This window comes from Daphnia pulicaria, chromosome 2 (genome assembly GCF_021234035.1).
Source record: "Daphnia pulicaria isolate SC F1-1A chromosome 2, SC_F0-13Bv2, whole genome shotgun sequence".
NCBI classification, from domain to species: Eukaryota; Metazoa; Arthropoda; class Branchiopoda; order Diplostraca; family Daphniidae; genus Daphnia; species Daphnia pulicaria.
Genome location: NC_060914.1, coordinates 652,785 through 925,322, shown reverse-complemented (window position 1 = coordinate 925,322; position 272,538 = coordinate 652,785). Strand labels below are relative to the sequence as shown.

Sequence of the window (272,538 nt, the reverse complement as noted above, 5' to 3'; positions counted from 1 at the left end):
GTGCTAATGATCAATTAGATGAGGCTGGCGCCGTTTGCATTAACCATATTTCAATTCAGCTTTCGCTCGATTAAGGAGCAACAACCCCCCGCTCCCGCTCCTGCTCAACCTCAACATCTGCTGGAATGTTTCCAATTCGTTGAAAGCCAAGCCTTTTCTGCCCGGTCGGGGTCTTTTTTTTTCTTCTTCTATTACCGTGATTCAATTCTTGTTCTGTTCTCCGCCTTGTTCAGCACGTAACAAAATAGAGTACACACACATAGAAGAACAAGGCAGACACACACACGATAGAGATGCTCCCGCTGCTGATAGTTTTGCTCATCATTCATTGATGCTATTTGCTTAGTGCTGAACGCACTGCGTCCGCCTTACTACACACACACAAACACACATAGGGGTCAATAAGAAATGGCCGGGCCACTAGCCAAAAAAAGGAAGGATATAAAAGCCCGGACGCTTTGTCTATAAGCAACAACAACAACACGAAAGAAAAGAAAAAGAAACAAGAAGGAAGAAGAAAACACACTGGGCTGATATCTTGTATACACGCGCCCAGGAATAACATCGTAAAGTGAGGGGCCATCCTCGGAATATGTGTACCGCAGTCGACCCGTGATGGAGGGCAGGGAGGACGCGCCCATTGGAAATAAAAAGGGACCAGCCAGTTATTATTGAGGGCCCATAAGGGGGTCCTGATGATTCACTAGTATTCACTTTGACGTAATTCCGATTTGATGTTATAGAGATGACGAGTGCTGCTGCTGGGGAAGGGGTTTGATCTGTCGCTGTGGCGGCAGCGGTGTGGGGGGTCATTCTTTTGTCTATTTTTCGACTTATCTATCCATTTGTTATTTGTCTTCTTCATCCGTTTGCAGCTAGGAGGAGAGGCCAACCAGCCAGCCAACCAGCCAGCCAACCAGCTGGTGCACACAGCGTGCAGGACTATTGATTAAACAGCAAACAGGAACCATGGTGTCGTCCCTATACGAACACGGCCCCTCTAAAACAAGAGGAAAAAAAAGTTGAATGGAAATTTGATTTTTTCTTCTTTGAAATTTTCACTCGAAAAAAGATCCTTTGTGGGACGGCGTATAATATTGTCTCTCTCTGTTCTATTCTGTGTGCGGTCGTCTATCGTCTTTAGTCCGCTGGATGTGTGCTGTATCTTGGAAATAGCCTCGTTGAAGGCAACACCCCAGGGCCGGATACTATATCTCACAGCTGTGTATTTGTTTCTTCCGGCACGCACCCTCCTCTCCCCACTTTCAAAAGTTGGTGTCTCCGCGCGCTCTGCGAAACACACCCAACGAAAAGCGACAAGGCCTCCAGCTCCGGCCTTATATTCCGCATTTAAATTGACGTAATACGCACGGCAAACAAAATACATCACACACACACACACACACCTCCTTCCCACGCGAGCCCGTTTCCTTTTTTCCCCGGAACGAAGGCGACTGCTCAGCCTCCCTTTTTGTGCAACTTATCTGACATATATTTTCCTTTGAACTTTTCCCAACTTGAAAATAAAAACTTGATCATATATATTCCCTGCCGGTTACATATAGGCCTACATGTATAGCCACACGAGCGGATTACATGGAACGGCCTACCCCCCTTTTTTGAGAGAAGATGTGATGTGACTTATAGATCGACCGACGAACGTATACGAGTGGGAGGCGGCACAAGGATGTGCCGGTCATCAGCTCTGTAAATATCCGCAACAACTTTGTTGCGATTGAATTTCAAAGTTGATGATGGTACATATAGAACTCTCCTCCTATACTTTCGACTATTACCGGAAGGTCCAGCCAGCAGTTCACGGGATATATGTGCGTGCAGAGCTTCAGCCCACGCTCTCCGCCAAGTTTTCTGGACGGCCAAATTGATCTGCCCAAACGGCGAGTAGTCGCGGAGGAGAGACGTGACCCGTCCAAAACGGGATAATATCAACTGCGCGGTACATATAGTTATATGATGGGGGGATTGTATAGAAGAATATAGAAATTGGTCGCTCCTCCCCGAAGCAGTTGCATTGGAGTTTTTCGGTTATCTACGATAAATTATATCGGCGGTTGAGCAGATGAGACGGCCATATTGGATCGATCGATGCGATGAAACATGCTGCTGTTGTAAAACCCGGCGCCCAGAAAAGAAAAAAAGAAGAAATATCTCTCTTTATATATGTGTGTGTTATTTCCATTCTATTTCTCTTTAACTAGAAAAGAGAGAAAGAAAGGAAGAATCTGCTGGATGGCTGGCGAGTGGGAAACTGTAGAGAGGCCAACAAGCCCATAAGAGTGGCGTCAGAGCATCTAATGAAGAATGGCAAAAGGAATCAATTGATTAGAGAAGAAGAGAGAGAAAGAAAAAGGGATAGACGAATTGGGCGTCGACGATGTTATCCGGCTAGACAGCATTTCCACCAACTTGACGCCAAAGAAACTTTTTTGTTCGGCTGATGCTCTCGGTCAAAGTTGAACGTACCTCGAAAACTTGATGATTACACACAAGTATATTACATAAAAAAAGGCAATTTCATATCCGTGTGCGAAGCGAGAAATCTATAGTCTCAAAAAAGAGAATGAAAAGCATTTTCAATAACCCAGTACTCGAACCCCCTACATAAAAAGGTCCGTACAGATTTTCAAGGGTCTTGCCATTCGGTTATTTTTATGATTTATACAATATACAGAGAAAGAGATAGATATAGAAAAATAGAGGCTGATAAAGACATATCACGGGGTTCGGCGACTAGCACACACAGTCCGGCCCATTGCACTTGAAAAAAAAAAGAACTGTGTCCATCTACATAACAAGCTTTCATTCATCCCCTAATAGATTTAATATATATATATAGAGAGAGATAGGATGGGTGTGAGCATAAATATCCATCTATTCAGATGTCAAGAAAACTCAGACAGATATCTCTATAGCATATATAGGGAGAAGCTGAGAGATGCGCGATGCATTATAAAATGAGGCGCCAACAACTGTCAGCTGGCCGACTTCAATATTGTACTGTAAACAGAAATAGCTGTGGAACGGGGGCGCGCAACAGACTGGGCAACAGAGAAAAAGAAGAACGTTCGAAATTCGTGCATCTCACAAATGAAAATGAAAATAGAACGGGGAATAGGAACTGGATGGTTTCGACAAGCTCGACAGGGCGACAGCTTCATTGTATTTTAATCATATATTTCCCCCCTCAAGCACTTTAAAAAATGTCTACGACATCGTACGGTTATTTGATCATCAACTAGATTTCGATGCGGAGTATAAGAGCGGATTATATTGGGAATGTCCTTGTGTGTGTATAGAAGATTTATATAATACAATCATAATATCACACGGATGTTGCGATTAAGCCGTTTTTTTTCGTTTTTTGTTCGGTTCGGATTTACTGATTTAAGAAAGGGGTCGGTTTTTTTGGGTGGGGCAGTTGAGGAATCTTTATTTCATTTTATTTAATTATTTTGAATCTTTATCGATCCCTTTTTCTGGGGGGGGGGGGAGGGGGTGTCTTACCGGAAAATTACATACCAAAATAGAAATGGTATTAAATTTGGGTTTTGAGGGGGGAGTTTGATTTTTTGTCATTTCTAATTTTTATCGATATCTTATTATCGTAAGCATGCTGATTAGAAGAAAATTGGACAAGTGTCGTCTGCTCTCGTTTAGTTGAAAATTTCGAGAAGACAAAGTTTAGAGAAAGCATGGTTCAAGAGTTATATTCTTATTTAAAATTCATTTGTTTTTGATAATCATCATAATCCATGCTGTTTAGCGGGTAAATAAAACTAACGATAGAAATAAAATAATTGTGGGAGCTAGAGAAGAGTTAAACCTGTTTCACATTAGTTCCTGGCTAGCATTTATCAAATTGCCCTATCAATGCATGACAGTATGTTTGTACTATGTAACCCTTTTCTTTTTTGCAGATTTGAGGCCAGAGGCAACCATCATAGCCACACAATGTGCAAGTTTTTCTTGTGCAGGTGATAACCTGTCATCAGCAACAATCTCAGGATCATCGCTTGGGTATTGATTTCCTTTTCTTTTATTGACCTGTGACCTGCTAGATATTTTAATGCTGCATTACCTGCATCAGTGCAGTGTATTACATGTAAATCTTTAATTCTCCCATTTATTAACAATTTGGGTTTACCCAGTGTCTCATTTTCGACTTTTCCTGAGTTGTTGTTTTGGTTAATATTTATTTGTAACCCATTTTTTATTTTTTTTTTTAGATAAAAGGCATGCCATTAGCATTGGAATGCAATCGAATGTGGGTGTATTCACGAGGACACCCTTTTTACCCTATCCCGTCTGCTGGTGTAATTTATCACTCTTCAACGAATGGACGGAGCAACTGTAGATGCCTGGCCCTGGCTGTATTTCCCAGGCATAAAGGTAGGACAACATTGATCTCTATTCTTCCTTTTGTACAATTTTTGGTGGCGTTTATTTTAAATCGTGAGATAGTATACGGAGTATATATGTATTCCTAAGCTAGGCGGTTGACTGCAACTGTTTTCTCTCTCCGTTTTTGTTTTATCTCAGTAAGAGTTCAGTAAAAATCTGATTTGTCGAACGACTGCAGATCAGGCTTGTTTCGTACCTCACAACTTTTTCTTTGGGTAAACCATCACATTTGAAAATATTTGAACTTTTAACACTTATTGAAGCATATTGCACCAAGACAATTTTTTTAAAAAGAGAGACCTGCCGCCACACCGGCACCTCCTCGTATAATACAATAACAAAGCCAACGCCCATAATCTATTGAAACATGTTAACCCCGGAGTGTATATAGAGGGAAGAAGCCAAAGAATCGGGCGATTCAGAAGGTCAGATGGCACCAACGTAATACTACTTGGTCGACACAATAAAACAACGGTGTGTGTAGTGTAGCAGTACGTGCCTGGTCTGAAAGAAAGGAGATGGAAAATGACAAAAGGACGAGAGAGAGGACCCCCATCACTCTGGGCCAAAAAAGAAAAAAAACTTGTATCTATTACTATACGGGATTCTATATCCTCGCTGCTCAACTATTTACAAGTAGTAGAGTCGACCAGACACGCTACGCTACTACACCACCACGTACTCTCTTTTGTTCACGATTTTCTGATGCCGAGCTCCTTTTTTTCCCTTCTTATTCTCCCGTTCTCGATGGGGATTGTAATCATAACGAGATTAGACGTTGAGCTCTTTCTTTTCTATATACCCCCTTCTCTCTTGATCCAGTCCTCTCCTCCTCTGCGTACATACTTCAATGGCTCTCGCCAAATATATGCGCCGTAGACTTTCTATTCTCGTTTCGCAGGCGAAAACCAAAAAACCCAGTCGTCGCGGCACTCGAAATCAATAATCGAGTCTTCTTCTTCTTCTTTTTGAAAGTACAAAAATTTGACGTGCAACATTTGGGGGAGCGCGAAGAAGAAGAGCCCATCAAAACAAAAAGAGAAACGGCTGTGAAATGTCAAATGTCCGACACTGTCAGCACGCGCCTCCCCTGTGCGTATGTCTATTCTTGGAACTGATATTTACATATCTACAAATGACAATTGTCAGTTTGGCGAAACACAAGAAGTGCTGCGCCTGATGATGTTGCTGGATATTTTAAAACTAGGGAAGACTTGTCTTTATTTTGTTTGTTTCTGCTCTGCTGGACTTTTCTAACTGATGCGCCCCCGTCTCATAAATATGTCGGCTGGAAGAACAAACAAAAAAAAAAATGCGCGTTCGCCTCGGGTGCTATACAGCGTGATTGAATAATGCACCGCAAGTAGTTGCCAACTCCCGCATTCAGCGTGAAAAATTTGGCGTCTGATCTGAAGCGAACCTTTTTTCTGTATTTTCGCTCTGACGTCTGTACCTTTTCCTCGGCAAGGGCCCCCGCCATTTGCGTCACCTAGAACTCTTACTAGCACATTGATTGATTTATATAATTGTTTCCCTTACATAACGGCGGTATATTCCGAGTGCCTACGTAACTGTAGGGCATGAGGTATTCAAGAGTATAATCGATCGGATAAGTTTCGCCAACCCAGCAGAGGAGCAAAAGATGTTGGCGGGACTATGCGAAACGCTCGCATAACACAAGTCGGCGTGTTAGCCGGCCCCTTATGGATGAAGGGGGGGAGGGGGCTGTTTAAAAGATGGCGGAGAGAAATACTTTCTTTTGAGCTCGTCATTTTTGTTTGCCTTTCTCACAGAGATACAAGTGACGAGATCCTCTGTTTCAATACGACTCGGCTCGGAATTGTGTAAATACGCGCTTCGTCGATTTCCTTGATGCTGCTGCCCTTGGTTGGTTGGTTGGTTGCATATCCAACTAGCCCGGCCGATGGCCCCCCGACTGCATGGGTGTCGTTCAATAAATATTTACTTCCACGGCGACCAGCACACAGCACAGCACTAGCAAGCGATGGTTGGTATAGCTTGCTTGCTTGCTGCCTGGCCCTACAAATCCATCCATCCGTTTCTAGCTTTCCAGACACGTGCGTGCTCGTGTGTGTGTCTTTTTTGTTCTGTGCCGGCCGGCCGGCGTAAACAATTTTGACCCGATTTTTTTTTTTTATTTGGTTGCGAGTTGGTCAGTGTGCCTTTGCGTGTCGCTGACCGGTCCAAAGCTGTGCCTTGGATCAACAACTTCAATGCGATTTAGCGCTGGCAATCGGTTGCGAAAACAACGGCAGACAAGACGGACAACAACACGTCAAGGGAAAACAAATGAGCTTTTTCCTTTTTTCCCGACTCATTTTTCTTCCATTTTGTTGTTGTTGTTTTTGTCTCTCTGATGGCGTGATCAAGCGCATTATAGTATATATCTTGCAGCACTGGCTAGTACTAAAGATTTTTCAAAATAGAAAAACGCGCGTCTATTTGTATAGACATCCAGGAGGATCAAAAACTAATTGATCCCGGAAAGAAGATATTTCCCCTTCTATTGGCTGGCGCAGTCTCTACTCCGTTGGAGTTTCCTTGGTGGTGGTGACTGACGGTTGGCTTCATCCGTCACGTAAACGCGCGTACACAACAAGCCCCGCAGCTGCTGCATTTTGGCGAAATCGCTTTTTGGATGAGAGAGAGAGAGAGAGATGTAACACACACAACAAAGTCTTGGCGATAGCGACTCTCTCTGTAGAGGAGAGAGAGATCCGCTATAGCTGATAGGGTAGCAGGGGGTATACACTACACACACACACGTATAAATCGACACCGGAAATTACAAGTTCCTTTTGATCAATTTCGAGGTGAAATGAATTCCTGACAGCAACCGATATTGCTACTTTTGCCCGGGGGGAAAATGGCGGGTGCTATAGAACGTGTATGTGTGTAACATACACGTTTAACACTTATCGTCGGCAAGGATTTTATCGATGTCTAGATATTGCTAGAACGATGATGATGCGCCATCATGTTTAGAAGAATAAATGTGGTAAATGTTGATGAATTTCCAGATAGGAAATAAAAGGAGGAGCTAGATAATCATCGACTCTCTTTATTTCCGCCTGTTACGATCTAACGGACATCGACGTAATAAAAATAATAAAAAAAGGGTCAAGGGGGAAAGAGAAAAATAAATAAAAGAGAAAAATAAATAAAAGAGAAAAATATTGGACAGAGAGAGTCCTGTATGATTGTGGAAGTTGTGCTCTTTTTTTTTAACCGGTTTTCGTAACATCTAAGCAATAATAAGCCAACGTCAGCGCATCGCGGCCGATGTAATAATCAGAATAGATAATATACATCCCGCAGCTGAAGCATCAGCAGTCGGGAGCGCTGCATGCGCAGTGCAACTCGGCGGGAGTAATCGGATTACCGCCAAGGAGAAGAAGAAGACGAAACTCGAGATGTTGGCGAGAGAGAAAGAGAGAAGCCTGAAGGAAGAAAAGAGACGATCGCTGCTGCTGCTGTATAAGGGGATTCAATGGACAGGATTCTTTTTTCATTTCTTATTCCGCAACGAATTATTATGCCATGTAAGGAAAGGGCAAAACTTCCTTTCAGTTCTTTCTTCGGCTGATGGCAAATTGGAAAACTTTGCCAGCCAAATTTGAGCCGGAGAATGACAAGGACTTGCCATTGGTTATAAATATCACATGGGCATTAGAGGAATTCAACAGGAGTGGGCGGGGGAGATGATGCTGATTAGAATTCATGAATTCATCGATAACGATCTCAGCTTTACTTGTATCCTATTCTTTTGACCGAAATCTATAAACGCGGCCGACGAATCGCATTGCGCTCGTTCGTCGTTTTCTTTCAGATTTTCCGCTCGTCGGCTGGCACCGGTATTCGATGATGGATGTGATTCCGCCACTTGTCTAACAAACGACGACAAGTAGCGAATGATGGATGGTCCACTGGATCGAAAAGATTCCGTCTCTATCCAACGTACAGATAGTAAAAAAGAAATAGCGGCGCTGGCTGGCTGCTGTGCTCTCCATCTTCATCGCGGGATCATCAAAAATGGTTCGATTGATGTTATTTCTCTCTCTAGTACACACGATTCTATATTTGGAAATTTACCGATCTGGAAGCGAATGAGACGGACAAATAAGAGGGTGGGCCAAAAGAACGGAGGGAGGGGGGGATCCTGTCATTACTCGCCCGCGCCGATGTATATACGAAAAGGAAAAATGTAGAAAAGAGATGGTGGAGGGATCTACATGCCAGTGCACGTTCGTATACACTCAGCAAGACGTAAAGACTTAACTCGATTCCGACTGAAACATCACTCGATCCTCTCGACTCGCCAATCCGCCGAGAATTGCCGGAGAAACTTGTCTCTCTCTCTCTCTCTCTCTCTCTCTCGTTCCTTTAATTTCTCCTCCTGGCTGGCTGGCTGGTTATATCTTGTTCCTCTTTTTCGGTGAATCGAAACGGTGGAGAGGCAAATTCAAGTCGACGAGTCGTTGGCACAACGACGACATTTAAGTTGCAGTAAGAAGGGGTTATGATTCCTGCCGACCGGAACGACGAGCGCGGCTGATGCGGAGCGAGAGAGAGTGACTGGATGGCTTTCTCCTCCGCTGGGACGTGTGGAATAATAATACCTTGAAAGGCAAACAATCCACTCGTGCCTAAATATGCGGAGCTACTGCTGCTCCTACTACTACAACAACAACAACAACAGCAACAGCGGCGTGTATGCAGTTACCTAAAGACTAGCTTAGCTAAGTAGAGTCTCTCTCTCGGGCAGCGATCTCCGTAGATGTGGCCATTAAGGGCTAACCGTATAGATACACTTATACCCCGCATTGACCACGTTTCCAGCAGCCAGACTCTTCTTTTCTTTTTTCTTGATGGCTTTCTATGCAGACATGCAACTTTTCTCTAAGAGTCTCTTTTTTTATTTTTATTTTTTGCCCGTCTGCGGATCGATGGTAGAAAGTGGAAACTACCGCCGAGCACACACTAAATAGCTACCACCCACCCGGCACGTCTGCTACATGTATAGAGAGAGAAAGAGGAGCGTGGAACACTTGAGAGGCTGGCGGGCGCTGGATGTGTTTTTTTTCACCTGTGACAGCCAACTGCCAAAGAAAAAGAATCTTGAGAAAAACGGATGGCCTTTGCCTTTTGCGGCTTTATTTTTTCTTTTTATTCCTTTCTCCTGGGAAACTTACAGCGGAACAAACAGCCAACGAAAAGAATAATAATAATAAAGAAAAGAAAAAAAAAAAACTTGGGCTGGGTTTTTATTCTGATCCATCGATCGATTTCGCCGTGTACTTTTTCGCCTATAGCTGCTGCTGCTGCTGCTGCTGCTGCTGCTGCTGCTGTGTGTCGCTGTGAGCGGGCGAGCTCCTTGTTGTCGGATGACAAGAAGACGAAAAAAGAAAATTCATTCCTGGTCGTTTGACTTCCAATTTCGAAGATTGCAAGAATGTTGTTGTTGTGAGACAATCGTAAAACATTTCCGACATATCTTTCAAATACCAAAAACACAAGAGCGCGTGCCGTACTCGACTCCTATATAGTACACATTTCAGTCTCCAGCTATATTTACTGTCTCTACACGTACTCGACGTATACATACAGGCTAGACAGAAGAGTAAAAGTTCAATCGTTTTTTTTTTTTTTTTTTTTTTTTGGCGATGGAGTATCTATTTATGTCGATGGATGGATATGGCCAATGCATGTATGTGTTGTCTGCTGTGCAGGTTGTTATATATATGCAGTATATTCCGTTTTTATTTTTTATTTGAGAGGCTTCCGGAAGGAATGTACTACAGCTTCTCTCCTTGTGTGTGTGTGTAGAGCGGCACCGGCTGCTGTCAATGCCAATCGATGCTTGGTACATGTAATATACACACACACGTTTTTCTACCGTCTCCTTTCTTTTTCGCCTTTGATCTGTCTTTTCCATTTTCCTATTATTATTATTATTTTTCCTTTTTTCGGAAGGGAGGAGCTCTTTGAGTGCTTCTCCTAGTGCCAACGAACAAGGATATGGTGGCAGCAGAACCTATACTGAAACAGATGAAAATAACTTGGGATATTATCTCGGAGAAGAGAGAGAGAGGTACATACGAGAGCAGACGTGCGGAGCTGCTAGCTGCTCTATCGAATCCCACCGAGGGAGAGAGCCAAGCCAACAACAATGAAATTATATTCTTTTTAAGCGCGTCTGCTGTTGTCTCTCTCTCTCTCTCTTTCTCCTGTTTGAAGCGTGAACCATTACATATTCCCACCAGAAAACAAAACGACACCACTCGCATTTAGGGAGGGACGACGACGAGCGGACGAGGAGGGGAAGTTTCGAGATGCCACACGCAGAGAGTCTAAAGTCTTTTTACTTGTTCGTACACAATTACCCAGAATGGGAGTGGCCCGCGTGACAATCCCCCACCCCCAGCCCACCCCTCCTCTCTCTCTCTTACCCCTTGAACGAGAATGTCAGAGGGGATTTTTGCCTTAAATTGAAATTGACCGAGTTGTTTCCCCATGACGCTGTGGGTGTGTTGGAGACAGCGGGCGGCCAGCCCTCAGCCCCAGCTCTAAACCACTTTATGTATATATATACAGATAACCAGATTGATGCCCACCAACTCTGTGATGCTCCATATTTCCCTTCTTTTTTTTTTCCTCCTCCCCCCATTTTCACTTGACTTCTTTTTTTGATGGCTCCATCTACCGACGCCCGCGGTGGAAACAATTCCAGCGAGCCACAATAGATTTATCGGGTCTTTTTCATGTTCCCAGCTCGCAGCACTGACAGCCGTTTCTGTCCCGAAAGAAAAAGAAGAAACTTGCTTTTTATAGTACACTTCTTTAGATGCGATGGATTTGATTGTATTGCTGACAATGACAGTCACTTTCATTTGACGACAGCGTCACCAAAGAGAGAGAGAGAGCCTTTTTTATTCAAATTCAAAAATGGCACGAAATGAATAATGTAGATTATAAGGAGAGGATCTCACCCAATTGGCATGGTGATTATTCGTGGGTCGTTTCACCAACAACTTTGAAGACAAAAGACCCATTTCGGGACAGTTTTCTTTTCACTAATATCAAGAAAGCTCAAGCGTATACCCCTACGTACATATAGTCACAACTCATTGAAAAAAGCCGAGAGGAAAATAAGGGAATTTCAGAGTGAGAGAGAAAGGGCTCCAGGGAAATTACCTGTACATCCGACCTATCCATAACAGAGACGACGCCAGCACTGTTCTATCCTCTATAATTTATAGCTGGGCAGACTTCACCGCCGACAACCCAAAATCCCAACTTTTTAAGAGTATACACTGCTCTGATTTGCGTTCGTGTCTATATCCTAATATGTATACAACAAACAAGGCTGCGGACTTTTAATGGCTGAGAGAACACAAAATCAATGGGTGAAAGTTTCTCTGCTCACCAACCGCCGTCGCGAAAAAAAGAAAAATTAGAATTAAAAAAAGGATAGAAACACACCCAACTATAGCGCCGTAAGCAACAAGCCGAATCGTTTATAATGCCGAGCACTCTTGCGCAAACAAGCGCCTCGAACATTGCCCCTCGTTAGAAATCAGGTGATATGACAAACAAACAAAAACGGTTGCACCCAGGAACAAGGCTTACAACCGACGAAATCTATTAATTGCAGCTACGTGTATAGATCCTTGGCATGCAACAATAGCAAGGCTTCGTTCACGGATGAGAATAATCGCAGATGGGAAGTATCACTGCGAAAGATGCGATTCGCTTCCGCCGTGAAATAAAACCACTTTTCTTTTCGGATCTTATATAACAGTGCCAAATCACTATGTTTTTCTTTTAGGTTAAGGCTACATAGTCGTGTTGTTGCTACAGACAAGGAAATCGAATTGGAATCTAAGTGCATCCAACATCTTCTGGTGGATATCCGTCAGCCAGGCAACATACGTCTATATCAAAGCCACAAAAGGAACGAACCAAAATAAAGGCATTTAGCACACATATGCAGACATTGTACTGCTGTATAGAACCAAGTAATAAAAGACACAGAATTTACTGCTGGTTACTAGGATATGGTTAACACCAGTATCACAACAAGATACAATAAAAAAAATCCCAAAAAACTGAAAAACAATCCAGACCGCAATTTCTAGGAAACGGATACGCAATTGTTTTACCAAAATGCGCCATGCATCAACAAATGCACGGCGAGAGGTGAAATAGATATTGCCAGAATTGGCGGGTGGTGTGAGCATAAAGTTGAGCGCTTTCTAGCGTATGTATAGTGCTACATCTAAAGTTGTGCGTTTGCATCTTGATTTTATCGAGTTAAGATAGAGAGCTGGCGAACTTTCCCGTTTCTCTTTCGCCATCTCGTCTTTAACCTTACAAATTAAAGCGAGAGTGGCTACAAAATAAATTAGACGAAAGTCTCGTCTGCTCGTGCGGGTAATTAGTTGGCAGCCGGAGAAATCCCTAAGAAATTAGGCGAAGGTCAATGCGGATAATTTAACATCTGCGAGTAACGTGCGGAGTAATCAGCGCCCAAAGTTCGGGGAATTTATTCGTAGACACGGCGTGGATTTCGTTAAGGGGAGAAACGGTTAAATGCAGCAGGTTAAGTGCTAATACTACGCAGACGGCACACCAACAACTGCGCAACATAACTCACGTCACGTCGTGGTTATGCATGAAATGATGTCGGCTACCGTGCCATAATTCCATCCGCCTCTACCTTGTTTCTGGCAGTTGATTAACAGTTCGTCGTAAGCCGTTCAAAAGATCCAACTGTAGGGCAATGCCATTTCTTATAAATCAATATTTCAGACATCTTTCCACCCACAGAAAATTCATAGGATTACGGATTAACATTCGACATACCTTAAACATTTCAAGTCACAGTCTTTTGTCTCGATGTGCTGACAAATTAATTTTTTATATGAAAGAAGCTGAAGTCAACGTAAGAACCTGACCCTCCACATCCATTTATTCGAAGCCGAAGCAAGGCGTAAGCCGGTTTGGGGTTTTACTAATATATTTTCTTCCTAGACGTCTCAAACTATTTACATCCAGTTTCATTTTACCGCACCCAACCTGACTGCCTTTATCGATTGGATAATTTTTTTTTTCCCGTTTTAGTAATTCACTTACATGTTCGCAAAAAAAAAATAAAAATAAAAAAAATAAATGATCTCCTAATTGCTGTAATAGAATTAGTGCGGATTATTTATTGTGAATACCGAATGGCCGAATGTTTTGATTCTCAACTAATGGAAATTCAAACGAAATTCCCGAATAAACTTTTAATTTCAACCAGTAACAAAATAAAATGGAACAAATAGCTTTAGGCCAGCTTCAACTAAAAGACACAAAAAAAAACAATCAAAGAAACTGCAGCAGTCTCTTTGTATGGCACAGTAACTTACAGTTGGCCGACGTAGACAACATCACCTATACGGATCCGTCCGGATTGTTCCAGGGATAAATTGATTCCCAAGAGAGGAGACTCGCCAATGGCTCTACGCAACACCGGATCCTCTGCTAGACGGTATCTATATTCGAAGGCACAGAAGGAAAAACAAGAGAGCGAAACGACAAGGGGGGAGAAAAGAACAAAAGATAAGATTGTTGTGCAGACAAACAACACGCATCGACGCGGAACGAAAGTCAGTGTAGTCAGTACATACTTTCGAAGAGTTCGTAGAGGTTCCAGGTCAGGGTCCTTAATTCCAGTCGCTGGATCAATCGTAGTTAATACACATCTATAAATAAATCAACGAAAAGATAACATCATCTGGCAAGTTCTTTGTTGGGGAGTAGCTGGGCAGTATTTACCGGTCGCATCCCTTGACGTAGCGGAAGATAGCTTGTTCGCCGATACGAACAAATCTCCAATCGTCCTCTTCGTACGGACGCTGACATCCGCTGATGGTGATGGTTGGACGAAAATATGAAGCTGAAATTTCCAGTCCATCCACTCGAGAATTCAAATCATTTGCCGACTCGACGGATAGCAAATGAAACGGGGTTGTGTCGGAGAATACTCCCTACGTAATAACCCAAATAAATCAATGCAACGAATTTGCTCTTTGTGTGATGAATAGAAAATCAAATACTATTGTTAATTACCCCGTCTTTTGGTTTCATCCAGGGGTGGCCCAACTTCGACTTAACCACGCGAGGAGATATTTCAGGGTAGGACAAATGGGCCAGTCTGGCACCAGTATCTTGTTGGAAAATATACTGTGATAGCCACTGAGACACTTGATCACCACAATCAAAAGCAGTTACTTCATCTCCCCAAACTCTGTAATATCCAAAGCTATTAATTCTTTCCAGATAAAAAAAAAAAGGTGACCTTGAGTTACTCATTACATAAAAGAATACAATACCTCACTTTAACTTGTTTCTCTGTTTCAGATTGAGATGGAATTGAAAAAGTAATTGGTCCAGAGTTGGGTGCTGTCAATTCTACTTTGTTGTCAGAAACAGATATTTTGATCAACACCATTGTTGGGTGAAGTCGAGCATGCAAAAAGTTGTTGCTTTCATTGTACACCATAAAAGACCTGATATTCAAACATGACACAGTTAATCTTACATGAAAACGATGTAAATTTTAAGCAAAACTTGGGTAGGCAAACCTGTCTTGAAGTTCTCCACTGACAAGCCCCATCTTCTGAGCATCAGCCTCCTCCACTTCAATGCCATGACATGATTTAATGGGGAAAATGTGTAGTTGACTCACCACGCCACACGCCTTCCACCCCTTAACTAATTGCTTGGAAGTTTTCATCTGGTTGGATTTTTTGTAGAGTTTGTAGGCAGCAGCAGCGCCTAGGAGGGCTGCTGCTCCTATTCCGACAGCTAAAACTACTTTTTGTTTTTGATCCATGTTCTTTTCGACAAGAAAAAGGTGAAACAAGACACCAAATAGGTAGAACAGGTACTGAAGTGATCGATTACTGCTGATTACCTGCTGATATGAACTGACAAGCACTCAGACAGACAACGAAGTAAAAAAAATTTGTTTTGCATGCGTAAACATTGGCTGAAAGACAACAGTGCCAATTTTCGTCTCACGAATTTTTTGTTACGCAATTATTTTGTTCCTTATTATAATTATAAACTAATCTTTAATTACTAGTCTGGTGTTTGCAAAGGTATAATGAATTTAAAGAAAGTGAATTTTACCGAGTGAGGAAAGAAAAGATAAACGAAATTAGCCACTCAGATTCGAAACGTTCTAGTTCTTATATCTTATCTGTGTCGAGTGCGCGTTATCTTTTCGTTAATTCGCTTTGCTCCCAAAAATTTTTCCGATTTCACTTGGATACTAAAGCTCTTCTAATTTGTTATTTAATGCGAACAATTTTGTAAAGAGTAGGATATCCGGTATACGTGCTTAGAAAACGCTTTCATCAAAGTGTAATTTTATTTTTCAAAGGCAAATTTCTGCGCGCTTGCTGCACATCTGTAGATCGGATTATATCCGGCGTGATGGCTACCTTAGCCAGCCTTAGCCAAATTTCTGAAAGCGGTGTAATATTTGACAAATGTCTAGCGCAAGTTTTTTGAGGGACCATCACTTGTTTTCAGGGGGGGGGGGGAGTAGATTTTGTTAAGCATGTTGCTTATAGGATTTTAAAGATTATATTACACGTTGAGTAACGAAAAAAAAAAATGAGTCTAGAACTGCTGAATGGCAGAAAGTGCAGCTGCGGCACTTTCAAGGAAACACGAAACACGAACTAATCGATCGCCAAGAGAAGCGGTAGACCTAAAAGTTGTGTACACATCCACTCTCTTGAATACATCCTCCAATTTCTTCTTCTAGTAGCCTGAATCCGTCTGAGATCCAGAGCTGATAACCCTGCGCCATTTTTGCTCGCAGAACCATCAAGACATCGTTGGGACAGTTATGTAACGTTAGGCAAGTGTCCCGACGAATCAAGTTCCCTTGTTTGGAGTGCCTCTGCGCCTTTGATAACTCGTTGATCTCTTAACATCTAGGCGTAACACACATATGCAGTAATGAGGACGAGCACCGTGTTATTAGCCTTGTTTGACAGAAACAAAAATGACGCCTACTATATTTATAAATATTGTTTATACTACAGTACCCACCAAACTATTAGGTACACCCCCCTATTTTCAATGCATTCTTATGGCACTACGTGTCCTAGAAAAATGCAATAACTCTTGAACCGCTTGGGCTAGATTTTTTTCCTTTTGGCCCTGAGTAGATCTAATGATGATCTACATTTTTTCTACACATGAAGTTGTCGTAGGATTAACCCCCACGGCGCTACGGTATCGTTCAGTTTATTAGGTACACCCGTTTTCCCCCCATATGCGCCGTGTTAAATACGGCGTTTTCAAAAATTTACAAAAAATACTAAAAATCAAGCTAAAATCTTTTTCTTTGTGCCAAAAGATGCACAATTCTTCACTCTATACGAATATAAAGAATGATTTACAATCAAACCAACTCAGAGAACCCTTCCCTATACCTCAAAGTTTTCCACTTCAAAATTTGTCGAAATTTCTAATGCCTATGGGGGCGACAGTGCAAGTGTGTAGTAAAAAGTACAAATTTTGAAGTGGAAAACTTTAGGGTATAGGGAAGGGTTCTCTGAGTTGGTTTGATTGTAAATCATTCTTTATATTCGTATAGAGTGAAGAATTGTGCATCTTTTGGCACAAAGAAAAAGATTTTAGCTTGATTTTTAGTATTTTTTGTAAATTTTTGAAAACGCCGTATTTAACACGGCGCATATGGGGGGAAAACGGGTGTACCTAATAAACTGAACGATACCGTAGCGCCGTGGGGGTTAATCCTACGACAACTTCATGTGTAGAAAAAATGTAGATCATCATTAGATCTACTCAGGGCCAAAAGGAAAAAAATCTAGCCCAAGCGGTTCAAGAGTTATTGCATTTTTCTAGGACACGTAGTGCCATAAGAATGCATTGAAAATAGGGGGGTGTACCTAATAGTTTGGTGGGTACTGTATATATGGATTGTAAAGTTTGATGTGGCCTCATTATTACCTTAGTAATACCTAGCGAATAAAGAAACAAGTTTCCTTTACGTGTTTTGCCAACAAGATGATTTCTCAAATAAATTTATAAGACGTACTAAAATCCCCCCCCCCCCCCAAAAAAAGAAAAAAATTCTAAATGAATTCAACTTTCTTTTTTGCCCAGTAAGTACATCCGAGTCTGTGTGTCTGCTATTATTATTAATGGCCTTTACTTTTTATTATTCATGCGCACTGCGAATCCAGCATTCCCCAGGCAATATATATTTACCTTTAGCTGTTACGAACATGACGTCAACTGAACGACCAGCTACCTAGATAAAATGCGATGCGCACTCAGAAGGCGTTTATACTCGTAAAACTGGAATGAAAAGTACACCATCACGAGGGCCATCGCTTCTGGCTCCTGCAATATTGAAACATTTCTTTGAAAGAAACATCAGTTCAGATTGCTTTTCAACCTGATCAGGTCTCACTGGTCATTTGAATATGTCCATAGCCTACATGTACTTGGATATGAGGTACTTGATGTTTCCATACTATTAATATTGATGATATTCGAACTAGTTTTTAAATCTTTAACACACCTCTTTCGAAACGAAACCTTCAATATTTCAGTAATCTCAATTCGTCTTGTACATTTCAAGGAATATTATGCCAAAACAATGAAGCAAAGTATCGTTTAGTATTGCCATTTAATATTTCACGATAACCTTTTGTTTATTAAGAAATGTTAAAAGGTTCCTTTCAATGCGCTGACAAAACACATTACTAATCTTTGAAAAAGAATTCCCCATAAAAAACAAATTATTGGAGAAGTTTACTTGAACTTTGCGACGTCATCCGTTTGAATAAGGATTATGGTATACCTACTTGGAAACTACCAGATTTTATGCACGGAAAAAAGAACATTTAATGTTCTTTGAGTTTATTTTCCAATTTGAGACAAAGAGTTGACATTTATCATTTCCCTAAGCCAACTAGGGCTTCATCCATTAGGTCGTCATCAATAATGCACGGCGAGCTTTGAGAGGTACTCGACGCTGGTGATGGTCCGCTGGCGGCGGTAACAAGAGCAAGTTGATTGGCTAAAGGAGATCTACATAGAGAAGATGCGACTCAAATTACTTTGATGTCTCAAATGGCCAAAAAAAAAGAGAAGACAGGACATAGATAGAAGGAAAGATCTATGCCAACTATTTCTATTGTCTTTACCTCGTTTGCTGCAAAGCTAGAGGAGAAGGAACATTAACTATGTGCACAGATACGGATGGCGAGTTAGGATTCAGATCAGCCTCCGAATTCGATAAGAAACCATGGGGTCGAATACCGTAGGTTCCACGAGCAGACGGAGGCGGAAAAGGTTTCACGAACTCCTTGTCAGGAAGAGACTCCCCGTTTAACTCCCCTTCGTGTGCATCAGTCGTTTCATTAATACCACTATCATCTACAACGTTTAAATGCTTTAGTTTTATTCAGACATGAATCGATTTGCTATTGACTTACCCTGAGAAAACGGATCGCTCGGTGAGTTGCTTCCCGAATGAATCCGATTAAAATGCATGTTGTCCTCAGCATCGTTAGGCTTTGGACTCGTAGACGAATCGCTTTCTTCCATAAATTCATCCATATAGTTGGAACGACCCTGTAAATGATTTCGAAAAATTTATCATCGCATCTTCAATAATCTATATTTTTTTCTCTCACCTCCGATTGCTCCATCCTCATTGCTGGATCACCAGTGTACTTGGGTCCTGAATTTCGTTTAAAAAGAATCATTTTAAGCCAAACTAAATTGACTGTCAGTACATGTAAGATGAGGTTTCTTACCACTGTTCTGAAAAATGTCAGATTCTGGATTATGTTGCGATCGAAGTTTATCTATGACAGCTGAGAGTGAGCTTTTTCTCGATCTTAATGGTGATTTATTTGGATTGCCGGAAGATGGACAAGACATTAAACCATCAGCTGATATCCCACCAGTATTACCGCTGAGTTTGCAGTTTTCTGAATCTAACGATAAAAAGAATGTTACTACGACGTAATGAAAAAAAGGACATTTTTTTTTTACCTGACAGTATTGGAGGTGAGAAAGATAGGAGCTCTTGAGTGACGGTATGTATAGAACTTTGCAAATCCATCTGAGATGGTAACATTTCACTAAATAAACGGAACTTATTAGAATGTCTTTCATAATACGTTTACCCATCAATTTGAATTCGTACCTGTTTGCCGTAGCCAGAGCAAGAATAGAATTAAAACTGTTGTCTTCTTTTGATTCTTCGGATTTGTCTTCAACGGCTAGGGAAAAGTCGAGAGACTTGGTCTTGAGCAAAGGCGGACCACGACTGTGGTGGTGATTGGATGTTGGTGTAGGCGTCCTTGATTTCTTTTCACGATCCCTCGATCGTTCTTTGTCTCTATCCCTGTCCCGATCTCGATCCTTGTCTCGGTCCCGTTCTTTATCTTTATCTTTATCTCTGTCTCGATCACGATCTCGATCCTTGTCTCGGTCGCGTTCCTTGTCACTTCTTTCGCGATCTCTGTCTTTGCTCTTCTTTGATTTCGAAGACGGTGATGTCGTACCTGTCAACAAAGAAGCATCAGCTGTCAAAACACTGTACTAAGAAAAGAATATTATATTAAAAAAGGTATCTGAAGACAGATTACTTACATTTGAGAGCTGACATAGAAAGAGCCGACATTGATGGTTTACCACCCGAGCTAGGGTGTTTTGGGCTGCTTGACGGTGTTGAACTTTTGCTGCTGGATTTGGAAGGAGAAGTAAGAGGACTCAAACTGGCATTACTGGGTGGCGTGGAAATGCTGTTACTTCCACTGCTGCTATTTTTATGGTTCAGTTTAGGACTTGAATCCATTTTCAATAGAGCTCCAGGCGGCCCCATTAGAGTAGCACTTAGGTTCATCATTTTTGTCGGTTTTCCACCACTGCCACCGCTAGAAGGCGACTTTTCTCCTTCCCTCCTTCGCTTTCTTTCCTTCCTTTCTCGCTCTTTCTCGCGATCTCGGTCTTTAGTCTCAGAATCAAGGGTGAGACCCTCTTTCAAGCGGAAATCTTTGTACTTGCTTTTATCCTTTGTCGGTTTCCCACCAACTGGAGTGATGGTCAATGAGCTAGGTATACTTGACGATGGCGAATCCTTGCTGAAAGGAATTATCTCAATTCCTGGACGGCGTTCCAAGTTAATGTTTGGATAAGTTGTAGCAAGTGAGCTAGTGTGTAGAGAGTTCACGGGTGTTATGCTGACAGATGGGTAAGCAGATTTGTTTTTTGGAGAAGATGATTCTTTGCTCTTTGTAACGTTCAGCAATGCAGCAACCGCATCATTTGATGAAAGGGAATCGGCATCTTCTGCAATTATTTGGTTGCCGTCTGCTACTGGTTCAATCACACTTACGTCCATGTCAATCGAATCAGATTTCAACGATACGTCATTGTTGGGTTTACGAACTGCGTTGAGATGCGCCGTGGTATTGTTCAGAGTAACGCCCAGTACCGAATCCGATGAGTGTGAGATGGCACTATATAATGAGACCATACAGTCAAATGGATTTGAATCAGAGGTATAAATAATCTGTAACTTTCACACCTATATTTAGAATCAGCATTCCCTAGTGTGGTAGGAATCCTCGATTCGGACGCCGGAGGAAACAGAGTTTTACCTGAAGGAAAAGACGGTTTAACATTACCAAAGAAAATACAACTCGTAACTGAAATACTTTAATTCACAATTTTATAGTTTAACAAGCGATTGACAATCAATCAAGTAAAAACAGAAGACGACTTGTGCTTTCGTTTCAATTACTTCGATTTGTTGAAGTAGTATCTTCAACGAGAGAGACGACGTCTTCCGACTTTTCCATTTCCACACCAAAGCACTCATTATCGGTTTCCTTCGGAGTTGACGCGTGAAGAATTGGATTTGATTGGTGCGTCATTACAACGTCAGAATTTCCCATGTTGTGTGTCCGGGGTGAATGTCCAGCGTCAAAACCTCCACCACCTCCGGCTGTAAAGGAAGGGTTGCCATACTGCCCATTGGATCCTGGATGGGAATCTGAGTCTCCATTAATGTGAGGTTGAAAACGACGCTCAAACGATCCTTGGTGATCTGATCCGTTCGTCCAACGTGAAGATGACGATTGCATCTAAATAAATTATTGAAATGAAGTATAACGCACAATAAATCTAGAAAATAAAATTTGGCATTTTACCTGACGTAAGATTGCTCTCATGGTCACTGGAATCGACAGACATCGCTGTAACACTTTGGTAGCATATTCATCACTTGATGACCTTTCTTCGTCTGCTCCAAAGAGACTGCATCGGATAAAAGTGGGATCCATGCCTAAATCAATTTCTACAGAACACATTTGTTCCAGAAGGGGATGCTCAAATGTCACAGACATGTGATCCAGAGAAATAGCACTAATCTCAAAAGTCAAGGCGGCACCCGAATCTGTTTGACTTTTAGGACGAATGCAGGAAGAAAGCAACACATTAAGTAGACCTTGTCTTCTCAGAATGGCTAGGATCTGCGGTACGTGTGACGGATGGCTATAAAAATTAAAAGAAAATAAATTACTTTGAATCACCACCGCAAAACGAAGGGCAATATTTACCAAAATGGAATGGAGGTGATACAACAGCATTTTAATGCAACGTCTTCGCTCTCAGTAACAAAGTAGCTGTGCTGCTGATCAGGTAAGGTTACGTGAAGCGCTCTGGATATTCGGTCTTCGTTACCAGGGCATTCCATTTGTCCTTTGGAAACAGTTTTGACCAGAGAACGAAACAAATACTCAGGTTCATCCCAGTTTCCAAGTTCCATTCCTGTAATAGACTGCACAAATGCATGGAGTTTTAAATGAGTTCAAACTATTCGTGGGTAAAAAAAGTTACCTTTATTTGTTGGGCAAACGAAAAACAAAGCACCAGCGGATCACGCATTCGAAGAACAAAGTTTGCCGGCAAAGATGCACTGTTGGTAGCGCTAAGAGGTGAAAACGCCGGTACACTTTCTCCGTCAGAGTTTCGGTTGACGGAAAAAAGCGGAGAAATCTAAGGAGGAAAAAAAATATTAAAATCAAAATTAACACAATCCTTCGTTGTGAAATTACCGGTAGTTGGAAATTGGTAGAGCTGTCAATACCAAGTGTGCATGAAATCCCAGCATTATTCTCTAATATTTTCTCCTGCGTCATGGCAATAGTCGGAGATTGTACGTTCATCAAGTCATACGGAGAAAGAAAATATGTGAGAGTAAGTGGCAACCCTCCAACCCTTGGCATTAGGATGCCAAGAGGCGATTTGTGAACAAGGGTCACAATATCTTGTCTGTAAGCTTGAAGTTTTGACACTGAAACCAAATCCATTTCTAGGGCACTTAAAGCAGCAAAAGCCTTAGCTTTCAGTTTTTTATCTGCACTAACTTGGTATATAGCACACAGACCCTGTAAGGATAATTCAAAATTATGGATTATTTGTAAACTTGATAAAATATATTTTAAAGATATTAAAAGAAACTAAATTTCACCTGCAGATGGCTAGTGAATTTTGAAAAATTTCCTGAATTCAAACACACAGCAATTTCATTGCAAGTTTGGGGTTCACTTTTCCCTTCATGTTGAATATGAACTTCACACACAGATCCTCCTTGTTCTACAATTACTTCCAAGTAAAACATATCAGACGAAATGAAAAAAGCCCTTCCTGAACCATCAGCTGTGAATTTCAATCTGTGCAGAAAGATAACTAATATGTAGGATTGCATATGTGAAGGTACCCAAATGAAAAATCTCTTACCCTGCTTGTCTAGATATGCTTTCAAGTCTTTCCAGCATAGACTGCAATGAAGTAACTTTCATGTTGGTTTGAAGGAGATCAAGACATTTTTGGTACTGCAGTTTCTCTACACTGTCATTATTGTAGCGTTTTTCCTGTAAATGAAAAGAAACATATATTTTTTAAAACTACTAGTTAAGATGAAGTTTTTCCGTACCAGAATAGTCATTCGAAATGTTTTGGCGCAATCTGTTAAATTTAGATGGTTTGTTTTGTGCCTTAGTTTTTCCATCAGCAGTTCAAGCTGCATTTTCTTGTTGTTTTCACTCATGATGAAAGCAAGTTTTGTATTCCGCAAGCTTGTAAAGAATGTGGTAACTAGTCCAGTCGATCCTACATCTAAGAACTACTAACAGAATCCATACTATAACAAATTTTTTAAATAAGGAATTGTTTTGTTTTAATTTTTAGGACATTCAACTTCAACTTCTCGGTAAGCCCTCGATGCCCTTAGGGTTTGTGAATTTGTGGGCATTGCCAGATCACCGTCGTCGCAATAGGCAAGTTTTGTTTAGACAGGCAACCCTGTTTTTACTCACATTGATCAAAAATTTTGAACGAATTGCTGTCGACTGCGAGAGCGCGAGTCTGTGAATTTGTCTCTTGTCTATATTACGCTTTCTCTGAAGTGTACTTTTATGTTGATTGTTGAATGATTGTTGAAATTCTTTTTGTTGGCCAAGATGGATAAGACAACTAAAAAACCAAAGAACATTTTGAAGTTGGATGAGACAGTAGTTAATAGAATTGCAGCAGGAGAAATCATTCAAAGACCTGCAAATGCTCTCAAGGAAATGTTAGAAAATAGCCTTGATGCTGGATCTACATCAATTCAAGTGACAGTGAAAGATGGTGGTTTAAAGCTCCTGAAAATTCAAGATAACGGAAGTGGGATAAATAAGGAAGACTTTGCCATTGTGTGTGAACGTTTCACTACAAGTAAACTTCAGAAATTTGAAGATTTAAATGCAATTGGTACTTTTGGATTTCGAGGAGAAGCCTTGGCTTCCATAAGTCATGTTGCTCATTTAACCATCATAACTAAAACTGTTGAAATGCAGTGTGCTTACAAAAGTTCATACCACAATGGCAAACTAGTTGGGGCCTCAAAACCATGTGCTGGGACACAGGTAGTAAACCATTTTAATTTCTAATTTTTTTACCCTATGCTTACATTTTTCTACTCAGGGAACCCAGATAGTGGTGGAAGATCTATTCTACAATGTCCCAACAAGGAGAAATGCTTTAAAATCACCTTCTGATGAGCATAACAGGATTATTGAAGTTATAACTCGCTTTGCTGTACATAATGCTTCTGTTGGATTCAGCTTGAAGAAGTTGAATGACAATGGTTCAGATGTAAGAACATCTCCCAATTCAACTCAAGAGGACAATATTCGGATTCTTTATGGCCATGCTGTGGCAAAAGATTTAATCAAGCTAAATGTTGAAGACCCTGTACTTAAAGTAAAAGGTAAATGCTACATTTTCACTTATAATGTTTAAACATCATTGCTAATTTTTTATTCTTTTAGTTAATGGGTTGATTTCTAATGTTGATTATGCTGGAGCAAAGTTCACTATGCTTTTATTTATTAACCATCGCCTTGTGGATTCTACCCCGTTAAAGGTAGTGCCGTATATATTTTCTTCATATATTTCATATTTCTTACTTTTATTCTATGCTTATTTCTTAAAGAGAGCGCTAGATAGCGTGTATGCGACATACTTGGCGAAAGGAAAACATCCCTTCGTTTATTTGAGCATTGAAATTGCTCCTAATTGCGTTGATGTCAATGTGCATCCTACCAAACATGAAGTCCATTTCCTCAACGAAGATGCAATTATACATAAAATTCAATCAACAGCAGATATATTACTAAAAAATGCGAGTACGTCGAGGAGTTTTGCCATACAGGTACACAAATCTTATTATAAATAAATTAGTCCTTTCTTATATGTCGTGTGTTCCATAGACTGTTATTCCACCGAGTAATTTTCTTAACAAACCGGAGAGCAGAGTAACCAATTCCAACGCTACCAAGGTTTACGATAAACAACTTGTTAGAACCGACAGTAAAGATCAGAAAATCGATAAATTTCTCGATAAATCAACAACCGCCCCGGAATCCATGATGTCGTCATTGGATCAATCTAGTTTCATCAATCAAACATCAGTGGAGGCTTCATATGAACCTTCGATTTCTGTTAACCAGCGAATAGAAGCAGAGAGATCTGAGGTTCCCGATAAAGTAAGAACTATTCCAAGGGAGCCAGAGAAAAATAATTCGACTATAAGCCACGGTGTTATAGGTAATAATCCTTGTTAAACTGTTTATGCGCTATTACTGTTATGATCACTGTTACTTATAATGGCTAATGCGATTGTAGAAAGTATTACCGAAAGACGCAACTTTGAATTGACAAGCCTAAGTCAGTTGCGTGAAGCCGTCAAGAATAATACTGACCAGGTGTTACGCGACACTTTTAAAGACTCTATATTTGTTGGGTGCGTGAGTGAAAAGCATTGCCTTATTCAGCATGGAACGCGCCTATACATTTTCTGCTTGGAAAGAGTGGCCGAAGAATTCTTCTATCAAAGGTTTCTTGAGGAATTCGGCAACTGTGGTGTCATCTGCTTATCGGTATAATGATAATTCATGCGATAATATTTTGTTTAATTCACTGATTGAGATTTTGTTGTAGGACCCTCCACCGCTATACAATCTCGCTCTAATGGCAATGGATCAGGAAGATAATGAATGGCGGCCCGAAGACGGTCCCAAGGATTACTTGGGGAAGCAAGTGGCCGAACTTCTGGGATGCAAATCAGAAATGCTTAACGATTACTTTAGTATACAGATTGAAGGAAATCGCAATCTCGCTGGGATACCTCTAGTTCTTGGTAAGGATAATCAGTCGTGTTGTCTTGAAAGATCATTATTAAATTTGTTTATCGCAGTGGGTTATATTCCTGATCTCACCCAACTTCCATCGTTTGTTTTACGATTGGCATCGGATGTTGAGTGGAACGTGGAAAAAGATTGCTTTGATACTGTCTGCCGCGTCATGGCCAAGTTCTATCGAAAGCCCAACGACCATGAAGTGAGTTTTCGTATTGGCTACGACAGCCTCAAGCCCTGTTGTTAACAAAGGTTTTTCTTCGATACGCTCTAGGTTCTCAACGTTGGCTCAGACAAAGACTGGAAATGGACGGTAGAGCATGTCCTCTATCCAGCCATCAAGGCCTCATTACTTCCTCCCAAAGCATGGATTAGTGACGGCACTATCCTGCAAATTGCCGACTTGCCTGATCTGTACAAGGTGTTTGAGCGATGCTGAGGAGCAACATCAGTCATATTATAACAGCTGTATCGATCCTAAAGATCAGAGACGAGCATATATTAAATTCTAAATTCTTCGTAAGCTTCAGCGGAAAGATGTTATCAACAAATTCCAGCAAGATAATTTAATGAAAAGTTCTAAATCTCGCGGTTGAAATTTAGTACACTTCCTGTGATTACCATCTTCCAGTAGTAGTAACAAGATATGGTAAATGGTTGACCTAAAATCAACGGAGCAGACTTTTAATATTACTAGTAAGTTTAACTTTAAAAGCGTAACCAAAATATCTATTTGATATCAGCCCCGCATAGGATGACGTATGCATACGTGCGCACAGTATTTTTGCTGTCTTGAATCCACAATAAGAGAGAGGTCGATGTCCTGAATTCGGATTCGACTGAGTGATTCAGCGGCAGCTTGTGTGCGTTTACCAGCCCGTCAATTGTGCATTTATCACTTGGCGATCGAATAGCAAAGGAAAAGCTGAGAAAATCGGCAGCTGGCGCCAGCGAATACCAATTCATCTGTTATCATCCGTACGTTGCCGGGGCAATATTGACTGCAAAAGAATTAACTTCTACTTGGTTTCTTCGTCAAAATTCTAGTGTATATGCTGGCCACTGTGTGCGTAGGAATTGATTGGCGGTATGCTATAGCCCCGGGTTCTCCCCCATCTCGACGGGAAACGGGAACCAGCAAATGGATAAGGAGGGAGTGGAGAGAGGAAGTTGGTTGGGGAAAAAGACCAAAAGAGAAGAATCGATTTTCTACGGCACGGTTGGTTCGTGTGACGTCACGACGCATGCGAAGCCAGGCAAGTCCCTTGATTTCAGTCGTCGTCTGCTAGTGCTGTCCTCAATTTAGTCTAGTTGCAGCAACGATTCCAGTCGCGCTGTCAAAATTTTTGTGCACCATGCCATCAAACAAACTTAGCCTTCCCGACTGACTGTTTGCAATTTTTATTTACCCAAGGTGCTAATTAGTAAAGTGGTGCTCAGTTTCTGACAACAGGAAAGGTGAAATATGCTCATTTGGATCATTTTCACTGCGGCCGTTTGCATTTTGCTCGGTGCGATTTTAACTCTGTGGGTCGAGTGGCACCTTTTCTCGCAGCCAGTTCGCCCTCATCGACTTAGCCATAACGATGACCACCTACTGATCGAAGCTGACAATCCTATTGAACTCCCAGAGGTACTTTTCTACTAATTGTAGTGCAGCGTCTGCTGTAAACGATTAGACAGTTGTTTGTGTAGTTTTACGGTATTTGTGTCAACGTCATTCATTTTGAATTGCGGTGGCATTGCATGGTTTTGTACATTATTACTGATTTTTAGAAGAGAAAGCCTGGCCTGATTTCAATCCACGATTTAAAACTGAAAGAAATAACAAAAAAACGGTTTTTCGTGTCGCGTAGAAACAAAACATGTTTTGATGGTTTGAGTGCGTGTGCTGCACGAACCCAATTTTTGTAATGTTATTGGCATAACATCTGCCAGACAAACGGAAAAAAAGATGATTATTTCTCCTAACCCAGTTTGACGTCGCTTAACTGATAACATGTTATACACAATAACACAACCTCACAGGAACTATTGGCTGAACTGGAGGCACTTGTCGATCGGTCCAGCAACACCGAGGCCGTCGGCTCCTGCAATAAAGATGAAACGCTATTGGCTGTCAACTTACTCGTGCAGTTCTTTTTCCGTGAACTGCGATCCCAGGGGCCAGTCCGTCGCTTCCTTCTCCGACGGATCAATCAAGAAATGGAAGAAGTTCTCACTAGAGGAGCCGTTAGCAAAATTATCAAAGGCCTCAAGGTAGTATTTTCACACGAATCCCATCCTGGATTGCGGAGACTTTTCCTTATTATTCCAACTTAGTTTTTATGTTGATAATTTAATCGCACAGATATACGACATCGAAATGGGGTCAAGGGCGCCCTCAATCCATCAAATTGGTGTTCATAGAGTTGGTATGGACTCCGACAGAAAACAAATGGAGTCGGTGGATTTCGATCTCAACATTGACTACAGCGGAGGACTGGGTATAGCGATCGATGTAACACTGGCCTACGGCAAATCCGCATTTCTCTCCGCCAAAGGTATATAATTCATCATTGACAGAGCTGCATTGTACCAATTACATATTAATAGATACCACGTAACCACGACATGTTTTCATTATTCCCTTCACTATATGACGCAGTGTCTCGTCTAAAAGGGCAAGTAAGATTGAGTTTCTCCCGGAGACCCTATTCTCATTGGTCTGTGGCATTTGCGACGCCGCCGCAGTTGGACGTAGACGTTACCAGCCGAGTTCAAGGGAGATCTTTTAGTCACGTGACAAGTCTTGTTTCGTCACAGGTACGTGAATAATGCAAAAAAAAAATAAAGAATCGTTTCTTGGATTGTTTTCAAATCAAATTACGTGACACGTAGATTCACAAATGGATTCAAAGGAAATATACCCTGCCCACCAGCCGAATGCGTCATCGACCGTTTTTTCCAATTCCCAACCAGCTCCTCCTTCCTGCAAGCTGCTCGCAAACTCCTCCGCCCACCACCACTTTGCCTATTCGAAGAGGATCCCTGGAAGTCACTGTGTTGGATATAGCTCGACTGAATCCGTTGCTCCAAGGAGACGGCGTTTACTGTACCATGGCACTAGGCATGTTTTGATTGGATCATGTTACTATGAGTTTCGTCTATTGTTTTGCGTTTAACGGCAACTTTTTGTATCCCGCGACAACAGACAGTAGTCCGTGGCTCAATGCTTCCTCGTCAGAAACCGAAGGGAGAGTGGTGCTAGACATTCGAATGATTCGACGCCGACATCAGTCCCTGGGAATTCAATTCCTGCAGCAGTCGTCCTCGGTAAAAGAAAATCGTTTGGCTTTATAATTCAATTGTCAAAAGAAGAAGGGGGAAACAAAGTTCGACTCCAAAGAAAACTACTTATAAATAAAATTTTATTTTTCAGCCCGAGTCTTCGCCACTAGAAGAGTCGGTTAAAGAATGGAAACCGGTTAGTCAGCATGGAGCTTCTGTTTTGGAGATCGAGTCAGGCTCGGCAGCTGAAGAAGCAGGTCTCAAGATTGGTGATGTTATCTTGCAAGTAGACGAAACCGTCGTTCGATCGTCTGACGATGTTGCCAGAGCCGTTAACAAATCAAATGATCTCTTTGTCATGCTCCGAGTTGATCGGGCAATTGGACGAAGGAGAGGGTCCATGGTAATGCGTCAATCAGTTAGAGATGTAGGCGATTTGAAATTTTAAGCTAATTTTTATGTTTGTTCTCTTTGTTATAGATGCGCTACGATGGGATCACGCCATCGATAACTTTCGGTACCCACTAACTTCATCAATGAATAAGTTCCTCGAATCTTGGCACTAATACCTCATTTTCTAGATGGCTCGGACGAGAAATCCCTGGCAACTGCTGCTGCTGCTTCGTTTCTGCTGGATGAGTCTGGATCACTTCTTCTCCCTCCCGCTAATAATCTGACAGCCGCTAATAAAATCAATCACGGATTGGACATCAAGCGTACCACAACTCACCCGCTAGGAAAAGTATATATTCCGCTTTCGTTTTTAAAACAAGTTTATTGACGTCAGTAATTCAATTAGTTGAAGGAAACCGAATGATAATAATTATTATATTTTCTTTTAAAGAAAAAAAAATATCTCACGGTCGTTGTTTGTAATGTTGTGCTTGTGTGGTTAGGTGATTCATTTAGGTGACACTCTAAAATTTCAAGTATTGCCAGCTGGCCACCACCGCTTTCTCAACTTGTCCATATGGTTGACCGGTGTACCTGCGGTCGAAGAGACGACGTCCGGGAAAAGTAGTAGCAGCAAGTCCTCTTCATCAACGACGACCAGTCCGAGTAAATCGTCCGTTGCCAAGTCTAATTTAAGCAATTTGTTCAAGAAACATTCGCCGCTTCATCAACCGGAAACCAAAGAACCCAGTGGAACCAAAGAACTGCACTCCAAAGATATCCCGATCGGTCACGTCAACATTTACCTCCCCGAAATTGCGGCCGACTGCCACCTCAACACACAGGGTCACCACATATCCACCTATCAGCTGTATCCGGCGGATGTCAAGACGAGTTTGGGGTACGTCATTGGAAATTTTGGTGATATGCATTTTTTTTTCTCTAGCTATTCTGTTTATGTAGTCGTCAGAATCCGTCAAGTCAGCAATTGGGATTCGATCCTCGCCTCTGCTATGGAGATGTTTCATTATCTTTCGTCTATCGCCCGGATAAAGAGGATGAACCTCCATCTCCTGATTTAGATTCTGATATAGTTGATGGAATTCCTTATCCACTCTCCCCTTCACCTCATCCATCTTCAGTACATCCGCTTTCCCCCCTCATTGAAATGGCCCGTCCTGCCGTCGATATTGTCGTCAATGATTCGATGCCGATGCATAACTTCGTCCTCACTCAATTCATAAACGTCCGTTTGTGCGATTTCTGCCGGAAAAAGGTTCCCATCTTCATTTTGTTTAGAGAAAGAGAGAGGTCAAACAATTTCTATTTTAAATGTCAATTTTTCATTTACAGATTTGGTTGAGAGAAGCGCTGCAATGTCGCAACTGCGAATTAGTATGCCATAAAAAGTGTATCAAGCGTTATCCCGATCGGAAATGGTGCGGTCTAGATGATTTCTTCATTCCCAACATCCCCATTGCGACAGACACACCCAAGGTTCGATTGTTATTGATTTTTATTGAACTTTCACTCATGTTGTTTTTCAAGGCAATGTTTTTTTTTTTTTTTGTACAAAACTTCATCAGGTCGATCCGGAAGAAAATCCTTTTTTGTCAGCGGAAGATGATGTCGATGAACTAGTGGAATTGGAAACGGCCGTCGAGCGGTTGCAGTCCCGTGAACACGATGAGTCGCTGATGCGTCTGGCCAAGGACTCCGGCAAGGAAATTTACAGTCATTTAAACAGTGGCCAACGCCGAGCCAGAATCACTTCAATGGTCCGTTCAGTGTTGGAGCGGGCCGTTTGTTAAGAGCACAGAACGTTTTAAAACTAATAACTTTTTATGTCTTGATTTTATGTCGATGTACACACAGCTTCAGAGACTCGAATCGGCGACCGAAATGGAAATTCTCCGTCGCTACGAGTTGGCCGCTCGTTTGGATCGACCCGATGGAACTCCTTGGTCCGGCGACGAAAGACAGAAACTGGAGAAAGAAGTGGACTTGTGCGAAGCAAGGCGACAGGCTCTCGTCCTACTCCTCCTACACTATAGTTCCGGATTGCAGAATGTCGAAGAGACGGAACGGGACTCGAAACTTTGTGATTGATTGATTTTTTTATTTTATTTTTTATTTTTTATTTACTTGATGCGTGCTTGGGTTGTATTAACGGCCTTAAAACGCGATCGTCCATTTTCCCTTTTTTTTTTCAGTGTCCGAAAGCATTAACTGAAGATACACATTCCACCGTTTCATTCTCGTTTGAATCGTCGAGATGGCCCATTTTTGGTTTTTGGCAACGAAAATAGCAACTCTAAACTAGGCGGCTGACAGTAAGTTGATCCCATTTGGTATTCATAGCCGGGCTTACACTGACACACATAAGGTTCAAAGTCCAGTCGATTGTCGTTGACGGAACTGACGTCATTGGTTCCGACTCCACTCGCCGCTGCCGCGGGCACTAACCATTCATTCCACTGGCACGGGCCCTGACTGAATGGCTTGAAACACTGAACTGTGCCGTTGTAACTGACGTAGTCTTCCGGGCAAGTGCAAGCAGGTGTCAATCCATCGCCGGATCGCAAACTGAAAAGAAGATCTCCTTCGCATGGTCCGGAAGTTTCGTGAGCGTAGCATTTGCCGTCCGCCGGCCAGTAGTGCTGAAGGTTAGTGGTCGAACAACCGCAACGACCCCGATATCCGATTCCGTGAGCATCATCGGCCAAAATGATTTGCCCATCCAGACAATGCCTAATTAAGGACAAGGAAAGAAGAAAAAAAAACGTATTAAAGCGGTCAGCTGAATGATGTTTGATGGATTCAACAAAAATTTGATATCAAACCCCTGGGTATGGATTCCGTAGCAACGCTGGGATTCCGGCAAATAAAGCTCTTGTCGAGCGCAGGGATTTTTCCAGCAAATGCCGTAGGATCTGATGTCGCCCTCTTCGCTGCGGATGAAAAAATAGCCGGAGCGGCAAGGCCCCTGAGTGTATTCCCGGAAGCATTGATCGTCTTCTTCCCTGTAAACAAATCCCGGGAGGCAGTAACAAGAAAGACTTTGTTTGACGGAATTCCGGCGATTGTTGGCAACCGGTTGCGTGTTCGGATACACTTTTCGCGCTTTGGAGCCCTTCAAACGAGACGACTGAGTAGGACGAGCAGATGCCGGCATGGAGTATTGTGGTAAATCCAGCGGATGAGATGTCAACCACATGCCAACGCTGCATGGACCTCGTGTGTATTTTTCAAAGCACTGCCCTGATTCCGCATGATAACTAGGCAACTGCTTGGAACAAGAGCACTGTGTCGCCTGGGCTGACTGATTGTAACCGAAGACTTCGCCCAACTTACACGGACCTGAGCCGGTGCGAAATTTGTATTTAATTATCGGGAAATCCCGTGGACAGTAATTGGAAATGAGATGAAAAAACCCACCATTTGTGTGGTGTTCGTGACATGTGGCGCTGATGGGCCAAAAATACGGACGCCATGAACTGCCGGCCAAAGTGTCGTTTTTGACTGAAGACTGGTAAATGATTGCCGATTGGCATCCGCATTCCGCCTGTTGACTGACGACGTTCCAGCGGAAGAGAGAGCCGCTCTGACAAGGTCCTTGGCTGTCGAATGGATAGCAAAGTTCCGTTGCCGACCAGAATCCCCAATTGGCCGGGCAGTAGCCACGCTGCTTGCAGTGAACGAAACCAAGAGGTTCCACTTTGCTGGGCTCGTATTGTTGACCCAGCCAAGCCTGTAAAATCAAAGCGCAATCAAGTGTGGTGGTTAGCAGTTTGCAATTTTACCTAGACATCAAAATCACGCAGCAGCAGCAGCTATATAAGATGCATACAAAGAATCAGAAAGAACGTTAGATTCTTAACCCAGATCTGTTGTGATGCGGTAGAACCAATCAAACACTGCCCGGAGCGGACATACTCATGAAATAGTAGACTATCTATAAATAATGTGTGCGAACGAGTTTATCTTGCTTGAGCTGAGACTGCTCTCTGGCATGGACCGCTCTGGATTTCTGTATATAGCCGACAGAGTTGACCGTTAGTCGAAAAATTTGGATTATAGACTTGTTATATTGAGGTTAAGATCGCCAAGTGTATAGGTGGAATTGGTCGACTAGTTAAATGTCGCTAGTTGTTGGCGACAACGGCAATAGTAATAGAAATTTCTCCGAAGAAATATAGAAGGAAAAGAAAAAAAAGAAGTTCAAGGAAAAGACAGATGTTACGTAGGTACATGCTTCCACGCCATCAACGCGCTGGGGTTAACTGTTCGGAAATGTAAATAACAATAAAGGAGAACCGCTGAAGTCGAGTACTAGCCCCTGGACTTTTTCTTTTTTTTTTTTTTTTTTGCTGGGCTAGTAACTAGTGTAGTGCACGGACATACACCCTGTAATGAGAACAGTATCAGTAGCATAACGGAATATTAGGAGGGACGGCCTACTTAATGTATGATCGACTTTTCGGGGTTCCCTTATTTTCTCTCTCCCGCGGGAAATTTGTTTCACACGTTACATCAGAATATGGGGAAAAGACTGTCACCGCCTATATGGTGACTGTCCCACATCCTACAGCATCTTCGCACTGATGGATGATGAGGATGACCAACTGACCTGTACTTGATGAAGCGTCCGACGGAGTGGATCTTGTCGCTGCATTCCACGTGACTGAACTTCTTGGCCGGGGTGAAGGAAACTACCTTCGGGACAAGGACCTGTAAACATGTAATGAGCATCGCATGAAATCTTTTTCGTGCGGAAACTATTTTTTAAAAAAAGTTAACCTGGAGTGAAAGGCTCGTAACATCGTCCATCTTCTTCCCAATAGAGCCGGCCAGACGGGCACTGACATTTAGCCTCTTTGGTTGACGAATCAAAGACCAGCTCTAAAGTGGCGGGACATGGATATCCTTGCTTGAATATCGGGTAGCATTTCCCGTCTGATTTCCAGTACAAATACTGCCATGAAGCCTTCCAAGAATAACAAATATTTATGTTAAATCATATATCACGCACCCTTTTCCATTGAAAGAACTGGATGAACTTTGAATTTTCTTGAAAGTTAAACAGTTTGTTTTTTTCTAACTATCTTAACCGATATGTTACTTGGAAAGAGATAACAGTTCTGACGTAGTCTACTTGGAAATTTAAAAATAATAATAATAATTCCGAACCTTGGCACACGGATTGATGCGAACATCCGCCCATTCCGGCGGAATGACTGCAGCTCTCGTTTGACCGAAAATAGCGATCACAATCGCCGTTGAAATGAAAAGCACAGAACAATTCGTCATCTTTGTTTTGATTTTGTCAACTAGACACACTGATAACACTGGACAAAGTCATGTACTCGCAAAATTCGACACTTTGTTGGTATACTCGGAATGATTAAATCTCAAAAATCATTGAACGTACACAACATCAAACTTGTTGAGTGTAAATAAAACCATTTCGCAGTAGTCATCCCGTCGCGGGACTGTGGCTATAGTGCACACACAAAACACGAGCACCCAACCCGGTGACTGTCGGATCACGAATGACTAGACCAGCTCCTGTTTTGTTTTGTTTTATTGCACGCTTCTCTCTTTCTCGCTCTCCATCATCTGAGCGTGAGAGATATACTCCCGCGTGAAGTAGAAGAGGGACAGAGAAACCCGATTAAAGGAGAAGGGAGATAGTATAGATAATAAAGAAACGAAACTTTCTCCAAGTGTCGACGAAAGAAGAGGGAGGAATAAAGTCCGGCGTTCTTATTGGTGGCCAGCACTATTAAAGCGACACCACAGCCGCCGCCACTATCTATCCACTATACGTCGTTACGTATTATTTTTAAAAAAAAAGAGAGCGCTGCTTCATCTATTTTTCCTTGGCGCCGATGTACCACTAACCCGAATTTTGGAACACTTGATGACTTGCAATATAATACGTACGGAGCGGCAGGTGGCCATTTTCTCTTTTCTTCTACTTCTTTTCTTGGACCCAAAAGATAGTTGTGCATTCAGTCGATCACGAAACGATATTGGTTCGTCACCTAATAAGGGGGACTGACCAAAACGACATTTTTTGGAAGACCAACGAGAAATGTGTATTTTCCGTATTGTTATTGGTACAACTTTGAAATTGTATTGTCGTTCAACAACCAGGAACTATATAGAATTAAAAGCGGAGGGTATAAAATATCAAACTTAATGCCGTTTTTATTAATCGAACACGCACACATGTTATTTATTTTGCACGGCCTAATCCACCGAAAAAGTTGCTCAACGAAGAGAAAATGGATGTCCGACGAGGAGGTTGGACAAGTTGCGGCAACGGAATTCGATCGTTGAATGTATTAGTCTATTTACATATAGGCATAGAAATGTTTGTTGGTTAATATTGATCATGAGTCAGTATTGTTGGCCGGTTCAGCACGCTATGAATACCTTATCATTTCCACGCCTCAACGACACATTGACCAGAGTAGGGAGACCTTCTTCCACCTGGAATGTCTGCTCGGATGGTAAGAATCCATCAGCTTCGACCTGTTAAAAAAAAGCAATCAAGAATTTTCCAATGAATCACATTCTGATATTGTTTTTGAATAATTGAAGAGACCGATCTGGCAACGGGGATTTATAACCAAAGGGGATAGCAGACGATGACAAGTTGTTTACTTGATTGAGTGTGGAGGGAGAAAAACGTGCATCTAAATCAACTCCAGGAAACTGAAACTAGTGAACGCTCATTGCATGCAGGTAAGTGAAATTCTAAGCTGTCATTAAGTTAAGAACGCCGGATTTTTTGGGGGGGAAGTGTTGCCCAACGAAAGGCAATTTAGATATTTAGTGATTTATTTACGCACCTGAAGAACGTAGACTCCCGGCATGAGAATACGCCAGAACTCGCCCAAGGGAGTAGTTTTCGACCCGAAACTGCGACCTTTGATTCGGATGCTGGCGTTTGGCACGGGATTGTTTTGGGAGTCAAACACCTGGCCACGAACTCCGCGGTGAGCTTCGCCCAGGTACTTGAGCATGGCTTGTTTGTTATCTTGCCAGTATTCGGGCAGTGTTTCGCCTTTTGGGTACTTACAGCATCCGACTTCCAGCGTCAATTCCATAGCTCCATTCCAGACGTAGTTGAAATCCTGCATGCCACCGGCCAGGTAATACCAAGCGGCTCCGTTGGTCGTTCCGTTCGGGAAAACCGTATCGCCGGGGAAACAAGCGCCGGCCGAGTGCATTTTGCGATGATTGAACGAGTACATTGTGGCAAGGTGTCTGAAGGTGTCGTCGTCGGGAGTCAAAGACGGCTGATAGCGTCCACCCAGATGAGGCAAGTTGAGCGTGACTTCCTTGTTGTCGAATGGATAAGAAGCCACCAAAGCCCCTCCGTGAAATGCAGCAGACAGGACAAACTGTCTTTGACTCATCCATCGAGAGATTGCGTTGGCTTCCGGTTGTGCATCTCCATTGTTTTTTCCGCCTTTGAACAGGTCTGGGAAGTTCCGGTTCAGATCTTTCCCGTTGGCGTTGTATCTATATATCAAACAGCGGCGATAAAAGGAATGAAAATAGATATTTAGAGAATCGATCGGACTTTTTATGTTGGATGTGACGTCATGGAACGCCCACTGAAACTGAATTGGTTTAGAACGCCCTTTTTACGTACCTTCCTTGGACGCCCCCGCAGTCACCTTCTCTTGACACTTCAAAGCCATCGGGATTCATCGAAGGCATAATGTGAATGTTGGTCGTTTCCATGAGAGACCTGACGTAATCGTCTTGCGGATAATTCACTAGGAGATGCTGATGAAGTAGAAATTCGAATTCAGTTATTTTTTCATCAGTCACTCTTGCATAATTGATATCGCCAGGTTATGAATAGATGCAGTATATACCTGAATCAAGCGTAGAAGAAGTTCTCGGCCTACCGGCTCGTTGCCATGGATATTTCCGACGTATTTCACCTCTGGTTTCAGTAGCGTCTTTTCCGAAGGCGTCGTAGAAATAAGTAAAACCCACAGCTCCCGCCCTGCACGAAAATAATAAACAAGTCAATCAATTATGGATGCGTAGACGCTTTGATGTAAGTAGACCAGTTCGAAGGAATCAGGACGAGACCGAATCGACCAGCCGTATATATTTAGAGTCAATTCTTTTACCTTGGACAGATTGGCCAATCGAATAGAGTGACGTCAATTGAGGATATGCTGCATGGACTGCTCTGAGATAAGCAGTCATCTCATCGTAGTGATGGTAACCCACGGGATTGAGACGGAGGGCCGGTGGGACGCCAGCAGCGTCGTCTAGTATAATTCGAGGATCTCTCAACCACTGGCCGGATGGTTCGTCGAAAACGATCGAATCCCGCAGTGACGCTCCGTGGATGGCAACGAAGGCCAATTGGATTAGCAACAAATGTTTCAGCATTTTTTTTCCAGCTATTTTGGGGAAATCCAAAGAGTTAAACCGATGACCTCTTTTCTAGTCAAAAGCTGCTGGGTACAGTTCTCGTTTTTTTAATCCTTGTGGCACCTATAAAAGATTAGAAATAAACCTTGAAACCGGATCGTTGAAATTATTTTTAAAACATTAGTTCATTAGGGAAAAGAAAAACCGCAAATGTACGTAGGGCGGAAGTATCGGGGGAATGACGTCACACGTTAACAACAAATAAGCGACACTCTATGCAATCCGTTTGTGTGTGTGAAAGGAGAGAAATCGCAACTCGCAAGAAGGGAAAGCGACGCCCAAATACTGGAATCTCCTTTTTCTGCAATAACGTGTTCTTTTCACCTATTCCAATCAGTTCACATTTGGAACATTGATTTTAGCCCGATTACCTCATTACAACCAATGCACTGTAGCGATTGTTTTCCCATTGCTCAAAAGATAGAGCCACATTTACAATTAAAAGGAGAAATTTTTTGGCGAAGTAAGACACAGTTGTGGGATCAAATTTCTAATCAGAACATGGAGCATTGTTCCAGATTTGTGGTTTTTACTACCACCGTCGATAGGACACGCTTGATTTCATAGATAACGTTACACTTACTTTTTGAAATTTTTTTTCCACGAGAAACCCAACAGAGAATCGAGTTGGTTTTCTATACAGGAAGTGCCCACACACAAAAACGGCGTATGTGATTTCCTTAGTTATAGCTGCAAGGTGGCAAACGAATTTCACGTCCGTCCGGATCGGAGGACACAGAAGAACTGGTGGTCGGGACCTTTTTGCGTCTGGGCCAAACCTTCCTTTTTCTGACATTTACGGGGCTTGAAGGCTGCAACCGTTTGTTATGCAGTCGGGGTCACTCCCTCCCCCTCCTTTCAAACCCACGTATTATCTTTTTTCCTCTCTAGAGAGAGAGTAGGTGTATAGAGAGGCACGACTTGGATACAAGCTGAACTAAAAGCTTAAACTGATTCCTTCTCAACCGAATTCAGTTTTCAAAACAAAAGATGTTTCTCATCCGATTTCAACCTCTGCTCAAAAGTTCACTGAACTGGATAGGAAACAATCAGATACTGCAACTTTTCTGTAATCTATTTCAAAAGTCGAAAAGAGAACAAGGGGAAATCATTGTGCTGATATACCAGACATTTTGGTAGATTTATTCTCCCTCTTTTTTTTCCTTCCAAATGGGCCAGGTACCGTTATAGCGCTGGGATTTCTTCCTGTATTCTACCTTTTTCCCCTACCCTATACATTTATTCATTTTTACCATCGATTCTTATTAAGCCCTTAAGGTCATGTAGCTCTCGAATAATATTACAGCCAAGAAAGAAACTCCGTTATAGAGAGCTCTAGTATAGCTAGCTCTGGATCATCGTTTTGAGAGAAGGATGTTAGTGACACAATGGTATATTTTAAAAAATTGGGTTGGTGCTGATAAAAGCTGGAAAAAGGCTGTTTTCCTGTTTCCTGTAGGATGGCCCCGACTCGAAGAAACCGACGAGAAAAACCGATTTCGCCATCATTTACAAACCCGCCTTTTTTTGAAAAGCTTATTTTCTTTTTCCTTCAAGGACCGGAATAGAACCGTTTCACGAATCAGCGGCGTTCGTGATCGTGCAAAAGACGGTGTTGACGCGATGATTGTGTGTCGACTACTGAACTTGAACTTGTCTATCTCTGCGATCGAACTTTGTTAGCTTTATTTCGTTCTAGAGAGGGCACACGCTCCGTTGCTTTCCCAGTATTCTCCTTTTTCCATCACCTGACGGTGTATACGATGCGTGTGTTGGGACGCGCTGAAAAACGTATAAACCCTCCGTGACACACGACTTCCGTCGCGTTTTCACTGGCTCCTATATTTGTTCACTCTCGTTTATGGGTCGTGACGCAAGTCATGCTCAGCACTCGACTAGACTTGGTTGGTCAAATATGGATACGTGCGTCAGTGATTTCCCGTTTCCTTTTCCGCAGGGAGGAAAAGATTTAAAACAATAAAATGGGCGTCCGTATTCGCAGCAACAAAAAAGGATTAGAACCAGGTCGATTTCACGGAATGTTTTAGCGACAAACTGCTCATTTTAACAACATTTGCGTTTAATCGGACCGTTACGCTTTTTACGCGATCAAGTCATGTGTTGAGCTAGCCAATGATTTCTAAACAACATCGATTCAATTGGCTACTTCGTCTCAGTGAAAGCGTCGATGGCAGATGAGCCATTTGATTTGATTGCCCTTTTTTTGTTGGATTATTATTAACCGCAGATGAAAAACGAGCCTACGTAATTATTTACGAGATCGTATCCCTTTAAATTACGACTTCTGTCGTCCAATAAAATATTGTAAAGAAATAGTACCTCGTAAATGAAACACTGTATACACAGTGAATCGCATTGTTTCTTTTGTTACGATGAGTCTAACAGGGCCGTCCGTGAAACATAATATTGGGGTATAACCTTCACCGGGTTTTTAGGATGAAAAGTGGGTCTTACTGCCATTGTAACTGCGATGGTCTCGCTTTCACATCGTGCTCTTCATTTCCTTTGTAGAAACTGGGTAAGGTGACCAACATTGATGACAACGCTCTACTAGAGAATCCCAATCACGCTCTCATTCATCAGGGCGCTTACTTGGTGCGGGGAGTTTGATTTATTGCAAATAATAATCGCTAGGAATGCGCAGCAATATACACCAATTAAAGTGTACACACAGAGGGAAAACATTTAGTTCACCGAGAACACAATCAATACAATGGGAAAACCAAATGTTTATCCTTGAAGAAACCTGACGACAGTTTTATGATTGTATAAAACCGTATGAAACCACAACACAGCAGTGGTAGACCTTCTAAACTGATGCTTTCGTTTCGTTTGAGTAACACTTGTGTTTACGGAAGGCCGTGCGTCATCACTGCAGATGGTTAACCAAGTTCAATAGCTGCTACACTTGCATTCACACTCACTCCTGATCAGCAATTCAGCATAATTCTTTTGAATATGCAACCAAACTACGAGCAAATAGGTCAAATTTTATAGTTTTAAATGTACTCAGTGCAGTGGAAATGTATTGCAGTCAATAGGACTAGTGCGCAAAATGATAAATAAAATACTACATTTTAAATGATGATGAATTGTTATTAAAAGCTGTGATAGCTGAAGTTAAGGGCTAGTTTTGACCAGGCATTTATTTTTTTTTGGTTTTGGGAGATGTTGATTGAAATACTGAAGAGGCTGACATCAAATTTTCTATATATTGTCCCAAAACTTGGTTTTCTGATCTCAGCTTAAGATTTTCTTCCTTTACACTATCCACCCGTTGAGAAAGATCTAAAAGCAGGAATACCAAAACTGTTAGCGATATTTGAGCTTTATATTAGATAAAATTTCTAATACCATCAAGAGTATTTTGAAGTTCCATGACTTGTGCTATTAAGCGGGCCTTTTCTTCTTGCTCATCCAAGTTGATGTCCCCATCTGTAATATCAAATTCCCAAGTTTGGTAAATTTGGGAAAACCAATAAGATTATGATAATTTTACCACATAAAGGATGCTCCGAACTGTCGTTGGTAAAACGAGATGACATGGAATCTAGAGAATGTCGCTCTATACCTGCTTCTTCTCCATCAGAAGGAATGACAGCTACAGTAATGAAGTAAATAGTTCAATAAAACATTATTTTAAAGAAAAAAGAAAAGATATTTAACCTTGAGGATCATCATCAGCCAACGGAATATTATTGAGCTCTTTATATAAAGTAGTATTTTCCATTCGAGCTTACTTTTCGTATTATTTATGATGTACGAAATTAGTAACACAATTTGCCAAACGGATTTGTCGATAAATACTGCCTCCCATTCCCCATCTACTGAATCACATTGTCACTGTATTGTCATAGTTTTGTAACTTACCACTAGATGGAAAATCTACTGTTGCTGTCACTTTATCTGTTTATCAAATATTTGTCTGCTACAACCAAGACTAGAACCAAGCTAGAAGTCTAGAACTGCAACTAGCACGAAGTCACGAACAACAGGTTTTGTCGATTGAGTCGGGTAATTGTTTTGCTCTTTGCTTGACGCGCACTGTCAACTAGACATTGGTCTTCTTATTTCCTTGCCTTTTTGTGAGTGCCACTATTAGATATTATATGCTCGTTGAGTTCTGCTCGGAGTCGTTCGTCTCTGAATTTTGTTTTCAACACTAATCGTTACACTTCACGCAGGAAAATATGGCAGCCGAACGATTGAGTCCCGGAGATCCCAATTCCTTCTCGAGGCCTGGTAATTAATCGCACAATTTTGGTTGCTAATTAAATATAGTGTCATAGCATTTATTAGTGTCTACAGCATTTTACAATGATGTTGATTATAATTGATGGATGTTCTTTTAAATATAGATGAAGTAAGAGTTACACACATGAACCTTGAATTAGAGATCAATTTTGACACCAAGATTTTATCTGGTCATGTTGTGCTATCTGTGGAAAAAGTCAATGCTGAGGCAAATTCTTTGGTAAGTTAGTAACATTGATTTGGTTTTTTGTTGTGAGATAATTCTGTATTTATTGCTTGAGTTGTCAATCACAGATTCTTGACAGCAGAGACTTGACTGTATCAATGGTACAGGACTTTGAAACCAAACAATTACTAAAGTTTGAACTTGGCTCAAGCTCCACAACTTTTGGAGAAAAACTCGAAATACATTTCTCAGGCAGTCAAACAATAAAGTATATATATTTTAAAGAGTTCAAACATACTCTTTCACTTCAAAAGGTTCAATATAAAACATCAATTGTCATTATTTCACATTAGGCAGAAAATTGCAGTGCACTATACTACTTCACCAAAATCAACAGCTTTGCAATGGTTAAGTCCAGAACAAACTTTGGGGAAAAAACACCCTTTCCTTTTTAGCCAATGTCAGGTAATGTTAGTTTCAAAATTCTAAAAAAAAAAAAAAGTTACTAAAAAGAAGAATTTTTTTGTATAGGCTATTCATTGCCGATCTTTGGTTCCCTGTCAAGATACTCCTAGCAACAAGGTTACCTATGAAGCAAAGGTATACACACGTCTAATTCAAAATGATTTGATCTTTTATCAAGAATTGGCCTCTTTACAGATATCCGCCCCGCATGATTTAACTGTATTGATGAGTGCTATTCGTCAGGGAGATCCAGTCCAAGTTGGCGACAGAAAAACTCATAGCTTTCATCAGCCGGTTCTGATCCCTTCTTATCTGTAGGCTACTAACCAGATAGTCCTAATGTCGTAAACGTACTGAAATAATTTTATATTGGTTTATTTAGATTAGCTGTCGTTGCCGGAGATCTTCAATCTCGTCAGATAGGGCCACGCTCCCATGTTTGGGCCGAACCTGCTATGCTCGATAAGGCTGCTTACGAATTTGCTGAAGTATTTCTACCTATTTTATTTTCAGCAATTAAAGAAACCCATTGACTATAGGCTTTACATTTTCGTAGACTGAAGCCCAACTGAGTGCTGCCGAAGATGTTTGTGGACCTTATGTCTGGGGAGTGTATGATTTGTTGGTTTTGCCTCCTTCTTTCCCATTCGGAGGCATGGAAAATCCGTGTTTGACTTTTGTCACGCCAACAGTGATAGTAAATTCTTCTAAATTAAATTCAGTTACTTTTTTGTTGATGACTGTATTAAAGGCAGGGGACCGTTCGCTTGTCGATGTGATTGCACATGAAATTGCTCACAGCTGGACTGGAAATTTAGTCACCAACAGCAACTTTGAACACTTTTGGCTGAATGAGGGTGAATATTGAATAACTTTTTTTCTAATGCTTATTTAAATCTTTTAATTTTAAACCATTTAAAAAATTTAAAAATCAGGTTTTACTGTTTTTGTTGAGCGGAAAATCATCGGACGTCTACATGGCGAAGCTTTTCGGCATTTTGCAGCAATCGGCGGGAAAACATATTTAGCTGATACAGTATGACATTCAATATTTTGTGAACTGATTCCACATAAGTTGGTGCATTACTTATAATTGTATGTGTAGATTGAATCAATGGGAGCTTCTAATCCGTTGACGTCATTGATGCCAGATCTTACTGGCATTGATCCGGATGATTCCTTTTCAACTGTTCCATACGAAAAAGGACAGGCTTTTCTATGGTACCTAGAGGACTTAGTTGGAGGATCGGGTAACGAATTTCTGCTTTGCCTTTTTGATAGTTCTCTATTTAGTACAACTTTTACTGTGTGTTATTTTTAAAGGCGAGTTCGACCCGTTTCTTAAATCATACATAGCCAATTTTCAATATCGTTCAATAAAAACGGACGATTTTGTTGAATATATCAAGCATTACTTCCAAAAGACCCCAGCCGCTGAAAAACTGGAACAAGTTGATTGGAAAACATGGTTTCATTCTCCTGGAATGCCACCGACATTCGTAAAGTAATTAACATTATAATTAACATTATCTATTTAAAATTTCTTCAATATTGTTATTGTTCTACCTATTGTTAGCTATGATGACAGTTTAGCCAAAGCCTGCAAAGTGCTTTGTCAGCGATGGAGTGATTGGAACGAACAGGGCTGTCTTGAACCAATGTCAATGTCTTCTGATGATTTAAAAACATTGTCGCCCGCTCAAATTCAAGAGTTTTTAGCCCAGTTGTTAATGGGGCCGCCTTTGTCTTGCCAAGCTATTGAGAAGATGCAACAACTGTACAGTTTCAACGGCATTCAGAACGCTGAAATAAAGTTAAGGTATGTTTTGTTTTTTTATTTTTTTTAGTTGTGATGTTTTTAATTCCAATTTAATAAGCACACTTCTGTGAAGATGGTTACGTCTTTGTCTGAAAGCACAATTTAAGGAAGTGATTCCTTTAGCAGTTGAATTTGCTACTTCACAAGGACGGATGAAGTATTGCCGACCGATATTTAGGTAGCCTAAATCTGGTTTCAAGTATTGGATTGAATAATTCATTTCTAACTGTTTTACCCATCATAGGGATTTATATAACTGGGAAGTCGCTCGTCCTTCAGCATTGGATGCCTACGAAAAAGTAAAAGACCAATGGATGTATGTGTGCGCTTACACAGTAGGGAAAGATCTCCATGTGGTTCAATGATTTGCCAACTATTTGTGTCCAAATTCAAAATAGGGCTAAATTTGACATGCTTGGGTTAATTATCAATAAAAAGCTTTTGGAGAATTTAGCTGTGGCATACATCTGATGAAAAGGTGCTTCTTGGTTTCAATCGCCGTTTCTATTAACAGTAAATTTTTAAAAATACACAAGCGGGGTCGATTTTAAATTCACATTACGTAGGATGTAGTAATTAAAGTGAGTGTCAATGCCATTGCCATCAATCTGCAGTATTTGAAATAATTTAAATCAATAGGTGATAACATATTTCATTAATTTAGATATCATTGGCTGATCGTCCAAGCGCTAAAAAAAATTGTATGTTACGATACTATCCAAAATAAATAAAATGCCCGGGCCACACCGGCTGAAGGAAAAAAAACCCAACTTAACTCAACCCACCGAGCCATTTTTTGTACGGGCCGGGCGACGGGTTGAACCGCCGGGTCCGCGGGCCAACCCGAGCGGTGGCGCCATCTAGTAGTCACATAGGAAAGCTCGTTATTCACTATGCCTGCGGCTTCAAGAAAGACCTAAAATATTGCCGCCAAATGCTCTACGTACGAGAATTTCGTAGCATAAAAAGTAGAAAGTGGTAGAAATGGGCGTTCAGGTGTGTTCAGAAGACAGCATTGACGTGTCACTGTTGGAAGAAGAAGATAATTAAGAAATTTAGAGAATTTTTTAAAGTTTGTCAAAAAAAAAGTGTGTTTGACCCGATTTTTTACCCGGGCCGTGACCCAGACGGTAAATTTTTTGTTACCCGTGGGCCGACCCGGGTTGGAAACCATCTACGCTATTGGCCCAACCCGCCCAAACCCGTGTTTACAAAAAAATTCGATTTCCTTGTTTAGGATTAGTTCCAGATTAATTTTTACATTTTGGGATTTCATTGAACTTTTTCTCTTGATTTGATTTCTGCTTTTTTTTTGCTCATGTATTCAGCTATGGATTTTGTAAAGGGATATTTGTTATCGCAAAACAGGTTGATAAAGAAAGAACATTTTTTTCACTGTAAAGTACTCTACAAAGTTGGAATGATTTTGTATTTTAATCGTAAATGGGTCAAGTAGTTTCATGTAAATTTTTGTCTCAACAATAGGTATTAGATGTTGCCATAGAATATTTGTTTTAACTTTTAACAATTTGTTGACTTGAAACAATATAAAGTAGCTTGAAATTCATACTGCATTTCCATTGTTGCTGAAGTTTAATTTATTTTCATTTTGGTTACAGGGTTTTGTTCCTATAGTTGATATTAGTCCGTGAGGACCCATCAAGACGACGCCGTCTCCGAGAGAATCTTCCGCCATAAGAGTCGGGTAACCATAGTAAATGGCTCTGGTCTGATCGTCCAAGCTGTAAAAAAATTTGCAATTTGCTTTAAACCTTTAAACGTTTTTTGCAATCAAAAATTCAAAATTCAAAATGTGATGAGAGTAGCATCGTTAATCTAAACGTGGCAATGTTGCACAAGCACAACAGAAAGGTCATTCAAGAATCAAAATAAAGAATCAAGATGTGCCATCAATTCGAACGATGGTATGGTGTAATGTTTATCGTGATTCGTGAATATCGTCACCATGCTGTCGTGATCCTGGAAAAGAATGAAAGAACTATGAGAAAAATTACTGGTAGGCCTATGTGAAAATTATGTTTATTGGTAATTAAATCGTAAGAGTGTAAGACTGTAAAATAAGGATTCGGATTGCTGAAATATAGATAGAGTAAGTGTACATAACCTTTTTTTTAGTAAATTTCTAACTTAAAGATTGCACTTGTGTAAGGTCTTCGTTATTGAGGCATTCATGAATGGAAGTGTAAAAGTCATAGTTGAAAGTTGAAACACACAAGTTGTGACCATGGTTGTGACTTTAATCTGGTTGCAAGGAATTTGTCTGTTTTGGTCTGATCTGGTGAAGTTGGGTGGTAAAATATGTTGTCGTTAAACCATTATGGGCAAAGCTTGAAGATAATATGTTCTCTATGAAATGCCTGAATATTTTCAACCGGGTTTGGTAGGAAAATGGTTTCAGATTTAAAATTTCATTTGCAGAATTGGCTTGAATTCATTCCCTATTTTCAGTCAAGAAATTGTTCGATATGTAAGAACGGGAAAGCCAGGAATTGAAGGATCAAGCCCACGATATTCCCTCTACCTCTCTGCTATGCTGACTCATGGCGCCATTATTGGTCATCACAAACAAGTGACTCTGGTAAGCTTATTTACCTTAAAATTTGCAGTGATGGTTAACATGTTACCTTCTCTTGTTATTATTCCTCAGCTAATAGCCTAATGTCAGGCTGACTTTTCAGCAAAGAATGGCAAAGAAGAAACTATAATCCAATATCAGCTGTGAGGTGTAAGTTGAACAGCATTTCAAGCAATTATTCATCTGTTTTACTCATTGTATGCAATGTTTTTATCTAATCTAGACTAGACTTGTCTGATGCTTCGATACGAGCAAGGAAAAACTTGTTTTGTGAGGGTTCTAGTTTGTAGGATAGTCGCTTGGTTAATGAGGTTGATGCTCTTAGGATCTCGTCCTTTTGTTTTAATCCAAATGAAAGTCAACAAGGTTCTATGTTGTTTTACAAATTCTCGATTTTGTGCGTAGGTTAAAATATTTTATTATGAAGCCCCACTTTGTGAGATTTAGGTAGTAGTTGTGTTAGTTTACATTATTGTGTACACACAGACATGGGAAAAATGGGAGACCACATGGAGGGGCAATAGGACATGTGGACTGTGGAGGGAGTAAGAACCCGGGGTCCTTGTCATCAACACAAGTTACCATAACAATGACACCATTTTCGCTCATCGTTTCGAGTGCTGCGGAAGTTAACCATATTCTTGAGAAGAAACCTGTCTGAGAGAGTTATGGAATGTTTAGTTTAACGCAGGGTTGTATCAGTAGCTAAGTGGTAGAAGCTAAATTTCTTACACTGAGTCCCGAGTTCAATTCCTGGCCAAGGCTGTTATAGACTACATCAGGCAGTAGTGTTTAAGTAGGGAAAAATATCACAAATGTTGAGTTTATGTTTGGATCTGTATTGGGATTGAAACCCTAGATCTCACTGAAGGGCGTAATTGGTGTCTTATTTGATGGAAACTCCATTGTTAAAGAACCATTGGTCTATCGCCTACTTCCGGAAATTACTATCCTCTATTCTATTTTAGCTGGTTTAAGTGAACATTCAGGTTACAGGAACTTTATGGAGGTGTTATTTACATTCACTTCACAAGGCTCAACTGTGGATTGATCATGTGTTTGAAACTTTTATAAGGTTGCAGTGGAATAATTTCAAAAAGGCCGACTGTCCTTCAAATGGTTCAAAATGGAAGATTTATTCATCCACCGAAGGAAAGGAAATAAAGTGTCAAGTGAGTTTTTCAGCCATAACCATTTAGTATTAATTTTTATATTGATTGTTGTAGACCCATTCCAATCCCCAGCAATGTTAACCTGCAGAAGGAAAGGCCAGTTTGTATGTCCTTCACACTCGAAGGTCACAGAGATTATTATGAAAAAGGTAAAAAAGTTTCATGCAGTGGTGTAGAGGTTGGGTGAGAACGGGATGCGTTACATAACCATTTGGTATTTCATTTTGATATTTTTGTGTGTAGACCCATCCCCAGCAAAGTCAACCTGCAAAAGGAAGGGAGCGTCCGCATGTCCTTCTCACTAGAAGATCACGGAGACCATTACGAAAACGCGTCATGTGGTTTAGAGTTTGGGTGAGAACGACACGTGTTACATAACCATTTGATCTTAATTTTGATATTGGTTGTTGTAGACCCACCCCCAGCAACCTGCAGAAGGAAAGGCCAGTAACACACTCGAAGGTCACGGATATCTTTACGTAAAACGTGTCATGCAGTGGTGTAGAGGTTGGGTGAGGACGGACGTTTTGCATCATTATCAATCAGCCTTACCTCAACACCCGCAAGGCTTTAGAGGTAAGGGTGAGAAAAAAAATCGTATAAAATGAGAGAAAAAAGGCGAAAGAAAGTCAGTCGAGTGAGCATCTCCGACACGGAAACATCTGCAGCGTAATCTCTGTCACCATCTGCCTTCTTCACCGTATTGCCAGTTCGCAACCATGGGTAAATATTCTGTCTTTACATTGAGTTTTGTATCAATTTTATTTATTTTTTCATGTGTTAATACTTAATATGCCTCTTAATATTTATTAATAATGTTTAAATTTAATTACTGTTGTTAATGTGTGTTAATTCTGATGCTGATGTTAATTACCGTCAAGTAAAGTGTCGTATGCTGTTGGGTGTTGTATCGTTGACGACTGGGTCGACCACTGGTGTACCGATGTCTCCTGGGTATGGCGGATGCCAAACCGCAACGCCGCCGCCTTGCTACACAACAACATACGCAACAACCGGTTCTTACACCACCAAGGCTCAAGAGTGTTACACCGCAATTCATGATGCCTCGAGCTGCTATACCGAATCCCGAAGTATAACTCTGCCCCGAGTTACATCACCAAAGAGCCGTATTACTATTACCGAGGTTCCCAAGTACTACATCACCGAGGCAGCGGATTACTACACGTATAGGCATGCTACCCCTGACTACTACACCGAGGCCTACAAGACAGAAGCGCTCAAGTACTGCCCGAGCTGCTACACCTATGTCCCGAAGTATTACTGTGCGTAAAAGGAGTTTTCTAAAAAGAAAAAGAAATCGTGCCCGAACTGCAGTGCCTTATCTGTTACCAACTGCATTCCTCATAGTGTAACCGATTCGCAATTATGGGTAAATATTCTTATTTTTACATTGATTTTTGTATCAATTTATTTTTTTATAATGTTGTTCTAATGTTTAATTTACTCCTTGTTTAGATAACTATGGCGTCGTGCTCCTGTTGGGTTTTGTATTGTTGATGCTTCGATGGTCGACCACTGGTGTACCATCTCCTTGGTATGGTGCAAACCAAACCGCAACGCCGGCGCCTTCCTACACAACTTACGCAACGACCAGTTCCTGCACTGAGGTTTTCCAGTACTACACCACTAGAGCACCGGAGTTTTATACCACAACTTACGCTGCCTCGAGCCACAACACTGACGCCCTGAAGTATTACTCTGCCTCAAGTTACTACACCATCTAGGCGACGGAGTACTACATGACTACGCATTCTGCCTGGAGTTACTATACTACCAAGGCGATGGAGCACTACATGATTACGTATGCTGCCCATCCTACTACACCGAGGTTCTAAGTATTACTCTGTTGTCATCTACCTACTGCACGTATTTTCCTAAGTACTATTCTGTTTTCAGTTGCTACACCGAGGCTCCCGCTTATTACTCCACCAAAACAGCCGAGTACTACACCGAAGTGGCAAAGTACTTCTCTACCCATCTACACAACGCAGTCCCGACCTGGTACGCAGAAGCTGCTGTTTCGTGCTAGGTTGAAGTGAAACACTACACAGATGCTCCAGTCTACTACACCACGACCTACGCTACACCTAGCTATAACACCGCAGCCCTCAGTACACCGAAGAAGCCGCCTATTACACAACCACGTACGCTGCCTGGTATACTACATCGAGGAATTTAACTATTACTCTGCTCCAAACTACTATCATCTGAGGTTCATATGTATTACACCATCAATGCTCCCGACTATGTCACCTACTTATGTTGCTTACACCTATACATGGAAGTTTTGAAGTATTTCTCTGGATGTGTTGAAAGATTGCTGAAATACAAGTTTGATTGATAAATCACAAGTGCATGTCTATTTTCTCCTCAAGTACCTTTCGTTTTGCTGATAATTGCATGATGTGAGAAATATTTCTGAGTGATGCTATGTAAACTTACAAATAATAAATCTTACAAAATACAACAATAAAAATTCAAACTCATTTGGTTTTACATTTCAAAAATAAAACGTCATAAATTCAAAGTCCCAACAATCCCAACATCCACATCAATTTTCCAAAATCCACCTCATTATTTCTGCTAAGTCCAGACTTTGTTTTTGAAAAAAAAATTTAAAAAATTCCCCTTACACGAAGTTTTCAAAATATCATCGCGAAAAATTTTTATCAAAATATTTTATTGCTTACAAAATTTATTTTTTAATATGCATACAATTATTTTTCCTATGACCCCCAGGAGGGGGGGCCTGTTGCTTTCTCTACCGCGATAATAACATGATGCAAGTAAAGTGCAAGTTATTATTTGTTTGGCGCAGAAAGCTTTTTTTATCTAGCAGTTCTCGACTGTGTCAAACCTGATATTGATCAAGTTGCCTCAGTTGTATACTGCATGATTGAATGAAAACTCAAAAGACAACAGATCAAACTATTTGAAGCCACAACACAAAATACTGGCAGGCAAACAACACAAAAATTTTCAAGTCAGGAACCCATATGGAACAGCTCAGCTACAACAGCACAGCAATTTAAGGGTAACACCAGCACAGCTACTTCTGGATTACACTGCAACCTCATGCTGCATACAACAGTTCAATCTGTCTTTGTCACACCTTTCACCATTTGGCTGCAACAAGGTGACCAACAGTGTTAAAGAAGTGTTTGTTATACCTATTCAAGAAAAGAAAATTATTTTCAAGAAACACAACTGTGTAAACATGCATACTCAATATAACAAAAAAAAATACAAAGAGTAACAGATAACTATGCAGCTCAACAAAATAACTTGGATATGTGATTCAAAATTTCTATAGTAGCAGAGTTAATTGGTCTACTCTCTAGTCATGTTAACTAAATCTGTAGTACTTTTGCAAGACATTCGATCAAAATAATTACTTTTTACTGTTGCATGGGATGAGACGTACGCCTTAGAACAGGCAGCGAGACACACGAGGCACGCCATTTCGGCAATGTTCAGGCAATTCCAAGTCTGAGATGACTTGAATGATTTGGCAAATTGGTTTCTACGTGATAAATAACCTGTAAATTTTCACATAAACATTTTACAATCAATAACAATAGGAAATTAACAATAAATACCTTTTAATTTTCATCATGAGAAACGTCACAACCAGCGACCCATCTCTGCTGCGTCTGGGATCATAATGGCCATTGGGTGATTGGGTGTCACTGCTGAAGACACTCGCGCTACCTGGTGGACATCATTTCAACCACCTATAGACAGCCATTAGATTCCTGTTCAAATGACTGAACGGCTGGATTGCTTGCTTCGAGACAGCACACAAGCTCAACTTGAATTAAACTTCGACATGCCTTACGTCTTTCAGTAGCTGGCACGAAATGAATCAAATGAGCATGAACACCAGATTACTCCAGCAGCTTTCCCTATGACACAAATACACAAATTTTTTAGTTAGCTTTTAAGACTTTTTTACTCTTTCAACATAAAAATCTATAATTTTAACAGAAAGTGTTGGGGGGTCAAGAAAAAAAATTAGACTAACAATTTTCTGGAGAAAAGAATAATTTTCCTTCCTGTGGCTGTACAGCACCAGCCTACTGCTTGAGTAACAAATTCAGATGTTGGTAGGCCTATGTGCCCTGCATCTTTTCATGCAACCCCAAAGTTGGTGCAATAAACCAGAAGATTACCCATGGCCTTGATTATGTTCCTATAGCTTCCTCTATGACAGAAATACAGTTTATGGCATCAAAAAAAAGTTAAAAATTTTTGAAGGAAGAATAATAGGCTACTAGTCTGTCAATGCATTTTTTGTAGAAAACATGTTCAGAAAAAAACAAATGTCCCATCCCAAGCTATAAACATGTTTTAAAAAATCATTGACCAAATCCAGCAGTAGGACTTCACTTTACTAGGCCAAATTGATGGATGACCGATTAACCAGATTTGAGATTCCTCAACAGTTCAATCTGAATTTTCTCCAGATGTTTACCTTTAGATGTTTACTCCCAAGTCCCTAACAGTGTGCCCTTAAGTCGAGGAAGGTTGAGGTGGCTGTACGTAGCAGCAGCTTTATCAGAAACTCAACAACTTATGCTAAACCTAGCAGTTAGGTCAGAGAATCAAAACACCCTAGAATATCAGTTTCTTAATCTCTGCTTCAGTCTAAGCACCAATAACTTGGAGGGAAGAGTTGTAAAATTATCATATTATCCTTACATGTAGCATAGATCCAAAACATTTCGGATATAAAGCTGAAGTTTGGTAGCTGATATTTTGATTATAAGAAATATTCAGCAACTGGAAGTAAAACTTGGAACAACCATGATGCAATTAACCCTTGATGAAATTACAGAGATAGTAGCAGATTATGATTAAGTATAAACTTTAGTGGTTTAAGATAGATTTACTTACATGTTATTTGTGGGTTTCATTCATTCGGCCCATAAAAATAAAAAAAAACTTAAGAACAACACACAGAATTCAACTTTGGTTGGTGTTTTATCATTTTTTGTATTATTACTGCGACACGAAATGCGATTTACATTTTACGTGCAAACTGCAGGTGCAGAAGTATTTCTGACTCTGAGACAGATATGTCCACGGTCCACCCGTCATCTACGCTACCTAGTGGAAGAACGACATCTAGCGTTAAAAATTGCACTAACATGGAATATTTTAAAATTGAATTCATTCAATTCAAGCGACTACTTAGGTGAATAAGATAAGACCACAATGAGCCTCAGATAAGATAACAGGATGAAGTAGTTGTAGTATCATAATTTTACGCTTTTTCTAATCAAGGTACATGTGATTTATACCAAATTCAACGTGAATAGATTTAGAAAAATAGAATCGTGCATATCTAACAAACTAGATGGCTTACAACATCTCTCTGCGGGAAAATGCGTATGCGCATGGAACGGTCTAACAAACAAACTCTGCTATACGCGTGTTATTTAGAGCCTTGGTAATAGAAGTAACTTTAAATTAAGAAAAATCGTCATATGAGTCACCTATTTCGTCGGAGACGTTGAACTGAGCCGGGGAAAAATTTATGACCAACTTATGGAAGACGTATAAAGTTTGAACGACTTGATAAATGAAATATGTATAAAGGTCCGCGCCTGCTCACAAACGCTGAGGTGCTGGAGATGATATGTTCGGTGATAAGAACATTTTGATAGCAACTCTCGTAAATCGATTTGCAAATTTAGGGAACCTGCCCAAGAAGCATTTATATCATAGGACCGCAGGCTTCCGGAATGTAGCGTGCGTGTTCAATATTTGCATAGTGATTCGGATTTATGATTAGCCAACTGATGGGGTTAATACCAAAAAAGATCGACTTCTCCACTATGCAGACGCACGTATCCTTCGAACCTAATACTAGTTTCCATCCAATTTCGGAAAGAAAAGAGAAAGATGACAATTTCACCAATTGTTGTAAATGGAAGCACCAATTGGGACTTGCCAACTCGACTTTATGACGAAAGTAAACTTTGTTGCAAGCCGAACGAAATTCAGTACAGCGGCAAATAAAATGAGAAACAAACAAACAGTTGGTGCTATTTTTGTTTTATTTATTATTATATCGTCATCGAGAGACATGGCATAGAATATACAGCAATACTAGCGCATCTCTAAATAGATCGAGTATTCAGCAAGATATATTATTAGCAGCCAGCCCTCGAGATATTCGTATTCCATTTAGTAATCAAATAATTAATTGATCGAATCAGCTGGATGCTGCGCTGGACAGTCTGAAATTGAACAGAAAAAGCTGTATTAAAAAAAAAATCAATGACGAATGCACATGTATGCCATGGATTAAATATTCTTAAGGTCGAGAGAGAGGCCGAGAACAAACTTTTAGCGTCCTTCCTTGCAGCAGCTCATCAGTGTGGCAATTCCATAAAAGCTTATTTATTTCCGTTCAAGTTTACACAAAGATCTCGGCTGAAGTCGCGGCTTTTCATGAACATTTCACATGGTTCCGATGAAGCGGCAAATCAACCAAAAAATAAAAAAGGTATTAAGTCGACAAGGAGACTACAGGATCTTCCAGTTCATGTAAACATTCAAAGATCAAGGACAGAAACTTTAGCCATTCTTCAGCAAATGGGAAAAAGAAATGTGAATACTGCATTGCTAATCTTATGCAGCGTTAAAAAGAAACTTGTGACTGTGTGAAAGGACCGGCGAGGAAAAGAAATTCACGAACTCTCAGTCGTTAGTCTGCCTTGGCTCTCTATGCGCGTGTCAGGCCAGATTACAATACGGTGATAGATAGTAACAAGGCCTAAAGTAAACTTTTTAGTTATGATGTCAAAACTTCGCACTGCTGCCCATCTGGGCCTAGCAGACAGTCGCCTATTATCCAGAAAGAATACTTCAATAATAAGAAAATATAGCATGCTCTTTACTGTCCTGATTCCCACTCGGTTTTCCTCTTCTGCATACAGACACGTACGTTAGATCTCGGTCCAGTCCAGTGTGATCCTTTTTTTTTTCCCTTTCTGTGTGTGTAAGTATTCCACGAGCGGTCGTCAAAGGAGAACGAGGACCAACTTACCTCTCAGCCATTCCATTCTAGCGCGTTCTTTAGCACGGAACGACGGAGCAGCGAAATGGGCCTCTCGGGAGCTATATTCAAACGATTCCAGCAGCTCTTGACGATACGGTTGAATTAGTATTCTCTACTCTGAATGTCCACACACAAAGAGGAGAATGTGAAACTGACCGACGTCAGCGAGTTTGCTACGATAACACACTGCTGTTCCTGCATAATCCGCCATAGGTGTGAGCCGGCACAATCTTTTTGTTGTTGTTGCTTTTTGGCGAATAGGAGATTGCTGGCGTTGCATTATCCAGAAGGAAATCCTTCTCTCGGTTATCCTAGACTACAAAAAAAAAACGCAAATCGCTTCTCTTTCACGCCATTCAACTTGATTCTAGTATTTGCTTAGACTAGCTCTTGTCTGGTTTTCCTTTCGATGTTTTCTTGACATTCCGTCTCAAGAGTCAAGAGTGCCGTCTCAATAGAGCTCCGGCTGCTCAGATGTTCACGCTCGCCCACGTACAAAGTCAACTTCTGATGTCGGGCAGGATCAAGAAGGATACATTGTAGCATAGTACTCGTGGTGGTGGTGGCCTAGTGGGTGGCAGATTTAGTTATTTGCAATCACTGTAAAAACAAATAGAGGCTAGCCGGATTTCTTGTTAGAGCCGACAAAATACACGAACGTTTTAACGTTTTTGACTTTTTCATTATCTTTTATTGCGCTGAAACACTGTTCACGAATTTAATAGCTTCCGACATTATAAGAGCGTTGGCAATTAAAAATGACTGCCGAATTGTACATTAAGACTTCCTTTCTTCGACCACCACTTCTATTTCGCCTCGTTAAAGTCGTCACGATTTTGGCGCAGCTAAAACTGTTAATAGTTGATTCCGAGATGCTATTTAGTTTGCATACCCCGAAATGGCACTCAAACCCCTCGCGCAAACATGCACGAAGGGGATTCTATACTTTTTTCCCGTTCATGTATTTTTAATTCGATCCGAGTTCCTTGTTTGAAAGCAACTAGAAGGACTCTTTTGACATACATTGCGCAAGAGCCCACAGCTAATAATACAGCTAACAGCAAAGCCTATTCAAAACGCATACAAGAAAAGACAGGACGAGTAATGTAGACCTAATATTGACTTTCACGTGTAAAAATTGCGTAGGCGTGTAGTATATATATAACCTACTTTGAATCATAATATTTTTTTAAAAAAAAGGTAAAGTCCCCGATGACGAAAAGTTGTTTTTCCTGAAATATTACTTTCATCTCCATCGATTTCTTTTCGCAGGATCTGTCACAGTTAAAGTTGGCTCCCTTCCAAACTTGGCTCTCTTTCTACTTTCTTAGACTCTGTTTAAAAGTGTAATGCACTCTCGTTTTTTTTCCCCCTAAAGTCGAAACCGACATTCGCTTCTGCCATACGACTTTTGCTAATGATGCCAACTTTTTTTTTTTTTTTTTTTTTAATCTCGAGCCCAAAGTAAGAAATGTTAGTGGGGCTTAGGACTTTGGCCGGTTCAACATCGTCTGAATGAACGAAACAAACTACAAGAAAGAAAATCCGTTGGCATTTATAAAAGTCGGCGGTGACAAACGACGGTCTCTTTCTCCATCTACCTACTTCCCTACTGTTTCCTCGACATTTCCACGCCGGTAGACCGAGTACTTGTTTGTTTCCTCCGCTTTATACCCCACAGGCTGACCACAGCAAATGGATCACTCATCTAGGCTGACGAATTAGTAGTCGATTGTTATCCTGTTTCTTTGTTTTTTTTACTTTTGGGGCTAGAAAGAGCGATAGACTGTCGTGTGTAGGAGCTTATACGTTACTGACCGTGACAAATGATACCTTTTTTTTTCATTAAAAGGGCGACGACACTGGAAGGATCAGAAAGACTGGAGAAACAAGCGCGAATTCGGTATCGATTGCCTTTAAGAAAAAGAAGAAAAATAATGGTTGGGAATACAAGAAACTTGCTACCTTTATACGTACCCGATGAACATGTCCAGGCGTTGGCCATTTGACCAAGAGAACGACGGAATGTGCCATTTGCACGCGGATTTCATCTCGTGCCGCGCCGCTCCGAAGCTTTCCAATTTTCTCCGTTTCGTTGATGATTGCCAGATCCACCCACGATCAGATTCCTAGTACAAACAAGCGGGGGGAGACTCGGCTCCAGAGAGCAATAACAAACAAAATTTTATAAAAAGAGGTCGACCCGGTGGTCTGGTTTTGGTACAGCGAGCACTTCCGTTAGCATTAGCTAGATGGATGATGCTGGAAAAATGTGGAGAAACAGAAAAAAAAAGAAGAAAGAACTCTTCCAACAACAATTTGTGGAGCCCGCAAGCTCCTTTTTTCTTTTCATTTTCCATTCTATGATATAAGGAATCAGACGGTGGAAGATGCCGGTAACTTCTGGTCGCTTCTCCTGCTGCGCATCAAAGAATAATGACATACAAGAAGATTGAGAGCTACCAATAAAATCTAATCTAGCCACACAGCGCCAAAGTCTGCCTGTCTAGAACAGGGATTTCCTTCAGACCCATTTTTCCTCTTTTTCCTCTCCTTTTTTTCTCTCTCTCACTCTCTCTACCCAAACTTTTGGACACATCGTTCGCTGTACAGAGTTGGAACTAGTCGATTTTTCTTCTCACCATTCGTATTCATCCGAAAAGTGGACTAATATGAAGCCCGTCATGAGCGCAGGCGGATAACACGGCCCCTTAAGTGAGTGAGTGAATGATTGAGTGAGCGAATGAGTCCAAACGAGTGGGAGAGAACTAGAGAAGAGCTAAATGATGGAAGTGTCTGAGCAATATGTAAAAAACTTATCTCACGTCTCATCCACTAGTTTTAGCCAAAATTTCTCAGAAATATATGAATAAAAAAAAAGTAGGCCTGGCTAGTTCTGGCCTGGGTACCGAAAGCTCCGACACGAATCACTTGGCATTCACTTTAGAGCCGGGCGGCAATTTATCTCTCCATATCTCCCGGAATTTTGATTTCGATGCAGATGCGGAGCAATCACAGATGGTGCATCCATTTCAAAGTTGATGCACTCGGGATTGCATCCAAGCAATTTGCACTCGGGTCGCACTTATCAACAACGATTTCAACTGTTCGTCACTCATCACACTCTACTTCCGGCACAGTTCCTCCCTATTAGGGGTATATAATCACTAAAGCTAGTTCCGGTTCCGACTCTCAATGCTGTAGGGACTTCACTTCCATGACTAGCCCTTGCATCAAATGCGGAAGAACCGGAAGTCAGACCTGAAAAATCAACAAACATTTCCATTAAGGCCGTGTATATTAGATATTATTAATCTGTTTTTTTTTGTTTTGTTTTTATCGACAGTAGAGAAACATGTCATCGAAAAAGAGGATAGAATAAACGGAAGGAAAATTCAAATAGAAGTGTACCAAAAATGGCTTCCAAATCGATTAATTAATTCTTTAAAAATTTGAAAAAAAAAGAAAGCAAATGGCCGATTGAGTTGACATCTACATTGGTACGTGGATCGATTTAGAAACATCAACTGAAGGAATAACATATTTTTTTTCACATCACTTGCAATTTACTCTTGCTTTTTGGAGGGGGGAGGGTTATTTTTTTTTTTTGGAAGCTGTATAAGGCACACAACCGAAGCCTCAAAGACCGATAAATAATAGTCTCGAATGCATTCACTTTTGCACAAATCCAAAAAACAAAAGAATTTGTGTTTAAAAAAAAAAGAAAAAAGGACTAAATATTAAGAGCTGAATTTTGGATTGTGTTTCTTTTTTTTAAGTTTAGAGCACTTCATTGCCTACGCCTCTGCAACTAGCATCAATCGAGACTCGAGTAATAGTAAACCAAGACAACAGGAGATGGAATATTGTGAGAGGAAAAAGAGAGAGAGAAAAAAAAAATGTTAAGAGGAAGTTTAAGAGAAAAATCACAGCTCCCGGACACCGGTTCCGTAGTTGGCTCCGCCTGCTTTGCAGACGGCTTCGCGGAAGAACTCGTAATTCAGCTCATCGGGCGTCTCAATCTGCAACTCGACTGCGAAATTCTGTAAAACAAAACGAACCATTTCATTTCGACGAAAAGCGAATAGCGTTTCATCTAATCAAGGTGATGTTGAGAGATCAGAATGAAGTATAGTCTAATGAAAAACGATTTCTACGGCAGTAAAAAGACGTTTCTTTTAATGAAAATTGCGCCCAATCAAGCCAAATTGATCGCGAAGAGCACCTCTTTAATGCCTCTTCCGCCTCTTGTCATAACCATCCATCGTTATCTAAAAAAAAGGGGAGGCGGGAATGGGGACTGGGAGGGCTGTGCAGGTTCGGGATTCATCTTATTCTGATTGATTAATACCATGATGATTTCTTTGACGAGGGCCTTGTCACTGCTGAGCCGGGCGCGCTTCATCGTGCTGACGTTGGGCCCCAGCCAAGTCACAAAGAGGAACTTGGTCCGCTTGCTCATTTCGTCGCCGCTCTGTAATTAAAGGCAATCAAAGAAAAATAAGTAGAACGTCAGAAAATGACTGGGAGAATGTTTGCAAACCAAATAGAAAAGAGGAAATGAATTCCTCCGGCTTGTTGCTTGTACACACAAGATCGAACCTCGATGAAATGCGTTTTTACCTGAATGCGAACGAATCCAAAGGCGCGCTCATCGTCGACGAATTGAGTTCGAAAGTCGGCGAAATCGCTGCCGACAGCCTTGCTGCAGATCTGATTGCCTTCGAATTGGAACACCGCCCTATTTGAAACGTGAAAAACAAAACAAAAAAATTGCGGTTCAATACATAATTATCCGTTACAGTCAGTCAAACAACACAGCCCCCAAAAAGTTCATTTCTCTATCCCCACCCGTTCCAGTTGGATCGATTAAGTTAGTTTTGTCGTTCGTTCCACTTGTCTCTCCTATTTCCTGTGGTTTTACATCATCCGACGCCGAACGAAATAATGCAACAACGAAAAAACCTATCGCACTCTATCAAAAGCGTCGGTGTGGAAACCGGAAAAGGAAGTGAAAATCAACGTTGGTTGGTTAGCGATAGCGACAGACACAGAGATGCAGATAGATCGTGAACTTTATACAATTTTTTTGTTTTCGTTGTCCCTGCCACTTCACAGTCTCCCTCCCTCTCCTACTTTGGTTGAAACAGGAGAATCGGATGTGCGATTTGTTATTACCTTTGACAACCACCGCCACTACATACACACAAAGTAAATAAGTTAGCCGGCTCCAGAGCGCGCGCACACACACACACATCCCACCCCAGGGAATGAACCGGAAGCGTAATGTTTTTGGCGTGTTCACGGTCGAAGAATTGTTACCACTCCCCATAGCCAACGAATTATAAAGTACCGCATAGACGACAAAATCATTCACTTCCCTAAAATTACATCAAGACTTATATACATCTAAGCGAGAGCGGAGAACGGAATAAAATCCAGATACAAATGCGCACACAAACGCCGCCGTTGAGAAAAGCGATCTCGCATAACAACAAGAGAAATTGGGGGAAATCGAAAAAAAAAATAATAATAATAAAAATTGCCAGCAGTTGGAAAAGCGATGATAGTTCAAAGGCCCCAATTGTGTGCGAGCCGATAAAGTTTTTCCCCCTCAAAAAAAAAAAGTTTCGGGTGTTACGTATACGAGAAAAGTGGGAGAAAAGGAAAGTGCGTTAGCGATCGAGGTTCGGCTCGAGTGGGTGAAGCACGTCTCTCGTTAGAACGATCATAAATGTACTTAAAAAGACGTGAATGAACCAAATAAATCGAATTAACTCTTGGGGGTTCAGTCGACCATATCGTCCCGTTTCGAACGAAAGCAGCAGAATTCAATTTGACTTTCCAGGAAGAAACCAAGCACCACCTTCTCCCTCTTGCCCTGTCGTCGTTCCTAAACGAATCCAATCATCAAATTACGACTTTGTAGGGAGCTGAAGTTTCGACTCGACTCCCCTAACCTTTTGTTTATCAAGAGAAAATCAATGCGGCAATTGAGACGAGCTATTTGAAGACGCTAACTGACGCGGGTGGCGAAACAAGGCACAAACTCTTGTCCCAGGGCTGTTGGATGTTTATGTGCGTCGAAATCAAAATGGCTAGACGCTGGAAAAATAAATAAATCAAGATCAACGTACGCAAAAGCGTCAGGCGAGCAGCCAGCCATAAAAGACGACTTGTTTTGACGTCAATCTGCAGCGGTAATTTACAATTCGTTTGTTTGCGTCAAACGGCTACAACGCCGTGAGAGAGGCAAATAGAAATATGAAATAAAAATAAAAGGGGGAACAACAGATGTTACAGCAGAGCGTTCACACCGAAGAAACCATTAAATGCTGGCTGCAAACAAAAAGGTATAAACTACTGAAGAATTTTGAAAAATAAATAAAGAAAATAAATCAGACGAGGTTCGTGTGAACAGATTTTTTGTTTACAGCCCGAAGGAAGAAGAATGCAACTCTTTCCCGATAGCGGTCGAATCAAGGCGTCAGATGTTGTGCAGATTTTATCCGATTTGAAACGGTCGAGAGATTAGCCAAGAGAAGACGATGACAATTATGTTACTTTTTCTGATATCACACTGCCTCACCGCATCTGGCAAGTGGTTCATTTAGTTACTCGTGATTTCTCGCTGTCAAGGAACATTTACGCAATTCGCAAGAAATTAAGAGGTTCGTCCCGTAAAAACCGAGTCAAACACTCGACTCGCTTCCGCTTGAATTAACATACTCGGATGGGATTCGGGAGACGTCACTACACGCACTCGACTCGCGAATGAACAGACAACCGAAAACGATATGGAAGATGCTCAACAATAACAAAAGAGAGGGTGATAAAACAGTCAGGATAAAATGAAAACTCGAATAGAATACCAATTCGTTTCGGTGAAATCCGAGCGGACGTCGTTGTAAGACTCTCGTACACTCTGCCGATCGATGTGCGTCTCCAGCGTCTGATCAAACATAAAAAGAAAAAGAAACCATCAGTTACAGTCGGGTTATGACAACGGAGGGGGTTAAAAAACAACAATAACAAAACAACAATCAACTCAGCACGTGACACTGATAGCGATAGGTTGACGAGGAAACTATGCCAGCAACCAACCAGCCATCCTCTCAAAGTGTAAACGCGTATCGAGCGCCACTGATGGATGAACGGCGAAACGAAACAATCAAATAACTGGGAAAGCAACAATTAAAACTAAATGCAATTGAGCGCGATTCGGTCTGAGTTGGGCCGATGGAACGCGACGCAGATAAAACAAATAACAAAAAAAGCCAACAGCGCGTGTGGCACGTGAATAACCGTGGCGAAATGAACGACGCAGCGGACGGAACCAGATCTGAAATGAGAATTTGAGACCGAAAATGACACGACATGAAACACACAATGAATGTGGAATGAAAATTCACACGACTGGTCGACCCGGTCGTCTTCAAAATTGATTACAACGAGGTTCCGTTTCTTTCTGGTTCTTTCTGAAAGAAACAAGCTGAGGGAAATTGGAAAATTCCTAGTTGGCTATTTGCTACAAAAAAAAAAAAAAAGGGAGCAGGTTGATGTTGGTCGTTGGTATCGTGAGTGAAAACTCACGGTCCGGAATCGATAGAAAAAGAACACGAAATCAGCCAGAAACACAAAACAATAACGACGAGAGACGAGAACAGAACAGAAAGAGCTAACGACATTTTGTTACTAAACGCATATGGCACGGATGGAAAGAGTGGCTCGTAAAAATAACACGACATTTGGTGAATAGTTGCAATTCGCCATATCCCGGCTGTTTTTCGGGAACCCCCGAGGGACACAACAGTACACTCCACTACATACCAGCAGGTTTCAAGTACGCAAAAACTTGGAAAAGAGAGCCCCGTGAATATGACTCTGCGGTTACGGTCACGCAAGCTGGTGAATAACTCAACTCGACTGTAAAGCACTACTATTCAAAGAAGAAGAAGAAGAAAGGAAAAAATAATAATCAGAATCATAAAAAACCAAACCAAAATGGCAGACATGGATGGAAAAAAATCTGTACTCCCGTTCACCTCAGTCATGAATCACACAAAAATTGACACCAGAGGGAGGCCGCCTTGTGAAAAAAAAAAAAATAGGCATCATCACATATGTACCAGCATAGTGCACGTAACGTAACAAGGTCGGCCATTGCAACGCCCTTGGCACGGAGCCGTTATATAAACCCCAGACACATTATTCTCCTTCCCGCTTCCTCCCTCCCACCTTGAACAAGCAAAAAAGAATCCCAGGTGTGCGTCTGTCTCCAATTAAATGTCTCTCCACCTCTTCTCCAGTCCCGCAAATCATTCAAAGTTAAATAAATTCACAACAAATGGACCATGCAGAGCGCGGCCAACGACTTGGCGATTTAAGAAAAACGGCACGTACGGACGATTGGTTCGAAAATAAAAAATAAAAAAAATAAAATAAATAAAACTCAGTTACCTTGTTGCGAAGACTGACTCGGCTGTTATTTTCTCTGCTGAACATGGTGGGCAAACGCAATCGAGTGTGTGCTATGCGCAACGTGGATTCTCTCGCTCTCTTTACGGACGGGCAGAGCACGCAACGACACACTGGCCACGTACAGAGCAGCAGCAGTACACTCGAGACACTGCTGTATCTCTCCCCCTTTTTTCCCGTCAACGCTCAAAGATAATCAAAAAAGGAACGGAGACTCAAAGACGCTGAATTCACGACGGTCGATCGGAATGGCGACCGTTACGGTCAAGACCGAAAGAGAACGAGGGATTCGAGAGGACAGCACAGATAGATTCGAGAGAACTGCAATCGAGTGCAGAGTGATGAGAGCGTAAAGCCAACACGCCAAACTCGATCCGTGGTCTCGGGAACGTGCCACTCGTAGGGACGAGAGAAAGAAGAAGAAACAAAAAAAAGTCAAACGCTGGTACGGTCTACTACTGGAGTGGTAGTTCTCTTTTGGCTCTGACGATTTTCCGTCTTCTCTTTCCTGTTTTTATCGACAAAATGAAATAACCTCTGGTGTTTCTCTCTCTCTACCACATCCTTTGACGAGCTCTCCGGTACTAGTGCAGACACGCAAGCTCGCAGTGGGAAAGGCAACGACTGATGAAACGCCACGCTGTGGTCATACATCCAAATCAACCCCACCCCAAATCGCCACCATTTTTCTTTTTCTTTTGGATTTTCCTTTCATCCTTTTATTATTTTAAATACCGCCCCTCTCAGTCTCTCATTGTTGCCTTTTACACATCTCACGCGATCGGGATTCGGTTCGTTCCTCATTTGTTTTTTTTATTTTCCCCCCTTCCTTCTTTTTTTGAATGCTGCTGCCTCCCGTTTCCGCTCGTCTTTCAAAATCAGGAAACCCGAGTTCTCATTTTGCATGACTTGTTTGTTGTTCGTCATCTCATTAATTCTCCATGGCAGTTCCTGTTCAACTAAATGCGGTTTTTTCTTTCTCTCTTTCTTTCTCTTTTGTTCGGATAATTATCATCATTTATTAGCAGCACAATAAAAGAGTTTCCAGCTCTCAAAAATGAGACAAATGATGTGGAAAGTAGGGCACAGCCTCAATTTCGGGCCTACGCATCGCATGGCATCGTCGCTATCGCGTTACGCAGTTCGCTAAATTAATCAATGTTTATCACAACTGGGCTGTTGCTGGATTTCAGGATCGGATATCGAACAAATGTCAGAATAGTATAACTAGAGCTCTCTAAGTATATAGTACAGTGCAGGCTTCTAATTTAATTGCAACGCGAAACTAGCGATTATGTCACAAAATGGATGCACTAACTGACAGCCAACGGACTGAGTAACGACGTAATGTCTTTTGTCATTACTATCAATGACCCGACATTCTAATAAGCGAAATTCAAACTCAGCAGAATAATAATAACAGTAATAATAATAAAAACAAAGAATCAAATGTAATGAATGAATGAAATGTGACTCTTACCAGGTAGGAAGGGAGAACGTTGTTGGCGACTGAAGTCATTGTAGTTTGCTGATCGATTTCGAGAAATAGGAAAACTTTGACTGGACGAAATAATGTGATGGACGGAGAGACTTCTTCCAAGTTGTTTTGGATGTTCCAGCGGGCCTTGTGTATACTGCGGTAGAAGACAAGGTGGTGTTCCAGTGTATAACTGCTGTGCCTGAGCGTCTGAAACTAACTGAAGCTTTGGCTCTTTTTCTCTTGCCGGTTTCGACTCTGTCAGTCCAGTTCCCAATCTCAATGTTCGTGGGATACGCCAAGTGCCGACCAGAAATCTGTTGGTTTTTTCTTTGTATTATTTTTTCTTTTCTTTTTTCATTCGCCCAGTCGCCAGTGTCCGTTCTGCTCCGGGGAAAGAATGGAATGTATCATCCCCCCCTCTCTTTGGTTCGTTTCCTCCTTTCTTTCGTTCGTTCGGTTAGGTTATTCGTGTGCTGTAGCTCCAGACTGCTTCATTTTCTTTCTTAGTCGCCCCGTTCTGCCTTATTTCAGCTCAATGCTCAAGTCTCTCTCGGTCGGAGGGTAGATGACATTGGACGGACGCAGAGAGCACAAATCGCGGGCCATCTGTTGCTTCGAGGCACGCAATCCGCTTGTCTTCTCAACGTGTACAGCAGTTAGTCCGGTTACATTTTTTGTCTGGGAAAGAGAAAAAAAAAACAAAAAACAAACGAAATAAAAAAACAATCAATTCTTGATTTTCTCGCTTCGCTTGTATCCGATTCACATAATCTGGTCTAGCTATTTTGTTTGATTTATTTCACTCTGATATTTTGAATGAGATATTCAGGTTTTCGTCGAGTTGATCTAATGATCAACTCTATCAAATCTAATGATCTCTCTCCAGAGTAGGATATGTGGCATAGCGTTGAATCATGCGCTGGCGGCTGTATAGCGCTCGGCGATCACGATCAAAACTTGGAAGACGAAAACACACGCTCCGATAGTCCTCGTGATGATGAAAGATCCGGCGTGATTTAACCACTAACGAGACTAAAACACCACGACTCATGGCCAACAGCTAGAGCGTCTCGAGTTCCTTCATTCCTTAGATGATAAAAAGCAGCAGCAAATGATTTTACAAGGACGTTGTGAGCCTATGGCCATGCGAAGTTTTTCGGGCGTTGACTAGGATATTTTTCATTACATACGCAGGCCTATGGATGCCAACTGTGGATGCCATCAGGCATCAATCACCAATTGCGACAATGATCAATTGAATTTTGCCGAATTTTGCTGTGTGACACGCCGGATCGATGGCATTGATTCCCGAATGTTTTATTGCCGTTCCGATCCTTGATCTAACCTGCCCACTGGCAAACACATCGACCGTGGGGCCGACGAGCGGAAACTAATCGGAGATCTTTGCACAGTTGCGGTGATTGCCCTCCGACACGTAACTCTCTCACGGCCGCCCAATTCCTTTTGGCAAAGAAAAACACAAGAACTCGGCAGCAAGAGCGACCGAATTTTCTTCATCTTCTTCCACGACAATCGTTAGATCTCCCCATGCGTTTCGGCCGCCCTCCCCCCCCCCCCTTCTTACGTGATTTGTCCTTGGCCGAAACGAGGGCTAAGAGATTTAGGGATAATTCTTCTCTCGTCTGTCTGCAAGGTGTTTGAGCGGTTTCACGGAGCAAATAATCACAGAGCGAGAGAGTACAACAGAAGTGTAGCAGAGAATTTTGGAAAAAAGAAAAGAAAGAGGTTCTCCATAAAAGCTGGTGGGGGGTAGATTGGTGGTACTGGTGGGGTTTTTTCTCCATCTCGTAAATTCATCTCACGCATAGCGGTTGATTCGCCTAGCTTCTTCGTTTCTTTCTTTTATTCTGCTGCCAGCAATCCGCCAACGGCCCAGTATGGTCTGATATTCTATGATATATTATCATCGTGGTAGCGGCTAGAATGTCAGGCTCCATCGAACATGGAGACGTCGGTGGTCCACAACGGCGGTCCTATACCTACTGTCCCCTCGATCCCTTTTTATTTTCTTTTGATCTTATTTTGTTTCTTTCTTCTTAACAACTCGTCCCTTTGTGATCGTTTCAAATGTAGCCCATAGACATTTAACGGCATCGTGACTCGACATTTACCGTCCAACAATGGCGGCAAGTTTGACTATTATTGACTGGAGCAGCACAGAACGCGCGGACCAATCAATGGAATGACCCAGCAGAGACCGACGTGGGCACCCACATTACACATAGACGTGTTTCCCCCCTTTTTTTCTTGTATTTTCACGGCGCATAGGAGCAACCACAACACGCACAGATAACCCACTCACACACACGAAAAAATAAAATTGGTAGAAATGAAAACAAGAGAGCTGGCAGTGGTTAGCTACATGGACACACACGTCTAGATATATCCATATATTTTAATGGTAGAATAAGAAAACTTGTTCTTCTTCTCACGGACGAATTTTTTGCCATCGTCCTATTACCTCCGATCCACTCCACTTTTGCAGCAACCAAAGGAACAAGATGCGCGCGTCCTCTTTTTTCTCTTTTTTGGGGGGTGCATCACGCGTCTGTAATACATTTATATGTACATGTAATTCCCTGAGCCAAAGTTCCGGGGCTTCTCCGACATCCATTGGATAGGACGGAGGATGGCCTCTGTCTGTCTGGCTGCTGCTGCTATGCAATTTTCCGGTCGATGCCTTGGATCGCTTTCGAGAGCTGATTGCTGCTACTCCCCCTTCATTTTTTATTGCATTGAAGATATCCTGCTCTGGGGTAGGGGTCACCTATACAGCACACAAGTCTCTCTCTACTTAAGACTTGTACCCGGAACTCAAAGAACGCACTATACGGCTGCTGTGATCTCCTCAGCACAGAATGAACCAAAAAAAGGAAAAGAGTAATACTACTAGCGGTACTTTATCTTTCTTGACCGGTTCGAAAGGCGATCAAAGACTTAAAAAAAGACCCGCTCTCCGTAAATATCCGTGAAATTTTAGATAATTAAATATGTACTACTATCTGCTGGGGGGGGGGGGGAGGGGGGTTTATCTCAAACGTCGTTACGGGGGAGAATTGAATATTTCAAGAAAAAAACCAAGAGAGAAACAGACAACATGTATAACGGACTCGAAAACTCACTTTGGTTGAAATATCTTATTCATCTTCGTGATGGAGTAGCAACAACGATGAGAGATTTAGTTGGGCTTAGTCTCTGAAGACTTGGCATTTTGCGGAGCGGTGGCGGCGGCTAATACCTTATCAATTGGTGAGGATGCCGTTCCATTGTATAAGAACTTCAATATTCTTCATCTTAATCTCCGCCTGCAGTTCGTATCAATCTTTGATGGGTACCAAAAAAAAACGGGGACCGAGAGCTGAGAACGAAACATATAGAGATATGAAGAATTTCCTATTTTCGATGTGATTAATTAAAAGATAACGAAAAAAAAAAAATGGGAGAAATGCGAGAGAGAAAGAGAGAGAGAGAGTTGCTCTTCTTTTGACGGTTGATGGGGTGTTCATCTTACATCTCCCGCGGGATGTCGTATAGTTTTCCCGGATCCCAATGATGGATGATGGATGTTACAGCATTAGTCTGCTGGTCTTGACGTCGACAGAATACGAGATGGACACATAAAATGAAGGGGGAGAGAGAAGAACCGCATGGATCCCCGGAAGCACTACCTACAGCGACTTCATCTTTCGTCGGCTATAAAGAGCATTAATGGCGGTGGAAAGCGCTCCTTCCCGCTCAACGTCATCGTGAGCGTATATGCAATCGATGGAGAGACTAGCTAGAGATGCATACACTGTTATATAAGTACATCTATGGTCTCTCCCATGTAGGGGATGGATTGAAAAACGTAGGTAGAGAGAGAGAGCAATATGAATCGTACATATATTCGTTAAGGATAAAAGCAGCGCAGATACAATAGAACCGGCGAGGCTCTCCTCATACGTCATCGCAAAGATGGATTTCATAGGAAGCAATATGGAAAGTTGAATAATTGACATCCAGTCCATTATCAAATTTGTAGCGATTGGTGTCTCTACATAGCCGCCAAGTAACAGCAGAACAAATTGCTCTGGGCTTTTTAGACGACCCGACAGGACAACAAGAGAGAGAAAAAGAGCGTAAAAATCGTGGGCCCAGAAAAAAGTCGTTTATCAGGGTGACGTGTCCGGCAGCTGTTGGCCGAGCTCTCCTTCCGTTTTCTTTTTAGTGTGTGCACACAGCCGCAATTGCGTCGTGTAGGCTGGATAGCCGTACAGCTCTATAGCTGTACGGCAATATCACATCCACTCCACTCTTGTGTCGACGAGTTGTGTGCAGCACGTTCATATAAAATTCGTCGAGCGACGGCCAAAGCCCATCTATACAGCTTCGCACTTGCCACCGCATCGATTGGCACACACCACACAAGCAAGAGTCTCTCCTGTAACCCCATTGGGAAATGAAGAGGAAGAAGAAAAAAGATATTCAGGTCCCCCCTTTTTTTCTTTGCGGAGAGACCCCTTTGCCCTTCTATTATATTTCCTTCATCAGTCCGTGTATAATATCTCTGTAACATACAATCAGACTGGCCACCGAGTCCACCCAGTTTTTGTTTTGTTTCGTTTCCAGTCGGCTGTATCGGATGACTGGAATCTATAACAAGACTCTCGTCTGTTTCTATAAATTGTCTTCCATGCACATATTTATCCATCCCAGGCGTTGCCCGGCGCTACTCGTTCTTCTTTTGGCTATTGACGGTCTTCCATTTTCTGTGAATTGACAGGACTCTCATGTTCCGGTGTATTCAATCAAGATTGTTGTTGTTTTCAGCGCCCCCTGAATGGCAGACTGCGTAGTTTTGTCGTGATCGCCCGGCTCGTGTATATAGCTTTCCCATGGGGCTGGGAATTGCGCAGCCTATGGAAAAAAAACCAGAAAAGAAAAGCTTGTAGCCGAAGAATGTTTGAACGGCGTCCGTTTTTCACCACGGTTCGCCATGACAACATTTCTTCCGTCAGAATATGAGACATTGCCGCCGTCGACATCCAATCTCATCGTGTCAGCTCCGCCGAGCTCCGCCAGGCGTGTGTGTGTGCTGCCTTGAATTAACCTAATCATTTTATTCCGTGGAAATCAACAAAGTGAACCAGAAAACAGCCGGGGAAAAGCGGGAACAAAACGCTGAATCGAGAAGAAAAGGAAAACAAAAAATACAAGACAGCGAGCAGCTCTCCGTTCTTTTGAGCTTTTTCCAGTTGAATTGACATAGCCTTCAGCAGACCCCCCCACCGCTTTTTTATTTCCTCTTCCGCTTTCCCGAGTTGGAAACAAACATATCCTTCAATGTTTAGCAGAGGAACATCACAACATTGTGATGATATTCAACTGTGGTATTTCACTAAACAGTTTTTGAACTTGGCGCGGTGTCAGCGAGTCCAATTCCCCCCTGGTAGACGAAGACAAGCATTCATCGCGCTCAAATGCCACACAGTCAAACATATTCCTGCGGTGCACATCTACATGCAATAAGGAAGAAACTAAGTAGAGTGAATTCTCTGTTGGGTTAATTCAATTTCATCGATAAGTATAACGACAGCGAGCGGTAAAGAATCAAGAACCGAAGACCTGTATATACACAGGGAACCCGGAATTGGATAAAGGGACTTGATTCACAAACGGCTTGTACAATAGGGCTCGCGAAAGAATCGATAACAACTGCCACACACACACAGAGGTATATATAGAAGCAAGCGGGTTCCTGGGGAGCTGTTTTCTAAACTTCTCCAGCCGTTTCCTGGATACTTAGACCTATGCTACTTCGCATAATATCTCTCTAGCTTGTGTGCATATTTAAATACAATGGGGGGGGGGGGAAAGCATCACCAGGCCTGCGACATAATGTAATAGGCTAGGAACATTGTCGATGATAAGGACTTGCTGTTGTATCGGGATTGAATCGGAAATGCATATAGAGTCATTCCTTTCCTGTCGCCAAGATGATTCCGGCACTCGCTTATTATAGACTTATATATACTACGGCCCGTAATGCTACATGTATTCAGCGTTACTTCGTTATTGCGCAGCATAGACCAGCTGCAATGCAGCTCGCAGGGTCGTCTATACAAGCGACAGCCGAATTCACGACGTGAGCCGCTTCGTTGCGTAATAATTGTCGTTATGATATTTATTTTTTTTTTTCGTCTCGCGTGTCTGAGGCTCGTTACATAGCCTACGACATCTTGGCGTGTTTCAGGCTTTCTAGATAAGAGAGAGAAAAAACATTTCATGATTTAGAACGCCATTCCCGTTCTGTTGCGAATATTTTTTCAGGACTTTTTAGGAACCCATTTCAAAACTTGCAGCAGCAGCTTATGTTTTTATATGAAACTCTTTTATTTTCCTTTCACTTTTAATATGTTCCGGTCGAAAAGTCCGTGTTGTCTCCAACTCTCCAATAAATAGGAGGAAAACGGACGTTGGCGTTTTCTTTTCCCTTTTTCTTTCCCATTTCCTAGACTTTAGGCGACTTGGAAACAAACAAAGCAACCGATCAATCGATCCCGGTATAGTTTCTGACCACCGCTAATGTCTCTTTGATCTTGTTCCTTCCTGGCTGTGCTGGGCCCTATACTTTGTGTCTCCATCCGGCACTTTCGCCCACTCGTTTATCCATAGTACAGACGGGCTAGATAGATATACGGGCCACTTGACTTCCATTCTACAGTGCATTACATATCAATGTAATACCGTGGGCTCTCTATAAGCCTGTTATATATATATTTATACCCTGCAATCTTCCATACATACACCTCTCTGTAGGAGTCGGTTGTAATGGGATACACGGCACGTGCCGAACTGTTCTATTAACGTCGACCGCGAGCTAGAAGAGGTTCAAAGAAGAAAACTGGGCGTCGAAGCCATTTACAATTCCAAATAAAAATATCGACTTCTCTCTCGACTGCCGCTCCTTCTGCGATGCGTCTACACAATACGCCATGAATAATTCACTTTTTTCCCCCTGAACCCCCTAGTATATTCAATCCAGCCGCTGTATCCACACACAGCACAGGGTTTTGTATTGAAAACGTCTCCGTCGTCAAACAACTCTTTAGAGGCCATGAATTGGAGGCCTTCAGAAGACTGCAGTTTGCGCCAGCAGCAAAAGACCAGCGGCAGCTAAGCTTATAACGCGACCGTGAGATGTGTTTAAGTACTGTTAACGTGGTAACATCAACTACATTTTGTATACGTACGGTACATCAAGTACACCGTTTTTTTCTTCTTTTGCGTTCGAAGGTTTAACTCTGATAATGTTGCCCGAACTGAAGCGAATCGAATCGAGAAATATGTTCATAACTGTGGCCAACAGGGCAAGGCTTTGATCCCTGTCGTCTGGCATTGATTGAGCAAACACAATTTTAGTTTTCCTTCGTCAATAGCTATTTCTTTTTTTTACGATCCTTTTTTTTAATATCGTCAAGTCCAGTTTTATGAGGGTTCATGACCAAACGCGTAATATTTCTTTTATCTTTTGGTTCGCTACATTTTTTTGGCTACTTAAAAATAAATATTGCTGCGTGTCGACATGCACTCTGCTTTTACATGACAACCGTTATGTTACACAGAATCATTCCCCCCCCCCCCTTTATTCCTCGCTAGGGAAACAACAACAACAGCAAAAAAAAAAAAAAAAAAAAAACACTTTTCTGTTTCGCTCTCCATCTTTCATTCTGGCGCCTTTGGTGATTCTTTTGGTGACGTTCAATCGTTTTTGCAACAGTTGCGCTCGACGAGCTCCCGGCGCTAAATGTACAAATCACTACTCGGTTGGACAGAATTTTTTCGTGCCGTTATTTAGTTTTTTTTTTTTGTTCGGGAATAATAACCGCTCAGCCGTCGGAGGTGGATGGAGACGGTCGAGCGATGGACCGCGGACGACCCCCCCCCCCCCCCCCCCCCATCAACAAGCTCTTGCGATTTTCGAACAAAACTCTTACAAAGGCCAAAAAACAAAAGAAGTTGACACGTTCAACAATGCCTGTCATTCTTCCACGTGCAGAGAGGATCTGAAATCGGTCTATAATCACGCAATTTCTTTTCTAACTGCGCATTAATCAGCGGAAATCGGATAACATCTAGAACGTGATTGATCGATTTGTGCGATATTATTGCTTCGAGTATCCCGATGGTATTATCCAATGACCCCTCCCCCTTCTGCTGTACAGAGGAAGTAGCATACGGAAGTATAGACAAGAGACACATTCGAGAGGATGCCTAGATATAAGTAAGGTATATATTTATAGAGCCAGAAGATGAGACGACAGGAATTCCAAGAAAAAAGAAAATAGAGAGAGAGCGAGATTCAATATTAGATTGATCTAGTTTCCGAACGCCATAATATACGTATACCTCTTCGGATAAAACATATTTTTTTTTTACGTAATATGTGTACTGTACAACGAAAAGTAGATTGGTATGTACTCAGGATGTTATTACAAAGTCATTTCCCGCTCGGCTCCTTTTAAAACAAGCGAGTAAACACGGAACGGAGAAGAAAAAAAAGAAAATCAAACAAAATCGCAATCTTTTTTTTCCTATACTGCCAAACATTATTACTCTTCGGAAGCGACAAGTCCCGCGTGACTCATCGACATCCCTCCTCCCTCCCGCAATATCCGCGAGACATGTATTTAAATTTCGCTGAATACAATGGTCTCTCGTTTAAAAGAAGAAAACAATTTTGTGTGCGGGAGTTTCTTATGTCAACTTCCCACAGGGTAACCAAGGGCACATCAACAACACGAACCGCGCACAGCCATCACATAGAGCAGAACCATATAGCACCACCAGCCGGGCCATTGGTTTTTGTGCTGTAATCGACTGAGCAGCGACTGCCCTGGTCGGACATCTCGTCGTCCTTCCATTTATGACTTCGCTTCTTCCCACACACGGCTGAGATAGTGATGATATTGACGTTACCATATATTTAAGTGTTATTATCCAATTGTTTAACGCTTGAGAAGAACGGCGCTGGCGAACGCCAGGCACCCACTGCAATATATAGACAGACTGCGGAAAATGTGGCGTCGAGGTGAGATGGAGTCAAGCGAACCAGATGAGGATAATGGGAAACAATGGCGCCGGAAGTGTTTAATGGCCGTCGCCTTTCCTCTCTCCATCACCCCATTCTACGTCCCGAAAAGTGCCGGTTCCCGCCTAGAGCCGAGGCAAGAATCTATCCTATCGTTGAAAAGTAATCGCCAAAAAAGGAAAAGAACAAAAATCTCAGCATTTCGCCGAGGAAAAAAAGCTCGGCGTGTTTTCCCTTTTTTTCTTTTTTTGGTTGCAGACGTGCAAAGACGTCACGCGGAAATTTCCGTCCTTCTCAGCCGCTTCCATTCATTTTCCTCTTCTTCTTCTTCTTTTTTTTTCGGTTCTCTATGACGACATCCCCTGGGTTCTTGTTTGTTCTGTCGGATATTTATCGCCGATCGAAATAGTGAAAATGAAACGAAATCTTAAATAAAGGATATAATAAAGAGTATTGGGGCTCGTTTCTGCTCTGCTGGGGCTTTTTCTCCCTTTCGGCAGGATTACAGCTCTTAATTGCAATGTGAGCTATACAATGCGAAAAAAAATTTTCTTTTCATCTCCAGCCCTAAGACTTTCATCCATTGGCAATGGATGGAATAAAATAAAAATAAAAAATGCTTCCCCCGTTGATTCTCAAAACATTTCCCAGTTTACGTAAACTTTTATTTTCTTTTTGTTTGTTTTTCTTTTTCTCTCTTATTTCCTAGTGCACTTCAAAAGTCATTCACCCGTGATGGGATGTGATACACACACTCTTCTGAGCTGATGGTTTTTCTTTCGCGTATTTTTTTGTTATTTTTTTCTAGAGCCATCAGGTACAAAACATAACTTTCCGGATGATTTCGCACGATGTGGGAATATAGATTGGTGTCGATAACAGATCGCTGCCTGCGGTTCGCCCATATGTCAGCACGTTTCTTTTTATTTGTTTTCCCCTCCGCCACACGGTGCGCTCTTCTTGTCTGGCCTGCGTTGTTGTTGCTTGGCATCGGTCCTACTCCGCAGGATCTGCCCAAGTCAATAATTTCTTCTTCTCCTTCTTCCGCTCTTCCTTTTCAACGACACTTTTGTCGTTTTTTTGAAGGGAGTCAAGCGGAGCTCTACATGTAAGCCCTGATCCCACACACACAAATGGCCTCTCTTTTAGTCGGCGATCAATCGAAGCATATAATTCAAGATCAACGAAGAAAGCCGCTGACACAGACTATATACACCCAGAGTGGCCTGTCGCTCTCTCTCTCTAAACCAAGGCCCTGCCATCCTGCCAATTTTCCTTCGCCTGCACACACAGTCTTTCGCGGTGTACACACACACATATTTATCGTATTAGACGTCGCTGCCGGCCTTCGGCCACAGTTAATCAGTTTAGAGGCCGGCAAAGGGGGGAAAAAGAAAGAGTCGAGCAGACTTTCACCCGTCGACTTTGTCAATTTGCCCGTTCGGGTTCTGCCTTTGCCTTGGGTATACCAACGCTAATAAAAACATAAATTCACTCTCAACTCAATAGAGATCTGCTACACACATATAAAGGAAGAAGAAGGAAAAGAAGCGCCGTCAGCGAAAAGTCAACATGATTGAATATGGAACAGCCAAAAAAGAAAGAAAAAATTCGAACGTTCAGTGCGTGAGAACGGTGTACCGAACTGATGCTCGCCATTTTCACCCAGCTCCAACAGGAAAAGAGTTGGCGAAAAAGTTGGCTGGTTTGGGGAGAGGAAACATTTTGGTATTGCTTCAATATGGGATGATGGTTTGCGTACTCTATGCATGACACGCGGGACGTGCAGTTGTTCCGTAATCGATTTTGCGGGATTTAACATTCGGCAGCTCAGCCAGACGTCACTGCTAATACCACATTTTGTACATTCATGCGAGCCACAGCATAATGGAAACAACCAAATGGCCACCGCCAAAATAGAAGAGTCCTGCATGTTGTGGCTCTAAAGAAATGATGAAGGACGAATAACTCATCCGCTTGTCAAAAGAAATCAATCGCGATCGAGGTGACGGTGGCAATGGGGACGTTGATCGATTCGCTGGAAAATTATGAATAAAAGGGGGGGAGAACAAGTCTGCCATCGTCGGATATTCTCCCACGTCGGGTTCTATATGTATAGCGACTGCATTCAAATGAGCACGTATGTATGTAAATACAATGGTCGCTGCTTCTGCGGAGGAGGAGGAAGACAAAAAGAGTTCCGATCAGCAATGCCCGAAATGTGTGTGTGTGTGTGTTATTGTCTTTGGCTGAAGAATAAAAGAATGCTAGACCGGAGTCCGAGTCAAATGAAGCGTCGGAAGCCATTGCCGGCGTCGTATAGAAATAAGTATGGACCGTGAGCGGGATCACACAAGAGTTGAGGAATACAACACTAAGAATTGATCCGTCGCCATTCCTGTTTCTCACGCAGCAGCATCGCAACAAATAAAAATAAAGAAACGGGGTGAAATACGTAGAATCGGCCGATCAAGTCTAGCGGGGCAGCGCAAAAACGAACAAACGACAACTTTTCCGTTGGGGTAGTTTAGCATGCGGAATCGGAATAGTCCTTCGTGGACCCAATCCTGTTTTCAGGATAGTCAACGGGCTGCCGACTGTATAAACAAATGACCGTCGATATAAATATAAGAAAAAGGAAAATAATAAAAAAAAGAGCAAATACTAAACCGGCATCAACTATAGGTTCATTTGGGCCGGATTGATTGCCGGCTGCGTCGGTTGCACTTTTATAGACTTACAGCGCATTCAGAGGATGTGTGTGGGTGGTGTGTGTAAAGACTGTACCCCCTGCGCTTTCAATGCCTTGCAGATTCGCTTCCACCGGACACGGCCAGACTCCACGGTCAGAGTTGCAGTGCTCAGCAATTGCCCGCAGAGCCGATATAGTCTGTCTGCTGTTGTAAATGTTCAACCCGATTGACTCGACATCAAATCAAAAAGCCTGTCGACGTAGTGCAGTATGCACAGACGCTAGATTCTACACAGCTTCGGTATAAAAACTTAACGAGCATGGAGGGAGGGATAGTTTCACTGACTTATAAACCAGGAGGGGGATAGAGAACTGTCTTGTGTGTTATATTCACTAATTAAAAACCCTTTCATCTTTACGGTACGAAGGGTTCCATGTTATAAGTCTGTTTTTCCATATAACGAGGAGGCGCCGGTGGGGTGGCAGGTCCTTCTTCGTCAAAAAATTTTCTTGAAGTGTTTAAAATTAAAATATTTTTGAATTTGATTTCAAAATTTGATTTACCCACAGACAAAGTTGTGGGGTAGAAAAACAGGCCTGATATCTTCAGTCGTTCTACAAATGAGTTATTGAATAAACTTTGACTGAGTAAAAAAAAAACGGAATCGAGAAGTCGAGCAAAACAGTAGACAAATCGAAAATCAAAATCGAGAATCGATAGAATCAATCAAGTTTCAGTTCACTGTCTAGTTCAGGAATCAGTCATACCCCGTCATACTGTTACCATTTAGTACAATCAACGCAACCAAATACTCAAAAGGAAGAATAGAGATCAATTTGCCCTACCTTTAAGCCTGGGAAATACAGCCAGACATCCACAAGGGCTCCATCCGAAGAATAGTTGAATCCACCAGGCGGGATATGGAGAAAATGACGTCCTCGTGAATACACCCACAATCACATGGGCTGCACGTGGAAAAGAAAGGGAATGAAGAAATCCGTAACTCTACTCCGACATCGGTAGTTTTTCCAATCAACCGGTATGCTGTTTATCTAAATAAAAAATAAAAAAAAGGTTACAGCGGGTAAAACCTGATTGTTCATGAAAATATCTAGCAGTAAAGGTTAATGAAAGTAAAGGAAATAATTACCCAAGTGGTGATACTGAGATTGCTGGTGATACGAAGACAATTAAGCAAAACTGGCATATATCTCTTTTGGCTACGATGGCTGGCAGTGGCCTAAATTTGCACAAAGAAAAAGGTTATGTGGTACAAACAAACTGCCATGCATCAACATAGGCTTACAAGACAAATGGTAGTCAGCAGGAACTAAAATTTCACAAATTTTAAACAGCGGTTTAACTTTTCTATTTAAGCTCCCAAAATCTTTCAATTTGTATCCTAAGTTTGAGTTACCTACTAAACAGCATGGAGTGTGTGTTAATCTATTATTCCATGAAGAGAAACGACCAGAGTTGACATGACGACCACAATTTTGTAATTTTATTTGTTCTGATAATTTTCGTGCAGCCACGCGTATGTTTCCAAAAAAAAAGTGACCGTTTCCTTTTCTTTGTAATCTTGAACTTTCGTCTCTTTGAGTCTTTGTTCCTTTGTCTTTTTCGAAACTTGTAATCGAAAACGAAGCAGACGACACTGATCTTCTAATTAATCATGCTTTTTAAGAGATCGATAGAATATTTATAATCGACCCTCCGCCACCTGAAAAACGATAACCACGACATCCGCTGTGAAGGGATCGGATTATTTCTATAAATAGTTCATCTCATCAAGTAACACTGACCTGCCCTATACCATGCAGACCAGACGAAAGTCCCCAGATATTATACTTTAAGACCGAAACCGTCACAATGGTGAATTTTCATTTGCTGTGTGTCGTCTGAAAGGGCGCTCACGCCCGAAGATACACAAAGAAGAAGCATACAACACACCCAAACACAATTCGGTAAATTCATATATAATAATGAATGCAAGTTCTATAATAACCTTTTCTACATCTCGTGGCAAAGTCGTGCCAAAGATCCGATCTTGGAAATGTCATAAATAAACTTGAATAACATGTAGAGCAAGAGAAACGCAGTCACTAGAACTCGTTATAAACTCGGTTGCACAAGAACGGCAATACTACCTATATGGGCTGCCTACTGGTGCTCATCATTTTCATTCCTTTTGTGTGTGTCGTGTCCTCTCTCGCCATTATTCGTCCCGTGCACGCACTCGTCGCGGCGCTCCATCTTGGCGGCTCATCCGCACGACATTCACAAGCCATGTTGCTATTTGTTGTGCACCGGCACAATGATACCTGGCAACATCGAAAGGGAAGAGGATGAGAAAGCAGAGCAGCAGACGACGGGCAGTCGAGAGTAAAAAACCTCAAGAAGAATCACGTTTCTCTCGTTCTGATTAATATAATTTCTCCCTGTCGTGTTCAAGTCGTGTGAAATACAAAACTTGTTTCTCGTTCTACCGTCTATTTCGTTCGCTGTGACGCGAGTAGTTCACATTTTGGTGCCGAAACCCGGGATAAACGCTAGTGAAGGAAGCCGACAACGACTCAGCAGCACGTGCTTCTTTCGGTAAGTCTCTCGTTCGGCAAGCACTTCATTTACGTATCCGAATTTCTGACAAATATGCCCAACACATCTGCCCGAGTGAATATTGTTGCCCGATTAAGTCTTTATTACCAAAAGCACTCGAAAATCAATTGTTTTTTTTTTATGTCCCTCTCATCTGATAGAGCGATTTAGCCGTATCTAACTGTATCGCACCTCGAACATCGAACATCGAACACCGCACATCGAACACCGCACATCGAACACCGAACATCGAACACCGAACATCGAACATCGAACACCCAGAACCGAACATCGACCTACGAACCCCCGACAAATAACATCAAAAAAGGGTATTTAATTTCTATCATGTCTCTCTCGTTCACAAACTAATCCGGCTCTTATAGGAGCACATTGCCTTGCCTCGTCACATCATCCGACCAATCAAGCTATCGAAGCAATGGAGGAAGACGAAAATGACTTGGCCAACGACAAGCATGTGCTATTTGCTCAACGCACCGTAGCCAAGAGATTTCACACGAAACTCATCACCCGTATTGGCAACTCTCTGAAAGAGAAGCCGAAGGCCGACGATGTAAGGAGTAATATATCCGAACTCGAAGCTGCCCTGAGAAGAGTAGTAGCGCTCCATACGCGCTACGCCAGCCGGCCAACTTTATCAGAGGAGGAAACGGCAGCTGCAATCACATGGCTCGACAACGTTCAAGATTCCAACGGGAGCTGTCTAAACCGAATGAGGTCGTACCTCTCCTCCCTGGACCAAAATTCAGCCCGGAAGGGAAAGAATACATCCAGTCAATGGAGTGTAAGCCAGCATAGAAGCCGCGCAGATGAAGGCACAACACCGGACCTAAGCATACGCTCACATCAGCCACCGCTCGATACAAATCTCAATCTAGAAGCTCAATTGCAACAAGCAAAGCAAGATCACGAGCGCACACTCGCCGAGATTAAAAAAAGAGGAGAAGAAAACTTAAGCAAAATTCAAGCGGCAATCAATCAACGGGATGGCGTCTGTCCAGAAAATCTTCTACAACCACCCCATCCATTCGCCTCTACGCCTATAACATCAGCGGTTACAACGCAAGTCAACCAGCAGCCAAGAAGATTCCTACAGTTCGATACAACCACGTCTCACACAGAGCAACAGTCGCCATCAGCGCAGTACACGCATCCATCTTCAGGGCCATCCAACTATCCGCCACCAGCTCATTGGCCAAAAATAGCGATTTCAAGATTTAATGGCGATTGCCGCCGCTGGCCGGCTTTCGCCCAGGTGATGAGAGCAACTATAGAGGAAACTGCACTACCAGACCTTTACAAAGTGCTAGCTTTGCGCGAGAACCTTACTGAAGACATCCAGAAGAGAATGGCGAATCTTTTCAACGGCTCTTACACTTATGCTCGAGCCTGGAGCGAGCTAAAGGACAAATATGGTGTGCCCGCATTGATTATTCAAGCCCACATCCAGCACTTGCAGATGGTCCAATCATTCCGTAACGGCGATTTCAAGTCCCTCGCCGACCTAGCCTCTCTCGTCCGGGATGCAGTATCTAGCGTAGCCGGAGACCCAATCATGAATGAATTCACGCACTCAACGGTCGTCAACCAGCTCGCCACTAAGTTGCCTTTCAATTTGCAACAGGACTGGGGACGTTATGCTTACAATCTACGTCCAAAGGTCTCTTCCTTAGCCGACTTTGACCGCTGGATTGACGCCATTGTAGGAGCGGAAGAGTTGCGCGGCGCCAAACTCAACAATTACGTAACACCGAAGCAAAACCCGCCACCGCGCCCTGCACTACCTTTCCCGCCAACAATTCTAAAAAATTCCGTCGCGTTCAAGATTCCAAAATCCGTCGAAAGCCCGTCCGAGAAACCCAATCGAGCAGACAACCAATGGCCTGCATGTCCAGCTTGCAGCGATAACCCTGGCCATCGTCTCGAAGCATGCGGCATATTCCGAAAAATGTTGCCGTCTCAGCGAGCAGCCCTTTGCGGAGAAAATAACCACTGTTTCAAGTGCTTGCTTCCCGGACACTATGGGCGATCCTGCAGGAACACCGACGTGGCGTGTAATGCCTGCCCCGGCAAGCACCACTCTCTCATTCATGGAGCCGAACGCGTTTTTCCTGGAAAACCTCAGCCAAAAGGTAAAGCAACCCTCCAGATTTTATTAGTTCACGCACCAAAAACGTCGCCGAAACCCGTCCTACTCGCCATAACCCCAATAGTCGTTCATAGTGACAAAGAAACCATCCTTACATTCGGCGTTCTTGATCCTGGTAGTGAAGCCACTCTTATAAAATCAAGTCTCGCACAAAGGCTTCGCCTCAAAGGAGCTAATCAGAAAATACGATTTGGGTCATTCCATAACGCCGTTCTACTCGACTCTAGCGTTGTCAACTTCGTCATTGAATCTGCCGATAAAGCCAGGACATTTCAAGTAACCGATGCCTTCACCGTCCCAGATATCCAGCTGTCACCACGTAATATCAACTGGCATACAGAAAAATTTGAATGGCCCCACCTCTCCGACTTAAATTTGCCTCCTATCGACTCATCTAAAGTAGAATTGCTTATCGGAATGGATATAGTAGACGCGCACGAAATTTTAGACTCTCGAACATCCACCCACAACGAACCACGCGCTAATTTAACAGTATTTGGTTGGGCGGTAGTAGGAAAAATTCCACCCTCTCTGATCCGCGGACCGAGCGCAAAGCGAAGTGTAAACGTCAATGGAATATCCCCCACTTTGCAGCTAATCGACCTCGTACAAAAATTCTACAGCACAGAAACGTTCGGAGTAGACCTTCAGGCGACAAAACCCAGCCCCCCCGAAGACGCTTTAGCAATCAGTATCCTAAAATCGTCAATCGTAAATATTCGTTGCGGATGGCAAGTCGATCTCTTGTTCAAATCACCAAACCCGAACATGCCAAACAACCGCGCACATGCAGTGTCGCGTTTTTACGCTGTCGAACGTCGCCTATTGTCCCAAGAAAACAAAGTCAACGCTATTCGTTATCGTGAAATCATTGAAGGTCATCTCGCAAATGGCTACGCCATCGAAGTCCCGTACGACCAGCTGCAACTCCCTTTCGGAAAGGTTTGGTATCTCCCACACCATTTCGTCACTAATCCAAATAAACCAAACAAAATCCGTGTGGTTTTTGACTGTTCAGCTAAATTCAACAACGTCTGCCTTAACGACTTTCTCCTACGTGGCCCTGTCTTACTTTCCAACTTAACCGGCGTGCTGCTCCGATCGCGGCAGTATTTAGTCGCTGTATCTGCAGATATAGAAAGCATGTATCACCGAGTCGGAGTCACCCCCAAAGACCAATCCGCATTACGCTTCGTATGGCGCACTCCAGGCAGTAACGAACCGCTCCGAACACTACAGATGACGACGCAAGTTTTTGGAGCCATCTCCTCGTCCACTTCCTCATTTTGGGTCCTGCAGCACGCAGTAAACAGTAATTCGCAATTCCCAGCCGTAGCTAAAAAACTCGTCGACAATTTCTACGCAGACAACTTAAGCGACTCGTTCGAAACCGAAGAGGAAGCCATCCTCTTCTCAAAACAGGCCGTCAAGTCTCTCGCGTCCGGAGGCTTCCGTCTAACGGCGTTTGCTTCCTCATCCCGACGCCTTTTAGCCTCCATTCCAGCTTCAGAACGATCGAACAAGTCACTCAATTTAGATTTCGACAAATTGCCGATCGAATACTTGCTCGGCCTCGTATGGGTTTGCGACGTCGATTGCTACCGTATCCGAATCCGACCAATGGAAATGGTCACATCGAAGCGTCAAATGCTGTCCGCAATGTCCCGCACTTTCGACCCATTAGGCATCCTTCTACCCGTTACCACTCAAGCAAAAATTTTGTTTCAAGCGACATGGCGAACAACCCAAGAACGCGTACCGGCCCGAAAATCAGGCTCTCGTTTAGAAGCACTAGGTTGGGACGAAACGTTGCCAGATGGAATCCTGCTGAAATGGAACTCTTGGTCCAAAGAGCTACCATCTTTAGAAAAAATTTCCATCCCACGATGTTTTAGAACGGCTGATCTCCCCCTTAAAGATAGCCAGTTCGAATTGCACCTATTCTCAGACGCGTCGTCCGACGCATTTGGCGCAGTAGCGTACCTTCGAACCATCGCCAAAGGAAAGATTCATCTGAGCTTTGTTCTTGCTAAAGGCCGATTGGCTCCTTTAAAGTTACTCTCTATCCCCCGCCTCGAGCTCCAAGGCGCAGTCACCGCTGTTCGACTAGCAAAAACGATAAAGGGCGAATTAAGATTGCCCATTGCAGAATACTATTTCTGGACGGACTCAGAAATAGTCCTTCGCTGGATCCATTCTTCCCACTGCAACTATTCCAGCTTTGTTTCACATCGCGTCGGCGAAATTCTCCGGCATTCAGAACCAGAACAATGGAGATTCATATCCGGATCAAAAAATCCCGCCGACGACTGCACGAGAGGAATGTCCCCCTCCAAGCTAGAATCTTTTTCTCAATGGTTAAGTGGACCAGCATTTCTGACGGAACCTTTGTCTCTCGAATCAGGACAGGCCGAGCTACTACCACTCGGAACTAACGACACCGAGTGGTGCCCCAAAAGAACAGTCGGCCACGTAAATGTAGAACCAATCCCGTCCCAGCAATCAGCGCCTATTAACGAAATAATTCGCCACCACGAAACTCTCAACGACTTGAAACGCAGCGTAGCCCAGCTACATCGCCCCGCCGAAGACAAAACGCCACTCCGTGCCGATGAGTTAGACCAAGCGCTTACTTTATGTCTGTCAGCAGCATGTCGCGAAGCATACCCTCAAGAATATGCCACCATATCAGCCGGAAAGTACGTAAAAAATACCTCTCCTTTACGAAAATTGAATCCGTTTATCGACAAGAATGGGCTTCTCCGAGCCGAAGGCCGCCTCAAACACGCTGAAATCTCCCCCGAGGCTCGCAATCCCGTAATTCTAGGACTTAATCACCACCTAACCACCCTCATTATAGCCGACGCCCATCAGAAGGTACACCATTCAGGTGTAGAATGGACTTTAAGTGAGCTACGATGGAAATACTGGGTGCCCCGTGGTCGACGCCAAATCCGAAAAATGCTGTACAAATGCCGCGAATGTCGCCTGTCTCGCTCCCGTCCAAAACCGCCCATTATGGCAAGCCTGCCAAAAGAACGTCTTCAAGCATTCTTACCAGCATTTACAAATGTAGGACTAGATTTCTTCGGCCCACTTTATGTTGTCATCGGGAGAAAAACGGACAAAAGATATGGTCTAATAATCACTTGTCTCGCAACACGAGCTGTTCATCTAGAGGTAGTCTGGTCACTAACAAGCGACGCTTTCATCAACGCCCTTCGCCGCTTCATAGGCGTCCGTGGAAAACCCGCCTCCATATTCAGCGACAACGGGACCAACTTAGTAGCAGGAGAAAAGGAATTAAGAGAAGGAATCGACAAACTCAATTCAGAAAAGGTCACTACGCACGCGGCCGAGCTAAACATCAAATGGAATTTTTCGCCACCGTCAGGACCGCATTTTGGTGGAGTTTGGGAGAGGATGGTGCAATCCAGTAAGCGAGCACTCCGCGCAGTCCTCCAAGATCAGTCAGTCACCGATGAAGTACTTCAAACTGTGTTCAGCGAAGTCATGTCCTTGTTGAACGGCCGTCCACTCACCAACGTCCACATGGACCCCCGCGAACCAGAAGCTCTCACGCCCAACCACTTTATTCTCGGTCGTCACGAGCCCCACATTCCACCAACCATCACAGACGACTCGCACAAACTTACTCGCCGCCGCTGGATGCAAACGCAATTCATCGTAGACCAGTATTGGGCCAGATGGATGCGCGAGTACGTTCCAAATTTAATCGAGCGCCAAAAATGGTTCCGTCCGACAAAGCGCCTCGAAGTCGGAGACGAAGTCATCATAATCGATGAAAACAACCGCCGCGGAGAATGGCCAGTTGGTGTAGTGATAAAAACCCTCCCCGACAATCAAGGCGTCGTCCGAAAGGCCGTTGTTAAAACCAAAACCGGTGAATACCTACGCCCTGTAATTAAACTTTGTGTCATTTCAGAAAGTAATCCGCAACCGGAATAATCGATCCATCGTGGCGGCCGGAGTGTTGTGCACCGGCACAATGATACCTGGCAACATCGAAAGGGAAGAGGATGAGAAAGCAGAGCAGCAGACGACGGGCAGTCGAGAGTAAAAAACCTCAAGAAGAATCACGTTTCTCTCGTTCTGATTAATATAATTTCTCCCTGTCGTGTTCAAGTCGTGTGAAATACAAAACTTGTTTCTCGTTCTACCGTCTATTTCGTTCGCTGTGACGCGAGTAGTTCACACTATTAACCCCCCCACGGTGAAATCTCAAATGCATGACGGCTAATAATGTAGACGTCGACGCTTCGTTTGCTGGGGTGCCAGTCGCCATTACACATCCAGAGAAAAACGGAGGTCGGTGCTGGCACTTTTCCCCCCCACTCTCGCTCCAGCTGATGACAAGTTAGCACAGAGGATCGTGATAACAGTTGATGACCACAGCTGGATGGATTATATAAAAGGGAAATTAAACTTTGACACATCCAAGTGCAACCATCTTTATATGTATAGCCCCTGCCGAGCTGATGCTTTGTGGCATTTATCCGACGATGTAGTTGTATACGTCATTTTGTGGTTCGTGTGTTAGTTATTTAATGAGACTCTCAATCATTCAGTGTATATATGTAGGAAGCCAGTAATGTTTTATGGCCAGTGGCCACTGTCGCCAGTCAGCTGATGAAGAGGCCATGTTTTTTTATGATTGTCACATAATAATTTGATATTAAAGCTATACGCCCACTTTGATAGTGGAACCAATTCAGCTAATCAAATGAAGTGAGCGAATGACAGCGCGCGCCGTCATCTATCAAGTTACTGATTATATGCGACGATGCATTTTATGTGAGAATATTCAAAGACAAGGCGAATTTCCGGGAAATTAGTGAAAGCTATAACTTGATGATGAACAAGGGGGAAATCGACTCCAGTTTCTCTGGTTGGAATATCCCGAAAATCGAATTACACAATGACAAAAATAATTACGTTAGACAGCAGAGAGAAAAATACAAAAGAAAGGTGAAACTGGATGTTCGAAAAAGTGCGGTTATATCATGCACGTCTGTGGATATAAGTTATATTCGGGCTGACAGTCATATTGATTTTATTATCGTGTGCGCGAAACCTTAAACCTTGTTGGATTTCACAGTAGCCTCCTGCTGCTGTCTTTCAATTTAATCTGAAATTCGAACCCGCCACTGATGAGGTACGTGGATAATACACCGTAGGTGATATCTATAATGCAAATGTCGTTGTGCAACGTCTATAGCTGCCGGGCAATATTTTTCTCTGCACCTTTCGTCGATCAGCATTTTGTTTAATGATTCATTTTTTAATCTTTCTACCCCCCGAAAAAATAGAGAACCCACCCACGAGCAGTATAATATACTGGGGCATGTCCTTTCCGGATGTAAAGGATAACAATTTGTGCATATCTCAGTATTATTCGAGCTCGCCTCAGAAAAGGCTGTATATGTAGATTGTTGGGTTTAATGTCATTCTGTAGGAATGAAATTTTCCCCTGAATTTCTGAATTGCATCGGAAATTCTTAGGCAGAGTCTTCTGTATACAGCCAAAAGAATTCGTGAGTGGGAATTAGCGCACGACCGTTAAATGCTCGATATTTCTGTCTCTTAAATCTCATCAATATTTATAGAGCATCATTCATCGCGTCGAAATAGATTTCCCGTTTAATTCCGCCCACCTATTTCATTTTTTTTTCTTTTTATGCAAAACAAAAAAATAAATTACGGGGAATCAAAATAAATTCGGGCCGACTGCGCATCTGCATAATGTCAAAAGGCGGACTGAATTTCGACGAAACAATTCGGGTGCACGTTTGGCCGGCCAAGTCAAATAGTGCCCCCCCCCCTATATTATTCCGCCTATAACCAAAAGTACAGCGAACAGCATCTTGATGTTGGCCAGCATCATTGAAACGAACAAAGTTGATTAGTTTGCCCATCCACGTATAAAATAATCCAGTCTTTCCGGTTTTCTTATTTCTTTCTAGACAAGACGTCAGTTTCCTGGATCTGGACGAGAAAAATGGGGGAAACGTTTGAATGAGGTTCATCAACTATTCAAATGTAGGTCCATTGAAATAAACGTGAATTAAAGCAGAGCAACTTTTTTTTTTCTTTTTACATGTAATACCGTCATCCTTCGTTATCTCGGCTTGTTTCCTGGGCCCGCATCAAAGGCAAGCAAGCTCTGTGCATCTTGCATACGGTAGCTCGACCGTGTTGTTGTTCGGTTGCGACAGTGTCCTGTGTACTTGATGCAGTAATCCCGCGTCGTAACAGTTGCGAGAAGATGAGTTTGGCGCACCGAAGAATCATGATGCAAGTTGAGCTTATGTTGATCGACATAGTATTTAAATACAAGGCTTAGAGAGCTCTTCTTGGGAGAGTGTCAACATTTTCTCATAAATCTTTGAATATCCCTGACAGTAAAAAAAAAATATATGTGTATGGATTATCAAATGTTATTATTTGGGACGATTCGGCATCGTCATCATCAATCTCTTTGTGGTCCTTTTTACATATATATTATACAATAAGTTAATATATTATTATTATTCCATTTTTAAAAAGCCCCGCCAGCAGCAGAGATTTGCGCTTATTCTCATCGAGGCAGCAGCCCTATAGCTTTTGATACGTAGATCGGAATTTGTAACACACACACACAAGATTGGTTTCATTCATCCAGCAGATATTTCCGCGCTGGATTTTCCCGCCGCAGCAGCGTGAAAGCCAAAATCTTCAGAACTTCCTAATCCTTACAAAAAAAAAAGGGACGGACGCTTACACACAAAAGCTGCCGCTGCTGTGTGTATAGAGCTTATAGCGGCAGCCGTATAGAGAGAGACCTATAGACATGTGTATAGTCTGAAAATCTATATGATGATACATCACAGGCAGCAGCGGATCTTTGGCGATTTCCAGTAAAATGGAAAATCAAATATTCCTCAAGTCTGAATAAAATAGACAGAGGATATAGAAAGGGACCCGAGAGATGAATAGAAGTCCATTACATTTATACTATCCAGTGAATATATATGGGGACATTACATATCATTTTCTAAACTAATAATCATGGCACGGATAAAGGAGAAGAGAAAAAAAAAAACGGATAGAGGAAAGTAGAGAGACAGGAAACTAGAAAGATATTGACTGGATGGGTATATACAAGTTTGAGGGGGGGGGGGTCGCTAGGAGATGGATTGTTAAATAAGATTGTCTCGGGCGGCTCCACCGTGATGCATTGTCTTATATTCCTTTAATCCCCAGTTTCTATATAATAGTAGTAGAGCAGCTATATATACACACTTTCGCAATCTTTCTCGCAAAGATATATAGCTCAAAGCGAAAGTCTATATATTGCGGTACTTACTCAACTAAAAGGATTCTGCTATGCAATTGGACTCATTGAATTTGAAATAAAATAACAAAACAAAAATTCCCTTGACAAATTGAATCAGTTATTACACAACTTTTCCCTATAGTATCGTGTGCTGTAGAGAAGAGAATCTCACTTCTGATGAAATCTCTAGTCACAACCAATAGGAACAAGAGCCTCGAGTGCCTGTATATTTTCTCCCACGCGCGCTCGTGATTGCGTTTGCGTTTTTATTTGTCTGTTCGGCTCGTCACGTCATTTCTTCCAATATCAAAAATGAAAAAGGAAAAAAGGCTAATAATAATAGCCGAGTAGGTGTGTGTCGATTCCGAACGAAGAAAGCAGTGGCACCTTTATACTATATTTCTTTTTCTTCCGACGAAATTGCCACCAGCCAATTTCGTCTCTGATGACGAGTGGGAGCTATAGGAAAAAGAAAAAGTTCCTTCAATAGTGTTCGTGTCGCAATCGTCACAAAAGCCGAATGAACTTTGGATTACACAAAGAGCCAAGTTCTGTCACACAAACATATAACGACCACCCATAAGTTTGAAAATCACGCCAGCAAGATCTTTTGGCTCCGACAAGAAAACTATACGGTTCTAGATGTGTATTCACAATTGTCTTGAAAAATAAATGATACGATGACGCACGGACGTCATATGTCTCCACATACATATGCAGCTGCTGAGGAATGGTGAGTTCGTCATCGACAGAATAATATATAACTATATAAGTCGGCTTTGATCCAGTATAAGAGAAACTATATAGTCTAAAGATCGACAAACTATACGACGAGCGCTGTCATCATCGGAGAAAAAAAAAAGAGTTTAGGAATAGGGTCGAGTTTGATGGCGGCACGAGAGTATTATAAATCCAACATCAATAGTTGATATCAAGTTCTTCTTGCGTCAAATTATATTGCTGACGACGAATCAAATCTTACTTACTTCCTTTTGTCCTTTTTATTCATTCATCGTTTTGGTTTTTCGTGAGTATCCCGGCCGATTTATTTCTTGTCTCGGCGATGGCTCGGTTTTTAATGAACGACACCACGGGAGGGGGTACCACCATTTGTTTGCAGCCCTTGACAATTTATGAAACTAAAAGCGTAGCCTATTCATACATATTGCCCGTCACTTTCTGCCTATTACATGTGTCTACCTAGATTACGTCATGCGTTACATCATACACTCCTTCTGCCGTATAACAATTGTGGAACTGACATTCCGCTAAATCACGAGTCCTCTTAAGGAAATCGCTCTCTGGGCGAGATACATTTAGAAATCAGCGCGACACTGATGGGCTTTCAACATGTTTGACACGCGTCGTCCTTTTCATGTCCGATTCCAAAGCAACATTATAGTTGCTGTGGTTGTAACCGTCTGCAGTGGAAGCATGGAAGCATCTTGAAGAGAGCTAGACGCCATAGCGCTGCGCTGACAGGTGAATACCTTGCCCACAAATTGCTCTTAAGATCCTCGCGGTCGCTTCCTTGACAATCCAATCTATAGTGCCGAGTACACACGTCGGCGACACAAGACCCATCAACGAATAACACAGCAGCTATACTATACACAGTGTCGTCGAAAAAGAACGTGCTCTGTCGTCGATCAAACCACTGGACGAATGAAATCGTCTGGTGGCCCTTGATCCAGCATCTTCCTTGGCGGGGTGTACTATAAATAAGAAAATAATCCATTCGAGAGATGACGTTATAATGTTAGAAAACTTTCATTATTAGATAGCATATGTATTGATCGTGCGCGATATATCATTCAACCGCTTTACAATAATCTCGACAATAATTAGACTCTATATAGTTATTAATATATGTAGATAATATAGTATAATACTAGCTAATTGTGTGTGTGTGTGTTTGGTGTGTGTGTGTATGGCGCGTGCGCCTCCCCCGCTATACGTTATAATATGTATTTATATTCAGATGAAACTCGAGATGTTATATGTTCTCTCTCCACAGCCTGGGCTCAGCAACGAGAAGAGGGAACCGGGGGAGAAATATAACGACTACACATCAGACATGACGATATAGTAGTAATAATACAGCGAGAGATATACAGTGGGGTGGGGGATTGGTGGTGGATGGGTTGTTTTACCAACGATGACATACTGACAGATGGAGAAATGGAGACAGCAGAATGATGTGTGTCTACAATATTATACAACAGCCAACTGACGGGCAGACGTATGAAACGACCACACACAACCCAGCAGTGTGTGTGTGTATACATAATATTATACCTCCACTCCGTACAGACCCTCAAACACGATCTTATAGATCTTGAGACCTGTCGAAGGGAGACATAACTACTAGACTGGATTTCATTGGCAACACGCACATCAGAGCACAGACCGAACATGGCCATGATTTTGAGACGTCGAAATCAATGAATTGGATACATCAACTCTCCTCAGTCGTTTTCTCAATCCAGCACTAATAATCATTTCAATAACAAGTTCAGATATATACTATGCGGGTTATACTTGTGCGTGTCTAATGTACGTATATACTGAACACAAATTCATATATGTATATTACCTCTCTCTCTGCTGGGATGGGATGAGTTGGCAGTCGCGCGACCGAAAACACCAAAACCATTCGCAACCCAACCGAACAAACGTTTCCTGGAAACCGAGCGCAGATTGTTCTATTTACAGACACGGGGTTTATATATATATAAACACTGGCGAATAATATCAGATTATTTTTATCAATGAAAAAAGATCTAAATGTCAAATGGTGTGCATCTCGGGAGGGGTTTTGAGTAAACGAGCTGAGACAATTCGTATTATAATGAAAGCCAAAACAACAACAAAAATTAATTATTTAGAATTGAACCGAACTGAATGGATCTCGTGACAGAAGAGATCGATGCATGGTTTCACGAGGTTGTCGTTCGTGCGCATTGGGCGAGGGATGGAGCCTATGGCATACACATCTGCTGGGAGATGGGCAAAAGCAGTGCAGCGTACAAGATGCGGAAATGTCAGTTCGTATATAACCAACCTCTGCTGTTGGAACTCTCTACGTCCTGGGAAATGATTTAGATGCGGAGGAGGGAGGGAGGAAGAGAGAATCACACTGGGCAAGGATCAGGACTGAGCAGATTGACGATAGAATGTTGCGGCGGCTGATTTTGCTGCAGCTGCGGGAGCGGCAGAACCGTCAGGGCGTTGTTCTGATTATTGATGGCCGCCGACGAGTTGGCCGGGCGGTGGTGAGCGACGTTGCTGGCCGTGGCCAGCGGAACCGACTTCCATTTGTCGAGCAAGCGCGGGCGGAAGATGCGGCTGAAAGTCTGCCGGAATTGGCGGCTCATGACGCAGTAGAGCAGGAAGTTGATGGCGCCGTTGATGAGGGCCAAGATGTCCGTCAGTTCGCCCAGGTGGCGATAGCAGTTGGTGAAGAAAGCGTCGCCCAGGATGCCGCTGAGGAGGGCCAGAATGCCCTGCGGGAATTCAGTCACCAGAAACAGAACCAAAACGGCCAACAGCATCCGGGTAGTCCGGTCGTGTTTCTCCGATCCACTTCCCGACCCTCCTGTCGCCGCCGGATGGCTGGACGTGTTGTGTCTCTCGACGGCCGACACCGAATGCTCCGGGTCGTTGCCTCCCATTGCGCTGCTGGCCAGGGCATTCTTCTTTGATGAGTGGGTGTTATTGCTCTTGAGATTCTGGCGTCGCTCCTTGGCGCTGACCAGGGCGCTGATCAGCCGGAAGCTGAAAAAGGTCAGGGCCACGCAGGGGATGAGCTTGACGACGACGCTGTACGTCCAGAAATTGATATTCTCCAGGAGACTGTCGTTGGCCCTGGCCAATTCGCTCGTGCCCAGAACGTAGAGCGTGTGGTTCTTTTGCTGCTCGTCCAGCAGCCAATGCTGCTGGCCAGTGGCGTTGGCCAGCAGCCGGGCGGCAGCGCTGCGGTTGCTGGGCGGAGGCGGCGGCACCTGGTAAGGCGTCTCCTGGATCGTGTAAGTCAGGTAGATGGGGATGCAGACCAGCGGCGAGACGACGTAGGCCAGCAGGATGGCCAGGAGGGCGCGGTCGAGTGTGCACCAGTCGCGCGAGCGCAGCGGATGGGCGACGGACAGGTAGCGCCAAACGGCCAGCAACAGGGTCAGCCAGATGGAAATGGTGTGAAAGACTTGAGTTACGTGGGCGTGAATCAGGACGTAGACGGTCCACGGATAGCTGAAGCGCTCGTAGACGGGCCGCCCGTGCAGAATGTACATGTGCATGGTGAAGGGGATGTACTCGATCATGACCAGGTTGTCGGCCAGGGCCAGGCCGGTCAAGATGGCGTTGGTGGGCGAGATGCGCTGGTCCATCCGGGTCAGGACGATGATATTGAGCGTGTTGGCCAGCATGCCGAACAGACACACCACCAGGCTGATGTAGCCGTGCATGATGAGATAGGATTTGCGGAAGGCTTCCAGCCCGTCTCCGCAGTAGAGCTTGGCCGCCGGATGGATGGAGGCCGGAGAAGTTGTCGCGGCAGTACCAATACTACTACTCGATTTGTTCATCATCATCAAGAGGAAATCTTCTTCCAGGCTGGTCCAGTCGGTTTCGTTGAGGTTGCTGGTCTGGTTCAACATGGCCATCATCTGCTCACCCCAACTGGCGCCCACTCCGACCGCCTCCGCTGGTGACACAAATAGCTGCATCTTAACTATACAAGATAACACACACGCAAGATCTTGTATCTTTTCAACTGACAAGTCAGCAGAGACGACAAACTGGGCGGGCGGGTCCGGCAAGCAGCGCACGGAAGGACAAACTGAATCAATCAATTGGGATGGACATTAAGGAAGATGAAAACAATCCGTTTCATCCTTCTCGGCCGTCAACAAAAAGATGTCGTTGGCTGAAATTGGAGACGAACTTGAGCGAATAAGACGACGGACACGATAACACGGGCAGTCCGGTGATGTGTGCACCCGACAGAAGACGCGTAACGACTGGCCTGGGCACAGGACGGAGTGGCCGTGCTCTTCTCGCATTGTCTTGCCACCACCAGCAGTTGTCCCTCTATAGGCGGTTACCTCCGACTTCAGCCTGGCAATATATCAGCGGAATTTCATCCGCTTGCGCTTGCGCATCTCAACTCTTGGGCGGCGCCCCCATCCACCTCACGGAAAGTAAAAGAGTTACGTGAGACGGCCGCGTGTGATGCCAGCACTCTCCGCAGACGGGCAAAGAAAAGAAAAAAACATGTCGCCCAGGCTATGCCGCCGTCACTCACCTTGTCACATATTGTCCACTGTATATCCAGCGCAGGCCTATAGGTCCAAACAGCCCGGAAGAAAAGGAAGACAACAGTTGGTAGGGGATGGAGGCATTCCGTGTCACGCAATCCACCCTCCCTTTTATGTGTCGATGGATAAGGCGCGGAAGGACAGGCGTATACATACCTACATATTTTAGATGAGAGAATGAGTGTGTGACCGGGTGTTTCTATTCTCACCTGGAAAGAATGGGAGGAGAGACCGCGGAACTCTATAGCCTATACGGATTCGCACCGGAACATATTCCTCTTTGCAGCAGCTCGTTTGTTTCTAGACTTGATGTCTTGCAGCAGCAAAGGCCGGCCCTGATGCTCCCCTTCTTGATTGTCGACTGGCCGATCTTGGTGGCCTTTGCTGCGCTGTTGTTGAGCACCCAACAGCCTTCGAGCGAAATGAGTGGCCCGTCCATTTCTGCGGAAAAAAAGAAAGAAAAACCCGCAAAGAGAGAGCTGCTGGCCGTTACATATCGTGTCGTGTGCATTACTTTTGTTACGGCCCGGGTGTAGTGTATATCGCTGCGCTGGATAAATCGTCAATACCTTTTCTTTCTTTTCTTTTTGGGTTGGTTTCCTGCGTGAAAAATGGGCAAATTGTATTCCCCCCTACGTCGGGTCGGCACAGCACACGGCGACGGTAGATTGTTATATCCTGCCCAGCTGTGTGTCTCTATGTAGATTACAATCTCTATAGTTTCAACTACATCATATAGGCTTGATTCATCTCAGATTGCATAGTACACACCGTATTAGTCAGTAGTAGTCCGATATAATCAATCATTGAATAATATGCACGTATAGGAAAATCATGCGGATGGGCGGAGTTCTTCATCATCTAATGGATTGCTCCGCTTCAGTGAATGTCTTCAGTCGATTTTACCGAGAATCGCTCACGTCGCTCATAAACCGGAAACGGACTGGGCCCGATGGGGAAAAATAAAAAAAATAGAAACGTTGAAAATTGATGTTGAAATGCACAGCCGGTACGCCGATATATTCAATTGCTAATCCAGCACTCAGTGCTGTGCGGACGAAGGGGGAGGGGTAGAGAGTTGATAACGTATATAATGTCTCTCGGATTACACATATCTGGTGGCGTGTCGCAAGATGAAGTTCTAGGAGCCTCCCTTCCTTCCCCATTCATCACACATTTCACGCCGAATCAAAATTGGATGCCGTCTATATAGGCTATAGGCTCCTGCCAGTAGTGCTCCTATCGGAAGCAGCAAGCTCTTTTGTCCTCCTCGTGTCACGTTTGACGCCCGTGAGAGAGAAGAGAGGCTATCAGCTATAGCCAACGGGTATAGCAACACACACACGGGGGTATTATAGCCATGGCTAGTTGCCCATCGTACTGGGCACCCGGACAACGGCGGTTATAGGAGTCATCTTTGGCCGATCCCGATTGTCACTAGGCTCTTCTTTTATATGTACTGATGATGTACAGTATCATATACAAGTGAATGTAATCGACTGTGTATATGCTCCTCCTTTTTGAACGGATAGTATAAACAGGAGTTAGTGCCGGAGTAGTTTTCTTCTACTCTCCGTCTTCCGGTCGTATTGATTCCGCTCGATCTCTCGACTTATTTCCTTTTTCAAAAATATAAAAGCTCCGATCGTGCCACATCGTCGTCGTTTGATCTCTTATATAACACAAACTGATGGCTCTTTTGATTTTCTCTTTCGTTCGGTCGGTCGCCTATGAACATTTTTGTCTTCCGCCGTCATATTATTTATAAAATATTGACGTTTCGTTTATTTGTTTGAGTTGCTCTCTCCCACATCTTCAGTTTCTTTTTTTGTTTCTTTGGGAATTGTCTTTTTGACAGTTTGGTCGAGGGGGGTTGAGGGCCAATGTGCATGTGCCGTTTAATCGTCTGGTTGACCGAGAGAGGCGTGTCCACTTTGCCTGTTTCCCCGATAAAACGTTTGAATTGTGATGCAGTTGTGCCGCATTTTCTCCCAATCGTTCCGGTCGAAACTCCGAGAAACTATAGTTTATGCCATCATGGGCTTTTGTTTGTTCTGAGCGGAACTCCATTAGATTCCTGTCGGATTTGAAGGACGAGGTTTCCTATCAAACATCGGCCACTTCCGCCCAACTCTCCCAGCCTAGCCAGATTCCGCATAATACAAATTATATAATACTGGCATCAAGTTCACAGTGATTCGCGTACACTTCTCTGAACCATTGACATTTCGCCCGGAAACTTTTTGAATTTCCCCTCAAAACAGGACAGGTGTGTAGTGCACTATGGGTGGAATAATGAGCTGATTAATATAAATAGTTAAATACCTATCATCTGTTTATAGCGAGCCATCGAAAAAAAGAGAAAGTTTGGCATTTGAAAAGTTCTAATTGCTTGATGATGACAGGCAAATCACCGGCCGACAATAATCAAGTCATCAGCGCTCGTCGAGAGACCAGACCATCGCTGCTCGCCCGTGCACTTCACCCGTCAAACGCTGCGGCGGGGGTGGGTGAGCGAAACACAATTTTCCAAGGTAGTTAATTAATGCGAAAGCAAATATATCAAAGAATGTAACGATCAATCAGCGTCACAATCTGGTAGTGCCGGTGATCGATAATGATCAAACCCCCACGCCAAAAAAAAATTGCCGACTCGTATACATGTGAATCTTTCGAGGTACAATTATCCCAAACCCAACATTAAAGACAATCAAACAACTTCAAATCTATTTTGTTTTTAAGTCTAAAAGAATTAATTTCCTTATTTGTCTTCTCTCTGAATTGTGGGGGTCGCTGTTCATCAAAAGGCCATAGCAGTAGGCCAATAGGCCAGCCAGTAGGTATCGTCATCCGTGGGTGTGCTGGGTGTATGTATAGACGCCCAGCTGCATAATATCCAACAGACGAGTGCGGTTGGGTGGGCACCGATCAAGTTATTCTTATGGGAAATCGAATCGGTAGCAACTTGAGCGCCAGTTTACTTGGGTCTCCATCAGTGCGCCACTCGGCTCTCTCTCATTCACTCGACCGTGTCTGCTATTTGCAACGCCGATAAGCGGCCAGCACGGGTGTGTCAGGCCCCGCAGCAACAGCTGCCCCCCACACAACAAGCATCACCAGAAAGAGCACTTACAGTCCACAGCCTAGAGTATATATTTTGATAAACAGTTGGAATAAGAGAAATGTGGAAAGGTCGAAGTGCGGTGCGCTCATTTGAGCCTTGCACCGATGAGTGTATGGGCCGTCTATATAAACTCCAGTCACACACATTCACAGCGTTGGTGGGTGTTACTATATACACTCTTTTTTAATATAACCGCGCAATATTTACGCTTATAAGATTCCCAATCTCGTTGAGTACAGGCCCATGTATATGCGACTTGCGGAGAAAAGGGATGGATTACAAGACGAGAGAAATGACACGAGCAATATATACACACATCAGCAGGAGCAACAAAGGAGAGAAAACGTGTATCAAAATGAACGCCGAGCTCCCAGCATATATAGACGCCTCAAAATCAACAATATCGCCCCCACGCTCATGTTCTCCTTGTCCGACCGCCATCACTAGATGAAATATTTTCATCAGCTTCCAACAACATCTATATAACATATTGTGTGTACAGCAGTCTCGAGCTTTATTAAGTGGCGAATGGCAGCCATCGCTCCTACTTCATATAATGCAGAATAAACCTCCAAAAATTTCGATTCATCAAAATCCTCGTCGGATATAAAATTCGAATTTCAATCAAATGCCACGACCAAAGCCTTTTATTTTTGTGTCTGTATCATCAGCACTAATGGAACGTCAGATATTCCTCTGCAATCAATTCTGCGCTCTAATTCTTCCTTTTAAACTATAAACACACAGACAGACAGACAAGAAATGACGGCCGTTCATCTCTAAATGCCAAAATCAAAATGGCAGTTGAGGAAAAAGAATATAAATATCTAACGCCGGCCGGGAGAGAGAGAGTTGAATAGCTGGCTTGATTTTCTCTCAAACTTGTTTTGGCTTTCGTTCCGCCACAACCCCGGTCCGCGCGAGATGTCTCAAATGAGCAACATAATTCAGTTTGATGGAGAAGAATCTCGTTGATAATGACCGACGATCTTTGGCATTTGAAACGAGAACGACTTCGATTTCCCGCAAAAAAAAACATCAAACGAAAAAAAAAAAAGATCAGGGAGAGCGGGAAAGAAGAGGATCCATCTCGATCGAGACGCGTTCTATCTAAACCTATATACGATAGACCGGCACTAAGTGAATATCTAGGGACTCGCCAGGGACTTGTGTATTCCTGGAATATAAATATACAAGCAACGCGCGTATACACACATTATTATTCTGGGTTTTTTTTTTTTTACCCCCGCCGATTTTGACTCTCAATGCCCAATTTCGAGAAATCGATCGATCATCTTTAATGGGATTACCTTATAGATTCAAAAATTGTCGACGCTAACAGGGTTGATGGCAGCAGTCTGATGTTGATGTGCTTTTCTATACCCTATATAGCTGCTAGATATAGTACTAGGAACCCAAAATGTCACGAAAGTTTGGAGTCGGTGGGAATAGATCGACATGTTTTAGACTTTTTATTTTTTTTTTCCCCAGTGTTATTTTATTATCGATCGAGCTAGCTCCCTATATATGCCGCCCGTGCTGCGGAGTTCAGCTATAGTTCTGTCACACTTTTTTAAAAAAATAAAAGACTTTGAAAGACTTTTTTGACTCGTTTCTGGTCTTCCAGTTGACTTGCGATGGCCAGCGCACGGGGGTGCGACATTTTCACGTCACGTTTTTAATCCCGAATGGCATCGTGGCTCACCGGGGTGCGCTATTTCAAGAGAGAGAGAGGCCGGCTTTGTTTTATTTGCTTGCTTTGTCTTTACGTGACTGTCCGAAATAAAAAAAAAAAAAAAACTTTTATTTTTTTTTCTTGCCCAGCGCCGTTCTGTATTTCTCTAGAGCTTTCACTTTGCTCTGCCCGCGCTGCTGAGGCGGACCGAAAGAAAAAGAAAAATAACAACAGAGCAAACACACCCACACTTGCTGTGCTATATATGGTGGCCAAAAAAAAAGAGAGTCAAACGTCCCAAGTTGAAGAAAAAGCTAAACGAGTTAAAAACAGAGTCAACGTGTACGCACTTGATGTAACTCGGTTGATATACACAGCCATTTTCTTTCTCGTCTGTCTGTCGGGATGAGGATATTGGCCATATCTAACAGAGTCTAGATATAGCAGCAGCACGACTGGGAACGATATACGAGTCGATGATGTGTAGCCGCAAAAAAAGATGTAGGCGCGCGGTGAGAGCTGAACTGGGGAATATCTAAAGAAGAAACCCGACTATAGGTTGTATATGTTGTTAGACTCTATATACCCATGTCTCTCGATGTCTAAAGGAGCCGGCGGGAGAAAACTGACAGTCTGATATGTCATCCGGGTGAATAAGAAAACAACAAGTATATAGAAGAAAGAATGAATAAGATTACAGTAAATCACGAAAAGATATCCTGCCTTCTCTCCTCACCAATTCAAAACCCTCCACAGGGAATAGCACGAATACCAACTACATCAGAAAAAAGAAAACAAGAATGTGAAACTTCTCTCCTATCAGGCCTACATCTACTGCACTTATATTTCTATTTTGAGAAGAGATGGATGAACAACGCTGCCAGTCTTTCATATATCGTACCACTTGTGGGGTCCGTTTCAATTCCAGTTTTCCTTTTTTTTTTCTCTCTTTCCAATCAGAAATCCTATCGAATCAAGGCTGCATCCACCGGGTTTCGGCAATTATTTGTGACCGAGCCTCTTATTATTTTTGATCAAAAGTCAGGAGACGGCGGTTTTCTCGTTTGTGTACTAAATTTCATTTAAATATTTATTTAAACCAGGGGAGTTCTAAATATACTTGCATTGTATATTATTATTATACTTTGTGCACAAAGTTTAAACGTCCACAAAATGGATTACAAGACAGAGAATACATGCAAATGCTTTCTGAATAATATTTCAGCAACTTATACAGTAATACTCAGACATGACCCATATCGGTGTATAGAATTTCAATGGAACATTATGAAGATTCCCTCCAATATATAAGTTGAATAATATTCGCACAGTTCAACTTTGGCAACTGCGATGCTGGTTGCCTGATATGTGATATGGCTTGGAGCACTTGTCAATAAGAAGCTCTAGGCTCCAGCTCTGATATTAATCCAATATTGGGTGAAATTGGCTGCATACATCAGCTTGAATCCGCCAGATCAAATCACGTGTCGAAAGCGCCACACACATCGGCAACAAGAGTTTCTCCGACTCATTTTCTCTGAACACTGAATATCAAGCGCCAACATTATATTAAGGGCAGCCCGTGAATTTCGTCAAAAGAACATTGGAGATATTACAGTCACATTGAATTATTGCCCCCCGAGGGATAGCCGATATATCTAGAGAGAATAGAGTCTGAGCCGCAGAGAGATTCAAATCATTCAGTGCAAGACCAGCAGCCTTAATAACCCCGGTCTCTCTATACAATAAATGCGAATATTTATACTAGACACAAAAGCGACAAGGGATATGTAAGAAAATCTATCTTGGTGATGCGACTGCTGTCAAGAGTCTGCATGCATTGTTATGGTCCAAGCGAGTTTTGTTTTCAACCCCAACCACAATTCTGTCCGGGTAGCCTATGCATTGGGTTGACATTGTTATGTCTATACATATTTACCTATAAGCCGGTTGAGACCGGGTGTTATTCTACGGCTGGGTAACTGGGTATACTCTATACACTCTCTGATGAAAGACAAGCGGACGCGCTGTCCGCCTGCTGAGGTTGTCATAGCAGCTCTGCTCTAGTTGCTATTCTCCTCTCGTTAAACTATGCTAGGCACTATAGTGCGGATTGGGCGGCGCCCACGGTTCTATTAGTCGCCACGTCTTCTAAATGCCGATCAATAGAGAGAATATACGTATACTATACTATAGACTGTTTTACGCCATTTATAAGATGATCGTATAATAAAAAGGCTGCCTCCACCCACTCTGCTGATGCGTTATCTTACTCCTAACAACCGCAGAGACACGAAATCGAGTCGTTAGATGAGCTGAGAATATCTCGCTTCCTTTTTTGTGTCAACCAAATGGGAACTATGATATAATAAAGAGCTGGCTGGGAGCTGCACATCCTAATTAACGAATCGACTTTGTTTCGCTGCGAGTTTCTGTTTTCTTCCGCTCCACCCAGTTGCGATAACATGTTGTCAAATGGAGACGAGAGAGTTGAGCAGCCCCAAACTTTTCCCCTTTATGCCATTATTCACGCAATGGCGCGCTCGTTTGAATTTACAAATTGACGTGCGTGTTTGGGTTAGGTGACGTTATCTTCTTTTTCTTTTGCGGTCCTTTGCCTTATCTCATGGCTGAATGACAACACATTACGCAGTCGAAACGCACACACGAACGGCTGTCGGCTCCCGGCAACTTGCATGTATACGGATATCATTTCCCGCTAATGATTTTAATTTTGATATTTCATTCATTCGAAGATTATGTGTATAATCCGATTGGACGACGACAGTCTTTTTTCTTCAACGAAAAAAAAAGGACGCACATCATTCAGTTCAGTTCATTCAGAGACGCACAATTTTCAATTTCACCGAAAGGAGGCAGCGAAGAAAGACGGCGTCACCTGCATCTCGGCTCTGTTCCCATCTGGGTTGTTTTTTTCTTTTTTTAATAAAGAGGCGAACGCCATTCACCCAACCACCCATCAATGTAACTTATACGATTCGCACCACAGACAGACAGCAGCAGCAGCCGGCCTCGCCCCACTCTTCTGAGAATGACAGTGGGAAAATGGCCATCTGCTGGATAAAAAGGAGAGAGAGATGAGCGATCAACAACAGAACGCCGTCCCCCAACAGCAGCAGCAAATGAATGTCCGAAATAAGAGATAAAACATATTCACACCTCTATAGTTTAGGATAGAAAAACCAACTTGCGTTGCAAATCATTTTGGGTGTATACGTTTTGCCACGACCTTTTGAAATATTGAGTCAAAAGTCCAGCGCTGGCAATCTCGGCGCACGTCTTACACTCAGCCAACCGGATTGATGATGATGACGACTTTCGCAAGTGAAACAGTCCAGATGCTAATAATGAAGGAGAGCGGGGGATGAGTTTGTGGGATTGTGGGAGCCGGCCAGGATGCTGGCCTTGTTTAGAGCCACAACACAGCACTCGGATTCATCTGTCTTCTGCTGTCCAGACATTTCTCCCCCCCTCGCAGCATCTGTGGAACGATTCAGTCGCCACCACTGTCCACCGTGTCCACTATAACCACTATAATATGGATCGGTTGGAATATACACAACCTGTGATGAAATCATATACGAAATAACTGCGGCCTCTTAATGGATTCGACCATCATAACGCCGTGTACTATGTGCACACACGTCGGTCTTCTCTTTCGTATAGTACGAATTGGAACGGAATGATTTGGCCAGCAGCAGACGGACCGGTTTTGGGGGGGTTCGTGATCGATTTCTTTTGGCTCAAATGGCGCATGCATTATGATATATTATCGGAAACAATCAGCAAAAAGGATCAAAGAAAAAACAAAACACGTTTTATACCCTGATTGTTTATCGATCTGTTTTGTTTGTTTGTTTTTTTTTTCGGTGGGAGTTTGAACTCTCGTCTGTGCTGGCCGGGCAGCGTAGAAAACATAATATAACTATAGCTATCCATGATGCGTGTTATTTCTCTTGATTTGTTTTGATTGTTTCTCAGCCGTTCTTTTGTATTCCGAATACGTAGCGCACTAACGGCCCGTTTGAGGCTCTACACAAGCAGCTCCTGTATATAAGAAGAATGGACGGACGGGGTGCATATAATATCTATAGACGATAAGCTGCCTCCAATCATATGAGTTTGAAAAGGGGCAGAAGCGTTCATCCCTGTAATCAATGCTTTCCAACTTACTTTCGGGAAAGACGACGACCGTACATACTAGATATACTAGGAAATAACAATAATAAGGGACGACCAGAGTCCGCGATGCTATTAAGGCCGACATTGATAACAGAAAGTCCTTTAGGAATCTCCCAGGATTTTCGCTTGGATTTTCGCGTTGGACTTATTCCTGGGAACAACTCACTCCACCCACCCTATTATTTCGAGTCTTATCTTGATATTCAAAAGGGCAGAGCTTGCCAGATGATAGCTGTGCGGATTGTTCTATCTCTCTCTCGCCAAAAGTTCCTTGTAACCTTTCCTTTATACAACACGCAGACGTAGAGAGTTATTATTCTTTGTTGCATGGCCAAATAAAGGCCAGGACCGCATGCACCTCAAGAAAAGAATAGCTCCGCTTCATCACCTCATATTCAATAAGAAAACAGCAACTCCATGATTCAAAATATAAAGCCAAAGTGTTGACGCCCACCCAAGGCCAGCACACACTACAGCAGGCCTTATGAAAGAGTGTAATTGATGTCAGAGAAGCAGCGTCCGCTGCTGCTGCTGTGTACGTACTCTGCTATGGGGTATTATGTACTACCAGGATGAGCCCCTATATAACTCCATTGATGCTGAAATTGTGTGTCTAGCTCCTATATATATACATACGTGGTGTTGGGCAGCGCGCGTACACTGATTTAGGATGTTCGTATAAGTCAGGGCTCATCGTGACATATATATGTTACCAGCAGCACTGCTACGTATATTAGATAATATATTTATTTCAGGAAGGGGTGAAATGATTGCCTTGTGGGCGCGGCCAGGGCGCGGCTTTTTTCGTGAAGGTATATAGGTTTGACTACTACTTACCAACACGTATACTGCATAGTAATATCTAAATAATAATATACCGTCATAATGATTTACTCGGAAATGCATCCGGGCCGGCCGGCCGGCCACTTTTCTATTGTTGACGGATGTATAGATGAGACGAGCGAGATGATTGGGATGAGCAGAGCACGAAAGGTCATTCGCCTCGAAATAAAATACAGATAATTTACTCAGTGCTGGGTGTATAGCCATAGCGGACGAGAGTTCCCCCTCGTAATACATTCATCTGCTGTCTATACAGCAAATTGAATAGGGCGCATGTAATATACGTATTATATATCAACCCTATACGGTATACTGTACATCTTATAATAAGCAGCGGACAACCCCATACAATACGAACCAGAAGAAAACACCAATGAAATTGAGCGAGAAGAAGAATGAGGAAGGAATAGGAAATTCAATAATCTTCCTATAGTAACGATGTGCTGTTGCTATTATTATGTGTGTGATGACCACTGCTGCTGCTGCTAGCTATACAAGCCCAAGTTAATATATATTGTTTGGATAGAAATCCAATGTGGATATATACACACAGGCGGCCGTGGTTTATACGTTGACAATCCTTTCTCGTTTCTTTTCCTCGCCGTGTTATATGTCTGTACACATTCTGGGGCTGATATTCACATGATTGCGTGTTGAGACGCATATAGGGTTATGTATGGTCAGCAGTTATCTTGTGTACACGCTTCGACGGGTTTCTGTTATTATTATTATTAAGGCTACATAGTAGGAGACCGGAGAAATCTTTCCATTTTGTGTATACATACAGGCCACTGTGCTGTGTGTTGCTGGCATTGTGAAGCTGTCCGGATGTCGTCATAGGCGGTTCTACATTCCCGCCAGTCTCTCTCTAAACACGTTCGTGACTTTATTACATTTGACAGCTAAACCAACTGGATGACGCTGGCGCGCTCAGTCTGGCGCCTCGTCTCTACGACCTATATCAGCTCAATGTTTGACTAAGCTCACGCACGGGATTGATATATATATGCTCAATCACAACCAGCACGTCTTATTCGTCAAGTTTAGCTGCCGCATATAGAGAGAAAAATATACCGTTACGGTTACGCCACCCAGCAGCCATCCAGCTGATGCTGTTGGGTTTTTTAGACGCCCCCGCGGCATTGTGAAAAGTCTTGGCATTGGGATTTATTATGTAAGGAAACGGAATAAAGCCAACGTATACTATAAGGGATTATATTGAAGTGAAAAACACTCACATCCAAGAATAGCATAAAGAATAAGTGAAAAGACAAAATAATATTGAAGAAGCGGAAGCATCTGCTGACGACGATTTTATTCTTCTTCGTAGACCCTGTGCACACAGCAGTGGGGGTGGATATAGCTATAGGTCTGTCTATTGTAGATAGATGCATCAAATTTGAATATTTCCATTTTAAAACAGATCGCATGTACTATATACATAGGCGGCTAGCCAGCAGAGAACTTGCGCGTCTATGCAAAAGGCCGCCATCATCGACTTTTGAACATTGACGTTTGGCACGCTATAGCTCTTTTGTTTTTGTTTGCTTTTCACAAAACGGGAAAAATAGAATCGCCAATATACCCACTACAATCCTCAATCACAATCTCTCTCCTTCTCCTTGGGCCTGGATCAAAGAATTTAATTGGATGGAAAACCAAATCGAAATCAATCCAACCGCTCACCCTAAAGTATAGCTTATACTGCTTATACATACGTAGACCATGGGGGATAAACTATGTGTAGTGTTACAGCAGCAGCACGGAGGGGGTTTCATCAGCTATTGATATTTATTCTTTTTCCCTTTTTGCCTGTGCATATCGAACAATATATACACATATAAGCCCCAGCCCTCAACAGGCAACAGCAGCTCGACGCGGATGTACATATAGGATCGATCGATCCGCTTCTTTCGGCAAGAGAAAAAGATGTGGGGCTGCTGCGCGGGAGGAACCAGAGAGACGAAGAAAAAAAAAAAGGATCGACAACAAAAGAGCGAAAAAAAAATATATTTAGTCCAGGGCGTTTCCGCATGCTCAAACGGCATCCAATCGTTTCTAATACTAGGGGACGTTTTTTTTCCCCACCCGTCTGATGCTGTGACGACAACTGTGCGAGAAGTGCCATTCGTTTCCACCAAGTGTAGAGAAGAGAAGTGAAGACACCTTTTGATGACACAGACAGACGATGAACTGGACGCCCCCCTTTTCTTTTGGGTTCGCAGCACTTGACCATCGGCGCCTGTACACACTCTATATAGGAGAGTGTGTTATGTAGAGTTTAGTGTTAGGATAAGAACTTGTGCCTGCTCTTGGTAGAGGGTTGGCAAGTTTTTTCCAGTATAGCTATAGTACGTAGAGGTTCTACACATACTATACTATACACACCTGCTGGTGATATATTGTAGGTCGTCACATAAAAGAATAATCCCATCACGACACACAGACTTGCAGCTCGCTCTAATGCTGGCGCCTTCGTGTTCCTCCTTCTTTCTAATATATATTTGATCCCCCATAGTGCCATATATATTGCAGCCAACTCTAGTAACATACAAGTACACTGGGCTGGCACTGGCTGGCTGCAAGAGTCTGTTCACCGTATATAAACATCAGGAAAGTATACGGCATAAAAGCTGAAGACATTAACGATTCATCACCTTTCCGACTTTTCTCTCCATCAATGAAGGCAATAAAATTCAAGGTGGCAAGGCACCTCTATAGTAACAGGGTTCCTGCTTCTGAGCAGAGGAATAAGGATATAACCCCAAAAGAATACAAAAGGAGCTTTGATTTTGGTTTTGGCCGCCCTCGACGTATAATCTCGTAGTCTGTACACACATCCGTACAGCTATGTATAGTGATCCGCCAGCAGTCTACTGGGCTACATAGAATAAGCCATCGCTGTATTATATGGTAGAGCGTATACAGCACGCTTCCCAGCTGAAGTTGTGATTTTGTGTGTATGTGTGTGTGCGGAGGCTGTCAACGATGGTGAAATTCAAAGTCTTTCAAGCTGAACGGATCAAAGAGGAAGGTTTGTGCTCTCTCGTCTCTCTCTTACTTCTGCAATTCAATTTCCCCGCCACCGCCAAGGCCTTATACAATATCCTTAGAGAGAGAGAGAGAGAGATAGACACCACCACCACGGATGGGGCACAGCACAGCACACACATAAGTGGTTATTTAGCCAGCGCCAGACATTTTCAAGTGGAAAGAGATGCGAAGAGATGCGCGGATGCAGGCGACTGCGTTACACGTATGACGGATCGCCGTCGAAAAGCGTTCAAAGTGTCGTCTACTTCGTTCATAGAAAACTGCTGAATTAAATTGCCCCGCGATTATTGCATTATCTATACAGGCGATCTAAATACACACAACAACCAAAAGTCTCTATACACACCACCCAAAATATAGAGTATTATAATATAACGTTGTTATAATACGGCGCATCTTACAGCATCTTTGAAGTTTTGACTTCATACTTGATCCCTTTTCTCAAACTTTTTGGTAGCTTAAGGGGTTTTCACGTCATATTGTGCGTTCCCCTGTTGCCACGTAGATACGAACAACCATACTCTTATTAGCCAGAATCTTTGCTACATAACTCTCTCGATAACTCTGTGACCTTTTTTCTTCTTGTTCGGGGATTTTGTTTTATTTCTTGTTCTTTTCCACAGGAAAAAGCCAGACGAGAGTGTGTATAGAATCTACCGTGAACGCGTCTCAAAAGAATCAACGGCGCCCTGATTTTCTGGTGTGTTGCTGCACTGCGGCGCCAAACTTTCGTTATTTCTTTCATCTATAGAGAGACCAAAAGGAGGTCGAAGAAGGAAAATCAAAGTTGGGTCTAGATATATTAGATCTTTTATATTCACTTTGATTTTTCGACGTTGCGCTGCTGCTGCTGTCTCAATCAACTTTTGTGCTGGGGCGCATTAACTGACACGGAGCTTCTCTCTATAGCTGTTGTTATTCTTGCGCTGATGGAACATGCACCGGCAATCTGCAGCAGGAAATGTATTCTGTCAAAAACTTATTTTTTTCCGCCCTCAAGACTTTTCTTTCAAATTTTGTTGAAAAAGTTTTCCCAGTATATTTAGTTTGGACTCAAAAGTAATAATGATGACCCGCATGTAGTAGATACAAGAGGTCTTCTAGAATATTCGTTGTGATATGCCAAGCCACGCAACCTTTTTCTTTTTTTTTTTCGAATCAGAATATCTATAAGGCAATCAAGTATGCCTCTGCTGCGTGCTCCTGCGCAAGAGTCTATTTATAGACATAGCCCTCTCACAAATAATGATCATCATCGCCTTTTGGCCAAAAATGAATAATGGATGACGAGAAAAAAACTACAACAAAAAACAAGTTCGGCTGACGTGCAGGTACAAGTCAACAACACAAAAGATGATTTTTCCTCATTGACTCTCACCACCAGCAGCGACGAGGATGCAAGTGTGTTTACACACAAGACGGGCTTTTGAATAAAGAAAAAAAAAAAAGAAAAAGAAAATAATAATAACAAATCGGGGAGCCATATGTCCGGAACACACACTTGATGTCTAGCAAAGTCTAGGCAAGTATTGCATATTATACGCTCTGAATGGTTCATCAATTTGAATTGGCGCCGTTTCGCCGCAAGCCGCTCGGCAACAATCCAAACACAATCACATCAAAGAAAGGAAATTTTCCAGAATGATGACGGCATCGCACGTATATGTATATAGTACCTGTACACAATATTTGACACACAACAAGGATAAGCGGCAGACTCGTGCGCAGGTGGAAATGGTATACTACATTAGATATATCCCCGTTCATTTCCTATCGTGTGACATTTCTCCGGTTAGATTTGACTGGCCTCTGGCGAACAGAAGGTGTTTTCTGGCGGCAGCAATCCAATCATCGCAGATGGAAAAGAAATAAAAACCTAAAAGCGCTCCGGCGGCCAGTCAAGCCCAGCAGCCTAGGAGCGATTCTCTGTTCCGTTTTTTTTTCTTTTAACATTGGCTCTCCTGACTTGCAACATATTCCGAAATTGCCACGTGTATCGGAATCAGACAGAACACAAACATTTATGTCACCGTCTAGAAGACAGGACACACTTTGAAAATGTTGGCGAGATAGGAGCGAGACGGAATTGGCTTCCTGTTTTTGGCGGAATTGCCCGCCATCTCGTAGTCGCACGTCTGACATATGTCTATACATGACATGTGGATGCAATCAAGATGGCGGTCTAATGCGCTCTCATATTACCAGGTGTGACATTCTGGTCTACTACCTGCTCCGGATTTTATCCTTAATAATATTGGATACAACAATTCCGCGCAGCACATATCCGTTTATAGTTGATAGTTGTTAAAAAACAAGTCGCTAAAGAATCTAGCGGTAACTTTGGTTCGCAACTCATTTCGGAAATAGAACATTTCAATAAACAATGGACTGCGCTGGATAGTTAGTTTTCTTCTCGTCACTAGAGTGTTGTATAAGAGTGGGCGGTCTATTTGTAAATACCAGGGGCCAGGAATAACACCGTGTGGCCTCACTCTCTTTTGTCTATCCATGTGCGTATATCGCTGGAGTGAAGGAGGCCGGGCTTTGTTATGTTATTTTTTTCCAGCTCTGCCATTTGGCAGCTTTGGAGTTGTTTGACCCGGTGTCCAAAATTCTGTGAAAATGCAATTTTTCATAGGACACGCAAGGGAGCCGCTATTTTGCTCTCCTTATTGTCTCAACAAAAGAAGAAAAAAGGCAGGCGCGAGCGTCAGTCAACAGCGAGTTTACTCATTGTGACGTAACATTGGCAGCTGTTGTTCTTTCCATCCAATTTTCCACTTCAGCCACAACCAAGCGCTTTTTATTCTCACTGTCCCGCTTCTGGCTTTTTTCTCATCGTACACACGTTTTAGACACTGTCTCGGCTGCTGGCATTCGTGGAAATCCGGCGGCACTACCCTACACCCAAGGTTATACGCTTGCACAATAACTTCGTTTACCCAGAATCAAATTGAAGGTTAAACAAGAGCCTGGAATAACTGCGTATCGTGCGTTCTTGTATTATACCTCAAGTGTACAACGTTATAGTCTGAACTGATGTATGACGCTTTTGATTCTTAATAATAAATGACTGGCTGCTTTTACTATTTGACTGAAAATAATAAAACGAATAACGGATCCCTTTTCACAATACAAGTACTTGTGTTTGTTGTAGCGGTGCCAACTGGGAAATGTTTCAATGGCATGTACATAAGACTATGACCCGAAATTGACGCCATCTTCCAGTTGCTGCACTGCTGGACGGCTCTCAATCAATTCACCACACATCAGTCGTACTATACACGTTTGATTCAAATCCCTGTGATGTTACATGTCCCGCAGCGTAGCCAAAATACGAGTCAGTCACGTCTAACTCTAATTCAAAGCAACGACAACGGATGGGAATTTTCAAGCCGTCTTGAATCGCACGAAACTACAAGACCGAACTTAACGGGCGTAACGTAAATTTAGCAGTATCATATTCATTCCACAGCTGAGCATGTACATCATATACGCACAGCACAATGCTGCTCAAGTGATGGGACTTGGGGCAATTGGCATATACGGAACTCGAGTAATGGCTTCCGGCTGATAAAGAATGGGGAAAAATGGCTAAATTTTTGCTGGAACAGAAGATCACGTATTCCCTTTTCCTTGGCCGGTATACTTGCAAGGCTCATGCCACTTTCAAGTGCCCATTTATTTCCACTTATGTGCGTTTCTTGTTCAACATACAAAGGAGAAGAGAAATGAAGTGTGCCCAACAGGGCGATCCATCCAGCGACCGCCTTTCAGAACTTTTGTCATTTTAGATTCTAAACGACGGGAATAAATCGTTTCCACGGTCCATTTCGATGTGGAATAGACCTAATATTCGAGGCACATTAGACTTAATCGTTTTCCCCCTTTTATATTCATGGCGATGACTTTTCAAAGACAAGATAATGGCAAAGACCTCTTTTAATAAACGAACCGACAAAATCATCTTCTACTTCAATGATTGTTCATTTGAGCTTGACAACTTAGAGAACTTTCATCCGATGAAAACATCATTTGTCAACAGAAGAAATCGAGTCTAAATTGTCGCGTCAGCTGAATCATTTCCGTTTTGATTACGTCAGCGGGAAATCAAAAAATAAGAAAACAAGCAAACGTGAGAAGATCTAAAAAGGATGACGCAGAAATGCTTTTCAGATTTTAAGAAAAGCGCGGCGTTGTTATCCCTTGATGGTTGAAGAAGCGCCCCATCACGTTCTTGTCGAAATGCACGAGTCCTCCCGACATATCCGCCAGTGAAGTTCTTCACTTCGCTCTTATTCCCATTTCGCTTTAGACGGGTTTAGATATGCCCCGAATGATTGGCGTTTGTAGAGTTGCCACTTTGGGCATAGAAGGGTGTGCGGGTGTGCCGCACATCATCAGTATTCAGGGTTCGAAATGTTTCATTCAATAATGTTTCCCTCACAAATGCGCACAAGCTGAACCAGATGAATGCAGTGCAAATGGGAAAGATGAAAAGGGACTGTCTCTCCCTCCAGTGGTTTCGACGAAGAAAGAAAAATATAAAATCACACGGCGGAGCAGAGACTGATGACCACCAGCTGGCGGTAAAAGTCCCGTATGGACTAGACTCATTCATTTAGTGATGAGACGGACGCATTCGCGGAACCGAGCCTAAGGACTCGCATCCATGCACTTCATCTTGTCGTAGGGCATCTTGGAATTCCATTGATCGCAGTGCCCATCTGCTTGTTCATCCCGACCGCGCTATAATTTTCTGCGAATAGCGGAGATGTGTCGTCCCTGGAAAAATGATAAGTAGCAAATCAAACGGGTGTATATACGTATACGTGAAAGTAGCCAAGTGGTTATCTGCATTTCCCCTTCCTTTGAAGTGTATAGACCACCGAGACCACGTAATAAAGTAATCGTGACCTCGGGTGTTGCGGGTATATACATTGCAGAACGTGAGGCGTTTGATAAATGAAAACTCCGGGCGATCTTCAGGATTCTTGATATAGTCTTGAGGCAATTTCCGCCTTCGGAATTACTGTCGACGGACGCTTTCGTCGTAGCTCATATATATAGACTCGCCCGATTCTAAACCATATCCAATCAGCTTTGCCGAGAAGTTTCGTATTATAAATGTCATCGGCTCTGAACCTTTTTGATCTAACGCTGCCCTTTACATCGTACGAGATTCCGTGGTACGTATAGACAGTAATCTGATGAGACTTTGCAACTTCTCGCACGTCTTCTATCTCTAATAATGTACGTATACATCGTCGTCCAGACTTCAGTGTAGAGGTGACGACGTTGAATGAAGTGATGATGGACGTTCGATCGATTTAGGAAAATATAGTGCGCTATAAATGGCAAATCATCTCGAATGGATGCATCAATCTTGTTATTTTCTCCCCGTTTGGCCAAGAGATTATATTATGTCAATGGAGATATTTCCGTTTGGCAACATTTGCCAAAACCAACAGATTGGCTCCGTATAGCAACGATCCGTATGTGCTAGACTAGTAGACTGTAGCATCGTTGCGGATGATCTTTTGCCAAGTTCCATCGCAATGGAAAACAAATAGACGGCCAAATGAAATAAATAAACTAACCTTCGTATATGTTGTGCTGTGTATACTGGAAACGAGAGTGAAATATGAGCTGGGTGTATGGCGATGCCATACCCATGTAAAATAATTACAAGAATTTCCTTTTCGGAATTCTTTTCGCTTCCATCACTATAGCCTATCTATACATAAGGACAACATATTTCTCTCTTATTGGAATTGTGTGCAACCAAGAGCAAAGAAAGAAGATGAGCAACGTTGTACGGGAGATGTCATTTTATACCCTCTCCAACTCTCTTTATTTCTTTTAAATCAATTTGTCTAGTCTGCTAGACCTGCGGGTACAGTAATCTTAGACTATCTCTTCTTCGCTCTTTCTCTTGACAAAATACGATCTAGACATATAAAAAATGGGGTTCCGCTGAAGCCTATATTTATACGTTGTATACGTGTAATAGCTTTCATCTTAAGATCCAGTGATTCATAGCTTATACGCCCCTCTCTTTGATGTCTGTCTTGCTGCCTTCGCAGACCCAACAAGTTCACGTTCGATAGTATTGACGAACACGCCACCGACTGCTGAGTTGAGGCCGCTCCGCCATTATTGATGAGCACACATACGCAATCGGTGATCTCTCTCGTCGAGTTTGAGTCAGCATTCCATGGCATGTCAACAAAAAGAATAGAATTAAGGAGCCTTTGACGCTGGAATGCGACTATTCGACGGGGCTTTTGGATTGAGGCCGAAGGAGAGTTAAAAAAGAGTCCCTTCTTATTCTTTATTCACCCTTCTTACATTCTTACCTCAATCATACACGCTTGACCTTTGTCCATAGACAATCTTTTTATTTTTCTTGACCTTTGACCATAGACAATCTTTTTATTTTTCTTCGTTGACATTATTTTGATCCAGATTTCAGCTACAGAAGAACAACGCTGGCTGATATCCCTTTCTTTGTCATCGATTATCGTTAAAGAAAGTCTTCCTCGAGTTCCTTTCGACGTCCAAAACCCCCTCGATCCTTCGTAGAAATTCAGCTGGTAAAAAAATCTCAATTTTTTGGCATTTGAGAGAATCGGAGAAACGTTGGACCGAAGAAAACGTTTTCGGATTACTTCCGTTGGATCGATGTAAGCGAGGTCGTGTTGTTCTCCGCCTAGAGGTTTACTTCCGCCCAGCAAGATATTCCGACATAGGTGCTCCCAAAAATCAAATGTCTTTGTTCACTCGGATGGAAGATGAAGAGTAAATCGATAATCAGTAGTACCGCCAGATTTTCTGGCAAACCTCTACTGGTAGGGGAGACCGGGGCTATGTGGGACATGGGGCTACATTGGACATCGCAGTTTTGAGCATGTTCCCGTAATTTTTTTTAAATAATTGTTTTACCCAACATGGGGCATGGTAAATGCTCAAATATAGTAAAAAAATTATTTAAAAAAAATTACGGGAACATGCTCAAAACTGCGATGTCCCATGTAGCCCCATGTCCCACATAGCCCCGGTCTCCCCTACATGCCTGTCGAAGGGATGTCAACTTTGTCAACGTTTGAACTAACGAGATATCAGATATACATTGCTTTAAGTAGTTTCGTTACCTTTGGCATTAGACTTTTCAGTTCCATACCAAAGTGCTTATGATCCATATACAGAAAATTGATTGGGCAGAAGTAAATGCTGTTTCAAGATGTTGATCGAGAATGTGATCTGGAACTCGGACCAAGTTACTTCGAAGAATATAAGAGTTAGGTAACGGACGATATCGGATGATTTGTAGTTCGAAGCTGATAGATAAATTGCGATGAGAGAACAATTATCATTTCCAAGGACAATTATTTCCAAGGATGGGATTTTCGTTTGCTTCACACGGTAAAATTACATTTGTGTTTTTCTTGTGACGTTGAAATTGCTTAAATTCGGTGAGTGAGTTAAATGTATATTTTCTAGCGCTAGATGGCGTTATTTGCTGGCAAAAAAGATTTGCTTGAGCAGACGACGCTCAAAGTATTTTTAGGATTGACTGTTGAAGTTGTGGCTGTAGTTGAAGAACCAGAAAAGACATTGTTTAAAGTTAACGTAAAGGTATCAATAACATAATATTGCCGAAAATAAAAGGTAAACACAATTATTAGTTGTTAGATGTTTGCTTATCTTGTTGTAACTTGTTTGTTCGCAAATGGTTAAAAGGTTGTTCCAGATGATTAAACTGAGTGTTATCATCTGGAAAACCGTTGGGTTTTTCCCAAATTTAATCGAAAGTTAGGGCACATTTCTCAATTTCCGGTCCATATTATAGTTAACTATAGTTATATACTTACGATTTTTACATAGTCTTTGGTATTCTATTGCTTGCCTTGAGTCTGTTTGCCTAGGTGGATTTTCGGTCTGGTTCGAAAACAGTAAAAAGTTTGCACTTTTGAGTATTGCTAAACATAAAAACAGCAAGCTTATGTATTGCCATTATCTCAAATTCCTTTGGTAGCATTCCTACACGCAGGTGCTGCACACCTGGATGGACATGCAGGCTTTAGCTGGTTTCCCCCGGTATTCCTAAGCATTGGTAGTTATTGATCCATTTGTACCATATAGCTTGCTTGCAATATGTGTAGCAATCTCTTTCAACTTTCATGTGCCAGAGACCTTGGCACGTATAGTGTAGGTTATACCAGCAACCACCCCACGAACGAACGTCTTTTCGACCACACCCTTTTTGCAGTAATTTAAATGGATAGTGCATCCGCCAATCCCTCTGGCAATGATAGGTTCGATTCACTTCCTTTTTAAAAATAGCTGTTCGCGCAAGTGTAAATGGGTACGAAAATTTTCGTCACGTGACTGGAAACAGTCAACGGGCAGTTTACTCCCGCAACGTCACGAGGATAATTTTAACCACATGGAAAGTCGCCATGAGGCACCGGCTGCGGCAACAATTTATGTTGAAAAAAAAAAAGCTGTTACTTTCTCGTCGCACGATGTATCGAACGTTTCTTTGAAGCCTGGTTTTTTTTTTTCTACCCCGACATCCGCCATGAATTAATTCGATTTTTCCTCTTTTTTTCTTTTTTTTTCTTTTTTGACATTAGATCAAATAACGATTGAGCGAAAGGCAAAGGCGGAAGCTCCCGAATTCGACCGCGCTGCTGCTTTCATCCGGGAACACTCAGTACCCGGGTGTTGTGAGCCAACAAACTGGCGTCCGCCCCTCGGGCAGAGACGGGCAGCAGTGTTGCAAGAATTTCGGGACGGCCCGCCATATTGCCTCTTCGTGCGCCGGTGAGCGGTCGTACTGGAGACGAGGTCGTCGATCGAACAAGCACGTTGGATACGTTCAAGACCGGTAAGTTTTGTAAATGCAACGCTCCCTTGAAAGCCCTCCCCCCTCCCCCACCCCACGCTCTTTCGTTCCAGCGCGCCAGCCCCAAACCAAACTCTTGATCCATTTCCGAACAGTACTACATGTGGGTTAGATAATTGTACAAGATCGCGTGGAGCTTTCTATAATTCCCCTAAACTCCTGGAAGCCTTTCACTCACGCGGTGAAACGAAAGTGGAACCGCCGTGAAGCTGTAACGATATTCTGCGGCACGCCGGAGCATTAACAATAATAACCGATTGTACGTTGATGACGTACATTCAGTAACTCAAAATAATGGGAGGTAGATGCACGTGGGAGATGTGCGAATGTGAGAGAAAACTCCTAGAAACGGCTGCCTTGTTGACCTGCGAAATGAAATTGTCGTTGCGCGCTTTCTACGGCGCAATTTCGAGGGGATGACGAGGCTCTAGAGTTTGTTACGGTTGACGATTTCTGGCTTCAGTCTTCACAGTTGGCACCGACTCTTAAGAATTTGTATTTCATTTATTTTTCGAGGGGGGGGGGGGGCTTTTCTTGGCTCCAGAGTTGTCGAAACTTTAGTTCGCGCAGGCGTCGGTCGAGTTTCTTTTTCTACTTTTTGAGTAGAAATCAACAGTCATTTGGCTTGAGATTCTTTGGCTTCACCCAATCTTTCGTGTTCTAGCCGCAGTTTTTGACACCTCCCCATTCACTCCCACCGTTTGATGTTGTTTCCCTCTTTCTTTAGATCTGCTTAGTTCAGCCTACGCGCGACCCGAGGTCGAAAAAACCATCAGCCCAGTCGAAGAGAAAATCCCGCTGTATACGCTGCGTGGTGACTCGGCCGCTGCTTTAACTGGTAAAAAAGAAAACTCGTCCACCTCGCTAGTTTTCTGTTAGTTATGTTTGTTACATTTCCACGACTGCTTCTTTTTAGTTTTTACGCCTGCAAAATTAGAAAAGGCCTTGTCCAGTCAACCTACCGTTATGTCCATGTCGATTGGCGGTCAGCAATCCGGCACGCCCTAATTGACTTGCATCAGCGGAATCGATAGTCCTTAAAAAAAATTGGAGGAGGAAAAAATAAGGAAAAGAAATAAGGTCCCATCTGTTTGGCATGCTTCAATTTAAAGAGCACACTGAACTGTCATAACCTGGTTGCGATACTAAACAAAAGAACAACAACACATTTGTGACAATTACGGCGTGTAATTAAAAAAAAAAAAAAAGAAAAAAAGCCTTCGACAATTTTCTCATGGCGGGATTTGTTGACTTTGGAGGCGGAATTCGATTTCAAGCGCGCATTTTCATCGATTTTAGTTTCATTTTTTTCCCACGCGAAACCTGATCCTCTTATAGTTCTCTCTCATCTCGGTAATCCATTATGAGCTTTTCAAATGGCATAAAGTCTCACGAACAACTTTCAAAACAGCCCGTGTGTTTTCATCTTTTCCCGTGCCTTTTCGTGATTCGAAAGCGGCGCTTTGTGTTTAACCCCTAAAGGAGGAATGACCGATTTTCATGTCTAATTAAAATCTTTTGAAGACTTGAAGGTGTTTTTGATGCTGGGTAATAGGTTGGTTTGATCACTTTTTGTGCCACACGCTTCTTTTGTTTGTGACGCTGATGTTTTTGCTAGTACGAGTTGGCAGAATAGCCCACGCCGAGTGAATCACGATTGCGCTTTAATCGTGTCCGCGTCTATTATTGTGTCTGTGTGTGTCCGACAGGTTACCAAAGTCAGAGCTGGTACATTCCTCCGCCTTCGCAAAGGATTCCTGCACCAACTGAAGATCTCCTCACGCCCGAGCAAACCAAGGAAACGTTGAATTATTTTCGTGAGTAAATAATGGCTACAACTTTTATTAGGTTGTTTTTTCGTTCTGTGTTGTTGATGTTGTTGTTTATTTTTTTGAGTTCTTGCTGCGATATTTGCCCGTTAATAGATTCCTACTGCGTCGTGTCACTTTAAGTGATAGTAGGGGGTGTACTGCGCAACCCAAACTGATTAGAGATAACCGGTTTGTCGTTAGTAACAGAAAACAACAAAGCTATTTACATAAGCATATCAAGGCGATGAACGTGTATGTGGTCACGTAGGCCCCTCGCTGGACAGGTGAGAGTCTTTGGCATTCAAAAATGCCGGAAGGTGAAAGAGAATCCAGGTGAATGGTCCCAGGTAAAACGAGTAAGGTGGAAGTCACGTCTTCACCAAGACATTCTCTCTCCCCCCTTCGCACCTCCCCTATCAAATCGAGAGAATGAGGGAGGGATTGGGGTGGTGAAAGGCAGAGGGCAAAGAGGAAGAAGAAGAAGAACAACATTTCTCCTGGAAATGGTTCCCAAGCGTCTCCTTGGTCCAAAGACACAAAGAGCCTTCCAAGAGGAGGGCGGAGAAATAACCTTGTGAGCGTGTACGTACTCGCAAGACGTTTCTGTTGCTGTTGGGATGACGGACTGGATGGATTCACGTGCCGAGACAGAAACGAAGCAGTCGGTGGTTTTCTCTGGGTCTTGGACTTTTCGGTCGATCAATCTGATTGTGTGATTTCTTGCCTCCCGTTTTCTCGTGAAGGGAAACCTCCTTCACGAAAGAGAGCCAGTGGTTTTTTGTTGTTGTTGTTGTTGCTGCTGCCGTCGTTGTCTCGGTTTTTTTTATAAATACTAAGCTAAAAGGGAGAAGGAGGTGAAAAAAGGAGAGGGACGAAGAAAAGAGACTCAGAGCCATGGGGAAAATTGGTAAGAAGAAGAATAAGAAAAACAATGGCCGCTTTGGCGGAACTAATTGCGTGCCGATACTGCCGACTGGCCGTGCGGCGCGTAGCGCGAGCGGCCCAGTACGTCCCGAGATCGCTTCCATCGAGCTCGCTTTCAAAGGGGCTTCGACAGTTCCCGCGTTTCTTGTTTTGAATTTGGCGGCCGGCCTTCGGTCGTCGCGAGTCTCCATCGTTTGTCGATGGTCTTGCAGTCGGTTCGGCGGAGCGATGTACGTCATCCACGCCGACGACGCATTGGACTCGCTCATCGCCGACGTGCACAGTCGAGGTGGGTTGTTGTTTTTCCAAAGTTGTTGTTGTTGCTGCTGCATTTCGTGTCGTCGGGTTCAATCCGGAATTTATGTGGGTCATGTTCTCGCTTTGTTTTCTCCTGGATTTATCATCGATTTCGCAACTTGCTCAGTGTTCACGTGTTCGTTTTATCACCCTCCTACTCCTCTGTGTTTATGTAATTAACTCTCTCTCTTTCTTGTTGATTGATCCACACAGTGCTATGCGGCGAGCGTGTCAGCCAAATGACGAAGACGTACAATGACGTCGAAGCGGTCACGCGCCTACTCGAAGAGGTAAAAAACACAACTAGTTTTCTTTCGTTTCTTCGTTTGTATTCCACAGATAGCTTCATTCAAGTCATTTCTAGACACCGACAAATTGGGAAATAACGTGTGCGGTATCGACGATCAACCTTGTATACCGGTATGAACGGGGAAAAAGAAATAAGTCGAGAGCGGCATTGAGATGAAGTCATCAAATTGCCTAGACGGAAAAAGTCGGCTCCTCTTCGTTGACCTCTGCCTTGGGAGAGGGGGCTAATTAAGAGTATGGAGAAGAGCGGACAAGACTTAAATGAATAACATCTAGAGCGTCAGTCACGCGGAGTAGATCGCGCCCGTTGTTGCCTGGCGTCGTAGTCTTCATTTGATTGGCCCCGGGGAGTGTGGTCGATTGGCGCCGTCGTTATCACGCTATATTGGCAATCACATTTGGGTCATCGTTTTACTACTTTTTACTATTCTTTCTTTACATTGACAAATCCCCGTGACAACAACAAATCCCCCCCCCCCCCCCGGCGTCAGCGTGATATTTAAAAAAGGTTGAAAACAATTGGGAGGACGAACCGATTGTTCAAACTTATTTCGGAGCTGGTCCCGAGCTGATCGTGTTTTTTTTTCTTCTTTCCTTTCCTTAAATGGGCTTCCATTTGAGTTATATGAGGGTGGTGGTTAAACGAGTTCTACTTAATTCCCAGCGTTAGAAATTCACGTCCCTCTTTATTTTTTACCGAGTCTTTTTTTAAATTTTATTTGTCTTAAAAAAAGCCTTAAGAATCGAAACAAAAAAGGCCAACTAACCACAAAACAATGGCTGCAACCGTACAAGTGGCAGAAAAACCCGTATGTCATTCGGCGGTTGGTCGTGGTGTCAGTGTTGGCAACTCCTTAGTTATGATGGGTGATTTGCTTGAGCAGAAGGAGAAGGATTTGGAGTTGGCGGCTCGGATTGGCCAAGGACTTTTGACGAGGAACAAGGCGCTAGAAGAGCGCTTGATTGCTGTCGAAGGAGAACTGCACAGTGCCCATGATACAGTCACCCAGTTACGGCACGATCTCCTCCTCAAGGGCGAGCTTTTGCAGATATACTCCAACGATTTCGACGACAGCAGTCCGGAGGGCGGTAAATATAAACATTTCTTTTCCCGTTCTTCATGCAAATTATTATTATTATTATTTTTTTTTTCGTTATTTATGCCGACTAATCATTTATTATTCATGAAACCAAACAGTGCGGGCTTTTACAACTGACTTACTTCAACGCAAAGTCAAAGGGCTGGAAGATGACAACCGTAAGTTGCGGGCTGAAGCCTCCCAGCTGGCCAACGAGTCGTCAGAGACGGAACTGCGCGAAGAACAACTGCTGCACCAAGTCGTCGCTCAGCTAGGTACAGTTAAACGTCAGCAGGATCACTGTTGCTTGCCGTCATCGGCCTTTACGATTCCGCTGCCAGCCGCATTCCTGTGGCTGGGTAGTAGCTACAATTAAGCTTTGGACCGTTTATTTTATCTTTGTTGCCATTTTCCATTCGTTTCTTGTTCCCGCCACCGGAATATTTCGACGCGCCAGCTGAAGCCAATAACCACATCAAGAATCTGGATGAGGAGCTAGCCAACAAGTACGATGAAGCGGGCAAACATCGCGAGGAGATCACCAGCTTGCTCGGTCAGCTGGTCAGCCAACGGCACAAAATTCGTGAGGTGAGACTGTCGACTAATAATGATTATTGATCTTGGGTGAGTCTTAACTCCTTTTTTGTTCTGATTTCCCAGCTGACGTTGGAGAACGAAGACTTGACGATGCAATTGCACGTGGTTCGAGATTGCCAGACTGAATTGGTGGCGGAGCTGTCAGAGTACAAAGACAAATACGCTGAGATCCTAGAACTTCTCCACGAGACCCAGGAGCAAGTGAAGGAGCAAAACAAACGGAGTCTTCCGACTTCTCGCGGTTTGGCAGGTGCATCTGCCCCACCCAGCAGGGCAAATTCCAACTTCCATCCGGATTCTTTAGCCTCGGAGCTGGAGCTCTCTTCCCTAGGCTCTGAGAGTTGGCCATCGGAAATTTCTACACCGCAAACCTATCCCCGGTAAGGCCTTTTCCATGCTCTGTAGGGAGGCACGTCACTTTCGTGTGTGAAAAACGCCAGGCCTTGTTTACTTTGATTTTTTTATTTTTTCCTGTTATTGTTGTTGTTGTATTTGTTACTGGAACGCTTTTTTGGCTTTGCTTTCATAGGTTCCAGTACCAGCGCGTTTTCGATACAGTCCGATGCGCATCACTAGCCGTGGAGTCCAGCATACCGCTGGCATCGACACCGACGACTGATGGTCCTCGGCTCAAGACACCTCGGCTTGTGGTCAACACTTGCACCCCGATAGCCGAAATCAGCCCTTCGTTCCAGAAAGCCGAGTCGGTGTTGAAGAAGCTGACGGCATCGTCGGAAACAGACTATCCGTAATGATTTCCTCTGCTCACTACCATTGATTGATGTCCTACATTCTCTCTCGACGACCTCAAAGAACAAACGATATCTATGCCAACAGGGCCACTTCCAAGGTGGGCGTGCCAGGAACACCGGGAACAGTTGATTTGACACACGCTCTGCGTCGCCTGACTCCCAAGACTTCAGCCACTGCTCCGTCTCACGATGGGCACGGCTGGAGGACGCCGGACAGCATCATGTCGACGGGAAGCCGTTCTGGTCTCAGCAGCCTTAATTCCATTCATTACCCAGAAAAGCTCAAGGTATGTACGATTATGATAATATAACTAGTCGTGACAATGCTACATTATTGCAGTCGACATCATTCCATTCCGAGAATCCCATTCGGCCTTCGTGCGTGCTTGATATCACGTTTGTGATGTTCTCGTGGCTTTTTGAATGCTAATTACATCCACCTGTGCATCTCGTACATTTCGTTGGTTTTTACGACGCTTCGTTCTCTATCTCTCTCTCTTTTTTTTTTTCGTACTTATCTTCTGCATTCCACAACCAGGAAAGAAAACACTAAATGGCAAATAGTGCGACGCAAAAAATAGAAGGAGGGAGTGGGAGAATTGGGATAGGGTGGTGGAAGAAATTGTTCCGATCCGATAACTTTTCCCTGGACTGCGATACCCGCGCAACAATTTCTCTATTTTTTCTCTCCCTCTCTTTTTCCATCACGTTGTTTTATCACGGCTCCGACACATTCGATCTAATCTAAGAAAACTGGACCAGATGCATTGTTTGGTAACGGACGGGTGAACACTCTTTGTTTTATAGACCAACATCTGTCGTGAGGTAGCCATCTCCGCACTGGGGAGGGGGAATGTTTTTCACGTCCCCTAGATTGTGTGCGCTGACACAATTTTTGAATGATTAGCTTGAATTCCTCTCACGGTCGATGACGTGTCATTATCTTAATTTGTTGTTTATTTCTCTTTTCTTTTATATTTGTTTGTAATAGATCATTAAACCGATGGAAGGTTCGATGACGTTGCATCATTGGTCCCGCTTGGCCACTCCACACCTGGGCACGCTGCTAGAAGAGAGGCCCGGGGTGACCACCCGTGAAACGGACTCGAAACATATGGCCGGTCATAACTACCCACGGGATTTACTAGGTAGGAAAAAAAAAAAAAAAATTATGCCGCCAACCCAAAAATATTTATTGAAAAATTTATTACTTAATTAAGAAGGAGGAAAAATAATTGTGTTCTTTTTTTTTTGTTTGTTTCAAACAGAAATGTACAGTCTTTATGACGTTGAGGAAGACGAGGAAATGGAGATGTTGCCTGGTAAAAGTTTCAACTCATCCGCATCTGTTTACACGCTGACTAATTCGACGACGGCGATTCATCCCAACAGTTTGACTCACGTCACGTCTTCGTAAGCTTCGTGGCACTTACACAATGTCGCTTTACTCACAGATGATTGCAATTTTTTGACGTTTTCCTTTTTATTTTTATCTTCTGTTTCAGGATACCAAGTGCTTACATGACTTCTTCGATCGATTATCCTAGTCTAGATCACTCAGTCAATTCTGTTGGGCCCACGCAAACTGGCAATCGATCAGATCCTGTCTCAATATGTTCTACGCAGCGAAGTCTAGCCGAAGCCTTACACGAAAGAGGAGTTGGCCATTCGATCACTGGGTGGAGCGGCTTGTCTACACCCAACAACAGTCCGGGCTGTCCGTCGCCAGATGGGTCATCCTCAAGGTTTTTTCACGAAACGTGGGGGTTGCTCACGGAAGGAGCCAAAATGATAAGGCGAACGCTAACCGGCGAGGAAACGCCCATGCCTCCCACTCCTCCTCAAGTTCCTCGCATTGCACGAAAAGAACTCGAGGTAATTGACGATGATATCCTGTTGCGATTAGACTAATGCGACACTAAACGTTTTCTGATTTCTTTCCAGATGCTCTCCCAAATGCATTTGTTGGACAAGTTGGAGAAACTTGGTCTGGATGACGTTAACCAATCGTCTACTTTTGTTTCTCCTACGACTTTGAGGGTCGCCTTAGAAAATTTGACATATGCAAACGGTGGCCATCTTGATGATATAGATGAGTCACTGACCGTAGAGTCCAACAGTCCCATGAGGAGAAATTTGTCAAATTCGAGCATGGAGGCCGTTTCCAGTCCCAAGTTGAGCCCAATGCATCGATCGTCAACGTCTTCATCCGTCGGTCTCAACATGATTTGTGATCTCGGCTCGCCTCCTTCCAGCTTAACATCTCACCTCGATATCCGTGCCAAGTTCCAAGTCGTTTGACAGACGGGGAGAGAGCCGACAAGTGTTTTGTTCTCCCCTCGGCCAGTGATCATGACGAAATGCGAAAGTCGACAGCCGGATGTCTAAGTTTTGACACTCGGGGGAACATGTAATCGCGAGTAAAGGGATGAGGAAACCGGGTTTCAGGTCTTGTAGAGAAAGAAAGAGAGAGAACCTCTCCTTGTTTTTATGAGTCGAGTTGGGAAACGAGGAAAAAGTTCCATTTAAAAAATGCGCAACAATCAGAGCTGTTGGTATTTGTAGTGGGTCACTTTACCATTTCCTTTTTAGTCATAATTATTTTGTGTTCTATTTGCACAAGAGGCAGTGAGAGAGAGAATCGATAGTGAAAGAGCCGCGTTTAATCAAATATCGGGGGAGGGGGGAATGACGTTGATATCGGTGTTTGGTTACAAATGACGTGCCATCCATTTCGGGCGAGAGAGAAAAAAATAATAATAACCACTTCACTTCTTTTTAAATTACGTCAATCGCAACACTTAAAAAAAAACAGTATACAAATTTGTCTCCTTTTTGTTTTTTTTCTTCTCCTTGTTGAACTCTGTTGGAAATTTGAGGAAATCCGTGGGTCTCGGCTGTGACCGTAGCCAACGAGATGTGCTGAGAACATGAGAACTGGGCGGGGTAAGGGTATCGTCTCGGCCGACGTTTAAAAGGGGGGCAATTTAGAAATTGCCCGAAAAGCAGCTCAAAAAAGGTCCTTAAAAACAAGTTTTGGTGCTCGGTTTATGTCGTTTACGTCATAACTGTCTAATAGAACGTCATTGCGTGTACTGCACGTTTCACCAAAAATTAACTAAAAATTCAATAAAAATGGAAAGAAAAAAAAAGAAGAAAGAAACGACAAATGGTTCAGTTGATGTATCCGGTCTGCCGGTCAGATTGCGCTCCCAATTTGTCGAGTGTCAACACCACCCAACCTGCCGGAAGGAATGTTTCTGTGAGTTTTCTTTTTGTTTTCCTTTTATGTTCGTTTTTTGGGTGCATGCCTCCCCCTTATCCCCCCAACTTGATTTTTACACCACCGAATGAAATTGAACCGAGATTGCCAATCATCCTTTCATCGAATTCAAAAAGTACGTCGTTTCGTCATATTTTGTAGCGAGTGCTTATTTTCTACTTCATTGATATTTGGACGTTTATTGTCTTGTGAAATCGTGTTTCATTTTTTCCCCCCCATTAATCTTTTTTTGTGTGTGGTCAGATGCGTCTTCGTTGTAGATCTCGCTTCGTCGTGCTGCTATAATTTAAATCATGGGCGGGGCCATAAACTGCTATTCTTATCAAATAGTAATTTAAATACCTTTTACCCCCAAACTAATACTGAATGATTAATATCCCCATTGTACATACGGCACCTCGAGCACAGGTTGATATATTTTTTACATTTCGTTCCCCCTCCCCATGTTTATTAACATACCGGTCTTATATGCGTTTGTGTTATGCTTTATACACCTCATATCCCCTCACCCATTATTCGTCCTGCCATATTAAACAACAAATACAATGAAATTTTTTGCGATTTCTTAAGAACGAAACTCAAAGTCGTCCCGTGCGGGTGCGCACGTCCTTGGTGCAATTTTAATGGCCCGCGGAATTTAAAAAAGGAAAAAGAGGTAAAAAAGCAACAGCGAAAATTCCAGCCCAGCTGCGCGGTACGTATATAAATATCCGGATTTTGTTAAGAGAAAAATCTAAAAGCGGAACGACTCGTTAACTAAACTTCCGTGACGTCCCGTACACCATTCCCGCCATCTTCATTGAGAAAAATTAAAAGGGAAATGGTATGCTAATAAAGAAAAAAGGGAAATTACGGGAGAAAAAAAAAGACATCCAAACCGACTCGTGCAATTCTTTCGACTAATCAATTTATTACTGCCAAAACATTTTTGTGGTCTTTTCATTTTAATTGGTTTCGGTCATCATATTTTTAAAAAAGAATTGGAAGAAAACAAAATACCGTACTCGGCTAGCGTGAAAAACAACAGAGAAACAAATTATGTGACAAGTCACGACTTTGATGGGTTGCGACATGGCGACGCCGCTGCCCGCCGTGTGTTACCAAATGAATTATACAGAAGCGTTGGCCCTTTTAGCTAGCCGTTCAGCGCACCGTGAAAGAGTTTTTTCGCGACTATTCATAAGCGAGTAATGGGTTCGTGTTTCGCCTTTAAGGTGAGACCGACTGGTTTGTGCTATACTGCGAGTGTCCTTAGACACACTCGGTGAAGAATAAGGAACGACGGATGGAGAGTAAAAAATAAAAGTGAAAACGAACGTGACCGTCAGTAGTTGAGTGCAAGTGTACGTGCTAGACGAATTAGAAAGTCAAAGCTAAGAAATCGGACGATCCCCTGAAAACAAAAACAAAAAAAACATGAATCATTCGAGTGGGGTCGTCCAGATGTGCTCGATGACGTTCAGACGATATTAGATCGGCAATAGAATAAGGGGGAGGCTGCACACCATCGGGAGCAGTTTTTCTTGTTGCTACACTGGCTCCATCGATCACTGACTCGCCATTTTTTTTTTTCATTTGACATTTAAGACGTTGCTGGGCGATCTTTAGAACCACGTCCATTTGGCAATCGATTCCCCACTGAATGCACACTCAACTGGCAGATAGGCGATATGGCCATGAAGTGCCTTGATATGGAAATCCGAGGAATGTGTAACTTCAAATATTGCCTCTCGGGAAGTCGAGGCGGTGACCAGCACGTGGTTATCAAAACGGCCACTGGTGGCGCCGTCGTCGCTGTCAGATTGTGTCAGTTGTTGTGAGAGGAGGCCCACAAGACGTGAGAAGAGGCAAGAGTAGGACAGAGCGTCATATCAACAATCATTGACGTTGTGTGGACTCAATAAGTCGTTGACTCGTGTCAATTGGTTTGTTGAGCCCGTCAATTCCCCTCAACGATTTTCCGAGTTCGATTACCATTCCTTCGTTTGGAGCCAGCCAACTGTACTACGTCTGAAATTCGTCGAGGTTACAGTACAAATTGTTGCATGGGTGTTACGGCTACTTCATTCCCACCGTTCGCCTACTCTTCGCCATGCATTGAACCCATTCAACAGCAGCAGCAGGTAAGAAACTACATTTGTTTGTATCTGGTTTTTACAATTGGGTACCTTTTTTGATTGGATGAGAATGGCTGGACATGTGTCTCGCCCCCTAATCGCGAAAGTGGTGAACTCGCCATGTTTTGACGTGGTGTGTGATTGTACAGTCTGCGAATTGTGGGGAAAAACAAACAAAAAACGACAATCAGTCGTTCGTTTTTTTGTACTTGAACGATTGATGTAACTCGCCTGTCCTTGTTTGTCTTCGTCGAGTTTTATATGTGTGCGGTTAAGTATGGGGCATGCGTGTCTACCGTAGTAGTACTACTACACCCCATGAAAAATCTGTTTCTAAAACAAGCCTGATTAAGTCGTAACCACCAGTTGTTCAAATACCATGACGACCATCTGTTTGGAAACTCGATACACCACCCTCGACCATTCGATGATTCTAAAAAACTGACCAAACTCGCCATAACAACAACAGAGAAAAGAACCGCACGTTTATTTTTGTTTTCAGCGAGAATTGAAAAGGTAGGAAGGAGATAATAGAGCCAAAGGTACATTATTTACCGTGATACCGTACTTTCCTCCCGTCATCATCATCATCATCATCATCACTGCTGTCATAACTTTGTGGGTAGTTCTTTTGTTGTGGATGTAAACGATCGGCTCTTTTCCTTATTTTTCCCTTTCTTTGTGAGTGGACGAACATAAACGTCAGCGTGATCAACCTGGGGGGTTCGCTCTGTCCCTGTATAGATTTGTAGAGAGCTTATGTTCACGTTCGCAGCTGATTCAACACATTTCGAGTAGCCGAATAATCTCCTCACTCCCCCCCAGTCCTCCCTTCAGGATTACTTGGACAGAGAGAGAGAGAGATTGGGGGGTATGTTCAGGTGGCAAACGCCGACGTAAGCAAACGTGCAGCCTCCGTGTACGTCGCACTTCCCAAACAGACAATTAAAGCAGGTGTTATTGTGTCAGCAAGGATTGTTCAACCTAGACTGGGAGGGGGGGGGGGGGGACCCAACTCGACAAAGAAGAAAAAAAGATGATGCCAAACCTAATAAAAAGTTCAGTTCTGCTTGATTGATCCGAGTAGTGCGTACACCTGTACGGTGTCATCAGTTTTATTCGGTGGTACGTGCGCGCGGTGCCTGGGCGTTGAACGTCATCGAGATTTTCCTCGTCGCATTGATTTTTTTATTTAATACCAACTGACTTTCGTTGCCCTTAACCGAATTAATCGATTTGTCGATTGGAAAACATGATGCGATCGTGTTGTTTGTGTTGGCTACCTCGTCCGTCGCCGACGTCCTCATCGCGCCCACTTGATCCTAGCATCATCCCCCAGGTTTGGGCCCTGTTTCCTTTTTATCATTTAGTTCGTGACATCCGTTGTTAAGTACCGCGTGATAAGTGCACGTGTACTAACCGAAATTTTATTTCTCGTACGATCGCGCTGAGAATTGAGAGAGATGTGGATAAGCCCAGGCTGCTCTGATCTCCCCTTCAATTTGTGTGTGTGTGTGTGTGTGTGTGAATTGGAGTCGTAGTAGTAGTTTAGCAGTTAAGACACACACCGACCCACAGAAACCTAATCAAAAGCAGCCATATCCGGTTAATGGGGCCAAACGTATTCACGGGGACCGCTCAAAAGTTATTTCGGCTGCCGTAACTGAAGAAATCGGGCGTGATACCTGCGAAGAATTGTTTGAAGGTGAAATATTAAAACAAAAAAAAAGTCTTAATAAAATATTAAAGTCGGCTGAAATGAGAGCATAGAATCCCCTCGTAAATCGATCGCAAAAATTAAAAATAGAAATGGAGGAGCGGATAAGCGATTTAAGAGAGAGGGGGGTTGGGGCCGCTCACGCGGTCGCACAATCTTATGTGTGCGTGTGTTTTTCGTATGTAGCTTATCCCCTGCCTGTCTCTCCTGAATTTTTATTTCATTTTTTAGTTGCGACCGTTTCTTTTTTGGAGGTCAGCATTGACGTCAGTAGTCACGTGACGGTCGCCTTGGTAACGGGGCTGGCTGCCTTCTTTTCTCTTCTCACGCCGCCTCTTTCGTGTTCGTGTTCTCTTTCTTCTTCTTTGTCGTCTCGTTTTCTTACATTTCGGATATTTCGACTATTGAAACAAACATTTGAAACTCTTTCCAACAATTATTCTCCTCTCTTTCTCTTTCGAGTATTGTCTTTTTGGTGACGACAGCAGTCAAGTTTTCATTCTTCTTTTTCTCCGCCGCCCTCTTTTTTTTGCGTAATTCTAATCGGTATCGCTATGCACGAATCCAATATCCATGTAAAGAGTGCGCCGGGTTCGGCCACGAAATTTGCGTCGCTTGTTGCGGCTTCCTGGAAAGGATTCCCGCGAGCTGTTGGGTTTGCACCAAATGAGAGCCAAACACACAAAAAAAAAACAAGCGCAGAAAGAAACCTGTTGACTGTCCCAAACTATCACATTTTGTTTTGTCCATTGCCTTTTATAAAGAGATTCCAGGGCTATACAAATTATGGACGACTTTTTCAATATTCAAAACTGTTTTCCAATTAACGCTCGATCCCGTTGCAAACAACAGCAGCTGACGACTATTTTCGAAGCGCATATTTCGTAGGAAATGTTTATCATATCAACGTGATTTGGTGGCTTCCTTTTTGGCGTGTGTTTCATACGTTAGATAGTTCAACTTGAATTTTGAAGAAATTCCTTCACGTTCGTTCGCGCAGTCTCGTCGCCTCTCTTTTTACTTGTTTTTCTTTTATTTGTAGCTCTGGGCGGACGACTGGTGCTCGCGGTCGGTTGCCGATTGACGTCAGCAAAAGCACACAGAGTGAGAGGGGGGTAGAGAGAGAGCTCCCACTTGTTGGAACTTTCTGATAAAAAAAAAGTTTTAAAAGGAGAAGAGAACGAGAGAATAATAAAAAATAAAATAAAAATAAGGCTAAGCAGAAATCATTGACGTCAATTGCAATCCAGTTGGTCCACAAAACCGGTCCACCCTTAAAAAAAAGGTTCTGGTTCGACTGTAACCTAGACGAGTTGTTCCCACCTCGCAGTAAAAATTCGGGGTAATCTTTTTGATGCTTCATTACATAATTAAAGGCTGCCATCAAACTGTTTTCAGCGCCATTTTTTAAATATTGAAAGGACAAATGATCTCGACTTCTTTCTCTTAATCTCCCTTTTGTTCTTCATTTTTTTTACTACGCCGAGAGTACAAAGACGTCATTCGGTTTGGGGGGTATGATTGTATTTGCTGTTACAGAGTCCCAGTGATAACACCCTGGTGTTTTCTCTGTGTGATTAAACGACCTCAAACCGCGTTTGCGTCAGGATCGATATGGTTCAGGACAGCTGCGATAACGAAAGCCACTTTCTCCGCATCAAAATATAACCGTAGAATTGAAACCAAAATGATGATGAAGACAGAGAGAGAGAAAGAGAAAAATGAAAAAATAGTTCCTAGAGGAGATGGAAAATGACCACATGTGGAATGTAAGAACCAATTCATTTAGCGTCAGCTGGAACCAAACTTTCGGTTTAAACAACACAAGAGCGTACCGACAAGAGAAATAATGATAATTAAAAAGAAAAAAATAAATTCTAACTGGTTTTGGGCCGATACCCCAGGCTCATAATTTCAATGTAAAGAAGTAAAAAAAAATGGAAATAAAGACAAAATGTCGAGAGAGAGAGAGAAAAAAAAGGAAAGAGGCGGTTAGTAGTAATATTAGTAGTAGTAGTAGCAGTAGCAGCAGCAACAGCAGCGGTGGCGGTGCTAGTGTATATGTGAATCGACCCGTGCAGCCCCATGAAAGCCCTAACCAAAGCTCTGCTCGTTTCAGTCCACCATTGGTTCGTCAGCTCCCGACCCGAGCGCACACGATTTTTCTTTCATTCCGCTTCGTTTATCCATTCCATTTGATTTATTATTTTGGGTTGTTTTTTGTTTGTTTGATTCTTTTTTGATCATTCACAAGTGTGTTGGCTTCGCGAGTTCTTTTCTTATCTTCTCCTCTTTTACTCTTGTTTTGTAAAAACAATTAACGTTCGATTTCATTGACCGTAATCTTGTGGGTTTCTTGGGTTTGTTCACGCAACAACGGTTTCGTCAACAAATATTTCCCCCTACAGTTCCTCCCTCCCTCTGACTTGTCCTGTGATGCAATTCCGACGTGGACACATCCGGATCCAGTGATTAAGAGCGTAAACAATTTGGGTTTTGAGCCAGTGCGCCCGCGTGTGTTGTTCTGTGAGTGTTTTGTGTGGTGTGTCAACATTTGAATGCGTCATTTCTTACCCCTACGAACTTCCGTTGGTTGCTATTCGTGAGAGCAATCATTCCCCCCCCCCCCTTGAACTGAAGAAGCGACTCATTGCCAAGAAACGAGTTTCGAATTGAAGGTGAAATTGGGCGCCCCCCACTACGAAATAGTTTGGCTCATTCTCTGTCCCGTCTCGAGACGCATCGGTCCGTCATCGTCTAGAATTTTGCGCGTCTTTCGCCACTTGGAAGACGATCCATTTTGAACAGCAGCAACAAATTACAAAAGTTATTGTCTTTGCCGCGAATGGAGGTCGAGCAACGGTTCCCAAGGATGCAGCTGGTGAGAAAAGCCGCTGAACAGTACCAGCGACTTATCATGGATTGCACTCGACCTACTCTGGCCATCCACCAGCAGCAGGTAAAAAGCGAAAAGAAAACCCAAAATTCAATTCCCTTAGAGAAAAAAATATCAATCGCAACAGATAAGAGCCGATTGAATTTCTCAAAATGTAAAGAGAAGAAAATGTGTACAAGTAAATATAATCTGAGAGCTAGAAAAGATCGAGGACAAGTTTCTGTTGGGTGTCCGTGACAGTCAATGACAATCAATTGATCTTACTCAATCTGTTAGATAACAGTTTGTCCTTCTTCTTCTTCTTATCTTTTTCTCTCTTTATACTATACAGTGCCATAAAAATCCGACCATACACAGACACTGTGGCCACTTCTTTTGACACCATTCAAAAGTATGAAACCAAAGCTCTTTGCAAGTGACAAGAAAGAACTGTGAGGGACTTTAGGGAGGACTGAAAAGCCCTTTGATTATTATCTTTGATAAGCTTGGCGTGACGTTTTTCGGGGCGTCTTCGTTTCTATTCTCCTCCTCCTCAATGCAGAAATGCGATTCGACACAGTTTTTTTTCTTCCTTTTTTCGCGAAATTCTTTTTTTCTTTTTTTTTATTGTTTGAATGTTTTATAAAGTGCGACCGGCTCCAAGAAAAATTGACAGCAGGGGGTAACGCAAAAAGTGGCGGGCCTTGTTTTGCAATGCAAATTCTTTGATGGACTGTCTGGCGAGCCAAAAATAAAAAAGGGGAAAGAAAAAAAGTAAGAACCGCAACTCTTTTTTTGGGAGTTTGTTGTATAACGACGTTTTCATTCAATACAAACTGGCGGATGTGAAGGCAAATTGCATCGTCTACGCTACGCTGCGTAGATTCTTCTTCTTCTTTTTCTCTATTTGCATCTCGTCAATGAGTTATGCACCTGCCGCAGAGCCGAAAGGTTTGCGCGGCGGCAACGACGGGTGGGCGGTTGTTGTTTTTTTTTTTTTTTTTCTTTCCTTCCTGCGTAGCTCATTCACGTTCAGATGATGATGATGATGATCGGTTTGGTGGTGATCGGATGCGAATGAATGAACGAATGAGGAAGAGAAAGGGCAACAACGTCAACAACTCGCCTGTTGGATGAGTGAATGAATGGAGTGTTTGATTCTTCTCTTTTTTCCAGGACCCTGGAACTAATCCTGGGACATCTCGCAACCCTATCTGTCCTCTATTGTTCAGAAACTTGTTGTTTTTTCTTGTCGTTCTCCTCTCTCTTTCTCAGCGTCTTTCTTGTTTTATTTGTCTTTTATCAGATGCCATCTCTTGTTCTCTCTTATGTGTTGGAATATGGGCGATCCTCTAACTGGTTATTTCCAATTCCATGGCGAATGAATGGGCTGCTGCCTCACAGGGTCGCACTCAAACGTCGCCGCTTGATTTTTGGTTTCTTCTTTTTTTTCCCCTTCATCCGTCCCTAGACCCGAGCCCATCATTCTTTATAGTGGGAGGGAAAGCTCTGAAGGAGCGATACTCGTTGCTAGACGAAAAAGAGAGAGAGAGGAAAAAACCTTATCTCTTGTGGTCTTTTGTCTGTTGGCCCTGAGTCGCCATGTTTTCGGAGACCGAGGGCGTCGTCGTCTTCTTCTTGTCGTGTCTGTGCGTCTCCATTTTCGAAAAATGTAAAAAAAAAACCTTATTTCTTTAGTCTTTTCTCGCAAAAAAGGAGGTTGATGATTGGCACGATGCCAACTGAATGTCGCACTATTTGGCCGACGCTCTTTTGTCTTTACCACGTTCTCGCGTGCTCCAAAAATGGAAGATGAGTTATTTAAAAAAATAAATAAATTGGGAAGAGGATGATTACTATTTATTTTTGTTTTTAGCTTCTCTCTCTCTCTCTTATGCGTTTGTTTCTTTTAAATGATGTTATTAAGGACAATCAAAATTAATGTCTCTCTCTGATCGTCCTTGCCCTGCTTCGGGCCCTGTCTACCGAACAATTCCGTCTATCTTATGTTTTCTATTTTCTTATTCGTTCTCCTTTTTCATCTTGTTGCCGTTATTATTATTTTCTTTTTCTTTTTCTTTGCTGAACGATGTCTTGACCAAACAGGCCATCACGTCTGCTATTTTGTCCGGGTCACGTAGAGAAAGACATTCATTCAAACATATTTTTTTGACCCTTTTTATTTTTATTTATTTGGTACCCTTCTTTTTTTGGCATTTTTTTGTTCATCGTAAACATTTTTTATAGTATAGCTTCCCATTTCATCACCGCCAACGTATATTCGTCTGCAGATAACGACGTTGATAATTTGGCTCTTTTTCCATTAACGTCATTTATTTGCAGTCATTCAAAGTTAAATAACGCCGGAATCCGTATATTCCTTATTGCCCTTTTTCGGGACTTGAATGTAAACCTTATGGATTGTAAAAAAAAAAAAAAAAAAAAAAAAGTAAAAATGGGCATTACAACAATAATACTCTTACAAACTGCTGCTGATAACCCGTCGAGATATCGGATCCTCTATCCGCACCATGTCGTTTTGGATGGTCCACTTGTTTCTCGCCGTTGGGAGACGGGTCGTGTGGTAATACTGTGTAACCTTCATTAGATGAGATAGCGAGACCAACGGATAGGGCCTCCTCTTAGACTTTTTGTAAAAATATTGATCGTTAATATCGTCAACCGCTGGAAAAGTACACAGGCGGCTTTAGAATTTATGTTGATTTTTATTTTTTATTATCATTTTTAATTGTTTTTCTTCTTTCTTATCCATTTCAAAAGTCACTGATGAAATGAGAGAAACAAATTCCATTTTGTAAATTTTTGGGTTTCGACTGTCACGGGAACCATAGTATATAGCCCACGCGATATGCTGCTTCCATTTTGACACCGAAATATCCGCTCGACACGGTTGTAATTTGGATCGACGGAATCAGGTCTCGTGATGAATCGAGATTAGCCAGTCACTAGATATCGAATATGGAAGTTGTTGGCCCCGGCCGGCCCCGGCTCTTGGCTATAGGCTGGGCGCTGGGCTACGTGCCCGGTGCACGAGAACTGGATCGCTGTGGCAACACTTTCGACACGTTTCATTGACGGTTGAAAGATTTTTGACCCTAGCTGCGACACAACGTCTGACCGGTAGGTGGAAATATGCGTCGCAAAAAAAAAAACACACAAACAAACGTGATCATATTGGGCCTCGTTTACTGCGCAGCCAGGTTTCCACACCGACGGCAGCGTCGCCGTCTCACATTGGACCCACCCAATTTTGTTTTACGGCTACACACGACAAACAAAAGAAAGAATGACGAGCCAAACAGATTTTGAAAGACTATTCTCGTCGAAATCGTGAATTGTGTGAGGAGAAAAAAAACCCGACAGGGTGGCGACGGAAGGCAGTCAGCGGACGGCGGGTGGAAGTGTCGTTGTCCCCGAACATGTGTGGAAAACACACTTTTCCCTTTCTATCCAAAATGACTGTTGCTCCTATTTTTTTTTTCTTTTTCATTCCGGCTGTTTGGTGACGTACGCAAATGTGAGCGCGCTTAGCGTACATCCGCTTATGCACATATGGCACTTGTAAATAGAAACTATGTCAGGGATGGGTGGGGGGTTATCACACCCACCCGACAATCCACTGTCAACATGTGAGCACTTGATAAGACGAAATCGATAACGTTTCAAACCAAAAAGAATGTATTTGATTTTGTTTAATATTTTTTGGGTCTTGTTTCTTTGTTGTCGTTTGCGGATGTAGACGGTCCGCGATGCGAACGGATCGACGACGAGTATCCAGCAGAACATCAAGCAGCGAGTCGCAGGAGGCAACGCCAGCAAGCACAGCATAGTCAGCCTCAGGAAATGGCGGCCGAGTAGGAACGGATTCAAATCATCATCTGGCGGCATCTCGGCCAGTGCAACGACGACCTCAACATCGACCACGCACAGCAAAGCGGAGAGCAACGGCATCGACAATCCAGCCGCTTCCGGACGTCCCACCTGTTACCACGGCGACATGACAATGTTGCAACTTCTCGCTTTCGTAATTAACTCTTTTATTTATTTTTCTCTCTCTCTTTGCTTTTCTTATTTTGGTTGGAATGTTTGTAATAGTGACGGCCACGTCAATCTTGTAATCTTTTGGGGGGGTCCGGGTCCGACTGGTTAAGTTTCATTGACGTCATTGGAGGGATCAAAATATCCACTTCTCACTGATAGGCTCATTTCCTGGACAACTGACTGACCGTTCCATTTCACTTTTCCTCTTTACGTAAATGACCGGCGGCATGCGTACATCAGCGTCATCCCGTTGCCACTGTACTTGGTCGTCAACTGACAACTGGGGGCCAGATAAAGAGTCATTTTTTTTCCCGCCTTCTAAAATTATCCTGTGGGATCGGTTGACCAGTTTAATCAGTTGCTGACCGCTTTTTGTGATTTTGGACGATACAATTTGTGCGATACGAGAGAAATCCCGGTCCCATTAATGTCCAGCATTTGCCGTTGTCGTCATTATGAGTATCCCCTTTGGTGACGTCATTGGTGTAACCGGCCCTTATCAAACAATGTCCACTCTTCTTGATGAGCGAGTGGCCATTTAGGAATTACCCCTAGCAGCAGTGCTTGGTCGTTTGTTGGGTTCATCTCGTAATAGTTGGTTGCGTCACCCCGGACGGATTATATCCTTTGTCCATCATTTTTATTACGACAAGAATAAGAAGGGGCTTGCCATGGATGGACGCCGGACGTTCCACTGCACACTCTAGCGATGCCGGTACAGTACAATCCACGGTAAAATAACAATTCTCATTGGAATCCTGAGTGAAGACGTCGCCGGACCGTGGCGAAAATGCGACAAGCCACATTTCCGCATTGTACTTTGGTAAAAAATAAAATAAAATAAAAAACTGAAGGTTTTATAGTAAAAACCCCAAAAGAAAGGAAGATAGAAAATCCAAGGGGAAGCATTTTTCAAATTGAATTGAGAAACACACACACACACAAAAAAAAAGAAAGGAAAAAGAACAAAACAAAAGAAAATGAAAGAAATAGAACGAGAATCACAAGTGTTTCGGTTTGCGGTTAACGTTCATTTTCCTTCTGCATTCTTTTCTTTCTTTTTTTTCCCGTTCTTCCTCTCGACTGGGATTGAAACGATTTGTATATAGTTTTATATTGGACCATCCCCTATTTTTCTTTGCCCCCTTCTTCTCGGGTCTGCGGTTTTTATTTCAATTTGCGGTGTATGCGCGAGTCTATACGTAAGTGCGCTATGTGTTAGTGTGTCATTTTGACGAGCCTTGTTACTGCGCCCAGAATTATATTTGTCCCATTTCTTTTCTTCTTTTTCAAATTTTTATTTGTTTTTTTGTTGGTTTTTTTATTATTTCTTCTCATGGTCTCGTTCTGGTTCTCTTTTTTGAGGTTAATTGAAAATCGGATAAGTATTTCTTTAGAGATTTCAACGATTATGATTGAATCTGAAGGTTGGAAGAAACCAGCTGAACACGAAAAAGGCGCAGTTTTTGATTGTTAATTGTTTTAAATTTTGTTTGAATGATTTAGAATGCGCTGGATCTATCGGCGCCGGCCACCGACGTCCTATTGAAGAACCGGCGCTCGTCGTGGGTTCAGCTGTCCGGCCACCCCGGTTCGTTTGCTCCGGCCGGCCTGGGCACCCTGTGGAAGAAGCAAGGGGCCGACAACAACGAACAGGTTGTTTACGAGGCGCTCATGAAGGACTCTGCCAGCGATATCGTTCCCAAGTATTACCGCGACGTCAGCTACCAAGGCGAAAGTAATTTTTTTTTTCGCAGTCTTTTTTCTCATTCTCTTTCGTCTCCTTGTACCTTATCGGCCCTGCCTCTGCACGGGGCATCCGGTCGAAACGGCAGAGCAATTAATAATGTCAAGTTTCCCCACATTCCACAAAGTAACGGTCGGGTTTTTTCCTTCTTTCTAACAAGAAACGTAAAAGGGGATAAAATAATTTGAGGAAAAACACACAAAAAGACCGACGATGTTGGTGGGCAGTTGAAATTCCTTCGCTAACGACATGATTCCGAAAGTGAATAACGTAGAATTTTTTCTCTTTTTCTTTTTGTTGTTGTCTGTCTGGAGCAGGCTTCATTGAAATGCAAGACTTGTTGCACGGCTTCACCGATCCCAACGTCATCGACATCAAAATGGGAACGCGGACATTTCTCGAATCGGAAGTGACCAACACAACAGCTCGATCGGATCTCTATCAAAAGGTACCCACACGCGCATTCCATTGGATAATACCTGAAAGCTACTGAACCATATTCACTTGAATCGAATGAATTCTTATCAAATACTAAACCCATCGATTCCCGTCTGACATGTAACTATTTTTGTTTTCTTTCTTTTCTAATTCAGATGGTGAAAGTCGACCCCAGTGCGCCGACCAAAGAGGAAAATGAATTGCAAGCCGTCACCAAGTTGCGCTACATGACGTTCCGCGAACAGCAGAGTTCTTCTTGCAGTCTCGGATTTCGCATCGAAGCCATTAAAGTAAGTCTCATTTGATTAGGTTCCATTGCGACATCATGAGAGTATCTTATGGTGGCATTGGCTAACTCGAGCCGATTGGTAATGGGAAAATTTTGTTTTTTCTTTTGTTGCCCAATTGCAGTTCCAAGGAAAACCGCCCGTCAACGATTTGAAAACGGTGCAGACCCGTGAAGCCGTCCAGTCGATGCTAGAAGTGTTTGTCGGCCGGGGTCGTCCTAGTGTCAAAAAGGAGCTTATCACTCGGCTGAAGCATATCAGACAAAAGTTTCAGGAATCATCTTATTTCCAAACGCATGAGGTAAATGCTGTACCAAATAAGCCGTGTTGTTCCAACATGGGCAAAAAAAAAAACTCTGGCCGACCATAAATCTAAAACATTCTCTCTTTCTTTTCTTCATTTTTTTCTCCTCCTCCTCCTCTCCGAAAACGCTTGTGTGGCAATGGCGGTGCCATTTATAGGTTGTCGGCAGCAGTATTCTGATCATTTACGACAGCCAACACGTTGGTGCCTGGGTGATCGATTTCGCCAAAACTCTTTCGCTGCCCGATGGTCTGACCGTCACTCACCGTCAGCCCTGGCAACAGGGCAATCACGAAGAGGGCTGGCTCACGGGTATCGATAACCTCATTCGGGTAATAAAAAAAGGGAACATGCCACCCACAAGTAGCAGCTGTTATAGAATATGCAAATGATTTTGTTTTTTGCCTTGCCTTATTATTATTATTATTGGCAATTTGTGTGTAACTAACTCGTTCAATTTTTGGTCACGTGCAGGATATCGAGGCCCTTTATTGTGATGCCAATGCAAAAGAGACGCAATTGAAACGATAAATTCGGTTTGAAGAAATTTACCAATTTGGATGGAATGAAAGACAACAAAAGTTATTTTGCAACGAAATTCTTTCTCCATTATTTTTCTCTATTTTCCCTTTTTTGTATTCCTTTTTTGTATTCCTTTTTTTTAATTATTAGTTTTCAGTTTTGTTTGATTCTGCTCCCCCCGCCCTCCCTGATTTGTTCCGTACAAGCTCTTTTAACGGTTATGTAAATTGCGTTTGAATGGATCATGTCTTGATGATTGCCAATGATTGCGCGCGTGCATGAGTGAGTGCTTGAAAAATTTAGGATCCAAATTTGGAAATTTTTGATTCTCCCTGCGTGTTATTTTTTTTTTTTTTTTTTTTTTTTTTTGGCCTAGAGGTTTTTTGGAATCACCTTAAATATCCCACACGACCTGTATTTTTTTACGTGTCTCCTACCATTGCGTGTGTGATTTGTTTCCTCTTATCTCTCTCTTGTATATCGCTTGTGCCTCGAGACGTCCTTTTCTCGCCGTAACACACCTCAAGTTTATCGCCAAGGACCAAAAAACAAAGAAAGAACAGAAGAAAAAAAAACGAAAAGAATCGAAACCAACAAAAAAATTACTAACAAAGAAAAAAAAATTCAATATCCAACAATCATAGTCCAAATAACTACTACGAAAACAAAAAAATATGTTGGAATATCTATTTCTATTACAGTGGAATATTTTGTGTTCCACATTTTCGTGTTGTATTTCTCCCACCTCACGAATGGTGTCCATCCGAGAGACGTGGCTATTCCTCTTTTTTTTTCCTTTTTTTAGTTTGTGTTTTTTTTTGTTTTGCGCGCGGCTTTAGTGTCATGAGTGGAATTGGATTGACGACGTTGACAAATAAAAAAGAAATTTCAGAAAATGTTTGAATGCTATTATGTTTATGTAGTGTAATCAATTGAATTCTTTATTTGTGCTACACGACTTGCGTCATCAGAAAAAGTACCCGACAATAGAACATGAAAATAATTAAAAAAATTATTGGAGTTCTATTCATGTCGCGTAGTGGAGTTCTACTGTCGTCGGGCACTGGAGTTCTATTGTTGGGTATTTTTAATAATATTTAAAAAAGGAGTTCTTATGTCTTTGGAGTTCTACTGTCGCATACAACGAAATTTTTAAAAACTATTTTTTAAAAATAAAAATATTTGGGTTCTATTGTCGGTAGAGTTCTTCTGTCTTTGGAGTTACGGTCGCCATACCTCCAATAGATGGTGTCTCGTCGTTTTTCATGTTATGGCTGATTGGGCTGTTTGTCAAAATGTTTCTTAATTTTTTCTACGAAATCTACCGACTAATTCATCGGTAAATTCAAGTTTATTTTTGTGCAACTTGTTTGTGATGTGATTTATTCCGTATCTGTGCTGGATCATCTTTCAAATTCCTCAATCTAACATGTAGCAAGGAACGGGAAAGGAAAGAGTAGCATACAAGTAGCCTACCAATCGCTACCACCAACTCTTTTATTAAAAATCGTCGTTCTGCTGAATTCATTATCCAGTTCATGCAGGTAAACACAAATAATAACTTTGTAACTATTTTTTTTAAACTCAGATTTAGTAAATATTTGTCTATTATTATCACCAGTTTCTATTGATCTTGGTAGGTCACTACTCGTCACTACCCCAGTGTGGGCATGTTTGTTTTTCTGAACATTCTTTTAAATAATGCATTGGCATACAAGTATTATTCTTCTTCCAGTTTTAAACTGCTGTTATCTGATGTCATAGATTGTATTTTCTGTCATAGGGAAGCTACGAAAAATATATCATCTAGGCCAAGGGTAATCTACAGGTTTATTGCAGCAGCTTAAGAGAAGAATGTGAACAAATGCAGGGCACATACCAACATGTGTTGTATTTTTCTGAATGTTGAACACAGGCAGTAGGTAACCATTAACTTTAGTTTATTGGATGAATGTTGGAATATTTATTGACATATTTTTAGATTCAACATGACTAACTGTTTGATGCCAAAGTTAGTTGCCTAGTGGAACTCAACTCACTGTACGTTCTCTAACACAGATAACTGGTGCTGTTGCCTTACAGCCAAAGGCAGGAAAATGATTCTTTTTTTCAGAAAATTGTAATTTAATTTTTTGCGTTGACCCCCAATATTCTCTTAATATTATAGATTTTTATGTTGAACAAGTTAAAAGTCTGAATTTGTATTTGTATTGTATTGTATTTGTGTCATAGGGAAAGCTGCTGGAGTAATCTGGTGTTGATGCACATTTGATTCATTTCGTGCCAGCCAGTGAAAGCCGAAAGACACGTCCAATTCAAGCTGAGCTGCTGCGTTCTGTCTGGAAGCAAGCAATCCAGCCGTTGCGCCGTTGAGTCATTTGAACAGGAATCTAATGGCTGTCAATAGGTGTCTGTCAAAAGTTGGCTGGAATGTCCACCAGGTAGCGCCAGTGTCTTCAGGGACGCATTTTGGCCATTTTGTTCCAAGACACAGCAGAAATGGTTGCTGGTTGTGACGTTTCTCACGATGAAAATTAAAAGGTAGTTATTGTTAATTTCCTATTGTTATTGATTGTAAAATATTTATGTGAAAATTTACAGGTTATTTATCACGTAGAAACCAATTTGCCAAATCATTCAACTCAAACTTGGAATTGCCTGTACATTGCCGAAATTGCGTGCCTCGTGTCTCGCTGCCTGCTCTTAGGCGTAGGGGAGACCGGGGCTGTGTGGGACATGGGGCTACATGGGACATCGCAGTTTTGAGCATGTTCCCGTAATTTTTTTTAAATAATTTTTTTTACTATATTTGAGTATTTACCATGCTTGTTGTATTTGCATGCATGTTGGGTAAAAAAATTATTTAAAAAAAATTACGGGAACATGCTCAAAACTGCGATGTCCCATGTAGCCCCATGTCCCACACAGCCCCGGTCTCCCCTACGTCTCATCCCATGCAGCAGTAAAAAGTAATTATTTTGATCAAATGTCTAGCAAAAGTACTACAGATGTAGTTAACATGACTAGAGAATTGACCAATTTGTTCTGTTACTATAGAAATTTTGAATCACATATCCAAGTTATTTTGTTGGGCTGTGTAGTTTTCTGTTACTCTTTGTTCTCTTTTTGTTATAATAAGTTTGTAAACAGTTGTGTTTCTCAGAAATAATTTTCTTTTCTTAAATGGGTATTACAAACGCTTCTTTAAAGCTGTACCTGTTACCTTGTTGCAGCCAAATGGTGAAAGGTGTGACGAAGACAGATTGAACCGTTGTATGCAGCATGAGGTTGCAGTGTGATCCAGTAGTTGCTGTGTTGGACCTGAAATTGCTGTGCTGTTGTAGCCGAGCTGTTCCATCTGGGTTTCTGACTTCAAATTTTTAAGTTGTCGTTTGTGTTTTAATCCATGCCATATGAAATTGCTCCGCCAGTGATATTTTGTGTTGCTGACTTGAAAGTGTTTGATCTGTCTTCTTTTGAGTTTTCATTCAATCATGCAGTATACGACTGAGGCAACCTGATCAATATCAGGTTTGACACAGTCGAGAACTGCTAGATTAAAGAAGCTTTCTGCGCCAAACAAATAATAACGTGCATATAACTTGCATCATGTTATTATCGCGGTAGAGAAAGCGACAGGCCTCCCCCCCTGGGGGCCACAGGAAAAATAAATGTATGTGAATATTAAATAATAAATTTTGAAACGGATGAAATTTTCTGATGAAATTTTTCGCGATAATTATTTAAAAACTTCGTGTAAGGGGAATTTTTTTGAATTTTTTTCCAAAAACAAGTCTGGACTTAGCAGAAAAATGGGTGAGCGGAAATAATGGAAGGTTGGACTTTACATTTTCAATAAAAATATTGTTGAATATTAATGTTAGAAAAATATTTAAAAGGAATATTATTAAAATGTAAACATGGTAAGTTAGAATTTTTATTGTTGTTTAGCAAGAGCAATTGTTTAGAGTTTACATGGCACTCAGAAATATTTTCTCACATCACGAAATTATCAGCAGGAGGAAAGGTACTTAAGGAGAAAATAGAGACACACGTGATTTATCGATCAATCTTGTATTTCAGCAATATTTCAACACATTCAGTAATGTACTTCAGAACTTCGATGTATAGGTAGGAGCAACATAAGTAGGTGACAGACGGGAGCATTGATGGTGTAATACATATGAACCTCAGATGATAGTAGTTTGGAGCAGAGTAATACTTAAATTCCTCGATATAGTATACCAGGCAGCGTACGTGATTGATTAATACGCGGCTTCCTTGGTGTACTGAGGGCTGCGGTGTTGTAGCTAGGTGTAGCGTAGGTCGTGGTGTAGTAGACTGGAGCATCTGTGTAGTGTTTCACTTCAACGTTGCACGAAAGAGCAGCTTCTGCGTAGCATGTCAGGACTGCGTTGTGTAGATCGGGGTAGAGAAGTACTTTGCCACTTTTGTGTAGTACTCGTCCGTTTTGGTGGAGTAATAAGCGGGAGCCTCGGTGTAGCAACTAAAAACAGAATAGTACTTAGGAAAATACGTGCAGTAAGTAGATGACAACAGAGTAATACTTAGGACCTCGGTGTAGTAGGATGGGCAGCATACGTAATCATGTAGTGCTCCATCGCCTTGGTGGTGTAGTAACTCCAGCAGCATACGTCGTCATGTAGTACTGCCGCCTGGGTGGTGTAGTAACTCCAGGCAGCATGCGTAGTCATGTAGTACTCCGTCGCCTATATGGTGTAGTAACTCGGGACAGAGTAATACTTCAGGGCGTCAGTGTAGTGGCTCGGGGCAGCGTAAGTTATGGTATAAAACTCCGGTGCTTTAGTGGTGTAGTACTGGAAGACCTCGGTGAGGAACTGGTCGTTGCGATTTGGTCTGCGCCATACCAAGGAGACATCGGTACACCAGTGGTCGACCATCAAGGCATCAACGATACAAAACCCAACAGGAGCACGACGCCATAGTTATCTAAACAAAAAATATATTTATAATTAACAAAAAAAAAACTAGAATTGATACAAAACTCCATGTAAAAATAAGAATATTTACCCATAATTGCGAATCGGTTACACGATGAGGAATGCAGTTGGTAACAGATAAGGCACTGCAGTTCGTGCACGATTTCTTTTTCTTTTTAGAAAACTCTTCTCTTTTAAAACGCACAGCAATACTTCGGGACATAGGTGTAGTAGCTCGGGGCAGCGTAGGTTGTAGTGTAGTACTTGAGCGCTTCGGTCTTGTAGGCCTCGGTGTAGTAGGCAGAGGCAGCATACATATACGTGTCGCTTTCCGGTGCCTCAGTGATGTAGTACTTGGGAACCTCGGTAATAGTAATACGGCTCTCTGGTGATGTAACTCAGGGCAGAGTTATATTCGGGGATTCGGTGTAGCAGCTCGGGGCATCATGAATTGTGGTGTAACACTCTTGAGCCTTGGTGGTGTAGGAACCGGTTGTTGCGTATGTTGTTGTGTAGTAAGGCGGCGGCGTTGCGGTTTGGCATCCGTCATACCCAGGAGACATCGGTACACCAGTGGTCGACCCAGTCGTATACAATACAACACCCAACAGCATACGACACCTTAGTTGACTAGAACGGTAAATAAATTTAAACATTATTATTAAATATTAACAGACATATTAAACACATATAAAAATAAATAAAATTAATACAAAAGTCAATGTAAAGACAGACTATTTACCCATGGTTGCGAATTGGCAATACGGTGAAGAAGGCAGATGGTGGGGATTGTTAGGCAGATTGTTTCCGTGTCGGAGATGCTCACTCGACTGACTTTCCTTCGCCTTTTCTCTCTCCTTTTATACGATTTTTTCTCATCCTCACCTCTTAAGCCTTGCGGTTATTTTACCTGCTTGATAATGATTACAACACGTCCCGTTCTCACCCAACCTCTAGACCACTGCATATATGACAAGTTTTACCTTTTATGTAATGATCTCCCTGACCTTCGAGCGTCAAGGACATGCAAACTAACCTTTCCTTCTGCAGGTAGACTGGTAGACGTTGCCGGGGATGGGTCTACAAAAACAAATATCAAAATGAATACCAAATGGTTATACGTAACACATCCCGTTCTTACCCAACCTCTACACCACTGCATGACACGTTTTAAGTTATGATCCCCGTGACCTTCGAGTGTGAAGGACATGCAGACTGACCTTTCCTTCTGCAGGTTTACCGTTTACGTTGCTGGGGATTTGAATGGGTCTACACAATCAATGTAAAAATGAATACTAAATGGTTATGGCTTAAAAGTTTTGGTTTAAAGTTTTAGTGAGTTTTTGTTAAAACTTACTTTGACACTTTATACCTTGGAATTGACATTTTAGTCATTTGACTCGTTTCTTCGGTGAATGAATAAATCTTCTATTTCGAACCATTTGAAGGACAGTCGGCTTTTATAAAAATATTCCACCATTGCAACCTTATCTAAGTTTCAAACACATGATGAATCCATATTCATTTCATGCTGTGCACACAGTTGAGCCTTGTTAGAAACCTCCTTTCTCGCTCAATAAGTTCTCAAAAGTTGCAAAAATTTTAACACTGGAACAATCTTTGTCCCATGAGCAACATCAGAAGAACTAGACAGACTTCAGACTGTAACCTGAATGTTCACTTAAACCAGCTTAAAGCTTTAAAATAGAATATAGGATAGTAATTTGGTGATAGACCAATAGTTCTTTTAACAATGGAGTTCCCATCAAATAAGACACCAATGACACCCTTCAGAAAGATCTAGAGTTTCCAAAACAAATACATCCAAACACAAGCTTAAAATTTGTAATATTTTTCCCTACTTACTACATGTCACAACACACCAATGTCTGATGTAGTCTACAACTTCTATAACAACCTGCGCCAGGAATTGAACTTGGGACTCCAGCTTAAGAAATCTAGGTGGTACCACTTAATAAAAAATCAAGTTCTTGGGAAACTCCCCAAACTAGAACTAGCCAATTGAATGTACTTTTACTGCAATTTACTTAATAAACCTAGCTTGAAATCTTGAGAACTGCATTGAAAACAAAGCTCATTCGTTAGTTTTATGTTTTATATGTGTTGTGCTTATTACCAGCAGATCTCAGCTCCTTTTCAGGATAAATCAAAACAAGTTTTCGTCAGTGGCATCTAGCGATAGGTTGAGACACTTAGATGCCCGTTAATTTTGACTTTTTTCTTGCTGTCCCTACAATCTTGTTTGAAATTATATAAGTACTCCATCCTCTTTTCAGGTTAACCCCATATCGCTGTTGTTTTAGAACGGTTTCCGTTAATCATTTTTAGATATGTGAAACAATATGAAGCATAACAAATATAATTTATGATGCTTTATTTTTCAGTTTAAGTCAGAAGTTATTCAACAAAATATTGCTCCCAAGCCCAACATACTCGAGTTAATGAAATTATGTCAGATAACATGAAAATTCAAAAATTATCCATAATTATAAACCCTCAACATGGTGGAGAGGGAGTTATTATTAGAATCCCTACCTGGGGAATTTTCTTTAGTTTTAAAACGAGTCAAATCAGCGACGGACATTTGCAACATCAGGGGCGTAGATGACATTGCCAAGCGTCAGGATACATCGCCGAGCTCTTTCTTGGCACTGGATGTAATCGCGATAAGGCGGGCAGAGAATGTCGTCCAATTTTGACATGGTCTGAAGGCAGCATTCCAACGCCCCGGCAAAGTTCCCTTGGTCGATGAGTTCATTTCCACGATTGAACGACTCCTCCGTATCTTGCAAGGCTTGGAGACTCTGCAATCATTAAGAAATTATTGACAAAATCAATCAATTTGGTACAGAACAACACAGTTCGCTGCACTATCCCTTCAACTTGAAAATCCTTACACTGACATACTAAAAAAAAAGGCACTTGTGTTTTTACTAAGACCTCGGATTTAGCTTCTTTCTCTTCAACCTTTGCAATCGTGACGCATGTCTCACAGGCACTCGTTATTTCATTTTGTTTTTGTTCTCGCTTTCTCAATAACGAATCTTGACAGTTGATCGAGTGGCGGCGGGGAATAGCAATCTATTCACGTACTTGCTAAGTACTTGCGTATTTACAATGTATATGGAGATAAAATCCCTCTCCTTTCCCCAACAAAATGACTTGCCTTGAAACGGGTTAATGACTTATTTCCTATTTTTGCAAACCGCGCGAAAAGTTTCCCAGCTTCGTGATCATTCGTCACTGCCACATGACAGGCGGGCAACGTTTATTGTCCAACGGCTTTTTTAAATGGTCGGCGAACGACTTGAACGCCCACGAATGCTTAGATAATTTCCCTCATTAATGACAGGAAATCTTGGGCAATATGGATTTATGATATTACACGACGCTAAAACCTGAATTGTGTTCATAGTAGCACACCCGGCATATGTTCTTGTGGCTCTCCCTTTCGTTGAAATTCAATTTGCTTTCCCTTGTTTTGTTTTTTTTGTAATCTTATTTGCTTTCAAGGTCCGCCCTTTTCTGTGCGGTTGGTTCCAAGTTTCAATTGACAAGGCCACATTAGATACTCAAGTTGCCCAGCTGCTTGGGCTTGAAGTACTACGCTGGATGCGTACGTGCTTACGCGTAGGCAATTTACGCATAGGTGAGCTTACCTTGAGAATGTTGTTGCTCTTCTTACACGAAGGGCAGATGATGAACGGCGTCATGGTGTCGGATTGGACGACCAGCGGTTTGCGACAACGGCGATCGGCGCAGCGGAAACGGAGAGCTTCCTCCGTCATCTCGCCGATCAGCGGCCAATTTTCCGTGCAAGGATTGCAACGACAATCGAACCAGTAGCGATCCTTGAGCGACCGCTGGCGATCCACTCGGCGCTTCTGAGTGAAAATCGGCCCGTAATTTTCGTTCACCATTTCCCCTGGCTGGAAACTCTTGATAGCCCTGAATAACAATCAATGGGTTAAGCTATTTTTATCAACGTGTTTCATTTAGAGCGAAGTTGACTTGTACCTAACCACCATGACGTCCCCGATGAAATGCCTGTTTCGTGGAAAGAAAGGACGGCAATTAGTGATAGAAAGCGAAAACTTATAGCGTAAACACGGAAAATATTATGAAGCACAAGTTGTGTTCAGTACCTGATTACACCAGGCTCGCAACTATGGTTTAAAAGCGCTACCTAAATACGCGAAACCAACAAAAAGCAGCGGGTTAATAATTGAACTTTCGACTACCGCTCAACAGGATCTCATTAGTTGCAGACAATCGAAGGGAGCACGTTGGCTCATTCTATTCCGCACCGGGATTTTAGGGATCTAAATTTATAAGAATTCGAACGTATAGCGCTCGATTGTGCGTGAAACACGGTGTAGAAGAAATCACATAATGCCAAGCATCGGATTTGATGGAAGACGGAACAATAGGTGCAACCTTGAACCGCTTATTTAACAAGGCCAACAGCGTTAACCATTACCCAAGTGCAGTGCTTTTCGCGTTGATTGTGTATGTGCGCAAATAATAAGTATACCGTCGAATAAACACCCGCTCCCAGAAAGAAGGTCTTGGCGCCTTCCATGCAGCCGGGGCGATCCATCCGCAATTCGGAAACTTCGTGCGCGTTAAATTGCAGCAGCTGAAGATGTCTTAGCAACAACGAACCGATCCATCTCTCCTGGTCTGAAAGGGCTCCTATATACGACCAACAGGAAAACGAAGGAGGTGGCCATTAGCGAAGGAAAGGCGGAAGTAAAGAAAAAGTCTGTGTGCTTGGTTGAATAAAGGAAACGGATCTCAAGCTCCTTATTCTTCCGGAAGGGTGATCATGTTTACTTCCCCTCCAATTGGCTGATTTGCCTCTTTTCAAAAGCGACAGGCACGCGTCCAAACAAGGAAAAGCTCTCAGAATCAGTTTCTTTCTTATGTGGTTCACAAGCTTCCACTCGTACACTCAAGCGCTCTGGCTGATCAAGTAAAATGTCGGCTACACTGCCTGTGCGATGTAATACCTGAAAATTTCAGATCTGTCGTATCTCTTGTTCCAAAATATCCGGCCACTTTTAAACATTTCAAGAGGAAATCGGCCATGAGTGTCACATGGAAGAAGCTCTCTTTGTTGCGAAGCGTGTCGTGGGTGACCAAATGGTACGTTTTGATGTACTTCTTTACGTCTTCGCTTAGGGCGGCTTTCTTCTGAATTGGGGAAAATTATTGTAGAAAGATCACGCCGCTATGACAAATGAATTTCTTTCAAAAAATTACCTGCAACTCGGGTTGTTCAATCACGGGTCGAACGTCCATGAAGAAACTCGGTGGGTGAATCGCAATCATACGCAACGATAAATAACCTGAAAAATAAAATAAAAGTTTTCTCATTAAATGATTTGTTTGCTGTTTGTAAACACGCGTACACTCGTATCCCGCGAGCGAAAAGGAGCCAATTATTTTCGGACAATTATTAGAAAGAGGGCGATTTATTATGAAATATTTGGTACTTGTTTTTATCTAGAGCAAACTTTGCCATTAATTGCCTCTTTTTTCTCTTGGGATATAATTATCTGAAGTAATGTTTCTTGTATGTTTTACGATACATATGATGCTGATGCCAGCCGCGTAGAGACAACTCAGAATGGGGCACTCGATGGCATGATAACTCTCCATTGCTCGACTACGGCAATTCACAGAGCAAAAAGAAACCAAATCGCAGTGGGAACACGGCAGCACTTCTCCAAGCTCCAGTCTGTAAAAAAATCCGACAAATTTTAATGCGCCATTACATACATTTCCGTGTCGAATGGCAAAATGATGATGCCAATAACTAGATTAATACACGCTCCATCAGCAAAAAATTGAATCAGGTCACTGAATTTTTATTGATCTTTGCGCGGTAGCCTCTCAAAGGAGGAAGATGATTGCACCGGCATCGTCGATGTTTGGGGGCGTGCATTTTTCCCCCATGAAACCTTTTGTGAACCCTCGATATGAAAAGGGATCGTTGGACTGTGTGCAGTGTGTGCTCCATCACTCCTAACTGACTTGAAATGCAATGGGCGGATCCGAGCGCCGCCATCTCTTCCGACGGAAAAAGACGGAAGGATATGACGAACTACTTATCCTGAAGACTTATCCGTCTTTGTCAGTCGATATATCGAAACGCCTGTTGTCGAGACTTGGTGGTCGTCAACTGAGAGGTAATGATGATGGGATGTGTTATAGGCCATAACATATTATTGATGGGCGTGAAGAATGAGTATAAACCATTACAAAGAAGAAAGAAAGCACTCACATTTGGTAGCAATGATGGCAGTGCGTTGAAAATTTTTCGGGATTCATGACCGACGCATAAGGAGCATCGACGGCAATTACGTCACCAACCCTTATCGGAGAAGCAGCCACACCGTACCGGCCCGAAACGGCATCTTCTTCCACTAGGATCTTCTTGGAAAAGGACGGATGCTCGATGTTCCTGCCACCAATGATCTCAGGCGGACATTTTTTCCCATTTTCTGTCGAGAAATTAAATGCACTCAAGTTTTCATATCAACAAAAAAAAAATTATGATTGCTATAATCTACGGCAAGTCAACAAGTCTCTCGTTTGGCTAGCAAACCCTTGAGAAACCTTTGTTGTGGTATATTCTATGCATAAACCCCGATTACATTATACTCCGTGGCCTCTATGTCATATAATGATTACTAGCCTTATGCTTTCCCCTTTTTTCTCGTACGGTTTACTGGGTTGTTGACCATCTACTACGACATACTACTTGAAAGGAGATTTTATTTGGATTTTCTCTCAAATTAAAACTTTGATTGCGAAATTACAAAAATAGAAAAACATTTCTTTAATTTTGAATTCAAAGCTACAATTGAGTGAAGATTTTAGCTGTCAAGTTTTTTTTTCATTCGTACTGATAAAATTAATTAGACTGTGCGTGATTGAATGGGTGCACATCACTTATTATCTGACGGAGTTAATTGGGTATACTGTACCTCTTTTTGGTAGTATCAGTGAAGGGGAAGCACTCTCGGGAATCTTTCTGTTTGACGACTTAGATTCCTCCATTAATAGCTTAATATCTCGCACGAAGAGATCCCGTTTGGCAAGATCCAAGCGTGATTCATTAACGTCTTTCATTGCCGACTCGCAGGCCGCAATGACTTGATCCGCTGGCTTGCCAAGAGCCATCAAACATTTAGCTTGTCTCTCGGCTAGTTTGTAACGCAACTCGGCGGGGTATCCGCTGGACAATGCTTGGTCAATATCGACTAGTGCTCTCGCGTATTCCGCCAGATGGAATAGAGCAGCCGAACGATTGGCGAACGCCATAGCGAGTTGCGGTTCTCCAGACTCTGTACAAAGACAAATTGAACAGATTAACTTCATTATTTGTTTGAGATAAAGATACATATGCATGAAAATAAATTTCTACTCGAAAGAAGTGGGTGGAGCTGCCATGCTCATTAGTTGCTATTTGCTTTGTTTTGCTTTTTAAACTTTCCCGGTCAAATACAAAAAGTAAACAGACGCGATAACGAGCAATTCTCACTAATAATAGGGGAGCACTGACAGACAAGCTGACAATCCAATAATCAATAATGATCTGTATCTACTATCTAGTTGGCTGGTTCTGATTGGCTTCAAAAAAAGAAAGCGGGAACTTTAAAAGTGTACATTGGCGAATAGATTTAAAGGCAAAAAAAATATACAGCTACTTAAGCAGCTTGTTATATTTAACTGTTGCATCAATAGCCTAAACACTGATGTTAATTGGTTTTCTACCGTTAGTAATGTTGGTTGGCGCTTTCGAAACGGCTTCCGAGTAGAGCCGTACCGCACTCGGATAGTCTTTTTTCTTGAAAAATTCATTTCCTTCCGTCCTCTTCTTTTGCGCCACGGTGGCCGATTTGCCACTTGGGAGGGAATTGCCCATTGCTGATGACATCTCATGTGGCACTTCGTGAACATACGGCAGACTGTGGACGTAAACTAACCGCTCCTCGTCGTTACGACAGGCTGACAGGCCCGCCAAGTCACCATTACAAAGCTTCTTCAGCACGGAAAGGTGGTACGTTTTGAAGAATCCATTCTTCTCGCCGAAGTTGTCGTCTTCTTCCATCTGTGATCTATTTCTAGCATACACCAATAAAATAGTTTGTTATTATTATTAATTCTTGTACGGGAAACTAAATGTACAGTCGTTCCACAGAGAGCAACAGTCTATATGTAGGTCGAATGTCGCGGAAGCTTCTTAATGTAAGTGAATCCACTCAATTGAGTTGACGTCGGTATCTGGTGCTCCTCCGTAATAAGAGCTACAACGAGTTTTGAGAAAAGGGCTTCTGATTACTTCGCTCACGCATAGCAACGTTACTAATTCACTCTTATATACAGCTAGCTCCGCTTATACCCAGAAAACAGTTAAGCTTTTTTTGTCTTCGGTGAGCTCTTTCTTCAGACCCTCGTCCTGGTATGGACAAAAAGGATTCCTTCCTCTTTGGCTTTCGCTATTTATAATACACAGCAAAAAGTAAGAAGAAGACTTTGCAAAGCCACTGGATTTGCTCTTCGGTAATTGATGCTTATTATACGAGGAGGTGCCTTTTTTTTATAAATCGTATTTTTTCTTGTTGGAATGATGATAATTGTGTTGTTACCAAAATGGATCCATGCCAATCGTATCCTTTTCAAGTAACACTATGCTCCCCATAGTTATAACCTCACATGAACTATTAACTTCTGAATACAATCCACCACATAACAGCACACACAAATGGTTGGATCATCTCTACCCCATGATATACTAATTAAATAAAGATTCAAACTGTGTCAAACCCATGAGATGAAATAGGTGTTTCGTCTTCAATGGGTTTCTCAAGAGTGGAAATTGAGTCACACAGTTTACGGGGGAATAAAATTCTAAGATTTTCATTACCTGATAGTACGAGTATGGTAGGAGTGACGTAAAAACGTTTTAGCAACAAATTATAACAAATCAAACACTTACCTGTAGCTAAAATTTTCCTGTCAACGTTCTTATCTCTTTCAAAAATCTTTCGTTTCCCATGTATGCGTACACTTCGTTTCATTTCGTAAAAAGTAATAAACTAAATCAGCAAAAACGACAAGAAAAATAATGGCAAAGCAGACGACAGTTGCTTTATTCAATACACACTTGATGAATCGATTTTCAATCTCAAAAATCGATAGTTTGCCTCTCAATCCAAACCGCTCTAAACAAGTAAACATCAATTAGCGGTTCGGCGAATAGCGAGAGCGAGAGAATTAGAATTTCCACTTTATTAACCAAACCTGTTGTGACTTTTTTCTAGGACATCGCATAAAACAGTTTCCTTTTTACATAACATGTTTCCCCGTCCTATACTCGCCTTAAATTAAACATAGAACCCACAAAACTTTATAAAAGGTAAAACATAATATTATATAACACCTAAACCAGTGAAACAGCTTATCAAAGGTCACAACCAAAACATCCATACAGTTTTTCCTCTTTAGTTGTACAACTTGAGTGAGATCGAACCTTATAGTCAACCTAGCAACCAAGTACAAAACATGTTAAAATAAAACAAACAACGCCGTCGTTTATTTACACCTCCAAAGTGATTTCAAAGTATTCTCACGATTTTTTTTTAAAGCAGGCGTGACTTGGAGATAAAATGATAAAACTCAACGGTAGCTTACAACGACGAAAAGGGATATGCAAAGTTGGGTGTTTTGAATGAAGCGCCAGAAATCTCGAGAAATCTCTTAATTAGCAATTAGCATCGCAATCAACACGGAATCTTTCTCTACTCGACCCAGAAGTGACTATGCGCAACTCAAACGTCAACATATTTTGTTTTGCTATTCTGCTGTTGAAACCGGAATCTGTATTAAGCACTAACCTCTGAGCCCTCATCATACGGTGCGTGAAATACAAAAATTGTGAACTCGGAAGGACAGAGTCAGTCAGTTCTTAAATGAACAATCAGTCTGCATATCTCCGTCTGTTTCTTGCTAATTATTAAATAACCGTTGTTATTACTCACTTTCAAGGCGGTTTGTAATTGAAAAAATTTCCCGTAAAATACAGTGTCAACACGGGAGTTTCACAGTTGCAGCCGAATTTCAGTAGCGAAGAATCTGACTGAACGGCGTCCCGAACTGGATTTGTCAGAAAACGTGAGGGAACTAAGGAAGCGGATGCACTGGAACAGCGTGAAGCTCTAGCGAAGAAAAGCGTCAATTTTATCCCGTTTTTTTGTTTTTCAGCAGACCCTTGCAGACTGATCTATTTTCGTCCGGAGTGAACGCATTCCCAATCCCGCTTGTTGGGAAAAATACGCAGCAAGTAAACCATAAGGACTGGCGCTCCATATATCTCTCGACTGCTTCAGCGCTGCTTACCCCCCCCCCCCCCCCCCCCCCAAAAGTCCGCCAGACTTTCATCCCCACTGCTCGCTCTTGTTTCCCCGCGCTGCCACTTAATATTCTATTTCAAGATGAGTTTCATTAAGTGGCTGCTGGCGGTGGGTTTTTCATTTTTCGAGGGTTCCTTCATCCGCTTTTGAATATTCCATAATAGACATAACGAGTTCCACTTTTTTGTGGGACACAATCCTCCTACTCTTTCCGCGTACTGTGTAACATGCTGTCCAACTGTCGGAAATCGGGAAGTTCAGCGCTCTAAGAGAGATCAACTATTCTAAGCCAAATATACAACAGTGGACTGGTCTTACATACATGGCAATAGTCCGGAGTGTAATCTTTTTGCTATTTTGAATTTTCATTTTTATTCTTATTACTCAGGACTATTCAATTCTTTTTTTTTTCTTTTCTTTTCGCACAGCCTTTTAGTGGAACGGATGTTGTCGGATCAAGCAAAGATTTCTTGGATTTGATAGCCACCAGGCAGCATCTATTGGTGGGAACTTTATCCCGATTCGCAACATGTGACAGCATTCCCGCGACTCGTATGAATTTCCATGCGAGTGTACCATTTTCTTTTGTGTACACTCGGCATCGATCCAAAATATTAAATATAGACATATAAGCACTATGTTTGTGTTTTTTTTAAATAACGGATACTCGATGCACCGGTGTAGTGCTCCGCTATACGCTGTCACATTTACTAAACGGAATTATGTTTATCCCTGTCAGCCTATCCGTCCGGAGCGAAGAATATAAGGATCGTAGAGGACAAATATTATTACGGGGTCAATAAGGGACGAAAAAGCAGAAAATGCAGCAGCATAAAACACTATAAAGAAGCGCAATATAGCACTCATTAAAAAGAATAACAACTTGCCCATTCGTCGATGATTCAGTAAAGAAAACATCAGTCGCTAGTGACCACTCAAGTTCGAGCACTCACCATAGCGATAAACTCCCCCCCCCAAAGAATGGGCACTGAACTAAAGATCAAGCGCTTATACGAGTAACCAGGTTACACCTTGATGCACCTTTGTCGCGCCCGTCATGTGTGTCACCGTCTTTGGTAGTCAAGCCCTCGGAGCCAACAAACTCTGGAGTATAGTAGTAACCGGATATCTCCATTTGCAACGAAGGATCTCGAGGGATATACAACATGCAATAGACAACATTTTAATGTTGGGCATACTCAATTTCACATCCTGGGGTACGCCGATGACATTGTCGCATAGATTTATCAAAATAGGCGTTATGTGGTGACATGATGTCACTCTTGACGATATTTATACCGCTCTTGACTTACTCTATTTATGAAAGTCAACTTTCCATATGCATACAAAGCGCCTTTTTGTGGCTTATTTTATGTGTTTCGCATTCACATCAAATATTACTCTTTTCCAAATGGCTGAAGAATAAATGATGACAGCGATAGATAACCAAACATGTAATCTATTCATCGCGATGCAGGACGCACAACCATACGTGGTATTGGATATTCAATAAGGTGCCACAAAGAACGGAAGCGATACCACAAAGTCCGTTATTGACATCCGACACATCTTTATTCCCCACTGTCTGCAGCGGCAGCTGTTCTATATTACAGTAAATATGCTCACGATATTGCAAGTATTTCCGCAATATTGCTCTTGGATTTCTCGAATATACATGCTGGCGTAACCGCGACTTACTTTCAACGGGAACGCCTATCAACTTGATCCTATGGAAAAAGAAAAAAACGTCGTACCCCATATAACTTTCTGATATCAAACTCTCCAAGCTAGAATTCTTTTTTTTTTTTTTTTTTTTTTTATGAGCGAATTATTTTCCGGTCCACCTAGTACTTGCTTGTTTGTTTAATTATTTTTTTTTTCTTACTTTCTTTCTCGTAACGCTAGGCAGAATTAATCCAAGATTCATCCAAGACATCAGCACAGCTTCTTGAGAATGTCCTCACGTAGTGCGCCGATCAAGTTTCGATCGTCCGGGAACCGGAACCCAAGTCTTGTTATATCTGACGGAGATTGAGGAACACGATAAAAGCTTACAGAAAGCCATGTTCCAACCTATATAGCACAGGCCTACATATATATATTTATATTCAATTTGTATATTTTCTATTTTGTTTCTACTTGGTTTTTAATCGTAACCATTGTGAACAAATATACATCGAGATTCAATATAACCTTCTATAAAATTTAAGGAGTTATAATTTGTTCGACATATTCTTTTAACTGTAGGTCGCGAAATGAAAAAAAAAAAAAAATGGTGAAGCAGAGCCAGCGATATCTTTCCGGCCGAATCAGTGAAGCAGGGCCCATCTAAACATGTCAACTTGAACATGAAAGAAGAGCCAGTTGAAAAAATGAAATCTCATTTTCAAAACTCTCAGAATTTGCCCTTGTAGTACCGCACGTGTACTGTGCGCGTTGCCTCGATGACAGCTGTTGTGCCCGTTCGAGGTACACCGCCATCATACGCCGGCAACTGATCTATTTAGGTTGATTATAATCACTGACGACGCCCACCAAAAATTGAGATTCGTTCCTCCCCATCAGCGACTGAAAAGCGTCAATTCAATTAGGAGACGAGAATAAAGGCGACTGGAAAAGAGTTTTGGCTGCCGTTCGGCTGTCGGGAGTGGTGCATTGTTACAATGCACCACCCCATCATGCAACCATCGAAAACAGGATCCCCAACTACAAAGAGCAAACAACGACTGGCAAAATGAGAAATCAACAGTCGTCCTTTGTTGACATTTTAATCAGGACGGGATAACAGCGCGCTTCCATATTGGATTGGATTTTAACAACTCAATATGTACAAAATCTGACTAGTGTAGAATTCGGATACAGTATAAATTGAGTTGCAGGAATGTTCCTTCTATATATTTTGCACATTTCTTGGGTTTTTATTCCGCATTGAAAAACACATAGCAACATAGCATCCAAGAGAAACGCTAGTCGTCGTCAGCTCTAAGCCTTTATATAATTTCAATAAGAAAATAGTTTTCTGAATTCTTTTTTTTTTTTCAATAGGAGGATGCTAGAACATATCGGTAAAAAGATAAAAAGAATTTATGAATTATTGAAGCGCCTCGAACGGATGATATGCGGGAAATTTTTCATTTCTTTATAACCTCCCCTCTTTTAAAATAATAAAGGATGAGACCATGATTTATATCTCTAAAGATCAACATTTTCGTTTTGAGAAATAAAGCTAGCGACTCACTTCGAAAAATCACCATGTTCAAAATCACCAAAGATGTTGTTGTGAATTGAGTGCAGCAACTGTTTTTACTTGTACGAATGAAATTTGTAATTGTTGAGCACGAAAATGGTGTCTGCCCGCAATCTTTTATTTTTAGCATTCCTTCATCCCTTTGTAATGCGAAACAACGCGCTACACGGTACTGTACGTAAGGTTGGATTGACCAGCATCATTATTCCTTTCTTTTGTCGATCTAATAGTCGAATCTAGTCTTGGAATAGATGGTGGTCTGCGTGCATCATTCACGGAGCCCTATCGCACGTATATACGTGTACGACCATCTCTTCTATCCAATCAATCCTCTCGCAATGTTTGAAGACCGCAAAACGAGTAACATCGATTTAGATATAGCCTTTTTGGCTGCATTCCATATCGGGATAAGAACCCACCGAAACAGAGCACGCACCAGAGCTCAGAGATTGATAAATCTACTGTTCCTTTTGTGTCGCCCATACTTGTCGGATGTTATGGATGAATGATCCTTCCGCTTTTTTGAGCAAGAGAAAACTAGCCTGGGCACTATGAAAATACGGTGTCGTGATTGAAACCATCCGAATGTCATCTGTAACTCGATGCGAATCTCTACAGTCCATTCATCACGGCCGCCGCCCGTACGTTTGTATCGGAGTCTACAAGTGTACAGTAGGGACTTTTATGACGGCCATAATGGCACTGCTACTACACGAATTCAATGCGTTTTCCTTCAGTGGCCAGAGGGGCTCTTCGAGCTCTAAACAAATATCATTTTTATACGGAGGGGGGCCTGCTGCACCAACAGGATGTCATGCCGATTTTCAATCTACTGCTGAGCCCACGTGACGTTATGCCGCTCCGGTAAATGTCTCCGCCATGGGGACGGCAGTCAAGAAGAAGAAGTGCCTTCAATCACAGTCGGTGATTCGATGTGTCCCAAGTTACTCGACAAATTCCGAATCGTTACGTCGAAAAGTGCATTTGGATTGTGACCGGATGTATAGGGCAGATTGCAAATGACTTCTCGATCGGCTATATATGTGCGGGCACACGAGCCATCGCTTGCGATCGAGCAATATCCTAAGAATCGCTCCGATTCGTTACGGCGCTAATAAAATCTCATAGCCTCTACCAAACTTTGTCTCTCGTCCCGCGCCCTCTGCCGTGCACTATACTACCTACCGCTGGTTCGAAAAGAAAAGAACGCATAAACCAAATTATTGTCCCATGAAAGGCAAAAGGTAAAGTCAAAGTACCAAACTTATTATTGACGGATTGTTACTCCACTTTTTCCGGCAGACTTTCGGGGGACCGAGGGCTAACATATGTTCGTCGCTTTGGCTGCTGCGCAACACACAACAGTAAAATAATACAATATCGCGGGCAAGTTATTGTCACAACACTTACTATACCGGCGAACAGCACATATGTAAGTTCCAGCTGCTTTATTGTGTATAGAGTCCCAGAGTCACGTTCACGTTGCCGTCGATGCGGGACAGTCTCGGATACGTCCGAATGCAAATATGTGTGCAGGCGGGCGTGAAAGCCGTGAAAGCCGTGAGAGAAGTTGGAATTGGCAAGTGAAGGAATAGTATAAACAGTGTCTCTCGCCATTCCGGCCGATTTCGCAGTCGACACGTTTACAAAGAGATGATGCGAATTTCTTTTAAATTAAACGAATCGTCTATCTGAGAGATTTCCCAGGACGGTGTCTATTCTCTCCGCTTTCTTTCACGTCTTTTCTCTTCAATCTCAGCAGCTTCCCAATGTTGAAAAAAGAAACCCCTAGAGGTTTGATTGCTCGATAAAGTTGTGTGGCTTACTCCGGGCGAGAATATTTTTCTTGTTTCCTTATGCCAGCCCCTTCAACTCCTTTCGCTCTCCGCGTCTAAACGCCCAGCCATCCATCTTGATTCAGTTCATCGGTCCTTTATATATGTGTGTGTATAACACATAAAAGAAGGAAAAATGAAACCGCGCCTAGCAGATCACACCGTTGTTGTGTATATGACGGCGGGGGGGGGGGGGGGGGGTACTACTGTGCTGAAGAATAAAAACGAGGCCTTGCCAACTTAATTGAAACTGCCTGAGCCAAAAAAGTAAGCTGAGAAGAAGGAAAAAAAAAATCAAAAATCAAAAGCCTCGGAAGTCGATATGAAAAAGTCATTTTCTAAAAATCCGTGTGCTTCAGCGCGAAATTGATAAGATTGTAAGAGCGGTTCGTATATACACAACACACAGTTAGCGCAGCTCGTTCACTATTTTCTTTTTTCCACTGAGCACTGACATACTATATACCGAGCATCTCAAAGGCCTTGTATATCCTAATTGTATTTATGATTATATATTGTAAAGAAGACGGAAAAGGAGAACAAAGTAATAATACAAAATTCTCCCTGGGTCTTCTTTTCTTAATAACGTTGTCTGGGTGACGATAGCTTGCGCCATTGCAAACTAACTTTAGATTTGGGCCAGCGTCCTCTATTCCACCCTTCATCTTTGACGTTATAGAATATCACGATTCGTCATTATTTTCCTTTTAATGTACAATGTTGTCAACATTGTACAGGAGCTCATCTGGGTCGCTGCCTAGGTCATTTCACGATAATTTTGCAGACGTCATCGACCAGAGCGGACAACATATTTTTTTCCATTTCTCTTAACATGTTTGATCGCCCATTTATTACAGTCCAAAACCCAAAACGAACCCAAAACTTTTGTTTCCCGATTATTTCTATTTCTCTTTTTGGAGTTTTGAATTGGCATCTTGCGTGGACGCCAATTAATGTGGGGCAGAGACAAAAGATGGATGCGCATACGTAATATGCATAAATTTAAACCGACAGGTTCCATACTTAATTATTCTAAGCTGATTTGTTGGCTGACTGGCTAACTGGCTGACTGACAATAAATCATGTCCAGTTCGATCAACAATTATCAATCAAGCGACAGCAATTGTTGTTGGTAGCTAACAGAAGTCAAGTCACTTGAGCTGCTGCAAAGGTCTCTGGGTTGATGAACAAACTTCAACGGGATTCGGACTTTAGCGACCACTCTTGTGTCCAACTTGCGCGTATTTATTGATATTACACATGTATAACAGTTACAAGCCTCGTTCTCAAACATTAACACACCCCCCTTGAGCCCCTCTAACCTCGAATGGGGATGCATTCGGCGGTGGTCGTTTTCTTTTGGTCATAACCCGATAGGATTTTATCGGCGGCCGAAGAACATTAAAGGCGGCAGCTACCCTCGCTCTACCCCTGTTGGTTTAGTCTTTTCACGAAGTTATTTTGTTATTTAAAGAAAAAGAAAAAAGAATGAAGACGCGCCAGCAGAGGAGATGAGAAACATGTTACGAAGAATTCGACAATATTGGCTGGCCTGGAGCCATACATCCGAGAATCGAATTCTGCTGCCTATGCCAATCGATGTCAAAGAACGAGATGAAGTTGTTTCCTACTTTAGCCCTTTATTTCAGTAATATCGGACAACAGGATTTTCTAAAAGAACAACTTTTAATATGAACCAAAAGTGGATACGGACTTCAACATGGAGGCGTTAATTGTTGCTAAAAAAATTTCATGGGCGACGAGATGGAAAAGTCAACCAAAGAGACAACAGTTCAGCAAACGCCCAACCAAAAATCGTCTTGTTATAGTTGTTACGATTACGCTAACAATCCAATCAAGAGTATTGATCTGGCGGTGAAAGGGTTCGGCTATCGGATGTCGACAAGGCACTCGACAACATCTCAAAACGAAACACTGCCACCAGCCGTTTATTTCCAGTATTTCCAGTTTCTCTCGTCGTTATTTGCTCTTCTTGGGTTTTACGGTGAGGTTGTACACCCAGCAGCTCGCCCTTCTGTCAATCCCAGCTCTCAATCGCCTCTAAAAGGGCACGAAATTGACCACCCGACACGACCCTTGTGAATTCACTCTGCAATGTGTAGACCACCAGTCTCGAATTACAGCCCCTGACTGACGCTGATGGCAAAAAAAGGGAATAGGGAAAAAGAAGGGAAAATTTAAAAGGTGGCAGAAAATGAAGAAAAGAAAGAGCTCGATCGAATTCGTCGAAAATAATATCAGCTGGGCATCGTGACGACTTCACACTTGATAAATAAAAGAGCCTGATCAAATGTCGTGAAAAAACCCTAGTCTATTGAGGACGCGACAATAAGCGCGATGGATCGGATAACTGGCGTGGTGACTGCTCAAAGAATCCAGTTAAAGGGTGTTCTACATAACACCACGCCGTATTATGTGGTGCACTGCATAACATTTAGCTCAATTATGGGTTTCACAGGACAGTGATAACAGTGGCAGAGAAAGAAAAAAAAAGAGTGCCACAGCGATGGAAGAGAGATAGGTGGACGACGAGTCAGACCCAGCCATACGGAGAAATGTTGTCTACTCTATTCGGAACAAAAGATTTGAGGACATATTTGTGAAACCAGTTGCCCCGGACGGCAACCAAAACAGCCAGCGATCCAACAACTCCTTATAAACTATTATGACTATACTGCCTTCCCTGCTGCTGGTAAACTCCCAACAAGGAAATTTCGCGTTAGAGCTGATTTGAATTCCCAATTACCCAGATTGAATTTTCCACCAAATAGGGTTTGATCGCCGAAGATGTTGTGAGCTTTTAAATAAATTGGCGGAAAAAAAGAACTTTGTCTATTTCAGAAAAAAAAAGAAGGAAAAATTAAATAAAACAAAGCAATAAGGGAAAGCCAACAGAGAGAAAAGGCGGGGCCGTGACAAACCGCGCACGTTCGTCCGTTTTTTTTTTTTTTTTTTTGCTGTACGTGTGTGTGTTTGCGGGGGCTGGGAGGACGCCTCTATTATAGCGACGCTCCGTCACCAGCGGCTTCCAGTTCATAGTCTAGCCTCTTAGCGAGCTATTCGCACTCTCTACGCTCTCCCGAGTTTTCAATATAAACAGTCCGAGTCCGCCCTTCTCTATTGTATCACAGTGTGTCGCCCATTTTCTGACCAGCAGTGATCCTTGCGATGCATTATTAAATTTTTTCCCGTCAGACATTTAAATCATCTTGTCGCCCGTTTCTTTTCCGAAAATTCAAAATGGAACAATTCCACAACGACAGCCACTGGCCAATGAATTGCAGCGCCACGTTGAACTGCACCAACTTGACTGCCGACGTGATTGAATTCGTCCGCAATGAGACGTGCACGAATGATTATTGCGAGACGGACGATGACTACATTGACCGAATCGAGGCGTACATGTTTCCATCCGTCTACGAGTGGATTCTGATTGGCCTCCACTGCATGGTCTTTATCGTCGGCCTGGTCGGCAATTTCTTGGTCTGTCTGGCTGTCTACCGCAATCACACGATGCGAACCGTCACCAATATGTTCATCGTCAATTTGGCCATCGCCGATTTTCTCGTCATATTCCTCTGCCTGCCTCCGACCGTCTTGTGGGACATCACCGAGACTTGGTTCATGGGCAGCACCCTCTGTAAAATCATCCCATACTTTCAGGTAAAAACAAAAAACTTCAACTAGCTGTTAATTAATCGCTAAGCCTTTCAATTTCCATAAGATAAAATGTATAGTCGATTATTAGTTGGCGAGTCGAAGCCAAACAACAAGTGCAGACAAATTCGCTCAATTGGTTTCGAATCGCCCCACGTCAAACGGCTACATTTAGAAAAGCCCTTGAAAGTGATATACAAGCGTGAACTACACGCATTTAACGACCTTCGAATTCCCAGCCTGTTTTTGAACGGCTTGTATCGAATAGAGCGCCGTCCTACTATAAAGCAGTGGCCACGAAGAGCGGGAGTAAATATTTATCCGAGTACCTACTATTGCATAACTTGTAAAATAGACGCAATTCGTACATAGGGGGTCGGTGCAATAGAAGCCAAACTAGTTTCTTGGCCGGCCCATGTTAGATGTTTATTACAGATAGGTTTTGTGACAGGGCATGTTATTCCAGTGAACAGAACCCTACGTTGAATCCTGTCGGTCAGCGACACCATAGTATAACACAACAATCATATCGCTCTTTCCTCGTCCATCCCCCCCCCCCCCCCAGCATCCGCACAACCTCATCCGGTTTTCCCTTCCTGAAGACGAGAAGGACGTGGTTTTGTTATCAAAAGGCGCTCAGCTTGGTGGGATCGCCGCTCCGGCTGACAGGCTGATCTTCTTCATTTTCACCGCACGGCTGAACGCGCCGACTGCTGCTGCTGCTGCTACCGCACATCACAACACCGAGAGCTACGCTACGACGCTGTAATTGCGTCGACACCAACGGCCACGGCTGGAGGAGTCCCCGATATATTCACGGTTCTACCGTACCGTAGTCAGCTACTCTGTCTAATCAAAAGACGGTCAAGTCGATTTCCTGTCGGTTGATCGAGGCCACCGTATAGTAAGCTACACACTAACGAGATTGAACACGCCACCGTCGACGTAACAATCTCGACGCGCGGTCAGTGGGTCACTCAAATGATGACCGTTCGATCGCCGGCGAAGAATTCCAACGATTCCGTATAGACAACTTTCATTTCAACTTGAATGAACAGCCCCTGCTGCTGCCCACGTTCTGCATCAGTGTTGCGCTGCCAAATAATAAAATGGGCATTTTTATTACGACATTTATTCGCGAGTCAACTTGGCAGCTCGAGTAGTTTGCCTATACAAGAGAATTCGTCATCGTGTAAATGTAAATCTACCAACTACGATCCCCGGCTGTAATCTAAATGATTTTTTTCTTTCCCCGTTACCCTAATTGAATTATAGCCCACCCGTTCCTTTTAGACGAGTAGTACATACATGTGTTGTACTTTTCAGTCTTTGACTACATCAGACGTAAGAAGATGAACAACTCTTTACTAGCTCAATCCGATCACGTTCTTTCTTTAATTGCAACCTGGCTTTCAATCGCCCGCCTATCTGTCATCTTATGTCTTACTTCTATATAGACTTGTAAGCTCAAATAGGTCTGCGCGTCTCTCAGAAAATCGTGACTAAAGCTGATTGGGCTCGTTGACATGACGACCGATTTTCCCCTCCATTTTCCCCCATTACCAAGTGCGACTGTCAGCCAACTTTATTACTGTATCAACTCAACATTGGTGTGTCACGCTACAAAAAGAAAAACAGAGTTTCGAGTTTCCCCGAAAGACTTGGAATAACAAACAGCGTATTAGCTCCATAGCCAGTCCAAATAATCACACTCGAGCAATAGAAAACATCTGTGAACGAAAAGTAATATATACGCGCCCTGCCAAGCTGAATAGACCCCCTAGCAAAGGTTATATAGAGGATTGGATTGGATTGGGAGAGTGAATAAGGGCGATATATCTCCAAGAAGTGGCTGGAAGGAAGAAGGATATATTCACTGACGTGATTGATAATATGGCTGCCCCAGTTATCAGCATGATGTCGTCCCATTTGGCCAAGAGAGAGAGAGAGAGAGGAGGGGATATTGTAATATGCTGCCGCGATTTCAATGAGAAGAAGAAAAAATACCAGGGAATGTGTGGAGAGCTGAAGAAATATTTAGTTTGGGGGTCCCATTGGTCATGGACTGTTATTCTGTCGATCTAAACTACTCCAGCTCAATGTTTACTTATGAGCTCACGAGTACCATCTGAATACGATGAAGTCAGGGCCTTTCAGATAAATATATATACGTATATATATTCCTCTGTAACGAAACTTGTGGATTACTTTTCTGTATACGGCAAATCTTGGCATTTCCAGTCATTTCTCCACCGAGTTCCGAGTACCGCGATAAAAAAAAAGCCAAGATGGGACTTTGCAACAGTGGTACGCATGTGTCATAACCGTTCCCTGGCAATTCACTCTATTCCATTTACATTCTTGGTCCTGTGTAGTATTCGCATACGAGTTATCTCCCTATCTTCGCTCTGTAGCAAAAATCCTGAATGACCTTTCTCTCTCTCTCACCAATCAAATGGCACACAAATGAAAGGAATGGTGGGACCGCATATGCGCTAAGAGAAAATCTAACTCGATGTCGGGAGTATCTAGTGCTGCTACGCATATACAAGTTTATGCTTATCGAGATTTTCCCGCCAATAATGGGCAGCGCAGCATCGATTCATCCGCGCGATTTGCGAAAGTATTTGGGATGTCCCCGAGATGTCCAAATATAGGTTGACGGTCGCGATTTTCCCACACCATCTGGTGCTGCCGATTCTCGGTGACAATTACTCGCATTGATCTTTTATACAGAGAAACGCCAGTACGCCCTTGGCTGGTGCAAGATCAGATCGGCCGTAATAAAACACACACGCACACGCAGCATCGCAAGATATCGTTGACTTTCCCAGTGGGAACTCGCCACTTGGCTGAATGATTTCTCTGTAGTCTATCTGCAAACAAGATAGCGGCCCCCACTGTTTGTCACGTCGGTCCAACGATCTTCCTTTATAAAGAAATTTGCTGTTGGACCTGCCAATGATGCTGGACATTGGAAACAGCTGACAGTGCCAAAGAACGAAAGAAAGAAGAAGGAAAAGAAGAAAACTTTGGGGTTCAAAGCAATATATGAAGCGAAGCAAAATGGGCATAGAGTTCGTTTCACAATTTCAACAGAGCCTTCGCACTATTGTCAAAACAGTATTGTCAGACGATTTGAATTCTCTACGGGCCAGAAAAAAAAGTTTTTACCAGGCAAGTCGAAAGAGACTTATGAAAATTACAGAAATTCAAAGTGAAACAAAGTTACTTCTCTATACACTCGGCAGTCCCAGTAACTCGAAGGAGACTTTCTCTTTGCCAAATGCTGCTGTCAGAAGGAGATAAGAAACATTTCTCGGAGAAGAAGAAGAAGAAAGGCATGGCAATAACTTGCATGCAGTCATTCAATTCTGAATAACTTTTAATCGAATTGAATTTGTTGAGCGAAACTTTACGTATACTGGCCTTTGCGCATTTGGGCGAATATAGTCGAAAAAGAACAAAACGCGTTGCCAGACACAAAAGGACGCGTTGTCTGCGCACGACTTCTGGTCAAATAAAGCCACTTGCATAATAATGCGGGATCGAAGGGAAAGTGTCATGTATCGATGAGTGCAAACTCCATTGTCGGCTCTCTTTTCACCCAGTCTATCGTTTCTCACTGCACGTACTCCACGTCCCCAATTTTTTTCGCCTTGTTTTTGGAATTCAGACACTTATATAGCTGCTACTGCCATGTAAAGGTTATAGTGTGACCGATAAATATGATCCATTCAACCTTGGCTGCAGCACAATTTTTTTTTTCTTTTCCTTCATTGAATATTTTCGTTTTGAATTATTTATGCGGCGCATAAACGGTGGCCAATGTTGTACGCAAAATGTTAAAAATGAATCACACGTCCTCATGAAAAAAAAAAAAACAGGTTTTTACGTGTACGAGGAAGTGCCGGTGTGGTGGCAGGTCCCTCTTCGTCAAAAAGTTTTCTAGTTCCGTTGGACTTTGCTTGAAGTGTTTAAAATTAAAATATTTTCAAATTTGAACACTTACAGACAAAGTTGTGAGGTACAAAACAAGCCTGATCTGCAGTCGTTCCACAAATGGGGGTTATTTAACGAACCCTTACTTCAAGTTAAAAAAAAACCGAAATCGGGAAATCGAGCAAAACAGTAGACAAATCGAAAATAAAAATCGAGAATCGACAGAAACAATCGAGAAAACAATTCCAGTTAAAAGCGCTTAGCTCAAGAATAATCGTGCTCCGTACTATGTCACGATTTATGATCTACGCCACCAAATAGTCATAAGGAAGAATCAAGATAGATTTTTCCTACCTTTAAGCCTGGGAAATACAGCCAGGCATCCGCATGTGTTCCATCTGAAGAATAATCCACCAGGCGAGATGGGGAAAGGGACGTCCTCGTGAATACACCCACGTACTCACATGGGTGTACACGAAGACATTTAAAGAAAGAAGAAGAAGGGATCCGTACCTCGACCTATATCGGCAGATTCTCCAAACAAATCGGATGCTGTTTACACCTAAACAAATAATTAAAATTGGTTACGAAAATATTAACAGAAACAACAAGCATAGAAGAGTTGAAAATGAGACAGTGGGTAACACTGATTGTCAATAAACCAGAGAATTCAAGGTTTACACTCAATCCACTACATTTTTCATATCTTGTGGTAGTGATGGCTTGCTCGTGCTTTAAAACCTGCACAAAGGAAATATAAGGTTGCATAGTGCAAACAAACTGCCATGCATTGACAGGGGGGCTTAAATGATAAATGCAGCATTTCACAAATTTGAAATAGGTTAAACTCGTCTATTCAAGCTCCCATGATCATTCTGTTTGTATTATTAGTTCTATTTACCCGCCAATACAGCATGGAGTGTCTTTTCAGCTAATTCTCTCGAAGAAACGCCATCCGAGTTGACGAGTTGACGACCACTTTTAATGTAGTTTTATTTGTTGGGCTATTTTTCGTACAGCCTCCTGTACTTTTTCCAATAATGTGATCGTTATGTTTTCTTACCTAATCTGGAACTTTGTCTCTTTGTCTTCTTGAAAATGGAAACTGTGAGACAGATCAGATGAGCAGACGACACTAATCTTCTAATTATTCATGATTAAGATATCGATAGAAATTCTTAAAAATCGGACATCTATTTGATAATATCTAATTAATAGTTCGTCTGTTAAACTGAGTCCCCAACCACAGTCAAGAACTCAAGATAAAAGAAAAAAATTTGTAAGAAACCAGGAGATAATAACTTTAAGACTGAAACCACCAAAATAAGTCCCTCCAACTGGGAATCATGTTTTACAAACATAATATGACTGTATAACAATGACAGACAGCGGTCCACAGGAGGATCCGTTAAGCCACGTCATTCCAGTTGAGCTTATCGGGTCCATTTAAGCCGCGGGATTTTGAGGTCGGCGCGTAAACACGAGAGAGTAACGTACACACAGCAATGGCCGTGCAGTCTTTTCAGTAGCGTGGTGGAGCCCATTTGCTAGAGCCCCATCAGATAAAGCTCTCTTAATGCGATGCCCGATTCCGCCGAAAGCCGTGACATGGCCAGCAATTTATAAGCGCAATAAAAGAAAATGATAAACAAAATAACTAAAACCAAAACAACAGAGGAAGAAATAACTTGTTCCACACCTCTAGCATAAAATACTCAATGCGGTCGTCATTAACCGTCAAGTTTATTGATGTAGACACACGTATTGTATATATCTACTTTACCTTTCAGTTGAAGGGTGATTTATTAGCGCAAGCATTATCGCTACCATACCATGTTTCCTTTGTTAACGACGAAATTTATAATGTTTTACTTTAACCTGCGTATAATTTTTTAACTCCGTCTAGTAACACGATCATGTGATGGACCTAAAAATAAACGAGAATTGCTACATTGCCATGAGCTGTCAGCCAAGAACGGGACCCTTACTTGTATTGTCTTCGTCTTTCCATGGCTGTCCATGGCTTGTCCAACTTTATACCATCGATTCCACAGAACTGCTGGGAGGGTTTTGATGATGCTGATCATGATGGAACGTAGTCTACTCTTTGTCCTTCCGAGCGTGTTTCTTCCGGGGTCTGTCCCAACAAAGTCGGCTGTCATTCATTAAATATCAGTCCCCACTTGATTGAAAACTTGGCCGGACGAACTTCCACTTTCTGGCGAATCAATTTTCTTTTTTCTTTTTGCCACCTCACGTCATTGTCCGGAAGGAATCCTATCAGCGTACGCGTCCGTAAATCAGAGAAAATATTAGACTTTATCTTTAGCGACCATACGGCCCTCGCGGTTCCGCCGGATGAGTTTCTTGGATGGAGAAGAAAAACAAAACCTTTAGTGGCCAAAGGGGAAAAATAAAACTTAACATGGAGAAAGAGAGAATTAAAAAAGTTCAATACAGCCAAGAGGGAAACCATTATGAGGAGCTGGAACGATGTCGTGTTCCTCTGACTTGCATGGTGCAATATCCGTTGGGTTTCTTCAAATTTGACTTTTATTCTCGCGCTTTTAGTCAGGCGCATCGAGCCGGCCCTGATGAGAAACGTGCTTTGACTAGCTAATAACAACGATGCAGAATAACTCTTGACGAAGTCGAGGACCTTTTTTTTTCTCTTTTTCATTCAAGGCTTTCCGGTCTGAATGTCCAATAAGACTCCACCGCCACGTCCGATATAGCTGCCATTTTTCTCCGTTAATACCCGCAGTCACGATTCAGTTTCGACACACAACATTTTTCGTCCCTTTTTCCATCTCTGTCGTCGTTTACTCTCTAGTATATCTACTCTGCCACAGACATTGTTTTCTCGCCCATCAGCAGCACATTGATCCCAGCGCCCTGTTCCATCTATCTGATAGATCCAGCTGCAATTCGCTTCTCTAGAAAGCCAATGCACTCGACATATTGAATCGCAGATGGCCAACATCATCCGCGACGTTGTGTTCCGTGTGCAACCCAAAATCAATTTCTGGTTTATTGGTCCTTTATCTCAAGTCCTTTTCGAGATTGCCATCAAACAGGCCACAGATCTCTACTTATACGCTGAGATACAGGACAAGGTTCCGAGAAACCCAAATCAACCTATTAGGCTATATACGTACAGATATGAAATGATGTATTTTGTTTTGTTTTGCTTTTTGGTCTCCCATAAATCGTCTGTTTGGTTTATTTTTCCGCAGCATCAAAAAAGAATACGTCATTATTTTTTGATACTTTTTTCCACTGCATTAAACAGAGAGAAAAGTCATTTGGCGTGCGAGTCCATTGAAGCGGAAACACGGTTTGTCGCACAACCATTGCCAACGGAGAATATCGAGGAATAATAATAATACAAGTTCAGCTCACGCTGAGTAAACAATATGCGCGCGTATAGTACATACAAAACCGAATGTCGTATTGACTGATTACATTGAAGACCAGCAGCTACCAAATGAGTTGCCATCGGCGTTTGTTCGTACAGAGTAATAGCTTTACTGCTATTTCCAGAAACTAATGATAGAAATTGATTTTTGCCAAGATGAGAAATGGACGTCATAATAATGTGTGTCATTTCTAAAAATAAGTTATAGACATTATTCTATTTTGCATTTGACACAGACCGTTTCGGTATCCGTCTCGGTATTGACGCTGACTTTCATCTCGGTGGACCGCTGGTACGCCATATGCCACCCACTCAAGTTCCGGTCAACAATCGGACGTGCCAAAACCGCCATCGCCGCTATTTGGATCATCTCGCTGCTCATAGGTAATAGATTTCAAAAGAAACCGCGTCTTATATATTTATGTGACGTCGTCGAAGGGGTATATTTTGCCAATCATTGGCGCAGCTCACCTTATTTTGACTTGTACGTCACAGCAGAGGAGAGCGACGATTCACGCGTGAGGGCGGAGACGAACGCGTCTTGACATTCAGTGACACTGGTAGAGTTTCACTTTACACACGGCGAATTGAGTCACTGCGAAAAGGAACTTTTTTTTTGAAGCAATTACTCTTCTCTCGCCGGGGGGATTTCGCTATCTAGCCAGCCATTTTGTTGTCCTATTTCCTTTTGGTATAGCATGAACCTCCTGGAATTCCAAAGGGGACCCTTTCACCAGAGTCTTAAGTGGCATAGGAAGGCAAATACGAGGAGGGTATTACTGGAATTGACAATTTCAATAATACTCTCCTCTTTTTTTTTCGAGTTCGTTCGTTTTTTTTCTTTTCTTTTCTTCCCTTTTGGCTGGGAATAAAATGCGCGTGCTACTTCAGAGTTGTTGCTGGCTGGCGCTGCCGTCACGCGAAGAAAACAAACTATTGTTCAGCTTTTTTCTTCAGCTCGAATGTAGAAGTAGTAGTAGTATAACTCGTTTTTAACGTGCACACTAAACATGATTCCGTTAGAAAGCATTCCGGCGGATGTTGTGTGTTTCCCAATCAAATTCCTGACTGAAGAAATATGGCTGGGCATTCTTTCCGTGTATGATGCATCGTATCATCAAATTTTTTTGAAGATTGCACTACATTCGACCCGAGAGGAATTGCAATCAAATGTGTAATCCATTGCCATTTTTGGGGGAGAAACGATAGGGAAATTTATTGCGTGGTTTTCCCACCAGACGTTCTAACGACACACTAACGATTATAAAAAGCAACTATATACGAATGTGATTAAATTTTCTGTTATATACCTTTCTATAAAGATATCCCTGAATTGGTGGTGCTGGAAACTCGGCAAGGGCGCAACCTGTCGATTAGCACCGTGTATTTCACACAGTGTCAACCGAGCTGGGATGACGAGACGGACCTTTACAGCCAGCTGGTCAAATTCGCTCTGCTCTACGCTCTGCCGCTCCTATTCATCTCCGTCACTTATTACCAGATTGCCAGGGTCTTGTGGCGCTCGGCCCGGCTGGCCATCACCGGCGGCAACCGTTCCAACACGGGCGACAGCACAGACGATCACAACAGCACAACAGGTTAGTGTAAGAATTAATTAGACGTCCGCATTTTAATTATCTGCGCATCCATTTCTTTTTTTTTCTTCGTTCCAATTTTCGGTAGATATTAGATTAAAATTTGGTGGAATCTAGTTATTAATGTTTGTTGTCTCATCGTCTAGCTTTTTTAAAAAAATGGCCATGTTGTTCTTGGCGCCAGACAACGTAAACAGAAAAGAAAAAACTGTTAAACTAAAATTCTCGTTTTCTTTTAGTCTCGAATGTGTTTAATGTTTTCTTAGATGACAAAATCTCATCATTTTATTTATTTTCGTTGAACTCTAAACAAAACAAAACAAGTTCCCGTGAAGAAAATTGGGTTATTATACGTTTTCAACCTAATCGTGCGTTATCATCGCCATCGATTTACCAAATCGGATAGAAATATTAGCATTTGCTGTGTGCAATTCGATTTGCAATGTAAACTATTTCGCTTCCCTCTGGGCTTTTCCAAGAAAAATTAGAAGAAGGCAACGATTTGCCGCGTAGTAAACAACTTGATCCTAAATCTATGAAAACTGGGTTATTTCATTTTGATTGGATTACGGATACTTTCTCTGCTTACGCATTCGATTCTATTTCGGTCCGTGTCGAAGAAAGAGATGACGAGGGCAGCAAACGGACAAGAGGGGCTTTGGAAATGCATTATACACCATCACTCGACCGTAGATTACGACGCCTCCGCTGGCGCCACAGACGGGATTAGTGCCCGCGCCGAATGAATGATGGTGTCGTTTAGGGTCCGAGCGTCTTCTTTTCTCTCCCTTTATACTTTTTAATGGTCACCACTAGTGTTGGTCGACAGCAGCGAGAGTTGCTGAGATTAACCCGTGTGGGCTGACAGCGAGTGTACAAACAGCACAGCGGAGAGTTTTCGGCATTCGACAATCGCCGAGGCGATGATAGATGAGCCGATCGTCCCCCATCACGTATTCGAAGATGATGAACGACCGTTGAGTGGGCGACATATCACACCCAAATAGGGGCCACCGCCCTCATTGTTGTATTCGAATTCATTAAATATATCTCCCTGAGAAGACGACGCGGGAATATTTGAATTAAGTTAATAAGAAACACTTTGAACACAAAGAAGCTTCTCCCTCTTGAAATGAAATCGCCAATGGATGGGTGTAGATATTTATTTATATCAAGAGGAATGTTTATGGGTGGACACAAACGTATGTGATATAACATTTGATCGCCACCGAAATGGGCCTTCTGCTGTTTTATATTAAAACCCGGAAATTGACCGTTATTGCGCTCTTGTCTTTTTTTTTTTTTCTTTTTTCTTTGCTGGGCAATATGTTGCCGCACAGTTCGTCTCTTCCCCAAGCAACCGAGCAACAATCATCACCACCACCACGGCCACCATGGAGGCAACGGCGGCAACGGTGCCGGTGGTGCCAGCAGCAACAAGGATATGCTCACCGTCAATTCCAACGCTTCGATCGAATTGCAATTGCGTTCCAGGAGGAAAGCGGCCAAGATGTTGGTCGTTGTCGTCATCGTCTTCGCCGTCTGCTATTTCCCCGTTCATCTAGTCAGCATTCTCAGGTGAGTGAGTGATGTGCCATATTACAATTATATACGAGCGCACATTCTTGGTAAATGATTGGTATAATTATGACGGCTGCGGGGGCATTCCCCGCGTTAATATTACGCCACTCAATTATCTTAATTAATTCACGGCTAGACGTTGCGCAGTATTTGAAAGTTCTCTCTCTCTCTCTCTCTCTTGATTATGTGATTTGGACATTGGCACATACATACGTGGGAGAGCAGATACACAATCAAATTGACGCAAAATGATTACACGGTGGCGGCCGCCCTCGTCTCCCACTGGCTCTGCTATTTCAACAGCGCCATCAACCCCGTCATTTACAACTTCATGAGCGGTAAGTAACAAAGGCCAACACTTTCGTATAAATATAGACCCAAAATCTATACATACTCCACTGGTAGCTGCGCAACTTTGCATCCCCCCCCCCCCACTCCTTGTGATATGCACCCAAACAAAAGTTTCCGACCAATGATGAACGCCCCGCAGAGGATTGTGTCTGACGGGTATAATAATTGCAGCAACCGCCCAGCAGCAGCCGAGACTGTGGTGGTAGAATCTAGACTTTTGGTAGTATTGTATAGGCGACGACTGGTTGATCGCTGCTGTTTTCCAAGTTACAACAAACTTGTATAGTTTATACACACACGCGGACAGACGAAATTCGATTATGAGAAGGAAGAACACTGCGTGCTGTAATAAAAAAGAAAAGAAAGGTCTACTATATATACTGCTGGGCTATATACGTGCGCGTACTCTTCTTCTCTGACGTCTTTATTCTCCAGGAAAATTCCAAACAAAACGAGTGGCTTCTTTTTTTTCCATCGCCGTAAAAGAACTTGGCTTCTAGCCCAACGGTTGCAACGCGCTATTGGGAGTGATGCACACGCCCCAATATCCGCCTATATAACGGATGCGACTGGGCTATACCAGAGATAGAGGCTGCTGCTCCGTATAACGTGTCAAAAGAAATCAGATTTGTCTGTCATTTTCGTCAGCTTTTAACAAAGATTGTTGGTTCGTTTTTCTTTCTGCCTTCCAATCGAATCTAATAATCGGATCTAGAAAATAGGAGAAGATAGCGACATTCGCCAGAATTTTCCATTTGTTTCTCACAATCGATTGTAAACAACATTTCATCGGTATTATGGTTTTTGAAGGTGTGCGTCAATCGGTGACACAGGTATTTTATACAGGACTTCAAAAAAAGCGCAAAATAATTGTTTAGCGCTTTCAATTCTTGATGCAACCAAAAAGTGTTGCCATCTTTCGACGAGTCCCGAAAGCGAAATAAGTTGCGTCCAAACCCCTGCAGGGCGTTACGTAAGCGCACCATAATCACATACATACCAACCTGCGTATAACGAAAGGTCGATGTCGCCCGACATGCGCACTCGGATTGCGTCCATCAATATGGCACCAGGTTACTTCTTTTCAGACACACGCGTAACAAAAATTGGGACAAGTACAAAAAATAAAATAATTATACAGGGCTAGTTTGCAAATATAGGCACACGTCCTCTCCTGTATGTGTGCTGTGTGTCGTGTGTTATTTGACGAGCTTATTTCTTATTTTGATTGAAAAAAAAAAAGAAAAAAGAGAAAATCTTGCATTTTTGCACTTGTACGTGACATGTGTGTGTTGTGTGTGTCTCATATACTTAGGCAAGTTTCGTAAGGAGTTTCGGCGCACGTTTCGCTGCCGTTGTCGCTGGCTGACTGACCACCTGCCCGGCGGGGGACGCAGCCGTAGTTCCGTGTCCATGTGCGGCGCTGGCGGAACTCGGCTGAATCAGTCCATGGTCGCGGTCGTCCGCGTGCCGACCGGGGCGACGGCTTTCGCAGCGGCGCTGGCTTCGACGGCGCCGGCCTCGACTGCCGTCGCCACCGACCGGCTGATGGCCAGCAACGTGCCGCCACCGTCGGCCGCCGCCTGCTATCCGCTCAGACAATGCCGCTCCAATCACCCTACCGCACGCTCCATCAGAACGCTCACCTCAACCACGTAAAAAGCAAATTCATCGTCACCACCACCACCATACCATCCCCTGATTGCCTATGATTTTCACTATATCATTTCAAATCTACCGCCAAGTTGATTCGACCCCCGTCTCATCTTAGTACCCCCTATAATGAAGTTCTTTTTAATTTTTTTACAATTACGTTTGGTTTATTTGATTTGTTTTCTCTTTTTCTTTTTATCTCCAGTTGAACGGCTCGAATCCATCTCGTTGATTAGTTCGTCACGTTTAAGGAATATTGTATAAGGAAGTGCTAGGCGAAATAGCCAAGGGGGAGGTCGCAAGTTGGGACAACTCGTTGGATCATTGTATACTATATACATTTCCGTATAGAGGTGGATGGAGTATATATCCATCAATCAGATAAATGGTGTGTAAACTCTCTTTTGTGTTCGGTGGAAAAGTCGACAAAGTCTCTTCTGCTGCCATAGCGTCTCCGATAAAATGGCGAGAATGATGATTTTGTTGTGACGACAAAGTGATGGGGATTATTATCATTTGGAGGGTCTAGGGGACATTTTCCATTGGCTCAGTGTATAATACTAGTCATGTTATAAAGAATATAGACCGGCGACTATATTAAAGGTTATCCCAAAATCACTCACTGCCGGCCCACCCGAGATTGAACGTAGAAACTCATCAAACGCTTTGGGATTTAATTTCCAATCAGAAAAACTCAGAAAAACTCAGAAAAAAATGTAAAATGATGAGAGTTTTCAACATTCCCTCGGTGGCTTATTTAAATTTGAAACCCATCAACACGATCGTGTGATTCATGTTTGATTTTGTTTATCACCCACTCTCACACTTTTGTATCGATACGCTTAAACTGTATCGCCGCTAATTATTGATTTATCGGTGCACAAATGAATTCGGAATTTATTTTGCGACAACCATTTTCGATCCAACCAATCGAGGACAAAGAAAATTTGTAGATATGCGCTATGATATCGTTATCACATCCGATCTCATGAATCGTGTCCAGCATATCATATATATTCAGTTATTCTCTTTATTAGTCGTTCGCAAATCAAAATCTTTCACGGCCAATCATCTTCTCCCGCATTCAGAAATTTTCAAAAGATGTAAAGGGTATCGATTAATTAAGCTAATTATTACATCATTTCGTTTTTTTTTTTTCCTCAGGACAAAAAGTTCTGTTGCAAACCATTTTTTGGCTAATGATATTAACCCAGTAGTAACGTTAAGAGCCCCAGAGGAATCCAGTTGTTTATTGCTGTTCATTTGTTCTTCATCTCTTTGATATTACTGGTGGTTGCATGCTTTTTGTCCGGTGTTGTTCCATCCACGCCACACATCACACACTCTCTAACCTCATTCCATCACTTTTTTTCAATTAATTAACCCGGCGTTATCACATCATTTCCTTATTCCCATACCATGTGTGTAAACTATAAATACATATATAACCCGAGCATTGTAATAGCGCTCACGCTCACTTTTGGCTTTTCATGTTCTGTTTTTGTTTTAATCCCTCCCGTTTCTTTTATTTCTTTTCTCCCACCACCCACTATCATTCCAACCTCCCCTGCTGGTTGTTTCCTAACACTATATACATATTTGTCAAAATAAAAAAAAGAAACCAAAAAACGCCAAAGCCAAAGACATATGAAAGCCAATAAAGAAAACCTGTCCGACGATATTTAACAAAACCAAAACCGGTGCGGAATTCTTTTCAACAACAAAAAAATACACGTTTAACGAGTTATTTCTCTCTATTGATTTCAATTAATGCATTCTCCATCATCCTGTACACGGCATCGCTCACTTACCTCACCACATAACATGATCACACACATATGTCCTGCTATAATAACAATGAATAACATTTCTATTTTGCTAGATTGCGGTCCATTAATCCCGCCCCGCGCTAATTCAAATTTCCACGACAAAAAAAACAAAACAAAAAAACAGCAGACTAGTTTTCATTGCTACTGGCTAAACTGCTAGGGCATATTGTATTAAATAGGGACCCTCCTTTTTGACATCCAGCATTCGTATAGCAGAGAACGTCAAAAACCAGGAAAGAATAATCGTTTAAAGCAGAATTTCCATATTAACAATTAATGGCGATCTCAACTGTATCATTTGAAATATTTAATAAGAAATTCTGAGACCTGATCTCAGCAGAAAAGAGTTAATTCGGTAACATCGGCACATTTCTCAGCACTTTTTAAATTTAAAATTCTCAAATTCAAAATTTATGAAAATGTTTCTATGTTCTTGAATGAAAGCGACAAAATAGTCACGGTCGTCGCCACTGGAATAAAGTTCCTAACGGATTTTATTGCCGTATTGGTCTGCGTCTAGTTCTTGGAACCGTGTGTGTGTCAGTGAACCTGAACATTCTTTCTCCTTTCAAAAAAAAAATGTCAGCTACTATCTCAGCAGTGAATCTCAGACCTATTGTAAATGTTATAAAAGTTCCTTTTTTTTTTCGTTTGATTTTTTCGATTTTTTGTTTTTGTTTTTTTTCCTTTTTCGGTTTGGTTTTTCTTTTTGGTTGGTTCCATTTCCGTATGCCCCCAAAAGAGAAATTCCGTCGAGAATTCGGCATTGCCATGAAATGCTGCTCGGCCGATGAGGACGGACGTCGGCGCCGACAGAATCGGACGACTCACAATTTGAGTCCCTCGCCCAGCGTCGTCACCAGTTTGACGCGGACGCCCAAACAGCAGCACCAGCAGCAGAGACAGTCAGCGCAGCAGTTGGGATTGTTTGGCGGCAGCAGCAGCCAGCAGCCGAGGAGATCGTCGACCAAAAGCGGCAACAGTTCGCCCATTTTCAAAAGCGGCAAAAACGGATCGACGCCATCGGAAGCCGAGACTATTTTACTTTGCACGATGAACTCCTCGGCCTACACCCACGTCAGCACAGTTGACGAGTAGTTATATCCCTTTTGTTTTGGAGACATTTTCTGTGAATAGGACGGGATTATAATTAGCTAGACGACCAGCCACAGCGATGCCGTTATTATATTATTCATTATTGACGAGTCAAAAGTTAGCCCTTCTCTCTTTTATATTTGCCGTGTTCTACCTTTTTAATCGTCCATACTTATATCTCCCGTTCCAATCGACGTCTCGATGTCTTTATTAAATAATTGTTTGCGATGTTTTTTTTATTATTATAACAAACGCTGTGTGTAGGCAATATACGGCCTGTTGAGTTATTATACTCTCATTTGATTCAACCCCGAGAGCACTCGACAATATTAGTTTGCCATCAAATTTATTGGCCAGGCCAGCGGCAACTGTTGACCTATATAAGGGCAGCAGTCAACACCAAGTGCCAAGGGCTCCACCGTTAATTGTTATTTTCCGTTTAACCATTCACAGTTGTACGAGTCAATTGGCATTACAATAAATATACACGTATATACATTCTACCGGCCATTCATTTGTGTCGTGGTTTTGACATTGTGAAGCGAATAATAAGAGAAACGTATAGTATGCTAGTGTATGTAAAAATAGAGATCAATAATTGCACATATGCGGCTGACGTCAGACTATATTATACATCTCTATATGTTATTACTGTGTAAAACAGTAGTCTACTATAATATACACACACAGAAATTGCGAGGCTTTTTTTTTTTCATCTAAATATCGTCCGGATGCCTTTGGCTACGTTGGCCAGCATTACTTCTGGGGCTTTTCCCAGCACACGTCGGGCCAAATCATCAATCACTTGTCTATGAGGCACGTACGCTTATTGCGCAAGTGCACGTCACTCCGATTGCGTGTGTAATAACGTGCCATTCATTACTATACCAAGAAGTCAATTGCTAACCGACTAACGGGACGCGGGTGATTATTTTTATCTAGCCAAACCGGTCGCGGTCATTCACTCGTCTTTTTTTGTCGTAAGTTTATCATACACAACGAAAATATTGAATTTCTCCAAACAAAAAAAGAGCGCATGACAAATCAAAATTGGCAGAGCCATGACACGAAATGCCCTTAAGGAGATGCGCAGCAGTTCCAAGTTAAATTCGATAACGTCTAAAAAGAGTCAATCGAGTGACGGTCCGAGCCGTATAAGACGATTGGTCAACATCCGCTTGCTGCTGGTAAACAGCTCCGGGGCTCTCACAGTCTTATGGATGGTGGGCAGCACACGTTTCTGGCTCTTTCCAGTGAACGAGAGAGTGCGACGTGACCGGACGACCGCCAAACAAGTTGCTGCCCCCCTCCCGACAGTCAAAGCCATCTCTCACCTGAGGGTTTCGTCAGTTTGTCAATCTGTGTCTTTTTTCTATTTGGCCTCCAGTCGTCGCAAAGCCATACCAGTTAAATAGACACAGCACCAGTTGTTGTAGCTTAAACTAGTCAATAAAATAAAAATAAAATGAAAAAAAGTGTTTCCTGGTGGTGACGCATGCAGTGCGTTATTTAGCCAACTTTAACACTCGATCGATTACGGAACAATGCTCAGACGCGCTTGTATGCAAGCGGCGAAATCAATTTGTATTTCTACCGAGGTCAGAAGCCATGGATATATAAAAAATCAAACATTTCCGTAAACCAAAAAATTCCGACATTCCAAGGAGTTGCACTTGAAATATCCACCTTGAAGTGTTTCTTTTCTTTCGATTTCGAAATTTAGTTCTGCCACGCACGCCATGAAACGCGCATTAAAAAAAATGGGCGGACGTTAATTTCAAAAAGCCCAACGCAACAGAATTAAAAGTGCTGGGAAAAACTCCGGTAGGACGAGAGATGTTAAAGGTCTGATAGTAGTACTAATTTCAGTTCTCGCCGCACTATAAGGACACACGTCCTGCGGACACGAGAGCCATCCGAGGAAATAGGATGGCCAGCCACACGAAAAGCGGCGACGCCCAGCAGCAGCTGAGAGGGCAGCAGCTATAGCAACAGCAACAGCATAAAGCCAAAAAAACCCATCCTATATCAACGCTGCGCATTGCGCTCTCATTGATGATGCACTAATTCAAGTTTTTGGAATGCGTGTGGTGCTCTTATTTTTTTCACTCTGCGGCGTGCAACATTTGACGGTCATTCCTGGCGCTGGGAAAATCCCAGCGTCCTTGCCTCGTCTAATGGAAAAGATCTTGTTTTATGGTGATTCAAAAGAGCCAAGCGACCCTTGTTGTTGTTGTTGCCCTGCTAAAAAAGAAGAAGAAGAGTCTCGCTGCGTTTTGAAACTTCCGCGGGGTATATAAAGCGAGCAAAAACGCTGGCATTCCACACAAAGCAGTCGCATTGATCGAAGAGTGAAGACCTGGAGAGAGGCGAAACTCGAGACATTTCACCATGAACAAGGTTAGCTTTTTTTAAAAAATGTGTTTCAATAGTGAATTATGTTGTTACCTGCATGAGCATTTTAAGACTAATTGATTTCCTTATTTTAACAATGGTATTAATGTCGATTTCAAATATTGTGATTGGACATGTAGGGAATTCTTATGCTGTTGATATTCGCTGTCGTCTGCGTCCTGGTGACGTCGTCCGCAAAGACCGAAGCTGTCGCCGCCGTGGAGACCGGAGTAGCCGCTAACGTCGACGATGTGGTGGACGACTTGGACGGCGAAGCCTCTCGTCGCCGTCGGATGCGCCAATTTCGCCCTAGCCGCAGGAGAGGCGGATATTTCCCCCGTTGGCTTTTCGGTGGTTAGAAATTGAATATGAGCAGCAAACGAAATTTGTTATTTCCGGCTAAGTTCCAGCGCAATTTGCAATAATACCCGGTATAGTCGGTTATCGAAAATATCTGAAATGTTGACTACGTGACCCTTTTGATTTGTTATCATTTTTACCTCGCTGCATTTGTCTTTGTGATATTCAGTACGTTTGTTCAACATTACATAACCATCGTTCTTTTGCCATCAATAGCTGACTTTATTTATAAATCCAATAAAATGAAAACGTTAGTAGATTATCTACGTGACTTTGGCCAAGGTTGGTTAGATGAACACACGTGACTGCATACCTGTTGTTATGTGAAAACGACCGCACCTAGTCACTTAATTCCATTTACCCGATGACTGCATGATGTTGTATTCATCGTCAACTTTCTTTATAACCCAAAATAAAGATTGATAGCAACAAATGTGGTGTTATCTATACATCATTAGAAATGAGCGGAGAGCGCAAGTCTTGTGATGTAAAGTCCATCCTCCTCGGAGCTGATATATCGACAGATCGATCGGATTGAATTATCACGGACAATGTATAACATTATCCAGCATATCTAACACTGGCAAAAAAACGTGACGCTCTAATAAACCATATAGGGTGTTATCGTTCTTACGTACAAATTCCTACGCATTGCGGCATTGGTGAGAAATGAGAATCCCGAAATAGCTACAACAAGAGCAAGGCAAAGGGTCTCGTCGAAATTTACCCAATCGACCTTCACGTTCAAGGTCCAACGTCCTCTTCATTAATATTGGCTACGTGAGTTGAGGTAGTGTGAGGGGCCCCACCTTTCGTGTCCTCGCTCTTCACTTGTTGCGTTTTTGGCAGGAAACTGCTGGGATGCAACCTGATTGTCTCTTTTGATTTTCGCTTCACTTCTTATTTAATATCTGAATGCCATCGGGATGAACCGTCATCGGTGCGGTGACCGCGTTCAGGGTCACGAAAAATCATACGGAGTGCCCCCAGAGAAACTGTCCGACCAATTACAAACTTACTTTGTCATATTATGTGCACGCATGAACAAAAGCAAAGCAACGATAGAAAAACAATAGCTACAAATTTTCGCAGAAAATCGGTGGGAATGACTTAAAATGTTCAATGGCAAACTCTAATAGCGTGATAATTTGTAACGTATAGTAAAAACAAAAACAAAATAAAGCTAGAACAGCAAGTCAAATGTGGATCCATCACCGTTTATTTTTGATTAGGTTATACGCATATAGCTTAGAAATTCGGCGGAAACCGCTGAGAGTATTAGAAAATCATGCCATTCAATCGAACAAATTTTAGCCATTGGTAACTGTTGAGAGGCAAGGCTGCTGAGTGTAAGTCAAGCAAAATCCATAATTTTCTGCATCTGCCGCGGTTACGAGAAACTCCTTGGAATCAGTGTAGAAGCGAACTTCGAAAGGTCTTCTGTAGCCTGTTGTGGGGTAATAAGACACAAATTCCGTTATTGAGTCATGACTTTATGTAAGTAATTAAAATTAAGTATGAGGCGAGTTATGGACGATTTCCAATGTTGGTGATCACTTACTGTACAAAGATGTTGTCGCAAGAACAGCATCAGCTGTTACGGTGAAACCCTTAATGCCGCAGAGCTTACTGGCGCAACCGACCGCTGCTCCTACCGAGGTAACGATAGAATTGGCTTGATCAGAAACGCAAGGGATCTGGAGCCAGTCGAAAGCGCAAGCTGAATCCATCAGCGTCCCGGTAGCAACGGTTCCAGCAGCTACAGTTGAAATCCCATAAGGATTACTTGCAGTGGGCGTACACAAGGCGTATTTAACGCCACAGAAACCCTAAATTGGTAAATTATGGTTGATTTGTATTAATTTGTGTGTCACAATTTTGACTGATTTTGCATGATTTCTATTCACTTGGTTCGTTCGAATGCACATGGTGTAGTCCTGATACGCCAAGTGTTGGACAACCGGAGAAGCCGCGTACTGGTAATTAAACGAGACCAAAGTTCCCGAAGCTTCGGTGAACCACTGGAGACAATTGTCTGGGGCTGCATTTTGTATGGGCGAATTATTAACAAGAATATTATTACGAATAAAAAATTTGTGTTATCGCAAACATAATTTCCTATCCGTTTGACACTTACCGGTGTAATCTGTGTTTTGTGGGATCTGCAATTATTAGAAAGATTAATCAGAATTATTATTGCCAATTTAATTATTTCTTTATTAAATTATTAAATCCTTTCAAACCTGAATGACTCTGATGTTCCAGTAGCGAGACGTGGTGGTTCCCGATGTGATGATGCTGAGAGTCACTGTACTCGTCCCAGGGCCGATATTTACGTACACTATTTGAAAGGAAAAAAATTACTCGTGAATTTTATTGCGTAATAATTAAGTGACTTACTGTGTTGATTGGCGTTGCTACCACAAATGGCGGGAACTATGTTAGCGGAACCGGAGACGGTGAAAGAATCTGTGATGCATTGCCCAGTCGTACTGAGGGTTGCCGAGTCTGGCTGCGCCAAGGTGAAGGTTAAAAATTCGAGGCTATTTTGTTGTCGAAAAAGGGAATTAATCAAATCGGCATGTAAGATGCAACAGTTTAATAATTAAATTAATTCGTTATTAAATGAATACCGAAGTTGATCGACATCGCTAGAAGCTCGACTGACAAATAGAGAACATTGGCCAGCTGTGGTGTAGGCCGAACTGAATCCGCTGCTTTGCCAGTACGTGTTGTTTAGGCTGGTTGACGAACCACATGTCTGGATCGTTACTAGACACCCAAATATCGTTTGTATCATAGCCATTCATTTCAAGGTAATTTTTTAAAACAAAAGAAATTACCAACGCAACATACGCCAAATCCTGAAGCACAGGTTCCAGAAGCGGTTCCTCCATTTGTCGTGCATTCAGCACTAGTTAAACACGTTCCTAAACAGATAATAGTCGTTAGTTATTAGTATACAAATTTATGCTAATATTTGTTTTCTTCAGAAATATACCGTTGTAAGAGTTAGTAGCGGTGCACACCACGTTCGGAAAGCGGACGATTGAAAACAATGACAAAACTGTAAGTTAAAATAATTATTTATATAAATCTAAAAAGGAAAACTCATAAACCTCGATAAGAGAATAATTAAGGATACTTATTAGATATAGTCTTGAATACGCGCTGAACTATTTAGATGTTGACTTACATTTCTCTTCCCGTGTGCCTTCCGACTCCGTGTTGTTATTGGCCAATTTTTCCGACAACTTTGCATCTCCTGGTTTTGCCAATTGAATAAAAACCAATAATACTACAATCAAAACCTGATTACTTTTGTCTGAGCCCATTTTTCACCCACTACAAAAATAGAATTGTAATATTATTGAAGAAAGCTTGTCTTCAACTGTCCTATGGTAGTTACATGTTGGTCGCTTTTATAGGAACAACACACGGAAGAGGCGACGCACTGAAAACTAGGATAACACAAAGACTTCATTTGGCGAAACGCTATGCGGTCTACAGGTAGTAATTTATTGAAATAAACAAATAAAACCCGTCTGTTGCGTACTATATAATTATACCCTGGACTAAATCGTGCAAACTGATGCATAACTAATTTAAAAAAAAATTACAAAATGTTTGTCTGTATCAGACTGCATTCACTGCTTTGCTGAAACAAACTCAATTTAACATATTTAGCAAGGACAAAGTAAAAATGTTGATCTCGTATTTGCGTCGCAAGATATCGCCAAAAGAATTTTGATATTGGAAGGAATATCCGAATAAAGTTTATTTATTCTGTTGGATGTTCTTCAGAGGTATCGGTTCACTGACGAGACGATAAGACCTCGATGAATTTCTCATGAATATCCCCGTTTTCCTTGTGCAGCATTCATCATGCACCATAAATATCCAGCGGATGAGGAAATTGAAGTAAGCATAATTCTTAGTGGATCGTGTATCTCTGCCACCAGACAATAAGAAACGGACTAACAACTAATTAAGCTAACAGTCCATTGAAAAAGAAGGCACAAACATATAGTAAAACGTTATATGGTCTTTTTGTGCTTATTAAATCAACAACCTCATTTCGATCCTGGAAAACTTTCACTTTTTTAATTCAGTGCTTCTGTTTTTTCAGCGTTATCAGAGTTTAAAGCCTTCTCTCATGATCAACTGTTTTTAAATTCTGATAGCTTTCAGCATTATGATGGGAGTAGATTTCATAAACAAACTGGACTTTACTTTCAGTTTGCAATTTCATTGGCTTCTCTGGCACTAAAAATACGGTCATATGAAATTCAATGAAAATTAAGACATATTTTAGTTTACGTATGAATTTGTTCCTTTTTATGTCCGCTTTTTGATAGCCTAATTCATGATGTGAAAGCTTCTTTGATTGAGAAATAAAATGGCTATAATAATAACGTGACATTTCAGCTTAGAGATTTTGCCAATCTTGCCTGGTTACAAAATATATCATTCGCTTTTGAAAAATGATGCTTGAATATAACCAAGTTTCATTGTTCAAATTACGTTCTTGATGCAAAAAAAAAAACATCATTGAAATTATAAATAAAAGCTTATCCGAAAATTTTCGACATGTTTGAATTAATTTTTATTTTCATCGTACAATTATTAGGTCAAAGAAATGTCATGTCATATGTGCCCCCGAGAAAAACTCTCTGACGAATTAAAAACTTGCATTGCCATACAATATGCAAAAAGAAACGAAGTATACAAATAATTTCAATGAAAATGGGTGGGATTGATTTTTTAAAATTTTCCAATGCGAACTATAATAGCGTGACAAATTGATCTGTAGAAAACGAAAACAATCTTGAAAATAATATAGAATAGCCCGTCAAATGTAGATCCACCACCGTTTATTTTAAAACTGGGTTATAGGACGCAAAACTTAGAAATTATGTATAAGTTGTTATAATGTTATGTTGTTATGTAATGTTATAATAAAGTATAATAGCAAATTATGTCATTCAATCACAACATTTTTAGCCATTGGTAATAGTTGAGAGGCAAGGCTGCTGAGTATAAGTCAAGCAAAATCCATAATTTTCTGCATCTGCCGCGGTTACGAGAAACTCCTTAGAATCAGTGTAGAAGCGAACTTCGAAAGGTCTTCTGTAGCCTGTTGTGAGGTAATAAGACACAAATTCCGTTATTGAGTCATGACTTTATGTAAGTAATTAAAATTAAGTATGAGGCGAGTTATGGACGATTTCCAATGTTGGTGATCACTTACTGTACAAAGATGTTGTCGCAAGAACAGCATCAGTTGTTACGGTGAAACCCTTAATGCCGCAGAGCTTACTGGCGCAACCGACCGCTGCTCCTACCGAGGTAACGATAGAATTGGCTTGATCAGTAACGCAAGGGATCTGGAGCCAATCGTAAGCGCAAGATGAGTCCATAACCGTCCCCGTAGCAACAGCGCCGTCATCTAAAGTGGAGATCCCATAAGGATAACTTGCAGTGGGCGTACACAAGGCATATTTAACGCCACAGAAACCCTAAATTGGTAAATTATTGTTGATTTGTATTAATTTGTGCGTCACAATTTTGACTAATTTTGGATGATTTCTATTCACTTGGTTCGTTCGAATGCACATGGTGTAGTCCTGATACGCCAAGTGTTGGACAACCGGAGAAGCCGCGTACTGGTAATTAAACGATACCAAAGTTCCCGAAGCTTCGGTGAACCACTGGAGACAATTGTCTGGGGCTGCATTTTGTATGGGCGAATTATTAACAAGAATATAATTACAAATAACAATGTATTGGTATTACAAACATAATTTCCTATCCGTTTGACACTTACCGGTGTAATCTGTGTTTTGTGGGATCTGCAATTATTAGAAAGATTAATCAGAATTATTATTGCCAATTTAGTTATTCCTTTATTAAATTATTAAATCTTTCCAAACCTGAATGACTCTGATGTTCCAGTAGCGAGACGTGGTGGTTCCCGATGTGATGACGCTGAGAGTCACTGTAGTCGTCCCAGGGCCGATATTTACGTACACTATTTGAAAGGAAAAAAATTACTCGTGAATTTTATTGCGTAATAATTAAGTGACTTACTGTGTTGATTGGCGTTGCTACCACAAATGGCGGGAACTATGTTAGCGGAACCGGAGACGGTGAAAGAATCTGTGATGCATTGCCCAGTCGTACTGAGGGTTGCCGAGTCTGGCTGCGCCAAGGTGAAGGTTAAAAATTCGAGGCTATTTTGTTGTCGAAAAAGGGAATTAATCAAATCGGCATGTAAGATGCAACAGTTTAATAATTAAATTAATTCGTTATTAAATGAATACCGAAGTTGATCGACATCGCTAGAAGCTCGACTGACAAATAGAGAACATTGGCCAGCTGTGGTGTAGGCCGAACTGAATCCGCTGCTTTGCCAGTACGTGTTGTTTAGGCTGGTTGACGAACCACATGTCTGGATCGTTACTAGACACCCAAATATCGTTTGTATCATAGCCATTCATTTCAAGGTAATTTTTTAAAACAAAAGAAATTACCAACGCAACATACGCCAAATCCTGACGCACAGGTTCCAGAAGCGGTTCCCCCATTTGTCGTGCATTCAGCACTGGTTAAACACGTTCCTTAACAGATAAAAGTCGTTAGTTATTAGTATACAAATTTATGCTAATATTTTTTTTCAAATATAAAATATACCGTTGTAAGAGTTAGTAGCGGTGCAAACCACGTTCGGAAAGCGGACGATTGAAAACAATGACAAAACTGTAAATTAAATATCAATCATTTATTATGAAATAGATTGAATCAAGGAACAATATTAACTTACATTTCTCTTCCCGTGTGCCTTCCGGTTCCGTGTTGTTATGGGCCAATTTTTCCGACAATTTTGCATCTCCTGGTTTTGCCAATTGAATAAAAACCAACAATACTACAATCAAAACCTTATTACTTTTGTCTGAGCCCATTTTTTACTCACTACAAAATTCAAATTGTAATATGATTGAAGAAAGCTTGTCTTCAACTGTCCTATGGTAGTTACATGTTGGTCGCTTTTATATGAAAAAAAAACATGGAAGAGGCGGCATGCTGCAATCAAGAATAACACAATGCTTAACTTGGCGAGACGCTATGTGGTTTGTAAGCAGTAATTTATTGAAATGAACAAAGAAAACCAGCCTGTTGCCTACTACACCTGTACCTTGAAGTAAATCTTGCAAACTGATGCCTATAGCTATTCAATTACTTTAATTTCTACAAAATAGTTGTCTGTGTCGGTCTGTAGTTTTCACTGTCTTGTTAAAATAAACAATTTAACATGTTTAGCAAGTGAAAATCTAAAGTTATGCATACAACATCGCGTGACATCACCAAGCGGATTTTGGTATTCGGGGGAAACCTAATTAAGTTTATTTATCCTGTTTGACGTTATAGGTATCGGTTCACTCTTCACTGACGAGGCGATAAGACCTAGCTATAAATTTGTCATGGAAAACCTCTTTTTCCTGGTGCAGCAATCATCATCATGCACCATAAATATCCAGCGGATGAGGAAATTAAAGTAGGCCTCATCATCCTCAGTGAATCGTGATGTATCTACCACAAGACAATAAGACATGACTGACAAGTAATTAAACGTACAGTCCAGTGAAAAAGAAGGCACAAATTTAGTAAAGTAAGGGCCATTGGTGCTTTATAAGTCAGCAACCAAATTCAAATACTTGTTTGAATTCATTCGATCCTGCAGCGTACTATTTTAATTCAGTGATTCTGTTATCAGTGTTATCGAGTTCAAACTTCAAAGCGTACTTTCATGATAACCGTCTCTAAATCGTGTCAGTGGCTGCATTTTTATTGGATTAGATTTCATAAACAACGCAGAATTTACTTTCAGCTTGCCATTTCATTGGCTTTTGGCACTAGTAATATTAAGAAAACTTACCATATGAAATAAAACATGTTGAATTTAATTTGTTCTCTTTTCTATACGTCCTCGTTTCGTTAAAAATTCTCATAGTCTGATTCATCTAACGTGTAAGCTAAGTATGAAGTGACATAACGAGGAATTAGAGATTTGCCTGGTTGGAATTTTTTTTTTACATTTTTGAATTAATTTGAATAATTTCTTGTTCGTCGGTCATTCATGGGTTTCATTAGGATTGCTCTGGTCCAAGTTCCATACCCCTGGCGGAAAGTTACATAAGAAAAACGAGAAAAACTAGTTTTGTGCGCTTAGTAGATTTTAAAGAATGATCTGGCAACGCACAGGGAACTGGGATAGGTGTATGTAGTTGGTAAAATTTCCTCTTGTTAGGCGAAAGGCGTGCTCTGTAAGCTCTCGTGTGTGATTCTCTTCTGTTCGTTTTCTACATAGTTTTGAACTTTTGGCTGGAATCTAAATATTCCAGCCATACCTTAAAGCAATTTCCAGTAAGTAAAAACAAAATTGGCCTTATTTTTCCACATCTAATATTCTTAATGTGTTGGAGAAAACGTGTAGAGGAATTCTGAGGCTCATAATCGAAGTTGTCATGAATATTTTAAGACAACTAAGAACTAACTTGGGTCATTATCCAACTTTTAGCTGGTTGGTATGCAAAATCTAATTTTCACAACCACGCTTCTTTAATTACTTTATTACCACATTTAAAATAATTGCCATCAGTTTTTGTGAGCGACGGTTTTTTCCAACTCATCACGCCACTTTCTTATCTTTATCACAGAAGAGAAGATAACCCGTGCAAACAGTCGTAAAGCATACATTTTCTAGTTTCTTTTTCTTTTTGTGATGCACCCTCGAGCGTTATTCCCCAAGTAGGCTTGAAATAGTTCGACTTGTATGGTCGTCCAGAGCATACATTTTCGACTAACCGTTCTGCTTAGATTACTGCTGCTCTCATAATCCGTAGAAATTAAAGACCCAGAATAGGAACTAGCTGCATGATTGTTTACAAAAAAAAAAGGTTCAAAACATAGAGATTAATATATATTGTTTACTTCTCAGGTACATTTAGAGACAAAGGGCACATTGAGAAGCATATTATCAATATGACCTGAAAAAAAAATGTAGCGCACCTGTTGCGCTACTCATCCATAACTTTGTTTTCCATGGTTTTTTTTTGACGTAAACAGAAACTCACGTGGTCGGGTAAACAACATTTCCAATTGGGTTTCCCTTTTTTGGATGATTTCCCTTAGCGATCACCTCCCCCTCGCCCCTTGGCCAAGGTTTATATAGTAGTGTTGTAGTGTTTCTGAATTCTTTCTTAGAAAATCTAAATAACTGCATTTAAAAATGCTAACCTATAGAAAAATCCCTATACTTTTTTTCTTGAGGAAGGGAAAGTTTTATTTTGTATTTTGGAAAACTTTCTCTTTTGTCTGGTGTTATCACTCGCCTTCCTCGTACCCCAGGCCGCTACTTTTTGCTTTAAATGCTTTTTCCGCAGATAGCTTTCTTCAAGTCTCTGCTTTCTTCTACAGGTCTTCGAACCCCGCAGCTGGTCGAGTACGTCGCCTTCCAACCATATCTTCTTTAATATTCTTCGTCGAAAGTAGCACCTCCGAAGATAAAAATGAATCGAGGAGCTTTCTACGGCGTCATTGCGTCGCTGCTGTGGTTCCGACTACAATTTCCGATCTGGCTCATCTTGTTGATATTGCTAGCACTCTATGCCATCATGGGTGGATACAGCTATCTAAGTGTGGTAGCTCGAACTATCAAACGTGATGTAACGTAAGTATTCAATTGTCATGAGTTATTTATCACAAAGATGTTATGATTTTACTCATTCCTATACTTATCTGTTTGTTTCAGTGGCTTGTCAAGATACCTTCAAGTTTTGTTGAGAGTGCGAAGTTTCCAAAAGAAAAATTGGACTGTCCCAACAGTCTTTGAATCTTATGTTAAAGCTCACCCCAATAAAATAGCTTTCATTTTTGAAGGAAGAGAGTGGACATTTAAAGAGGTGAGAATGAACTCATATTTTACTAATACCTGATATTTCATTTTCAGTTGCTCGATAGATTGATGATTTCAGCAACAGAGTTGCTCATGTTTTCGAGGATGCTGGTTTCCTACCAGGTGACACTGTAGCTCTGTTGTTGGATAACAGGCCAGAATATGTTGCCATCTGGATCGGTCTTGCTAAAGCTGGCCTTGTTACTGCTTTAATAAACAGTAATCTTCGGGATAAGCCTCTATCACATTGTATACAAATTGCTGAATGCAAGGCTGTTATATACGGAGCTGATTTCTGTGAAGGTTTGTTCATTAAAAAAAAAAAGACTTTCAATTGAAACATTTTAAATATTTGTTTGATTCATTAGCTTTTGTTGCTGTCCGTGATCAGTTGGCTCCCTCAGTCAAACAATATGCTTTTGACTTCAAGAAAGATGCCTCAATTCCCTTTGGATCCCTCAATTTGGACACCTTAATGGGAGAAGCTTCCACAAGTCCTTTATCTGGCCCACAACGCGCAAATTACAACGATAAAATGCTCTATATTTACACGTCAGGCACAACTGGACTCCCAAAAGCTGTAAGTGGTGGTGCTGTGAAATTTAGCTTCGTTAAAAATGCTCATATTTTACATATGTATATTTCAGGCTGTTATTCGCCATTCTCGGTAAGTAACCAAATCACCGTATCTTTATCCTAGTATCTAAACTAAGAAACCTCTTTCCTTAAACCCCTTCATTAGCCCTTTGCACATTTGAAAGCTTGGATATTTGTATTTAAAAAATTCACATTTGCAATTGTCAGACCTTCAAGGTCTTTTAAATACTGCCGTTTACAGTTTACCCCACAAGTTATTTTTCTTTTTCCGTAGAACTTTTGCTTTTTTTTTAAATCGACATAATCAAACTTGTATGTTTTTTATTATATCGTAAACCACCTGCCACTAGTTACATATTTGCCTCATTTGGGGGTTTCTATGCGTGCGGTATTGTGAAGAAAGATACTATCTACGTCCCTATGCCTTTGCACCACATGTCCGGTGGGTGCATGGGCGCCGGGATGACCCTACTGTTTGGCCTCACCGCAGTTCTGCGAAAAAAGTTCAGTGTAACGAATTTTTGGAGCGACTGCAACAAATACGGATGCACGGTAGTATTTGGTGTACACTTGAATTTCATTGGTAGAAAATCTGTAAAAATAGCAATAGTAAAACATAGTTATTCGGCTCTAGACGACGAGTAATGCATAGTGTTGAAACAGCAACATCATCCATGTCTTGCATTCAAGTCCTAAGATTATAGTTGGGGAAGGGACTTCGGCAATCGCGCCTAATTTAAATAGTGACAGGGACAGATAAATCCAACATTCTTATCGCTTTCGTTTTCCTGCATGTTAGCATAATTCAATTAACTGCAGTTGAGTTCTGATAACATTCAGTTTTCCGTTACTTTAATCGATAAATTTAACGTATAATCATAACCTCAATTCGTTCGACCTCCCTTCGACTTCCGCTTCTTCTACTCTCAGAAGCTTTATGAATGAGAGGTTTCTATCCTCAAAAGTTCTATTATCCTTTAAATTAAACTAATTCAAATCCATAATTAATTGCCTGTTTTGTAACGAAGGCATTTTTCTGATAGTTTTGACTTGGCATGATTCAACGTAACGTAATTATTTATTTGCTAATCCCCCCGAAATTAGCTTCACGTTCTTCGTAAGCGCAACATACTTCATGAGCCCGATGATGAGCGACGACATTGTGTATGACCCTCTACCTCTATATCACACGGCCGGTGGAATGGTTGGCGCCGGACAAGTCCTTTTGTTCGGCTGTACGGCAGTTTTGCGCAAGAAGTTTTCAGCCTCGGCTTTTTGGAAGGAAGCCATTCAGCACCAGTGCACGGTTGGTCTTATGCACCCTCCATTTAGTCTCTTGCATTATTTCTACAATCTTACCTTTCTTCGTAACATTTTTCCTTAATACGATTCCCTCGTTTACTATTAATTGTTAAATCCCAAACATTTCGACCAAAGACCGAACAAAGACAAATTAAACTCACGGTACACATACAGTTAAATATTTCGAATGAAATATTGACTTTTCGTGGCGATTACCATAACATTTTTGAATTTCCCAACGTGCGAGTCATTACATGACATCGATCGAAGCGCGAGTCTCAACGCCTTTTTTTTTTTTTTTTTTTTTTTAACTTGATGTCATTACATGACATCAATCGATTCGATTTGCCGATCCTATTGCACTCGCAAGCTATTTCTCCCGGCATCGTTGAAGATTTGCTTCCCTCTTTGATTGTACAAAATTAGTAAAAAAGAAAAACACGATTAAAAATGGTTGTTCAAGTTGGTCGAAATTGTTTAAGCGTTTTGGGTGTTGGTTTGTACAGATAATGGATGATTTTGCTTTCGTTTTCATCTGAAAAACATAACCGTGTGTTACGTTATTAACGGTGAAACCGGAAAGTGACACCTGTTTTGTTACGAAAGTTAGAAAATGCGTCGCATGCCGTCTTCGAGCCGAGTTTGACCGAATGACTTGACAATTTTTCATTTTGTTTGTCATAGTTATGTACGACTCACTGTATGATTGCTTAGGGTTTTTTTATTTTGCTGAGCACGGACGAAGCTTAGACAACAATTTCAATGAATTTAACGTAAAATAATCGATAAACAGGTTGCCCAGTATATCGGAGAGACCTGTCGCTATCTTCTAGCCGCCGAAGCCCGACCTGATGACAAAAACCACAAGGTCCGTCTTATGTTTGGAAATGGATTGCGTCCGCAAATTTGGGAAGAGTTTGTTAACCGTTTTAGCAGTCCAACAAATCGCGTACAAATCGCTGAATTCTACGGAGCCACTGAAGGCAACGCAAATATTAGTAAGACAATATTTTTTCTATTGCTGATTTGAGTTATAACTAATTTTCTTTTTATTTCTCAAGTCAATTTTGATGGCACTGTTGGCGCTGTTGGTTTTGTGTCAATGATTGCTCCGTCTGTCTACCCGGTGGCTTTAATCAAGGTTACTGAAGATGGTGAACCAATTCGTGGCGAAGATGGTCTTTGTATTCGCTGCAAACCTCGAGAGCCGGGCATGTTTGTTGGCATGATTCTAAAGAACCATCCTATTCGCGATTTCCATGGTTATGCCGACCCCAATGCCACAAAGAAGAAAGTTGCGGTGGACGTGTTCAAGCGCGGTGATGCCGCTTTCCTTTCCGGTGACATTCTCGAAATGGATGAATTAGGCTATCTTTTCTTCAAGGATCGAACCGGTGATACGTTCCGATGGCGTGGAGAGAATGTCAGCACTTCTGAAGTGGAGGCAGTAATCAGCAACGAAGCTGCCTTGAAAGACTGTTGTGTTTACGGAGTCGAGGTACTTTATCAGATTTAGTCAACACGCTTCCATGCAAATAACATTTATGGATTATCCATTTCTGAATATGAAGGTCCCGGGTGCTGAAGGTCGTGCAGGCATGGCAGCCATTCTGGATCCAGAGAGGGCTTTGGACTTGAATGACTTGCATACCAAAATGAGCAAAGTCTTGCCGTCGTATGCCCGACCGCTATTCATCCGAATTGTCAACGTCATCGACTTAACTGGCACATACAAGTTGAGAAAAGTCGATTATCAAAAAGAAGGAATCGACGTTAGTAAGATAAAAGACCAGATTTACTTCTTTGAAGCTTCTAGCCAATCTTATGTGCCCTTTACTAGTGCCCTTCTCGAGCAATTAAAGTCAGGGAAGATTCGAGTTTAAATACATAAAAGTGAATTTTTTTAAATTTTTTAATGCCATTTTCACCCATTTTCTGTCAGAAATGTTCACGAGCTACATACTCTTTTCTGTTATCTTTTTTTTTTATTATTAAAACTTTTGTGGATTCTACAGTTTATGTTTCCTAGGGGGGAATGTCCAAACGTCCATGTAGAAACGGGGAAGGAAAGGGTAAATATGGAAAATTGACCTTTTTTTTAAAAATTAGTTTCTGAAATGTTAAAAGTAGTCAATACTTTGGCAGTTAAAAATGGGACCATAGATTTATCAAAGAAAATTGTTTTGAGATACTTGAAATAAACTGAAAATGCTACAATATGATGGTGTTTTTTCAAATAAGACAAAGTGAAATACAAATGAATCAACAAACTTTTAGAGTTGCAATCTTATTTCATAGCTTATTTTCTTTTCAAATGTGCGCGCGCGGTCGGCGTTCGTCTCTTGTTTCTCCCCTCTACGCTCGCCTTTGTGAAACTATTCTGTGTCTTCGTCTCGTTTTTATATGGTGACTTCCCCTGCCGTGTAAATAACCGAATAAGGCTGTGTACAGTGGTTTTATCCGTTTGCATCCTGGTAAGTTTTCAACGAGAAAATGTCTAAAGATGACAATCGAATGCCTTTGGAAAGCTCTTGCATTTTATAAAGATAAATGAGGCTTAATATTTGCTACGACATTTCAAACTGTCACCTCTCGTACTCGAACGCGTCCTCTCTGGCTGGTACACGCGCGTTCGTTTTCACCAATCAAAACAAAGACGTCTCACTCATTTCGTGGCATTATTTTCCACTTTTAGCTTGTATTTGTGATTCATAAAATGAGAAGCTTTCTAGGCGTTTGAGTGTCTTCGGTTGTCAATCTGGCGGTTAAATAGTCTTACAGATTGTGTTTGTTTTGATTCTTCCAGATTATACATACATATATATAGACGTGTAAAAACCAGTCCTGGAGACGCTTTGGACTGACCAATTTCGATACGAGTCACATAAATGCATGTGAACAAAAGGCCGTAACATATCTTCCCTACAAGAAATCAGTTTTTCTCAGTGTTTTTATGTGTAATGAAGTGGGTGGGAGGTGATTCTCAAGAAACTCCTGCTTCTGGTTTGGGAATGCTGGGCAACGGAAGTCATGTCCCACTGCAAACTGTAAGTATTGATAATATGTGATGTTTCGTGTAAGGTTGTTGCTAATGTTCGACATTGCTTTTATTGCAGGTGCCTGAAATGGCTCGCCCAGTATCTTCACGTTCTCAAGATGATGCTATGGTATCCTACATCTTTCAAAGACCTCAGACTGATGGCAACTTTCAAGCCTTCAGCAAGCATCAGTCTAGATGGTTGGGCGATGAGAGTATAGCAGAGGTAATTCAAACTAGTGTTCGTAACATGGCAACATACAATATACTACAATATACTCTTTTGACAGGTCAAGCCAGGTCTTGCCAATGATGCCGCACAGGCATCAGCTTCTCAGCCAAGCACAGTCAACAGCCAGCAACGGAGCCAGTTTGATCAGGTACATGAAAAACCCTTTATCAGTATTGTCAAAACAACTCTTTGTAAGTTTCGTAAAAGTCATTCCAAACAATTGTTATTGATTTGATAAGTGTTTCCTGTAGACTGTTCATTTTACTTGTCAGAGAAATGAGTGTACTTGAAATGTCAAAATCAGTGTCATGTATTTAGATTTAATGATAGCTCAGAATATGGTCAGTTTTTGCACATTAAAAGAATAAGAAAAGAAGCTTTTGTAAGTAGCAAATAGATGGTATCATATGTGACTGGGATTCTCGTTAGTCGCCACGCTGGAGCAATCCCATCATCTTCAGGCTGTGTTGGAATCGGATCTTTTTTCGAGTGTTGTCTCTCTTCCCCTCATGGATACACCACCCTATACTCTTCTTTTCCCCCCCCCCCCCCCCCCCCCCCTTCTCGAATAGGAAGGGTACCGCGAAGAGTAGGTAGAGCGAACGAAAGAGAGGGAGAGAGAGAAAAAATAGGGAAGAGGAAGAGAGTGGAAAAGGGGAGGAGGAGGAAGAGGTTGGGTAGGAGAGGTAGGGAAAGTGCTTCCAGCGTTGCCTTGCAGCCGTAGGTTCTCTACTCTTTTGTTCGATGCGACGCTCTGTGTGTGTGTGTGTTGAGGCAGCGAGTGTAAAGCTTGTATAGCTGAGTTCAGCGTGTGTTGTGCGCCGTCTCTTTAGAGTCTCACTCTCAGCGTTCCGACATTTCTTTGTACAAATTCTGATTGAAATCCATCGACGAAAAGTTTTCTTAGCCAGTACTTTAATTATTGTGAGGTAGAAAAAAAATACCATCGTTTGACGTGTGGTGTAGTGTCAGAACTTTTTTAAAGTTGATCTCCTGTCATAATGCCTGCGGATTCCTAACAAGCCAACTAACATGAAGGACACGAGCGCAGACTTAGTAAGTTACAGACGGCAAGGTTCTTTTTCTTTCTCGTGTGTTCGGCCATGATTGAATTTTTAGAAACTTAGCTCAACAAATGTTGTAACCTGTCAAGTTTTTTGAAGATGCGTTTGGGGCGTATGTTTAAGGCTGTGTTTTTCTATTTCGGCTATCTTGTGTAGCTTCGCTGTATTCCTCTTCTTATTTTATGGCTACGTCTTTGTTGCTCGGGGCTAGTGAACAAAACGGAAAGCATACAGGTGGCCTTGTGGTCAGCCGACCGAGAGGCCTTGATTTCATGGAGAGAGTCAAAGAGCTTAGAAACAACGCGGAAAACTGGAAAAAATAAAATTATTCTTACCTGTTTGAACGTATTATAAACAATGTCACTATAAAATACCATCTTTTTGATGATACTTTTATTGACGCCCACTTTCTCTCGAGTCTTCGTTTTCAATTTCGCAGCCGAAAGATTCTAGAGTGGCATTCTTTTGTGATAATACGTGACGCAGTCGCGTAATCTCCGGCTTTTTCATTATACGTTGTCAACCGTGAAGCCCTCAACATCAACAACATTCCTGCATACGGAATTGCTCTTTTGTGTTACTTAAATATTCTAAATAAGCTCATCAGCGAATCTTTAAAATTGTATAATGACGATTATCTTTTGTTTTCAGATTGCACCTTCGGCCAAGAAGCTGTGGGGAGTCGAAGAGCAGAAGGAAGACACTAAAAGTAGCTTGTTTAACATCAGTGATCAAACTTGGAGAGACTCAACGTGGAGCAACTCGACTATCGGTTAGTTGTTGTTTTAAATTATTTATGACAGCTAGTTCATAATTTTTAATGGATGTCTTTGTTGTTTGAACAGATCATGCTGTTTCACAGCCCATCTCGATGGGTCACGGTCCCAGACGTTCTGGCAGCTTTCCCGGCAGCGAGGTGGCCAATGTTTTGTCACCTCGATCTTCTGAAACGGGTGGTCTTGGCGTCAAGATGGTCGAGTACGTCCTCGGCACATCGCCCACCAACAAAGATCTAGAGAGTCGAATGAGAGGGTTGGTCCTCGTAAGTTTGCCCCGTATTTTATACTCTTATACATTGTCGATAATTAGAATCGGCTCGTTTTTATCGGTTTACTTTATTGATCATTGTCTTTTCTTTTAACTCAGAATCCGACCGAGGATAAAGATAAGAAGGAGAAAGCCTCATCGCCTTCTCCTCTTCAAGACATGGAGGGTAACACCAATGGTGGGCCAGCTCATTCTCATGCGATGATGTTGTCAAATGGCCTGGCTTCAGACGATGACGCCAAGGCTTTCAAATATGCATCGGAAGCGGCTACCAATGGTTTGCCCTATCACATGAACGTGGACGCGTATAGCCGAACACCGGGAAGCAGACAACCTTCGCCATCTGAAGAGGATTTGACCAAGAATCACAGCCCGGGATTGCCGATTTCACACTCAGGACCCATTAAACCTGGAGACGGTATGGGCCTGCCTCCTAATAATTCTCATAACACCATGGTTGGATCATTGACGGGGCCTATCCAAGGATCAGGAATGTCTAACGGTATTGGTCCCATGAGTGGACTTGTCAATGGAGGAGGACCACCTGGTAAGTGCATCCAATTTTTTTCTTTCGTAAATTTATTCGAATCAAATTGTTAATCCACTCCTGCGAGAGAATCGAAATGTTAATGCATCATTGATTTTATGTAAAGGATTGGGGCTATCGTCCAGCGGAACAGTCGATGGACATAACAACCATTACGAACCGGTGATGATGGAGCAGCCGGGAGTGCACTTTGACAGCAGTTATTCAGTGCTCTCTACCATGGATACTCAATCCTCAGGAATGCTCCAGCAGAATTTTGACGCTCACGTATGTTTTACTTTTCACTCATCTCTCTCCTCCTTCTTTCCGCTTCGCGGCGCATGTAAAGCATCGCAAACTTGAGCGAGTCTTATTTACAGGGAATTTCACTTTGCTAGTTACACACTTAACCTAGACGAAAGGCATAGGATAGGGCTGGTACTTTTCGATTCGAAAAGAGATGTTGATAATTGGAAAGCGTCGAATTTGTTTCAAGCCGTAACGTGTTTACGATCCGTCTAGAAGGTCTTTAATCTTTCCTTTGCTGAATGTAACTGCCTTGTTTTTTTTGTGTCGAGCGCCGATTGAGAGGTGCCAGTCAACACCATATGGTCAATGTCTTGTCCCAGCTCCACCCACCCTTTCTTGACTACCGTTAGGGGGGGAAAGCTAGCTGCTTCTGCCGATTCTGGCCTAATTTTATCAACTCTGTTGTTGTTGTCGTCGTCGTCTTCGACAACTACAACTGCGACGATGTTCTAGTTACTCCTTTTCCGTCTTCTTTGATTGCTACATTCCAAGTGCTCACTCTGAGCTTAATGATGGACTAGTATACTTTTTACTTTATTTTTCCCGGTCTTGTTGCTACTGCCGATGCTTCCTTTTATTTGTCCGCCTTTTCCGTCAACGTAATCCACGCACTGGTGGTTGGCTTCCCAACTTGCCCTGCGCCCCACGCAGTTAGTCACCAGCGGTTCGGCCGTGTGCCAGTGTTCCTTGTTCGTTGCCCGTCACAGCTTTTCTGTTAGATTAATTGACCAGTTACAGCTACGACCAGTCGTTCACTTGCCACCGCTCCGATCTCTTCTACCAGTTTTCAATCAGCTAAACGTTTCGATACTGATTGCGTTTTTTCTTCCAGTGTGATTGCGTGTGTGTGTTCAGTATACAGTCAGGTTCATTAGGTACACCACAAGCGGTTTACCCTTCACGGTTCACTTCTTGGTCTAACTCCCGTCGGTTCGTTGTAGACGTCGCCAGGAGTTTTTGTTGCGGGAAAAAACCGAAGGATCGATTCAGTGTTTGCAAACTGATTCATTTTTTATTCATTTTTAAGTGACAGGGCAAGTGCTCCGTCAAGAGTATCGCATCATTAATGTCAAGATTTTTCTGGGTTGTGGGGAAACAAAAAACGCAGCGCGAACGATAAGTGAAAAAAGGAGGAACTGATAAAAGGTGTCCGTTTGGGCGGTTTCTAGTTAAACACTTTGGGAAGACTGAAAGGGGTTGGGGAATAGATGATGTGCCATTGCCTGACGGCCGTGTGTGATTGTTCTGCTCAGTCGATCCTGTAAAGCGCGAAAGGGTGTGGTGGATAGTTGCACAGCTGCTCTGCTCCCGGCATTGCTGCCAAGCTAGAAGGCGGAAAAAAAGGAGATTGTTGCCACTGTCGCCTGGCAGTCGATGAGAAGACGGCGGTGAAAAATGAAAGTGTTGTGGCCGCTGCCGTCGCCATTCCCGAATGCGTTAGGCATGGGACAACCAACGGCAGTCGGCGGAACTTCTTCTACATCGTCCCAAGCACTGCTAAGTCTCTGTTTGTCCATCTATTCGTCTGGCTGTGTACGCAAAACTTCCAAAAGGCTCGCCAAGAATGAAATCGTCCTGCCCAAGAGTTTCGATGTGGAAGAGGTTTGACTCTACGCCCAAACTATTCTTATTTTGATTCTTGTCGCATTGCCCTAGCGCTGAAAGATATCTACCGATCCGACTATACCCAGTCTATCTATCCCGGTTCTAATTGAGGTTTGCTTTCCTCCTCTGCAGTCTCCAGAGTAATGACAGATTCTGTGTGGAGACCGTCGAAAGAATTTGTTGACTTTCGTTCCTCTCCCTTTTCTTTTCTTTATTTCTTTTTCGTCTGCATTTTCCTATCGCATGGAAATCAGATGCATAGAACCGCCTCTGATGGATTATTCCAGTCGAGTATTTCCGCTAGTTAGTTATTGTAACGGTTGCGTCTTTCGAATATCTTCGGGCCGACCTACTTGAGACCACAGGATATCTACAAATAAATCCGATCGTTTAATTCAATACAAGATTGTTCGCCAACTTCCAATTAGATTGTGTCGAGACATGGCGTGCGGAGGGAGACGGGCCCAATCGATTGTTTTCTTTTCTTTCTTTCTTTTACCCCCCTCTACAATTATTGTGGAAGAAAACGAGGAAAAAAGAGACTGGAATAAGATAGCGTGCTGCAGTTGACAATGCTTTATGGTTTAGCCGATGCAATCCATCAAGCTTTACCGTAGTAAAAGTGTAGACTTAGTAATTTATTTGATCCCGTTACTGATTTTAGATGTTCCGAGCGCATCATCACCAGCAGCAACAACAACATCAGGCCCAACAGCATCAGCAGCAACAACAACAACAGCAACAACCTCCGCTTCCACCGCCGCCACAGCAACAACATCAGCAGCCGCAGCAGGTCCAGCTTCTTGCCCAACAACAATTTCTAGCAGCTCAGCAACAACAACTTGGTATTGCTTTTCGTTGCTTCATTTCTGCTCTAATACGGTGAATTAATTAGTCCGTTTGTTTGTTTCAGGACTAGCAGGTCCAGCAGGTGGCCCAGCTTACCCAAATGCACCGTACGTTATCAATCAAGAGCCGTACATGCAAACTTTGATTGCAGGTAAGCCATTCGTGTTTGTTGTGGCTATGTTCAGTGTTTCCTCGTCATGCTACAGATTAAGCCTTTTTTCGACAGCTCTTGTTAATTATGGATATTTTCGATAGGTCACGCAGCAATGATGCCACAGTACTATGGCATGGCGCCATGGGGGATGTACCCAGGAGTCATCCCGCAAGGGCCTGGTGCTCCTGGTCAAGTAGCACCCGGTCAACATCAACAGGGCCAACCAAGACGGCCGATGTCACCCAATTCGCTTACTGATCATCCGCCTGTCCACCAACCAGGTCAATATCAGGTCATCCCAGCGTATTATGACCAAAATGGATCACTGGTGATGGGTAACATGAGAGGGATCGGAAATGGTGGCATGAACGGTCCCGTTCGCTTGATGTCGCCCGCTCCAATGGTAATGCAAAATCCAAGTGGTCCAAATTCGGGCAATATGAGACTGTTGGGCAATCAAGGACAACAAATGTCTGCAGCAGCCCAACAGCAACAACAGCAGCAGCAACAACAACAACAACAACAACAGCAGCAACAACAGCCATCGCTTTACAATAATGGCCAGCAGCAATCTCTGTACAGCAACACCCCGGGTCCGTCGGCTTCGCACTCTCACAACGGTCCCAACAATCCAGGCCTTGGCGGCCTGCAGAACATGCAACCAAACTCTGGGTTGGGAAGTAATTTTGGAGCCTTGGGATTGCAGCAAAGCAACAGCCTGGGATTCGGTAATAGCGCTTTGGGATCGATTGGTTCCCCGTCATTAGGCCTTGCGAATGGACAAGGGAGACGCGACTCTTTTGATCGGAATTCAACGTCAACTTTCTCACCGTCTTTGGGTGAATATGGCAGAGGAAAGTGGCCCCAAAATTACGGTGCCCTCGGAACCGTCACTGCTTCTCCTGGCCCGCTAGGCTTATCGTCTGGCTCGTTGACTCCGCCGCCTAACATGAGTGGAGCCTCCTCTGGGCTTCAACTCGGTTTAGGTCCGTTTGTTTCTGGCGGGCGGCTCATGTCGGCTGCTCCAGGATCAGAGATGATGAAGTTCCGCAACGGAGCTACCACGCCCAGCAGCGTTGGAGCCGGAGGTCTGTTTGGAGCGGGGGCGGGCGGTTCACTATTTGCCAAGATGGGAGGTGCTGGCCGCCAGCCACAACATCCTCACAACGGAGTCATTGGCGTCGGCCTCGACAAGATGACGGGACGATCAAGGCTACTGGAAGACTTCCGGAACAACCGCTTCCCCAATCTCCAATTGCGCGACATTGCCAACCACATTGTAGAGTTCTCTCAAGACCAGCACGGATCGCGCTTCATTCAGCAGAAATTGGAACGAGCTACGCCAGCCGAAAAGCAGATGGTCTTCACTGAGATCATAGTCGGCACGTACGCGCTCATGACGGACGTCTTCGGCAATTACGTCATTCAAAAATTCTTTGAATTTGGCTCGCCAGAGCAGAAGAGTACACTGGCACAGAAGATTCGTGGCCACGTTCTGCCATTGGCCCTCCAAATGTACGGCTGTCGTGTCATTCAGAAAGCACTTGAATCAGTGCCATCGGATCAACAAAAAGAAATCGTTCGCGAGCTAGACGGACACGTTCTCAAATGTGTCAAGGATCAGAATGGTAACCACGTGGTGCAGAAGTGCATCGAATGCGTCGACCCCATGCAGCTTCAATTCATAATAGACGCATTTGAAGGGCAGGTAAAGAGAGACATTTCATATCACGGTTAACACCTTTCATTAATGTTAATTTACCGTTTTATTTCGTTTCAATAGGTTCTTTCGCTGTCCACGCATCCTTACGGATGCCGCGTCATTCAACGCATACTTGAGCATTGCACTCCAGAGCAGACATCTCCGGTATTGAACGAGCTGCATCACAATACGGAAACCCTTATCCAAGATCAATACGGAAACTATGTGATCCAACACGTTTTAGGTACGGATCTGCTAAGTTTAATATGCAGGCATAGTTGCACCGTTACTCACTCTTTTTTTTTATGTCGGTGTTTGTAACTTTAGAACACGGCAAGCCCGAGGACAAATTGCGGATCGTCACAGCCGTGAAGGGCAAGGTGCTGTCGTTGTCGCAGCACAAGTTCGCCTCCAACGTGGTGGAGAAATGCGTCTCGCACGCCACTCGATCCGAGAGAGCAAGTCTCATTGACGAGGTGATCAGCTTCAACGACGCGAGTCCGCACAGTCCCCTACACACCATGATGAAGGATCAGGTTCGTGTGCGAATTAGTGACGAAATCTCATCGCTGACAACTCAAGAGCTCTAACCGTCTTATCTAATTTTTCTTTTTCACAGTATGCCAACTACGTCGTGCAGAAAATGATTGATGTGGCCGAGCCGTCGCAGCGCAAACTGCTCATGCACAAAATCCGACCGCACGTCTCCACGCTCCGCAAGTATACTTACGGCAAACACATTCTCGCCAAACTGGAAAAATATTTCCTCAAGAATAACGTCGATTTGGGACCTATTGGACCCCCGTCGAATGGAGTCATCGGATGAAGCAAAAGCAGCAACACCACCGCTACAAACAGCCAACGACAACATTATTAAAAACTACGACAGTTAACAACAACAAGACAAAAAAAAAACACATCTTGGTTTAAAAATTCTCAACTTTTGGTTCTCTTTTTCCTCCCTCTCCCATCTTCTCATAAAAATGCGTTGTTTTGATTGGGAAGCCAACACCATTTTTGTTATTATTAATTTTTTTTCTTTTTTTAAGTTGACGGATATAAATCAATTTTTTGTGGGTAGGGAAAGGAAACGGGCAAGTTCTTTCTGGTTTTGTCAAGGGTAAAAAGTAACGTTCAAAACTTTCTTGGATTTCTCAACTGACCATTTGTACCATACGTTGTGGTAGTGTACATTGTACAGCTTTTTCCTTACATGTGTACATTGTACAGGAAATTTCCCTTCGTATTTTTTTACTTTAAACCTTTTTTTTTCGACTTCATCTATCCTCATTCAATCGACTGGTCCGCATCCTCCCCTCACCATCCTCCAACTCTGCATGATATTACGTTATAAAGTCGGAAGGGGGAAGAAATAACTTTTCTCTTCCACCGTCTCATTCGAGTTTCTCTTGGATTCTCGATCGGTATTTGATGGATTGTGTCGATAAGTTTCGCGGCTGTGAATCATCAATCCACCGAAAATGAAAACAGCTCTGTGTTTGATTCTTTTCCTCTCTCCCAGATGTTCACTTCAATTCGCTAGATTTAAAGGGGTCGGTTTAGATCGCCATCTTGGTGGTCCATTATTTGATCACTTCCTTTTTACCCACTTCGTGTCTACGCTGAGTTGCGCTTGCTTATTGATTTTGTTTTCTCTGCTTCTGTGTTTCTTCGTAAATTTCTACAAGCTACACACTCCGTTTGGGAGATTGGAGGTGCCGTTGCCAATCAAGAAAAACGAAACAACTCCCTTCACCACGATTTGTTTATTTCATTTTTTTTTTGTTCCTTGTTTTGTTCATTGCTTCTCCCTTCCTTCATTGACTTGAGAAATGACATCAATTTCCCCTTACTTGATCCCAAAACAGAATTTCCCATCCTCAATTAGCGTTTTGGTTTTCTGTAAAGTGTACAGCGGCAAAAGTGAAAAGAGCGAACCTTTTCCATTATTTTACATAACAAAAACCAAGCGAAGTAAAAACAGTGGAAAGATTTTTGAAGAAAAATGCTCTTTTCTCTCCTTTTTCTCCACCCATCGACTGTAAATTTACGTTGTGTGCGGCAGTCAAGCTGTGTGGTGTGACCCCCACACACTCATTCGCTACGATACGTCACCAACTTTGTGGGTCCTTTTTTTGCGGATTTCTCCAAAACTTTCAACTCCTCGATTTCCTATTGTTTTTTTTCTTTTTCAGTTGTAGAACGCCGGTCCGCTTCGTAGATTTCCTTTATTGCTGACGCTACTTGGTTTATTTCAAATTCTTTGCTCTTTATCCCGTGGATTCTTCTCACACGGACCAATATTTTGTGAATTGTTTCTTTTTTTCTCTTTAATTCTCACCAACTTCCTTTTGGACATTTGTCCCTTCTTTTCTTGTGTAGCTCTCCCCTTCCTACAATCCCTTGGTTTTTGCGTCAGTTATTTCCTGATTTTGGCTTTTATTTCGACCTTTATTATTAGAATGTATCCTTGTAACCGCTGGTGTTATGTATTGAAATTACGAAATGCTGTAAAAAATATCACTAGTGCTCTTTCCTCCCCTATCCCACCCCCCTTGTAAACATGATTCATGTACAAAAAATCGTCCCCTCCAGAATTCGCTCTTCGACATCCCACATCCGCTTCCTTCCTCAAATCCTTTTTTTCTGGAAAATCAACGCTTCTCTCTTTCAATCTCTCCATCGAAAAGACAGTTTTCCTTTTTTTTAATATTAAATTCTGTGGTTGGAAAAAAGACAACACCTCCATATGTATTTCCGTAATAGCACACACTCTTTGTGCAACCGACTTTACCCTCTTTCATTTTTGAAAAAAATACATCCCGAATATATGCGTTGGAATTTTTTCTTTTTGAATCTTATTTGATGGGCTGAAATAAATTGTGATTAAGACGAATAACTCAGGAAAATCAACAAAAATAGGTAAATGAAAAAAGGAGTGTATTTTTTTAAATTGGGCCAATTGCGCAAAATTTAACAAAGGCAGGGAGTGAAATCGGAGTATCGAAAACTAATCAGACGAGCTTTTGCTTTTACTTCTGTCCCTCTTTGAGCGCTTGGAGGAACGCTTATGAGAAGTGGGACTCCGACTCCGACTTTTACTGCCTCTGTGACGACGTCTACGATCACTACGGTCTCTTTCTCCTCGGTCACGATCACGATCTCTTTCCCGGTCACGGCCACTTACACGCTCTTTGTCCTTATCCGAGCGTCGATCCCTGTGTAAGTTGAACGAAATATATCAATTGCATTTTCAGTAGAAGCTCGTCAACGTTTAATTTTCCTCTTACCGTTTGTCGCGATCTCGGTCTCTATCGCGGTCACGATCCCTTTCTCTGTCTTTGCCTCGGTCCTTTTCCACTTCTTTTTCTTTTTCTCGGTCGTCTTTAGGGGAGCGACTGCGCGAGCTACGGCGCCTTCGACTGCTGCTGCTTATCCTATTTGCAAGGAAGAGCTAATCAAATGCTGTACGGAGATCGAGTACCACTTATATACAGTACCGAGATTCTTCTCCAGGAACAGGAGGGGTCCCTAGGCTCTCTCTTCTTTGCTTTCCCGGTGGGTTCATTCCCATTGGTAGTGGTATTCCCATAGGTGGTGGTCCTCTCCAGTCCTAAGAGGAAAAAGTTATTTTTATTTTGTTTTGTTTTCCGTTATGGTCTTTAAAATCCTTACCGAAGATCCCCACTGTGAATCCTGAGTAGGTTCGTATTGGTAATAATCGTCGCCAGGAGCTCCTGGGCCAGCCATGAACTCATTGGCATAGGGATCAGGTACTATAGGTGGTGGTGGTAACATCATTGGTGGTGGAATTACTGGTGGCGGCATACCAAATGGAGGAGGTAGGGCCATATTTGGAAAACCAGGAGGAGGACGTGAGAAATCGATCGATACGGGAGGTTTCTCCACAGGAGCTTCAGGCTGATATGAAAATTAAATTCAAATGATAAACTTTTACGTTTTTCGGTTGACTTTGGATGAATATTTGATTAAGGATACTTACCACTTCGGGAGGTTGCTCCTCCATAGAAGGAGCAGGTGAAACGCCTGATTCTGGACGGCGTGAAGATAGATTCCCTCCACCAATGACATCAATGGCACCAGCCATTTTGCGTGCTGGCGGAGGGCCTGCTTTTTTCACAACCACTGACCCCGCATATTTTGAATTTTCGTTAACCACTGATATCGGAATCGCTTGGGCCGGGGTCGCCATCATCTGAATCAAAAAATAATAATATCGTCTTTGAGCTTCATTTGTTTACGTATTTTATTACCTTGGGTGGGGGTCCTAATCCAAGGCTAGCCGGAACACCAGCCCCAGACTCCATACGGGATCGCCTTTGTCTCTCACAATATGCTTGCCACGTTATTTCATTGAAACCGTAATTAAAATAATCAGTGATATCAGCACCAGGCTTCCTCCAAGGTTTATCTTCCAGCGAATCCAAACTAAATTCATGTGCTGGTACACCGTTAATCGCCATTGAGCCTTCGAACTCTTCCACAGTGAACTTAAGATAAGATACATATGTTAAAAACAAACTCTTGCATCAAACATGATGTAGCTCAATGTATACTTTGCTCTTTTCCCCCAATCCTTGTGCCGTTGTTCCAGCTGTTCCTCTTTTGACATTAAAACCAGCATAAGCTGCTGGGCCAGATTTTATGTCACCAATCGTGATTTGTACGTCATCATCACTTTCATCATCCTCATCGTCATCATTGTCTTGATCTTCATCTTGTCTCTCATCCTTTTCTTCATTAGTCTCTGCAGCTTCTTCTGGATCTTTTACAATAGAAAATACAGGATGTTAAAACTGTTATGGGAAAACCATACAAGCGATACAACACAGTGAAAGATACAAGGGAACTTTTCCATAATTAATAATGTACATGAACTTACCATAGCCTTCTCCAGCGTATTCCGTATTTCCGTCATTTCTGTCTATGGCAATGTGATCTTCATTTTCGATTTCGTACATTTCTCCATTACCGGTGATGTCTTGGTCGATTTTTCCATCATCGCCCTGAAAAAAAGAGACAAGTATCAATTTCAGTTGACGAACAATAAACATTTTTTTACACTCACGTATTCATCTGGTAACTGTTCCGAGGAATAAGGGAATTGTGAATTAGAATTATCTGCCTCATCTGGGTGCCGGACAGTGTCGGCCATATTCGGTTGTAAACAGCAGAAGACCCCACTTCAATTTAGGCCTGAGGGGACAAACAACAGCGAGTAAACGCTTGTCGGCTGTCGCTGTTTCACATCAAACGCAAAAATAAGTATTTTTGCTCTAAAAACTTGTGATAATCCATTTTTATAATGATCTCGTTATATAAAAAGACGCTATTAGGGACAAAATTCAACTTTAATTTAGGTTAGACGTAAGTGTGCAACTTGGCAACACTTCACCCGGCAGACGTGCATTTACGTTTGGTTCGTAAATTTATTTGTTAAATTTTATTTGAGCCGAGTGGCTGCGAGAAAATTCATAAACAAAATGGATAAAAGTATAGGGAAGAAAACTGGAGACATTGTTTTGGTAATAATACATTGTTTTATATTGAAGTTGACTAACAGGTTTTAACAATACGTCTTCTGTCTTTAAAGTGTGAAGAAGATTTAGCGTATGAAGAGGAGATTCTACGGAACCCTTACTCTGTCAAACATTGGCTTCGCTATTGCGAGTTCAAAAAGGATGCCCCTCCTGTTGTTGTCAATTTGATTTATGAGAGAGCTTTGAAGGAAATGCCTGGCAGGTTCGTTTGATTGGTTCTTGTAGTAGTACATAGTATATAAGTTTGTACTCATTTTCAACTATCCCCATGTTTGTCTCTTCGCAGTTACAAACTATGGTACAGTTATCTCTGCCTAAGAAGGAAGCAAACTAAAGGTCGCTGTATAACAGATCCACTGTATGAAGATGCCAACAACACTTTTGAAAGAGCATTGGTATTCATGCACAAGGTATCTTAAATGCCAATTATATTATTATCACACATTATTAAATACCATTTATTTAATGAATACCATAGATGCCAAGGATTTGGATGGACTATTGCAAGTTTCTGACTCTTCAACAGAAGATTACCACTACAAGAAAGGTCTTTGACCGTGCTCTAAGAGCCTTGCCAATCACCCAGCATTCCAGAATTTGGCCCCTCTACTTGAAGTTTGTTAAGATGCATCCAATACCCGAAACAGCTGTTCGAGTTTTCCGTCGTTTTCTTAAACTATCGACCGAAGATGCAGAGGAATTTGTCGATTACTTAAAATCTATTGACAGACTTGATGAGGCAGCTGTTAAACTTGCCCAGATTGTGAACAAGGACAGCTTTGTTTCGAAGACAGGAAAATCAAACCACCAACTTTGGAATGAACTGTGCGAACTTAATTCGAAAAATCCTAAGCAAATTAAAAGTCTTAACGTGGATGCAATCATTCGAGGAGGTCTTCGACGGTGAGTGTCTGGAAAAAAATTAAATGCAAATATTTTTACAAACATAGGAATAATTTACTGGATTCTTATGTAGGTACACTGATCAACTTGGCCAGCTTTGGAATTCCCTTGCCGATTACTATATTAGAAGTGGTTTGTTTGAAAGAGCAAGAGATATTTACGAAGAAGCGATTCAGACAGTTACTACAGTACGAGACTTCACACAGGTAAAATACTTTGTGGTCGTCTTATTTAATGCGAATCAAGTTAACGTTTTTCTGATTTACGACAGGTGTTTGATGCCTATGCCCAGTTTGAAGAGTTGAATTTGAATCACATGATGGAAGAGATTGGTCAGAAACCTAATCCTTCAGAAGACGATGATATTGAAGTTGAGTTGAGGATGGCCCGCTTTGAGGATTTAATGGATCGCCGGCCCTTGCTGTTGAATTCTGTTCTTTTACGTCAAAACCCCCATAATGTCGCCGAGTGGCATAAACGAGTCCAGCTTTATGAGGGCAAACCTCATGAAGTTATCAATACTTTTACCGAGGCTGTCCAGACAGTCGATCCAAAGCAGGCCATTGGAAAGGTGCACACGCTGTGGGTCGACTTTGCCAAATTTTATGAGAAAAATGATCAGATTGACGATTCACGGATAGTTTTCGAAAAAGCTACGCATGTAAGTTGTTTTTGCAGTGCATTAAAAATCTTTGATCCACTCATCATTTTTGTGTCACTTTAAAGGTGAAATACGTGAAAGTTGATGAACTGGCGACTGTTTGGTGCGAGTGGGCCGAGATGGAGATCCGAAATTCTCATTTCCAAGAAGCTCTCAAATTAATGCACCGTGTTACAACTCCTCCTGCACGCAAAATTAATTACCATGATGACGCCGAACAAGTGCAAACGCGTGTTCACAAGTCACTGAAGGTATTTTATATTTTTAGCCAGTTCCATTCTAATGATCTCTCTACGATTGTCACATTTTTATTTTCTAGATTTGGGGTTTGTACGCTGATCTTGAAGAAAGCTTTGGTACTTTCAAAACATGCAAGGCCGTGTATGACCGTATCCTCGAGTTGAAAATTGCAACACCGCAAATCATTATGAACTATGCCATCTTTTTGGAGGAAAATAACTACTTTGAAGAAGCTTTTAAAGCTTACGAACGTGGCGTTGCTCTTTTCAAATGGCCCAACGTGTACGACATCTGGAACACCTATCTCTCAAAGTTTTTGAAACGCTACGGCGGCTCAAAATTAGAACGAGCTCGAGATCTCTTTGAACAGTGTCTTGAGGGATGTCCGAATAAGTTTGCCAAGACTTTCTTTATGCTCTACGCTAAACTCGAAGAGGAACACGGCTTAGCCCGTCACGCTATGAACGTTTACGAGAGAGCCACCAAAGCTGTGCCAGCAAATGAGCGCTTTGACATGTACAATATGTACATAAAGAAGGCATCCGAGATTTATGGTGTGACCAAGACGCGCCACATCTATGAACGATCCATCGAAGAGCTACCCGATCACCAGGCTAGGGAAATGTGTTTGCGATTTGCCGATTTGGAGCGCAAATTGGGAGAAATTGACAGAGCCCGTGCTGTATACGGACATTGCAGCCAAATGTGCGACCCCAGAGTTGCGCCTGAATTTTGGAAGGTATCTCAACTTTTATTCAATTCCGTCCTAGAAAGTTATTCACCCATCATTTTTCTTTAGGTTTGGAAAGAGTTTGAAATTCGCCATGGCAACGAAGATACGATGCGGGAAATGCTTCGAATCAAACGCAGCGTGCAGGCAACATATAATACACAGGTAAAATCTCAACCTGATGAGTTTGAAGCCGATCTTAATTTTCTTGTTACATTTTTCGCTTTTAGATCAATATGATGTCAGCTCAAATGTTAGCTGCTGCAACCAACACTGCCGAAGCGGCGGCTGCTTCTCATGATAGCATGAAAATGCTAGATGCAGAAGCTGAAGAATCTCGCCCTCCAGTGGTAATGAAACTCGTTACATTTCTCTTTATCTTCTTTTAATGCAATTGAAAATTTTCTCAAATTATTAGCCTGTTGCCAAGCCTCTGGCGCGAGCTGGGAGCAACATCATGTTCGTCCGGAGTGAAACTCAGCCTGGTTCCGCAACCGAGGACATCCCTGCTGCTGCTGCTAACCCTGACGAAATCGACATTGATCAAGATGGAGACGATGACGAGGAAGAAGAGGAAGCTACCATTGAAGAACAGCAAGTTCCACGTCAAGTCTTTGGTAGCTTGAAAAAGGATGAAGAAGATGAAGAAGAAGCCCAATAACGAGTAACGTAAAAGAAGTTTTGAACGTATTCCATCGCTCAATACATGAGTTTTCTTTACAGAAAAGGTACTGTGCATTTTAATTTCACTAGTAATTACTGATAAACGTTTATTAAGACATTAATTTAAGGCTGCGTTCACGACAACGCAAACAAATAATTACAACATCCACGATCTTTCTGCCAAGGCATAAACTTTTGTCGGGGGCGTTACGTAATATCAAGTAAATAGAATTGAGCTGAGCCAATTACGTCGTACGAAGAAGTGCGAAACAGAAGAACATGATAGTTGGATCACGTAGCAATTTATCCTCGAGGCATACCGCGACCGGACGTTCTTGAACGAGTGCGGCTACCGGTGTAATATCTCCGGCCGGGTATGGCTTCAGCAGTGTCTAGATCAGCAATATTAGCATGCACGTTGGCGATATTTGCATATATGCTGGGGTTGGCTTCATAGTTTTGGGGTGCTGCGATGATCACCGAACAAGAAATGGCGAAAACGAAGAGTAGGGAAACAACCTAATTATAACAAAACAATTATAACTTATTGTTACATAAATGTTTAACATGTGACATTTACGTTACAATGCGGTTATCAAATATTGCAGTGATAACTAAAATAGTTTTCTTTGAATTTTTGTGTTTTACATACCTTCATTGCGATTGAGTGAGAGATTTCTTTTTAGCTAGTGTTCGTTCAACAGCTTTGACTTTCTATATGACACGCTTAAGACCCTCCACGGCTTATTTATCCTCGACAGAGTTCCCGGAGGGGAAATCTTTCAGGTGTAGAAGGAGTTTCCTTTCGTCTGGACCGGATTGTGCTAAGATGGGCCTAACTATAAAACGTTATTAGGTGTATTGTGAAACACGTACAGTAAACAATATGAGACCTTCTAAACAGATCAAGGGCATTATCATAAAGTCATAAACGGTCTTGTCCTTCATAATGACGCGCGGTAAATGTTTCGACCATTTTGTGCGAAAATCCCATCGTTTCGAGCTTTTACCTTGACACTGTACGACGGATGGCTAACATGTGTAATTATTTGTCGGAATTGAATCACCGATGTACCAGGAATAGTGGGAAAGCGTAAAGATTTATCGGGAATTTAATGATTATTCATTGGTTATTGGATTTTTTTTTTCGCCTATAAAATGTGTCGATTTTTTTCGTCGTCTGTCCTACTTTTGATTTGTAGGATTTTACTTCTCAGGAAAACACCAAACTCTAAAGAATAGGAAACGACTGTACGTCTTTACCACACATTCTGTTTTACTCAGCGATTAAAATGTACGAAAGGTTAGCTAGTCCTTCCACTCCCGGGGAAACTTGGCGCAATAAAAGCAGGTGTCAATGCAGGAAGTGTATATTTAATGCACAATATCGTATTACATGCCGATTAATACTGGATCACCCTGGAGTTACCCTTGAAAGGCTTTCAATTGGGAATACGCAATTCGTATAACATTTTATCGTGGTTTCAAGTCCGAATACATTTTTCGCAGGTTTCACGATATAAACGTTAGCACATGAAAAAAAAAAAAAATGAACCGTGAAGATAAAAAGTACATTTCAGTACGTATCTTCGTGAGTCATTAAAATTGTTGCGTTTCAAAGATTCAGGACACCAAAATAAGGTCAGTAAATTTCCCTGCAACTATGAGTTAAATCAGGTTTGTCCAGAAAGATTATCACTCTCATCAAATTGGAGAAACTTGTCGCATCATCCGACAACGCGATGGTGCGTGTGCCTTGTCCCGAGGTAAGGATGGCCGCGGTTGCGACTTGGATATCTTCCGTATGGTATCGATTCAGAACCCTCGAGATCAGTTTGTATGATGGGATTTGATTCAAGTCTAGCTGCTTCAATTAACACGTTAAAGCAGATGGCGAAGAGAACGAAGAGAAGTGAAAATATCTGCGAGCAATGCGAAGCAATTAGAACAAATAGTAAAAATTAACAAAAAAATATTATCTATTTTCGCAATGCTATAATAATATCTTTTTGGAAATTTGTATGTAGCACTATCTTTATAATCAAACTATTTTACTGCCTACCTTCATTGCGATGAACAGAAGAGGATTTCTCCACTCGAACTGAGATTTCTTTTATGATCAAAAGTAACCTCAACAATGCTTATATAGCTGCTGATATAACAGGTAGTCTAGCTTCAAGCCTCAATCGAGTTTGTGAAATTCGGGAATCTGGAAGACCGGCTAGAAGGTGTAAAAGTTGATTTCGAAATTGTTCAGTGAGAGGAGGGATGAGAAAAAGTGTAGTCATAGCTGCGAGAGGAGAGAAAGTTAAAAGCTCACATTGCGTACGTCATGGCACCGTTTTTACAAGAAAAGGCATTGACCGGCTACAAAACTCGCAGACTATGTAAATTCCCTGTGGTTGTTATACGGTGATTCTAGAACCCAATTTGGACACGGACTTTTTTCCAGGTCATTTTTCTTACAATAAGCAAAAAGCCAATCAACAAAAAAAACAATCAACAGATTTTTATGATTGAACGTTAATTCCTGTTCTTGTGAGATTTTTCTAGAAATAACTTAACAGAAGGAATCGTAGTCATACTGTCTACGAGAATCCTGTATCCAAGCCAGCTGACCATGTAAACACAATGGCGTATGCTGTCGTCATTTTTTAAATGGTATATTCTGATGTAGACGGAACTCGATCGCCTTGATTCCGTTGCCCTTGCAGCACCATTTTTTAGTCTTTGATAATTAATTGGCATGATTTTTTTTGCAATGCATTGCTCATTCATTCACTCTAGTGTGAATGTGGTTTTGACGGAGTAATAACTCGCAAATTGCCGAGACAAATATGAATGAGAAAAAGTCGGTCGGTGAATTAATTGGTTGGCTTGCAATTGAAAATGTTTTGCCGACTTTTAATCAAATCTGTCAACTACTAGTTAGAAGTTTTTAGTGTGTGAAGGGCATTGATATAAGATAAGCCATCGTATCGGATGTCATCCAGTAATGCGGTAGGGATTTCTTGTTTCACTGCATACGGAAAAATACGACGGTAGCGCCCCAGGACTGTGTCTATAGTAAAAGCGGTTACATAATATAAACTTACCTAAAAAGTGAGACCCTGAAAACGACTCAACATGTAGGTCAAAAACGTACGGTATAGCTTCCGCAGTGTCGGTATCAGGAAGGTCACTTGCATTGATGGTGGGCTTAGCCTGGAGTTGTGCTGCCGCGACTAGCATCAAACAGGCAAAAATGAAAAGGAAGAAAAGTGCCTTTGTCAATGACGAAAACAAAAAAGGAATAAGCCATCAGGTTTTCAAATCTATTGTGCTATCCTTGTCGTTTTTGTAACACAATGTACGAAAATGGAAACTGGGATGCATGTAATAAGTTGTCCCGTCTGTGAGCCAACCAATCAATTTGTCGTTAAGCTGGTTATAGTTGAAATAGAAAGTACTGCTATCAGCTGTTTTATAATTGAGAACTTGGGGTTTTCCAAGTACTTCTCCGAGCTATTGTTCCAGAATATGTGTGCCGTAAGCTTATATATTGTTAACTAGGTTCAGTTGCTGATAATATGTTTTATACTCATTTACGCATATGATTATGACGCAGGGAAAAGGTAAAACTTTTACATGGGGAAAACCAGCCCAATTTGATTGTAGGTTAACAACAAACAAGGACGCTACAGACGCCGAGCTATAGGCTATAGGGGAGGGGGGGGGGTGGGTGGTCATTCATCTCCCGACTTTTCCGTAATGCAAATGATTTTCTTCGTCTTTCCTAGTGCTATCTACCTTTTCTACAAACAAACATGCGTTTGTACAATCACTAGAAAAAAACTTGTCTTCGCTCTCTTCAGAAACTCATCTAAATTTTCAGGACGTTCAATCCCCTAAGAACCACGGTTTTTGCGCCGGACGAAGAGAGAAAAGGAGAAAGGAGAAGAAATACAGATTTTATGAGAAAGTCGGCCATTTTTGTTTTCTTCTGCTTCTGTATAGCTGAAATAAAAAAAAAATGTTTTCAATGGATACGACAAGGAAACTTTTTTGATCTCGATATTATTTTTCGATTTTTCCTCTTGACACGGTAAACGAATTCCGGTGAACTAAATCTAGACGTTTATAGTGTGTATTTTCAATAAGCAAACATGGCAAGTCCCGTTCCAGGATACAATAGTGGTGTGGTCGATACGATTGCGGCATCAAGGTTTCCAATATAAACTCTCCGGGGCGTCTAGTCAATGGCATATGTTGACGGAGCACGACACGGATCAGCTACGAACTGACCAGTAGGCCATTACAAAATGGGAAAATTTACGGTAAGTTGGGAAATTTGGAGTAAATTTTTTTTCGTAAAAATTTCCAGTAATTTTAAATTGGTTTCAAAGACACTTTTGTATGTCATGGGGATCTTGGTGATCCTGACCTGTCACAAAGTCAACTCCGGACCGATCGGATTAGAATACGACGTTGAAGGCGATCTTAGTGCGCCATTGACGCAACGAGATGCTCGTTTCTTCGGATTTGGAAACAGAATTGCAGACTACAGCCCATACAATTACTACGGCTATGGCTACCGTCCGTTCTGGGGGAATTTTGGAGGCTATCTGGGTTTCTTTGGAAGATAGTTAACAGGAGGGAACGGCTTTGACCTCGAAAATAAATTATTTGAGAAATAATTATTTAACGAATTCTGAATAAACAACTTTTTTAATGCCTGTTGAAGGTTTTCATTTAAAGAACTAGTGTACTCATAATATAACAGAAAATATTTTGACTACAGCGTATGCATTTTTTAAAGTAAATATTACGTTGTTTATATTTATAAGTGCTACGCCGTCCTTTATGTTTTCTACTTTCAAATTTCTTTTTTCAGATTGACTCGTAGGTTATTTATGGTTTCACACGTCTTGCAAGTCACTAATCTTATATTTTTTTTAAAGATTTATCGGAGAAATTCATTCCTTTTCAGTTTTGACTCGATAATATTCCTTTAGTCGTACTGCGTGAGCTCGGATAAAACCTCCTGCATCCACCGGATCATAGCCTCCATGTTCATCCATTGAAACTAGTTCTTGGTTGTACAATGAATTTTGGCTTCGTCGTCCCAAAATTCTGACTGCATGTCAAATTTGTAATTGGTTACAGCGATAGTACAGAATGTTCTTTCAACAAACCTTGTCCTTTGAAAAGCGATACACGGACAGTCCCGTCAACACACTTCTGGGATGCATCAACGCATTGACGAACGAAATCGAATTCAGGGCTGAACCAAAATCCTGATTTTAAAATGATCTTATGTTATCGCATTAGGTTTTTTAAAGTCAATAATACTGTAGATGTACCACAGTAAACCAGGTCGGCCATTTTCTGCTGCAAATTTTGTTTAATCTTTCGAACTTCGCGGTCCATTGTCAAGGCTTCAAGATCAAGATGGGCCTGGTACAAAACAGTTCCGGCTGGGGTTTCGTAGATCCCTCGGGACTATTTTAAGACGATGTCACACTCACTTATGTATCTGAAATAGAATTTCGTTTATTTGTTTTACCTTAAGGCCAAGGAATCTGTTTTCTACTATGTCAATACGGCCGACTCCGTGTCGCCCAGCTATTTCGTTTAAACGCGTGAAAAGGGCCAACGGTTCCGTCACTACTTCGTTCGTTTCAGTGTTCCTCAAACTAACTGGGTTGCCTGAAAATAGAAGTAATAATAAAAAACCAGAAAAAATTAAGAGTTTCCTTTTTTTTTAAATTTTAACCCTTATCGAAAGTAATCTCCAAAACGGTGGGATCGTTAGGGGATGTCTCAAGAGCCGAAGTCATTTGGTACAGGGTTTCCGGAGCTTCTTGATCGGGATTCTCCAAAATCCCAGATTCATAACTTGTTTAAATAAAGCGATGAAAAGGTAAACCAATAAAAACACAATTGCTTAGGTAATGGAACAATGTTAATAAAAATATGTTAACATTTTTTATTTTATTTTTTAGTTTCGAAGAAAACCTGATATGCATTAAGTTTGCATCGCAGCTCCATGGATTTTTCGGAGTAACTGGTAGTGGGATATTGTTGGCAGCAGCAAATTCAAAAAGAGCCTGCCGGCCGGCAAATCGTGAGAAAAATTCGGGGAGGCGCCAAGGTGCGATAATCTGGAAAATCCACAAATTGTCAAATAGTAAATCCCGTTGTCATTTTTTCAAATAAGGAAAGTAAGTTGATCATGTGAGCATGATGACATGGGGAATGGAAGAAAAAAAAGAGAAAGTTGCAATGCCTGGACTGTAGGGTGGAGTGAATAGCAGGCCAGCTCAAATCGGACTTGATCGTTTCCTTTCCCGGTAGCTCCATGTGAGATGAAATTAGCATTCTCACGAATTGCTGCGCGAACGAGGCCGGAGGCGATGCAAGGACGCGCAAGACTTGTTCCCAATAGATATCGGTCTTCGTAAATCAATCCGCCTCTAATGGAAGGCCAAACGTAGTCGTCGATAAAATTTTCGCGCAAATCCTCAATTATAATCTGGAAAACGCAAAAGAAAGAGAGTGTGCCAAAAAACGAGGACAAGTTCAGCAACGAAAAAGGTATTATGTATGTGCGCAAAAAGTATCAAAGGCAATCGCCAGCTAGTGTCAATCATTTTCAAATGTCAACTTTTCTTCCGCGGATAAAACAAAAAAAAAAATAATAATCATTCATTTTCGTCCCGGTGGATCGCTCAAGCAAATTCTGCATCGCGTTAACAAACAGGTTTTGAATCGGTTCCAATACCCTTATCTTATTGGTCAAGTATGACCTGAATTTCTAACACGCATCACTAGAATTCTAAAGAATCCAAAAGGAAAATGGAAATGGGTATGCAGAGTATGCTTGACACACCTTTTTGGCTCCTAAACACATCGCTTTCGCTTCTGCGGTGCCAAAGTCTTCGTTTTGTCCTATATTAGCCTAGTAAATATTTACAAAATGTTATCATTAACAAAAATATCATGTCAACAAACAATTTTTTATTTTTTTACGTGCCGGATGTTACTTTAAACAGAAATTATCAAAGTAGAATGTAAGTTTAATTCTACATAATTACCAAATAGCAAATGACATCATATCCTTCCTGAATTAGCCAAACTAAAATGCAGGAAGTGTCTAGTCCTCCACTGTAAGCCAAGATCACACGCTCATTTTTAGACATTTCTGGAAAATGAATGCTGCTGAAGGATTGAATGTTATTGACAAACTAGAAATTTCTGAGAATTGGCGAGCTCTGTTACTGTGGTTCGTTTTCACTGAAAAATGTTACTTGCTCTGTGGAATATTTACGTCTAGTAATCAATCTACGCATGTCTCGGCTATGATAGTCGTAACTATGTTCTATTGTTTTGAAACTCAATCGAAAGACTTTGGCTCTCTGCTTTTCTTTTTTTAAATTTTACACCGCACATTATTATTTCTGCCCTGCTTACCTCTAGATTCACAATAGATACCTTTGTTTTTTATTTTTTTATCCCCACATAAGTAGTGTATTGTACAATAAACCTTTTTCTATGCATTGTTTGATCTTTCATTTGTTACTTTTCTGTTTTACGGCGTACAACTTTTTAAAAAATTTGAACATTATGGGCAACAACATAGTTTGACATACTGCTTGTAGATGGAGTTCCATGCACATTTTTGACGTCTGTGTCTGCTGTAGCTGTCCTGTCACAGCGCCTGAAAACATGTGTGAGCTCTCGTAGCTACTGTGACTAGAGACACTGTTTATGAATCTTTTGAGTAGTTGATGAGGGTGTTTTTACAGTTCTTTACAAAAAATCAGGAAAAATTTTTGCCTTGTAACTCAAAAAGTTTGAAAGTCTTAGTCACACACAAGTTGGGGTCAAATTTGTTGTATCATATATTATTGGATCAACATTAGGACCCATTCACATATTTCTATTATTTTTCAATATGAGGTAAATTTTTTGAAATGTATACTAATGCATGTTTTGTGTAGTTCAACTTTGCTAAATCTGTCTCTTTGTTTTTGTTTTGTTAATTTCTATCATTTGCTCACAACTGTTTGTGTTTCACTAACATTACAGAGAAACATGAAGATCTGCAAGAACACAAATAAAAGAATATGAATGATAAACTGAAACCCTCTAAGAGAGTCATCGTGTATGAAGAATTTTTTGATGACTGCATTGACGTTTCAGAAAATGGTAAAGTTATGCTTCCATCTCACCATTATTTTTAAATACTATTATGTTATTAGCAAGATTAATGGCAAGTTAGTTTGCATGAAAATGTCATTGATTTGGTTGAGTTGAATGAATTTCCGTTTAAAAAATTTAATTTGCATAAAGACTCTTGGTTTAGTATGCAATTCGTACCAGTTATCGATGTGTTGGAATAAGTAATAGCACCGAATCACGAAATTTTTTATCTCGGTGCTGGTACTATTACTTCAGTTTAACCACCGTCTAAATTGTCCTAGAGTCTATTACTTAGACCTGCAAATCTCGTTATCTTATCCCATTCCTGGAAAACTATTCCGTTCATTATTTTAATTACAAGCAGCCGTGTTACTGTTACCGATTTGTAGTGAGCGACGCTCTCAATGGCGTATGTAATGTATGAACCGAAAGAAAATGAAAAAGCTTCATTAAAGATTTCGCTACCCATATCCTTCCGACGCGAAGCGCTGATTAAAGTTTTACTGTTACATTCGTAAATAATATAATTTGTATTAGTATTTAACTTTGTAATCAAGAAATTGTTATATTTTGTATGTTTCTGTAGTTTGTGGTAATTCAGTTATACTTTGAATGAGTTTTTTTTTTGGGGGGGGGGGGGATTTGGTGTTAGGTCTGTCGAAAAGAAGGGTCCCCATAAGTCTGTCTAACACGAGTTCGGACTCCATCCCGGTTATTTCTGTTCAGTATTGTCTCTTTTTATTAGTATTCGACAGTCGCGTGACCACATAGCTTTTTTTTTTTTACATTTTATGATGAAATTGATCTATCCCAGTCAACCGCCCTGTACTCATCTGTGATAGTACGCGAACGTGCCTTATTCCATCCACTCGCACCTTCCCCTCGCGCGAAGCTTCCGTTCACGCGACCTCCGCATGACCAATGCGTTTATGGCCACTGCTTTTTGTGAATGTGTCAACCTTATCGTTGTGCTGACTGCTCGTTCCTATCCCCTTTCTAAAAAAAAATGCGAACTATTTTTTATTAGATGAGTATGAAAAATATTCCTAGAGTAATCCTTAGTCTTCTGGCGATTATGCAGCTGCGAATTCGTTTCCGGGTATTATGTCTATATAACTTTGCCATCAGTAAAGAACTGTGGGCTGATGTGATGCTGGTCACGCCATGTAGTCTGTCTGCTAAATCCAACCGTCTGTTGGCAGTTGCAGAGTGTTGCTCAATCCGAAAACTCGCATGCTACTGACTCATTTAACCTGCGTTGTACTGTTGCTAGAATTTTCCCAGACTTTGAAGGCCAGGGTTGGCCTTAGCTAGCACAATCGAAAGCTTTTCCCAGGGTTCACGGTGATGACGGATGAGCAGGGTACCGGCTCATTAATGAGGAGTGGGGTAGAAGCAGAAGGGTAGAGCGCGGATGGAGCCAGCAGTAACGGCCAAAATAGGAAGGGGAGATGAGCGTGCTGCACTGCACTGCTGCTGATGGTGTTTAACCTCCGTTGTTGATAAGCACCGGATGTGAAGTCACGTGGCCTGCTGTGCGATTCGCGTGCATCACCTCGTTTTAGGTTACCCTTATTATCCCAAATGAAAAAAAAAAAAAAAAAAAAAATTGTATGGACACTGCTAAGCTTTTATGTACACTAGGGAAAAAAAACTATTGCCAACGAACAAACAAACAATAAGGTGTTTTGTGTGTGTATTTTGGCGCGTTTATTGATTCATTCCGTTCGTGTTTGCAGATATTAAAGAATACAGTCAACGTTTAGGAATTGACCTTTCAGTTAATCCGACACTAGCGACCTCGGTAAGAGATTGGATCCTACAACCTCTGCCCCGCTATTGGTTTCCATGGTAATTCAATTATTTATTATTTAAAAATGTAATCAAATTGTAGTTTCATGTTCGGTGTTTTTGTTTTGGTAGTCTTGATACTCAAACGGGTCACTGGTTTTATTCAAATACCCTGAACGGCCAATCAACTTGGCATCATCCTTTGGAAGAAATCCACCGAAATTTGGCAAAAGAGTATTTTTCCTACCCAACGATTTTAGGCGCTGGTAATGTAGTATTTATGTTGCAAAGACTGAGTTGGAATTTAAATTTATTCTAGCATATTCTTGAATGTAGAAAGGGAAAATCCTGAAGGAGAATCAGCGGAACAATCCATGGAAAGTGGCTTCAGCACAAAGGGATTTGGGAGCCTCTCTTCTTCCATTTCGGGAGGCATTTCACCAGTCCGAAATCCCCTTCCTAGAGCATTAGTAAAACTTCACTTCAAAACATCAAAACAAAATTTTGCATTAATTCTCTTCCTTTTTTTTATGTAGGCACCATTAAAGCGAATTCCACCAACGGCGAATCCTTTAGGAACGCTATCAAATCCCCTCCCTACTTTTCGTTCGTCCAACTTGCACAATGAACATGTCAGAGAAGTGTCCTTTTCAACATTCAAATCCAGCGACCCAATATCTTCGCTTTTGCCTGGTGATATTCTGTTTGAAAATCGAGACCGCCCAACTACAATTGTAGCGCCTTTCAACCATTCCGTCATACCACTTTCCAGTAGTGTAATTGATTCCAAAGAAGATGATAGTCACCGTCTATCTACATCACAAGTGAAACAACCTCCACGTTACTCTTCAGCTGGAAAGAGAGCCATCAGTCCGTTAACGATTGATCAAAGTACGGGGAAAGAAGTCACTGCAAGTTCCATCTCCAAGTCTGAACAAGAGCCTTTGGTTCAGCAATCAAAGCCTAGAGTAAGTTTTACTGAGCGACTAGCAGCGAAAAAAGCATCACAGAGACTCAAAAGTAATGAGTCATCCGAATCCTGTCTCTCGAATCCAATCGAATCAGATCAAACCAGTGCCATCAATTCAGAAAAGAAACATGTTCACTTTGATTTAGAACCGAATCAATTTCGACAGTACACCCCGGAATGTTCCGAAGAAACTAAAGGGGTCGACAAATCAGAATCTTCCAGTTCAGAAGATATTCTGGACTTGGTTGGCGATCCCGAATTCTTGAAACCGCTCACTGATGTCAACTGCTATCCCACGACGTACGAAGAAAAAAGATGGGAGGTGTCTTTCACGTCGTTTGGACTGAATTCTGCGAGTGGATCGCCTGTCAAAGTTTCAACTGGGTTCGTTGATAATGAGGACACTAATGAAATGGTGACGTGTTTTAATTCTGAATACTGCCCGAGTCCCTTGCCTGTCTTTGAAAAGAGAGAAGACGTTGGCATTGAAGAAAATGAAACTGCCATACCAATTAATCATTTCCAAGACCAGGCGGAAGATGAAGCTAAAATGAATTCCCCAGTATCGGAATCGATTGTCGAGTCTAACGCTGTGCCTGAAGCACTGCCAGTAATTGAAACGGATGTGCCAACGTTTTGTGAAAATACTTCAGCCCAAGCCTTCATCTTGCCCATCCAAGATGAAATAAAGGAAAGTGACTTGACAGCCGTTAACCCATCTGAATTAGATTTGCCAGAAGTTCAAAAATCAGTTCCTTCCACAGAAGATAATGCAAAAGCAGTTCAAGAAATCAGTGTACAATCACAAATAATGTCAAAGTTAACAGTTGAACCTCAAGTAGTTGAGGACGCACAGTTTAAAAATTTGGCAACGAAAAGTCGACCTCCGAAATTAACTCGCAGCTCGACTCGTTCCGAATCGCTAGAAACATTTATTTTGCCAGAAGAATTCAACCCAAAAACCGTCCCCAAAGTCCCAGTATGTCTGGATCCATTTGAATTCGTCACACCCGAATTAAAGTCGGTCGAACCGCAAAATCATCTCGTCCAGTCAGATGGTGAGCTCAATTTGAACACAACACAAGAACCTAGTCAATTCCATTTACTACTACCTCCAGCGCCTTTCTCCCAGTTAAGTCCCCAAACTGCCATGTGTACTGAAGAAACCGTAACGAATTCCATCCATATAAAAGATGATGTAATATTGGATGCACCAAATGCAAGCGAAAAGAAGAATCCACCCCTAGAAGATTGGCTAACGATGAAGAGAGAAATGGAATCAGCATTAGAAAACGAGAAGAAAAAACTAGAAAACTGGTTCAGCACTGAAATTGCTCAAATAAAAAAGCAATTCGAAAACGAGTTAGCCAGCGAGCGTCAGAGAACGGAAAATTTGAGCAGACTAGTCGAAAATGCCAAGTCGGAGAAAGAAGAGCTGGCCAAGCGTGAAATTGTTCGTTTAGAAGAGACTTTATCCCACTTGGTAGAGGAGAAAACCCGCCAAGTTCAAACACGACTCAATAGTGAGATACTGCAGAGCAACAGTTCGTTTCTACAGCGCTTGGTCGATCGCCAAGACGCCAATGTGCAAACGGAAGAGCCGCCAATTCCGGTCAATAGCCTTCCGACGGAACCAATGGCGCCTCTGTTAAAGTGTGGTGAAATTGGAACTAGCGAATCGAATCCCTCTAAAAATGAAACGTATTCTCGTTGGGAAAGCCGAGACTCTCCACCGCCTCGGCGAGACTCGCGGATCCAATGCCAGTGCGATAGCCTCCAGAAGCAGGTGGCACGCGTTGAGCGGGAAATGCAGCTGCTCAAGCAGAAGAACTTGTCGTTCCAAAAGAATCCACCAACAAGGAAAAAGAGCACACCCGTCAAGGCTCAGCGAGAGCCTTGGTGGTTGGACACCGACGAGTCGGCGACATCGACCACGTCTTCTGTTTCCGATTGGCGTCACTCCAGAGGTAGAAGCCGGTCGATGACAAACCTGCACGCAACAGGAGATGTTTCAAGTGGGAGAAAGTCGGCACCTTTTCAACGAGCTCGCGATTTGCTTTCGAGAAGCCAAACACCTAGGAGAGCGGTAAACATTGTTCTCAAATGAAAAATATTGCGTTTACACAACTTATTTGTTTTTTCTTTTCTTTTCCTACGCTAGTGGATGGAAGATGTGTCGACCGACCATTCCATGGGTGACATACCCACTTCAGGAATAAGTAGTGCAATTTCAACTGGTGAGTGGGACACGGTACTAAGTTCCATTCAAAAAATAAGCGGCGATCTGCAGGAAGTGTGGTCTCATATTGGTCCACGTCCAAGACCGCTATCGTACCTATCGTACCAAAGTAAGATGGTGGTGTTATTTGATTCGCCAGCTGTAACAGAAACCTAATTAACAACGCATATTGAATATTTAGGTCCGCTGTGGATGCCCTCCCAGTCGTCCTCCCAGTCCTTCATCACTAATGATCGCGTGCCTCTGCACTGGTCCTTTAGTGGGTCGACAGCCGAACGTACGCAAGCGCTGAAACTCTGGTTGCAACAAAACAAAACCCAGCATTCCAAACCCCTTCTTTGACAGCCAAAAACAGTATTAACCGTCCAAGCTTTTTTCATTATTATTTTTTAAAACTATTAATAATGACCTTTTTGTTTGTTTTTTCACCAATCAAAGTCAAAATGTGTAATCAGCTTTTTATAATGGGAAAAAAATGGTCTATTAGGGATCTATTAATCATTTTCTAAATGATTCCGTAATTTGAGGTGTTAGATCCGGCGATCGAATTACCAAAAAAGAAACGAGGATAAAAGACGGTGTCTTTGTCTGGAATTTCTGTAGAATTTTCGAAAGGAAAGTGCAGTAATTTAATAAATGGCGGATAACATGGGTTGTAGAAAAAGTTCAAATTTCAATGATCTTCCGATAAAGGTGGGAAACAACTTTGACCTTTGTATATGTTCGCTTCGATTCAGCTTATAAGCAAACATAACACTGTGTGAACTTTGAAATCCGATACGCCTAGCTGGTTTATATTGAAGTTCTCCCCCCCCCCCCTACTCTTATTCATTCCCCCCTCGACGAATAGACATTTCCTCTTGGGAGTTGGGCTGGGTGGGGTGATGGAAAGAACGGAAAAATGTCGTTACTCACATACCCGTGCGACCCCGTCTAACCAATACGGACCTCCCCCTGTGGTCTTACATGCGTCTTTTACTCTAGGTGACTGGTTGAATATCCAATGAAGTTGAAAGTTATCGCCAAGAGAAATCAGAACAATAGACAGTTTGGACGCATCAACAACCTATGTTGTTACTAAGAATAGGAGATGGTACTGGGAGATAAAACGGAACTAGTGTCCTCAAAAAAAAAAGCTAGCTTTCTTTTCAGCCTCTCGTAAAAGGACGTTTTTTTCTTGAACATCAATAACGTATTTATTGTATTCTAGCCATGCAGAGCTCAGCTGGATCACTTGGGTGCTTCTTTCCTATTGATTGGCGCTTTTAAAACAACTTTCGTTTAGAAGGGAAAATGGTTCGAGCTTGGCAACTATCTTTATCTTGGCTAGCTCCGTGCAACGGTTTGATGCGCTCTGTTCAAGCTGTCATCGCAGACGAGATATGGCAAATATTAAGCGCGGCTGGAACAAAAAGAAAATATTGTTTAGTCTTTGATAGGCTGTGACGCTCAAAGACCAACGTCAATAAGTCGAATCCATTCACCAGATTATACGGCTCAATAAAACTGCGCCAGGAAATCTGTTGGGAAAGTCTTGTTTTCTCGATTCCACGCCAGCTTTTCCTGTTTGTATTGTGCAAATCTGATTGCACGTCCTCGACATAGTGATCGGGCGCAGTATGGGGCTGTCAATGACGTATAGCCCACGCGTACGTATCCCCCCGGATCGAATTGCATTCTAGTTTCACATACATCATTTATATATAGGATGCTCTCTCATCAAGTCCATCATCACACAATGGTGCTTCACATTCTTTTTTGTTAGACTTTGACGTAGTATTTATGAACCAACCTCACGCTAAGTTGTGTTTGTGCGCCAACTCTTTGCCGAAAAAGAAAAAAATCCAAATAAACAAGCCGATAGACGAGAGAGAGAAAAAAAGCAAAAGGGGATGTGACGCATGAGGTTTGGGTGTATAAGACTCATACTGCTGTGGTGGCATGATCTATAGCCACCAGTCTATGTACATGTACTGTCCCCAAGCTATCCAACTATATACTGTACCTCACGTAGTGATCACGCGTGATCTTTTGCCCAGTCTCTGGGGCCCGAGTTAAGGCCCACTCTTAACTAGGAAGTGGGCGTTGTCGGCGGAATTCATATGTAGCCCGAAAAATACGGGGTGCAGTGAATTTCCAGCCGTACCCAAGACGTACTACCCGAATGGCGCCCAGTGCACAATCCCAGCTAGCATTTTGATTATGCATTATAACGTTTACTATTCTTCTCTTTTTCAGCAGCGGACTTGGTCGCTTTGTAATAACAGACGAGCCTGTTTGTTTTTCACCAAAACGCTTGGTCCTTCAGAAGGAATTATTGATTCATGTTGTTGAAATGTCGGTTTGCGGCAGTTCAGCTTTATTTTTAGTCATTGGATGGCTTTCTTCAAAATATGAATAATTGTGAATTCATCGAATCGTTCGCACAGAGCACGAGATTAATATGAAAAGGCCAAGGGTGGTATAGCGTAGCGCAGCATACGTAAATAATCTCGACGGCTATTAAGAGAAGATATATCGATTATCATCTTTCATGATGGAAGCTGATGCGAACCTTGAAATCAAACTCCGTCCAAGGCTCCAAGTCGTCTAGCATTTATTCAGAGGTCACTCATGCTTATTTTCAGCTTATTAAATGCTTTAGTGAAGGACGTTTTTATTGATTGCATTAAAGTAAACGCGAGAAGCCTAAAATATTTTACAAGGTAAAAAAAATATCTTTTTTTATCGCTAAAATAAATTTAACGAACAAAACACGCTTCACATGTTACTGCAGCGTGAATTTCCAGTATCTACACACAGAGAGAAACCTTTTATGTGCTTCAAAATCCCCACTTTTTAATCCTTTGGGATAGCGAAATGGATTCATGAATTTATCGAGTTCTCACTATAATCCATTCATCGACACTGGCCAGCCGATTTGAAGAAACCTGCCAGTTGTGCAGTGTACCCAACATATGCTCATCGGTTTTCAATCGCTTGCACAAAAATAGTTTACGCTTGAAAACGCACAGCATAGTCCGCTTGACGTCGGATACGAGGGAATTGCACTTTTGCAACAAAAACATTATTTAAAAAAGGAAAGAAGCATTGATTTTCGAGAAACGATTTCCAAAAGATGTTACCTTGGAGCTCCTATACCAACTTAAAGAGAAAGTTACGTATATGAGAAGGTTTGAATACGAGTCTCATATTTAGGCCCTAGCATCCCTTTTTCGACGAGTTCTTTTTATTTACGATCAGTGCATTGAGATGATGTTTTTGTTTAACCATCTCTGGTTACCAGATACCTAAAAAAAAAGTTCATAGATGGGTATGTATCTACGACGCTGATGCTTAAATGAAAAAGAAAAGAAAAAAAGAAAAGAAAAGAAGGATCCTGCCGGGTTTGGATGCCGCTGTCTGGGGGGTAGGAAATACGAAAGACTCTGACGAAGAATCGATAGTTGAGACTTGAAAGCCGAAGACCAACCATTGTGTCGCTTTTTTATTTTATTTTTTCTCAGTGGAGGTCGGATACTTTCCCAGCGCATCGGTGGGGATATTTTAAAAACTTGTACAGGCGATGATTGCACCCCTGTCCCCTAAGAACCAAGCTAAACTAGTCGTGGATTTTTGTTTTCAACTAACGATCTGTGATATTATTAGATCGTTTTTGAACGTATTTGTTGCATTCAACTCAAAAAATTTGATTGTCGATTCATTGGTATGCTAGCAATCGCGGAAAAACAACTATCGATTACATAAAGGTAAAGGTAAAATTTGAGGCTTTTTTTCCCCTATATTTTGTATGGCCGTCGACGTTGCTCATTCCCAACAGACACCAAAATATGTCCTGGTCTGGCTGGAAGAATAGGCACTTGTAGTGAAACGCTAGGTGTCTCTGCCTGCCGTACATTAGTTTGTGCACCAGTTGGACGCTGTGAGATGCGTGGCGCTCAATAAAGTAAAATATCGTCGTTCCCATCCTCCAAGCAGCCATCTTGACTTGACATGGGCAGGGGCGGACGACATCTTTCCCTACCTGGTCAAACGTTCACGCTCATATTTCACTGATTCTAACTCGCTAATCTGGCTGTAGATTGTTTCAACAAACCGTCCCTTGTCAAGACTGTGAACTGTTAGGTCTGCGTGAATCGTTATGCTGTTTAGTGCAAAGAGATGGGAATCTGTCTCGCGTGAACGTTCGTGAGTGACCGACAAAAATCAACCGTCGTTTCTGCCAGCTCGGCCTAGCCCTCTCCCTGCTCGTCAGGTTAATTTTCAAATTTCTTACAAGCTATATCCAAATTTTCATCCGCAGCCCAAAGTTTAATGACGCCGGAAGTTGATGTCCTACCAGTGACAGATCTGCAGCTTGTATTGTTGATAGCATTGGGAAGCATCTATTGTTGTGTTGAGAAGCCATCAACATTCTTACAGTTGAATATCAGCTAACTAAATGTTTATCCCTCAAATTTGTGTTCAAACTGAACAAAAACAGTAATTGGATGAGATATCTTGGTTGTTGTTGCTTGAATAATTCATGATGCTTGAATCCCGATGTCTCATCACCAGTTTGCTTGAACAGCTGGGCCTTCTTTAAACAGCTTATCAGACTAGTGTTAAAAGAAAATGTTTGAAGATGTTGATCTTGACAAAATAGAGGTTGAATATTTTACTGGTAGTCCTTATTTGAACATGCTTGCATAAGTTGCATTATTCAGCATAATGTGTCAAACTGGAATCGGTGAACGAGTGTGATGCTATTGCTTTAACTTGTGTTGTGTAAAATTGATTTGTAATATGATGCTCATACTCAATATTTCTTTTTTATTTACAGGGAATATGTACCTTGTGACTGGATCTGCTCATTAGTGTAAATTAGTAACTGACATTTGGAAGCTGAAAACCATTTTTGCTTTGCTTGGTTCCGGTACAACATGTCAGCAGGGATGAGGACTACTCTGCCAACTGTTCCTGAATCCTTACCTTCTGATCATGTCTCCACTGCCAAGGTATCAAGAAATGCTTCAGTGTATATAATAACCTTGGACCGGCGAAGTTTTTGAGAAACTACACCGAGTTTCTTTTACGAAAGCGAGATGGTTCAAACAAGTGGAGATATCCAAATAATAGCAAACGCGTTTGTGATCATATACAAGAGCAAAGGCTCGAGCTGTCAGGTGTGGTTGTGACTCACCGAAATTGTGCCAAAATCTGTCTGACAGACTAGAAACCTTGTTTTGGCATCCTCCCATAACAATTTATTTCCAGTGTCCGATTTGTTTCCATGTGCCGACAGTTTTAATTGGCGAAAGTATAAATTTCATCCACACCAGCTTGCCTGCTAGGAAAGATTCAGAATCAAAGCGAGGAAATAACCTTCATTCGATAGTCATCGAGTGATATCGAAAATAACTCCCAATTCCATCCCCATTGTTAACCTGACGAGATTCGGTTTGAGCACCGTAACGCGTTGCAGGTTGTTGAACTGTAGCTCTCGGGCTCTACACGCTGTGCTGGGCCCAATTGCATTTTCGAAGCACGATAAAAAAGACGGGAAAAAGAACCTCGCTGCCAAAACCACACCTTTTGTGTGCTGTTTTCCTGTTCAGTGTCGGACGAGCGGTCGACCGCTCGAGACTTGCCACTTCTGTCGTCCTCTTAGTACCCACCCAGCTGGAATTGTTTCTTTGTAAATAATTATACTTTCTCAAGGAAAGTCATGCTTGTTAAATTAAAAGCCTTTCGTTGTGAGCGATTCGGTGTGTGAGTGCACAAGCTGTGTCTTTTCTGGATAACATTATCTTCAGTGCATTCAGCAATGGGGAATAAGGCAGCTGTAATATCTTCCCTTTTTAATTACCCAGTGCGCAGTGCATTTTTTTTGTTATCTTTTTGGTTCTGTTTTACATCCTTCACTTCCATATTTACCAACATTTTGTTTTGTTTTGTTTCTTTCCTCTTTTCTTTTTTTTCGTAGGTCAAGACTACGCCGGTCAAGTCACCTCTGCGACCGGTAAGGAAAAGATTATCATCTCAATTAAGCACATCCGTCTCGTTCTAACCCTTTTGTTTTTAAGCATCCTGTAATCTTTTGTCCATGGCTTTTTCTAGCATAAATATCAAGTATTTTGCGGAATGGGCTGTTTTCTTTCTCTCTCGCTTTTTGTGGGCATCCGGCTCTCTTAAGTGTTGATTCTTTTTCTCCAGATTCTTTCCTGTGTTTTTGGCTAGCAAACGGGTTCACAAAAGTGAGACAGTAGGGCCAAGTGGGTTTTTTATATATATATTAAGAGGCCCAGAAGAGATAAAATTTTTCGTCAACATATGGATGGTGCGTGATCAACCGTTTTTTTCATTTTTTCTTGTGGTGTCCTTACTTATCTTTGTGCACGTGACGTTTGGTGCTCACGGTGACGCGAGCCAGCCGGAGAAGCGTGCTTTGTACCTTCAATCAAGAAAGGAAGAAAACTTGCAGAGAAAAAAGGGATAAAGAACAAGACAGAACTTTTCGGATTATGAAGGTCGAGATGTTCACTATTTTGTGTGAGCTTAGCAGCCGGAACTTGCAGAACTTCTCGATTCATAGAACGAGTTATCACTCAAAACCTTTTCGGTTTTGTCATTAAGGTGGAGGAATTGTAGTTATGGAGCTGGTAGCCATCACACCGTAGCTGCAGTTTAAAAAAGTTAAAAGACGAGACTTTTGCCTGGCTCAACCAGTCTTGTGTGACGTCGTGACGTCATAGCGACTCAACCTTGGATTTTTTCGAGGGTAGGGTCAAGTCTTGGCTCTCCACAAAATCGTTCTTTGAATCACCGGAGGCATTGCTGATTGATCCTCGACAACCGTCAAGGTCCCTCATTTAGCCTATGCAGAATAGGCTAGATTGTAGGAGTGGGAGCTTAAATGCCAGGCAATATACGGCCACTTTCTTCCTTTTGTGTAATAAGAAATAGCCATAACAATAACCCGAATCCTTTTTTACGGAAGCGTTTCGCACCATGTTTTTTTTGGGAGGGGGAAGGGGGTTTGTTTTGTCTTTCTGTTTTCCTTTTGTAATGAGCGGTACTGTTTTCGGAGATGGTTTGTAGCTTCATGCATCGATTCCCAATGTGTCCTTTTTTCTTCTTTGTTTCGCGAGACATTGCGGCTACATGATTGCACATACCACTAGACGATGCGTCACTTTTTTTTCTTCTTCGTTTTTCTTTTTTTGGTGGTCGATGTTTGTCTTTTATTTATCCATTTCCTTCCTTCTTTCTCTATGGATTCAGATATTTTGGTTGGTGGATATTGGACAGGGAATGTTGATTGATTGACTTCCCTAGTTTTAATTGCGGAAGTCTGCGAATGACATTTAAAGGAATCTGTCATGTAAAAGTTGCGATTGTTCTTGCTTTGCTGACTTGCTTGCGTGCCAGTGCCAATCGTGTTTTTTGTGGGATGACGTGAGCAACTTGCGTTTCTGGCATGGATATCTTCTTAAACCTTTTGTTTCTTTGATTTTGATTCAATTTCAGGGGTCGGATGGCAGCAGTGGTGGCGGCGGAGGAGGAGGAGGAGGGGGCGGAGGTTCCGGCAGCGCATCTGCGTCTATTCGAAGTTCCTCCAGGCGTACTTCGGAAGAACCACACATCGGGAAATATCGATTACTGAAAACCATCGGCAAAGGAAATTTTGCCAAAGTGAAACTAGCAAAACATATTCCAACAGGCAAAGAGGTGATGAGACTTTTTTTTTTAATTGTTTTTACAGTTTGCAACGGTTCACGATTCCGTCCTATTCTCGATTCCCGTAACCTTTCTCCGTTCATCGGCCGTTTTTTTTTCTTCGATTGTTTCCACCAGTTGGTCACATGAAATAAAAAAAAAAAACAACAACAACACACGCCGTGTGTCCAATGGCGGTCGTTGGGACAGCGCCGTTAATTGAGTTCCTTTACCTTACTTGGTTCACGCGCTTTTCAGTCCATGTGTCCGTTTTGATTGTGTCTCTTGTGTGTGTGTATGTGTGTGTGTGTGAAACAGAGATAGAATGTGAAGAAAACCCTCTTCCTGTGGTTATTCGACCCAGTTGGGGCTCATTTATGTGTTCTAACGGTTAGTCTTATTTTCTTTCCCCCTTTTATCCACAGGTGGCTATCAAGATCATCGATAAAACCCAATTGAATCAGGGAAGCCTGCAAAAGGTGAGCAAACAATGCTTATTGCTTCTATAGGATTCCCCTCACCCTCATCTACTTTTTGATCCAACCTTTTTGTTTTGGTTTGGCTTTCGACGGGTGCCTCGAGAGACGCACTGATTCGTCTCGAAAGTACATTGGCCCTGTAATTTTCGCCCGCACGACAAGATGAATGCAATACTCTATCATTTGTTTACCCCTTCGAGCCAAATACGAAAAAAAAAGAATAGAAAAGAGATGAGGTCGAGACGCTCGAGGGATTTTTGATATTAGAAAAGCCACTTCAGAAAATAAATTGCTCTTTCGCGATACCCTACAAATTCTTTAGCCTATTTAGCAAACCACTGTCTAATTTTGTTTCTAATCTTGTTTTTCTCTCTTCTTTTTTCAGTTGTTCAGAGAAGTGCGAATTATGAAGATACTGGACCACCCGAATATCGGTAAATTTTATCATTTGAATGCTGTCCTTTACTTTAGTCTTGAGTTAATTTTTTTTGTTATGCTCCCCTTTTCCTCTCCAAATTTTAGTGAAACTATTCCAAGTGATAGAAACTGAGAAGACATTGTACCTTGTTATGGAATATGCTAGCGGCGGCGAAGTCTTTGATTATTTGGTGCTTCACGGACGCATGAAAGAGAAAGAAGCACGCGCAAAATTTAGACAAGTAATTATCCTAAAAGGGCAACACAGTCTTATTATTGTTGCTTACATGTCTAATCTCATTAATGTATCGTTCCTCTTATTACAAAACAGATAGTATCTGCTGTTCAGTATTGCCACCAGAAGAGAATCATCCATCGAGATCTGAAGGTAATAGAGCTTCGTCTAAAACCCTTTCTCTATTATTTGAACTCGTAGTTTAATAATTTTTTTCACTCTGTGAACAGGCGGAAAATTTGTTATTGGATAGTGAAATGAATATCAAAATTGCCGACTTTGGATTCAGTAACGAATTCACGCCAGGAAGCAAGCTGGATACGTTTTGTGGTAGCCCACCGTATGCGGCTCCCGAACTTTTCCAAGGTAAATGACCGTCACATCCCGCTTTATTTCCTCGTTTCTTTCGTTTTCTTTTCTTTTTCCTTATTTGTTTATGTTGAATTGCATTATTGATTTTGTTTGGTTGTTTACAGGAAAGAAATACGACGGGCCCGAAGTAGATGTTTGGTCGCTGGGAGTCATTTTGTACACATTGGTGAGCGGCTCGCTGCCCTTCGACGGGTCCACGCTGCGGGAGCTGAGAGAGCGCGTCCTGCGGGGAAAATACCGTATCCCTTTTTACATGTCGACTGACTGCGAAAATCTACTCAAGAAGTTTCTCGTTCTAAATCCGACGAAGCGAGCATCGCTTGAGGTGAGTGCCCTTGTATCTGAATTCCCTTTTTTTTTTGTTTTTTTCTAACCCCACGGGTGGGTTTGAGGCTTTGGTTGATCGATGACTGACTCTTGTCTTTTTTTTCTTTTTTGATGTTCCGTTCCGCGCAGGCGATCATGAAAGACAAGTGGATGAATATGGGGCACGAAGAGGACGAATTGAAACCTTTCTCGGAACCGGAAGTTGATCTGTCTGACCTCAAACGGATAGAAATTTTAGTCGGCATGGGCTACAGTCGGACGGAGATTGAAGACTCTCTAAAAACTCAAAAGTATGACGACGTCTTCGCCACGTATCTGCTTCTTGGACGAAGATCGACCGATGTACGTGATAGTCTTTATATTTGTTTGCCTTTTAAGGGAATGACATGATTTATTTAAATTTCCCTTTTTTTTTTTTTAGTTGGAGAGTGACGGATCTCGGTCAGGCAGCTCATTGTCATTGCGGGGCGTCCCTCCACGAACGGACACTGCGGCCGCTGCCTCCGGACCGACTTCTGTGCCCTCTTCGGGCCATTCTTCCCAATCAGGATCTGGGACGGCCACCGTCTCTGTAAGCGCCACTGGGGGCCAAAGAAGCGTCCACCGCTCTATTTCGGCTACTTCGTCCAAAACGGGTCGTCGAGCGTCGTCGGGTGGTGAAACGCGCGAAGCTGCCACTAATGCCAGTGCCTCGGGTGCCGCCTCTGCTGTTGCCTCCGGTGCTAATGCCGGAGCGACAACCGCTACGGCTGGCAATCGTGCTTCAACGGCCGCCACGCCCCAGGTCACTAATCACAGTTCGAGCGGAGTAGCGCCGACCAACTTTTTCCGTCGTCAAAACACGGTTGACTCGGCCACCATTAAAGAGACATCCGCTCGGCTTGGAGCGGGCAACGCCTCGAGTGGGGGCCCGACGGGCGTTCGGCCACTGGCTTCGCCAGCTGCCATAAAAAATGCAACTGCCAATCCAACCGGTACGTATTTCATCTTGCGCTGTCTTGTTCACGAGAATCTTGCCCCTCCCTCGAATGAATGAAAGAAAGGCAGGCCGGAAGGAAGGAAGGAAGGAGGAGGAGGAGGGAAGAGGGAAGTAAGAAAAAGGGGAACTAACGGATGTATCGCTTTCTGGCGAGGGGAAGATATCCAATCTCATTTCGCGATATCCATCGAGATTGATGGCCGTGTTATTCGATTTTTGCCGGACCAAGATCGCCGTCCAATCACAATTCTAGAGAAAAAAAATATCCGGAATTATACTTGGAGAGGCTTTTGGATCGTGATCTTCGTTTGGCATGGCTATTATCGTGGTCACTGACGGGAGAAGATCGTATCCTGGTTTATTACATGTCCTCTTCGTGTCTGTTTCCAGCACTCTAGAGATCAAACGCTAAATTGAACTTTTGATTGTTGATGTAACCATAGGTAATGCCGGAGCTGCTAGTCCAAGTAGCAGCTTGTTCGGCAAGCCGAGGGGATTAACGAAATCGAACACGATGGCGGCCAACGCTAATCGTACTCTGGGCCCAGGAACAACGTCGGTCGGTCGCCGCTCAACCATAGGTTATGAATCAAAGTCTTCCTCGAGTGAGAAAACCAATGCCATTGGCAGCGACGCTCTTACCACGTAAGTCGTTTGATCTTCAACTTTTGTTTTTGGTTTATTTTTAGTGGTAATGAAATTAAGAGGGAAAGAAAAAAGGTCTCATTTGTAGAGTTCTGCCTTCGACTGCATGTTGTTGTTTTAATTATTGCCCTTCTCCTTTGTGTCTATTATTGCGTTGTGTCGTAGGTTTCCGTTTTATTTTCAGTGTGTTTGTTTTAGTTCGGGTTTTTTTCTTGTTTTAAAACGGGTCCGTTCCTACCTGATCGATTGCCATTTCACTTCTCGACGGGACTGTTTTTTTTTGGCGTGTTTTATTTATATCACCTTGCGGATCCAACCGTTGGGCCCGCAAAATGTGTCCTTCTTCTCTATCGGAGAAAGGTTCCGTGATACAAGATTGAGTGTCAGCAAGTATTGATTTGATGACTCAGTTGTCTACGTCACGCGAGTTCTTACTTAGCGAGCCATAGTGGCGGCTCCATGGACACCAGTCAGTTTCCCAGAGCTGTTGCTGCTAGCTAGCTAGCTTTTTTTTATTTTATTTTATTTTTCTGTTCTTTGTTCCGTCCTTCGCCCTTCACAACTCCCACGTTCAACGTCTTCCCGTCTTGTAGCGAGTATGTGAATGTTGTGACCACACACTTTCTTTTTGACACTTAACACATTTGTCTCGCCAACTGTCGGCTTGCCCTTTTCCAAAGTGCCGTAGTTCATTTTCTTAACTGCATCCTTCTCTTGCTACCTCACATCTTGTCTGACTGACTGCTGCTGATGTTGCTGCTGTTGACGTTTTGGGGCGGCGCTCGAATACACACACTCACGCTGGCAGGGCGACGGAGACCAAAGTCAAGGGTCACGTCAAGTCGGCCTCGATTTCAGCAGCGGTGCGAAGCGAGCTCAGTCCGGAGAGCGCCTCGCCCGCCCTCGATCCGCTTCGAATCAGGTAGTTTCACTATTGCTTCATTTCCTCCTTCCATCGAAAACCGCAAGACATAAAAACTTTTGCTAAGGGAAAAAAGAGCGGTCGCTCGCGCTCATCTTGAGGATCCAGGGGATTCGGGTGTGCTCGTTCATGTGCTAACTAACGTTTGCCTTGTGACTCCTTCCACCTTGTCTCTCTTGTTGTCTCCTTTTTTTTTTTTTATTTGATACTTGTCCTTGTTCAACTGTTATTTTTTTTTGTCTCCTGTTTTTAATCTTTCCATTTCTTTCTTTCTTAAAAACACACTAATTGGTGGTTGGCAGATTGAAGGGAATGGGAGAGCAGTAAATGACCGCGTAGTTGTGACTATATTTGTCGATGCTCTCTCAGTGTCATAGATTATGGTATTTGCTTCGCAGGTGTCAACGGAGTTTCTCAAGGTTGATAACAAATATTGTTCATGCATTCGTACTTTTTTCTCTTTCAACGTCACAGAGCTGGTGGAAGGAGCCAAAACATGTTTTATCTGGTCTTGGAACCTTGGAATAATATTTTTAAATAATTTTACTTCGAAAAACACTGGTAAAAAATTCTTGTTCTAATTGAATTTTTTTTCTCTTTGTTGTAATTCGTTTCCAGTGCTGGACGTACCGTGAGTGGAGCACCAACCGCAGCGGGAGGATCATCCGGTGCCGGCACGCCCACCGGGTCAGGATCGAGCACCAACCGTTTCACGACGGGACAGTTCCCCCGTAACGTTCCCAGTCGTTCGACATTCCACAGCGGGCAAAACCGCCCTAGAAACCAGGCGGCCACTTATGGAGGTGCTGCCGGCGGAGGGATGGCTGGCGCCGACTCGTCCGGCTTGGGACCTTCGTCGCGCACCTCCTTCTTCTCGAAGCTGTCCTCGCGCTTCTCTAAACGGTGAGCTCATCCCGCCTTAGTCGTTTTTGTTCTTATCGGACGTTGGTGCACTTACAATTGTGCCCTATACGTATCGGACGCATAATAAGAGGGTTACCAAAAAAAAGTCGACAACGACAGGAATATCTTTTTTGTTTTACACTTTACACCAATCCAAGAGTCACGTGCTGTTCTAACCTATTACGTTGTGGGGACCAAATCGACGTTCTTTGGAATTTTTTATTCTTTTTTTTTTCATTATCAATAGTTTGTTTTGTTTCGATTTTGAATTTTGTTCAATTTTGGCTTCGTTGTCCAGTATGATTCCATCGTCTGTCGCCTTTTTTTCCCCCCTCTTGTCGGATGTGAAGCAAAGGAGAGTCTGGTTCAGATTGATGGTTAAACACAAGAAATGAAACAGTTAACTTTTGTTCGTAAAGACATAGTAAGAAAAGCGCTCCATGTTGTCTTCTATTTTTTTTTTCTTTTCATTTTGGTATTTGTTTGACTTCCTTGTTGTCATTGTTGTTTTGGATCTTTGACAAAGAGAGAAACACGTTGGCAATCACTGTCAAAAGAAAGTTTATCTTAGATATGGGGTGTGTTATTTACAGTAGTAACGTAAATGATGACCAAGTGAAGCCGCGATCCCTACGCTTCACGTGGAGTATGAAGACTACTTCCTCGCGCGACCCTAATGAAATCATGATGGAAATCCGCAAGGTATTCACACTCCCCCATATAAACAAAAATCACGCCACACACACACAAAAAGGCAGTACTTAGTAGAATTCTATTGGAACTTTTTTTTTTTTTTTTGAATTTGGATTTTCTTTTTATTTATTTTGGAACTGGACTAGCATTCCTCGTTTTTTTTTTTTTCCTAATTTAAATTTTGGTTTCATTTGGACACCTGTTTTTCCCCATTGATTTTTATTTTTACATTTTCGGCTCTTGTCCACTGATCAGAAATGATTGACCACACTGTCCACTGCTCATCATCCGACCTCGCATGCTAACTATTTCTCCGTATTTAAAAACCCCGTAAAACATCCTCTTTTTCGTTCTTCTTTTTTTTTTCTCTTTTTCTTAAAAAAAAACGGCTGGTTTTCTTCAATTTGGCTCGTGGTGTGGTGATGGTGGAGGAAGGTGGAGTAAATGTCAGCTTTTATTCAATGAAAAAAATCATAATATTTATTAATTTGGCTTTTGTTGTTACAAATAATAATTGGCATTTGGTTTTTTGTTTAGATTTCTTTATGTTATTTGTTTTTTATTTATTCATTAAACTTGTTTTATTTTTAACCCCTTTCCACTTTAATTTTTTAACCCGTTGGGCCATTTGTTATTTTCCGACTGGGGGTTAGTTTCGTCATATCGTCCACCAAACCTCCCCGGCTTTTCCAAAACACCATTCATACTTGATTTTTTTTTATTCCAGCAACCATCGACATAAAAGACAATTTTTTTATAATCATTCAAAAAGGAATTGGTTCGTTTTTGACTGACCTGAATGCGATTTTCTTTCAATCTCAATCGAACCGTTAGTCTTGTTTCGTTTGTTGGTCGAGCAGTGACGCAGAAACGATTATGTTTCGTAGCTCCAATATGTTTACTTCTTTATTTATTTTGTATTCGTCGAAACTTTTATTTATTTCCTCTCTCTCTTAAGTTAAATAAAGAAGTAAATACGAAACAAGTTTACGTATAAGCAAAACCGAATTGATGAATAAGAAAATTTATCAAAAATATACAAAAGCCGGGCAGGTTTCCATCATTTTTTCTATCCTAATTGTTGGTTGTTACACATTAGAAGTATTTTTTTTTTCTTAGTTCTTTTGGTACTTAAGACGGTCGATAGCTTTTCCTGTCTCTTCGTGTCCCCCCAAAAACACTTGTACGACATTGCTTAAAGCTGTCGCAATTTTCGTTCGATTTGCGTCATTAATCTTTTTGACATTTGTTTTGTCTCGTTGTCTCTCCATCGGCCAATTGCGGTTCATATCTAAAGGTTCTTGACGCCAACAACTGCGACTACGAACAACGCGAGAGGTACCTCCTCCTCTGCGTCCACGGCGACCCAAATACCGACTCCCTTGTCCAATGGGAAATCGAGGTAAAATGTTTGACCTTCGCCACCGTGTATGTTTCTTTTTGTTTTCTCGTTCTTGTTTTCTGTCCTCTTTCCTTCTGCTCGGGAGTGAACTGTTGTGAGTTCACAATTAAGGAAAGAAGCCATTAGTTCATGGCCATTCAAATGGAGAGAGATATGAATCGAATCCAGAGCGCAAATGTGTTTGCTGTTTGGAAAACGAAGAATTTTTTTCAAGAGTAGGAGCGAGTGAGAGCCTGCTTTGAATAGTTTATTTTGAGCGCCTCTGGGATTGCCCAACTTGCCGGGTGGTCCTTTGACATGGTTTTCCCGTTTTATTTTAGTGTTCTAAAATTGTTTGTTCATTCATTTCTTTAGGTATGCAAACTACCTCGCCTCTCCCTGAACGGTGTTCGCTTCAAGCGCATCTCTGGAACGTCGATTGGATTCAAAAATATTGCTTCTAAAATAGCCAACGAACTGAAACTGTGACTACCAGACGTCTCTGATAATTCCGACTCAGAGCACGATTGAAGATAGAAAGAAAGAAAAAAGAAAGAAAAAGAAAACAAAGTTTAAGCAAAAGGAAAAGAAAAAAAAAATATTCTAATACTTGTACAACATTTTTAATAAGAGGGGCGCGCAAGCTAGCTCTTGAATGGTGTCCACGGTTTCCGAGTGAAAAAAAAAATGATAAGCGCTCAGTTTTTTTTTTTTTTTCTTTCTTTCTTTCGGTTTTTTAAGCACCTTGATACGTTGAAAAACTTCTTTGGTTGGCATAATGGAAAAGGCTGGAATTGGTGCTTCTCAACTTAAGCTATACACCGGCCCATCCACACCCAACAAACATCCCGGAAATAAAAACCCTTTCTCTGTTCTCTTCTTCTGTTCTTTCTTTCTCTCCTCTCTATTAATTCCCTTTGCCCTGCCAACGTTTCCTCAGTCCTTTTTACCGCTGTCATGTTTCCTCCAACTTGTTGCCCATGATTATGTCCAGCATTGCAATGACTTTTTTTTTTCTTTTCGTGTGTCCCCCTCCAACTTCTTCCTTCATTTTCTCTTCAAGGAACAAAGCAAGCGTGTAGCTTTTAATGTTCACCCAAATTCGTCCATCGCTAACCAACCGAGGCGCAACGCAGCCGTGGCGCTCCAGATTGACATACGACACCCACACGCCTCTCTTCTCTTCCATCCCTCACACGATTTGTCCCTTCAATATTTTTCCGTCTATATTACTATATAGGATGGACTTGCGTTGCTCTAGCAATTGCATTGAATAATTCCCCCTTCCCTCCCTTCATCATGAATTTTTCTTTTCAATTTTGAAATGTGTATAGCCAATTGTGTGCGAATGTAAGTGCGTATGCGAGACAAGAGAGAAAGTGTGTAAGGGGGAGGTTTAAAGGGCGCGCTGCTAGCTAATGATGGTGTAGATTCGGTATTCTCTCTCTTTATCACATGTTCTTTTTCTCTGTTCCTTCCGATTCCTCCTCCTTCTCTTCCACTTCCACTTCCCCTTCATTTTTTTCTTGTTGTGTAGCTCACAGTGTGTAGTGAAATTGGACAAATCCTAGGGTATCGGTAGTACCTCTACTTTTTTTTCGTACTCTGGTCTGCTGATTAACCTACCGTTTTGTTTCACAACTTTCCCTCTCCCACTCGGATGTTTTTTAATGATTAATATTAATATCATTTATTATTATAATAATTTTTCACCACCACCCTCCCCCGTCACTCTCCTTCGTCGCCCACATTATGTTTCTGACCTGCTGCACCGTATCTTTATGAGAAATGAGCTGTACGCGATTATCCTCATCGTTGAAAATTCATCTTTAAAAATATCATCCCCTTTTTCTCGGTTGATTTATTTTTCTTTTCTTTAATTTCTCCTCATTCCTTTTTTGAGCCGATGGAAAAAAACGAACGATGGAGTCGTTTTCACCTTGCGTTTAAGATCCGTAACTCCTTGCCCAATTCCCCCACTTCCCGAATTTTTTTTTTTTTTTTTGCAAATAGTTTAAATATCACGTCCCCTCTGAAGGTTTTCTACGTCGCTTTAACTGTTTGAAACAAAAAAAAAGGATTCAAAAAAATTTAGGATGAGGGGAACATCCATTCCTGTGTGCACTTGAAAATTGTACATATGAAGGGTGACATGAAAAGAGTACGATTGTGTAACCCCATAAAAGCCCCCTGCCAATTACAGTATCGTAGTTCTCACTCGTTCGTCTAAACAATAATAATTACGACAGTTCAACCACTAAAAGAGTAACTTTTTTTTTGCCAGCAGTCAAGATTATTTCATCATGTATTTCGCGTACAAACTGTAATCAAAGGCGTCGGATGGCAGGACTCGGTCCGAGTCTGTTGGGAATCGCAGCGCTTTGATGGCCGTCCACATTTCTTCCATTTCGTCGGCAGAGAAAGGCTCCCCGCTCCCCGTCAGTGAGGATTCCAGTTCTTTTTTCGTCAAATAGCCTGAAAAAGTGAGAAAAGTACTTAGCTTAGCTTTTTGTTGTACGCGTCAGTCTGAGAACGAACGTTTAACACACCTTTCCTTTCTGAATCCAGTGTCTGGAATGCCCGTAAAATCAAGTCCTCTGTTGCCGATTGGAACCTTGACCCATATTGACAATTAACCGCGTTATCGTTAAACAAATAACACCCAGTGTTGAACCAGACAGCTGTACGTTACACAAGTTGTTAGATACCGTTTTTGCTGTAGTATCCCACTGACTGTGGGTGCGAATTTTTGCAGAGTGACAAACTGCGTCGTTCCTTCTCCTTCCATAGCCGTAACCAGATGTTGCAATTCCGATTCCGATGGACAGCAGCCTTATTTTTTTTTATATTTGACAGTTTGAAAAGAGCATAGAAGAAAATAAGGGATTAACATTTTGGATTAATTAACAGTCAAAATTAGGTTTTTTTTTACTCACCCAGAGATCGAATGATGGTTCCGACCTCCCTCACGTCAACCGATTCGTTATTCAACGCATCGAAAACCAAAAAAGCTTCTGTTGCCAATTTGGTGAACGGGCATTCAATGGCCGGCGTTTGCAATTGGTGATCACCCGTAAATTCGGCATCTTTCTTGTTTTGACTCTTACTCGCCATTTTTTCTGAAAGCAATGGTTTTTACGCAACGATCAAACACAACGGCGTTCCCCATGGCAACTGTGAAACACGAATGCTGTTGTTTAATCAACAAAAGGATTTTTTCAAATTCGATAAATCCAGAAATAGATCTATGAACTCATAAATGCAGTCGAAAATAGCAGTTGGATCTTACCCTTGAGTAGCTAGGAGAGACTAAACTTACGCAAGAGAGGAAAGGTATTAATAATTTTAAAAAGTCATTGCTGATAACATTGACAAACATGACGTTCGTGATGACATCAAAAGGTTTTCGGGGCCTACGTGAGGCGAGGGTTATGCAGGGTGCGCAATCAAAGTTGTTTACGGATTTGGACTCACCGGGTTGTGTGGGTTATCTAGATGAAACTGACGCTGCATGAGATTGTAAGGTGAATGGAGACGGTACTCAGTGATCCAAACAAGTCTCAAAATAGTTCAAAATGTCTCAAAATAGGTGTTTGTTCTATCTGATTACACAAAAATGGAAGGGTAACTGAGCATGACAATTTTATCTCCATAATGACATTGCACTGTGGCGAGCTATATAAAGCGAAGCTTCTAAAATAGTCAGCATTAGCAAATCGTCGGCTTCCGTGTCTACAGAGCAACTAAAAGAAGACAGAAGAAGTTCTCTACGAGTCGTACAAGATTTATTCAAACACAATCTCATCTTTGAAAATGAATTCCATTTACCGCCGGGTAATTATTCTTCTCTTTCACGCTATTGTCTTTTGCCATGGCTACCGCATTCTGGCCGTCATGCCCTACGCTTCAGCAAGCCACAAAAACACCGTGGTCCCGCTCCTTACTTCTTTGGCGGAACGAGGGCATCACGTTACCTACATCACTGGAAAAAGGACCCAGCAGCTTCAGAATACAACAAACGTAAGAGAAATTGTCCTTGACATGAAAGTCGAATTTACCGTCGCAAATCGAGGTGCCGACAGAAAGTCTTTCTTCGACAACATCGTGGAACAACCTTTCAAGACGAAAATGGAGTTTCTTCAGAAATTCCGAGAGGTACCCGAGAGTGCGATCAACAGTACTTTTAGAGATCCCCAAATCCGAAACATGATGGAAACGGAGAAGTTTGATGTTGTCCTGATTTCTGTAATTACGGCATACGTCGGGTATCCGCTGGCGTGGCACTTCAATTGCCCATTCATCGTCATGAGTCCAAACGTCGCATTCGCCGACATGCCGTTTGTAGTGGGAGATTCCGAACACACAGAGTACGTCCCGTTCATCATGTCTGGCTTTACAAGTCAAATGAGTTTGATGGAGCGCACAATCAACACGGCATTAGTCCATTTGACGAGCAAGATTCCGAAAATCTTCAACACCCCAATTTACGAAAAGCTGGTTCAACATTATCTGCCTGGATGCCCTCCTCTGTTGGAGATTGAACACAACACGAGTTTGATTTTTACCAACACTCATCCGAGCATCTCTTACCCTCGTGCAAGTCCACCCAGCCTAATCGAGGTTGGAGCTATCCATTGCCATCCTGCCAAGGCGTTGCCAACGGTAAGCAGTTACTTAATACCAATTAAAATTAATACGTAATAGAGTGCGCAATATTTTCATTGTATTGTATTAATGATGCCCTTCAGATATTTGTGTAACTTGGTGTCTGTTATCCTTGGGGTCATTATGGTCTGATAAGGTTTAGTGTTCGGTTCGGTGATCGAACCAAACAACCAGTCTACCCACATCACCTTTCGTAATCGGCTAATCAGTTTCTTTATGGTTCATGCACTGCAAAAGCAAATATTAGTTTGGGCTTGTTGCAGTATACTAGAACTGAGATATGGTCTAGTGATAAATTTTAATTGTTCATGGGTCCTGCGTTTACGTTATCAAAATCGAATATCGTTTATTAAGTTTGAATGAAACTCAATGGTATTATTTTCAACCATAGTTAATTATATATATATTTCTTTTTACAGGACTTGGAGGAATTCGTTGACGATGGAGGAAATCCAGCCGGATTTCTAGTCTTTACCGTGGGCTCAGTCATACAAATGGATGAAATGCCGGATAGAATCCTTGAGGTTTTCAAAAATGTGTTTGCTCGTTTGCCGCAACGAGTTATCTGGCAGTGGAAAAACCAACCGAAAAATTTGACAATGCCTGCCAACGTGTTGCTGTCCAGTTGGTTGCCGCAACAAGACCTATTAGGTAATTCACATCAGTCGTTTTATCATAGGACAACATAACTGATTACAAATTTTGCTTTTTGTAGGTCATCCGAAATGTCGCGGATTCCTCACTCACGGGGGTCTTCTAAGCACGCAAGAGGCTGTGTACCACGGAGTCCCTGTAATTGGAATCCCCTTTGTAACTGACCAAGAGAACAACATGATTAAGGCTGTTTCAGATGGTTACGCTATCAGACTCGATTGGAACAACATAGACGAAGACAAATTGCACACAGCTCTTCTTGATATACTAAATGACCCAAAGTATGTTTCACATTGAACTTCCGTGTCGTTTGAAGATTTTTACTAAAAAACATTTTCGAATTTAGATATGATACCAATGTTAAGCGACTACAGTCTCTGCTAAGAGATCAACCCGAAACACCACTAGAAAGGGCTGTTTTCTGGACAGAATATGTACTGCGCAATAAAGGAGCAGCTGCGCTACAACTCGGTTCAAGAAACCTATCCAGATTTCAACGAAACCTCATTGACGTGTATATCATTTTATTCGCAGCCTTTGTGAGTTCGATGTTAGCAGTCACCTTGGCGATACGTTGGGCGTGTTTGAGGTGGCCAAGAAAGTAAAAGGTGTACGCTCATCAGCAATCACAGTCAAAATTCGTGTGTCCACAAAAATCTCGCACAAGGGATTCAATGTTGTATCATAAATTAATTTTTCACAAATAATGTATTCTCGTCAACGTTTTCGCGAAAGAAAAGAACGAATAAACTTTGTTTTACTTATTTTAAATAACAAAAACAATGAATCAATGGATATGCATTATGCAAAATAGATAAGAGTTAAGCGCAAACTAGCGGGGGTAACCGCTGTTAATTTAATTCGCTTCGCTTGTACTTTGCATTAATTTGAATTTATTTCAATAGTGAAAAAGTAATATCTTTTAATTCATACAATAATAATAATAATAAGGTTATTCGCAGAATTGCAGGATATTAGCATGGTAAATTATATTATTAGCCTATTAGGATTTAGGATAAGAGGAAAGAGGATAACCGAGTAATTCACAGAGCGGCAATGCGGCATCGAAGCTTGATAAATTGGCAGCACTGCTTTCTGGTTGTCACGAAAGTTCGTCTGCAGTGCAAATGTTTACGTTTAATCTTCACTCTTCAGAGTTCGTTCCATGGTTCGTTCAGTGTCTCAGTGTCTCACGTCTCAGCCTTATTAGCCATATATGCTCACGATTCATAGCCCCACAAATATCTAAGTAAACTGTTGAACAGTATATCTAGCCTGAAATAGCAAGAGTTCTAATCTCCAGTCTACATTGGACTCAACATGTTACATGCTTCATCGTTCAACAAATATTGATGCTGAAGGGAAAATGCTAACAAGTGAGAAAAAAAAACATTTATCCAAAAGTGAAGAATAGTAGAAGAAGGTAGCCCAGTTTTCGACTGCATGTTCCAGGTTCGTCAGAGAGGAGATTGATCAATTTCACTCAACTGTCGACTCGAATATTGGATGTTTTTAAAAAAGAAAATCTTCTGCAGACACAAGACACCAGGTAATTAGGAGACATTTTTATTTCCTTTATTTGTCTCTAAACCATAGCTAATGAGCATTTTACTCAACAGATCTTCAAATCAGAAATTCAAATCTCAAAAAAGATCTTCAACAGATCTAGAAACACAAAGGTGATGGAATTCATCTTTGTGGCCAATAGAGCTCTACCGCTTGCAGCATCTAGCCCGATGTCGTTAAAGATTTCCATCACGGCCCCATGGATAACTCGCTTTTTTGGATCTACTCATTGGCCTCACCTCTGTTTCTGGCCTAATGTCTCGTTTTTCTGCACAAACGGTCTCAACTCGTTGAGCAAATTCGCTTTGTACGTAAGTTCGAACCCTCTATATGCGTGTCCCGCTGAGAAGAAATGGCGACCAAAGCCGGCACCACGCGGGCAATGGAAGGTAAAAACGGTCACCGTCACAGAGGAGTGAAGGTAGCAATTTTTTTCAATTTTTGTTTCAATTTTTTTGCATGTTCATAGCTTGGGATGGGACAGTTGTTATTTCTGAACATGTTTTCTACAAAAAATGCATTGACAGACAAGTCAAGCAAGACAAGGTACATTATTCTTCCTTCAAAAATGTTTAACTTTTATTTGATGCCAGAAACTTGTATCTTCTGTCATAGAGGAAGCTATGTGAACATAATCAAGGCCATGGGTAATCTTCAGGTTTATTCACCAACTTTGGGGAAGTCACACGAAAAGATGCAGGGCACATACCAGAATGTGTATTTTTCTGAATTTTTTACTCAAGCAGCTGGTGCTGTTGCCTTACAGCCACAGGCAGGAAAAATATGGTTTTCTTCAGGAAATTGTTAGTTTAATTTTTTGTCTTCACCCCCAACACTTTCTGTTAATATAATAGATTTTTATGTTGAAAGAGTTAAAAAGTCTGAAAAGCTAACTAAAAACTGTGTGTATTTGTGTCATAGGGAAAGCTGCTGGAGTAATCTGGTGTTGATGCTCATTTGATGCATTTCGTGCCAGCTAGTGAAAGCCGAAAGGCATGTCGAATTCAAGTTGAGCTGCTGCGGGCTGTCTCTGGAAGCAAGCAAGAAGCAATCCAGCCGTTGCGTTCAGTCATTTGAACAGAAATCTAATGGCTGTCAATAGGTGGCTGTCAAAAGTTGGCCGGAATGTCCACCAAGTAGCGCGAGTGTCTTCAGGGACGCATTTCGGCCATTTTGTTCCAAGTCGCTGCAGCAGAAATGGGCTGCTGGTCGTGACGTTTCTCACGATGAAAATTAAAAGGTATTTATTGTTAATTTCTTAATGTTATTGAATGTAAAATGTCGATGTGAAAATTTACAGGTGATTTAGCATGTGGAACACTTTGCTCAGTCATTCAACTCAGACTTGGAAGTGCCTGTACATTGCCGAAATGGCGTGCCTCGTGTGTCTCGCTGTCTGTTCTTAGGCGTACTTCTCATCCCATGCAACAGTAAAAAGTAATTATTTTGATCAAATGTCTTGCAAAAGTACTACAGATTTAGTTAAAATGACTAGAGAGTAGACCAATTTGCTGTGCTACTATAGAAATTTGGAATCAGATATCAAAGTTATTCTGTTTGACTGCGTAGATCTCTGTTACTCTTTGTATTCTTTTGTCATAACGAGTGTGTACACAGTTGTGTTTCTCAAAAATAATTTTATTTTCTTAAATAGGTATTACAAACGCTTCTTTAAAGCTGTTGGGGTTATCTTGTTGCAGCCAAATGGTGAAAGGTGTGACGAAGACAGATTGAACCGTTGTATGCAGCATGAGGTTGCAGTGTGATCCAGAAGTAGCTTGGACCTGAAATTGCTATGCTGTTGTAGCAGAGCTGTTCCATCTGGGTTCCTGACTTCAAATTTTTAAGTTGTTGTTTGTGTTTTAATCCATGCCATATGAAATTGCTCCGCCAGTGATATTTGTGTTCTGACTTGAAAGTGCTTGATCTGTCGTCTTTTGAGTTGTCAAATTCAATCATGCAGTATACGACTGAGGCAACCTGATCAATATCAGGTTTGACACAGTCGAGAACTGCTAGATAAAACAAGCTTTCTGCGCCAAACAAATAATAACTTGCATCATGTTATTATCGCGGTAGAGAAAGCAACAGGCCCCCCCCCCCCTGGGGGTCATAGGAAAAATTAATGTATGTGAATATTAAAAAATAAAATTTTGAAAGAAATAAAATATTCTGATCAAATGTTTTCGCGATATTTATTTAAAAACTTCGTGTAGGGGGAATTTTTTAAAAATTTTTTTCAAAAACAAAAGTCTGGACTTAACAGGAATAATGGAAGGTGAGCAGGAATAATGGAAGATGAACTTAGTTTTTCAATATAAATTGCTACTTCGAATTTTTATGTTGAAAATGTATTGAAAAGGAATTTAATATTAAAAGTGTAAATTCAGTTTGAATTTTTATTGTATTTTGCAAGATCAATTGTTCGGAAGTTTACATGGCAATCAGAAATATTTTCTCACATAACGAAATTATCAGCAAGAGGAATATATTTCAGGAGAAAAAAGATACGTACGTGATTTATCGATCAATCTTGTATTTCAGCAATCTTTCAACATATCCAGTGAAATACTACAGAATTTAGATGTATAGGTAGGAGCAACATAAGTAGTGGTGACAAAGTCAGGAGAATTGCTGGTCTAATACATATGAACATCAGATGGTAGTAGTTTGGAGCAGGGTAATACTTAAATTCCTCGATGTGGTATACCAGGCATGTGGTTGTGTAATGGGCGGCTTTTTCGGTGTAGTACTTGGGGACTGCGGTGTTGTAGCTAGGTGTAGCGTAGGTCGTGGTGTAGTAGACTGGAGCATCAGTGTAGTGTTTCAGTTCAACAAAGCACGAAAGAGCAGCTTCTGCGTAGCATGTCGGGACTGCGTTGTGTAGATCGGGGTAGAGAAGTACTTCACTTCGGTGTAGTACTCGGCCGTTTTGGTGGAGAAAGCGGGAGCCTCGGTGTAGTAACTGAAAACAGAATAGTACTTAGGAAAATACGTACAGTAGGTAGATGACAACAGAGTAATACTTAGGAGCCTCGGTGTAGTAGGATGGGCAGCATACGCCTTGGTGGTGTAGTAACTCCAGGCAGCATGCGTAGTCATGTAGTACTCCGTCGCCTAAATGGTGTAGTAACTCGGGGCAGAGTAATACTTCAGGGCGTCAGTGTAGTGGCTAGAGGCAGCGTAAGTTGTGGTATAAAACTCCGGTGCTTTAGTGGTGTAGTACTGGAAGACCTCGATGCAGAAACTGGTCGTTGCGTAAGTTGTGTAGGAAGGCGGCGGCGTTGCGGTTTGGTTTGCGCCATACCAAGTAGACATCGGTACACCAGTGGTCGACCCAGCCATCAACGATACAACACCCAACACGAGCACGACGCCATAGTTATTTAAGCAAGAAATAAATTTTAACATTAGAACATTAGAAAAAAATAAATTGATACAAAAATCAAATGTTAAAATAAGAATATTTACCCATGATTGCGAATCGGTTACACGATGAGGAATGTAGTTGGTGACAGATAAGGCACTGCAGTTCGGGAACGATTTCTTTTTCTTTTTAGAAAACTCCTTTTACGCACAGTAATACTTCGGGGCATAGGTGTAGTAGCTCGGGGCAGCGTAGCTTGTAGTGTAGTACTTGAGCTCTTCGGTGTTGTATGCCTCGGTGTAGTAGTCAGGGGTAGCATGCATATACGTGTAGTATTCCGCTGCCTCAGTGATGTAGTACTTGGGAACCTCGGTGTAGTAATACGGCTCTCTGGTGATGTAACTCGGGGCAGAGTTATACTTCGGGATTCGGTGTAGCAGCTCGGGGCATCATGAATTGTGGTGTAACACTCTTGAGCCTTGGTGGTGTAGGAACCGGTTGTTGCGTATGTTGTTGTTGTGTAGTAAGGCGGCGGTGTTGCGGTTTGGCATCCGCCATACCCAGGAGACATCGGTACACCAGTGGTCGACCCAGTCGTCAACGATACAACACCCAACAGCATACGACACCTTAGTTGACAGTAATTAACATCAGCATCAGAATTAACACACATTAACAAAATAACAAAGTAATTAAATTTTAACATTATTAATAAATATTAACAGGCATATTAAGTATTAACACATGAAAAAATAAATAAAATTGATACAAAACTCAATGTAAAGACAGAATATTCACCCATGATTGCGAACTGGCAATACGGTGAAGAAGGCAGATGGAGAGTGCGCTGCAGTTGTTTCCGTGTCGGAGATGCTCACTCGACTGACTTTCCTTCGCCTTTTCTCTCTCCTTTTATACGATTTTTTTCTCACCCTTACCTCTAAAGCCTTGCGGGTGTTCTACCTGCTTGATTATGATACAACACGTGTCGTTCTCACCCAGCCTCTACACCACTGCATGACACGTTTTACGTAAAGATCTCCGTGACCTTCGAGTGTGTTACTGGCCTTTCCTTCTGCAGGTTGCTGGGGGTGGGTCTACAACAACCAAATCAAAATGAATACAAAATGGTAATATGTAACTTCTCGTTCTCACCCAACCTCTACACCACACGTAATACCTCTACACGTTTTTCGTAATGATCTCCGTGACCTACTAGTGTGAAGGACATGCGGACGCTCCCTTCCTTTTGCAGGTTGACTTTGCTGGGGATGGGTCTACACACAAAAATATCAAAATGAAATACCAAATGGTTATGTAACGCATCCCGTTCTCACCCAACCTCTACACCACTGCATGAAACATTTTTACCTTTTACGTAATAATCTCTGTGACCTTCGAGTGTGAAGCACATGTAAACTGCCCTTTCCTTCTGCAGGTTAACGTTGCTGGGGATTGGAATGGGTCTACAACAACCAATATAAAAATGAATACTAAATGGTTATGGTATGGCTGAAAAACTCACTTTGACACTTTATTTCCTTTCCTTCGGTGAATGAATAAATTCCATTTCGAACCATTTGAAGGACAGTCGGCCTTTTTGAAATGATTTCACTGCAACCTTATCTGAGTTTCAAACACATGATCAATACATATTGATTTCATGATGTGCACACATTATTGAGCCTTGTGAAGTGAATGTAAATAACGCCTCCACAAAGTTCACTGATGTTCACGAGACCAGCTGTTCACTTAGACCAGCTATAAAATAGAATAGAGGATAGTAATTTCCGGAAGTAGGCGATAGACCAATGGTTCTTTAACAATGGAGTTTCCATCAAATAAGACACCAATTACGCCCTTCAGTGACATCAAGGGTTTCAATCCCAATTCACATCCAAACTTAAGCTCAACATTTGTGATATGTTTCCCTACTTAAACACCATTGCCTGATGTAGCCTGTAACATTCTGCATCAGGAATTGAACTCGGGACGACTACAGCGTAAGAATTTTAGCTTATTCCACATAGCTACTGATACGACCCTACATGAAACTAAATATTCCATAACTCTCTCAGACAGCTTTCTTCTCAAGAATATGGTTAACTTCCGCAGTTCACTCAAAACGATGAGCGGAAATGGTGTAATTGTTATGGTAACTATGTGTTGATTACAAGGGCCCCAGGTTCTTACTCCCTCCACATGTCTGATTGCCCCTCCATGTGGTCTCCCACTCTTCCCATGTCTGTGTGTACACAATAATGTAAACTAACACAACTACTACCTAAATCTCACAAAATGGGCCTTCATAATAAAATATTTTATATTTAATTAATGTAAACCTACGCACAAAATCGAGAATTTGTAAAACAATATAGAACCTTATTGAGTTTGATTTGGATTGAAACAAAAGAACGAGATACTAAGAGCATCAACCTCATTAACCAAGCGACTATCCTACAAACGGGCCATTCCATGGTATTTCAATTTTTTTTGTCGCGGTACCTCACCGATTTTGATTAAAAAAATACTGTGTGTTGTAAGTCATGGTTACATAACACTGTGAAATTTTAAAATTTTTTGGATCAGTGGTTGAGCGTGAATTGTCGTTCCAAATTTACGGTTTTTTGCGGAATCGTAGTGCGGAATTTTCACTAAAACGTGAATAAAACGGCGGCGGATAGAGCAATTGAGATCGGACAAAAACCAAAAAAAAGAGAAAAAAAAATGCAATTTTTTGGTTTGCGTCCGAGTCTGATTAGTCATTAGCAAGGTTACGCAATCTCCATTAAAAGAAAAAAACTTTAACGGCTAATATCTCCATTCTCGAACGGCGAAGCTGGTCGCGACTTGCGCCATTCGATAGCCCGACTTTATGTTTACTTATCCTGTAACAATTCCCCTCCTTCCAATCTTCGTGGTTTAGTTATGAATTATTTAAATCTGTTCGTTTCCCCTATCTTTTAACACAGGGGCCATCGCACCTTACACTTCTCCCAGAGGGGGGCGCGCGCGTCGTTTACTTCTCCCCTAGGTATAGAGATAGGGAAAACGAACAAATTTAAATAATTCATAACTAAAACACGAAGAATGGAAGGAGGAAAATTGTTACAGGATAAGTAAACATAAAGTCGGGCTATCGAATGGCGCAAGTCGCGACCAGCTTCGCCGTTCGAGAATGGAGATATTAGCCATTAAAGTTTTTTTCTTTAAATGAAGATTGCGTAACCTTGCTAATGACTAATCAGACTCGGACGCAAACCAAAAAATTGCATTTTGTTTTCTCCTTTTTTTGGTTTTTGTCCGATCTCAATTGCTCTATCCGTTGCCGTTTTATTCACGTTTTAGTGAAAATTCCGCACTACGATTCCGCAAAAAACCGTAAATTTGGAACGACAATTCACGCTCAACCACTGATCCAAAAAATTTTAAAATTTCACAGTGTTATGTAACCATGACTTACAACACACAGTATTTTTTAAATCAAAATCGGTGAGGTACCGCGACAAAAAAAATTGAAATACCATGGAATGGCCCAAACTAGAACCCTCACAAAACAAGTTTTTTCTTGCTGGTATCACACCATCAGACAAGTCTAGTTTAGATTAGATGAAAAATTGCATACAATGAGTAAAACAGATGATAATTGCTTGAAATGCTGTTCAACTTACACATCACAGCTGATATTGGATTCTAGTTTCTTTTTGCCGCTCTTTGCTGAAAAGTCAGCCTGACATTAGGCCATTATAGCTGAGGAATAATAACAAAAGAATGTAACATGTTAACCATCACTGCAAATTTTAAGGTAAATAAGCTTACCAAGAGTACGAGTCACTAGTTTGTGATGACCAATAACATTTGGCGCCATGAGTCAGCATAGCAGAGCGAGGTAGAGGGAAAATCGTGGGCTTGATCCTTCAGTTCCTGACTTTCCCGTTCTTACATATTATCGAACAATTTCTTGGCTGCAAAGAGAGAATGATAATTCAAGCCAATACTGAAATTAAATTTTTAATATGAAACCATTTTCCTACCAAACCCGGTCGAAAATATTCAGGCATTCCACAGAGAACATATTACTCTCTTTACCCATAATGGTATAACAGCAACATATTTTACCACCCAACTTCATCAGATCAGACCAAAACAGGCTAATTCCTTGCGACCTGATTAAAGAAAGTCAGAACCATGGTCACAACTTGTGTGTTTCAACTATGACTTTAACTTCCATTCATGAATGCCTCATTAACAAAGACCTTACAAATGTGCAATCGTTAAGTTAGAAATTTACTAAAAAAAAGGTTATGTACACTTAATCTATCTATATTTCAGCAATCCGAATCCTTATTTTACAGTCTTACACTCTTACGATTTAATTACCAATAAACAGAATTTTCACATACCACTAATTTTTCTCATAGTTCTTTCATTTCTTTTCCAGGATCACGACAGCATAGTGACGATATTCACGAATCACGATAAACATTACACCATGCCATCGTTCGAATTGATGGACATCTTGATTCTTTATTTTGATTCTTGAATCTTGAATGATCTTTATGTTGTGCTTGTGCAACATTGCCACGTTTAGATAAACGATGCTACTCTCATGCACTCATCACATTTTGATTGCAAAAAACGTTTAAAGCAAATTGCAAATTATCGACCCCGCTTATGTATTTGTAAAAATTTTACTGTGAATAACAGAGGCGGGGAATTGAATCCAAGAAGCATCTTTTCATCAGATGCATGCTAAAGTTAAGTTCTCCAAAAGCTTTTTATTGATAATTAACCCAAGCATGTCAAATTCAGCCCTATTATGAATTTGGACACAAATAGTTGGCAAATCATTGAACCACATGGAGATCTTTCCCTACTGTATAAGCGCAGACATACATCCATTGGTCTTTTACTTTTTCGTAGGCATCCAATGCTGCAGGACGAGCGACTTCCCAGTTATATAAATCCCTATTATGGGTAAAACAGTTAGAAATTAAATATTCAATCCAATACTTGCAACCAGATTTACCTAAATATCGGTCGGCAATACTTCGTCCGCCTTGTGAAGTTGCAAATTCAACTGCCAAAGGAATCACTTCCTTAAATTTTGCTTTCAGACAAAGACGTAACCATCTTCACAGAAGTTTGCTTCTTAAATTGGCTTTCAAGAGTATCTTGACAGCTCTAACTTACTTTGGTCGGTAGTCGGTCCTCTTGGCAGCTCCCGCCTACCGACCAAAGTCGACCAGAGTCTCAGAGACGAAAGTAAAAAATGAAATCAATTGTTTAAGGGGGGACCATATTTAATGGAACAGTGTATTACAGCAATATAGAGGTTATACATGCTGTTTTGTAAATCAAATCTTTCGGCAGGGATAAAAAGAGAAAGTTGGTATTATTACGAAGCGGAAGAGAGGGCAGTCGGTGGATATGAGGGGTCAACGCTACACTAAAAAACTTAGAAGAGGGGACGAAAAAAACGCGCGAGTATACGAAAGTCCAGAGAACACGAAACGAGAATCGAATGGACGAAAGCGGTTTCAAAAGATTGTTTGTTATGTTTTCCTTTTTTTCTGTTATATGAAGAGCAGCTGCGACTCCCAAAAAGAATATACATTTAGCTACCATCCACAGCGGCGTCAACCGAAATAAAATCGTGGCTTAAATTGTTTGTTTTGTTTTTTTTTGCTTTTGTTAATTTTTTTTTTTTTTACGTTTAAATGTTGTGTAAAGACATCGGCGAAATCATAGCTGTTCTCCTCGTGCTTTCTTACAAAAAAAAAATGGGATTTGATAATTTGATATCGGTTATGATGTTTTTGGAGGGAATGGGGCCTCAATGAAAAGCGTTTCCGAAGATGAAACGACGAGAGGCGGACGTCGACCTACACCAAACGAAAAACGAAGGTAAAAAATAATAGAAATGCGTGTGTGATCGAGAGGGAATAAAAAGCGCACGCGTGCTGGTCACATTGGAGGAATTTTTTTTTGTTTTTAGCTGTCCCGGTAGTAAAAATATCGAGAAGGGGGAGAGGAGTTTAAGAATTAAAAAATAAAATCCCGAGTAATACGATAGTTGCCGTGATTTTGGTTACGTGGACAAAGAGAGGGGGCGGGGGGGGATTGGATGGAGGTCATGACGCCTAGACGAGAAGCACGATATACAGAAACGAAGAAGGCAAAGGACGTGGAGATTAAAAGAGATAGGGAGGGAGGAGGGAGTGAAAGAAGAGTAGACGAAGAAAACGCACGACATAAAAAGTACTACTTATGTTATGTTTCAAAAACAGTGACGTAATCTCGATCGTATAAGTTGGGTAAGTAGACATATTTAGTGTTGTTATGTAGAAGCCCCCCGAGAGGATTGTAAAAATAAAATAATGAAAAGAAGTTATGAAAATTAAAAAAATAAAGAAGTTAAAGAACGAGCTATCTGGTTACGACAGATTGCGAGAGATTATAAGCAGATTTTTTTTTTGGACGTGGAATTGCTATGAAATTTTTTAGACAAATAAAAAATCAAGTCTGGCTATTATTGTCTCATTCCTTGGCTTCGAAATATTTGTAGGTTGGATTCTCGTATCCATTTATCTGCATGTTGGCCACATGCCTCTCTTCGGGCGTCACAGTCTGATCCACCTCAATAAAACCCTGCAAATAAAACAAATATCATGATAAACATCCGAGCCAATCAAACGCTGCACAACTGCCAAACCAAAAAAAACAAACAACGAACCTGCTGGTGGGGCGAACGAGCATGTCGCCTCTTCAATAAAACAAGGCCGACAACCATGGCAGCCAATAGGGCCACTCCGGCAAAAGCCAGGGTGAAATAAACGGAACGGTTCTCGCGATGACCAGATTCATGGCGGACAGAGAAACCCTGAATTTGGGAGATGAAACATCAATTAAGGACTGCACATCTTATAATACTGATAACTGTAAATTCTCCCTTACAGCTTCGTTATGGGCAATTTGGTGGTTTTGTGCGTGCGCCACCTTCGGTCGCTCCTGCATATGCTGGACAGCCTGGGCGTCGACGTAAGGAGGCAGATCTTCCTTGGCCTTCTTCTCCTTCATCTTGTCTTTCTTGACAATTTCCTCCTTGATCATCTTGGGCTTCATCTTGTCACCCATAGCCTTGTTGGGCTTGGGGGAGGCGGTCGATGTCGTCATGTCTAGTTTAGCCGACGAGTCGTCCTTGACGGTATCCTCGGCGCTCGAATCCAGTTGATTCTGCTTCTTGTTCTTTGACTCCATTTTCTTGCGTTCATCGCGCCGACGTTCGTCTTCCTTGCGGGCCTTGTCAGCTTGACGTTGACGTTCCTTTTCTGCAAACCGAATCAATGAAATGTCAATCAAAAACCCAAAACAAAACAAGACCAAACAAAAAAAAAAAGAAATCGATTTTACCTGCTTGTTTAGCGACGATTTCGGCCTTAAAACTATCGAGCACGTCTTCCTCCGACGTACGGGAGGTCATCAAAAGAGGAGATGGCGTATCATCTTTCGACCGCAGAGCCAGCAAATAATCTTTCATCAGCGGCACAACCTTAGCTTGGATGTCTGGGAACCTGAAATCAATAGCCAACGTGATTGTAATGAATACGTTATTGATCAAACGCCCAACCAGAAAGGGCGGAGAGGGGGGGGGGGGAAGGAGGAGGGAGTGTCGTCATGGGGAATGGCGATGAAAAGCTGACATTCCATTTTTCATCGTACGACGGAAAAATTAGCTGCCATGGCGAGCACAGCAGGAAAAATATAACTACGAGAAAATCAACAAAAGATGACGCCAATAATAACGGCGATCCATTAACAAGTGACAAAGTGGCATTCTCTGGTGGCCTAACTAAGAATAATCACGTCAATATCTTTCAGCACGTGATGTGTTGTTGATCCAACGTAAAACCTTGTATGCAAGAGAAAATGCGCTGCCAAAATCCCTAACGACTCGGCACTGCAATCGATCAATAACTCACTAGCAGTGTAACTAGGAACTTGGCTCTCAGCTCAAGTTTCCAGGTCCAAGTGGGCAGTCACACTTGGACAAAGGCAAGGTGGAGGGGCAAGTGTGACGCACGTTGTTGTTTACTTCTGCTGTTATTTTTCCTCGGAAAGTTATTTTACCTGTCGAGCATCTGGAGGCTTTGATTGGTGAGTCTCTCAATGTCATTCAAGTGTTGAATGGTGGCATCCTTTTCGCGTTGCGCCTGGCTGGGGTTGATGTTGAGCAGGTGGCGGAAATGGCTGATGCTGTGGTGACGGTCCTTGTGGAGGGCACGGAGCAACTTTTCCAAGCACTTTTGAATGCGGTGGGTGTTGGCTGGATTCTCGTTGAGCGCGTCCGTGTAACAAGTCATGGCGTCGCGCTTCTTCTCGTTAATGGCGGCCAAAACGCGTTGCTGATGCACAGCTGACAGTTGACGCTTCTCCATGACATCTTCGTCTTCCATAGATTTCACCAGTTTCTGGAATCTGGGGGGACACAAAGGAGGGAAGAAGAGAGAATACCAATTAGATGATAATTTGAAAAACTTGGCACACAATGATGTAAAATTCCATACCGGTTCGTCATCTTGTGTTTGAATTCTTCAGCGCCCTTGGCATCGGTCGAATGAAGATCTTGGTAGCGATCCTCCAATTCAGACCAGTCCTTCATGATCTATGGCAGAAAAGTTATTCAGGTTATTAAAAAGTTGGCGGGCCAAAAGTTATTTAATCATTCGCATCTCAATAAAAGCGAGCGGAATTCAATACCGGAAATGCCCATGAAAAGTTATTATTACCTTGGTGACCCTCTCCCTGTGTCTTTCTTCGAGACGCTGTTCGGCGTCGAGGAAGTCATCGCGCTCCTTCTTGGGATTGTAGTGAGTCAAATAAGGATCGGGAGTAGGCGACGGCTTGGGCTTTGGTGTAGTGGTAGTCGTGGTAGTCGTCGTGGTTGTGGTGGTAGTCGAAGTGGTGGAGGAGGTCAAATCATCATCCTCGGCGCTGTCAACATCGTTTTCATCATCCTCGTCATAGTCGTCGTCCTCATCGTTCACGTCGATGGTCTTGGTCTTTTTATCATCGAGTTTGTCTTCAACGGGGGTGGCAGCCGCATCGTCATCATCATCGACATCATCGTCGTCGTCGTCGTCTTCATCATCTTCATCGTCGTCGTCGTCATCTTCGTCATCCTTGGACGATTCGGTTTTGAGAGACTTGGCGACCGGGGAGACGTCGTCCAAAGTGGCGGCTCTCGGGCAGCAAACGAATTCGACACCGGAGAAGAGATCCACTCCGCAGGGCAACAGGATAGCAAAGGATCGAAGTTTGAGATCACGAGCCGAGCAGGCGGTGGCGGCTGTGGCGTTCCACTCGTCGTAGGACCAGCAACGGCTGGCGTTGTGGACGTGATCAAAGACGCACTGTTCGGGGACCAGCAGGGCTTCGCTCTGGAAAGCTCCTTCTATAAAGCAACGACACAAAAGATGTAGAGCAAAAAATCAATTTCATCATTCCGCACACGAGATCACGGCTAACTTTCTCCCGTCCAGAGGGGGAAGAACGGACCGGCACATAGCAACCGGCTCATAGCAACTGAGAGCAATCAGTTACAACAAAGCTTTTAATAAAAAAGCATTTGACATAGTCAAAGCGGGTCCAAGTGTCAGAAAGACAAAGTAAAAGAAAAAGGAGATCCTTCTCCATTGTGCGTCCATTACACTTTCGGGACGTGATGTACTGGAACGGTCAGAATGAGGCGAGACCGACCTCCATTCATTACAGGCCCAGTAGAAGGGAAGACGGACAGGGAAAGAGAAGAAGGCCGGAAACGATACAAGTTTTTTTTTTTTTTTGTATTTGGAACAAAGGCAGCAAGAAGGGGCGAGAGAGAAAAAACGATCCATCTGACTTACCCAGACAGCGGTAAGGTTTCACCGACTGCGTCGTCTTGCATTTACGATGTCCCAGTTTGCACCAGTTGTCAATCTTGACAGAACGAGGGGCTTCGACGATGTTGGTAATGTTGCGACCGCGGTACACCTACATTGCGCGCAGGGGAGAAATACAGACAAAACAGACACATTGTAGTAGCTGCTTTTTATCAAATTTGTGACAGATAAAGATTAGTCTGAAAGAGAAAATGTGACATGAAAGGATTTTTTTTTCTTCTGACAAATTCAATATTGCTTTTGGGGCCGGGGGACCATTTTGATTTCATTTTTCCTGGAATACGCCAAAAAATGGCTGCTCCTCAAACAAACACAAAAGATGCGAGGGCTGAGAAGAGGAGACGACGAACGGACAGAGACGAGGGGAAAGACCGAAAGATTATAATTGATCCAGCTCATGCCTTCCCTTATTACGAAAAGCCTCTTTTGCGTTTCTTCTCTCCTTTTTTTTCTCTTTTTGTCGCTCCTTGTGCCTCAAAAAATCGATCAGTGAGCCCAGAAAAGCCTAAAAGAATTACTTTGACTGCCAGTCAGTGCTCCCTGCACAACTGGCCTACAGGCTGTTTACTTTCTCAGCCCGTTTCCGCCACTTTGAGCCCCTTTCGGAGACAAAAAAGAATAGGAAAAAGAAACCAAAAAGTAGAAAAAAGGAAAGAAACATGTTCAAAGAAGAAAGAGGAGGAGGACTCTCTGATGATGGGTTTTCCTCCATCTTGCCCACTGCTGCTAGGGAGCTGTATATGTCATTATTTCGGGTCATTCGATACTAACGCCAGCGTCATACAGCGGATGGTTCCAACGTTAACGATTTCTATTCTCCTCTTCCAGGGAACAGACATCCAACTGAATAATTCACAGGCGCGGCCACAAGCTTCACAGACTGCTGGACTTCTTCCCTCGTTGATTATTTCGTGACAATTTTCCCGGGAACGATTTGATGACGTCCAAGGGCACCTTTAACACGAAATCAATTCCGGGGATGACACGAAATTCAAGTCGACTGCCAACGCCCACAAGCGACAAGTCAACGCCCCCCTCTTTCTACATGGTTCGGCGTTGTTTCATAATTTAGTTTTAAAGTCTTCAAAACTTGGGAATCTGTAACCGAGAGCTTGGCGTCGTCGTTAGGTTGCTAGGCGACGATATAGCCCCAACGCAACACAACTGGGAGGTCGGTCTGTCCTCTAAGCTCCTTACACTCCTTAACCACGTCAGTTTTAGCTCTTCTAACAGCTATTTTATTTGAGTAGATGGTTCCTTCGAGGGGGGAAAATGAGCTCCTTGCTGCGTCTACTATGCCTCGCTGCCGGTTTGGGGTTGGGCCATGTTTCTTCCCTGCACACACCCCTTTTGATACCGGCCATGGCGGGGTGAGCCTGTTCGCTCGGTGGTGGAAGAGGAAGTCATCGATCGAAGGCAAACCGAGCGTATGACTCATCGAGCGGCGTATATATATATATATATTCTGGGATGGGCGATAGCGAAGCGCGTGCAACAAAACACACACACTCCCCTATTCCTACGAACGAAGGCACTTGGCTTGGCCGCCGCTTCAATAAAAAGAAAAGTTAAGTAAAGAAAGAAAAGGGATAAAAACAACAACAAAAAACTTCAAACGACACTAGTAAAAGAGGGCCAGTGCTCTCTCCTATATACTTGCCAGAGCACACAACAAAAGGGACACATTAATGGCCAGCCACCTTTTGACCTTATTGTTGGAACACCAACAACTTCTTGTGTTTCTACTAGCTGCTCTTCTACCACCACCACCACCACCCGAACAAAACCCTTTAGAACGCGGACGTAACGAGCTGCTGCTGACGACGATTACGCAAATCCTCTGTTTTTAGTTTTCAACTGCTTCGATCAACGGACTTGACAAGAAGGTGAAGTAACTCGTAAAAAAAAGAATTCCTCGATGATAAGGAGAAAAGTAGATAAAACAAAAACCATGCAAGGTGTGTGTGTTAACAAGGAGGAGAGTGAAAACAGTTTTTTTTTATTCTCTCTTCTCCTGTGGAGCGAGAATTCCCAAATAGATGTCGTTGCAAGTCCCTAGCGTTCGGTAAAGGATTGGTGGAAGTTACTTTTTGGGCGACCCTTAAAACATCTTCCTTTTCTTTCTCGCCTTTTCTTTTAAATAACAACGCCAAATCCCATCCCGTTTCTTCTGCATGGAACATTGCATCATAACCTGAAGAGCAGACGACCAGGGGACTGGCGACTCAGCATATGCACGTAACGACGACGAAAGCAAAGCGAGTGGCTACTGGACTGCAGAAAACAGCAGAGCTAGGAGCGAGAGAAAAAAAAGATCGGGATGGACAAGTGGAGCGCAGCAGAGCGGAGACGGTTGGAGTTGACATCCAACTTGGGGTGTAGATCCCGTAGGGTCCAGGGCTTGGTCAAAAAGGGGACAGGAATCACTAAATTGAAAATGGGATTTATATTTCGTTTCTAAAGGAAACGAGAAGAGAAGAGAAAAAAAATATTGGAATAGACGAAGAGTGGGACGGTTTGTCCGAAATCGATCCAGACCAGACCCGAACCAAGTTCGTCCCTACAAGGAGCTAAAACGGATCAATCGATTCCCTTCCAATTTTCTCCCATCTTCCATTGACGTCGTCTCGTCTCTTCTTCCATTTGGCCAATCGATTGGCCCCACTCCAATTGCCTCTTGGGAGGAACTTTTCTATTTTATTTTTCATCGGGAAGGTAAAGAGGAGACGACGAGAGATGGGGAGGGCGAAAGAGAGAAAAAAGTAAGTCAACAACAAATCGACCACACGAGCGACAATCGATACAAACGAGGAGAGTAGTACGACGACATGGCTGAAAGCAAATCATTTGATTAGTTTCGATTGTCCACATGTTCCTTCTATTTTACCTTGCGGCAGAAATCGAGGATTTCAATCTTGTCCTTCAGACAATAGCTTTTATTCTCCAAATCCGAGACCCACTTTCCGGTCGAGTCCATGTACTGCGGATGAAGCGGGTTGCGGAGGTCGCAGACGACAGCCACTTGGGGCTCCACCTTGATGGGGGCCACATCCGATCCGAATGATCCAGCGACAGCCTAGATATATGTGTGTGTTATTAAGAAAAGCAAAGAAAAAAACAAATTACATCAACAACATCAATAACAGCGGAGCAAAAGATAAGAGGAAAGTCAATTGCACGTCGGCCCCTCTCGCACAGATGTAGTAGTACATAACAAGACTTAGTGGGAAATAGGAAAGCAAAAGGAGGGGAGAGATATTATTGATTGGATCCATCTCCTGCTACATCTCTGAAAACTTTTTTCCCCTTTTTTTACAAAGAGCTCAATCAGTTTTGTTTGTATGCCCACACACACACGCACACATAGGCCGGTCTGAAAGCAACTAGCTTACTTTAGAAATTTCCTCTTGTCAGTCTTTAGCTACTCGTTTTTCTTCATCTTCGTATTTCGTGTGTATACACATCGTCTGTTGTGGGCCCAACTCTTGATTTATGTGTGTTACTCTCGTAACCCCAAGGTAAATAAAAGGCGGTAGTGGTACAGTAGCACCACAAGAGCATTGCCAACATGGCCGACCTCATTTCTTTCATTCAAATACTACAAGAAATGAAATATTCGAACCAATCACCACGGCGAGAGAGAATGGTAGGTACATGAAGTGTGTTTCAGTTCAGCAGAAAATAAAAAACAAAAATAGGAAATAGTGTCGAGTTCCACGGAAAAAAAAAAAGGCCCCTCGGCTTTTCAGTCCGCCCAAAGCATTTGAATGGCCCTACGGAAACGCGACACCTACTTTTCCCCTTTGTGTGTTTCCTATTTTTTTTCCCCCTGATTATTTTGACTTTTTTTCTTCTTCACCACACATAGGTATATGTGCGTGTCATGTAAAAGAGAAACAAAACCGAATGTGTGTGTGTGACCGTCACTGGCGGAAATGACTAAAAAGGGGCCGACTCCGGGACTGAACTCTCATCCCCACACGACTCGAGCGAATATGTGCGCCATCAATCGATCGGGGCCTATACACATTTTTGTGTGTGTGTGTGTGTGTGTCCTGGAAGGGTTGATTAATATTAGATTGGACTAGAAAGGCAGGCGGGCCTGATTAAGCACGGTAACGAGACTACCAACACACAACCAAACTCAAGTCAGTTCTTCTTCTCCCCGTTCAAGTTGTTTTTAAGGACTTTTGGCTTTTTGATCTTTTGTGAAAATAAAAATGGAATTATTTTCTACGAATAGGAAGAAACGGAAGAAGAAGGGCTTGGCCTTTTGCGGAAGTCTCTAACCTTCTCCTCCACCACAGCTGTTCAATTAAGAATAATGGCAGCTGGTGAATACTAAAGGGGAGAGACCAATCTTCCCCCATTTCTTCCTTTTCAGCTGCTCTTTTCTTGTGTGTGTATGTGTGTGTGTCTCTTCAAAAAAGGAAATAACTCGGGGAATATAATTCTCTTCTTAAAGTACAAATCCCCCCCTTTTTTTTCGCTGATGCTTGACTTGTTCCAACTCTTTTGTCACCGACGAAATTGAACGACCGACCTGAACGGCTCCTCGAATGTTCTTTGCCTTGGCGAACTGATGATGAGGTCGATCGATTCCTTTTTGTCTCGCAACACACACACACACACAGACCTCGTCCCCTTTCCATCTAAACTCGTCGAATGTCCCCCCAAGTCATTCTCTCTTTTTTATTCGTGGATAGCAAACTAAAAAACGAGACGGGCAAATCCCCCGGCCTAGCTGAAATGCAAAGAAAAGGAGCGAACTATTTGTTTTCTTGCTTCTGACGATTTTACCAACGACTGGACGTGCGAAGGACGTCTCCCTTTCAGATTATAGAATAAATAGCAGGGATACACAGAAGTCAGCGACAGGGCATGGACAAGGTGAAGAAATATGAGATGTTCTGTCATCTAAGGTACCTAATCAAAAGCTCGAGCCTGATCCATGACATGAGAGGGAAAAAACACGAAAAAACCCAGAGGGGAGGATGAAATGTGACTGCCTTTCAGACACACATGGTGTGTGTGTGTGTGTGTGTGGTGGGTTTTTTAATCAAACTGATCCATGCAGAGTCATGCACCTCCACTCCCCTCTGGATTCCTGAAACAACGGGACCTGCTGATGTTGTCTGAGACAATGAGGTGTAACCAATCCCTCGAAAAGCTTCAGCTACAAAGACCAAGAACGAGCTGCTGCCTGCAAAAGTCTGAAACATCAGCCATCGTGGGGGAACCTAGCTCTCAACAAAGGGAAAATGCCAGACAAAGTGAAAGACGATAAAGGTGTGTAAAGTTAAAGCATGTAAAGAGTTATGAAAAGGGGGACACGAAGGTCGATCAGCCAAGTTGCCAGGCGCCCAAACGTATATATACGCAGGGGGGAAAAGCTTTATGGGATTTCGATACTAGAAAAAAAAAGGGCCGCGTCAAGGCGAATGGCGGATGGACCGAGTCACACACACACACACAGACACAGGGCTCACACACAGACACAGGGCACACACACACAATCGATTGTTTTCTATTTGTTTTATGTCGAGGAGGGTAGAGCTAGAAGGAAGAAATGGGAAAAGATCATGGGAATCCATTTGTAGTTTGAAAAGGAATCTATACCTCGACGTAGGCAAAAATGTCGGTTACACTGATGGCGGATAGGACGATGGCGATGAAAAACACTTTTAAGTTCCACATTTTTGTTGCTTCTTCTGTGTGTTGAGAGGGAACAGAGGAACACACCCACACTAACAACGAAATGAACTTTCTCGCTGCTCAGCTGCCTCTTTCTGAACTGACAGAGTGTGGACGATGCCAGGCTGCCAGATTAGTTTGCGACAGCCGCCGCTGAGGGGCAGCACCGATGCGACCTATTTCACTGCGCCTGCGCGCCACATTTGAAAAGGAAACCCCCCAACGTTCTTCTTTCCTTCATTTTTTATTCCGTTTAAACACATATATTGTAAAGGAAGTTGCCGGCATTTGGAAAACTAATAAGGTAAATTGAAAATTGAAAACAAAAAAAAAAATAGAGAATTAAAACTGCCGTTGATTTATACAACACGCCGCTGTATGATTTTTACAAATTTTATTGGTCTTTTTTTTTCTTCTTTTTCTTCTCCTTCCCATATTTTGTTTCCCCTGCCTTTCGATTGAAGCAGTCGAGATGAAAAGCTGCGATTTAATAATATGCAGAAAGACGGGAGGAGCAATTTACGAGCTCCAAATGAGTTTTCCTTCCGAGTTCCGTGTCCGGCTCCGCCTCCTGTTTCTTCCTGTTACTTCCTCTGAAACGGAGCAAAGAAAATGAGGCAATTTACCAGGAGGTCGGGAGGGAGAGAGAGAGAGAAAGATGTGTCAATAGCGAATGTTTGAATGTTGCTCTCCTATTGAAAAGAAAACAAAAGCATATAACGAGATTTTTGGGTACACACATAGACGAAGAAGTGCATCGTCGTATCGTTAAGGTAGGCAGCGCCCATACGTATACATACTATATAGCCCACAATACAAATGCATCTCTCAACTAAAATGAAAATGAAAAAGGAAAATAATAACAAGAAAAAGAAGAAAAGAATCGAAAAGGAGCCGGCAGTTGGCGTCGTCATCGATCCGCACGAAGGGACTTGTGACAGTCAGCACAAGTCACGAACTACACACACACACACACCGCGCCCGTCTCCAATATAGTAAAGTGTATATTGCTGTATACATATATATATCTATCTATGCACAGTGGATAGACATCCATCAGCTAGAGCGAATAAAGCAAAAAGGTGGTTGCAGAAGCAGCAGCAGCCATCATCATATCGAATCGTCGGTGAGGCGATGGTTTGTGTGTGTGTGTGGTGATGCGGCTGGGCGGTGGCGGCCCTGCTATCGATTTTCCCGTCCGGGTCCCCCCACACACACAGCACTCATGGCGGTCGTCGTCTCTTTTCTTTTGCTATCCCACCTTTTATTTTCATTCCCTCTCTCTCTCTCTTGTGTCGAGTATCTATCTCGATAGCTCGCCCGCCATCAATAATTCAAGTGCATCGCAGCCAGAGGCCGCGGCCGGCGTCTCTCTATGGCCAAAACCTAAACGACTTAGATAGAAGACCGTCCTCTATACTATATCGTACTAGTACTAGACGCCATAGCTTTTGCCGATTGGCTTTCTCTATGTGACTACTGCGTGTGGACTGTGTAGAGCTTCACACGTCCCCAAAAAGCGACGACTGCACACGTAGATATCTCTTCCGCCCGTCTCCTCTCGACTCCAGCAGCACTTGGTCCCGCTGCTGCTGTGTGCATGCTGAAAAGCATATAGCGACCGCGTCCGGCTCTGCTGTGTCCTGGCCTCCTTTTGTGTTGCCCCCCCCCCCTTTTTTTCGACTGGAAAACGCCAGTGATTATGCACGTCGCCGTGGCAACGCTCGTTTTCGCTTCCTTCGGCGCTGGATGCGTGATGACGCTCTAGCACAAGTCAATAACACTCGCCACCGCCGCTGAGACTGGGCTGCTGTTGGTGACAGCGGCAACTCAAATATATTTTGGCCCAGCACTCGGCTATCTATAGACAGTCGACTATGGCTGGAGAGAGAGAGAGAGAGATTTTTTTGATTATTATCTTCGCATTGATTCGATTCCGCACGCTAGATTTACGCGCGCACCATATTGGCCAGTTGCTGCTGGCCCGGCCATTATTACTCTCTCCATTTCACTTGTCTCCCAGTCCAACTCTAAATGGACAGTCCATTCTATTTGGGTGGATAAGTCGGGTAGATAAGTCACAGACACTAACCCCCTCCGCGCCAACGCGTAATTGATTCGAGGAAATCGGGAGCCAGCTACTCGTACGAAAATTTGCCCTTCATTGCTAATCGCCATATGCGGATGATGGCAATTGCCTGTGGGTGGGGGGAATGCTGGGCCAACACTTTATATACATCCAACACAATGTGGCCCGTTTGGCAGAATGGAAAAGTCTCTTTTGACGAGAGTCTAGAAAGTAAACTGTAGCATTCAGTGAGCGGGTGGCGGGACTATAGCTGCTCTATGTGTGTGTGTACAGTACACATTGATGTGGGCGGCGGAATTTAATCCGGGCGGCTGCTGCATGTGCATGGCCATTATCAACGGAGATCCGGTTGCAATATCCTTGGCAGCAATGGCAATAGCAATGGCGATGGCACCACCACCACGGTCCATGCAGCCAAGGACACGGGAGTTCGATAAGAGCCCTGGTTCTACTGTCCGGAGTTGCGAGATTGCAACACGGCCAGTTGGTCCGGCTCCTCTACGTGTGTACGTTCTATATCCACAATAGAAGCCATTGAAAATATAGGCCATTACTCTTCTTATTTTTTCCTTCTTCCAATAACAGTTGCGAGTTGTACAATAACTATCCAGGCTTAGTTATATAGACTCTTATGTAACCCTGTCAACCAATAACTTGGCAACGGCCATTTAAGAGAGCAACTGTTTATATAATGAAATGATGATGTTTTATATGTTATATTACGTCATGGCTTGACTATATACAACCGCCACTTGTGCAATTACTTTCAACTGTTATGTTGGACCGGTTTGACGAATTGGAGACAGCCGACTGATTAGAGTCTCTTTGGTTATCCTGTTGTAAATAGGAGAACCCAAATGGCGGATGATGGAGAAAGATGTTGTGATGGGTGGGGAAGACATTATCAACTCTAATTAAGTAGCGTGTAGCATCGGATATGTCTCTAGGCTAAATGAAGGATATCTCGGTCGTCGTCTTGTAAGACAAATAATAACAAGACGACAGCCTAAATATATCTGCTGGGAGATAGCTAGGGTGGGGCTGTTTCTATATTGGAATTTCGCGCCCAGTGACCTTGTCGGATTACATCGGATTACATGCCCATTGGCAATGAAGATTGAAGTCTCGGCGGGAGCACGACCGGGACACAAAGACATGGCGGATTGCGGCCGCTGGTCTATATTATTATATCTATACACTGCTGCGCCGAGCTCACGGACTGATGCTGGATCACAGCAGCCCGGCACAGCCATTGGGCGAGCGAGATTGAATTAGAGCAAAATGAGAAACGAATTATTTCACAGCTGCGGCTTCCTTAAATATTCTCATTCTGGCCGTTTGTCCCACCCCGCTCCCTCCATCCTTGTGATTCGACGACTTACTTTCGCAAGGAGCTGCCGGGTGCTCCTTCAGCTCCTTCAGGAGCTAATTCCAGATAGATTAATCCGTTCAATTCGTCGGCGACTATGTGTGTGTGTGCTGTGTGCACAGTCTTTGCTTGCTGATTTATTTACATCTCAAGTTGGGGCCATAGCAGCAGCCCGGAGGGGAGTCTCAGCATTTATTAGGAGCAGCCGTCTGGGCCTCCTCCTGGCTATTACTTGGAGCAAACTGTTTAAATACGCCAATATATGCAGTGCACTATACATGTTAAGAAGGGAAGTAGGTAGAAAGCAGGAGCAGCATCTACTCTCGACTCATATAAGCCCCGGCCCTATCACTATATCCTACTATCCTGCCCTCCTTGTACATATTTAACTATACACAGCAAAGAAGAACACATTTAGCAGCATCTCTCTATTTGGTATAGATAGAAATTCGCTTGTGCTGTTGGCCTCCTCCGCACACTATACTATTCCATCGTCTACTAATCAATATATCCTCTGGGTCCTTTTTGCTTGTGTGTGTGTCGTGTGTCGCCGATTCCTTCCTTCCTTCCTTTTATTCTCATATAGTGTGTGTGTCTCTGCTCCTACTAGGGTCTTGTGACGCATCCGCTGGCTCTCTCACAGGCTCCAGTCAAGCAGCGCTAAGCGGCGGCCGGGGCCCGTCTCCTCCGGCCGAAAGCAAGCGCAGAAAATAGAAGATATATAGAACTGAAAGGGAGGTACATATACAGTTCTTGGCTGGGCCGGCTGTTATATTCTCTCTTCTATATATATAAGAGAGAGAGAAATAAGGGGCCACAGAAGTGGAGCGGAGAGAATATAAGGGATCTGTTCTCTCCCCTTCATATAGACGAACCAAGGAGCTCATAGCAGACGAGTGTCTATTGAAGAAGCCCGGCTCCCCGTAAATATATATATATCACAACTCAATTGGACTGGCAGCAACTCAAGCGTCCCATTAATATACACACACAGGCCTTTTTTATTTTATTTTTATTTTATTTCATTTTCTTTAGACGTCTCAATTACAGATTATTAAGCTGCGCACACTTTCTGCTCCAGGCGTCTCTGGGAGTTAAGGAATAAACAGGTTTTTTGAATCTTTCAATCGTCGTCCGTCTGCTTGTTTTCATTAAATCAAAACCTCTTCAAAGTCTGAATTTAGTCTAAATGAATATTAACAGCAAGTCTATTCAAAACGCAGTTAATATTGGATGGGCCTTTTTCAGTTGTCTAGACTGATGGATGTGATGTAATATGCCTTTTGTCAGTCAATAAAAGATAAAGTCATCGGGACTGATTGAACCTGAATATCCTTTCAGCCAACTATCCTGCGCTGATCCTAAGAATGGCATGCTTTATAAATTTTGA

The 272,538-nt window shown here is 42.1% G+C and overlaps 27 protein-coding genes and 16 long non-coding RNA genes across 78 annotated transcripts; 21 read left to right on the top strand and 22 right to left on the bottom strand.

The window, feature by feature from the left end:
* The first annotated feature begins 3,567 nt into the window (after positions 1-3,567).
* Positions 3,568-12,655, top strand: LOC124327437. Its single transcript, XR_006916149.1, has 3 exons — positions 3,568-3,787; positions 3,939-4,410; positions 12,272-12,655. It is a non-coding gene; the product is annotated as an uncharacterized LOC124327437 (long non-coding RNA).
* Positions 12,656-13,715: 1,060 nt separating this feature from the next.
* Positions 13,716-15,614, bottom strand: LOC124327213 (mitochondrial amidoxime-reducing component 1-like). Of its 2 annotated transcripts, none has more exons than XM_046786176.1 (7): positions 15,072-15,614; positions 14,820-14,996; positions 14,557-14,734; positions 14,263-14,474; positions 14,115-14,189; positions 13,854-13,979; positions 13,716-13,786 (listed from the first exon to the last, which is right to left on the bottom strand). In XM_046786176.1, exons 1-7 carry the CDS (start codon positions 15,320-15,322, stop codon positions 13,783-13,785), a joined length of 1,023 nt encoding a protein of 340 aa, XP_046642132.1. In that variant the 5' UTR covers positions 15,323-15,614; the 3' UTR covers positions 13,716-13,782. The 2 variants fall into 2 exon arrangements, with proteins under 2 accessions (XP_046642132.1, XP_046642131.1); XM_046786175.1 differs by having other exon boundaries at positions 13,716-13,979; positions 15,072-15,325; positions 15,404-15,613.
* A 2,768-nt stretch (positions 15,615-18,382) lies between these two features.
* On the bottom strand, positions 18,383-23,783 carry LOC124326985 (mediator of RNA polymerase II transcription subunit 1-like). Of its 3 annotated transcripts, none has more exons than XM_046785739.1 (17): positions 23,495-23,783; positions 23,299-23,432; positions 23,030-23,231; positions 22,614-22,946; positions 22,396-22,554; positions 22,116-22,336; positions 21,708-22,050; positions 21,299-21,641; positions 21,083-21,155; positions 20,146-21,014; positions 19,697-20,078; positions 19,543-19,631; positions 19,302-19,484; positions 19,179-19,225; positions 18,978-19,116; positions 18,687-18,918; positions 18,383-18,570 (listed from the first exon to the last, which is right to left on the bottom strand). In XM_046785739.1, exons 1-17 carry the CDS (start codon positions 23,606-23,608, stop codon positions 18,435-18,437), a joined length of 3,999 nt encoding a protein of 1,332 aa, XP_046641695.1. In that variant the 5' UTR covers positions 23,609-23,783; the 3' UTR covers positions 18,383-18,434. The 3 variants fall into 3 exon arrangements, with proteins under 3 accessions (XP_046641695.1, XP_046641697.1, XP_046641696.1); XM_046785741.1 differs by having other exon boundaries at positions 18,802-18,918; XM_046785740.1 differs by having other exon boundaries at positions 19,697-20,057; positions 23,495-23,782.
* Positions 23,784-23,866: 83 nt separating this feature from the next.
* LOC124327047 (DNA mismatch repair protein Mlh1-like) lies at positions 23,867-26,763 on the top strand. The gene is made up of 10 exons (XM_046785877.1): positions 23,867-23,933; positions 23,977-24,467; positions 24,526-24,811; positions 24,873-24,967; positions 25,037-25,255; positions 25,314-25,650; positions 25,729-25,982; positions 26,044-26,242; positions 26,300-26,442; positions 26,515-26,763. Exons 2-10 carry the CDS (start codon positions 24,021-24,023, stop codon positions 26,677-26,679), a joined length of 2,145 nt encoding a protein of 714 aa, XP_046641833.1. The 5' UTR covers positions 23,867-23,933; positions 23,977-24,020; the 3' UTR covers positions 26,680-26,763.
* A 305-nt stretch (positions 26,764-27,068) lies between these two features.
* LOC124327017 (PDZ domain-containing protein 8-like) lies at positions 27,069-32,163 on the top strand. 2 transcript variants are annotated; one of them, XM_046785804.1, is made up of 16 exons: positions 27,069-27,218; positions 27,288-27,496; positions 27,655-27,873; positions 28,269-28,499; positions 28,591-28,783; positions 28,888-29,045; positions 29,121-29,349; positions 29,434-29,555; positions 29,662-29,913; positions 29,991-30,027; positions 30,092-30,252; positions 30,407-30,804; positions 30,867-31,179; positions 31,257-31,400; positions 31,490-31,681; positions 31,779-32,163. In XM_046785804.1, exons 3-16 carry the CDS (start codon positions 27,706-27,708, stop codon positions 32,010-32,012), a joined length of 2,832 nt encoding a protein of 943 aa, XP_046641760.1. In that variant the 5' UTR covers positions 27,069-27,218; positions 27,288-27,496; positions 27,655-27,705; the 3' UTR covers positions 32,013-32,163. The 2 variants fall into 2 exon arrangements, with proteins under 2 accessions (XP_046641760.1, XP_046641761.1); XM_046785805.1 differs by lacking the exons at positions 27,069-27,218; positions 27,288-27,496 and having other exon boundaries at positions 27,530-27,873; positions 31,490-31,622.
* Positions 31,525-35,555, bottom strand: LOC124327084. Its single transcript, XM_046785957.1, has 6 exons — positions 35,094-35,555; positions 34,704-34,890; positions 34,534-34,634; positions 33,342-33,654; positions 32,747-33,263; positions 31,525-32,654 (listed from the first exon to the last, which is right to left on the bottom strand). Exons 1-6 carry the CDS (start codon positions 35,211-35,213, stop codon positions 32,156-32,158), a joined length of 1,737 nt encoding a protein of 578 aa, XP_046641913.1. The 5' UTR covers positions 35,214-35,555; the 3' UTR covers positions 31,525-32,155.
* A 200-nt stretch (positions 35,556-35,755) lies between these two features.
* LOC124327147 (carboxypeptidase M-like) lies at positions 35,756-39,139 on the bottom strand. The gene is made up of 7 exons (XM_046786069.1): positions 38,959-39,139; positions 38,066-38,438; positions 37,802-37,935; positions 37,573-37,709; positions 36,764-37,439; positions 36,345-36,443; positions 35,756-36,258 (listed from the first exon to the last, which is right to left on the bottom strand). Exons 2-7 carry the CDS (start codon positions 38,331-38,333, stop codon positions 36,145-36,147), a joined length of 1,428 nt encoding a protein of 475 aa, XP_046642025.1. The 5' UTR covers positions 38,334-38,438; positions 38,959-39,139; the 3' UTR covers positions 35,756-36,144.
* LOC124327067 (leukotriene A-4 hydrolase-like) lies at positions 36,636-45,553 on the top strand. Of its 3 annotated transcripts, none has more exons than XM_046785924.1 (16): positions 36,636-36,656; positions 42,581-42,638; positions 42,755-42,870; positions 42,945-43,084; positions 43,170-43,281; positions 43,348-43,416; positions 43,477-43,595; positions 43,664-43,769; positions 43,838-43,978; positions 44,033-44,138; positions 44,217-44,317; positions 44,387-44,531; positions 44,605-44,785; positions 44,858-45,100; positions 45,174-45,278; positions 45,345-45,553. In XM_046785924.1, the coding sequence occupies exons 1-16, from the start codon at positions 36,651-36,653 to the stop codon at positions 45,463-45,465; spliced, it is 1,869 nt and encodes a 622-aa protein (XP_046641880.1). In that variant the 5' UTR covers positions 36,636-36,650; the 3' UTR covers positions 45,466-45,553. The 3 variants fall into 3 exon arrangements, with proteins under 3 accessions (XP_046641880.1, XP_046641882.1, XP_046641881.1); XM_046785926.1 differs by lacking the exon at positions 36,636-36,656 and adding an exon at positions 42,329-42,391; XM_046785925.1 differs by lacking the exon at positions 36,636-36,656 and adding an exon at positions 42,337-42,481.
* On the bottom strand, positions 41,405-42,216 carry LOC124327339 (short coiled-coil protein B-like). Its single transcript, XM_046786347.1, has 4 exons — positions 42,063-42,216; positions 41,896-41,997; positions 41,751-41,831; positions 41,405-41,684 (listed from the first exon to the last, which is right to left on the bottom strand). Exons 1-4 carry the CDS (start codon positions 42,124-42,126, stop codon positions 41,542-41,544), a joined length of 390 nt encoding a protein of 129 aa, XP_046642303.1. The 5' UTR covers positions 42,127-42,216; the 3' UTR covers positions 41,405-41,541.
* Positions 45,554-47,450: 1,897 nt separating the features above from the next.
* LOC124327435 lies at positions 47,451-48,039 on the top strand. Its single transcript, XR_006916147.1, has 4 exons — positions 47,451-47,462; positions 47,570-47,699; positions 47,769-47,846; positions 47,920-48,039. It is a non-coding gene; the product is annotated as an uncharacterized LOC124327435 (long non-coding RNA).
* An 886-nt stretch (positions 48,040-48,925) lies between these two features.
* LOC124327433 lies at positions 48,926-49,306 on the top strand. Its single transcript, XR_006916146.1, has 3 exons — positions 48,926-49,017; positions 49,112-49,222; positions 49,282-49,306. It is a non-coding gene; the product is annotated as an uncharacterized LOC124327433 (long non-coding RNA).
* Positions 49,307-50,090: 784 nt separating this feature from the next.
* On the top strand, positions 50,091-51,234 carry LOC124327388. The gene is made up of 3 exons (XR_006916070.1): positions 50,091-50,258; positions 50,345-50,724; positions 50,786-51,234. It is a non-coding gene; the product is annotated as an uncharacterized LOC124327388 (long non-coding RNA).
* Positions 51,235-51,552: 318 nt separating this feature from the next.
* On the bottom strand, positions 51,553-53,051 carry LOC124327383. Its single transcript, XR_006916064.1, has 4 exons — positions 52,914-53,051; positions 52,489-52,794; positions 52,285-52,428; positions 51,553-52,059 (listed from the first exon to the last, which is right to left on the bottom strand). It is a non-coding gene; the product is annotated as an uncharacterized LOC124327383 (long non-coding RNA).
* Positions 53,052-59,237: 6,186 nt separating this feature from the next.
* On the bottom strand, positions 59,238-66,141 carry LOC124327323 (coactosin-like protein). Of its 2 annotated transcripts, none has more exons than XM_046786327.1 (5): positions 65,917-66,141; positions 62,831-62,910; positions 60,582-60,699; positions 60,310-60,432; positions 59,238-60,001 (listed from the first exon to the last, which is right to left on the bottom strand). In XM_046786327.1, the coding sequence occupies exons 1-5, from the start codon at positions 65,953-65,955 to the stop codon at positions 59,885-59,887; spliced, it is 477 nt and encodes a 158-aa protein (XP_046642283.1). In that variant the 5' UTR covers positions 65,956-66,141; the 3' UTR covers positions 59,238-59,884. The 2 variants fall into 2 exon arrangements, with proteins under 2 accessions (XP_046642283.1, XP_046642281.1); XM_046786325.1 differs by lacking the exon at positions 65,917-66,141 and adding an exon at positions 64,419-65,077.
* Positions 66,142-78,486: 12,345 nt separating this feature from the next.
* Positions 78,487-79,268, bottom strand: LOC124327438. The gene is made up of 3 exons (XR_006916150.1): positions 79,118-79,268; positions 78,851-78,940; positions 78,487-78,752 (listed from the first exon to the last, which is right to left on the bottom strand). It is a non-coding gene; the product is annotated as an uncharacterized LOC124327438 (long non-coding RNA).
* A 2,600-nt stretch (positions 79,269-81,868) lies between these two features.
* LOC124327309 lies at positions 81,869-86,678 on the top strand. Its single transcript, XM_046786309.1, has 2 exons — positions 81,869-82,448; positions 86,412-86,678. Exons 1-2 carry the CDS (start codon positions 81,872-81,874, stop codon positions 86,432-86,434), a joined length of 600 nt encoding a protein of 199 aa, XP_046642265.1. The 5' UTR covers positions 81,869-81,871; the 3' UTR covers positions 86,435-86,678.
* Positions 86,679-91,587: 4,909 nt separating this feature from the next.
* LOC124327101 (G-protein coupled receptor dmsr-1-like) lies at positions 91,588-94,875 on the bottom strand. The gene has a single exon (XM_046785975.1). The coding sequence runs from the start codon at positions 94,523-94,525 to the stop codon at positions 92,936-92,938; it is 1,590 nt and encodes a 529-aa protein (XP_046641931.1). The 5' UTR covers positions 94,526-94,875; the 3' UTR covers positions 91,588-92,935.
* Positions 94,876-115,560: 20,685 nt separating this feature from the next.
* LOC124327022 (trafficking kinesin-binding protein milt-like) lies at positions 115,561-126,547 on the top strand. Of its 7 annotated transcripts, none has more exons than XM_046785824.1 (14): positions 115,561-115,686; positions 116,655-116,908; positions 118,636-118,743; positions 120,172-120,248; positions 121,152-121,356; positions 121,463-121,621; positions 121,804-121,934; positions 122,007-122,323; positions 122,473-122,691; positions 122,781-122,982; positions 123,687-123,843; positions 123,964-124,108; positions 124,201-124,570; positions 124,640-126,547. In XM_046785824.1, exons 4-14 carry the CDS (start codon positions 120,198-120,200, stop codon positions 124,994-124,996), a joined length of 2,313 nt encoding a protein of 770 aa, XP_046641780.1. In that variant the 5' UTR covers positions 115,561-115,686; positions 116,655-116,908; positions 118,636-118,743; positions 120,172-120,197; the 3' UTR covers positions 124,997-126,547. The 7 variants fall into 7 exon arrangements, with proteins under 7 accessions (XP_046641780.1, XP_046641781.1, XP_046641783.1 ...); XM_046785827.1 differs by lacking the exon at positions 115,561-115,686 and adding an exon at positions 117,654-117,764 and having other exon boundaries at positions 116,761-116,908; positions 121,466-121,621; XM_046785823.1 differs by lacking the exons at positions 115,561-115,686; positions 116,655-116,908 and adding exons at positions 117,654-117,764; positions 117,843-118,006.
* Positions 126,548-127,778: 1,231 nt separating this feature from the next.
* LOC124327173 (inositol-trisphosphate 3-kinase homolog) lies at positions 127,779-140,947 on the top strand. 4 transcript variants are annotated; one of them, XM_046786108.1, is made up of 9 exons: positions 127,779-128,101; positions 129,047-129,049; positions 136,448-136,732; positions 138,256-138,487; positions 138,814-138,944; positions 139,090-139,224; positions 139,346-139,522; positions 139,684-139,857; positions 140,000-140,947. In XM_046786108.1, exons 1-9 carry the CDS (start codon positions 128,024-128,026, stop codon positions 140,054-140,056), a joined length of 1,272 nt encoding a protein of 423 aa, XP_046642064.1. In that variant the 5' UTR covers positions 127,779-128,023; the 3' UTR covers positions 140,057-140,947. The 4 variants fall into 4 exon arrangements, with proteins under 4 accessions (XP_046642064.1, XP_046642065.1, XP_046642062.1 ...); XM_046786109.1 differs by lacking the exon at positions 129,047-129,049 and having other exon boundaries at positions 127,780-128,101; XM_046786106.1 differs by lacking the exons at positions 127,779-128,101; positions 129,047-129,049 and adding an exon at positions 129,333-129,434.
* A 314-nt stretch (positions 140,948-141,261) lies between these two features.
* Positions 141,262-142,759, top strand: LOC124327395. Of its 6 annotated transcripts, none has more exons than XR_006916088.1 (7): positions 141,262-141,386; positions 141,483-141,591; positions 141,669-141,764; positions 141,831-141,969; positions 142,029-142,166; positions 142,280-142,588; positions 142,649-142,759. It is a non-coding gene; the product is annotated as an uncharacterized LOC124327395 (long non-coding RNA). The 6 variants fall into 6 exon arrangements; XR_006916089.1 differs by having other exon boundaries at positions 141,263-141,386; positions 141,688-141,764; XR_006916086.1 differs by having other exon boundaries at positions 141,264-141,591; positions 141,831-141,965.
* A 1,346-nt stretch (positions 142,760-144,105) lies between these two features.
* On the bottom strand, positions 144,106-144,661 carry LOC124327423. Its single transcript, XR_006916134.1, has 2 exons — positions 144,616-144,661; positions 144,106-144,554 (listed from the first exon to the last, which is right to left on the bottom strand). It is a non-coding gene; the product is annotated as an uncharacterized LOC124327423 (long non-coding RNA).
* Positions 144,662-144,967: 306 nt separating this feature from the next.
* LOC124327368 lies at positions 144,968-145,574 on the bottom strand. Its single transcript, XR_006916033.1, has 2 exons — positions 145,100-145,574; positions 144,968-145,018 (listed from the first exon to the last, which is right to left on the bottom strand). It is a non-coding gene; the product is annotated as an uncharacterized LOC124327368 (long non-coding RNA).
* Positions 145,575-147,386: 1,812 nt separating this feature from the next.
* Positions 147,387-169,224, bottom strand: LOC124327050 (SET and MYND domain-containing protein 4-like). Of its 5 annotated transcripts, XM_046785890.1 has the most exons (13): positions 169,057-169,224; positions 168,510-168,717; positions 152,815-153,164; positions 152,025-152,384; positions 151,319-151,538; positions 150,624-150,772; positions 150,295-150,380; positions 150,042-150,225; positions 149,564-149,724; positions 149,175-149,215; positions 149,047-149,076; positions 148,689-148,977; positions 147,387-147,833 (listed from the first exon to the last, which is right to left on the bottom strand). In XM_046785890.1, the coding sequence occupies exons 3-13, from the start codon at positions 153,149-153,151 to the stop codon at positions 147,600-147,602; spliced, it is 2,091 nt and encodes a 696-aa protein (XP_046641846.1). In that variant the 5' UTR covers positions 153,152-153,164; positions 168,510-168,717; positions 169,057-169,224; the 3' UTR covers positions 147,387-147,599. The 5 variants fall into 5 exon arrangements, with proteins under 5 accessions (XP_046641846.1, XP_046641843.1, XP_046641847.1 ...); XM_046785887.1 differs by lacking the exons at positions 168,510-168,717; positions 169,057-169,224 and adding an exon at positions 155,082-155,249; XM_046785891.1 differs by lacking the exons at positions 168,510-168,717; positions 169,057-169,224 and adding an exon at positions 155,082-155,249 and having other exon boundaries at positions 150,042-150,222.
* On the top strand, positions 163,574-180,178 carry LOC124327115 (orexin/Hypocretin receptor type 1-like). 2 transcript variants are annotated; one of them, XM_046786007.1, is made up of 6 exons: positions 163,574-164,219; positions 171,810-171,957; positions 172,896-173,171; positions 174,509-174,746; positions 174,975-175,087; positions 176,416-179,287. In XM_046786007.1, exons 1-6 carry the CDS (start codon positions 163,797-163,799, stop codon positions 176,757-176,759), a joined length of 1,542 nt encoding a protein of 513 aa, XP_046641963.1. In that variant the 5' UTR covers positions 163,574-163,796; the 3' UTR covers positions 176,760-179,287. The 2 variants fall into 2 exon arrangements, with proteins under 2 accessions (XP_046641963.1, XP_046641961.1); XM_046786005.1 differs by lacking the exon at positions 176,416-179,287 and adding an exon at positions 179,325-180,178 and having other exon boundaries at positions 163,576-164,219.
* Positions 180,179-180,312: 134 nt separating this feature from the next.
* Positions 180,313-182,641, top strand: LOC124327355. The gene is made up of 2 exons (XR_006915996.1): positions 180,313-182,077; positions 182,212-182,641. It is a non-coding gene; the product is annotated as an uncharacterized LOC124327355 (long non-coding RNA).
* A 987-nt stretch (positions 182,642-183,628) lies between these two features.
* Positions 183,629-185,810, bottom strand: LOC124327183. The gene is made up of 10 exons (XM_046786118.1): positions 185,628-185,810; positions 185,433-185,498; positions 185,275-185,361; positions 185,065-185,203; positions 184,832-184,974; positions 184,675-184,772; positions 184,569-184,593; positions 184,339-184,472; positions 183,993-184,260; positions 183,629-183,878 (listed from the first exon to the last, which is right to left on the bottom strand). Exons 1-10 carry the CDS (start codon positions 185,764-185,766, stop codon positions 183,742-183,744), a joined length of 1,236 nt encoding a protein of 411 aa, XP_046642074.1. The 5' UTR covers positions 185,767-185,810; the 3' UTR covers positions 183,629-183,741.
* A 1,621-nt stretch (positions 185,811-187,431) lies between these two features.
* On the bottom strand, positions 187,432-189,417 carry LOC124326895. The gene is made up of 10 exons (XM_046785613.1): positions 189,255-189,417; positions 189,125-189,190; positions 188,965-189,051; positions 188,755-188,893; positions 188,522-188,664; positions 188,365-188,462; positions 188,259-188,283; positions 188,029-188,162; positions 187,683-187,950; positions 187,432-187,568 (listed from the first exon to the last, which is right to left on the bottom strand). Exons 1-10 carry the CDS (start codon positions 189,391-189,393, stop codon positions 187,432-187,434), a joined length of 1,236 nt encoding a protein of 411 aa, XP_046641569.1. The 5' UTR covers positions 189,394-189,417.
* Positions 189,418-190,702: 1,285 nt separating this feature from the next.
* LOC124327057 (long-chain fatty acid transport protein 1-like) lies at positions 190,703-196,552 on the top strand. 2 transcript variants are annotated; one of them, XM_046785903.1, is made up of 10 exons: positions 190,703-190,855; positions 191,909-192,161; positions 192,243-192,393; positions 192,452-192,689; positions 192,755-192,966; positions 193,034-193,053; positions 194,088-194,289; positions 195,079-195,283; positions 195,347-195,783; positions 195,857-196,552. In XM_046785903.1, exons 2-10 carry the CDS (start codon positions 192,001-192,003, stop codon positions 196,166-196,168), a joined length of 1,938 nt encoding a protein of 645 aa, XP_046641859.1. In that variant the 5' UTR covers positions 190,703-190,855; positions 191,909-192,000; the 3' UTR covers positions 196,169-196,552. The 2 variants fall into 2 exon arrangements, with proteins under 2 accessions (XP_046641859.1, XP_046641860.1); XM_046785904.1 differs by lacking the exon at positions 194,088-194,289 and adding an exon at positions 193,334-193,535.
* Positions 196,553-196,631: 79 nt separating this feature from the next.
* On the top strand, positions 196,632-207,651 carry LOC124326989 (pumilio homolog 2-like). Of its 2 annotated transcripts, XM_046785747.1 has the most exons (14): positions 196,632-196,759; positions 197,092-197,332; positions 197,402-197,548; positions 197,613-197,702; positions 199,270-199,390; positions 199,464-199,660; positions 199,765-200,212; positions 200,319-200,479; positions 202,770-202,950; positions 203,019-203,105; positions 203,210-204,816; positions 204,892-205,054; positions 205,138-205,346; positions 205,430-207,651. In XM_046785747.1, the coding sequence occupies exons 2-14, from the start codon at positions 197,246-197,248 to the stop codon at positions 205,634-205,636; spliced, it is 3,705 nt and encodes a 1,234-aa protein (XP_046641703.1). In that variant the 5' UTR covers positions 196,632-196,759; positions 197,092-197,245; the 3' UTR covers positions 205,637-207,651. The 2 variants fall into 2 exon arrangements, with proteins under 2 accessions (XP_046641703.1, XP_046641704.1); XM_046785748.1 differs by lacking the exons at positions 196,632-196,759; positions 197,092-197,332; positions 197,402-197,548; positions 197,613-197,702 and adding an exon at positions 198,297-198,610.
* An 82-nt stretch (positions 207,652-207,733) lies between these two features.
* LOC124327104 (pre-mRNA 3'-end-processing factor FIP1-like) lies at positions 207,734-210,045 on the bottom strand. The gene is made up of 9 exons (XM_046785980.1): positions 209,900-210,045; positions 209,714-209,837; positions 209,388-209,596; positions 209,085-209,321; positions 208,814-209,026; positions 208,486-208,731; positions 208,311-208,423; positions 208,101-208,247; positions 207,734-208,028 (listed from the first exon to the last, which is right to left on the bottom strand). Exons 1-9 carry the CDS (start codon positions 209,984-209,986, stop codon positions 207,821-207,823), a joined length of 1,584 nt encoding a protein of 527 aa, XP_046641936.1. The 5' UTR covers positions 209,987-210,045; the 3' UTR covers positions 207,734-207,820.
* Positions 210,046-210,201: 156 nt separating this feature from the next.
* On the top strand, positions 210,202-213,632 carry LOC124327026 (pre-mRNA-splicing factor syf1 homolog). The gene is made up of 11 exons (XM_046785831.1): positions 210,202-210,356; positions 210,425-210,573; positions 210,658-210,781; positions 210,850-211,274; positions 211,348-211,480; positions 211,546-211,935; positions 212,001-212,186; positions 212,255-212,914; positions 212,975-213,070; positions 213,136-213,255; positions 213,324-213,632. Exons 1-11 carry the CDS (start codon positions 210,315-210,317, stop codon positions 213,564-213,566), a joined length of 2,568 nt encoding a protein of 855 aa, XP_046641787.1. The 5' UTR covers positions 210,202-210,314; the 3' UTR covers positions 213,567-213,632.
* A 29-nt stretch (positions 213,633-213,661) lies between these two features.
* Positions 213,662-215,757, bottom strand: LOC124327356. Its single transcript, XR_006915997.1, has 3 exons — positions 215,631-215,757; positions 214,221-215,490; positions 213,662-214,087 (listed from the first exon to the last, which is right to left on the bottom strand). It is a non-coding gene; the product is annotated as an uncharacterized LOC124327356 (long non-coding RNA).
* Positions 215,758-216,133: 376 nt separating this feature from the next.
* On the top strand, positions 216,134-218,494 carry LOC124327394. Its single transcript, XR_006916083.1, has 2 exons — positions 216,134-217,884; positions 217,954-218,494. It is a non-coding gene; the product is annotated as an uncharacterized LOC124327394 (long non-coding RNA).
* LOC124327184 (argininosuccinate synthase-like) lies at positions 218,293-220,896 on the bottom strand. Its single transcript, XM_046786120.1, has 9 exons — positions 220,645-220,896; positions 220,440-220,508; positions 219,837-220,082; positions 219,566-219,711; positions 219,324-219,445; positions 219,114-219,256; positions 218,911-219,049; positions 218,743-218,844; positions 218,293-218,684 (listed from the first exon to the last, which is right to left on the bottom strand). The coding sequence occupies exons 1-9, from the start codon at positions 220,747-220,749 to the stop codon at positions 218,524-218,526; spliced, it is 1,233 nt and encodes a 410-aa protein (XP_046642076.1). The 5' UTR covers positions 220,750-220,896; the 3' UTR covers positions 218,293-218,523.
* Positions 220,897-221,151: 255 nt separating this feature from the next.
* Positions 221,152-227,403, top strand: LOC124326996 (centrosomal protein of 164 kDa-like). The gene is made up of 8 exons (XM_046785765.1): positions 221,152-221,509; positions 221,639-221,758; positions 223,492-223,603; positions 223,676-223,809; positions 223,880-224,013; positions 224,080-226,599; positions 226,675-226,861; positions 226,934-227,403. Exons 2-8 carry the CDS (start codon positions 221,677-221,679, stop codon positions 227,092-227,094), a joined length of 3,330 nt encoding a protein of 1,109 aa, XP_046641721.1. The 5' UTR covers positions 221,152-221,509; positions 221,639-221,676; the 3' UTR covers positions 227,095-227,403.
* A 3,307-nt stretch (positions 227,404-230,710) lies between these two features.
* Positions 230,711-243,661, top strand: LOC124327021 (MAP/microtubule affinity-regulating kinase 3-like). Of its 7 annotated transcripts, none has more exons than XM_046785814.1 (18): positions 230,712-231,007; positions 231,575-231,749; positions 232,718-232,753; positions 234,262-234,462; positions 234,876-234,929; positions 235,315-235,363; positions 235,452-235,588; positions 235,678-235,734; positions 235,812-235,947; positions 236,058-236,278; positions 236,410-236,622; positions 236,702-237,254; positions 237,703-237,904; positions 238,713-238,826; positions 239,445-239,729; positions 240,326-240,431; positions 241,720-241,824; positions 242,179-243,661. In XM_046785814.1, exons 2-18 carry the CDS (start codon positions 231,675-231,677, stop codon positions 242,290-242,292), a joined length of 2,658 nt encoding a protein of 885 aa, XP_046641770.1. In that variant the 5' UTR covers positions 230,712-231,007; positions 231,575-231,674; the 3' UTR covers positions 242,293-243,661. The 7 variants fall into 7 exon arrangements, with proteins under 7 accessions (XP_046641772.1, XP_046641770.1, XP_046641769.1 ...); XM_046785813.1 differs by having other exon boundaries at positions 240,323-240,431; XM_046785816.1 differs by lacking the exon at positions 232,718-232,753 and having other exon boundaries at positions 230,711-231,007; positions 240,323-240,431.
* A 429-nt stretch (positions 243,662-244,090) lies between these two features.
* On the bottom strand, positions 244,091-244,917 carry LOC124327314 (dynein regulatory complex protein 8-like). The gene is made up of 4 exons (XM_046786314.1): positions 244,740-244,917; positions 244,512-244,635; positions 244,353-244,417; positions 244,091-244,278 (listed from the first exon to the last, which is right to left on the bottom strand). Exons 1-4 carry the CDS (start codon positions 244,915-244,917, stop codon positions 244,097-244,099), a joined length of 549 nt encoding a protein of 182 aa, XP_046642270.1. The 3' UTR covers positions 244,091-244,096.
* A 270-nt stretch (positions 244,918-245,187) lies between these two features.
* LOC124327114 (UDP-glucosyltransferase 2-like) lies at positions 245,188-247,886 on the top strand. The gene is made up of 4 exons (XM_046786004.1): positions 245,188-246,465; positions 246,888-247,119; positions 247,184-247,403; positions 247,469-247,886. Exons 1-4 carry the CDS (start codon positions 245,617-245,619, stop codon positions 247,725-247,727), a joined length of 1,560 nt encoding a protein of 519 aa, XP_046641960.1. The 5' UTR covers positions 245,188-245,616; the 3' UTR covers positions 247,728-247,886.
* Positions 247,887-248,089: 203 nt separating this feature from the next.
* Positions 248,090-250,802, top strand: LOC124327374. 2 transcript variants are annotated; one of them, XR_006916043.1, is made up of 8 exons: positions 248,090-248,104; positions 248,172-248,671; positions 248,742-249,077; positions 249,158-249,234; positions 249,304-249,491; positions 249,610-249,928; positions 249,989-250,125; positions 250,343-250,802. It is a non-coding gene; the product is annotated as an uncharacterized LOC124327374 (long non-coding RNA). The 2 variants fall into 2 exon arrangements; XR_006916044.1 differs by lacking the exon at positions 249,158-249,234 and having other exon boundaries at positions 249,432-249,491.
* A 405-nt stretch (positions 250,803-251,207) lies between these two features.
* Positions 251,208-252,060, bottom strand: LOC124327406. The gene is made up of 2 exons (XR_006916108.1): positions 251,715-252,060; positions 251,208-251,653 (listed from the first exon to the last, which is right to left on the bottom strand). It is a non-coding gene; the product is annotated as an uncharacterized LOC124327406 (long non-coding RNA).
* A 1,056-nt stretch (positions 252,061-253,116) lies between these two features.
* LOC124327430 lies at positions 253,117-253,777 on the bottom strand. Its single transcript, XR_006916142.1, has 3 exons — positions 253,427-253,777; positions 253,268-253,332; positions 253,117-253,152 (listed from the first exon to the last, which is right to left on the bottom strand). It is a non-coding gene; the product is annotated as an uncharacterized LOC124327430 (long non-coding RNA).
* Positions 253,778-255,663: 1,886 nt separating this feature from the next.
* LOC124327415 lies at positions 255,664-256,611 on the bottom strand. The gene is made up of 4 exons (XR_006916123.1): positions 256,459-256,611; positions 256,090-256,221; positions 255,875-256,020; positions 255,664-255,805 (listed from the first exon to the last, which is right to left on the bottom strand). It is a non-coding gene; the product is annotated as an uncharacterized LOC124327415 (long non-coding RNA).
* Positions 256,612-257,340: 729 nt separating this feature from the next.
* LOC124327039 (amyloid-beta-like protein) lies at positions 257,341-267,807 on the bottom strand. The gene is made up of 10 exons (XM_046785868.1): positions 267,616-267,807; positions 264,884-265,072; positions 261,961-262,087; positions 260,845-261,509; positions 260,623-260,720; positions 260,186-260,533; positions 259,469-259,629; positions 259,013-259,386; positions 258,792-258,938; positions 257,341-258,706 (listed from the first exon to the last, which is right to left on the bottom strand). The coding sequence occupies exons 1-10, from the start codon at positions 267,691-267,693 to the stop codon at positions 258,596-258,598; spliced, it is 2,298 nt and encodes a 765-aa protein (XP_046641824.1). The 5' UTR covers positions 267,694-267,807; the 3' UTR covers positions 257,341-258,595.
* Positions 267,808-272,538: the final 4,731 nt, after the last annotated feature.

What these genes read in the sequence shown, in the direction of transcription:
- LOC124327213 (XM_046786176.1), bottom strand. Translation starts at nt 15,322, where the DNA reads ATGGATCAAAAACAAAAAGTAGTTTTAGCTGTCGGAATAGGAGCAGCA. An exon ending in GAGAAACAAGTTAAAGTGAG is followed by an intron (nt 14,735 to 14,819) that starts GTATTGTATTCT and finishes TGGATATTACAG; the next exon opens with AGTTTGGGGAGATGAAGTAA. An exon ending in TACGTCAAGGGATGCGACCG is followed by an intron (nt 14,190 to 14,262) that starts GTAAATACTGCC and finishes ATTTATTTATAG; the next exon opens with ATGTGTATTAACTACGATTG.
- LOC124326985 (XM_046785739.1), bottom strand. Translation starts at nt 23,608, where the DNA reads ATGAGTGAAAACAACAAGAAAATGCAGCTTGAACTGCTGATGGAAAAA. An exon ending in CATTTCGAATGACTATTCTG is followed by an intron (nt 23,433 to 23,494) that starts GTACGGAAAAAC and finishes TTTCATTTACAG; the next exon opens with GAAAAACGCTACAATAATGA. An exon ending in ATCACCTCCATTCCATTTTG is followed by an intron (nt 22,051 to 22,115) that starts GTAAATATTGCC and finishes TAATTTTTATAG; the next exon opens with CCATCCGTCACACGTACCGC.
- LOC124327047 (XM_046785877.1), top strand. Translation starts at nt 24,021, where the DNA reads ATGGATAAGACAACTAAAAAACCAAAGAACATTTTGAAGTTGGATGAG. An exon ending in CCCTGTACTTAAAGTAAAAG is followed by an intron (nt 24,812 to 24,872) that starts GTAAATGCTACA and finishes TTATTCTTTTAG; the next exon opens with TTAATGGGTTGATTTCTAAT. An exon ending in TGGGATACCTCTAGTTCTTG is followed by an intron (nt 26,243 to 26,299) that starts GTAAGGATAATC and finishes TGTTTATCGCAG; the next exon opens with TGGGTTATATTCCTGATCTC.
- LOC124327017 (XM_046785804.1), top strand. Translation starts at nt 27,706, where the DNA reads ATGCTCATTTGGATCATTTTCACTGCGGCCGTTTGCATTTTGCTCGGT. An exon ending in GCGATTTCTGCCGGAAAAAG is followed by an intron (nt 31,180 to 31,256) that starts GTTCCCATCTTC and finishes TTTCATTTACAG; the next exon opens with ATTTGGTTGAGAGAAGCGCT. An exon ending in TTGCGACAGACACACCCAAG is followed by an intron (nt 31,401 to 31,489) that starts GTTCGATTGTTA and finishes AAACTTCATCAG; the next exon opens with GTCGATCCGGAAGAAAATCC.
- LOC124327084 (XM_046785957.1), bottom strand. Translation starts at nt 35,213, where the DNA reads ATGACGAATTGTTCTGTGCTTTTCATTTCAACGGCGATTGTGATCGCT. An exon ending in TCACGAACACCACACAAATG is followed by an intron (nt 33,264 to 33,341) that starts GTGGGTTTTTTC and finishes GCACCGGCTCAG; the next exon opens with GTCCGTGTAAGTTGGGCGAA. An exon ending in TACGGAATCCATACCCAGGG is followed by an intron (nt 32,655 to 32,746) that starts GTTTGATATCAA and finishes GTCCTTAATTAG; the next exon opens with GCATTGTCTGGATGGGCAAA.
- LOC124327067 (XM_046785924.1), top strand. An exon ending in GGACTTAGTTGGAGGATCGG is followed by an intron (nt 44,532 to 44,604) that starts GTAACGAATTTC and finishes TTATTTTTAAAG; the next exon opens with GCGAGTTCGACCCGTTTCTT. An exon ending in AACGCTGAAATAAAGTTAAG is followed by an intron (nt 45,101 to 45,173) that starts GTATGTTTTGTT and finishes ACTTCTGTGAAG; the next exon opens with ATGGTTACGTCTTTGTCTGA.
- LOC124327147 (XM_046786069.1), bottom strand. Translation starts at nt 38,333, where the DNA reads ATGCTGAAACATTTGTTGCTAATCCAATTGGCCTTCGTTGCCATCCAC. An exon ending in GATTGGCCAATCTGTCCAAG is followed by an intron (nt 37,936 to 38,065) that starts GTAAAAGAATTG and finishes ATTTTCGTGCAG; the next exon opens with GGCGGGAGCTGTGGGTTTTA. An exon ending in TTCTTCTACGCTTGATTCAG is followed by an intron (nt 37,710 to 37,801) that starts GTATATACTGCA and finishes CTACTTCATCAG; the next exon opens with CATCTCCTAGTGAATTATCC.
- LOC124327339 (XM_046786347.1), bottom strand. Translation starts at nt 42,126, where the DNA reads ATGGAAAATACTACTTTATATAAAGAGCTCAATAATATTCCGTTGGCT. An exon ending in GGCTGATGATGATCCTCAAG is followed by an intron (nt 41,998 to 42,062) that starts GTTAAATATCTT and finishes TCATTACTGTAG; the next exon opens with CTGTCATTCCTTCTGATGGA. An exon ending in TTCGGAGCATCCTTTATGTG is followed by an intron (nt 41,832 to 41,895) that starts GTAAAATTATCA and finishes TTGATATTACAG; the next exon opens with ATGGGGACATCAACTTGGAT.
- LOC124327323 (XM_046786325.1), bottom strand. Translation starts at nt 64,463, where the DNA reads ATGTTCAGCAGAGAAAATAACAGCCGAGTCAGTCTTCGCAACAAG. An exon ending in GATTTCACCGAAACGAATTG is followed by an intron (nt 60,700 to 62,830) that starts GTATTCTATTCG and finishes CGTTTCAAATAG; the next exon opens with GGCGGTGTTCCAATTCGAAG. An exon ending in TTGGATTCGTTCGCATTCAG is followed by an intron (nt 60,433 to 60,581) that starts GTAAAAACGCAT and finishes CTTTAATTACAG; the next exon opens with AGCGGCGACGAAATGAGCAA.
- LOC124327309 (XM_046786309.1), top strand. Translation starts at nt 81,872, where the DNA reads ATGAATGAATTCACGCACTCAACGGTCGTCAACCAGCTCGCCACTAAG. An exon ending in TGGAAAACCTCAGCCAAAAG is followed by an intron (nt 82,449 to 86,411) that starts GTAAAGCAACCC and finishes GTGTCATTTCAG; the next exon opens with AAAGTAATCCGCAACCGGAA.
- LOC124327101 (XM_046785975.1), bottom strand. Translation starts at nt 94,525, where the DNA reads ATGCAGCTATTTGTGTCACCAGCGGAGGCGGTCGGAGTGGGCGCCAGT.
- LOC124327022 (XM_046785821.1), top strand. Translation starts at nt 119,632, where the DNA reads ATGGGGAAAATTGGTAAGAAGAAGAATAAGAAAAACAATGGCCGCTTT. An exon ending in CGACAGCAGTCCGGAGGGCG is followed by an intron (nt 121,357 to 121,462) that starts GTAAATATAAAC and finishes CATGAAACCAAA; the next exon opens with CAGTGCGGGCTTTTACAACT. An exon ending in TTGACTCACGTCACGTCTTC is followed by an intron (nt 124,109 to 124,200) that starts GTAAGCTTCGTG and finishes CTTCTGTTTCAG; the next exon opens with GATACCAAGTGCTTACATGA.
- LOC124327173 (XM_046786105.1), top strand. Translation starts at nt 132,658, where the DNA reads ATGGAGGTCGAGCAACGGTTCCCAAGGATGCAGCTGGTGAGAAAAGCC. An exon ending in TGGCCATCCACCAGCAGCAG is followed by an intron (nt 132,772 to 136,447) that starts GTAAAAAGCGAA and finishes TTGCGGATGTAG; the next exon opens with ACGGTCCGCGATGCGAACGG. An exon ending in CGTCAGCTACCAAGGCGAAA is followed by an intron (nt 138,488 to 138,813) that starts GTAATTTTTTTT and finishes TGTCTGGAGCAG; the next exon opens with GCTTCATTGAAATGCAAGAC.
- LOC124327050 (XM_046785890.1), bottom strand. Translation starts at nt 153,151, where the DNA reads ATGGAAGAAGACGACAACTTCGGCGAGAAGAATGGATTCTTCAAAACG. An exon ending in GGCTGGCATCAGCATCATAT is followed by an intron (nt 150,381 to 150,623) that starts GTATCGTAAAAC and finishes TTTATTTTTCAG; the next exon opens with GTTATTTATCGTTGCGTATG. An exon ending in AGAGCAACAACATTCTCAAG is followed by an intron (nt 147,834 to 148,688) that starts GTAAGCTCACCT and finishes TAATGATTGCAG; the next exon opens with AGTCTCCAAGCCTTGCAAGA.
- LOC124327115 (XM_046786005.1), top strand. Translation starts at nt 163,797, where the DNA reads ATGGAACAATTCCACAACGACAGCCACTGGCCAATGAATTGCAGCGCC. An exon ending in CATCTAGTCAGCATTCTCAG is followed by an intron (nt 174,747 to 174,974) that starts GTGAGTGAGTGA and finishes GTGGGAGAGCAG; the next exon opens with ATACACAATCAAATTGACGC. An exon ending in CATTTACAACTTCATGAGCG is followed by an intron (nt 175,088 to 179,324) that starts GTAAGTAACAAA and finishes TGCCCCCAAAAG; the next exon opens with AGAAATTCCGTCGAGAATTC.
- LOC124327183 (XM_046786118.1), bottom strand. Translation starts at nt 185,766, where the DNA reads ATGGGCTCAGACAAAAGTAATCAGGTTTTGATTGTAGTATTATTGGTT. An exon ending in ATTTGGCGTATGTTGCGTTG is followed by an intron (nt 185,204 to 185,274) that starts GTAATTTCTTTT and finishes TTGGGTGTCTAG; the next exon opens with TAACGATCCAGACATGTGGT. An exon ending in TGCGACAACATCTTTGTACA is followed by an intron (nt 183,879 to 183,992) that starts GTAAGTGATCAC and finishes ACCCCACAACAG; the next exon opens with GCTACAGAAGACCTTTCGAA.
- LOC124326895 (XM_046785613.1), bottom strand. Translation starts at nt 189,393, where the DNA reads ATGGGCTCAGACAAAAGTAATAAGGTTTTGATTGTAGTATTGTTGGTT. An exon ending in ATTTGGCGTATGTTGCGTTG is followed by an intron (nt 188,894 to 188,964) that starts GTAATTTCTTTT and finishes TTGGGTGTCTAG; the next exon opens with TAACGATCCAGACATGTGGT. An exon ending in TGTGCATTCGAACGAACCAA is followed by an intron (nt 187,951 to 188,028) that starts GTGAATAGAAAT and finishes TTACCAATTTAG; the next exon opens with GGTTTCTGTGGCGTTAAATA.
- LOC124327057 (XM_046785903.1), top strand. Translation starts at nt 192,001, where the DNA reads ATGAATCGAGGAGCTTTCTACGGCGTCATTGCGTCGCTGCTGTGGTTC. An exon ending in CAACTGGACTCCCAAAAGCT is followed by an intron (nt 192,967 to 193,033) that starts GTAAGTGGTGGT and finishes TGTATATTTCAG; the next exon opens with GCTGTTATTCGCCATTCTCG. An exon ending in CCATTCAGCACCAGTGCACG is followed by an intron (nt 194,290 to 195,078) that starts GTTGGTCTTATG and finishes ATCGATAAACAG; the next exon opens with GTTGCCCAGTATATCGGAGA.
- LOC124326989 (XM_046785747.1), top strand. Translation starts at nt 197,246, where the DNA reads ATGAAGTGGGTGGGAGGTGATTCTCAAGAAACTCCTGCTTCTGGTTTG. An exon ending in GCGATGAGAGTATAGCAGAG is followed by an intron (nt 197,549 to 197,612) that starts GTAATTCAAACT and finishes CTCTTTTGACAG; the next exon opens with GTCAAGCCAGGTCTTGCCAA. An exon ending in AGCTCAGCAACAACAACTTG is followed by an intron (nt 202,951 to 203,018) that starts GTATTGCTTTTC and finishes TGTTTGTTTCAG; the next exon opens with GACTAGCAGGTCCAGCAGGT.
- LOC124327104 (XM_046785980.1), bottom strand. Translation starts at nt 209,986, where the DNA reads ATGGCCGACACTGTCCGGCACCCAGATGAGGCAGATAATTCTAATTCA. An exon ending in ATTCACAGTGGGGATCTTCG is followed by an intron (nt 208,424 to 208,485) that starts GTAAGGATTTTA and finishes TTTTCCTCTTAG; the next exon opens with GACTGGAGAGGACCACCACC. An exon ending in GTTCCTGGAGAAGAATCTCG is followed by an intron (nt 208,248 to 208,310) that starts GTACTGTATATA and finishes CCTTGCAAATAG; the next exon opens with GATAAGCAGCAGCAGTCGAA.
- LOC124327026 (XM_046785831.1), top strand. Translation starts at nt 210,315, where the DNA reads ATGGATAAAAGTATAGGGAAGAAAACTGGAGACATTGTTTTG. An exon ending in TTGAAGGAAATGCCTGGCAG is followed by an intron (nt 210,574 to 210,657) that starts GTTCGTTTGATT and finishes GTCTCTTCGCAG; the next exon opens with TTACAAACTATGGTACAGTT. An exon ending in CAGTACGAGACTTCACACAG is followed by an intron (nt 211,481 to 211,545) that starts GTAAAATACTTT and finishes GATTTACGACAG; the next exon opens with GTGTTTGATGCCTATGCCCA.
- LOC124327184 (XM_046786120.1), bottom strand. Translation starts at nt 220,749, where the DNA reads ATGTCTAAAAATGAGCGTGTGATCTTGGCTTACAGTGGAGGACTAGAC. An exon ending in TGTGTTTAGGAGCCAAAAAG is followed by an intron (nt 220,083 to 220,439) that starts GTGTGTCAAGCA and finishes TGCGTTTTCCAG; the next exon opens with ATTATAATTGAGGATTTGCG. An exon ending in GGCCGACCTGGTTTACTGTG is followed by an intron (nt 218,845 to 218,910) that starts GTACATCTACAG and finishes TTTTAAAATCAG; the next exon opens with GATTTTGGTTCAGCCCTGAA.
- LOC124326996 (XM_046785765.1), top strand. Translation starts at nt 221,677, where the DNA reads ATGAATGATAAACTGAAACCCTCTAAGAGAGTCATCGTGTATGAAGAA. An exon ending in CCCAACGATTTTAGGCGCTG is followed by an intron (nt 223,810 to 223,879) that starts GTAATGTAGTAT and finishes TCTTGAATGTAG; the next exon opens with AAAGGGAAAATCCTGAAGGA. An exon ending in ATCGTACCTATCGTACCAAA is followed by an intron (nt 226,862 to 226,933) that starts GTAAGATGGTGG and finishes TTGAATATTTAG; the next exon opens with GTCCGCTGTGGATGCCCTCC.
- LOC124327021 (XM_046785813.1), top strand. Translation starts at nt 231,675, where the DNA reads ATGTCAGCAGGGATGAGGACTACTCTGCCAACTGTTCCTGAATCCTTA. An exon ending in ACTGGACCACCCGAATATCG is followed by an intron (nt 235,364 to 235,451) that starts GTAAATTTTATC and finishes TCCAAATTTTAG; the next exon opens with TGAAACTATTCCAAGTGATA. An exon ending in CACGCGCAAAATTTAGACAA is followed by an intron (nt 235,589 to 235,677) that starts GTAATTATCCTA and finishes ATTACAAAACAG; the next exon opens with ATAGTATCTGCTGTTCAGTA.
- LOC124327314 (XM_046786314.1), bottom strand. Translation starts at nt 244,917, where the DNA reads ATGGCGAGTAAGAGTCAAAACAAGAAAGATGCCGAATTTACGGGTGAT. An exon ending in GGGATACTACAGCAAAAACG is followed by an intron (nt 244,418 to 244,511) that starts GTATCTAACAAC and finishes ATATGGGTCAAG; the next exon opens with GTTCCAATCGGCAACAGAGG. An exon ending in ACTGGATTCAGAAAGGAAAG is followed by an intron (nt 244,279 to 244,352) that starts GTGTGTTAAACG and finishes TCACTTTTTCAG; the next exon opens with GCTATTTGACGAAAAAAGAA.
- LOC124327114 (XM_046786004.1), top strand. Translation starts at nt 245,617, where the DNA reads ATGAATTCCATTTACCGCCGGGTAATTATTCTTCTCTTTCACGCTATT. An exon ending in CTGCCAAGGCGTTGCCAACG is followed by an intron (nt 246,466 to 246,887) that starts GTAAGCAGTTAC and finishes TTCTTTTTACAG; the next exon opens with GACTTGGAGGAATTCGTTGA. An exon ending in GCCGCAACAAGACCTATTAG is followed by an intron (nt 247,120 to 247,183) that starts GTAATTCACATC and finishes TGCTTTTTGTAG; the next exon opens with GTCATCCGAAATGTCGCGGA.
- LOC124327039 (XM_046785868.1), bottom strand. Translation starts at nt 267,693, where the DNA reads ATGTGGAACTTAAAAGTGTTTTTCATCGCCATCGTCCTATCCGCCATC. An exon ending in AGCCTCCAGATGCTCGACAG is followed by an intron (nt 259,630 to 260,185) that starts GTAAAATAACTT and finishes TATTGATTTCAG; the next exon opens with GTTCCCAGACATCCAAGCTA. An exon ending in AATCGTCGCTAAACAAGCAG is followed by an intron (nt 259,387 to 259,468) that starts GTAAAATCGATT and finishes TTCGGTTTGCAG; the next exon opens with AAAAGGAACGTCAACGTCAA.